This window comes from Harpia harpyja, chromosome 1, assembly GCF_026419915.1.
Source record: "Harpia harpyja isolate bHarHar1 chromosome 1, bHarHar1 primary haplotype, whole genome shotgun sequence".
Taxonomy (NCBI): Eukaryota; Metazoa; Chordata; class Aves; order Accipitriformes; family Accipitridae; genus Harpia; species Harpia harpyja.
Genome location: NC_068940.1, coordinates 102,450,103 through 102,738,460, shown reverse-complemented (window position 1 = coordinate 102,738,460; position 288,358 = coordinate 102,450,103). Strand labels below are relative to the sequence as shown.

General features: G+C 44.1%; 3 protein-coding genes and 1 long non-coding RNA gene across 12 annotated transcripts in view; 2 read left to right on the top strand and 2 right to left on the bottom strand.

Annotated features, from left to right (window-relative positions):
* Positions 1 to 44,927, top strand: part of SCN5A (sodium voltage-gated channel alpha subunit 5) — a 219,248-nt gene extending 174,321 nt beyond the window's left edge. For 3 of the 4 annotated variants that reach the window (XM_052807527.1, XM_052807518.1, XM_052807509.1), the window contains 9 exons: positions 1,974 to 2,128; positions 5,990 to 6,163; positions 21,349 to 21,471; positions 27,862 to 28,143; positions 34,826 to 34,879; positions 36,831 to 36,972; positions 37,688 to 37,788; positions 38,278 to 38,548; positions 40,166 to 44,927. In XM_052807527.1, coding sequence (XP_052663487.1) covers positions 1,974 to 2,128; positions 5,990 to 6,163; positions 21,349 to 21,471; positions 27,862 to 28,143; positions 34,826 to 34,879; positions 36,831 to 36,972; positions 37,688 to 37,788; positions 38,278 to 38,548; positions 40,166 to 41,400 — 2,537 coding nt within the window. In that variant the 3' untranslated portion in view covers positions 41,401 to 44,927. Of the gene's footprint in view, positions 1 to 1,973; positions 2,129 to 5,989; positions 6,164 to 21,348; positions 21,472 to 27,861; positions 28,144 to 34,825; positions 34,880 to 36,830; positions 36,973 to 37,683; positions 37,789 to 38,277; positions 38,549 to 40,165 lie in introns of all 4 variants that reach the window. The other variant, XM_052807502.1, reaches the window with a different exon arrangement.
* Positions 44,928 to 130,857: 85,930 nt separating this feature from the next.
* On the bottom strand, positions 130,858 to 161,276 carry EXOG (exo/endonuclease G). 4 transcript variants are annotated; one of them, XR_008238204.1, is made up of 11 exons: positions 161,109 to 161,276; positions 159,640 to 159,789; positions 155,996 to 156,135; positions 154,148 to 154,224; positions 150,994 to 151,108; positions 137,789 to 137,941; positions 136,747 to 136,805; positions 135,681 to 135,818; positions 134,817 to 135,572; positions 131,329 to 134,341; positions 130,858 to 130,976 (listed from the first exon to the last, which is right to left on the bottom strand). XR_008238204.1 is itself a non-coding variant. In XM_052807476.1 (6 exons), the coding sequence occupies exons 1-6, from the start codon at positions 161,254 to 161,256 to the stop codon at positions 137,483 to 137,485; spliced, it is 1,089 nt and encodes a 362-aa protein (XP_052663436.1). In that variant the 5' UTR covers positions 161,257 to 161,276; the 3' UTR covers positions 137,353 to 137,482. The 4 variants fall into 4 exon arrangements, 2 of the variants coding, with proteins under 2 accessions (XP_052663436.1, XP_052663441.1); XR_008238206.1 differs by lacking the exons at positions 130,858 to 130,976; positions 131,329 to 134,341 and having other exon boundaries at positions 134,703 to 135,606; XM_052807476.1 differs by lacking the exons at positions 130,858 to 130,976; positions 131,329 to 134,341; positions 134,817 to 135,572; positions 135,681 to 135,818; positions 136,747 to 136,805 and having other exon boundaries at positions 137,353 to 137,941.
* A 1,556-nt stretch (positions 161,277 to 162,832) lies between these two features.
* Positions 162,833 to 269,488, bottom strand: ACVR2B (activin A receptor type 2B). Its single transcript, XM_052807462.1, has 11 exons — positions 269,269 to 269,488; positions 190,323 to 190,530; positions 186,491 to 186,600; positions 184,973 to 185,124; positions 183,703 to 183,846; positions 182,463 to 182,606; positions 181,418 to 181,566; positions 177,618 to 177,732; positions 175,905 to 176,043; positions 173,160 to 173,290; positions 162,833 to 171,990 (listed from the first exon to the last, which is right to left on the bottom strand). Exons 1-11 carry the CDS (start codon positions 269,318 to 269,320, stop codon positions 171,796 to 171,798), a joined length of 1,539 nt encoding a protein of 512 aa, XP_052663422.1. The 5' UTR covers positions 269,321 to 269,488; the 3' UTR covers positions 162,833 to 171,795.
* Positions 269,489 to 270,737: 1,249 nt separating this feature from the next.
* LOC128150809 (uncharacterized) lies at positions 270,738 to 281,203 on the top strand. Of its 3 annotated transcripts, XR_008238189.1 has the most exons (5): positions 270,741 to 271,091; positions 273,256 to 273,499; positions 274,547 to 274,812; positions 279,235 to 280,527; positions 280,616 to 281,203. It is a non-coding gene; the product is annotated as an uncharacterized LOC128150809 (long non-coding RNA). The 3 variants fall into 3 exon arrangements; XR_008238191.1 differs by having other exon boundaries at positions 280,385 to 281,203; XR_008238193.1 differs by lacking the exon at positions 274,547 to 274,812 and having other exon boundaries at positions 270,738 to 271,091; positions 279,235 to 281,203.
* The last annotated feature ends 7,155 nt before the right edge of the window (positions 281,204 to 288,358 follow it).

The window sequence follows — 288,358 nt, the reverse complement described above, 5'->3', positions numbered from 1 at the left end:
CTTGACATGATTCTTTGGTATTTAGGATTGAAGTGCTTAGAAGGATAAAACTTGCCTTTGCTGGACTGGTACCTGACCTACAAAGATGCAGAGAGCTGGTTCTTACATTTCTATCTTCTCCTAACATTATGTCCTTCTCAAATAGGTTGATTAATTTAGTGTATTTCAACTGAGCCCGTAATTTCTCTGAATTCCAGAATACAGTGGTAGACTGGGAACTGGTGTGGTTCTGTGTGATGCAGGCATTTAGAGGACAGGCAGTTACTTGCATCGCTGCGACATTACCTTTGCATAAATGGTTTACTGTACTGTTAGTCCCATACCAAAATCTCATACACCCAAGAGCCTACACCTAACTAAAATCTCAGAAATGTGAGGGAAAGGGGAGCTCTGGGAGTGGTTCATGTATGAAACATCCTACAGTTCTGCTGCTCCATAGCAGCAATCTGGGATAATAAAAACTTACAGAAAATGCCAGGAGGACCACAACAGACTTAGCACTACTCTTCTTCCTGGCAGAGCCTGCTGCCAGCACAGCCCAACTTCCAGCTGCTTGGGAATCCTGGCATCCCAGGAGTTGCACTTGATCTCCTTGCATATCACATGCAGCTCAAGCACCTCAGTTATGCCACCTTGAATTAGCAGTATCTGCTGTCTGCGTAACCTTGGCACTCACCCTCTTTCCTTCCTGAGCTTCCTTGCCTAAATATTATTTCTACTTGCAATAACATTTCATTACATCACTATAGTGAGATGTCCTCCCTTGTCACTTCTGAGCAGTTGTTGTATGCTTCAGGACATGCTAGTGACCTTGGCCGCCTTTCAGCTACAGAAGCAGTTGGCCTGTGTTTTTTTTGCTCATGATGGGACTGATAAAGCTCCATAGTTCAGTCTCTTTCTATACAACACATAGATTAAATGTAGGGTAAAAAGCTTGCTTTTTGAAAATGAAGTTGTTTCTGAAGGTCATTCTCATCAGCAAATGTTGTGAAATTTGAGTCAAATTATCTCACATAAAGCTGAATGGCCAGCCTGGAAGAGGACAAGTCCCAGATACCAGGGTGTCCTCTCACACAATTTTAAGTTTTTACTCAGCACAAGGCAACGCACATGGTGTTTTTTAAAATGGGAGAGATGGATATGTCCATTACCAATGACAATATTTTTTTGTTATAACAAATGAATGTTGCTAAGGAAACTAAAAATGGCTATGGTTTTGCCTATCAGAAATCCTTGTGTGGTCCCCATTACGACCACAGCATTTGACTATCACACAGTATTTATCACCAAGGTCAAAAAGTGATGCTATGAAGCATCAGTGGGGAACCTGCTGTGGACTGGATATCTAAATTTCTTCTGACATCAAATGGGATTTAACCACCTAAATATATTTCCAAAGTTGTTCTAACGCCTTGTTTAAGCTCGTGAGAGTCCAAGAGATCAAAATCTGTTCCTGCTTTTGCTGTCTGAGTCTCTTCAGCACATTGGTCCAATCTGCACTGTAGCACCTCCTCTCCTCGTCTCCCTTTCATCAGATTGCCACTTTTAATCAGTAATTCTAGCGGTATCGTAGTAGCGAGAAAATATCTTTACTCCATTCAAAAGGATGTGGAAACTATTGGTAATACTCTGCTAGAGTCATTAGTCCTGATCAGGGGTGCTGCCTGAGCTCAGCTAATACAATGTGATCAACCTAGGGCACTGGCGACTCATGGCCAATATATTCCGTATCATAAAAGTCATTGGGAGAAATCACTGCGGCACGTTTTAAGTGATTTTGAATGGTTTTTAATAGATGAGTGATAGGGGGAAGTGGAAGGCAGAACAGAAGAGGTTGGTGAGAAAAACAAGGGAGGAAAGACTCCATGCAGCAGCTTATTGCTAGAAGAAATCTTGTTTAGCAGCTCCTTATTGCAGCTTTAAGAATTAAATGGGCTTTTTTGACAATTTGTTTTTGTTTTGCTCCTTTTCAGTTTGTGTGCGATTCTTCCCATGCTGTTCAGTGGACATCACGAAATTTCCAGGCAAAATCTGGTGGAGGCTGCGGAAAACCTGCTACAGAATCGTTGAACACAACTGGTTTGAAACTTTCATCATATTCATGATCCTGCTGAGCAGTGGAGCCCTGGTAAATGTAACAGGATTTCCTAGCTGGTCAAAAGTGGACGTGGTTCTCAGAGAAGGTGTTCTACAGTTAGCTGTCCCTAAGATCTTATGAGCCCTTACTGATCATTTCTCACAGCAAAGCGTGTCTGGGGCTAAAACAGGTCTTCAGCTTTTCTGATTTCACCTGCCTGTACCATATGGTGGGGAACTTCCTTCTGTTATAACATAAAATTATGACCTGCACACATTTTGAAAAGCAAATCCTTAAGGAAGTCTGTGTGAGGAAGTATCCCAGAGTTACTTCAGCATCCCATAGCTGCTCCATGGTAGTTCCCATCTGGAGGCTTGTATTTTGCTCCAGGGATGGCTTTTTGTTCTTTTCTTTTTTTTAGCACATTTTGTAACCAGCAAAGCAAAATCATAAAAGGCGCAGGGGGCACAGAATCAGTGCTATCCATGGAGCTAGTGGGTGCCTGTCATGTTCTGAATACATGTTAGCTTAAACCGCTGTACCTTCCCTGCACAGGTAGCTCCTGTTTGCATCCAAATGAATGTGCATGTGTGGAGGCTGGTTGGTCATTGCCCAGGACTCTGATAAGGGATCCTCTCTTCCTGAGATCCCACTGCGTACTGGGATTATCCTCTCCGTATTATCAGCCCTGGGCTCTTCGTAGCAATGGCAGCATATATTTATGTTGCTAATTTACATGTCAAGAATGTCACTGAAGTTGGTGGGATTTCTCCCAGGTTTTTATCTAGGTGTAGAGCAAAGGGGTATATCAGGAGTTCTCTGGGCTTTGGTCTGGTGGTCACTGATCTTCTCCTGCGTGACAGAGTAAGAAATACACCTACTAAATTTGCAGGCAGTGCCGTGTTTGGACAGGTTACCCGTGTATTTCTGGATGTCAGGATTAACTTCAGCCAAATGGATGAATCTGCCTTAAATAGTAAGAGGAACAACATCATCTTAGAAAGGTGCCTGCTTCACCTCATCAGGAATACTCACGGGCAGAAAGGCATGATGCAGGATGACTGGTAAGGTAGCAGATTTACTAAAAAGAGCTGGAGAGAGAACAGGCAACAAACAGGATAGAGTAAACTACATCACAGCACCACACAAAAGCCGAACACCCCACTGGGCTGTATAAATAAGCATGTTTTTCCACTCCAGTTGGCATCAAGGAGGCCTCAGCTGGAGCACTGGCTTCAGCTCTGGGCATTGCACTTTAGGAAAGACATGGGCTAATTGAAGAAACTCCAGAGGAGAGCAACACAAATTATCAGTGGCCTAAAAAAAAGAGGAAAATACAGAAGTATTGGGTTTATGTAGTTTAAAGAAAGTCTCTGCAGGGAGACAAGAAGGTGGAAATACATAAATGTTGATGCAAAAAGGAAATGAATGGACTGTTCTCCAGGTCCACCAGGGATGGGCTGAAATTTCACCCAGGGGATTTTATTTTATTACGAAAAGTAAGAGGCTGAAAAACTTGGGTAAATAGTAGGCTGCTGAAAATTGTCATAGCTTTGCTGAAATCAATGGATTCTGACAGTTTTTGCACCAGTTTGAGAATCAGCATGTTAATTTTTTAACACATTTTAAAGGGGGCATGTTGCTTGCTATAATAGATGAATACACTTCCTTACATATGTAATTAAAAGTGCCTTAGATACTGAACACTGCAATATAAATCTCATTTAATTTTCATTGCATGCATTCATTTACTTTTTGCGATTTTCAATTTAGCCAGTGCAATGCTGTATAAGGGCAAATTATGCTGCATTTTCTCACATATCAGCACTGCACTTCAGTATTTGGACTGGAGATGTTGGAGGCAGCACACAACTTTTTTCTTCTGTTATTCTGGGGTGAGCCCTTCCAAAAACTGAGCTCATCTGGCTACATCCCTGGGACGTGCTAAGTTCTTAAGGGAGTTTAAAAGCCAGTATATATTTGTGTGTGGTAGTTAAACCATCAGAATACATCTATAGCTTAATGCAAAAGATACAAACCCCTGCTTATGCATTTCAGCCATAAGCACCTGAACTGGGAGCCTGTGTTTTAATAGTAATTGTGGATAGGACTGCAGGTAACCCGTTTAACGCTTTTTTAACACACAAAGCAAAGCAGAAGTGACCCTTATGATGTTTTACATTGTAAAGATTTCACCAGTTGTCACCATGAAAAAATGCAAAGCACCAGAGTTTTGTCATTTGGGTAATATCGATAGCTCGTGCAGAAGTACCGTGCACCTGAGGCATTCAGGTAGCATATTTTTCATCCCATATTAAGCTGCTTCCTGACTCACAGTGTGCTTTTAGTAGACAAAACACAATGTACTTTTTGACAAGTTAGTAGCAAATGGAGAGAGCAAAGGAGGGAGAGGAGGAAATCACTTTAAATAGTTTGTTGTTATTTTTGCAGTAATTGCAAAGTACAGCAAGTCATCTGACAAAGTGAGTGAGCCCCTACAAGAAGTGATAAACTCCAATCGCTCTGTGTATTGTTTTCTGTGGCTTTCTCCAACAGCTCTTTCACACCCTTGAAATATCATTTTTGAAGGCAAGATAGGAGACTGAGTTGCAGTGAAAATATCACCCCAAAGTGTGGGGACAAATGGACAAGCTTTGGCACAGGCTGCCAAAGCTTTCTTGTCAGTTTAATTACTGTTCCCTGGCAGGCAAAAGAGCAGTGTGACTGCTTGAGTGACAAGTAACACACTTCTTGTATCTCCAGGCACTGGGTGTTTGCTAACTTTTTGAAGTTCCTCAGAAAGTAGCTACAGATCTCAAAATATGTAAATGCAGATAATTAAGACGATTAGCACAGACGCTCTCAAATAATGTTGTTTCTTCCTGCCAAGTGATCTGGGTCACACGATGGGATGAGAGTAATATATCAAAGCTTGGGTTATCCAGGTTACAGGGACACGGGAGCAGCTTGTGTAATGACGGTCACTAGAGAAGCTGGGGAAGCAGCCCATAACCACTGCTCGACTTAGAAGCCCCCCAAACGGGCCATATATATGCAGCCCTGACACTAGGATCCTACATTTTATTTGACCTACATTATAAAGTGAAAACTAAATTATGAGACAACTTTATTTGTTTTATTTTAGTAGGCATATTGTTTTATATCTTAAATATTTTAAAGGGGTTGTTAAGTTGCTTGTATTTGATACAGATGCTGAAAGTCCTTTGATGATGCCCTGCAAAGATTAGTCAGAGAGACAGATGAGATGTGTAGCTAGATACCTTGACCTTTAAAACATAATTGTTCTGTTAAGTGAATAATAATGAGCATTTCTTGAGGCAGATAGCTGTAGCTACCTGAAATGTGATGGCTGAACAGAAGCCAGGGAACTCCAGTACTCTATAACACAAGCAAGTTAATAACTCAGTTTGTCTTCATTAGCAATAAGACACATTTGACTAAATGTACGGGTCAGATTCTGCCTCCTCAAGACCGGTGTCCTATGCCCTAGGACACCTGATGTGCCCCGATAGCAGTGGCACAGCCAACGGGAGCTGAGGCAGGATGCCATCGGGCAGCTTGGGTATGGCACCCTGCTCACAGATTCACTTTCCCAAATTTAGGGTGCTTAAGCTCTTCTTACACTCAAAGGATGTCCGGTCAGTACAGGCAGTAGAGGCTGGAGAGAGATAGATAAACATGTGTCCATTATAAGGGAAAGCTGATCAGGTCTCAGTTAAGGTCAGTCCTATTTGTGCCTGTGCACATTTTCTGATGGTAACATTAAAATATATCAGGAATCACAGACAGTACATGGTATCCCATCAAATAATACTACAGACTTGCAGCGCAGCACCGATGCTTTCCAAAACAGCTTAGGAGACGTTTTTAATCAATCTTTTGTACTTCCAGGCTTTTGAAGATATTTACCTTGAAGATCGAAAAAACATAAAAACCATGCTGGAATATGCTGACAAAATATTCACTTACATCTTCGTCTTGGAAATGCTCCTGAAATGGGTGGCTTATGGCTTCAAGAAGTATTTCACCAATGCCTGGTGCTGGCTTGACTTCCTTATTGTAGATGTAAGTATCGTTTTGGAACTACGACGCTTCTTGTGTTGGATTTTATAATGCATAATAATGGGCTGTTAAGTCTGGCCATTTTGTGTTTGCTAAATGGCAGCTGTCACTCTGATTCTGAGTAACAACCCTAGGCAAAGCTCGAAGGCAGTCTCGATATGTAACCATGCATCCCCAGGAATCAGCGTGCCAGAGCGGAGAAGACTTCTTTGTGTCGTTATGTAGAGGTGTCACCCTGCTAATTTGAGTCACATTCCCTTCTCGTCCCTAGGAACTCGCTCTTTCTTTTAGCATTTAACATCTCGTCCCACACTCCCGGCTAGCACAAGGTCCGGTTACCTCTAACTGCTCCGCACATGACCTCGACACACAAGTCTTTCAGCAGATTAGAGAAGCTGTCCTTGGCGTAGTTTCCCAGTGAGGCTGCCAGCGGTGTGTAACAGTATGTTCAGTACCGTCTCCCAAGTATTTACCAGCGAAGGAGTCCAGAAGAAGGTGTGAATAGTCCTCTTGTCAAAGTTATTTTACTATTACAAAACCTTACAAAATACTCCAAATCCTTGAAATATCGCAATGCTTCGTTCTCCTATGAGAACAATCCTTAAAAGCGAGTAATAGTTGAACAAAAGGGAGCTCATGCCCCAGGAGCGTTGCTAGAACCAGGCACGTCCCCTCTGAAGTTTCACGTTGCCTGGATGTGGGATCTGCCAAATTCAGGAAAAGCCAGCAACACCGCATCCTCCAGATGAGGTTTAAAATTTCATCACAGAGTATCAACAAGGAGGCAATTACCTCCCTGAGACCATTTCTTATTAGCTTGAGGTATTAACGTGGAAAGCTGGCAGAGCTCTGCCATGACTGTGTAACTTATTAAACTTTTGATAAATTATTTTTCCCCGTTTTACATCTGAACCTTGACTCAGGGGAGAACTGCACTTTCTTTGGCCCCAGTCCAGGAAAGCACTTCAATGGGACAATTTACTTGTTTGAAGTTATGGACGTGTCTAAGTGCACTGCTGGATCAGAGCCTTTGGAAGCTTCTCCAGAGCTTTAATAAATTGATTTATGAAAAGGAAGTTCTTTACATAAATTGTAGGTCATAAATTCCTCTTTGCATACATGCTTGGAAACCTCTTAAAGGGAAGGCACTCATTTTTCACAGATTAGCTTCAATGGAAGAGGAAAGCCTGGTTTAATTATCTAACCACAAAACTGGAAACCACCAGTTCCTAAGTTAGAGCCCAACCCTGAAAACTGTGCTTACTGTAGTTTCAGTCGAGTGACATAGCTTTTCTTTCCTGGTTTCTCCATCTGTAAAATGGGACTAATAGGACTCACCTGAAGTATTATATGGGCTTCCAGGAATTTGTTATTGGAGTTGTTGTTTTAATGAGCTTCTGAAGACTAGAAGGGCTGGATGAGAACTGAATATTGTCACAACTCTAAGTAGGGGTCTTCCTGACGGCAGCAACAGTTTGCAGGATGAATTCACCGAAACAGTTTGGAGCTCTGCTGCATCATTAACAGTTTGAAATGAGTTCCACACTTGTTAGAAATACATTATAGCATGACATCTATTTAGTACCAAAGAGAGTGAAACAAAAACTAAGCTAAATTCTGTCCTCTGTGAGAAACCCCCCCTTGGAACAGGAGCTACACAGGAATGCAAAGTCAGTATGTAACCCCCAAATTTAGCTACATATTTGCTTTTTAATGGTGGGGATTGTGAGTATAATGACAGATTATAGAGGCAGCCACAGGTGGGCTGGGGAAAGGGGCTTCACCTCCCCTGCCCCGCATCTGGAGCACATATGGCATAAAACAGTGTTATGGGAGAAAGGCGACCACGGTTCCCTGGGACTCCCCTTATCCCCAGAAAATCCACCCCAGAGCCTTCTTACTGACCCAGAGTTTTTTAGTTTCTTAACCCACATTTAAATGTTGTTTTTGCAGGCTCCTGATCTAACCAAAAAGTTGCTCCACTCTTGAGTTTAGTTATTGATTGACTCTAGGAAATCGTTTGCCTTTTGGCTTTCTGAATGAATAAAGCTTTTCCCCATGCCCCATTCTTTTCTTCAAAGTCATTTCCCAATGTGGATTATGAGAACCTGGTACTATATTTTTAGCGGGTTTAACAGATGCTCTTCTCCTACCCTATTGCTCGCACACCCTGCCACTCTGAATTGGCAGAGTAACATGCTATCATTTTTCCAGCACACTTTTTACTTCAATTTACATTTTCTTTTTGGTCCTTTGAGAACCAAATCACTGCAACTGAGCTGCAGAAGGGAGTGAATGGGCGAATTAGCTGCTCTAAAAGAAGCAGATGAACCACTTGTCTGATTTTCTCAAATTTATTTGTTTAAAATTATTCACTTAAAAATTCCTGATCTGCAAATTATTCATTAGCAGTTTGGTATCGGTATTCAAAATCCAAGCTGTGATGGTTGATTTTTCATTGGACATGTGAAACCATCTATCATCTGTGTTTTCTCATTGTACAAATGCAACTCAGAATCCTTTTTCTGTTGTGAATAATTCATAAAACCAGCTCAAAATTTGCAAGTATTCACTATTTCTAAATGGGAAGTGAACCCAGAGGGTGTATAAGCATTCTGCTGCTGAATTTTTTTTTTTTTTTTTTTTTACTTACCCTGCCTTGTGAAAAACCTTTGACACTGATTTGGGCCAGTGGAACAGCAAAGGCTCCATCTGACAATTGTGGATTACTAAAGAAAATTCTGTCTTGCAAAGCCTGAACATCAAAACACACAGTAATCCACAAACTGAGAGCTATTTTTTCTGGATGTAGAATCCCTAAAGGATGATCTCTGATAAAGGGCTTCTGCATCTCAAAGAAGTGTGCTAGTGTAGCAAACCCATAGGAGAGTGCTTTTAAATACATTGCAATACAATAAAGTCCTATCAACAACATTGCAACAGATTTCTTTGGGAGGAAGGGAGAAAGGAGTAATCAAACCACAAAATACAGGCTCATTTCAACTTAGGGCACCTGGGAAAGATGCCTTAAATGTCTGCTGAAATTTGGATATACTGAACAAACGGCATTAATGTACATTTATACATGTTACCTCCCTGCAAATAACAAGCATATTGCTAAAAGTAACCCCCTTCTATGCTACAAATACAGACTCTCTGTGTTCATGAACTGGAGTGGTGGGCGCTCAGTCCACACCTCTTTTTAAATGAGGGAAAAGCAGAGACCGTAGTATATCTGAAGTATGGACATCTGAAATCAGTACGGATATCTGAAGTATCACCATCAGGAATGGTGTTTATGCACAATCCTCTTTGCTAGGAAGCACAGGCAAATATTTTCACAAGGAATAGATATTTTCCAAGCATTCATGCAATCAAAACCTCTTTGTGCAAAGCAGATTAAACAAGGAGTCGGAACTTGGCCAGAGATGGAGATGCATGGCATTCAAAACAAATGTTTATGAAAACTGCTCTCAACCAGGCATGTCCTGCGACAGGCAGAGACAGTTGGGGTTTAAAACAGGGGGCAGATAAACTCCACCGGTTGTGCATGCTGGTGTCATGTTTGATGTTGCTTTCAATTGTTTCCTCTGACCTATAAATATTATCTTGAGCTTATCTAGTCTGAGCTTCAGCCAATTAATTCTGAGCTATGTCCCAGTCTCTGCTGACAGCAGGTGGATTATTCCATTGCAGTGGTCAGTTCAGGAAAAGCATCAGTCTGGAGCTTAGCATCATTCAAAGACTGGAGGTGTTGCAGTCAACAGCTTCTTTGCTTGCTGATCATGCATTGAAGGCAGAGGGAAGAGACCAGTACTCTACGGAAGCTGTCATGAGAAAGCTCTTGGGAAACGGATGTAAAGTCCCTAAATCATTAGTAAGAATGCTCAGGAAAAAAGTCACAGCCAAGTTCCATTGCCTGTAGCATACACAGGAAAATCCTCTTAAACGGGCCCTAATGTCATCTCTCTACAAAAGTCCGTTATCACAAATCCATCATCTCCAGTGCAGCTTTTGGGTTCAATTTAATTGACCAAAAGTTAGTCCCAATCCAGGCTTAAAAAAGCCCCTGATTGTCATTTACTGATTTCGGAGATGAGTGTTGATGAGGGTTTCTCCACCGATTCTTTCTAAGATTATCCCATCTTTCAAGATTTGATACTTGGGAAAGATATTTTCTTAAGCAATTGCTTTTTTAGAGATGCTGGCAGCCTCCTTCCCCTTCAGCCATCTCCAGCAATGTGTCCTAACACTATGTCCTACAGCGAGGAGGGGAAGATCATCTTTAGTTCTCAATTTTTGCTCTGATGCCCCACCAGTTTCTCTCCAGCTGAGTCACCACAGAGAAAGATTGCTCCTTCCGTCCCTTTTCCCCAAGAGCCCGCTCTGCTGCTGTGGAGGTAGGGGCTCACAACAGCTTTAAGCAGTATATCTGTCTGCAAAATAGTTCAAGCAAGGCTCAGCAATGGATTTGGAGGCCAGACATCTCAAATGAGTTATTCAACAAGTCCACTAGGCAGGCTTTTGTAGATGCTTTTACGGAAGGAAAATACTATGTACGTTTCCCCATCGCCATACCCTTTGTGAATGTTTATAACACAACATGTTTCTGCTGTTTGCCTGGAGCTGCTGAGTTTGTACCTAGAGATCTGTATTCCCCATTGAGCAGCTTTCCAAATTTCCTGTTTGCTGCCAAATTTCCTGTCTGCTTGTTTGAGAGCTGCTCATGGAAGTTCAGTCATTAAATGCACCATCATTTTCACTGAATGCTTAAAAAAATACAGATATTATGTTTTCCAAGAGATTTTCCTGGAAAGCACTTGCTCTAAGATTTCTCCTTTGGATACTTCACTGCCAGATGAGTTAAGAAGCAGATAGTAATCTTTGAATTTGAGATGAACAATATAAAACAGTCTTTCTATCCCTAGTTAAAAATTGAATTGGGTTAAATTATGCCCTTGTGTTGGATTGCCTTTAAGTGACAATTAAAAACTTGCTGTGTGAAGTAAATATTGATGGCTTATGATTACTTTAATTGTTTTTTCCATCTGTATTCCTTGTTGATTAGCAAGGTGATTTCTGTTTGCTTTACCAGTAATTACACAATCTGCTGTAATGAGTTGTTCCCAAACAGCATTGAAATCCCATTTGTATTCTTGGGAAATTATCCTAAAAGCATGCGAATTTCATCTAGTTTCTGTTCAGAAAAGCACACAGGAACAGAATGACAAAAATACAGCCGAGGCAAAGTAAAAATAATGTAGCTTGTCACTTGGAGAAGCATCTTAAGAGTGAACTTCTTAGTGCTCTCTGCGAGTTATCAAAAATCCACGGGTTTCAACACGGTACTATTACTTCAGAATTCTTTTTTGACTAGTTTTCTTCCAGTTCCTCAAAGCAAATGCTCATGTGGGATTTTTGAAGATGTCTCAGTGCACATTCTTCTGGGCCTCTGCTGATGGCATAAACCTCCCAGATAACTAATAGGAAAGAGAATCCCTCTCCAGAAGCCAGGGAGCTTGGTTTTGAAGAGAAAAAAAAAGAAGAAAAAAAAATGCTGGTTTACTACATATTGGCTAATTCAGGATAAGTGAAAAAAAAAATTCCACATGAAGATGAGATAAGTGGTTTTAATATGTGTTAGCAGGTCAGCCGATGCTGTAAATCTCCCTGCTGCCTCCCCACATTTTATCTCAACATAACACATGCAAAAACATCCAAATGTCTTGTCTTATCTTGGTTTGCACCTCATGTTGGTTACTACATAGATGCTAAAAGGAGAGCAACCAGGCTTTGCCAAGAGGAAGCACAAGCTTGGTTTCAGACAAGGCACAGCAGGACAAAGAATGCTGCAGCTGGAGGAAAAGGGACAGTAAACGGAGGTGAGGAGAAAAGTCCAGCAGTAAGCGTAGCTCACTGCCTGCCTACACCTTGTGAAATGGTTGCAATATGAAGAATTACTGCAATTACTGAAGAATTTCAATTACTGAGGGAGAATTTCAACTTTTGAAAGTGGTGTAAAAAACTCGTTCGAACTCAGATTCTGCTGAACTGAGTTTACCAACCATGTTTATTTTTTGAAGTTATTTAAAGATGGAGCACATTTCAATGTCCTTTTTTAGAAGAATATGCTTAAAAAGAAAATAATGAATAAAACCCTGGAGCTCTTGCATGCAGCTTGCTTGGCCCTTTCCATTACTGTGAGTGTAGCAGCCAAATTCCTTATACAGTGATGTTCTCCCTTGCACGGAGGATCAGAGCTGGGAGGGACATGTAAACTGTATTTAATACTCCAGACAGAGTCCCACACGTTCTGCAGGGACAGGGAGGATTGTCCTACCGTTCCTCTCCCTGATGACCAGCAACTTTGCAACCTCAACTGTTGCAGACTGAAAAATATCTTCCCACCAAGCCTGTGGCTCCGTCCAGGATGGCCAGGCACAGCTCAAGAGACTGGTGCCAGGAGGAGGGGAAGGAAGAAGTGAAGGGAGAGAAGCAGCCTGCAGAGGGGTCAGGGATTCTTTATTGCGGGGGGGAGAGATCAAAGGAATTGGGTTGAAACTTGAAAGCTGGGCCCCAGTGGTGTAGAGACTTTGTGCTGGCCTCCTACCCTGGTATGACTGGCTTTGGGGTGCTTTGTGCTAAGGCAAATGAAGATGAGGATTCCTACTTGTAGTATGTACTCCTACTTGTACCGTTGTCCTTTCTGGCAGAAATTGGGGATCCTCTAATTCTGACTCTCTCTCCATCCTAGCATATTCAATACAATATCAAGATCAATCAGGTTCAAGAATCCAACTAAGCAGAGATGATTTTCAAGCTAAGACTGTCATATTTCCCACATCAACTTGGTATTTTTCATATTGATTTGGAATATCTGATTAAATAAGTGCTTCAGGGAATCAAGCAAATCCAGAACAGCACCTTGTGGAAACAGCCCAAACGGATTTTTCTCTCTTTTTTTTTTTTATCATGTCATATGTAAGTAGGGTTGATCCTAATCCTGCCCAGAAATAAGCATGCCTTCAGCTCAGCACCTCAACTCCCACCGGCTGGGATGGAAATGCAGCAGAGCTAAGGGGCCTGAACCCCCAGGAAAATGTTCTCTCAGTAATCACTATGCGAACCTCTGGCATTATAAGGCTATCTTCAAATAATAAATAATAATCAAGCATATTCCCGTCTACTCCTGACAACAGCATTCAGCATCAGGAAGGTACCCTGGGATGAATCGTGCAGTGTTTTTGGAGATCTTTGTAACGGGAGAGTATCTTTCCTCTTCAGCTGCCCTAAATCAAGGCTGTCTCCACATGGCATCTGGACGAGAAGCAGAATGTAGTTGATGATGAAGAAATTCTTTTGCTCAAAATCCCAGTAGAAATACGAGACTTTTCAAGGCAGACGCACCTGCACAGCCACCACTGCTGCAACAAGGAGAAAGACTTTGGGTCTTGGCCAAGGTTTGGCTGATCAAGAAGTGTCATGTGGTCCCCAAAAGTCACAGCGATCCCTCTGCCATCCCTACCCAGTGCTGATAAACAGGACCCAGAGGTCTGGCAAAGGTGTCTGTTTGCAGTGAAAAGGTGAATTGAGACAAGCTGAAAATCCATTTGGAAAGGGTGGGGTGGGAAAACTGCAAATCAATAAGTCAGTTTGCGATCTCGCTGGATGTAAACTCGCAGCAGCAGGTCGTTCGACTCGCCCTCAGAAATTTGCTGAGGTTTAATTCTTGATTCGCAGCCATCTGCCTTGGGAATTGACTGGAGTTGTTAGAAAAGCCTGAGCAGGTGTAAAGGAGGTGACAGATTAAGAGAACAGCGAGACGTAAAGAGGTTCTTCTGGAAACTGCCAGGAAGCAATTAGGATGGAGGAATGATTTATTTAAAAGCATTTAAGCCAACAGGAGTGACACATGCTGTTTGGAACAAGGCTGCCCTCTGAAAAGGAAATATTGCCTCAAAAAGCATGGACATGAGGACCAGGAAACAAGCTGAGAAGATGGAATATTAATAGAGTTTCACAGACTTAGTCTGAGTAGTAGATGGGGAAACAAAAAATAAGAAAAGAAGAGGAAGTGTCCCAGAGAAAAAAAAACATGAGTGGGTGATGTAAAAGCCTTTTTTAACTTGAGTTATAAGAAGCAGCATTGGGCTTTCCAGGAGATAATTTTTGTTTATAATTAATCTAGGTGCCCGTGTAGCCCGTCACATTATGATACACGAGAGGACTCCACAAGCAGTAATGAACTCGGCTGCTGGTGAGGGAAGCTGTTCATTAACTTGTTTACAGATGCGCTTTCATCTCCATGCCATGGACTAACTCCAGAGCAGCCCTAAGGAGTTCGTAGTCTTTACCTGAATGTGAGGGTTGTGATTCAAAGGAACAGGTAGCAGAGGTGGGAATTTGGTTTAGGTCACCTTAGTCTCTCTCTAATATCCTAATTTGAAGACTTTCCTTTAACTTTATGCCCTTCATTCATAACATGCAGTTTCTGGATTGGCAGGTGCAATCATACAGTTAGGCATCCATATGGCAGAAAATGCAATGTCAGAATGAAAGGGTAACAAGATATTTAAAAAAAAAAAGGCAATAATAAATGTCTGCTCAGAAATGGTAGATGATAAAGGGAATACCAACCTCATCACAAGCCCTTTTCTCCCGAAAGTATTTCAGAGTGGCAACAAGAAGTTCCATGTATTTCAATTTATTTGCAAATTCCCCTTTCCCTGTAGTTTTTCCAGTTTGCATTTGGGGTACAGACCTAATTTTGTTCCTTTTCAAATCAAGGGGAGCAACTTGGGACCACAGGCCTGGCTCTTTAAATATACTGGGCTGCCGCTCGGGCTGTGAAGATTTCTTTGGGTAATCCTATCCTTGGCAGCAATGGACAGGAGAAACCAGACTGCATTGAAAAGAGGCACCCAAAGTAATCCAAGCTCTCTTTCTTCTACTTTTTTTTTTAAAAAAAGCACAATTAGGGAAGGAGAGACAGGTGTTCCTGGGGCACACAAAAAGCTATTTGAAAGCACTGAGGGCCTGCATTAGCTGAAACTGCTTATTTAAATAAGTGGCCAGAGCTTTCAACTCAGCTGCTGTGTTCCCTTTCGAATGTCCTTTTTTTTCCCTGCTCCCTCCCCTGTAATTTGAACAAGCAGGTTAATTTGATAAAATCCCTCTCTGCATAAAACATATGCTGTTGCCCAAACCGGGAAGGAGGTCTCCTCTTCTCCCTGAGACAGCAGCTTGCAGGGTATCGCTCACAGCTGTGTGCTGCAGCAGGCAGACATTTAGTAGAGGTTCTCGTTGTTCTCCTGGGTTTTAGGATTTATATGACTAGCCAAGGAGGATTTTTACTGTTGCTCAGGCAGAACTCCTTGTTCCCTGGGCTCTGCTATTAATTCATCTCAGTGGTGATCTGGGGTTAATTCAAAAATGCCGTCTATGCCGAATAGCATCTGCCTTTGAATGGTGCTGCTCAGATCTGCTTCCAGCTCAGTCTAGCAGATGCTCGCTGGTTATCTGAAATTATGTGCTTTTAGGCTGGTGGGAAGGAACGCAAAAAAGAGAGGAGCGGCCCCTATTCCAGCTCAAACTCACCTCCTCGCTGTAGGAAACTCTGTCAGCCTCAGGTGAAACACTGCTCCCAAAGTCTGCGCCCTTTGGATTACTGCCACCAGCATAATTTCATGGCTAGGGAGACTGTGCATGCTACTGATATGCTATTAAAATGTATGCATATAAGAAGGAACCCCACTACTGTTACAAATGCAATAGCTCCTTGGGAAAAAGAGTCCGATCTTTTGATTAAAGACCGTTTCCCCTGTGTGTGCTGAAAGGAAGCCGCATTATTGCACTTCCTACTTTATAATTGTTTTTCTGCAGCCTTAAAATTCTCTTCTGACAACTTTACTGGGCTTTACATTGGTTTACAACACTGATTTTTTAAGTCATTGTCAGATAATGAAGACATATATACCTATTGTATAACTTTATCTCTGTGTGTTCATCATGAACAATTTTAATAGTCCAAAAATGCTGCGTATCTGTTAACTGATGAATTACGGTAGGCACCAATGTGAGCACACTGGGAACCTAACACTACACAGGTGCCACCTGCGTACAAATACATGAGCTGTATTTCCCATCTCAAGAACGACAATATTCCACTAAAGCAGTAAAACAAAAAGTGGCAGTTACTGAAAAACATCCCGATTCCTGGACAAGACATTTTTTTGGTCAAATATAATCTAGTAGTGGATTGTCAAAATAATTAAGAAATTGAGACATTACTCTCATTAGAACATATTAGCAATAACTTTGAACAGTTATCGGTGAGGCTAGCCTCTCTTCAGAGAACATTGCCTCTGTTCTAGCAGTCAAAATTCATTGATTCTTCTTGATTTTGCCCTGGAAACACGTATGAATGTCATACAGTGGGGCACTCTAGACCTGTGCTGCTAATGCCGCTAAGCCACATAGATAACAGGAGGCTGGCTTTCAAAACACCAGCCACAGGCCCGGTAATCCCCATGGCTGGTATTTCTAGTGTTCAATGCAGCTACAAGATTTAAAATCTCACATTTTTACCTTGAGCATAACACTGAAAATGGCAAAAATGAAAGCTGTGGCGTTCATTTATCTCTCCCTTTACCCAGCTGCAGGAAGCTGGCATACAAACCATTGTAAAATCTATATAGATAAACTTGCATATAGAAATATGTAGCAATATAGAAATATGTAGCAATATAGAAATACAGAAATACAGGTCTATAGGCATATAGATATAATATATTTACAGATATAGTATATTTATAGACACATAGATAAAACTATGTCTGGGCAAAGAAAGTAAGGAACGGGGCAAAAAACTTCCCTACATGCCAGGAGCAGAGAGAGCTCAACACCCTCTGTCTGTCTACAATGGCAAGAAGAAGCCAAGGTGTGTAGGTAACATCAACATGGCTTTGCCTGGAGCCTGAGCTGGGAAACTCTGCTATTCAGCTGGGCAGTAAATGCTGTCTTTCAGGGTTTCCACTCTTTTGGATTGGAATAAATTTTGGGAAGTTACTGACAGCGCTGAGGCTGGACTTTTGTTGGGCTGTGCTGAGACAACCTGAAGAAAGCAAAAGGGAAGAGCTGCCATGTGATTGAAATCCTAGCCCGTGTGATTGGTGAGGCTTTTGCCGTTAATGTCTGTGGAGACAGGATTGCATACACTGATTTATGAGGACCACTCCCCACCTTAGGGACTCTCGTTGCTGGCCAGGTTGTACACTGGGGTTCACGCTAGATAGACAATTCCAGTGACAACATTGTCCTGGGAACTTCAGAGGCACCAAATGAAAAGCAAGCCAAGGGGATAAGGAACAGTCTAGAGCTAACGTGGAGGATATTATTACTTGATTAAGTTAAGGGTCAGGAAAGTTTAGATGGAAAGCTGTGAAAGCTTCTTAGTAAGATCTAGCAGGTTCTGGAAAGACCCTCAAGGGAAATGCTAGAAGTAGAGCATCTGCAAATGAGAACAATAATAAGGCTTCTTGGGCCAGAAGAAGTGCACAGGAGGATGAGAGACTCCGTAGCTTGCCTGTTAGCACACATGCCATGTGAAAGGTGAAGGTGAGGTGAAAGCTCAAGCCCAACAGCAAGTTGTGCATTTTATGGGAAATGGTTCCAGGCAATAGTGACTCCTTAGGATTCACCTGCTCTCCACGATGTTACAGTGCTGCCCGGTCTTCAGAGTTTGGGTTTGGGTTTTTTTCTAAAAAACCTATAAAACTATTTGCAAACAGATACTGAAAGGATCAGAAATGTGTACCATATTGTGAGTCTGGAGGTTACATTGACCCTGGAGGTGCTTCCTGGGTGCCGGCACGTTTCTGATACTGAGCAGCGCACAAAGCAGAATCTTACAGCAGCTGTGGGCTGCACAGCCTTGTAACAGGAAAAAAAAGGTAATAGAAACAGCTGACTTCACCTTTTGCTGTGATTATGTGGGGCAGTCAGCACCAATTTTGAACACTGCTTGATTTTTTTCCTAAAAATAGCCTTCCGGGTCACTTTTAATCAAGTCCAAATGGCCAAGTCTCTGTGTTAGTAATTCTCCTATAAATGAAATTTGACGGGGATACCTTCAAAACCAACATCCAAGCATTTAAACAAGTTGTCTCAAACTCAGTTCTGACTCCAGGCCTTGTAAATCATTGCCAAATATCACACAGCTTCACGGCCTAATCCTCTGAAGAGATATCTAATGCTGTGTAAATCTGTGTCAGGAGGACAACAGCACCTGTGATGTGTTTCAGGGTGACATTTACGGGACTCCAAAGAAAATGGTAACCCTCTCAGATCCGTAGTCTGGTCTTGCAGGATTTGAACAGAATGTCTTCTGCCTCGAGAGAAAGGGGAGTTATAAGACATAAATCCAGGATGAGTGAGGAAGCATGCAGATGCACAAGGCAGTGTGAAGACCTTGAGAAGATCTGACTTTCAGTCACTGTGGGTGAAGCTAGCAAAGAAGGGTGTTGGGTGCTCTCTGACTAATTTTCTTTTAAATGTCTACATTCATTTTACAAATGAATGAACTTCCCTTGGTATGTGAGTGTGTGGATCTTGGTTTCTATCACTGAGCATGCTATCATTGAGCTGTTTTTCTTATACATCCAGCCTTTCTGGATAGGAAGCTCCAAGGCTTTATGGGGTTAAGACCGTTTTTGGCACTGAACTTTCCACCAAAGACAGAAATACGTGCCACAGTGTTACTCCTATCATGATATCTCAATAATGCCAGTTATATTAGTTTTAAGATGACTTATTTGAATGGCTTTAGTATATAAGTGTGCTGTGCATTTGCTTACTGCTATTAGACAAATCCTTCAGCCCTTTCTCATTATTTAGGCAACATTAAGTCAATGAGGAGAGTGACTGAAAGGAGAAGGCTTTGGACTGTATGTTAATGCAACTTCAGGGTACAGGATGTAATCAAGGCTGGTAAGAAATAGGGAAGACAGAAAATGGGTGCTGCCTCAGTTTGGAAGCACTGGTGAGTTTAAGATGTTTTTTAAGACAAACCCAGATTTCGACCTTTAACTGTGAGCATTGACTGAGGAGGATTTAGGTGAAAGAAGCAAGTCAAACCTATAGCATTGCTTACTGTGAAATAACTTCTTAGGAATGCTCATGTCGTGGGTTCAGATCTGCTTTCTTAGAGATGGAAGCAAAGGCTTCACTGGTGATTTTCACCTCCCCCATGTCTAAGGGGCCTAAGACATCAGACCTTGAATCCAGTCTGCCTGTCTACTGTGATGGTTTTATAGCACACTCACCACTAAAATGCAGAAGTGTTTATTAGGACCTTCCTTCCGCGTCAACCGCGGGGTCTGTACACAAGAAGTGAGTTCGTGTCACACCTTGTTAAAGAGTGACATGTTAAAGCGTGACAGTCAGCCTCTGTGCCACTTACTTAGTAGTCTGCAGAGGTGGGCTGCCTTCTCCCAGCAGATACCAGCCCACTGCATCCAGCCCAACCTTGGTGTCTCTGAGACCTCCTGCCCTTAGGTTTGCTGTCACCCACATGCCACAATAAAGCCATCAATAGGTAAATAATTTAACAAATTGAACAAGTTTTACAAAGATGCTTAGCTGTGCAGACAGTGCTTGTACATAAATGAATGCATATTCAGGAGAAAGGTTGCTCCGCAGAGGACACTAGCTTGCGACTTAGGGGACCAGGCTCGTCTTATCCTGCTTTATCACAAACCTCATGGGTGACGCTGGGCTGGTCAGCCAGCAGTGGGGTTCAGAGGAAAATATCATCCCATCCTAAAATGAAAAGGAAGGGTTCCCACCAGAGCTGTCTGTCTTCATGGGGGAGACTAAAGTTTCCTTTTACTTTAAGCACCTATTTTTTATATAGTGTAGAAGAATCCCTGGTTTTAAACTTAGCTGCTATCTTTAAAATGGCAATAAAGCACACTCCTTCCAGATAAGCATTCAACACTCACATTGGTGAGTGTGAGATAATCCGATACTACGGTAACTGGGGCTGTGAAAACAGCTAAAGTAAGATGGGAGTAAGGGAACCGTGATGAACAATATACATAGGTCTCGCTCTTCTAAGAAAATAATAGTTTGTAATATGTAGCAGTTAATTTTGCTTCTTTTTTTAACACATGCAAATTGACATGATACCTGTGGTGTTGGAGAGCTGTTTGTTTCTCCCTGCTCGGTAAGAATTCAGGCTGCGAACACTGATTTGAGCACGTAAAACCCAATTGCTCCGTGTGTTTTTTAATCTGACCCATAATCTCCACTGCCATTCAGTTCATCCAGACTCCAGTCCTGTGCCTGATAGCATCTGCATTTCTGACCAACTGGGCACTGCAAAAGGTCTGAGAACATGAAGAGCATTGGAACCCCTCCATGCTGTCTCCAGATTCGGAAATAGATAATTTATTTCAAAGAAATAGTCTTTGAGAAGTATGAACCTCAACGTTGAGCACCTGTCAAGTTTCCTTCTCCTTTAGAGGCTGTGCAGAAACCAGAAAAAGTGAAAAAGTGCAGAATCAAGGTGTCATGCACATCATTCTTTGAGAGTCTATGGTATAAAGTCATGTCTATCAGCAATCTAGAAGACTTGTTTCTAATCAGTAAGTTTAAGATTAGTAATTGAATGGTAATGCTAAAATCTTTTATCTCTGCTAGAAATGGTTAGATCTTACAGGTGCTTTCATCCAGAAAGCCCTAAATTATAACACTTACGTGACTCATATTTTCAATAGTGGAAGATACACACACTTTGGGGAGTGTACAGGAAACCTACAGCACAGGCATCACAGAGCAGTGGTTTTGCAATAGTGATCTCCTTTCTCATCCACTTTGTGCAAGGTGACATTAAGAGGATTTCTGTGTGCTTAGTTAAAAGAAAACCAACAGCTTTCAAAGTCTGTATTTCTATAAATTTTGCATTAAAGTGAAAACAAAAGTTTTGTGAGTTGGTAAGAGTTCTGTATATGTGTAGATATAAAAATATCCTTTTTTCTGTGTAGGTTTAATTTAATGTCTTCCATGTAAGATTTTTTTTCCACTGTTCCACTAACCAGCTGTTTCTTTTCAGGAAGGAAAGTCAGAAGAGAAGGAAAATGGCAGGAGTGTACTAACGGATTGGATTTTTGCTTTGTGTCTCCATTCAGGTCTCTTTAATAAGCCTCATCGCCAATACACTTGGATACTCTGAAATGGGTCCCATTAAATCCCTCAGGACCCTCCGAGCTCTGCGACCTTTAAGAGCGTTGTCACGATTTGAAGGGATGAGGGTAAGAGTATATAAAGCATCAATCAAAGCTGAACTATGTGACATCAAGCATGTAACAGGAAACTGTTGCATGTGGTTTTGGCTTCATTTTGTCTGCAGAAGGAAATGGATGATAATGCTGTATCAAAATCAGAAATCACTCCTTTGTCTTGATTGCAATTGTATCATTATAGCTTTATCCTCTGGTGGATTTAATGATAAACTAATCCTGCTGCCTAACTTGTCATATTGCACTTTAAAACCCAGCTTTTTGGCCAAGGAAGCATCTGGCTAACAATTACCTCTCAATTATAAGGCGTATCAGGGGAATAACCAAGCTACAAGTTTGCTCCCTGCTTTTGACATGTATTAAAATGAGACTGACTGGGAAAGTTCTTAAGGACTTTTTCACTAATAATTAAAGCAAAAATTAGAAATGCTAAACATAGGGAAAGCAAATGGATGAATATATAAAATCTTTCCTTTGAACAGATTGCAGTTTTAATGTGGAATGTCAGGATTAACATTAAAACCATGTAGCTTGTGTTTGTTGCTCCATCTTGTGCATTGACCTCTTTCCTTTCTGCATTCCTTTGCCAGCATGGCTATATCCACACAGCATACCTGTTTATTAGTTAAGCCTACCTGCTACACTAATCAATTATTCTCTAGATAAGCACTTCATTTAACTCCTTACACCATGCATGACTTGCAGATGATGACAACTGTGTTCTGTATGAGGGGAGGGTACAGCTAATCTTGCAGATTGTACAGCAAGATAAAGCAAATCTGTGACAAAATTATACGTAAAACAACCTACACTGTCTGACAATCCCAAATCTCTCTACTAGGCCAACGAAAATGCTACAGCTTTCATACTGAGGTATATTCAGGGTAAAGCTTTCCTCTAGACAAAATTTTGGTCTGAATCATCAGTGACTAAAATGTGTAGTTCATGCACTGAGCTCCAAGCAATTAACTGTTCTTATTGCAATACCCTTGCAGTAAGACAGACTGAAGGCTAGAGAGCCTAACGACCAAGATAACCCAGGAAATACGGTGACAGAGCAATTTTTGAAAACCCTGTACCAATGCTTTGCCTATTCTGTGGAAGACCAGAATTGGGGATCTATGGCTTTATCCCACAGTCCTTGTGATTATCTAAATGACATTATTTTTGTGGGTGAAGATCAGACAAATCTAGTTGCAGACCACTCTCCTTTGTGTTAGTACTAAGACAAAAAGATTCAAAAGGCTCTATTCATCTCGGCACCCAAACCTGAATTGTTTTGTTCACCACACTCTTTTCAGCAAACACAGGCAATATTTTACAGGTTATTCACAAAATAAAACAAAAGCAAGCTGCAGATACTCAGCTGGCACAAAGTGATGTTGCACTACCAACATTAATTAAAGCTCTCGACTCCTATGTCATCTGATGACCTCACCCCAAGTCTTTATTAAACATTCGCAAATTGAGCAAAAGTTGGTATCAGCAAAAGCTGCACTAGTTTAACTACCAGAGTGATTTGTGAACGGACTCTCCCAAATCAATTTAAATCTGGCTTATGAAGGCTTAGCTTCTACTGGTGGATTTGCAAGTTCAAGCAAAACCCCTTTAACATATTCTAAGCTGACATAAGAATGTTCACTCATGACTTTGCATCAGTTTAACTAAATTGGATTCAAACCTGAAAAGCAGTGGGAAGGCTAGCCCAAAGCATCAGAGAAGTGAGACTGAAATAGGAAAGAAAGAATGTGAAAAAGTTTGCATCTCTATCTGAGAATAGCAAGAGGTTGGCTTGGTAGAGATCTTACGTGGCATAGACACATGCATCAGCCCTGCACGTTTGCTTCCTAACATGCTCATACTTGTAGGCTCCCCTGGTCCCTGACCCAACATCCCTTTTCTTCTCTGTACCATTGCTGCAGCCGAAATATGTTCAGTCATTCTGAGCTATTGGAGGTAGTGAATTAGCTTGTAAACTATGATAAAGTGTAATTGAGAATACGTGCTATTGGAAAATCAAATCATTTTATTTTTAGTTTGTCTAACCACACTTAACACGACTAGGGACAGTTAGACCTTTCATTATTAGGAGTTCATATGCTCCAAAATGCACAGGAAAATTGCCAGCGCAGTGATGGATTAAATAATGATAATGTTGAGAAGCAAACACTGACAGTAAGACAATAATAATAGTTTGCTCTATTATAATGTCTTTTTCTTGAATAACTGAAAGATCTCTGCATGGCTAGAACAGGAGCAAGAAAGTTGTCATTTATACTGCAGTAAGAGACTTATTTCATTGACGCTGTACCTAAATTTTGGAAACAATTGGTCCTGAGGCAAAGGCACAGAGTAAGACTCTTATGGCCAAGAGGACCTGTTTCCATCAAACTTCAGCCCTTTCCCTGTCTTCAAACAGGCTGGGACCTGAGTTTGACACAAGTCCCAGCAGCTCCCATGAGAGGTCTGCAAAATAAGGCTGAACTGTTGCCATCTTGCCCCTCTGTCCCCAGAAAAGATCCCAGTAAGACCAGTATCCCACCTGACAGTTACTGTAGATCCTGGGGTTTTCCATACACATGCCACCACCCTGCCTCACCCACTGCTTTCCAGGCAGTATTAGGGCCCAGCGTAAATTAACTTAAGTCTGCCTGTCCTGAATCATGAAGTCTCCCATGTCTCCTCATTTGTTGTCCATCAGGGAGTTGTTTCAGAGGTGCCACTTCCCTGCAAGTTTCTTCCCAGCAAGGGAGGTTATTGCAGTATTTTAAAAGGATGAGTGGGATGATGATAGACCATTTAATGTGAAAATGATACTAGGCAAAGTCATGGTGAGGCTGCTACAAGATACATGCAGGAAAGAAATAGCATAATTAATGCTAGTTAGCATGATTTCATGGGAATAGTTCTTGTAAATCCGATATGGTCCTTTGATTTGATTACAAATTATGCTGATGACGGTAACTGTGCTGATATAATATCCTTAGATTTCAGAGAGGAATCTGATACCACGGGACATTGTGATGAAAACACAGGCTTTGTACCAAGCCAAGTAAACATATTTTAAATTAATTTTAAATGGCTGATGGATCTCAAAAAATAATTGTAAACAGTGATGACACTGTAAATTTGGTGATGAGTGTCTCAGGGTGAGGGATCCTTCAGAATGAGAACTGTCCTTAATCTGGACTTTAACAGCATCTGGAAGAAAATATAAAATCTTTGCTGACAACACACAAAGTGAGCGGAGTAGTAAGTGATATTACGGATAAGGGAATTATACTGACTGATCTGGATCACCGTGAAGAACAGATCAATTGTACAACATGCATTTTAATAAAACCACGTATGTTGTACACCTCGGGAGGAGGAAAGTAGGTCACCCCGGGGGACGTTTCTTGGAAAACAGCAGCTGAGAAGGACTTAGGGATTGGGATGACTGTTCAACAGGACACAAGCTTTTGGGCAGGTCCAATAAATGAGGTGACTATTACAATCCCTCAATATGTAGGGAAATAACCCAGCAAGCAGAGGGAGAGGGCAGTACTTCAGTACTGGAATTCCACCAAACTGCTGCAAATGGGGTGGTAAAAATGGGAAAGTCTCTGCAGGGAGCTATGAGCATGATTAGAAAACTGAAGGAACCATGACAGTTAGAAAGAAGCTCTGTTTTTTAAATTTTTTAATTAGCCAAAGCAACATTCACTGGTAACTCACATGCAGTGAAGATGGGAATAATAGGAGAAGATATCTAACAGCAGATGACTAGTGCCTCAAGTTTGACAAATTCAACCTAAAAATACAGCACCTGTTTCTAACAGTGAGGGCAAAGGACACCAGGAATAGATTATCTAATAATAAAATTTTTGTCCATTATTTGACATCATGACACTGTAAATTAGATGTCTTTGCAAAAGCTGTGCCCAGTCTTGGCTAGGAGTTATAACCTGGGGCTGAAATTACTGTGGGAAGTCTGGTGGGCTCTGTTGTAGCAAAGGGAGGATTTAACACATTATGCAAGTCTATCTCCAGATTTAAAATCTGAATCAGCTTCGGCTGAGGAGGTGGCCCACGAGATCAGGAGAGCTGGGGGCCAGGCACAGACTATAGATTTGCACCGCTGTGGATTAGGGCAGAGGGTGGCTCAGTTTCTAGGCTACCCCTAACAAAAAGTCACCTGGAAGGTGGTTTCAGCTATAAAGGTATTGATGGAAACCGAGAGGCGTGAAACCTTTTCTTATACATGGCTATGTATGTTGTTATTCCTAGATGCAGCAGAAATTCAACCCTTTCCATGGCAAGGTTTGCAGCTGAACTTTTAACATGAATTTATGATAATAACTTGCCTTTATGTATCCAGGTCTTTAAGTCTTCTCACTTGCGTCAGTGCAAATCAGGAGTGCTTCCAGCAGACCAAATGCCATCATGCTGGTGTAAGAGCAGAAGCAGTGAGAGAAGAATAAATCCCCCTGTTAATAATTCATTTGGAGAGGAGTTACAGGATTTGCTTCAGCTTCATGTCGTGTTTTGTTATCTACAAGTCATCGAACATAATTCAGAAGAAAGAAAAAAGCAGGATACAGGCATGGCCATCACTTGCACTGCTGAAACCCACTGGATGTCTCTGTCCTGTCACAGGGCTTGCGGGCAGGAGCTGGGTTCAGCACTGTATGTAACATAGGTGCAGTGGCTTTTTGCTAGCAGGGATTAAAATTGAACAAAAATGTTGTCCCGCATAGCAGCAAATGACAGCTACTTCGACAAGGGCCAGGGCTATATCCAAATAAGCCCTTGATTTGGAAATTATTTGGCATTTTGGTTAACATAGTAAACTTGGTCTTAAAACAACGAAGTTAGAAATTGGTTAACATCCAAAACTGAAAGATAAAATCAGCAAAAAAAAAAAAAAAGCAATTGAAAAGTCATCAGGAATGGGCCTATACAGAAAAAAAAATTTAAAATGGTCAAGCAGCTTTTCCTGTGTGAAAATTAGCTTCATTCATAAATGCACAAAATACAAATCTGAGTTTTGAAAGATCTACATAATTTTGTATTGTATATTGTAGATGAAGCTGCTGCTATACATGCATGAAACCCATTTTACTCTTCCGGGTATTTTTCTTCCTCAGCAATGCAAAAATGATGGGGAAACAACCATTACATTATTAGCTTGCCAGAAAATTGGACACTAATACAAGAGAAAAAGAGATCTGACATTTTCCATAATCAGATTCACAATAGAATAAAATTTAATTTTTATGGATCAATATCACCTTGTCTCAGTTTCAGAAATGAAGAGCTTAGTGTCTGCCTACCAGATTTTAATCACCAAAGCATGATAGAGATGGAGGCAAATTCATGTAGTGGGGCTGGTGTCTGCTGCAATGCTGTCAGGCAGCTTTGCCTGGACCATGTAACGGCAGCATCTCCAAAAGCTGTGAATATGGAGAAACCTTTTTGACATAGGAAGGAGAAAACTACATTTTGCGATAGTGTTCTTCCCTCAGAAAATATGTTTAGTATAATGTTTGGCATGCATAAACATCTTAATGCTCAAAACAGTAAATGATGTGTGTCTTGCCTGGTTGGTGTACTGGTATTATAATGCTGCATTCAAACCTGGCAGCTGTAGAGGGTCTGTGGATCGTCTGACCCTTATTTCTTTTGTATGGCTTCAGAATGGTGTCCATTGCCAGTGCCATCATTCCCACACCTTAAAAGCTCCTTTTGCTTTTCATTTTTATGATTTTACACAGGGGTTTACAGCCCTGCCTGGGTTGGTGTGTAGGAACTTTACAGCATGTCACAGGAAAAAATAATGCATTTTTTGTTAAATTAGAATGGTTTCACTGTTTTAATCATGCATACTGATCAGACAGGGGAAGCTGGCTTCGTACAGTATGTCTCAATCAGTTATTATTTAAATAAGCAAAATTTATCACAGCTAGAGTTCACATCCCAAGGACTATGGAGGCCTGAGTTCAGGAAAAAGATTTCAGAAATCTTTTTTTGTCTCTTTTGAGACACTGTGATGTACCCCAGCTGTTTCCAATTAATCGTATGATTATGAGAGATAGTTTGACTGAAGTGTATTAATCCAGTAGGATCTGAGAGGTCAAGATGACTTCACAGATTGCTCCTGAATTAAAAGATTCCTCTTGAAAAAACATCACCCCATGCGTGGGATGCCAACAGATTAACTTTTCAGTTACAAAAGGAAAAAAATAATCATGCGTGAAGCCTTTAATGGTGGTCTGGCTTCTTAGGTAGTGTTAGTAGTTATCCACCTGTCACCATGTGAGGGTTAAGCCTAGTTAATCAAGAGTGCACAACAGCTTGTTAGTTAAGTGTCTATATAAGTGCTGACATTAATTCTGTTTTTCCTCTCCTGTTTCCCCCAAGGTGGTGGTCAATGCCCTCGTGGGAGCCATCCCTTCCATCATGAACGTTCTGCTCGTCTGCCTCATCTTCTGGCTTATCTTTAGCATCATGGGAGTGAACCTGTTTGCTGGGAAGTTTGGGAAGTGCATTAATAAGACAGAAGGAGATATGCCTTTAGACTCTAAAATTATTAACAACATGAGTGACTGTATACTCTATAATGTGTCAGGCACGTTTTACTGGACAAAAGTTAAAGTTAACTTCGATAATGTTGGTGCTGGGTACCTGGCTCTGCTACAAGTGGTAAGTGTGACCACCAGAAACTAATGGGAAAATGGTGCTTGTTCCCATTGAAATCATCAGCTTAAAGACTCAAGTTAACCTCTATGCTTTTCTGGGATTTTCAGCCTTACCCATCAGGGGAATGCCTTTCGTCAAGTGTAAATGAGTCATATTTGGCTTATTAATTTGGCTTAGACATATTTATGGCAGCTTCTGGTTTTAATCTGAATTTCTGCTGCATCACTAATATAGTCCCCTGGGAGGTGATTGGACTCTTGAGGTGAATTAAAGACCACTTTGTCAATATTGTAATCCAGAGCAAAGTTCAGTTCCAGAAACAAAAAGTCATGGTCCAGGAAGGCTTGTTCATGCAGACAGAGTGCACTGGCCTTCCTGAACAGCCTGGGACTTCACTATACCCTGCTGGGAAAAAAATGAAGTTGCAGTGCCTTCAGTTACTCAGCTGAAGTTATTGCATAAAGCTGTAGTCACAGAGGAATCTCAATTTACAGTCCTCTGCTCACCTTCCATGGAGACGTTCAAGAAGGACACTGGTGCCTCTCATTCTGGTTCCTCACCTCAATTCCACCTGCTAAACATAATGAGTCAGATTGAACCTAACTATGAAACATGGTGGTGATCAGATTGCTGTAATGCCATACAGCCTGGTCTCTCTGGAAGGGTGGCGAGAGCATATCAGAGAAGAGACTTGAGGTTCAAAGGTGATGGCAATACTTGATCTATAAAGACAGAAGTAAGCCACTTTTACAATGTTTTTCGGCAGCAAATGTAAAACATGGATAAACAGGTTGTATGCGCTGAGATTTACTGTGTTGTGACACAGCACAACCTAATGGATAGAGCCACAGGAGACTCCGTCTTCTTGTCCAGGCTCTGCTGCTGGACTGCTGAGTGATTTTAGACTAATTGCTTTGTGTTTCAATTCCATGGGGCCCGCATGTAAAATAGTGGTAATGATACTTATTTCCATTGTTCCTAATTTGCTCTGAAGCCTAGTGATGACAAGGGCTGGATACGCACTAGGAGTGTTTGTTGTGTTGCATTTTATGTACGCAGAGTTAAACAAGTCCCTTGCTACATCCTTGGACTTTCTTGAAGTGCCTGTGATGGCATTCCTTGCTTCTGGGATAAAGACTTGCATTCTTGGAGCTTAATTCAGTGGTCACATATAGACATCCACCCTTCGCAATGAGTAGAGTACTGCCCTGGGCCCCCACCTGCTCTTCCAAGCAGGCATGTGCCACCCACACGTCCCCATCAGATCTGCCAGACCTTCTCCTTCCCATGATGCAAGTTTGCTTTCTCCCAGATCTTTTTTTCTCTGTCACAGATACATGAAATAGCTCCATGAGGTAGGTTTTCTTTCTTGTAGAAATGCTTATCCTTCTGTACTCTGTTCTTGGTACACATACACTTTAGTTTGTGATCTTCTGACCACTGTCCATCGAGTCTTTGCTTTCATACCCTCTGGAAAGCAGAAAGGTTAGAATGGCCACAACTACTTCTGGTTCTTTCCATGACATAAAGCTGAACTTGCTGAGAGCAAGAGCTTTTATCTTTTGCATGTAATTATGATATTCAGCTCACCCATGCAGGGTAGATTAATTCACTTTGAACGTCTTTAATTAGATTTTCCGTTCTATATAGCGCTTTCTTTGTCTTTTATTTAAACATCCAATCTAGCTGAGCAAATATTTCCAGTTTTAAAATATTGTGCCTTACCTGAAGCTTTTTATCTTCTCCATGACTGCATAAAAGATGCTTAGTTTGTTTGGTGAAAAAATGCCATCAGAGTAGTAGTTATTCCTTCACCATTTCTTCTATAAGACTCAAAGTTCACCTTTCTGAAAATCTGAAACTTTTCATAAGCTGGCATTGCCTAAGGAGTATCCTGAAGCAGTCTATTCTACTATTCTGCAGTATCAGTTCCTGGGCACTTGCCACTGGTGATACTGGTTGCGTTCAGCAGGTGGGACTGCCTTCTGTTAGGAACAGTGATGGCAGAAGAAACATAACTGGTCATAAGGTGGATCTTGGCACATGTATGAAGGGATGATTTAGTACTGCTGTTTTCCAGCTGAAAATGGACTTAATGACCCTGCAGGTTTCTTTCAGACCTATGATCCTGTATTGGATAGCAAAGAAGTAGGTTTTCCAGTTGCAGAAGTACAAAAGAGGTGCAGTAAATGTAGAGTCTGTGCAGGCTGGACAAACTGGTTAGGGCAGGAAATGAGGGAGCCCTAAAACCTTGCTCAGCTTCTATGGCAGGTGCTGGCTCCTTCTTCCAGGAGGAAGGGCAGGAGCCACATGCCATTAGGGGATTGATTTTAACTTTCATCCTGCACCTGGAGCTCTTACGTCTGCTGCTAGCGACAGTCTTAGGCAATAAAGTGTGAAGATGACAGCCACAGAGAAGGGACCCAAACATCTGGATCTCCTTTGCCAGACTCCAGCTGAGGAGTGTTGGTTACAGGTGCTCCTTGCCAAATATCCTCCGTATGGGGTCGCATTTCATGAGCAAACTACCGTAGGAATTGCAGGGGATCAGTTAACAGTCAGCTTTCCTAAAGAGACAGACACATCCAGGCATCTTTGCACACACTGAGACAGTGCGTAGCAATGATGAAATAAGCGTTTTGGTTACAATCCTCCAGGATCCAAAATATGAGCTTTTAAGTGGGACTTGTCTTTTGACTGTTGATATTTTCAGCTGCTGCAACACACTCTTTAAGTGACTCTAAAGTTACCATTGGATGCCTGAATGTGTCTGAAAATTCAAATGGAAATATGTAAAACAAATCTGTCAGTCTAACGTTCTGTCTTCACTTCTACAGCATCCTTGAAAGAAATGAGAAGTTGCTACTATGGAAACCTTAAGGCTTACTACTATCCAGAGGCAAACTTTCTGACAATGTAGTTGAGAACTGCGTGAAACTTTCCCCAAATATCCTTTCCTATTTTCCTACCTTGTTTAGGATCCATCCTGTTGTTCTGAAGATGCTACTTTGAATTAATGAGTCTGAGAAAACGTTCATGTGAAGTGGACAGTCAAGTTCCAAGCTTCTCCAGCTAACAAACAGGCTGTCTCAAAACAGATTACTAAAATAGGAGGTAGTCTCTGCTCACTCCACAAGCAAGAGAAATGCCTCATTCACAGGGAGGAAAAGACCTTCATTATCGCGACTTTTTAATTTGCAAGAAGGATGTTTCACTCTTCTGGGGATTTAACACCCTTAACACCCTAATCTATTAGGAAAAAATTATTGCTACAACCCAGTGCTTCAGTAATGCTTTTCCTATATTCCCAGAATTGCTTTGCAGATTGTAGCACCTATGTTCTATAAATCTGTATTTGAGCTAAACAAAGAAATATCTTAAATTTCCAGTAGGAGTTTTGCATTTCCCTTGCAGAATCCTTCCTTTCACGTTATGATCACCACAGATTTTTTTTGCAACGTATCTTGAAGTTTCAGCAACCTATTGAAGAACACCAAGAAAACAAGTGCTCTTTCATGCAGCATCTGGCTTGCTTGGAAAAGTTCTCCTTAGACAGGAAAAGACTTACATCTAATATGTCCTACAACTCTTTGTCACTCTGGGACTCCAGATAAGGAATGGGAAGATAACAGAAGCACTCCTAGACCAGTACAGCAATCAGGAGCTGTAGAGTTAAATCAACCCCTCATGCCAGGTTCGAAGTCATGACTGAGCTCGTAAATCAGCTACAAAATGGTCATGAGACAGCGGCGTGTGTCTAAAGTTACTGAGTTACATGATCTCTAGGCCTTCTGTAAACTGTAATACTGGATTTTACTTTCACGGTGGATGCAAAATCTGCAAAAAATCCATGCTTCTGAACAAACCATAAATTGGTGCGCCAGGGTAGATTTCTCCGTATGCCCAAAGATCAGGAGTAAGCAGTATTTCCATGAGGAATTCCTGGTGGAAATTCAAGGAGAGCAGAGGCAGTGCCCTTGGAGCCCGCATAGCCCACCACAGTGCAAACCTCTGGAATGCTCTGGTGGGTCCAGTGCTTGGGGGTGTCCTTGCCAGCAAATCTTCTTAATGCAAAATAAACATAGAACAAATGTTTGGTATAAAATTGCTATTATGATGAAGCTGAACAAACTGACAAATTCAACAGAAAAGCCAGCAGATAGTGAGTTATCCTAGCCAACTTAAATATATGTAGTTTGGCCGTACTGTTGGTGGCTGTGGTTTAGCTTTCAGAAGTTTCTCTTGCCAATAGTAAAGCTTAAAGAAGCATTTCAGAAATGCGAAGACCAGTATTTCTGCTGTCAGAAGCAGACATTTTTATTGCACTATTGCAGTCCTTTTCTAGACACACACACCCCTTGCAGATTTAATGCCTTGTTTTATTTTAAGGCACCATTTGGTTATACAATAAATGGTTTGAGGGCAGCTAGTGCCATCCCACCTATCCTCCTCCCCACTAATTTACTGCATTGCAACTCTAACCACCAGGCAAATAACAAAATGTAATCCCATCCCAAGATGAGTTTATCGGTAGATAATCTCATCACATGACAGTTTCAGTAGAAAATGGTGTTTCTCTGGATAGCTTCCAGGCAGGATAATATCACAAACACTCCCATGAAGATATTGTCACTTCCTTATCCAGAGTGTAAGTGGTTACTAATTCCAGATAAATAATTTCTTTCCCCAGTGTTATATTTCTTCCATTCTCGGTATCTTTTACCCTCTGCAGATGAAGTGTCTAGGGAAGCTTCCCAGAAGCCTTATGGATTTTTAATTCTCTTACTTCTGGACAACTGGGAAAAACAGAAAATCACAGTACTTCATTCTCTTAATATTTATTTTTGTCAGATCACTTCATCGTCTGTTATCACTATAAACCACTGCGCCTTGCAGTAGAGTCTCTCGTGTCTGTGGTACACATCGAGGGGTAAAATAGCTACTCAAGAGAAAAGATTTCCTCCCAAGTGGGAGAAAAGTACAGGCTAAGATCATATCATTTTGTGCCACAGGGAAAGGATTTCTTGTTTCATCCTGTCCACCCTTCTTGAACGGCACTTTGAGCTGGAAGCTGCAAGCAACTGTAATGACACTAGAAAATCTTTCATCAGATTAGAAAGAGAAGAGCAAAAAAGGAAAATATTAGAACAGTTAAGGAGGATCAGCATGACAGGTTCAAATAATTATTTGTTTCAATAAAACTGCTGATTATTCCTGTAAACACTTTACATCCAAAGTGTTTTTTAACACAGTACCATGGAATAGATTTTCCAAAGGGTTCTGATTTGGGGGATTTAATCTCTTTCAACCAATAGATAAAAATGAATGTAACCTTTCAAACATTATTTTATATATACTTTCATGAGAAATATGGTTGACCTCTTGTACAACATTTTCCTTTGGCTCAGCAGCCTTCAGAGGGAAATGGGAAGGCAGTGTAACCTCCAGGATTTAATTTAATAATAGAGAGTGTATAATGGAGCATTTCTAAAACCGCTGGATCTACCTAGCTCAACACAAATGCCTGGGTTTCTCCTGGGAACCACTGGCCAAGTTCCTGTTAGCGTTATCTGGAATTGTGTGCCTACACACCAGGAGAAAATTCAACCTAAGTGTCAGTAGGATGCAAAAAAATATTGGGCATGGATCTTTCATGCATGCTAGTATAAATCTGTTTAAATAAATAAATCTAAAAATGCCTCATTACCTGCTCACACTGATTTTAAATCCAGTGAAAGTCTAAACAGGTCAGAAGTCAAATGAGAAACAATCCCGGAGAACTAAAAAAAGTCAATGTGGCTTAGGCCAGAGTCAGACCTAATGCCAGGCATGTTTGGCATCAGGCTGTGTCTAATTAAGAGGTATATATTGAGAGCAAAGAGTCATGTTTTTGCTACAGAATGGTAAAAATCACTTCTACATGTTTCTCCTAGGAGAGTTGTGACTGCCCTTTCTCCATTGCAGGTTCCAGAAAGAGGCACTGACTTCTGTGGAATCCCTCCTTGTTTAAACAATTAAGAAAAAAAAAAAGTAAAATCTTTTAAAAATTAAAAAAAAAAAAATCTGAACAGTAAAGCAGATTGAATTTCCAGGGCCAGGCTCACAGCAGGTGTCGATTGCCTTTGCGCCTTTCAAGTCAGCTGTGATTTATGTGACTCCCTGGGCTTTAACACTGCCTTGATTTACCCTGTTTTAAAAAAGGGCAGAATCCAAGCTTCAGTGGGATCCTACAACGTAGTCACTGCCCATCAGTCTGAACAAGCAATATGGATGGGATCCAGCTCACCTGGTCCGAGACTTGTGCAGGACAGCACTCTGAGTTGTCCTGTGTAGCCATATCTCTTCATTACTTGAAATTCTTAAGGTCAAAGCTTCCAAAGATTTAATTGCCATGTTTTCTCTCCTTTTTAAAATCTTTTTTAAAAACCTCTGTTTTATCACTGAAAGTGCAGAAAATCAGAAAACGTGAATGAGAGAATCCAGGAGAAAACCATTCTGTAATGATTTTAAATATCTAAATGAACATGAATTCATAGATACATATTGCTTTAAAAGAGAGGCAATTCATTAACTGTGAAAAACACGTTCAACATTGCATTTTTGAAAACTCATCACGGAGATTATATCATTTCAAGATATACTTATTTAATATGCTTAATTATATATTTTGGGGGTTTTTTTTCAGGCCACATTTAAAGGTTGGATGGATATTATGTATGCAGCAGTGGATTCACGAGAGGTAGGTCACTACAAGGAAATGAATCACTTCCTTTTCCATTGACTTTTGCAGCATGCGTGATGTTTAACAACAAAAAAAATACACAGAGGTTGCCAGTCCTTGTCTTACCCTGGTTGAGACAGTTGCAGACCTTCATTTTTTGCAGCTGCTACTGAAGCATCACGATCCTGAGATTAAAACAAATGTAGCCCTCAGTTCCACATGACTGATTTATCTATTGGTATTGCAAAACTCCCAGCACAGAGAGGCACCTCCAGGGTGAGACTGAGTCTACCGAAACCCTAAATTGTCCTCTCTGTTTCTTCCACTCTCCCTGTTGACTCCCGTGTTTTCCAAGGCTCTAACTTCTGTTAACAGAACCTCTCCAAAAGCACTGGGATAAATTACATTCCCCTGTAACCGACATACTCAACCCTCCCTGTATCTTCACCTTGATCAAGTTTCTCTGCAACCAGCAGCTCCATCCAAGAAGGGCTGGGAGGTCTCCTGCCAGGGAAAGAGGCTGGTGTGAGCTTCCAGCTCTGGCTTGAGATGTGCTGGAGCTCTGAGTGCTGGGGACTGCCCAGTTCTTACCTGCATCCTGTTCAGCTTTCAGGTTTCCTAAAAAGAAAAAAAAAAAAAAAAGGCATTTCCCTTGCTACATCACATGTGGTTTGTTTATTTTTTATGGAAGGACCTGTTGTCTCCTTTCCCTCTTTTAATAATATTAAAGAAACAAGATTACACTTACTGTTAATTTTTGAGGTAGTTATCTGGTACTGGGAATTTGACAGGCTGAATTGAGTAAAAGGGAGTCGAGCCCTAAATGGAGGAATAAGTGGTGGAAAAGCCTCATGGCATCATAGAGGCAGAGTATTACCTTTGCATAACATAGCTCATGATGTTGATTTATTCTTGTACTACATGTACACGTGTGTGTATCCTCCCTTCTGCTGAATGAAACACATGTGAGAAAATACGGCATTTAGGGAAATGCAAGCTTCTGGCTTCTTGATTAGATACCTGGAGCTGATGGGGCAAACCTGAGCATTTTTGCCAAATGTAGTACACGTGATTTGAGGCTATCAGACTGCGTTGCTCAGTTCTTCAGCAAGAGAACTTATTCATTTTCACCCCTCATAAATGAAAAATTGTACTTCTAAATACAGTGTTCTTCAGTAGCATTTAATTATACTTTTGCTTTTTATAAGTAACATTAGTTCATATAAGATTGGGGATAATCAGAAAATTGATTCTTTTCCCCTTCTGGGTTCAGACTGAGAACATTTTATAGGATTTATTCTGAAGTTGCGCTTTCTGGAGCAGTGTGATCACTATGGCAGTGTTATGAAATGTAGCTGAAATGACCGTGGCATTGCAGATGCCAGTAGAATAATAGAATCATTTAGGTTGGAAAAGACTTTAAGATCATCGAGCCCAACCATAAACATAACACTGCCAAGTCCACCACAAAACCACGTCCCTATGCACCACATCTACAGGTCTTTTAAATACCTTCAGGAATGGCAACTCAACCACTTCCCTGGGCAGCCTTTTCCAATGCTTGACAACCCTTTCAGTGAGGAAATTTTTCCTAATATCCAAACTAAACCTTCCCTGGTGCAAGATTGTCTGATCATGATCAAGCAAACACTTTCTAGACACAGTCCTTATTATTCTCTGAACTGCTATCCTTCCCCCTAAATCTTCATTAATTTAAATTTGCTTGTTTGACCATTTTTTAATATTTTAAAAATATTATTATTAATTCTCATACTAGAACAATTACACATAATAAGATAGTAAACTTCAAACAGAGACCGAGGAGCGCTGACTCTGCTAGTGGGAGTTACACTGTTTTTCCTGTTTCATAATCTCTACTGCCAATGGACAGTTTTCTTTTTAACTGCATTAATATTTTGATATGTGCAGAAATGGTGTCATTTTCACATTTTCCCTTTTCCCTTTGCAGTGTGAGGAGCAGCCTGAATGGGAATGTAATTTGTACATGTACCTGTACTTTGTGATTTTCATCATCTTCGGGTCTTTCTTCACATTGAACCTCTTCATTGGTGTCATCATTGACAATTTTAACCAACAAAAGAAAAAGATAAGTACTGCATATGCTACACATCACCTTGTGATTGCTGCAGAGACCAGGGCAAGGGATAGATTTAAAAGCAGTGCTTTTGCCACATTAGCCTCGAGATTAGCATTGACAGAACAGCCGCAGAAACCACTTTTACAAAAGCACCGCTGTAGCAGCCCCTAATGTCCCCATAGGATGAGCATCCTGAAAATACAGGCTGGGGGATTATATTCCCCACAGGAAGCAGTGAAGCAGCTCCATGCGGACGGGATCCCTGGCACAAACTCTGCCACAGGGGCACAGACCACCCTGGTGTCCCCCGTGCACAAACAGTGCAACCTGTTCTCCTCAACCCATCGCCTCCTTGCCCCAAGGTCCAGCCAGGGTCAGGGAGGAGCAGCATGGCCTGAGAGCTGTGTTTCTCACTGCTTTGTAGGGTCTAAACAAAGGGCTGAGGTTTTTATATTTTCTCCTCTCGCCCTGGACCTACCTCGAGTGCAGACAGAATCGAAGTCTTGCTCCTCCTTGGTTGCCCACACTGCTCTGTCGCTTGCCCTTTGCCTCCATGCGATAAGCAGCTCCTTGCACTGCATCTCATCAAGCCCTTCTTAGGTATTTTGATGAAAGCTACATGAAAAGGGAAATAAAATAGAAGAAGATGCAGACCTGAACTGGTTTTTTTCATCAAAAGTAATTTTTTTTCATCAAAAGTAATAGCTTTGTTCTCACCCTATACTTAGGTGGCCAGGACATCTTTATGACAGAAGAACAGAAAAAGTATTATAATGCAATGAAAAAACTAGGATCTAAGAAACCTCAAAAGCCAATCCCAAGGCCACTGGTAAGGATGGCATAATTCGGTTGAACTTTGTGTAATAGCTGAACATTTAATAAAATAAATGCAATTCAACTTCCCGGTGTAGGAAGGCTGATCACTCCCAGATGAAAGTCACTTAGTATTTACATGTTTTGATTTTGGACAATATTTGCAAGTCCAGTGACCTGTGGTACAAAATTCCCACTGTTCTGCAATATTGACTAAAAGTCCAATTTACATATGCATTTACATAAGCCAGTGGCCACATGCCTGTATTGAATGAAGTCATGGCCCCAGTCCAGGGTCTTTTTTCAGTAGTTTCAAGAAGCATTAGGAGTAAATGGGTTTGAAAACTATCATACAACCATTTGTCATCATCTTTAAGTTCATGAAGTTCCAGTCAGAAACAGTATATTGTCTATTTTCCTCTACTTTCTGATCAATCAGGAGACAATGATGTCATCATTTTGGCATGGTTCAAATTTCCTAACTAAATCTTCTCCTTTCCTCCAGAACAAATACCAAGGTTTTATTTTCGATGTCGTCTCAAAACAAGCCTTTGATGTCTCTATCATGATTCTCATCTGCCTTAACATGGTTACCATGATGGTGGAAACGGATGACCAAAGTCAAGAAAAAGTGAACATCCTCCATAAAATCAACATGCTTTTTGTTGCCATCTTCACTGGGGAGTGCATTATCAAAATGCTGGCTTTGCGACACTACTACTTCACCAATGGCTGGAACATATTTGACTTTGTCGTCGTGATTCTGTCTATCGTAGGTAGGTGAACCTGGATTTTCACCCAAACTCCAAAGTTAAAAAGGCAGACATGAAATTAATGAGACAAAGTTAAAGGCTTTGTGCAATAATATACACTTTCAACTCAGAGAATTGGATCCTAAGCATATTTTTTTAATATGTAATGATAATATAACATAATACTACCAAACAATAACTTGTGTGATCAGCATAATTATGTAGTTTATCATACCACAGTATTGGTTTTAATATACGCTTAACAGTTCGTGGTGATAAAACATGGTCCAGAACTGGCACTATACACTTTACCCTGGTTCTGTGTAACAGCCAAGACAGAGAAGTAAAAAAGTCACATGAAAAGGGCACATGTGAATTGCTATTGCTTTACTATTTCCTTTTTATTACAACAGTATGAAATAGTCCTTCAGGGCAGGTTTGGGCAGGTGCAGTGAGTCTGGCTGTTCTCAGCCCTGTTGTCACTAGAGCTCCACACCCTCATATCCCTCCACACCTTCATGATCAACTGATCCAGTGAGCAGAAGGAACTCAGAAATTCAGCTCTTCCAAAAAAAATTTCCATTTTGAAGGAGGGAATAGGTGAATGAAAAAGTGTCATGTTATGAAAACAGAGCCATCTTCTCATTCACTGATGCTCCTGTTGCTCTAAACTCTCTCTGGTGGACTGGGTAACCTGCAAGATCCCAGTGCAGGAGATCTCTGGTGCCCAGAGAGCAGCCGGTGTTTTGGGGGCCTTGGACCACCTGTGTTTCACAGATTTGGGTCACTCAGGGAACATCACTACCATGCAGCTGTCATCAGAGCCTTGATGCTGGATGCTCTGGGTATGCCCATAGCAGCCAGTTAACCACAGCAGTCACGTTGGTCATAGTGCTGCCCCGTGATCAACCAGGTCATTCCAGTGTCGGAAGACTCGGGCCATGCCAGTGAACCCTCTCCCAGGCTGGGCTGGGAGACACGAGCTCAGCACAGCTCAGTGCAGCCAGGGACTGTTGGCATCAGACAATCTGGACCAAGCTGCTGTGTTTCTGCAGGAAAAGTTTAGCCAGAGGGATACAAGCGCATTTCCTTACTAGTACAATCTTAGCCCTTAGTTCCTTCCCAGCCCATCAGGGAAACTGGAAAAATTAATAAGCAAACAAGCAACCAAGTTGATTTCCAGTAGAAACCTGCACTGTTCTGGTGGCGGCTCAGCAAACAGGCCCAGCACACCAGCATTTCAGTCAGCTGACTCGTTAACAGTTTACAGACAAAAATATTGTTGTATCAGAAATTCTGACCAGCTTCACTCAGGATAAATTTCTCAGGTGGGTCGTGGCCCAAAGCTGCAGATATCTGTGTCCTATCTGAGTTGATCCTGGTTTCTCATTCCCAATAGACAAGCTTTCCCTTAATAAAACTGCCGCTACCATTGACACCTTTGCTCATAGTCTCAACAAAGTTTGAATGTTTTAAATGGGCATGAAAACATTAAAGACAATGCCATTCCCTTTACTGTGGATCTTCCAATCTGAGGAACTTTTCATTGATTTTGTCCATAATCCTGATTGATTGCTTTAAAGGGAAGCCTGGGATTATTTCCCATGTACTAACTCGCTGTTTGTCTCTTTCCTTTTCCAGGCACCGTACTTTCTGACATCATACAGAAATATTTCTTCTCTCCCACACTCTTCAGAGTCATTCGCTTGGCTCGGATTGGCCGGATCCTAAGACTCATCCGGGGAGCCAAAGGAATTCGAACTCTCCTGTTTGCCTTAATGATGTCTCTACCTGCTCTATTCAACATTGGCCTCTTGCTTTTTCTGGTCATGTTCATTTATGCCATTTTTGGCATGGCTAACTTTGCCTATGTTAAGAAGGAGCATGGGATTGATGACATGTTCAACTTCCAGACCTTTGCTAACAGCATGCTCTGTCTTTTCCAAATCACAACGTCAGCTGGCTGGGATGGTCTTCTCAACCCTATTTTAAACACTGGACCACCGTATTGCGACCCAAACCTTCCGAATGCAAATGGTTCAAAGGGAGACTGCGGAAGCCCTGCTGTAGGGATTTTATTCTTTGTTACTTATATCATTATATCATTTCTCATTGTTGTAAACATGTATATAGCCATTATTTTAGAGAACTTCAGTGTAGCCACTGAGGAAAGTACAGAGCCTCTAAGCGAGGATGATTTTGATATGTTCTATGAAATCTGGGAGAAGTTTGACCCTGAAGCCACTCAGTTTATTGAGTATTCTGCACTTTCAGACTTTGCAGACGCGCTGTCAGAACCTTTGCGCATAGCGAAACCAAACAAAATCAAACTCATAGCAATGGACTTGCCCATGGTCAGTGGAGATAGGATCCATTGCTTGGATATTTTGTTTGCTTTTACAAAAAGGGTGCTAGGAGAATCCGGAGAGATGGATGCCCTTAAAATACAGATGGAAGAAAAGTTCATGGCAGCAAATCCATCCAAAATCTCTTACGAACCAATTACAACCACTCTCAGACGGAAACAAGAAGAGGTCTCCGCCATCGTCATCCAGCGGGCCTACAGGAGACATTTGTTTCGGCGCTCCATGAAGCAAGCATCTTACCTGTACCGGCACAGAACTTTTGACGGCAGCATCCTCGAGGATGATGCACCCGAGAAGGAGGGTCTTATTGCGTTCATGATGAACGAAAACTACGGCAGGCCAATAGACAAATCAGAAACTCTGTCCTCCACATCTTTCCCTCCATCCTACGACAGCGTCACCAGAGGTACGAGTGATAATCTCCAGCTGAAGATGACGGACTCGAGCAAAAGCGATGAGGCTATAGATTGTCTTCTCTCACCAGACAAGGATAAAGAATCAATTGTTTAAATGTTTGTTTAGAATGCTTTAAAATATTGTTTACAGAATGTAATGCTGTAACTACACAAGGATTGAAGCAGCCTTCTTATTAAAAATTAGTTGCAAAAGAAACAATGGAGTTTTTACCCTTAACTACAGGAGTCTAATAAGACATATAACCTTTGACCCTGCTCTTTTTGACTTGGCTCAATATTTATATTTATATATGCACAGGAAGAATCTTCGCAGGGTCATAGCTGTTATATCAATGGTGTGAATAAGAATATGCTAGACTGTAAAACAGTAAACACAGTGTATATCTATCCACAGATAAAGCCTGGCTGTATACATTCATTTAAGGTCTTACTCATATTAGTGTGTTTACTTATGGCGATGTATGACCTTGCATTCTAAAAAGAAAAAAAAAATATCACAGCTGCTGTAGCAAAATGTAACACTTACTGTATATGTTGTGAATGGTCTTTCATAAATTTATTATATTTGATATTTTTTTACTTAAAAAAAAAAAAATGTCTCTTTTTCCATGGAGATTAATGATCCTTACACTCTTCATGATGAACTCTGAGTCAAGGTAATAGGAACTTGTGGAAACCCCATCGTTTGAAGAGGAAAGTTGTTGCAAAGTAAACTACCAAATTAGCAACATTTTAACTGTTTATATATGCTAAGCCCTCCCTCTTGGGACTTGCAACTGCTCATCAGCAGAAATACAAAAAAACAGAGAAGGAAATGATGTCAAAATAATGAGAGAAATGGCTTGTTCTATCCTTCAGGAAACTAGACAGTAATGGATTCTGTTTGTAAAACTGTTAATAAAAGCACTAATTTTTTAGTATGTTTCAAGAATCTGCTTTGAATACCGCAAACTCGCCATAGAAGTAGTGCATCACATTTGTGTGTAGTGCTCCAAAGCACCATCTATGCTGGCAAAGTTTCTGTTAAGGTAGTGGGATAGGTTACGTTTTCCCCAGGAACACTGAGCTAAGCAGCCTTATTGGAAACTCTGTGCATCAACATTACTCCAAAACCACTACTACTACTATGAATAAAAACAATGCCAATTGGACCGTGCAGAACGGCTGCGGCAGTGTGTTCAGGAAGGTGGGAGGGGAATTGCCTCTGGATCTGTATGTAAATTTTGAGATTTTGAATCCTTTCTACTCAGTGTCCATCTTTCATTTTCTCAGATGGTACAGTTAGATTACTGGGGAAGGACAAGAAATACTGGAACCCATAAAAAGAATCTACTAGAAAATAGATATAGCCTCATTCCTGTAGGCAAAGTAATAGTTGCAGTTGATGTGTCCATCAGCTTCAGGCCAAAGAAATGACAATGGGGTGAAAGGTGGATGTGTGGCTGTAGAAAAGTATTAGAGGTTTTACGTGCTAACATAGATTATTATTTATTATTAAACTTTCAGCCTCGATAGAATGTGAGAAAGTATTTATGGAATATAGAGACAAGTCCATCATTCAAACAAGTTCTTTCTTTTTCACCTTCAGACTGATTGTACTTGGGTTTGGTTGGATTTCATGGAAAATCTTGAGATTTCTGTAACGAGCCATTGCACTTTAAGGAAGAGTAATTGTGCTTTTCACCTTGGAGAAGCAAAGATACCAAGAATGTATTTAAGGTGTATTGTCATTGACATTTAGTTACGTCCCAGGTTGTAAAGGAGTCAAAATCCACATGGGGTTGGCAACAAGAATTAAAGCAACATGTTACAGTCAAGTTTATCTACGGCCATTGTTATCTGTCCTCTAAACAAGTCAGAATATGTAAAGACAACATGTCAAAAGGATGACAATGTATCTGTGTAAATAATATATATTCTCTCCATTCATTGAGAGGTGTCTCAGGCATTCACTTGAGAGTGGTCTATCGGTTAATTCAGAGGATTTGCCATCAGGATTCCTGGGGTCTATTCCTGATTCTTACTACATGATTTTTAGGCAAATAATTTAACCTATCTGTGCCTCAGTTTACCCATCTGTAAAATGGGGATAATAATACTTACCTACCTCACAGGGGTGTTGTAAGACTTTCTGGTTGCAAAGTGCTATAAGGGAATGAAACGTACTATATAAGTATTATTATAATCATGCTCTCTTGCCCTTTTAACCACATGTCTATGGTGTATAACATAGGGCTGTTCCTCTGGGCATTTTGTTGCCTTTAAATCTTGTATGTAATTAGATTCTAACCTAAGGGAACTACTCTTCGTTCCTTAAAGTGAATACACTCTTTATTCTTTCCTCCCTCCCCACTCCTAACCCCCCGCCCCCTCCCAAAAAAACAAAATTGCTCAAGGCTTCTCAAATTAGGGAAACTTTATACAGATTCCCTGTGTATTTATGCTGTAATGTTATTCTAACTGTACATATCACCCAGAAAGAGTATGCGATTTTTATATTTATATGCATATATATATACACACACATACGTATATCTATACATATATATGTATCTTGTGAGTTTATAGAGTGGCTGACACTCAGAGGACACGACTTACTGATTAAAATGTTTTCTTCTCAATGGGATTTATTGATCATTAGCAACGAGCTGCTGCCTATAATGAAATCGTTTAATTAGAAAATAGTACATTCATTACTTGCTGAACAAGCATTTATTGGCTGACAACTGGTAAAATTATTTTCCTTTCAAAGCTTTAGAATAAAAAAGAGGGGAAAAATACTAAGAAAAAAGGAGCATTTCTTACATGATTTTTTCACGTACAATGTAAACTGTTGAAAACCCAAGGAAAAAACCAGTCTGTACTCAGCAGTGCGGTGTTGGTCACGCTGTTTCAAAAATATTTTAATTATTTGCAACTTGTATTAGAAAATATTCAACTGATATTATTATTAAGAATCAGGCCCAGTAATGAACAGGATGTAATGGGACTATTAGCTGGTCACTGATTATATTAGAGAAGAGCTCTTCCTCTGGTCATTTCACCCTTGTGTTGAATATTTTATTGTCATTGCTGTGAGACCCTACAGTACTGATGCAATTACAAATGGTTCTGTCTTCTACCCAAAACCTGTAAAAAAAACATAATGCAAAAAAATCTGAAAGAGGGTCTTAACTATAGATGTTTACAGTGCAACTTTCGAAAACTGAATTGTAAATTACTTTCAAAACCTTTGTAACTGGAAGGTTGGTTTTCTATTGTTTTGTGGCACATTTCTTTAGAGCTGAAGAGGGAATGGTATCTTTGTACGGTATGCAGAACACCCCTCAAAAACTTCAAATAACCTCACTTGCAGATCTTTATTAATGGAGATGCCAATCCGAATCTAACAATGATACAACCTCCCGGTGCAGTGATTTAGCTAAAGACACTAACTCAATAGTTGGCCCACACTGTCTATAAGCATGGTGAGTGCTACCATTTTTTCTGTTGATTTGTTCAATAAAGGCTACCACATGAATCACTCAAGCTATGAAAAGAGCAAGGAAAATATCAGCCAATATCATAGGACATATTAAGCTGTTTGTACCTGGAAAAAATCAAGTTTATTATGTTTCTTTATTAAATAAATAAGGATAACAAATATTTCCTGTGCCTTTTTTTTTTTTTTTTGTTATTTTATCAAAATTTATGTTATTATTTCTCTGACTCTTTTTCAGCACATTTGTTTGGGAAATGCATGGTGACTTTTGTTAGAAGGCTTGTCGATGAAAACCCCTCCAGTTCATCTTGCATTGTAAGGCTAACTACAGGTCATTAAAGGCTTGAGCCAAAGCTTGTGGAAATCAATAGAGAATTTCTGGGTACTTCAGACCCAAAAGCTTCTCTTCAAAGAGAGTAATTTATAGGATGAGCCCAGCATTGATATTTTGCCCCATCCTGCCCAGTTGAATTAGCTAGAGGAGGAAGGGGTTTACTGGAAACATGGGATCCCACCTGGAGATTAAAAAAAAATATATATAAATAAGATTTTCTTAATGCTAATATGGATGTCTTTCCAGTTTAATTATACTGATTTGCATTTTGGTTATTATTATGTTAGTTATATGTAAAAATTTGTACTAAACAAAGAGTGACATCCTTCCCAATGCATGCATGCCTTAATCCTGGAAGGAGCTTCAGAAGGGACACAGATGTCCCTTGGTTGTTATCAGCATTGATTGAATCAGCCTTATATTCGCCCAGGCTAGCACCAATTTGGTTACCCTGTTTCAGTGCTCTAATTTCTATTTAAACACGGCAGGTTCCTAATCATATTAAAACAAAACAAAATTGAGGTGGCTTAAACGGCAATGAAAAAGTCCACTCAGTCCTTTGAATTAGTTTAATAAAATCACTTTATAATCATGTTTTACATTAACCTGGGGCAGTCTAACTTGTGGAAAAGACTTTTCTTAAAATAAACTTTTGCTAAAATGTGTCATATAATAATATGACTTCTGAGTAATTGTGTATATAGAACAAGTCTGTCTGAAAAATTTTCAGCAAGATATTTTTGGTTGGAAGGAACAGTTTGCTGAAATGAGAACACTCTGTGGAGACATGTCAGGTTAGTTAAGGAAATTCCTGGTTAGAATTTGTGGTCAAAATTCCCATGGGAAGGAAATTGAGGGTCATAATCCCTACTATGAAAATTTCCATGCCTGGATTTTTACCAGAACCACCTAACTCCTATACATGTGTTCCCATCACTGCTTTGGGTTACAGGACTCTCTTTATTTTCATGCAGATCTTGGGGGAGTTTCTAAAGGCTTTCAGATTTTCCATTTTTCAGGATGAAATTTTTAAAAAAATTTGCCAAAGGGATTTCTTGTTTTCCAACCCTAGCAAGGAATGTGGAGGACTGGCTCCTCAGTAAATGCAAATTTTTATAGGGTTTGGTTTTTTTTAAATCAGTCAAATTACGTTGATTTTACAAAGCTGCAGATCTATTAAATCAAGCCTGTGTGAATCTGTGAGATCGGAGTCAGGGCCTGCAATCTCCAGATGCACCCTGAGATTTTTTAGTGGTTTCAGTTCCTTCTTACTTTTGATGTGGATTGTCTTACTATATACCAAGATCATTTTGGAAACAAGTCTGCGTTAACAGCAGCACAGGCAAACTTAGGCAGTTTTCTTAGAAAAAGCCACACATCAGCAGCTTGCTTTAGATTTAAAGAGAATTTTTATAGTCATCAAGAGTTGCTGTAGGAAGAGATGAAATAAAAAATAAATGCTTTGCAGCGTGAAGCCTCCACTGGGCTCTAGTATTAAAGGACGCCCATGTAGGATGACAGTAAGTGTCGTGTTTCTGACAACAGCACTGCATTTTTCTGCTCTGTGCCGGGGTGCTGAGACAAGAGCAGAACTGGATTTAAAACAAGAGGAAAGAGACGGGAGCACAGCACAAAAAAAGAATACCAAACGCCTGCGAAACGGCTGCTTCTTCATGTCAATTCTCCCAGCGAGCTGTGAAAGACTGGCCGTGCCGGGTGAAGAACAAACATGGAAATCCTTCTGAGTGTTTACATATTACAAAGAAATAGCAGCCGTGTCAAAGGGAAAGCATGTGAAAGCAAATAGTCTAAGGGGAATAGCTATTGGCAGCGAGCGAAAAAATGCTTCGGAGTCAAACGTCACCGATAACCCCACGAGGGCTGGAGGTGTTGGGCCGCAGTGTGGGCATGGGTTTGTCAGCACCTCCGCCTGAGCTATTTTAGCCAGCTGACAAACAGGACTCTGAGCAGCTCCTGGCCGGCGTGCTTTTGCCGCAGCAAAGTTTCTGAGACCGCTGCTGCAGTTGTTGTCCCTGGGGCCTCATTGGTTTACGTTGGGTAGTGAGTCCTGGCCAGGCCAGGGCATCAGGGGGGTCTTTTTTCCCCTAGAAAAGAACTGTATTGAATACTGCACAGTCCCACAAACCACCATCCAGTGCTCAAATATCACCAGAGGGACTTAAAAACTGAGATTTTATTTCAAAATTAATGTCTCGGGGTGTGTGTGTAGTATTATTACTATTACTATTACTATTACTATTATTATTATTATTATTTTCTTTTTAATTCCCCAAAACTTCAAGGGTACATCCCGGTGATATTTTCAAGCTTTTTGATTTTCTAACAACTACGTTAGGAAAAAAACTGGGGCTTTAAGAGAAAAAGACCAAAAACTGAGACAGTTAGGATAACACCATGCAAAGTGGTCCTAAAAGGAGTTAAAATGTGGTTCTTTGCTGAAAGGTAACTTGAACTATGTACCTGTACTTTAAAACATCTGTGTTTTCTGTGAAATCCGTTACTCTAAAGCCAAAGGGAATTTAGCAATTGCCCTTAGGGGAGCCAGGTTTCCAACCCTTTTTTTCATATAGACTGTCCCAGTGGCTCACATTTGTCTTAACTTTTAATCTTCCCAAGCCTGCAGACCAAGCACAAATAAAATAATTTTCATTTTTTAGCTCAAGCACAAGCTGTGCAGGTGAATTTCTACAGAGGATACAAACCTGGAGTCATGGGACCCCATGCAACATAGGACAATTCAGCCCTTGGTGACACCTTGGAGTGTAAAGGAATTTTTGGCTTTTTTGAGGACCAGCTAAGTCCTACTAGGAGGAGACCAGGAGCATGGTTTGTCTCGGTGATGTCTGAGTAGGAGAAAAGCTCACTGCATCATGCAGGGCTGGCTTTTTAGCAAATATTTGTGCAACTGCAGCCCAGGCACGAGGAAAAGTTGACCATAAGCCCAAAGCTGTCTCCTTTATACAGGCCCTTTTCTAGACAAAACCACATGGAGATCTGTTGACATCCTTTCTTTGCAGGATCTGCAGACCGGCGTAACTGCAGGTGCTTCTCTGAATCTGCCTCCAGCGGACATGGAAATGCTGCAGGCTGAGCTAAAAAGCTTCAGGTTAGGCAAAGCTTGCATTCACGCTTGGGGCTCAAGAGCAGGTACTTTTCCAAGAAGCCCTACACCGTCCGACACATCCCCATGTCTGCTCTGCACCTTTGTCTCATGGAGGATGCTCTCCATCCTGCAGCTGTTTCCCAGTTTGCACCTGAGTGGGACAAGGTCTGCGGGGAGGGATAAATCCCTAGCGCACCTCTTGGGTTGCTTTCCTTCACAGACTGGCGCGAAGAGCTGCATTTTCTCACAGCAGAGCATGGCAATGCTTGGAAGGCACACCTACTATTTCTGAAAGGTGTTTTGTTGATCTTGAAGGAATTCAATATTCTTTTTTTTACTGAGTTGAAGACTGCAGACCACAACTTGCAGTCACAGCCATGTTAAACCTTAAAAAGGAGTGGACATCACTTCCACCTGTGATTGCCTTACCCCAGAGGTCAAGCAAAGCAGAGAAAGAGCTAGGCAGCTTTAAACAAGCTCCTTTCTCCTATTATGGGAGTAGGGACTGAAAGGGTACTCTGGGGCTTAGCTGCATTTGTTGTGGGGTCTGGAGCTGGTGTGAGGTTTCCTGGAAAGACTTTGGGGGAAGCAGAAGAGGAGAAGGTCCTCCTGAGCCTGTGACAAAGTGAGGGGCTGAGGTTTGAAGGTGGGTTGCTCTGGATGTTGCAGGAGGAGGTTCGTAGCTGTGACAAGTGCTTTAGCAGCTCTGTGCTGAGGTGCTGCAGATGTGCAGGGTCTTCTCTAAAGCCTGTGGTTGATATGAAGATAGCTGTTTCCCTTGCGTGGTAGGAGAAGGGAGCCCCTTACCCAGACGGGGAAGATTGATGGTGGTATCAGCCCTCAAAGGAGGCAGGTGCCTCTGAGGATCTGTCTGGCTGTCCGTGGAGACAAGCTACGAGCTCACAGGGTCCATGTGCATCTGCCTGTGTCTCTCCCCCTGGCCTGTTTCAGTCTGGTTTGATGGAGGGGTGGGAGTCTCAAAAATAATTTAATTCCTACAAGTTTTGTGAAAATAAGCAGCTGGGGAGATGTCCACTGTGAGGCTTCAGCAAGCAGGAAAGGTTGTAAAAAGAGCTCAGGTCTTAAGAAAAGACAAAACATTTTCATAGAGATGACAGATCTTGTAAATGCCTCAGTTTGTAAGGGGAACAATTCATTTGCACTTGCTTTACCACCAGGGACCACCAATTCCATGGCATGAAACACAGGAAATCAGATGTTGTTAGTTCTGGTGCCTTGAGATTTGTTTGGATTGCCTTCACTGTCAAATGGGAAGATGCTTGAGACAGAAGTTGTTGTACTTTTTGTTTTCTGTGAGGATCTGGGACGATGGCTATGCACTTTAGAAGTAAGATCAGCCCTGTACCTCTCTCCCTAGGCGCACTTCTCTGAAGTGTTTCTCATCAAAAGTTTGAGGAGTTGAGAAATGGGGAGAAGCAAGGTGAGGGGTAAGAGTATACAAGTACCTCGATTTGCTTTGGTACGAGCAGTTATTGAATAGTGTGGTAGGTGGGTGAGGGGGTAAACTCAGTGGTGATGACATCGGCATAAATTGCTTGCAATAGGCAACGCTCATCTCAGTAGCATCAGCAGTGATGCAGACTTGTAAGCAGCTCAGGGTTGCATGCAGTGCCGCGACGGAAGCCTCTGTGTGTGTGCAGCACGGATAACTGCTTATCTGCATGGCCGGTGCTCCAGTGTTCATTTATCCCCATAGAAATATTGCAGAGTTCAGCTGGGCAGGCTCTCCAGCCTCAGGGTTTCCCTGCACAAAAGGCTGCCCTGACTTTCCTCTCCAGGCAGCAGGGAGGTGCAGAGGGCAGCAATCTGGATGTGCTCCTGCATGTGGGGCCCCAACGGTTGGATTCACCTCCCAGAAAATGTATCACAAAGCACCGTGATACAGTAAGTCAAAAGAGAAGATGCGGTGGGCTAGAAAATACATCCACTGGAGATAAGATCCACTTTCATTACTTTGTTTTTAAAACTCAGGGCTGTGTTGGGGGTCTTGGATTCAAGTCCTTTTTCTCCTCATTGTCAGACGAAAGCCCCTCTGAAACCCTGTAATATTCAACCCCAGTGCTGCTACTCCTGTTAGCAGTTATAAGCCAAGCTGTTTCTCTCCCTTCCGTAGAACAGGGCACACTGCACAGCTGGATGTTGGTATAGGATAAGAAAGAAAAAAACGCAGTTGAAATTCCCTGTTTTAATACCTAAGTTTGTCGCCATTCAAGCCATGGTGAAATTTCTTTTGCCAGGAGTGTGTGCCTGGCAAAAAAGCAGCTCCTTGCAATAGTATTTGCAATAGAGCTGGGCTAAATGAGTGATCCCACTTTATCCACTGAGAAGACAAGAGAGGCCAGCAGAAAAACCACCTAACTTCTCACAGGTGGAGGCTTGCTAAGCTCCAGGGAGGTCTTCCTCATTGTACTTCAAACTTTTAGTGGTTAACCAGAAAGGGAAATACCCAACTGGGTGAAGTCAGATTTCTGATCCTATTCTGAGCCTGATGTTGGGCTGCCATAGCGCAGTCAAAGATAAGTTGTCCCCGGTGAAAACAGGAGTGCATGGTGCAAGGGGAAGCTGGTCGTGTCCACAGGTCAGGTGTGACCACCAAGGATAAAGCCCCAGTTTGTCACCCCGCTGTTGACCCGTGCTCTTGCACCATGAGAAGGTCTTGTACTTCACGTATGGTATGTGTACTCTGGGAACCATAATCCACAAAGGCTGCAGAGGCTTATTTTTGGGTAGGGTCTCAAGGAATTAACAGCTTTGGGGGCCAGAGCGTGAGCCTGCTACCCGGCAGCTACGATCTTCTCGCACCTCAGCCTCCCTGGGAAGAGTGGGAAGATCAGCCTGAAGATTAGTCAGCCTTCACATTCTTGGAGTGTTTGGCATAGAAACACTCCTGGACACTGACAGGGGGAAGGTGAAGAGCTACCCAGGCTCCTGAAGGTGGTAAACGTGGCCCCTGTCCAAATCTAACAGGGGTAGTAGGGCTGTTGCTTTATAAGGTTGTAGGTGACAAGGGGAGTGGGGGGTGACTTGCTGGCTTACACCTCTCAAGTCAGTTCAGTGTCGCAGTGTGTATCGGGAGGGGTGGACAAAGCACACCCCTTCATACTCGAAGTGAGCCATCCTCCTTAGTTACCTCTGAAAGGAATTTAGTTCACATGCTCAGAACTGGTGTGGAGGATTTTTGGTAAAACCATATTATCACCTCCATGAAGGCAACCAGAGCGTGCCTTCCTTAGAGATCTGTCCTGGAGCAAACGCCAAATAAAGTTAAAGGGAGCTACCCAGAGTAAAGAATGAGATAAAACATGATCCTGTAGGAATCTTTTTATCTGATGATATTTGCAATTAGCAATCTGAGCTTTTGTAATCCTCTCCATTCTTGGTGTAGGTAGTTGATGGTTGCAAGTATCACGGTTCTGGTCTCAGAGCTGTGTCCAAATCCCTGAAGCCTGAAGCTTAAGGTCGTTACCCAGCTCTAATTTGAGAGCTTTGACTCTCACACCAGCTGACTATGTGGATTAAATGCATGTAAATACCTTCATAGCGACTGGCAAAACATGCTCGTGATGCCGTCCTAAATTGGGATGCTCTCTCTCCAGGGGTGTCATTTTGATGTTATCACCTACTCAGCAAATAAATCCCTTTATTGAAGGAGGGAGACCTGATGCTCTCCAGTGAGGTCCAGAAACAGCTTCTTTACCCTCTAAGTCTGCTTTCTACTCTGCTTTGCCATCACTAAAGCTGGTTTTCTAAACACTGCGATGCAAAGATGCTGTTATTAATGCTTTGATGTAATCTCTATTTCAGCTCAGCTTGCTATGAGTCACTCTGATGTTTGCACCTTGGTGCTCTGTCTTATTGGTCTATGAAAGAGTCAGGATGAGAGTTTCCATTCCAAACACTCATCTCCCTCCCAAGCTAATGGGGTCACACAGGTCTGCCTGAAAGACGCAGATTTTCTTAAGGGCGTCATGTCACTGACAAAAGCTATGAGAAGGTGGTCCCTTCAATATGAATTAAGAGTTCCTTGGCTTGCAGCACTTGCTATACATCTGAGCACAAGGGAATTCCTCACATCCAGCCACGAGACACACTTCATTCCCCCAGCCCTCCAAAATGGTTGAGATACCCTACACTGGTTCCAAGCACTAGTTTTCTGCTGATTTCCCTGTTTGTAAGGATATACATTAACTTCTGACTATTGATTTTTTTTTTTTTTATTTACTTTGGCTGTAGGATTTAGGTGAGCACAATGAAAACATGCTCTCTGTTAACCTCAGACATAAGTAGTTTTGGAGCAGTGAGCCAGGCAGGGCTCTTTACCTGCATGGACCACATCTTGGGCTGCGTTTCTGACTCATACAGGTTACACCCACACTGGTAACCAAAATGAGTCACAGGTTGTTCTTCTTGCCCAGAGGCTAAATAGGATGGCAGGACTAAACCCTGGTCTCCCTGAGCAGGGTCTCATCTTCCAACCTGCTTAGCTCTAGCAGTCCTCAGCCAGTCTAAGCCCTGAAAAACATGTTTGGGAGATGCACGTTGACCTAGAGCAGAACAGTCCCAGGGATCATTCACTGATCACATCTCAGGGTTTGCTGCTAGACCAGTCTCCACCAAAGCTTCAGGACTTTCCAAGAGGGGAAACAGCTGCTGGGAAAAGAAATGTAGGTAGAACAGGCAGCTGATGATGGGAGACAATCAATGAGAAATGGGAAGGGGTGTGAGGGAACAGGGGGATTAAATATGAGTGACATGGGATAACCTGGGGACACCACCAAGCTGCTACCACTACCAGAAAGCACACAGGGAGCAAGTGGTGCAGTGCTCAGAGCAATTTTGTAGTCCAGATGATAGTGTGCCAGCACTGAGGTCTGTGTCTGGCCATGTCTCATTTAGTGGTACAGGAATAATCACTTTGACAAAAGGCTCATGCACCTTGGAAGCAACCCGGGAAGTTCCCTAGATAGGCTGCTTCTCCATCTGTTCAGTCCCGACAAGAAACCTGGCTGATTTGTCAAGTTACCAAAAAGTGTGGTATATTCTGGTTTGAGAGTTCTCCTTGGTAGGCTCCTAGAAGTTAAGGACTTTGGGGAATATTTGTCTAACAATTTTTTTTTTCACCACAAGTCTAACCAATCTCATTATATTGTAAAAAGTAAAACCAGAAAAGCAAAGCTCTGCATGCATGCGTATGTATACATGGAAATACACAGCTGCAGGAGGAATTTCTGAGAGTGATTTACCTGGAGAGGACTCCACATGTCCATCCTGGGCTGCTGAGGATGTTTGTCTGAGCCAAAACATACTCTTCATTTTTAGAGGATGGAGAAGGCAGGCTATTTTATACTTTAAAAACGAGTGCGACACTAATGAAGCCAAAACCACAAAAGGGCTCAATTACACTTGCATTACAAAGTGACCACAAAATCTAATATTGGTGGAGTTCAAATGCCTGCTGTCTTACAAGAAGATGACCACAAGGAATGCAAAGCACGATCTGGTTACTGCTGTCGCCACTCCTGGGGAGAAAACCTGCTGGGCTAGAAACCTGCCCCAAGCAGCTGGTGACCCAAGATGTGAGTGCAGTTCGCTGTTATTGTTGCTTCCTGCTTGCTAAATCTCTTTCCTTTTTGTTTATAGGGGATCACGGAGGGAGGCAGGAGGCTCCTTGTGCTAGGGACAACTCATCTCGCTAGTGACAGCAACATCATCACAGGACCCAAGGCCAGAGTGAGATAAATGCATCTGACTCAGCAGTAAATCAGCTTTCCTCCTCTCCCCACGTGCAGCTTGACTACTGCTGATCCATAAAGGATGCTCTGGGCATCTCTCGTAACAGCAGCTGTCCCTCTGTTCAGAGCAAAGAGGCATCTAAGAAATCTTGGTATGTCTCCTGCCACACTCAGCAGGAAAACTCAAACAGCACTGCAGGCTAAAAGTGATCTTGCAGCAGGGCCAAAAGGTTCAAGACCCAGTCGTCCTTGTCATAGCACATTAAAAATGGGTAATCATTCAGCTGTGCACAAGCAACGGCTTTTGTGTAGAGCAAATGTAATCTTCTGCCACAAATCAGCATGAGAAGCAGTGGGCAAGCTCCAGGAGTTAGCTTTCTGCTGACGCTTGGAGTCTCCATAAAGATTGCATGCTCAGCAAGACCCAGGTCTCCGAGAGGGGGAAGTAAGTAAAGGATTCCCCTTTTCTTTGCAAGATTCTTTCCAAAGAGCACTGACAACTGATGTCCTCTAGCCACGGGGCAGATGCAGGCTGTCCTGCGTTGCTCATGGCTAGTGTTTGAGGCTCGGCAGGCCACGGGATGCTTCACGGGAGGCCACGTGGCAGTCCAGGGGTACCAGCCATGCTGATGTGCTCTCCAGAAACACCATAGCTCCTCTTCCCTTTCCCTCCTTCAGCTTCTCAGCATGGAGGTCTGCAGCCCCTCGCTGGTTAATAATGATTTTCTGCCAGGACCTCCCCTAACTTTCAGTGAGAGAAGTGCAGCTAGCAGATGTTTTTCTTTCAGTTGTTGAAGAAAGTCTCCAATTCAAATCTTTTGGTCAATTTTATATTAAACATTTTGCCTGAACCAAAACTACATGTATATTTATTAAGGGCAGCTTTGGATGAAGACATCATATCGAAATATCAAGCTCAGATATTTGGACTCCGCAGTTTTCTCTCTGAATACGCTGTTTCTTTATCCGCCTTTCATTTCATTAAGATTCAGGCTAAAAGAATTTCAAGCCTTGGTCAAGCTTGGGCATCCAGCTCATGTCAGATGTCCCTGGCGCTACTGTCCGTGCTACAGGCCAAAGAATTTAATTCCTCTCTAGTAGCACTCCAGCCTGATGCTATACCATGTCCTGGAGGTGAAAGTCTCCATTGCCCACTGGGGTTTTTGTAGTGCCTGTGAGCATCCCCACGTTGTTAATGCAGCAGCGAGCTGTGAGCTGCTGCAGCATAGCACTGTGCAGACTTGGTTGCAGAGACAGGTGAGCTGCCCCAGCTCTGCCCAGGTGCAGCGTGTTCCTCTGCAAATGCATTGCTGTACTCCGCTTCTCAAGCCCAGCCCTGGCCGTGAATAAAGACAGCCTTTGTCCTAAGTGGCTGATGCTGTAAAGAACCAAGATAATCTAATATCTCTTCAAATGACTGTAGATATTCTTTAAATGCTATTAACAATTGAACTATGTTCAACTTCATGCAAATTTGAATAAGGGGGTTAAGAAGTATCCTGCTTGAAGCCACAACTGAAAGACGTTACCTGAAGCCTGCTTGATCTACTGTAACATTTTTTGGCCCCTCTGTTATGTTTGCTTTCCCCAGAACAGCCTAAGAAAATGACCACAATCCTAGAGGATTTTGGTGGTAGTGGTCACGTTAATAATCTCTTCCATAGCCTTATTCCAGCGACAGAGTGAAATATTGCCTATCTGGATATTACTGGGTCTGTGGGACTGTCAGAGCCTGTGCAGTCATGATAACTTATAATCCCATCTCTTGTTGCTTTCCAAAGGAAGCACAGGAGCTGGGGTGCAGACCTGTGGCATGGGCTTCCCAGTGCCAGCATTGCTATGCACACATGGCACCATGGAGCTGCCACTCTTCTGCTACAGTTAGGTTCATGAAAGGATCGCTGCTCTTCCTCCTGTGGTCCAATGCTTCTAATATTTTTGCGTAAGTAACTGACAGAACCGTTTGTAGTGGGATTCAGCTGACAGCACTGCACTTAAACAGCAAATACGTGATCATTTGTTCTTGCACTCCCTATGAACAAATAAACCCAATAAGACCATCCAGCTCCACGCTTGCACCTCTCACTTTAAGAGCGTAAACCCTTAAGTACAGTTTGCCCACGTGTTTCTGGTGGGTTAGAAAATATTTACATTGCGACAGCCATTGCTGAAATGTGGTCACTTCTGGGAAGGGAAGCAGCTGCTGTTTACTGAGGGAAGGGAGGCTTTGTGGTTTGGACAGTGGCTGGAGCCCAAGATTTTATTCTGGTAACACCACTTCTGGGAGCTGCAGCATCATGTAGACATGCCTTTGCAAGATGGGCGTTACATAGCTCAGGTGCTGGTGGCAATGTAACCACAGACATGAGCACAGACCCCTCTATGAACTGATTCATCCCTGCCTTGGGTAAGGTATGCAGCCCATTCTGACCTCTGTGTTGTTTTAACTAGATTGCTACAAGCCAGCAGGCTTAAAACGAGCTCAGGTACCACTGGTACCTAGCCCTAGAAGATCCTGAAGTGCAACCAAAGGGTTACATTGCAGATTAATCCCTTGAGGAATCTGTCTGCTTTCCCTGCCCTTTGTGAAATGGGTGGATGGAGTGCGTGCGGTGGAAAGGCAATAAAAAAGAATAACTAAAGTGTTAATTAGAAGTTAATACACGTGTCTGCAGTCCAGCAAGGTCCAATCCTCCCTTGGTTGATGCTCCAACACATCTGACCTGTCACTGTTGAGGACCGTAAATGGAGAGGTGGCTACTCACCTGAGACTGGAAGGTAGGAAGAATCTCCTTGGCAGACCTTCCCAAGGGACATTATTAGGCAAATTTAAGGCACTTGCATACCTTTCAGATCCCCTTTTGCTTTTCTTCTCGGAAATACTCCTTCTCTGTGGGGATTTAGGAAATGGCTGAGATGAGTTGGGAGTTCTCCCACAGCTCCATATGGACAGTTGGGATGTCCCATGGCGTTAGCCATGGGAATGTGCCACCCCCACTCATTTCCCTGCTGGACTCAGATGCAGGTGGTGATAGCAAAAGGCCTGTTTTGCCAGATATCAGAAAACAACAGCAGAAGCGAAGCTGAAAATGGCCAAATAAGTCTAAGCAGGAGGTGGCTTGTTGATTATTTCATTTCGTGGGGAAAAGGATCCAGTTGGATCCTGTCCCTAGTATGGCTGTAAAGGTAGCATAAGGGCATCTGTGGTGGCACATATCTCAAACCAGACAATACCGGTCTTACGAGAAATGCTTGCTCATTTAGTCTTATGCCTGGATGAGTTTTATTTGGTAACCAAACTGGATAGGTTTTTTTTAATGGGATCCAGATGTGAAGCAACCTTTAAGCACTAACAAGGAGTGGTTTGAATCCTCTGGGTACAGCTCTTCCTCGTCCATCACTTTAACGTGATGTAGCAGCCCAGGGTTTTGGAGGGATGTGCTGGGAGTCAGCAGACTGCAACGGCTATGTCTGTCAAACTGCAGGACGCTCGGGAAGCTGCGTTTGCAGCCCCTCGGGGACAGCAGGGATTGGCATTGATCAGTCAGACATAGAAAGTCTCTCAAGGGTGGGGACAGGAGCAGCGCTGCTGTGAACAGCAGCTGGAGACTTTGCTTCTGCTTCCCTCCTGTCTCCTACCTGCCTGGAAGAAGCCCGTGCCACCAAAAGATGACGCGTGAGATTTTTCTGAAGCAGAGTCAGAGCAGATTTAGGATTGTTAAGATAGCCTTTCGATACCTAAGTGTTAAAGCCTATCTTGGAGCTGTACCCAGCACGCTGCGATAAGGGCCTGTTCCATTTTCGTGGTGGCATTATGCTGCACATGCCACAACGCCAAGTCACGGCACTCAAAAAGGTAATGAGACACTCGATACACCAAACATGTGGCGAATCACAAAGGAACATGAAGAAATATTCAATCAGATACTTAACCACAGGAACACACTAACCATCGTGGATGCGGTATATCATCTTCCTCCAAACGAGACACCCATGCCTGACAACTGTTACAGTCCATCAGTTACAGCCCGTAGTACACCTCCAGCCGTACACGGGTCGAGCAGGAGACTATTTGCTGAGTTTATTGGGGGTTTTTTGTTGTTGTTGCTTTGGAAGGCTGCCTGCTCCCAGCGGAGCGCCGGGTCCCATCGCAACCTCCGCTCCAGCCCCCGTCTCCATCCCAGCCGCACGGGATCGTGGGGAAGAGCCGCCGAGCGAAGGCTGGGAAGCGGCTGCCTCGCTGCTATCCCCTGCCTGACAGGGATGGCTGCATTTGTCAGAAAGCTTCCATTAGTCGTGCATGCCAGCTATAATCTCCCAGCCCGAACACGGCAGCATCTGCTCCGGAGCCAGTATTATATAACCACAATTGGCCTGCGCAGGGCGCGTTAAAACCATGGGCAGGAGAGAGCCATCGACTCCGCCGCAGAGCTTGTCTTTAGGAAGAGCTTTTCTGTCACTCTACAAACCTATGTTGGTTTTTTCCCCTGGTGCAGTTTGGGGGGCTGTGTCTCTTGCAAGCATTATAAATGCACAGGTATCCATAGGCACCGGCTGCTCGAACTACTGATCTTAAATTCCCCATCCTGGACTACATGAAGTTAAGAAGAGTTTTTAAAAAAATACTTAGAAATGGTGACAGTGGGATTACACGCAAGGGGAAACTCCAGAGTGTCAGATTTGTTGAGAGGCTAAAAATATGTGCCTTTTTTAGAGAGAGGGGGAAGTGACTGGCAAATAGTTTTAATCTGAGACAGCCTGAAGCAGATAGAAGGATTATAAAGCAGCTCATTTAGGACTGCAGAATTCATTTTCAGGCACTCCTTTGCAAAACGCTCGGTGACTCCTGCGCGCCCGACAGAAGCTCTCCGAAAGCAGCGTGAAGAACGCAGGGAGGGACTTTAGCCTCATTATGCACAATTGCAAATCTCTGGGTAGAACATCATTAACTTTATTCAAGTGACAGCCAGGATTAACTTGGCTGAAACCAAACAGTATAGAAACATGTAAGACTAAATTCAAGGATGCCTCAGAAACTGCGAGGATAATCTGTCACAACAGCAGCTTTAGGCACGAGAAGCCAAAAAGTCCAGACGGACTTCCCTGCCTCTCCATGAAACTAATGCGTTGGCTTTTACTGGTTTTAAGTGATTCTGTGCGTGCTTGTGCACAGCACACATGCACAGATACACACACATCCTCTCCTTTCCTCTTTGGGGTGGTGGAAACACCCTCTTAATGTGTGACCGTGGTCAACCACTCAGCCTTACAGACCCTCCTGCTCCTCCTGCACCGAGGGGCTGCCAGATGACTTTTTGAACGAGCATGAGCAAAATCTCAGGAGAACACACACCATCTCTCTCCAGGATGCTCCAACCCTGAGATTGCAAAGAAAGGCGGTTTTACACAGCCTACCTTCACAGGAATGGGCAGTGCACAGGAGAAAAGGCCAACCTGCCTGAAAATAGACGGGTCACCGCACAGAAAAAAAGGAGCGGGGGCAGAAGAGCACCTTTATTTTGCTTTCCATCTGCCAGGCTGGCTCTTGGAGGGCCCCAGCAGCACCCTCTGGTGACCTGAGCTGTCCCAAACAGCCAGCAGTTACTGAGAAGAAGGGGTTGGGCTCTGCAGGGCTTTTGCCATTACTGGAATAAATCATTCAAAACTCTGACAGTCCCCAGGGGGAGTTTGAGGTCATGGAAAAGTGATGGGGGAGGAGAAGAAAGAAATGCATTGTGAGGCTCCTAGGAGATGGGTGAAGGTTACCTTCTTTGCGCAGTCATCCTGTACCAGGGCTGGCTCTAAATGCAGAGGCAGTTGCTTGAGCAGGTTACGGTGATGTGGGCAGGAGAGACATTAGTAGGTGCTGCCTGCCCCAATTTCTGCCTGCAAGGAGGTGGTAAGGGGTTATCGATGCTACAGCCTCTCACAGGGGCAGTTCAGTTGCTGCCTTAAAGGTTCTTCAGGCATGAGGCACAGTGTCCTCCTGCCACGAGCAACGCCTGCTAAATGCACAAAAAGCATCACCCAAAAATTTCATCTTTCTGTTGTCTCCTGCCCACATATCCTTTTCTACTGACCAGTGATACAGCTTGTCTGCTAACGCCTCTCGTTACCTCTCAGCTATCACGGTGTAATATGCATGGCACACGGGCTTCAGCGCCTGGGAAATCCCAGACCGCAGTGTGCTGCGTGTCTCCCTGGTGATACCGGCTCCTGCACACACATTAAGTCTCCTCTGCTTCCCGTGCTGCCCAGGGAATATCAGATCAGATTCACAGTCTCTAGTGCCTACCTTGCAAGCATTTAAAAGCATGAACTGAAGGTATCTGAAAGATTGCCTGGAGCTCTTAGAATAAAATCCATGGTTTATAACTTTGATTTCTGTAGTGGAAGTCAGTAATGTGCCATAAAATCACAGGATAATTTAGGCTGGAGAGGACCTCTAGAGGTCCACTGCCCTGCTCAAAGCAGGGCTTGCTTCAAGCGTTTGATGTTAAATCAGGTTGTTCAGAGCCCTATCTACTCAGGTTCCCTGTTCCAGGCTGCATCGCTCTTTGGGGGATTTTTTTGCCCTTATACCTAATTGAAATTTCCTTTGCCACAAATTGTGCCATTGCCTCTTCCTGTTTTGCTGTGATCCTTGGGAAAAAATACGGTTCTATTTTCTCATTGATCCCACATCAGGTAGGAGAAAACAGCAGTGTGGTCCCCTCTTAGTCTTTTCTTCCCTCCAGGCTGAGGAAGATATTCTTTCTGACCTTCTTCTCACACACTGTGCCCGCCAGCACCTTAACCACCAAGCTGGCCCTCCGCTGGACAAGCTCCAGTTTGTCATATCTCCCTTGAATTGGGAAGCCTGAAACTGGACACAGTAATCCAGATATGACCGTATGAGGCTCAAGAGAAGGAAAAAATTACATCCCTGGGCATGCTGGCTGCACTTGTGCTGCTATAGCCCAATATGTGATAGACCTTCACTGTTGTCAAGGACCCTTGTAGACTCCTGTTCAACTCCTTACCCACCAGCACACTTTCTGCAAAGCCCCCCCTGGCTGGTCAGCCCCCAGCAGGTCCAATTGTGTGGGGTTATTCTACCCCAGGTGTAGGACTGGAGCACGTGCTCTTGCTGAGCAAATTGCAAGAACATTTGCTCGTGCTGCAACCTGTGAGGTTCCCATCTGCCCATTTCTCTGGCTGAATGGCAGCCTTGACCTCCAGCATGTTGTCTGCTCCCCTCGGGTTCCAGGGAAAGTAATAGCTGGCACATGAGCAGGCTTTTAAATGGCACTTGATGCCTGGTATGTATGGCTTCTGAGATCGGAAAGCAGGAAATTCAAAAAGGTCATTGATTGACTGGTAGGATTGTGCCACTTCTTTTTGAGGTGACAACACCAGGCTCCCAGTAAGCACATTATCTGAAGGATGAGGACAAAATATGTCTTAAGGCACTGTTAAGGAAAATACTCTGCTACACGTTGTCTGGTAAAGTAAAACTCAGTCCCAGTCTCCCATGTCTCAGGGTAGGTCCAACCAACATTTTAAGGAGCACTTCAGCTTCTCCTTGCTATGTGTGGTCTGGGAGGTGAAGAAGGGCTGCACTGGTGGTCCAAGTGATTTTAATCTCCCCTAAAGGAGCAGGGCACTTATTCTTAGGTGCAGGAGCTGATCTGGGACTAAAGCTTCAACATGCTGCCTCCCTCTGGTCAACCCAGGAGGTCATTAGGCAAGCGGTTATCAGATGTTAAGTAAGGGCAGTTACATCTGACTGACAGATCTGAGAGTGGGTTTAAGTTTCACCATGGGGAATGGCACAATGCAGTAGTCTGAAGAGATCTTGAGCAAGATTATTTCCCTTGAGCAGGTGGTCATGTTGGTTCTGCACTCTTCTGATCCCCACTCCTTAGTCTTGCTCCACTTGTTTACTTTGGGAAAAGGACAAGAATAGGAGTCGATTTTACGCTTTCTTCCCTGCATTCAAAGTAGCATCTCTAGCCTTCAATTTTTTATGTCACTGGCTCTTACATATTTTTAATGTAATGACTCTTATGCAGAAAAGCATGTTCAGTTATCTTCCCTAACCAATTCATTTTATTGTGCCTCATTGTTTTACTTAGTCTCTTCTTAAAAAGACAACCAAACTCCCTTTGTTTTCCATCATCATGTGGGCTTGAGATAAACAAAGTATTGAAAATACCTGAGCTGCTTTGTCCAGAAGGAGCTGGGATACGACATGGCCCAACAAGTCCTCCTAGGTCTGGAGTGACTTCTGCAGACCCCCTTGAGTCTGCATCCCATGTCACATGCTCTGCAGCACCAGGCCCAGGGGAGAACAGTACTTTGGGTACACAGAAACACGTGTAGCTTTGCATCTGAGTGCTGCACCTGATCAAAGCTCTGGAAATAGCTAAAGGACATGGTGGAGGGACATGCTGATCATGCACAGGCATGTATGGACCCACCCTTTCTCATGACACTTATGCACTTGCATAGACTTATGCATATAGACTTGTACATATGTGTCTGCCTACACATGTAGACAGAAGTGCTCTCCCTCGTGCTCATCTCCAAACGCGGACCAGTCCACGCACCAGTAGTATGGTGCAGAGAGGCTGGAATGGCTCTGCTGGACTTGGTCAACACTTGGTGGAGCTCATTCATTTCTTGACATCCCTTAGAAGGCATCCTATGGGAGCCCTGTACCCGACGTACAAAGTCAGTCTGAGGATCAGGCCACTTTAGAAAATGCACTAGCTCTTCTCTGTAACTGAGATGAGACAAGTAACTTCAGAGTTCAAATAATAGTCCACCCATTTTTATGTCATCATTACCTAATGTCATCAGTAGTTCTTGAAACGCTCATGAGCTAGGCTGATCAGCTCTGACTACACTCTTCCTAGCGAAGCTGTGCAGAGGGGATCGTTCAGGGTTTATGGCCAGGGTGGTTATAATATCAGGGTGCCCAGAGAGTGGGACTGAAACAATGTGGGTGCTTTGCTCTCTGAGTTTGGCTGTCTGTGGAGGAGAGGCTTTCACTGAGCTGAAGAAATGTCTTTTGTTCCAATTAATATAGAGTTGACTACTCTGTGAGGAACTCAAATCATCCTTTCAGGTATGAATTACCTTCCATCTGCAGAGGGATGTAATCTGCCACCATGCCTCCAGGTCACCTACCTCCAGTAGATTAGCTGTGGGGGAGGTTTGTGTGTGAGTCAATGCTGGATCGGCATCACAGTGATTGGAGCACTTCAGCAGAAATGCTTCCTAGAAAAATGTAGTCTCATTGGATGGGTATCCTCCTTTCTTGTGATGGGGAATCTTAAAAAAAATAATAATTTTGAAAGGGGACTCTTTTTTTAGAGGCAGGAGGAACTTTTTAAAATAAAATAGGAAAATTTCCCAACACTAGATAAATTAGAAGACAAAGACCGTAATGTGGACATTACTGTCCTCATCCACAAAGGGTAAAGTTAAAACTTGCTTCTAAGTTCTAGCATTGGAAACATGACTCATTGGAAATGAGAATTTTATTCAGAGGCTGAAAATTCCCATTGAAACTCCCTGTTTTTTAAAGTAATATTTCTCCTGAAATAGCAAATCTTTTCTTCCAAATTCTCCATTTGGCGTTTCTTGGGAGTTAACAAGACTTTTGTTTTCATGCAGGTGGAATAATCCAATGAGGGTCACACAACTACACTATTTCTGCTCCAGAATAAATGCAGAAACCTGAACTCACAGTGCTTAGGTCAGCAGCCTACTTCTGCAGCTGGGGATGGAGAATATTATTATTTTGAGTATGCCATTATTATTTTTAGTTCAGACTGCCCTACCACCTTCCTCACCTGGTTAACCTAATTTCCAACTGCTTGTATAGATGGGGTGATATCTACAGTCCCAGAACTAAACCAAGAGCAAGCTTTACACCATTTTATTTACAAGTCCTTTCTGACTGTTGAGCTGACTATTTGGCCGTCTGCTTTGCTTGACCTACAGATCTACCAGCATCGCTGTTGGTACAAACATGGTCTTTCCATCCATGGAGCGTTTCAGTGCTGACCTGACCCGCCTGGGAGGTGAGTTGCCCAGTTCCCAGCACAAGGCTTTCAGAGGATGGCAGACCTCCTGGCCAGATGTATCAGGATGCTACAGAGGCTGGCAGATGTTCTCTGCGGGTAGTGCTAGGTAACTTGCAAAGGTAGGGTGATCTTAACACTTGGGACCTACAGCCTGTCTGGAAAGGAAAATATTTCCCATTGGGTTTTGGGAAAGAGGACAAAATAAAGCCCTGCTAGAGGCAAAGTGCAGGGCCTGAGGCTGGCTTCCTGTCCAGAGACGAGTGATTTCCTACTTAAAAGCTGATTAATCCAAATGCTTTTCAATTTAGAAGGCAGAGATCAATCAATAATTATCCCATTTAATCCCAACATAAATCCTTTAATTTTTTTTTAATTAAAAGCAGCCAAGCACCACCGGCTGGGATACACCAAATTGCATTAAACCCTAGAGTCCCAGGGGAGAGGCACAGGCAGCAAATTGTGCATGTGATTTTCTTCTTTCACTGCTGGGTTTAATGGCTGTTCTCTCTGCCTCCTGGTAGAAAATGATGAGCTTGGGATGTGTCTGGCAACGAGCAGGCAAATTAGACATTTCTTCCAAGCATGCAATGACTCACAAATCAGACAAGTGTCCCCTTTGTGGAAGGAAAACCAGGAAGGGGGAACTTCACCAACTCCTTTTCTGCAACAGGGCCCTCCAACAGAGATAATGGACCTTGGTCATGGTAGGATCCATGAGGTTCAAACTTCCAAGCTCCATTTGAGCAAGATTTGGGTAACTCCTTGTCGTGGTTTAACCCCAGCCAGCAACTAAGCACCACACAGCCACTCACTCACTCCCCCCACCCACCCAGTGGGATGGGGGAGAAAATCGGGAAAAGAAGTAAAACTCGTGGATTGAGATAAGAACGGTTTAATAGAACAGAAAAGAAGAAACTAATAATGATAATGATAACACTAATAAAATAACAACAGTAATAATAAAAGGATTGGAATGTACAGATGATGCGCAGTGCAATTGCTCACCACCCACCAATTGACACCCAGCTAGTCCCCAAGCGGTGAACCCCCACCCCCACTCCCCCCAGTTTATACACTAGATGGGACCTCACATGGTATGGAATACCCCATTGGCCAGTTTGGGTCAGCTGCCCTGGCTGTGTCCCCTCCCAACTTCTTGTGCCCCTCCAGCCTTCTCGCTGGCTGGGCATAAGAAGCTGAAAAATCCTTGACTTTAGACTAAACACTACTTAGCAACAGCTGAAAACATCAGTGTTATCAACATTCTTCGCATACTGAACTCAAAACATAGCACTGTACCAGCTACTAGGAAGACAGTTAACTCTATCCCAGCTGAAACCAGGACACTCCTAAATCTGGCTCTTGGTATGACAATTTCAAGGGAACCTATTACGGTACATCCTATTACCTGCCTGCTTAGAGCAGAAGTCTCTGTTCCTGGCTAACAATTAGCACAGTGTAATTGTAGGTCTAATCAATTGTTTAATGTAAACAGTAAAAATGTCCCAAGAGCTATATCTCAGCTGTCATCAAATTTTACAGCCACCATGCCAGTAAACACTGCAGGAAAGCCACAGGGTGTACAGCAAATGCCTTTATTTGCAGCCTTAATTTGGTGGTTGAATTATGAACACTGCTTGCAACCAATTCTCAGATACATCCATGTTCTACCTCTGTTGGTCTAAGTGATTAAGCTGAAGTCACACCTTTCTTCTTTGATGCCAAGGAAATCTTTATTAAATGTTTTTTATATAAGCATGCTCCTGCTACAACTTTAATGGTGAAGTTTAATTAAAAGTGCCACTAATTAAATAAAGCTGGGCTGTGTGACTGAACATCTATTCCATGCTCCTTACCCGTGGTAATAAGTCAGTTGTGGGACACAACTATGGAAAGGGTCAGAGGCCCATGAGGTTGGAGGATCCTTTCTACAAACAAAAGCCTGTGTCTAATCCACCTCCTTTTCTTCCAGCTCGATGTGAAAACCATCAGAGTTTAAAAAATGCAGGAATTGGCTGAAAATGGTGAAGTTGCCTTTTACATAGCAAGATGGCGAGGTATCCTTAAGGCACTGTGCTGGAAGGGAAACCCTTTCCATTTGTTTCTTCTCAGCAGATGTATCTGGTAGGAACAGCATCCCAGCATGACTAACTGTGAGCCAGAAATGAAGAGTAAGGATCATATAAGCAAATACAGCCAAAAACATGAGACATTCCCCTTGGCTTGTAGAGCAACTTTCAATATAATATAGCTACAATTTTTCTCTTACTCTAATCTGATGGCCTTTTAAAGACATCTTTGGGTTTTAAAAGGCTGTTTTTATTGAGCTAAAAAAGGCCTTTGTAGCACTGTCGAGTAACAGTAATGTCTTTGTTGGCAACCACAGAACAAGGGACCCTTATTTAAATGCCTCCTTTTTTGCTGGTTCTAGTGCTCTGTTTTTGAAGCGTGTGCAATTTAGATGTCTCTGTAAAAGCAACCCTTCCTTCATTTCTTGGAGTTTGAGGGTTTATTTTCTGCCAGCTGTTCTTTGAAAGGTTTTGAATAAAACAAAGTTTAATTACCCATAGAAAAGAAAAAAAAAAAACACCTAGTTATTTTCTGCAGCACCCTAGGATTTGAGGTGATTGAGGTTTTTCAGAAAATAAATTTTCAAATAGTTGTCACACCTGGTGAAAGTGAAAGCTGTGTTAGAGCCACACCATGCAGGCATCCCCTAAAGTGTTAAGCTTTACCTAAGAAGTACCCTGGGAATATTTTGGATTACAGCACAGGCCACAGCATCTTTGAAGCATGTGTCACAAACCATTGCTCCATGGGCTATTTAGGTGTGTCCTGAAGACCAGCTGAAGAGCTAATCCATTAACTTTTATGTTATGTGCTGGCCTGGCCCTCATCTGTCTCTGCTGAGGAACATGATACTACTTAACATGGCAAGTCACCTGCTGGGGTGGCTCAGGGATGAGGATGTTTCAGTGATGCTCATTAGCGTGACCTGTGGGAAATGACTGCCTGTTCTGACATTTCATGTGTATAAGCTCCCTGAAGGGAAAATGTGTTTGAGAAGAATTCAAGACTGCTAAGGCAGTGATTGACACGCAGAAACAGAGCCCTGGATGTTAGAGGAGAGGTTGGGAATTGCAATGTTGGTATTTTAGTTGCTTTTGAAACTGCAGACGATGTCTGGGAACAGCAGAAGTTATCACAAGACCTGTGGCCAAGATCCCAACCATGATCAACATCCACATCCACCTTCCCTAGACTTTGGGTCTGGTCATGTCTGGGCACTCCCTGGACAACCCACCTCCCTGGATCAGTCCTTTGCCTCACAAAACCCTCTCTTAAATCTGCCAGAAGCTTGAGAAAACAAGACAAAGCAACAAGTGTAGTGTTTGCAGTCACTCCTCCCAAGCTTGCCACATGCAGAGCCTCTACTGCTCCTGTATTTGAGTTTTATGTAGAGGGTGGGAATGGGAGACACCCTCCATAATTCTGGCCAAGCAGCAGCCTGTGTCTCTTCCATCGTTTCCTCCTCAGATATCTAATGCCCCAGGATTAACAATTCTGCCGACTCACTGAGTGGCTGGGGAATGTCCCTGGGATCAGCTGCAGCTGCTGCTATCATGCTGGAGATACTCTGTAAACTCATTAGCCCTTATCAGCACAGCAGCTCTCATCCACACAGAGCCGCCCCGACAACACTGGCATCAGATTTTCTCAAGTGTGTTTTAAGGACACCAAATGTGGGGTTTGGCTACCTGCTGCTATGGAAAAGGCAAGGTGAAGGGTGCATGCCTCGCTCTGAGCAGAAGGCATTGAGGTTTGAGGTGGCCATCAGCTCCTGGATTATACTCTTGCTGAACTTGGGCTTGGCCTCCACTGCTGCTCTTCTTCATGCACATGTGAACTTTATCCTTATCACAGACAGCTCTGCAATACCTCGAGAGCACAGCTGTCAACGTCCAACCCTTGGACTTCTGAGAGGAGGAGGGACCTGCTGGCACCTTGGACACAAGGTCTGAGAGCTTGGTGTGATTTGGTGCTCCCTGGGGATCCTCTGGAAGAGGGATTTTTCCCTGCGTGAGAGCAATCCTTGCAAAGAAGATGTACTACAACCTACTATCAGCTGAAGTTTCCTCTTGAAATTCACCAAAGAGTGAGCAAGGCCAAATTTTAGTCCTTTTATATCAAAGCCTGTTAACTGCAGCAGGAATAGGGTTTGACATGCAACCAGTTCAAGCAATAAATCCGCAATGCTAGGGAAATTCATCCATGCTCTGGCTAGAGTCCACATCTTCAAGGAAGGATCACTGGAGTAGATGCAAGAAGGACAGCCCTCACCAAGAGACCTGGAGGTCTGTCCTCCAAAGTGAGGGTGTTGCAAGAGGGAGTTAGCAATACCTATATACAGTGGAGGTGGTACAAACTGCTGCTCCAGTGCCACAAATGCTCTGGGAAGTTTCTCTGGGGTCTGTCAGAGGAACACGTACTGAATAAATGTCTATTATCCATGCTGGCTGGCAGCCAGGGAGCTGGGTTATGCTGCTGCACACCACCGCTGACAGCTTCTCCCTACTCCTCCAGCCCAGCAGATTAGGAATGACTGGGAAGAGCTACTGCACAACACATGCCATAATTACAATATCAGCCCTGTCAGAGAACCCATTTAACAGGCTATGCCCAAACACAATTTAAGAAAAGTCTGCAATATGTGTTTTTCCTATTTGGAAAAAAAAAAACAACCTAGCAATATTGGGAAAGCTTTTTCAGGGAAAATGCTCTGTGATGCTGATTTACACCCTTGCACGGACATAAATCATAGTTCAGGCAACTCAAAATGCATCTTTTTGACTTACCCCCTAACAGGAAGCCCATACTTATGGGTTCCAAGTGAGTCCCTTCTCCATGTATGCTACCCATAAATGCTTTTTCTTGACATTTATCTGGTAAGACATACACACATTCTTATGAGGATAGAAAGCAACCTGCTTGTTTCACAAACACGAATATCACTAGGTTGTATCACAACGTGAGCAGCCTTGAGTTACCTTTGTCCTGGCACTTCCAGCATATTTTCATTTTTTAGTATCTGTCCCATTAATTAAAGAAATCTCTTCTACTCTGTATGTGACCTGCTCTGCAAGGACATCAGTGGGATACACTGTTGGTGAATAATGATGTTAATGAGTTACAGTTTCACTGCTTCTGGCTTTGTACCCCTTTATTGCATCTCCTTGACATTTGACTTGCGTTGAGCTGAATGAACGCCCCCGGTATCTGAATAGTAAATTCACATTTTAATTTTGTCTCTTGCCCCAGCTTGGATTGTAAACTTCAGAAATGGACTTTAAAAGAAAAACATAATTTTTCTTGCTGTTACGATCACACCTGCCTTCAGATGATGCTCAGTGACTGACACCATGACTGCATAGGAAATGAGGACAGGAGCTGACGTATTCCAGGAAACTGCCTTATTCCTTTGTAAACCTCATATTTTTCTATTATTTGGGGAAAATGTGAGGAAGTGGAGTTCAGGGCAAAACAGTACTTCCAAATCTGTGTTGAAGTATGGGGATTATGTTCTTCTGGCATATACTTGGTACCTAGCTAGTGAAATCCCTTTCCTTTCTCCTCCCTCAATAAAATTTGACAAAGTTCTTCAACTTGCTGCTCCCAAGGCTCTGCCAGTTTTTTATGTAAAGGGCTCAGATTCATGGGTAGAAACTCAGGGAAATGTCCTGCATTTGGATTTCTACACATGCAACTGAGGGCAGAGCTTATTCTGCCTCTGATTCCAGGGGTCAACTCCATTCCAGTCAAAAGTCAACTGCAGCAAGAGTGCTTCAGGACACAGACTTGACCCCACATGCTCCGCTAGACTTGTTAAAGCAAATGTCTTCTGCGAGATGTGGATGCGGAGCTGGTCCTTGATGTGATCTGTTGCCAGGCCTCCCAAGTATGGACTCAGTCCGGAGACGACTTTTGAATGCTAATGCTGCGTGTACCTATCTCAAGAGCTGTTAGCAATAGGGTTGTGGAAAGGTTTTGACAGTCATATATTGCTCAGCTGACAGGACAAGCGGCTTCCAGACAGGGTCTCAGCTCTCCTAACCCTTCATACTCAGTGCAGGATTTGCCTTCTGTAGCAGATTTGGTGGGGGGAACAGACTTTCCTCTTTCTTCCCAGTCTTTTCCCTAGGACAGACTTGACAAGAGAGGGTTGGAGCTCTCAGTCTCTCCATGGAAGACTCAGCCTTGATATTGTGCTTCAGGCTGACCCAAATACAAGCAAATAAGGCAAATGTCTGTCCATGAAAAAGCTGTTGATCAATGACCTTCCTTCTGCAATCAAAGATGTAGACCACTGCAAGCAGGCTTGAAGCAGGCTCATGGAGGCATTGCCTGGCAAGGACTGGCGGTGGGTCCTGGTGGACATCCTACAGCACAAGACCCCTAAAAACTCTGACAGCCTAAAGCACGGGGATTAATTTTACCATACGTACTTTCACTGGACTGAAATCAGCTTGCTCCCGAGGCTAGAGCATCCACTCCAAGGGTGGTTCGCCTTAGGATGCAGCTCACATGGCTGACATGTTTCTGACCATGTAGCCCGAGTGCCAATGCCCCTGTCTGAAAAAGGGAGATTGGGGGAAAGGAGAGATGAGCACTGTTTGTCTGTCAAAATCCCTTTTCACCAAGAAATTGACTCTGCGGTGAAGCCATCTGTTGTGAGAAGTGTTTGCTTGTGATTAACAAATCTCAACCTTGTAAGGAAACCAAATCTTTTTATTTAAAAAAAAAAAAAAACAAACAAAAACAAACCCCCAAAACCCCAAACAAAACAAACTTTTTAAAGGGAAAAAAAGCAGTAAATATCTTCTGGAAAATAAAAATATTCTTAACCTCTGTGTAATACATACATGCAGGAATACCCTTCTGCCCAGCAGTGACTGACTCCAGTCTGAGGGAGCATCCATCTCCAGGGGAGCGCAATCCCCTTGGCTGCTGAGATCACTAACATAAATGCTCCCAAATCATGACTGGCTACCCCTTTTTTCTCCCTTCCTGCACCCAACAGCAGGGTGGGAGAAGGAAACAGTATTTAAAAAAAGCAAGAAAAGGTTCAGCCTCCTCTTTTGTTCTTTTTGCTTCTGACTTTTCAGCATCTGCAGGTCATATTTTCAGGCTGCAACGTGGTGGGCATTTTCTCCACTGTAAGACAAAAAACTTGCATTTTAAAAATCCTTCCTAAAAAAATGTTTAAAACACCTAATCACTAGAGTCCCAAAGCCAGGGCTTTAAGGAAAACACAGACTACTGCAAAATAGGTATTTTGAAGAGCAAGCACTAACACAGACCTAAAGGCTTCTATTACTTCTCCCCAGATTAAGAGAGACTCCATTTTGCCCACTGAAATAGTTTTATCCCTTTATTTGGCGGCTGAAATGATTACTTTGTTTAGTAAGCAGTGCCCATACTGAATTACCACACCCGCGGGCACTCTCTGCCCTTGGGCTGCCAGCATTTTCACAGGATGCAGAGGGAATTTTTCCCATTTTATCACTTGATACCCTGCTCCTGGTTTTACAAACATGTCAGATACCGGTGCCAATGCAAATATGATTTGCATTTGGTAACCTTTGTGCCTGTGGCTCCTGAGAATACATTTTCCGACTTTGTATCACCTTGTAAAATACTTAGAGTGAATGGGCAATAATACACAGATATTACTCCATGGAGCAACCATTCGATATGTAAAGTCAGGAGTTCAAAGAGGATTAAGGATCACTGGCAATGAGCAAGTGGCATTGCTTGTGGATGTGGAAGCAGCCACAGCTGCTCTCACTTTTCATGCACTGGAATTATTTCAGCGTCAGTACAGGAGTGCTCTGGTGTTTTACCTCTCCAAAAGCCACTGACCCATATTTGTTGTATTTAGCAGAATCAAAGGTCGCAGGGTTAGGAAAGGTGTCCTGCTTAGCAGACGTGAAGTAGTTGTTAGCCACTCAGTGTGAGAAAATTCACTGTATGCATGCAAGATGGAACTCAGGCTCTCTTTGTCTAGAAACGTACCATCTATCTATATAAAAAAAGATGAACGACTTCCCATCTCATTCATGTCATTCCTCTTAGGGCCAGTGGCTGCTTATTCTAGCATTTGGACTATCACTTCAGAGACAGTGTTCTGGCTGGCTCATTTCAACTGTATGACTATTTTCCAGCTAAAAATAAAACAATTGTTAAGAGAACAGAGGTGACAGCAGAGGAAAGGGGTACTGTAGAATAATATTACTTGGACAGTAATGTGTACTCGAAGGAGCTGCTGTTTGGGAACATTATAACAACCTTTTTCATGTTGGTAATAGAAAAGTGGATACAGGCAGTAATCTCTTGGATCCCTCTCTCCATATCTTGTCTCCAGAGCACCATTTAAATGCTTGTGTATAAGATAGGGTGTCCAGAATTTGGACAACCTCACAAGAGATGAGAATTGCCTCTTGCAGAATCCATAATTATTGGAGCAGTGATTTAGATCCTAACTAGCGTGAGCAAGCATTACGAGCTCCCGCTGGCTATCGAGACGATGGGGGCATGGTACCTCTCGGTGCCATTTTGTCCGACGGAGCCTCGCTAGCTGACAGCTGCCAAGGGAGGGTTCTTTCCTAGCAGCTCTTCCCATCCTCCCCACTCCAGCCTTGGCCATGTGCCCCTCGGCTCCCAGCTGCACCGCACTGTCCACCCGTGAGTGAGGGAGAATGAGCCCTTCTGACCCCCAAAATGCTCTCGGTGCCTGGACGATCTGCTCCCTGCAGGGTGTGGATGCTGTAGACTGACCTGGCAGCTCATCTTCAGTTGCCCCTGTGACATCTGGCTTGAAGAGGCAGACAGCCAAGAGCTGGTGCTCCTTGCAGCAGCTGCACACAGCTGTCTACCCAAGACATATCGCTGGGTGTTATTCATTGAGGGAAGGGTCAATTATGCAAGTAAAGCCATGCTGAGTTAGGCCATATCTCGCTTTGACTGTGTTTGAGATATACAGGACTACTAAACAGAGAGGGGCGTGAAATAAGTTCTGCAAATGCAGCATCTAATGCTCGTTCTTGGATGCAGAACAGGGAGTTGAACTGCACTGATGATGTCTGGGACATTTTTTTTATTTAATCCTACAATAAAAGTTTGCGCCAGTGTTTGTAAGCTGGAAGTTTTTGCTTTCTCGTCACAACTCCTGCTGGAAAGCACTTAACTGTTTGAATGAAATTAAATTATGGAGAATCTAAACTTTAAGGGAATTAGAAAATTCAGACATGGATTGTGTTTCTCGTTACTGCTGGTTTTAAGGCTGAACAGCTGAGTGCTCGCCTTTAGGGATGCTCACTGTTATTCTGCCCGTGGATTATGTCACTGCAATGTAGTCTCTTCTCCTATGGTTTATTCATGACTGAGATTCTTGTAAATGTAAACCCAGAATATTTTATATGGGGCAGTTTTCCCTCTAACTCTGCCAGCTTGCTTGGCAACAAGGTCTAGTGGTTGGAGCAAACCCTCTGGAAGGCAGGTAAACCCTTTGCGGACCTGCTTGGTGTCTCTTCTGTGGAGTATAATTTGGCTTAGCCATAGAGGTGGGTTTTAGAGCACCCAAAGTTTACCAGCTGCTTTGAGATATTGCAGCAATGTGCCCTGGATAATGCAAAGCTATAGGAAAGGTTGCTCCAGGGGTTAGGTGGCACTGGGTAGAATCCAGTTCAATTCCTTGCTCTGAGTTTCTCACCCAAAACTGATGTCTCAGTCTGAGATAGAAACCCTCGGCTCCAGTGGGAATCAATAGAAACAGGCAATTTCAGAGAGCAATTCCCTATAGACAGCCATATTAGGAGAAGATGAATCACTCTGTAGAGGCACCTATTTCTCTCCATTAACTTAAGGACAGCCTGGAGCAATAGTTCAGCTGAGGTCCCTTGGCTAAAGAGTCTCATCCTGGCTCTGTCTATCCCATGGTGCTCTTAGAGCAGCCACAGATACAGTCACAGACTCAACATCTCTACTGTGTCCTTGATGTGATAATTCACCATGGCCACCCTATGGACAGCTTGTCCATATATTCATGTCCAAAGACATGAGGGTCTACACCTGTGTACTCCATGCCTGGATACATGCCCGCAGTTTGTTACCTGCCCAGTTAAACTGCTCCATAGAGGCTTCAAAATTCAAGATTTACTCTTCTAGGCCTTGGTTCCCAACAGGTAAAATAGGAATGATTGCATCTCTGCTCCCCGCAGGGTTTTTGTAAGGATAAGTACAGTCAGGCCTTGAGAAAACCAGCTCCTATAGGAACTGTGGAGAGATGGCATAAAAACACCTAACTGCCATTTTTGAGAGTGCCTCTGACAGAAGCCACTGGCATTTTGTTATTTGGGAAAAGGTCGGCTCATACCCCAGGAAGAAATTTTTTAAACAACTTCATTGAATGTTGAATTAAGTTTGTCATTCTGCTTTTTCAGATTATGTAAAGTTTAAACTAATTTTTAACAGAAGGAAAAGTTTAAATCCCTGTATTCTTCACTTGCTCTCTGTGAACATAATCTGACCCCAGATAAGCCTCAGACAGATGTTTGTCTTAAGTGCGTTCTCATGCCAGATAATACAGGAAACTTGGGATCAAGATGTCAAGTGACCTTATAAAAAAGCCTCAGTGTGGGTGCTCAGCTAGCTCTCTGTTCCTGCTGCAAGATCCTTGGTGTGATAAAGATCAAAAATAAGTGATAGAAAATGCTGTGAAGAGCCCACTGCAAGAGCATACCCATCTCTCTGATGATGAAAGAATCTGGGAACCCTTGAGCCATCCGAGGTCTGACGGCAACATCCCATAGCCCTTCCACCACCAGGCAGAGGAGGCGGCAGATCGTGAGACCCCCAGAGGTGGCCTTGGCCATAGCAAGAGCGAGTCCTTGGGACTTTGGAAACTTCTGGCATGTATTGATTTCTGCAAAGAGTTAATATGAAGGGAAGGAGAGGGGGTAGATGATGGAGAGAGAAGTATGAAAAAGAAGGAGACAGAAGGGTTAAAAATAAATCAGGATTAGACTGATTTACGTAAGATGACAATACAGGCTTATGGGCTAGGCTTATATAGGTATGCTGTGAAGAGAACAGGCAAGTGCAGGAAAAAGTGAGTTAGGTCCTTTTCTACTCATATCTGTCCTTAGGTACTGAGGAGCAGGTTTTGGCAGAACTTGATTCTTAGCTTGTAAAGGCTGGTAGGGAAGGGGATTGCTTTGGTTAGAATAAAAGGACCTGGAAATTTTGGAATGCCTTAATATAAGTAATAAAGGAAAAAATAATAAAATCATGGCTAAATCAGGAGCTGCTAATAGTCAGTGGCGTTTTATGCTCGGTTTCCTGGTTACAAAGATACATCCCCAGCAGCACCTTTAATACCCAGAAACAGCACAGCACTACTGGAGGGACTGTGCTGTCATGCCTACATCCAATTCAGAATAACACAAACATCACCTTAAAATGCAATGTTTTAGCTCTGATGACTCTTTATTTGACTTTCAGCTTTCATTTAGCATCTGGCCCATTCCCACATCACACAGATGCCCCAAGAAGAGCTTGGCAAACACTGATCACCCATAGCAGTGAAGCAGGATCAGGGAAAGTGTTTGCAGCACCAAAGTTACAAACATGAACCAAAAATTATATTTGCTTTTAGGGGGAACGATGCAGGAAAGAAGGTGTGAGGAGCAATGGGAAGATGCAGCCTTTACCCTTGTGTTCTTGTCCCTTCTGCTTGCAAAACAAGTGGGCTTTGACTGTATTTTTGCCCCTTTGAATGTCTAAGGCCGGTTGCTGGCAATCTGTCTAAAGCCCATCATGTTCCTTGCTCAACTTGATCTTGGCCACAACTCCATCCCAAAGCAGTAGAGAATAGTTAAACAGACGCGGCTGTGACAGCACCGTGTCCAAACCACAGAATAGGGTGTAGAAAAGAGGAGTCTGGAATCAGGCATCATCTCTCTCACCGCATGTGGGAGTTCACCTGAAGTTCACATCTGACTTCAACGTGAAGTTGGAGCTGATGTGTGGGCTCATATCCATCACGTCCTTTGGCTGTAATGAATTTAGCGGGGGAGCTTGTTTTGATGGAGGAAGATCACAGAGCTCCTCTAGCAGGAACTGAGCAGCAGGGAAGTCTCCAGGCAGAGACGGGAAGGAGGAGGAGGTGTTTTAGGTAACAACATACACGTAGGTGTGAAACACATTGATTTTTCCAACCCCAAATTATAATGCACATATTTCAGTTATAACTCCGTGACCTCACTCAAACAAAAGCCATGAAAAGAGACTTGTTCTTGTTGAAATATTTTTTTTTAAATAAGAGCTTATTTCTGTTTCTTGTGGTTTTGAGCTCTCAGAGCCACAGCAGTGGGATGAGTTTTTACAAAATACACAAATAACCGCTTGTGAATGCAAAGCGAGGACTAAGGCTAAGTTTATAATATACAGTGCAGGCAGATTTGAGCTTGCTTTGACAAAGCTGAGCCAAACAATAACAGAAGCCCCATGGCCACACTCACACTGCCAGCCTAGCTTAGCCTCGCCTGTGCAACGCAGGATGAACGGGGGCTGCACACCAGCAATGCAGCAAGCTTCTTCCCCAAACGTTGCGCAGTGCTCCCTTTAAGCTGTGTGCGGGGAACACGGGACTCAAAACTGTCTCACATTCCTTCCTCACATCTGAATGGATGACCTGGGTTGCTTTTCTCTACCACCAACCCCATGAGACAACACGGTGAGCCTCTTAGCTGTAAAGGCACTCAGGGCTATTAGGTTTTGCATCAATCTCTGCAAAGCTGGCTTTAATTAGCACTCTCCTGCCAGCCATGCAGAGCATTCTCTGTTATATCAGGCTGGCAAAAAAAAGAAAGAAAGAAGGCAGCAAAACCTGCAGCCATCAACATGGTCTTCATAGCTGTTTGTGCGCTCTGGCTGTCTGGCCTGAAACATGTATACAGACTGCGTCCTAAGTGCCCTGATAAGATTGGGGCTCCAGAATGTGTCGTCCTGAGAATGCTTGCTGCTGTTTATCTGTGAGCTGAAAAACTTTCCAAAGTTTCCCGGCCACCAACCCCGACACTCTGATTCAGACCAGATGACAGGCAGATGCGATACTGAACAGCTTTCGTGCCTCGGGGTGATACCGAAGTGGCTGAGAACCCAAAAGCTTTGAGCGTGCTGTTGAGTCGGGTCTGCTGACACGGTGGTGGCTGTTGATACCCGCCACCGCTGCTCTTGTGGCATCCTGTGAAAAGCGTGGGATTTGTCCCCTCCCGAGACCCAGGGCGCTCCTCGTCCTCCTGCAGCTGGTGGTCGGGAGGTGACAACCCCATCCTCCCTTCTCCTCTCTTCCAGGCTGACGGATGCAACTTATGCATGACTATATGCAGCATCAGCTTATGAGCATATATATTGCTCCAGCACAGATGCGTTTAATGTGATGGATGTGCAAAAGATGCCAGAGGCCTTCATTGTGGGCATCTGTGTTCTTCAAAGCGTAGGCACTTTGAAGTGCCAGTGGGTAGGGGCTATTTTAAAGCTGAGGGGATTGACATCAAGCTGTGCCTACTTTCCATCAATGTACAGGATGGGGAAAATGCCGAGCAACCTCCCGGCATGGTGCTCGCTTCTGTGGTCCCAAGACCACCCACCCACAGCCTGCCTGTCTCTAATTTGCTGACATTATCCTGATTTATTAGATGTTTAAGAAGTCATTTATATAGGAAAATAATTTCTGGATTTATTTTTCCATTTTTCAGCCAAAAAAAAAAAAATCTACTAGGAGTAAAACTTAATCTTCTTACTGTATACATCCCTATAAATTCTTACATACTCAGTGGGGTGTTGTGTGGTTTAATGGCTTAATTCGTTAATGTTTAGAAAGCACTTCTGATATCCTTGTGTGAAAGATGCTGTAGAAGCACAAACTTACAATATTTTCACCACCCACTTAAGATCAAGCAACCTATAGGAAAGAGATTTATTTACGTAACTTAAACATTTTATAACCCTTCCAGAGCTTGCAAAAACTCAGGGAAGAAATCAGACTGGCTGCTGCTCCAGATACCAACTGCTGACAGTCTTGGAGGTTTCTGGTAACCTGTGTCCTATGGGAAGGGAAAGTATTTTCTACAAGAAGCGGGTGTTTTTCAATCCTGCGCAGTGTGCAGTGTGGTGAAACGTGCTTGGCACCAAGGCTGCCCGCAGAGCTCCGCAGTTTGAATTCCAGACACTAGTAGCACTAGAGAAACGGCATGGAGACTCTGGAGTTAGGCACTATTTCTGGAAGTCCTCCTCATCAAACAAGCTAAAAATAGCAATAAATGCCCCAGGTCCTTTGCTAGAGGGGTAGCAACCAGGGCCCATCAGCTCTAGTTCCCACCTACGCAGATCCAACTCTGGCATAAAGGTCCACATGGAATTATTTGCTTTCTTTTCATTCATGCCTCTGATGTCCATTAGTAGCAGCAGTTTTAATCAGTGATTTACGTGCTTTTTAGATCCAGAGCAAACACAGAGACATCGATTTCCCCCCATGCGTGTGCCTTTGTTCATGTGTTTTGCAGTTTTGAAGTCTCTAATCCTCTTCCCAGCTGAGCTGGGAACCTGGCTTGTGCCACCACCACACAGCCAATTGCAGACAGAGGTGGGCAAAAAGCCGCTATTTCGGAGAAATAGCTGCCACTCAGGAAAGAAATCCTGGAGCTGAAACGGGTTTTCTAAGAAAATGTCAGCTTGAAGGGTGGTCGCGGGCAGAAAAACAAACTCTTAGGCATTACTGGGAGAGATATCAATGTGCTGCTCCGTAAATATGGGGTAAGTCTCCATTGTGCCCGGTTCCCATCTCCCCCTTGCCCAAAAGATGCTGCTGAGTTGGTGCAGAAAAGGGTGACAGGCAGGATCAAAGGTACGAAACAGCTCCCATGTGGGGAAGGATTTAATAGACTGGGACTCTTCTGCCTGCAGGGCAGATAAACTGAAGGAGGATGTGATAGAGGGGTATAAAATCATGACTGGCCTGGAAAAAATGAATAGGGAAGGAGACACTGAATCCTCTGATCCAAGGACTAGGGAGGTGTCAAATAAACCAGTAAGTGGCAGGTGGGAAAGCAATAAAATGAGCTATTCTGCGCCCTCTGTGCACTACAGCTTTGGAGCTTGGACCATGGGATGCTGTAGTCATTACATTTTTTTACGTGGGTTCAAAATGCGACAGTGCAAACTGATGGATGAAAAGTCCTGCAGGGATTGCTGAGCACAGAGAGTTTCCTTGGGTGCCACAGGGCACTGCTGCTGTCTGCTCACCCTGCTCTTGCTCACGGGTGACGGTGGGACTCTGGGCAAGACAGATCTCCGGTTTGGCACAGTACAGGTATTTTTATGTTTCTGTTGTGCAACATTTATTTGCCAAAAAAGAGCAGTTTCCTGTTAGTATCTCAAGTCGGTAGCTGTGGTTTTACACATCAGGAGTGAGCCCAAGACACAACATTGGGAGTGATCTCTGCCTGCTTGAGGCAAACCTCCTCTGTGATGGTGCTCACCCAGCCACGTAATGAGCCTCCTTCACACGGGCAAGCAGCCTAACTCCAGCTACTCTTTTAGTGCTTCTTCCATATTTTCTCTGTAAGGCTTTCTGCGAAGGGGTTTAGCCACAAAATTTTATTTAAGCATTTTTCAGACAGCATTGCTTTAACTCTGCATCCCTCAGAGATGTTGTTCCTTCCATGTTATGGGCATGGGTGCAGAAACAAGACCTCTTCCAGTTGCAAGGAGAACCCCAAATTCAGAGCCATGTTAAGGTTTCTCCCATTCAAACTCTGTAGATGACTAGACAATTTAACCACAAGGACAGTCTTAAAATACATTTGCAATACAAAACCTCAAGAGCACCCACTGAGGCCTGGCCAAAGGCAGGAGCTGAACACTGATTTTCTGCATTCTATTTCCTTACCTAAACACAAGACCATCTTCCTGCTTTTGATTTTATGATTAAATCAAGGCTCATCCTTCATCCTTGATATGAGGATATTAAAAAATCCTTCCTGACCTACTGCCTGACTCTATGCCTTCTAAAATCGCTTCCAAAACTACTTGGGGTCACAATTCTCCTTCATGGTGACCAGCTACTATTTCCTTTTCTCTTCCTTCAGCTACAGTTCCGTGTTGCTGGACTTCTAAAATGTAGTCACAAGATGACTCTGATCTTTCTCTCAGCTAAGTCTATAAATTTGAAACATCACCTCTGCCTTTGATGCAGGTTGCCAGCGTGAAGAATCTGGCTTTGAAGCATGGACAGAGGATATAGCCAAAAAAATGAAAAGCTGAGACAGTTCTAAATCCAAAGTTATCCACAAGACTGTCTTAGTCTTTTGGCTCACTAGAGACTTGATCATGTGCAGGTCCACACGTATCTTCAGTGTTAATGAAATTTGGAGCAATATAATGCTCTGCTTTTAGTGTAGGCAAAATGCAACAACAAAACAAATTCATTCAATCTCACATAAACAAATAAAATTATTATTACTATTATTATATATATTCTGTCCTCTCTCCTTCACTGGCTGTATTTTCACATTTTCATAGCATAGGGCTTTCAAATATTACAGTGCCAGCATTGCTTCTAATCTGGTATTGTTTCAGGCCTATATATCCCCGTATACACTGGGATAGCACAGGGCTTGGATAACAAAATAAATCCTTAAGTCTTGAAGCTACTTTTTAGTTAATAATTGTATTTGAGATGGTTTAGGGCTCCCCCTCAGCTTTGAAATTACAGCTTATATATTTGAAACTATTTTGTCCCTCAAAACACCTTGTCACTGAATTATTCCATGCAGGAACTTTCTTATAACTTATCTCCTCCTCTGACTTGTTCACACTTAAAGGTCACAGTCCTCTGCCTCCGATATCACCAGTTCTCACTGCGGAAAGGGTCGGAGTCCCAAACCGCAGCAGGAATTTGAGGAGGAGGAGACAAAGGACTGCAGGACAAAAGCATCTTTTTTTTTTTTCAGATAATTTATGGGCTGTTGGAGAGCACAGAAAAGGGGGTAGGATGTAGGGGACGAGAGCGCCGGGTTGCAGCATCAAGCGGGCAGCCGGGCAGCATGGATATTGCGAACGAGAGCTCAGGACTGTGCGCAGGTGGGTATCCCACATCTCGCTTGCACCCTACATGGTCTTTGCTGCCCATGCCCCTCTTTCTGAGCAGTGTGTTATTCAGAAAAACTCATCACCTGGGTGGCAGCACCTATCTTGCCTACCAGATAGCAGGATGCACTGTAATAGGCCTTTTAAATGCAGCCTGCAAAATGTTCGACTGAGTATCTGACTTGTGTCGGGACCCCGAGACAGGGGTGAAGTCAAAACACCTGCATCTTGTCATTAAACTGAATACACCCCAAAAAAACCTAGAAGAGTTTCAAATGTCTGAGCTGGATACAAACTAGAACAGGAAGATCTCTTAGGCAAAAGAAACAGGGACATGCTGGGAGAGATAAAGGGAAGTAAAAGAGGTTGGGAGTGGACTTGGTTAACACTTTTGTTCCTGAATATCTTTCAGCGGCTCAGATCCTACAGCCAGGTGTGCTCAGCTACACCCACATGGCCTATTTCAAGGTCAAAATCAATGAGAAAATCTCCCAGTGTCCAGATTTAGACTGGAATCCAAAACACATGAGGGACAAGTTAATTTTGCCTCCGATAAAAGGGGAGGTCTGGCCAGCAGATTTTGCTGTTGTTTCAGTAGCAAGTGGAAAGGCAAGGCAAGGACTATTCTCAGAGGAGACCTATACAGGTTACACAGTCCATGTTTCCATTTGGTTGGAAATATGTTAAAGCTAATTGAATTTCCTTTGGAAAAACAGAAGCTTAAGTGAGACGATGCACTGTTTTACCATGCTTTTAAAGTAATAAAAACTGTTGTAGAGGCTCTGCAAAAAGCCAAAGCAGCAGGTTCTCCCAAACCAAATCGTATTCCACCACAACATATGCAGGGAGCAGACAGGCAGGTGATGATTGATAGAGTGATGGAGAAAGAAATGGGACGACATTTATAGACAAATAGGCATTTGTAAATACTAAATGTGAGTCTTAATGGACTTGTATTCTCTGCCAACACATTTACAAGGGAAGAGGATTAGCAAGCAGTTTGGCACAAAGACCTCCATCTACAGAGTAGATATTCTGCAATTAGGAGGACCTGTTCTTTGAGAAAAACATTTATGTGGGTCATCTAAAAACTGTTGTTGAAAATCTACCTTCCACACACACACACTGACTTGCAAAATATTTGCTTTTTTGCTTTCCATGATGAGCAGAGACTGAGATCTGCCCCACTGCTCTGAAGTAGATTCTGCCTCTGTAAGGACTGTTTAAGTGCTGTTATTGTGAAATGATATGGATGTGCTAGGCCTTACTGTTGATTTCCAACAGATCTATGTGAAGAACTGATTTTGTTCCGTTATTGCCAAAGGAGAAAACTTAGAGGGGGAAGCAGAATATTAAATAAAAATTAATTTTCAGGTTTTTTCTAACTCAAAGCTGTCCGGTGCTTTTGTTTTGTTTTTCCCATCAGTGTAAGTTCATTGCAAATCCACTGGGAAAGTGAACATCTATGTTAATAATTGTGCATTGCTTTTGGACAAGTCACTTTGATACACTATATCCAGTTCGCACCCAGACATTGTCACCAGTGCCTGGATGTAGGTTTTGGCTGGGATAGAGTTAATTTTCTTAATAGTAGCTCGTATGGTACCGTGCTGTGGATTTGTGACCAAAACAGTGTTGATAACACAGGGATGTTTTAATTCTTGCTGAGCAGTGCTTACACAGAGTCAAGGCCTTTTCTACTCCTCCCACTGCCCCGCTAGCAAGTAGGCTGAGGGTGCATGAGAAGTTGGGAGGGGACACAGCCGGGACAGCTGACCCAAACTGACCAGAGGGATATTCCAGATCATATGATTTCATGTTCAGCAATAAAAGCTGGGGAAGAAGGAGGAAGGGGTGGATGTTCAGGGTTATGGCGTTTGTCTTCCCACGTCACCATTACATGTGATGGAGCCCTGCTGTCCTGGAGACGGCTGAACACCTGCCTGCCCATGGGAAGCAGTGAATGAATTCCTTATTTTGCTTTTGCTTTACCTATTAAACTGTCTTTATTTCAACCCACAGGTTTTCTCACTTTTACCTGTCTGAGTCTCTCCCCCATCCCACGGCAGGGAGTGAGTGAGCGGCTGCGTGGGGCTGAGCTGCTCACTGGGGTTAAACCACGAATACACTGGGAAATGGCATTTCCCCAGCAGCTCCCCTGGTTCTCCACATCTCTAAAACAACTTGGTCATTACAGGACCACACAGTAACCATCTCAGGTTGCTGTACCAACTTTATTAAGTTCAAGCTGAACTGAGCTGATTATGTCCCAGGATAGCAGCCACCTAAGTTTGCATTTCCCACTGCCTGGCACAACTGTGACGTCCAAGCAAATTATTGCTCTTCTCAGTGGGAGCAGAAGCAACCACCCACGAGCCTCACAAGCTGTGATTTTGCTATCTTCATCGTATATATATTATAGGAAAGCTCAGTCTTGACTCCTTCCTTGCACCGTCTGAACCATCATTTTAATCAGCATTACTAAACTATGTAGGAGCATGAAATGCTCATGGACCACAGTGGGTTTAGTTTTTCTATACCATTTTCATACATTCCTGTCACTCATCTTTACCTGGCAGATTCTGTCCATCCCAGGTAGGACTCTGCAACACAAATACCTCCTGTGTGGAAACAATGTTGGGTTTTTTACCTTTTCTTTCCCCAAAGTAAATTTTTATTCTGCTTACAAGGTAAAATTAACAATCTGAAATCAACTGTTTAATGAGTTGAAGACAAATATTTTGAAGTAAGAATTGCTTTTTTGGTAAGCAGCAACTTCAGGTCTGCCGAACTTCAAAATTTGCAGATATTTAGGTAGATCATGAAGCCCTAGATGAGCATACCTGGAGTGTGTGCAGAGATCTGATCACTACTTTATCCATCCATCTTTACCAAGGCAATTCACTCATTTTAGTAGATATGTGCTTTTAAGAAACCTATCAGACTGCAGTTTGAAAAATACCAAATATCAATTGTTCCGTTATATTAGGACATCATCACCATTACGCCAATGCTGTGTTTTGCTGCTGCCGTTATGAAGCCCTCCGATGTTTGTGTAAGATAAATTCACTGCACTTCAGATTATTTAACACCTAAATGAAATTGAGTTTGTTCATCCCACTGAGTTGCTAGGCAGCCATTACAGAGCACCATGCATTTCTGATGTGTCTGTTAACAGGTGAAATTATTGAAGAAAGTGGAAATAAAAAGAACAAAACTGAGTAGATGATACATTTTTAAGTCAGGCACCTGCTTAGCACACATGCTTTTGTACCTGTGTAAATAGGCAACTACATGTACTTCAAACATGTGATTTTTCACACGGGGTGCCTAAGCATCCATTGCACGGACAAGCGAGTGTTGTCTGTGTCTGTGATTTCCATGCATGTTTATTCAGCTGCAAGCACATATAAACCTTTAGCTTTTAAAAATTAATGCCGAGCAGTGCTTGGAGGAATGCAGTATGTTGTGGCACAGTGGGTCTCCCACCTTGGCATGCAGGGCACCTCCTGGGACGTTACTTAGGACCAGCCCCAATAAAGGATTAAACATCTAAATGTGATTTAGGAAGGTTTAGGCACTGAAACTGCTAGAAGGGAGAAGGCTGGAGAACCATCCACCCCTTCTTTGCAAAATGGGCCACTGTGCTCCTCAGATTAATCCAGGTTCAGTCTACTAGCTGCTTAACGCTATAACAAACAAACAGCTCAAGGAACAGGAGGTGCAGCAGAGTAGACCCTACTCCTACAAGAATGTGCAAACCACACAGTTTCTGAGCAGTAAATTATGCAATTAGCAAGCTATAAGATACACCAGTTACAATGGTGTTCTGAAATTTTTCAGCATATTTTCCCTTTCGGAAATCTCAGATGGAGACAAGTTGCAATCCAGTTCCCTCCCACTCTCCCCTACGGAGCAGAGCCGCAAGAGATCAGCTCCTTTTGTATTACATGACACTCTCCAGAAGAAAAATTTCAATCTGGGAATTTTAGAAGCTTCAGAACAGCTCAGGTTTTTCATCTTACAAAGTGCACGATACTGGTAATTTTCAATTAAATGGAAAAAAATGTAAAATACTTAGTACTGGCTTAAGTTTTGCCAAGGTTCAAGAGGACAGTCTCCACTGTCAGAGGACACTTGGGTTTAGCAACATGCCAGGCTGATATTATTTCTGATACCTTTTTTGTAAAACATATGGCTGACCATACAAGTAATGATCCTACCCCAAAATTACCAGTTGCTAAGATATCCCTCCACAGCATACTCCGACATACTTTATGTTGATGCATGAGAAACAAGGTAGAGGTTATATTGATGAAGGAATGGGGATCGTGGAGAAAGGTGCATTGCTCTCCTGGGAAGAGGAGAATTTCCCTGCTGGGAGATGACTTGGCACTGGGCCCTCTGGGTCTGGCTCGTGAACAGCATCCTTTGCTGGAGCACCATGGGCTTTATGAAGTCGAAGATATTCAGAGTTGTTCTTCAGCTGCACGGTGATTATAATAAAGTTCAAAAAGAGATGTATGTCAGAAAATGTAGCAACCAGTCACTTCATAATTTTTTGTTTTGAAATGTAAAATAGCTGTGTTGAGCTGAGTCTGACAGGACTGGAATTTTGTCATAAATTTACAAGTTCTGGACTTGGAAGGAATACTTCATATTTATTCCAAAAAAAATTAAAAGAAATCTTTCAAGAAACAGAGTTTTGTAGATATAAACAACATTCTGGAAATGCCTTAACAACATGTCATTTTGTTCTGGTAGTACCTACATTAAGTGCTTTTTGTCAAATTAAAGATGAAAGAACACGCTTTAAAAAAAAAAGTTAAGTAATTGTTTTGGAAGTGGGGGTGAGAAAAAAGTATCTAAAGATGAGCCAGGTTTCACATGCAAACGATGGGTTTGTTTGACTAAGTGAAAATGCCTGTGTCTGGTTGGGGAACCGACCAGCACAGCCAGCAAGGAGCAAAGGACTTTACGATGTCGATGGCCTGGCTCCGTCCCAATGCCTGAACCGGGGCAGAAAAATGGTGCTAGAAGTGCCTGTCTCTCTCCAGTGACTTCAACAGGAGTTTAGGGTGAGTAGCTCTTCTGCAGATGCCTGCACGGTAGACACCTGAAGTGAAACGAGATGAAACCTCTCCAAAATCACACCTGTAGCAAACGTATGCGATGCATTTACCACTCTGCAGCACCGCAGTGGTCGTCCAACCACCCGTGTGGGGTGCAGGGGCAGCTGCCTTCGGTGCACGGGGAACCGGCGGGTCAGAGATTCTGCACTGCTCTGGGATCCGGCTTTAAAGAGAGTGGTTGGAAGATGCACTCTGTCACTGCACCGTGGCTTTCTGTCTGCTGTATGATGACCTCATGCAGAGTTGTTTTATGCATCAGATATTTGGGAGATCTGAGTCTCTTCAGCTATGCCATATAAGGGGATTTCAGCAGAGCATGCCTCCATCATGCCTGTTGGGTATTATCTGTATAACCCCTTCGGGCTGGATTATCTCCTTTACTGAAATCGGTTCCATATAAGGGGCTGGGAAAGGGCTGTGCTTCTCAATCTGCTCGTGCCTTGGAGTGGCGAAAGGACCGTGTGCCTGTGAGGAGTTGGCTCCAGCCCCAAAACATCCCCATGCTGAGGTGGCTGGAGCAGTTGGCATGGAAGTTCATTGTCTCTGTGATTTGCCATCCTCCAGTCCTTCCCCATGAAAGTTCTTCAGAAAATAGGTAGTTTGGTCAGATAATGGTCTTTAGTGCCAGGTAGGTGATGCTACAAGGCTGCACGCAGGATATGAAATCAGCTCTGGAGTATGTAATAACTGGGAGAAGTCAACACTCAAACTTCATATCAGCATCCAGGAAAGGGTATGGTCAGTTTTGTTGTCATGGAGATGCTACAATTAAATTTTACATAAGTCAAATGCACTGTCTAATCTCCTTTATACACACTACAATTGAGTAGCTATGGGAAAGGTTGCTGTACCACAGCGAAGGAGAGACTTTGTGAAGCAAATATTTTTCCATTCATTTCTGGGATGCATAATAATAAGTTAATGGCATGGTCAAAGCAACTTTCCCAGCCTCCCCATTAGTATGTGGTCTGTTTTGTATATAAGTGATTCATCATAGAATTTTACTCCCATAAAAGCTCTTCTATCCTCTTATTGTACATATGCCAAATGGCGAGGAAAGCCAGCGGCAATTAAAACAAATATGGCTTGAATTACAGGCCTGTTCCCACAAGACCATGTGATAAGAAAATGGGTTAAGATGTGCAATAAGGCAAAGTAGATGCTGTAGAGGGGCCACCTTCTCAAAATTGGCATTGCTCCTGGCTTCCTTGTGCTCACCCCCTTCCCTGTAAGCCAGGGTCTTTCCAGCCTTGCTGCATCCTTCCATGCAAAGTGAGTACAAAGGACTGCACCTACATTCAGCTCCTGGTCCCCATCACCCTGCAGTGTGGAGCCATGTCTGCTCAAAGGCCAGGTTTTACCTCCCCAGCCCAAATTCCAGCACCTAATTCCAAAGTGGTTTTTTGTGCGGGTGCTGGTGGGAGAAAGCAAGTAAAAAGCTTCATGCTTGCAAAGCAGAGAAGAGAGTAAGAACATCAAAATAGCAAAGGATGAGGGAAAATGAAAAAGGTTTTCTGTCTTAGATCTCTGCTGTCACATCAGATCAGGGAAGGCAGAAAAGGTCAGCATATTTATTATTTCAATAGTGCATTTCCTCTGGTGAACTTTTGGTAGTGTCACCTTCTTCACTGTGATTAGATAAACAGATCAGGATTTGGGGAAATGCTGCGTCCTACACTAGCACTGAGAAAGGAATGGTCCAAAAGCAAGTTCACTCCTGTTCAAAGCTTCAGGATGTACCAAATCCTTCCATTCTTTTTGGCACAGAATTGAGAAGGAAATTTAAGAAATGCTGTATGCAGAATGACCCCAATACAAGTGTTGATCAAAAAAGAATTAACGTATGCGGTCTGGTCTCTACAGTAGGGCATGAGGCTCCCTCAGAAGGTCAAGGAGAAAGAAATCATCTGGACATCACTGTTGTGCTTCTTTATCTTATGATAAATATCTGTTCCACACAATCTCAGTTCTTTACACCGTAGTGTATAATACATTAAACCTTGTACTCAGCCCTTTCCCATGAAATCCTGGGCTAAACTCTGCACTTGTATTACATTTCTGATAACTGGGTTGCATATGAGCAGAGCTTGACATCACCGTGGGTCTGAGTCACCAGGAACCCACTAATCACCAGTGGAACTGATGCCACGGCAGCCTGCTTTAAATGAGGTCACACATCTATATCTTCAGGGCTGTTTAATGTCCTCAAAAGCCAGGGCTTGGTCCACATCCCCTATGCTGGTTCCTCTGGCATACAACCATTTGACGAACTGGTAATTCCCCTCTGGCTTTTGGCCAAAACTCTCCATAGGAAATTTTCATTTAGCTGACATTTATTTTTTACAAAATGCTGGAAACACGGGTTTTGAAAACAGGAAAAAATGGTGCCTTTGGAATAGTGTCTGTGCTTCCCTGGGCTGGGGAGAAGGAGAAACCTACTTTTTAGTTCAGCTGCCAATGAAAGTTAACCAGGCAGTTTAATTTGCAAATTCCATCTAAAGCAATGATATTTTAACATCTTTTGTCATTTTTCCTTAAAAAATGCTTACCAGAATTTTTCCTTCACTGTCCTCTTGTTTACAGGCCTGCACTCCGTAGAGGCATAAGTCTCTGGGCAGGACGTGTTGAGAAACCTGTTGCAAGTGGAAGGGAGAGGCAGCAGGAGGAACAAGCTTTCTTTTTTTGCTCTATATTTTACACTGCAGCAAAGAACATCCAAGACTTTGATCACTACCTCCACATTGGGTCAAAGTAAAAAAGTGACCTTCGAAACAGTGCACCTTGAGGTTGCAAAGCTTTGGTTCAGCGATTTTTACCTCTCATGTTTCCCTTGCACTCCCGTTTAACACTCTTCCTTCTGCAGGTGAACTCTTCATGCATGTTTTCAAACCAATATTTCCTGGTGTGAAATACTTACAAAGAAAGAACTGCCGATGCTGCTCTTCATGACACATTGCAAGGATCCAGGAGAAGGAAGGAGTGAGCATATGAGTATCTGAGTTAGAGCTGTCTCATGTCTCACCACAGGCCATAAGTTCGGACAGCTGGGAAGGGGTGAGTGGGGCCAAAAAAACAGTGAGAGTTATAGCTTAAATAGACAAATAAATAAAACAACATTGCTGACCTGTTTTCCCTTGCCAGATCTCATTGCTCATTGAAAAGAGTCAGTAATGTTAAGTGCTTACTACATGTACGTCAATTTATGAGCCTACATCCACCCAGGCCGCTGTGCCAGAGATGTTTTTAAAACTTTTGCTTACAGGGGAAATTTGTCCTGCAAGGTAATTTGTGAGCTGGTCAACAGATGCTCTAGGTCTGACTTCCCATAACTTGGTTGCAGTATTATTGCAGGGCTATACTGCAATAATGCAACTCCTCTTCTCCCAGTGCAAAAAATAGTGCAATATTGTGCTGGCACAAGAGGAGGTCAGTCTGTCTTTGTCTGGCCTTTCTTTGGCAAAAAAGTCTGGCTCAGCCCTGTACCAAGCATGGGTGATGGCTCACGTTATTCCAGTCTGTTCTTTAGGGACCAGACACATCTTGACACTCTCTCTCCCCACTCTTCTAATTCAGCAAGAGGAAAGAAATAATCCCCAGGAGCAAAGGTTTGTCTAGGGCACAAACGGTGTGATCTTGTTGTCACCACAGCCCTGTATAATCTGGGGCAAAAAAAATTCTTGCACCTGGCAAGCCAAGGGATGTACACTAGCCCTGTTCCTGCGATTAGTACTCTTATTTTACCATATTTGCCCTTTTCAATGATTATGTTATGCTGAGCCCCACAATGCTGCTTTCATCAGCCTCTAGTTCTCTTGCGGGTCATGTGTGGGTCAACACAGATTGCCCCAAGCCTCAGCCATGCATCCTCCATCAGAGGTAAAATTGGGGGGGGAGATGGGGACCAACTGGAATTGTCATTATTGTAACTGAATGAGCAGGCACAGCCCTCTGCAGAGCTTGGAAAGAATTGATTTTTACCTGATTTATTGTTATTTACGCCCATGCTTAGCCTGTCTCCCAGAAATGGATGCACAGGCTTCAGCTGATCTACTCATGTGAGTAAAGTTAAGTACTTCAGAGCTTGCAGGCTTTGGGCCTAAACTCATAAGAGCAAAGCATCTTGCCGCATGCCCTGAATTTATCTAGGCCAGAAACCGTCATTTCAGCTTGAAGTTTCCCAGACCCTCTGCCTGTGCTTTCATAAGAGGATGACCTTAAGCCCTCGACATATTCTGTTGAAATGTGATTTAAAGTTCTGGCAGAAAGGCAAAACTATTTTTTTTTTTTTCAAAGAAAAACACAATAAACAAGCATAAGCTGCTGCCTTTCTCTGGCTCTTCACTTCTTCTAGTAGATGGTTTCCTCGGGCAGACAGGTAAGACACAATTGAATTTGTGAGCCTAATGCATATCAGTTCATGCACCCTAGACTAGCTCCCAAAACTGCACATCGTACCATCTGTCGTGCATAGGTGGAGGGTAAACGGTAAAAAAAAAATCTGCCTTGGTACACAGAAGAAAATCATTAGCACGGGAAAGGGTGCCGTTACCTGAGAAAAGGCAACATGTGCCTCAGGGAACGAAAGCTCATTAGTGTGCTAGTCTCTGTTTCCTTTATTGTTAACCATCCTGGGTAAACATAAGCCAAAATGTCTAAAGGGTTGTGATGCTCAGTCACACATAATTTTCAAGCACTTTCTAGATGTCTGTTCTTGCCAAGAGCTGTTCTTTCTTTCCTTCCCAGCATTTGGGCTTTCCCTCCGTATTTCTCCACATCTTAGCCTGTGGAACTCTGTAACAACGCCTTTATCTTTCAAACTTCAGTTTCTCAGTCCGCCTCTTCAGAAACCATCATCAAAAGCCATCAGCTTCCTCCCAGAGCCAGTCTTCACTGTGGTGCAGCCGGAGCCTGTCCTGCCGATGTGGTGCAAGGAACAGCCCAGGCTTTACCGAGCAGGTTTTGGGGCAGTCAATATTACTGAAGGTCCAAATTATGTCAGTCGTGCATTTGTTAGAGATCACCATATTCCACAACATTTCCACTAATTCCAGGTTGACTCAGACGGTTGTGTGATGGGTTGTGCATCCAGATATTCAGTGAGGTTTGGACTACGCTCCTTCCATACAGGAGACGGGTGCTGCCGTACCAAAATCTCCAGCTACCTTCCAAATGAGACATCTCCAACGGGGATTATGTGTTTTGCATCTTGTTTTCACTCATCACACTAGAGGATGACAGCATCCCCTTTTCATTTGAATGATTTATTTACAAATTTCCCCAGCACTCACTCCATAATGAATGCACTGATCAGAAATACTTGAGACGCTGCTAGTGCTAGATATAATTGAATCTTTGCTCTATAACTTGAAACTGCTATCAATACTTATTGAAGCACAGAACATACACTTGTCCAGTGAGTGCTTAAAAGTGACTTAGGTTATTATGTTGTGGTTGATTTACAACAAAACCATCTGAATTATGAACTGCGTGAAGAAGAGGTAATTAAATTTGAGACGTTAAGGCTGATGGTGCTTCAGATTGTGATAAATGCAAAGTCAAAAGTCTTCCCCAGGGACACTAGCATCAAGAGGTGATCAACTGCTCCATAGGCATATGCTTTATAGTGGGACAAGTCTTTTATTGGCAAAATGGGATTTATCTTTTTAGGGATGGTTATTCCACAAGTTAAACCAGTATGAGCTGCTAGATGTTACAATGGGAAGGTTGCTAAATAGTGAGAGAATTAAAAAACCAATCAAATCTTGCATCAGATTGATTTTCTTTCCTTACATTTTAGCTCTCAGATCTATGGAGGCAGTTTTAACAAAGTGCCTACAAGCAACTTAACTCAAAGCTTTAGATGCCAAGTGCTCTTTCATAGCAAGTTTGCTGCCATTGTTACTACTCAGCAAAAGCTAAATTTTCAAACTACATTATTAATTGAACCTAATAAATAGTCGGTGGAAAGGGATAAATTCCTCTAGAGTCTGATTCACCCCACTTATCTGAGATATCTAATTTAAGAGGGGATGAATTGCCCTTTGTGAGCCACCTGTCTCACCACAGACTGCACGTGGACCTTTTAGCACCTAACTTCACGAGAAATAATATTAAAGGAAATCCCACCTGGAAAGACTAACTGAGACAAAAGACAGCTTCTTGTTCAGTTTGTGTGACTGGTCATTGCTCCTACCTTCCATGCTGCACACATATATCCTTCTGCCAGTGATAAGACCGGGTTGTATATTGCCTGGTCTGTCAATACAGGTAGTAGAAAAAATAGAGGCACACGATGTGCAAGATTAATGTCCTTCCAACTTCAGACATCTGCCATGCAGGCTCCTGCATCTCAGCTGGTATAGCTCTCATTATAGTCCGTGCAGAGAAATAGCCACTTGCAGGGCGTGATTCATCTGACCTGCTTTAGAGGACAAGGTGAATTGTGCCACCAATACCATGGATTCTTCCAACTCTCAAACACCATGGTCTATTAAAAAAGCAGGTGAATAGTTCAGAAATTAATGTTTTCAGTGGTGTAAGATGTTTAATCAGGTGTAACCCACATTTATAGTCATTGCAGCTGGTGACTAGGGTAGATCCAAATCACAGACCAGAGCAGGAAAGCTTTGGGCTGCTGTTCCTTAAGCAAGAGAGCTATTGAAATATCCAGAATGAGGAAGCATAACTGTTTACATTAGATTAATGCACTTGATGTCACATATTTATTTTAAAGGTCCATATTACAGTACATACCTTCTGAAAACTTCCTCATGAGGTTGCTTCAGAGTCAGTACACTTTAGTCCCTTCTCGAACAGGTGATGGATGAGGTACTTTCTTTCACTCATTTATTATGTGTCTCTTACTCTAAAAACAAAACAGCTTTTAGGGGAAGGAAGGCTTTTTCTCTGATTCTCCTACGCTTGGGAAAGATGAATTTTCAAGGTTTCTTTCAACTCCATTTTTTTATGAATAGCTGATTTCTAATTTCTATGAAAAGGCACATTTGTCATAGACTTATCACGCACAGTTGTCAAGATTACAAGATCTGTTCCTACTGCTTTTGGTGTTAGCAAAAATAATTCGTAACTCCAGAAGACTCATTGTTATTTGTGGACAGCTTTAAAGGATGCTTTTGTATTTCTTCCTGAATTAAAAGCTGCAGACATGGAAGCACAGCAAAATTTGAGTCCTTGAAAAAACTTGCTTCTGCAAATACATAAACCAGATGTTCTTGTGATTTCTAAGCTGACATATATTCACTTCAGCGGAGTTAAAGGGATTTCCTGGATGGATAAGGATTTAAGCCATTAACCCTGGTCATTCCCTCCTCCCAGCTTCCCAAAGTATCAGTTGTCCTCAGTGCCTGTCCCCTCGAACCCCTCTGTGTTGCACCCTCTTCACCTCTGATGTGGTGATCAGCTTTTCCAGCTAGATATTTTGATGACTCTTACTGTAATACTTGTGCAGACAACCAAATATATCATAAATAATTTATTCTCCAAGAACCCCATCATAAGAGTATTATCGTGTGCTTGGGGATGGGTTTGCCATGCAGTGTTTCTGCATTGCCTGGCAATAAAAAAAAACTGCTGAGCTTGCTGCACATGGGATGACAGATGCTTTTTTCTTTTGAAACACCAATACTACACTTCTGACTCACGGTCCCCTTCAACTGTGAACCAAGGCAGGGGCATGTGCCCACATCTGCAGCCTGCACCAGCATCAAAAGTGGGATTTCCCTCACTCTTATTAATTAGACTGGGATACGGGCATTAAAATCTGGTGATGGGACAACGTTAAGCATTTCATGCGTGATCCCACCGGTGAATAGAAAAAGGTTCAGACTGAGAAAGAAGTCCAGGACATCATAGGAATTTGGGGTCCACTGCAGGAAAGCAAATATAGACAAAAGAGTGGGATCAGATGTGGGAAAAAAGTGAGAAGAGAGAGAAGGGAGAATAAAAAAGTGAAGAAATTGCAGTATCCTAAAATGAAGCAGCATTAAAGCATTGAACACATATCTCATCACACAAATTCTGCTGAAGGAAATATTGTCCCACTGCTATGAATAACCTACTGGTACGGGTGATCGTTCTCTCTGCACTGTGGGGCGAAGAGACTTGCCTTTGTACTTGGCCTACAGACCATTAAATATAAAATCTGATCTTCCTCCACAGGCGAATGTGATGCTCCTTGACCAGAAAATGTTAGAAATAGTTTACCTTAATTTTCTGTCCTAAAATGCATCTATACTCGTTGGATATTCCTGCAAATTCAGCCTCCTCCCATCCTTCCCCCCAAGGTTCTAATTCCTGTCTAAATCAACTACACAAATGGAGGGTTCTCTCTACTGTGTGCCCATGTGCAGCTTGGAGCCAAGCTTTGCAATAAGGCTGACAGGAGAGTAGACCTCTATTAAGAGAGGTGGCAGCAAAGAACAACACAGTGATTAAATGCAAAATTGAAATCATAATGAAAATTGGGGCACTGAAAAGAAATTTTAATTAAGTAAGCAACTGCAAATCAAACAAATGTATTCATTATTTAATCAACTAGTGAGTGCAAAAATCTCAACTAATCAGGAAAGTCTCAGGGAGCAGATAAAGAAACAAATCAAGGAACCAATTTGAAAGCCATAAGAAAATAGCACACATCCACACTATAAAAGAGCATTTGTCTGAGAAACAGAAGGTGAGCTGCTTTTTTTCCCACAAACATCTTTCTTATCTTTGTAAGGCTGGATGGTGTTTTGTAAAAAAAACAAAAGAAAATCTTATGCTGGGATTTGGGAAGCTGTGTCTTCTTGCACATCTGCTTTTAATCTGTTCAGTCATAGAAAGAGTGACTGCAAAGTGATGTTTTTCTTTGCCTACTTCCACCCATTTTTTGCCTGCTGCACAGACCCCCTCGAGGTATCACAATAACCAATTTGTTTTAGAAGGAGATAAAACTTTGGGTGCCCCCAGCTACTGCTCAGCGACACAGCACAGCGGCAGCGCAGACCATTTGGGAGAGGTGGCTGAATCCAGCTGGGCTGTTTCACACACATGAGTAGGGCCAGCAGAGCAGTATGATTTATTATTAACTAGAGTTTTGCCACAAAACTGGCGACTTGCTCCTGCCTAAGGGAATGAAAGGATGGAGATCTGTATGATGGAGATCTGCATAAGACTGTGCTGTTTGGGCATGTTTTCACCCCAATTTTTTTCTGTCCGACACGTGTGAGTACGGGAGTGGGTATGCACCGTTCACTTCAATGAACTCCTTGCAAAGTCAGCAAACAGCTCAGCGTGAACACAGAGAGCCCTTTCAAGCCTCGGAGCTACTTCAGGGTAACCAAATGAGTCACAAGCGGCCAAGTAATTACTTTTCCAGGCTTCCTTACTTATGAATTTGGATCTGTGTACAAAAGCATGAATCCTGAGAGAATTGGCCGTCATACCTTGCAAGCATAGTTGTTTGCACTCAAAGCAGTTGGATAGGGGCAGGACATAAGTTAAAGAATAGTACAAACAAGTCATTTACTGCACAGTCTTGTAAGTATAGCCTGTCTAGAGCCTAATAAAAATCACATATTTAATTAGTGGCTCCGTTCAGCATTGTGTGAACAGTGATTCACTATGCCAGGCAAGAGGAGATGGGTAGCAAATAGACCTTGCACAAGGTATGTGAGAAAAAAAAAGATATTTTATGCAAAGAGTAAAGATCAGCTGCATAACAAAGACCTGTGAGAAAACACGGTGGTGCTTTTAAAACACAAGTGTAGCAAATTCTTCTGTAGAATAAGTGGAAATTGAGTACATCTTTGCACCAAAAGGAAAGTAGTCTGATTTTATATCTAGAGTAGGGAACTGGGAGACCAGATACCTGGTTTCTTATTCTTTCTCTGTCACTGGAACACAGTGCAAACACTTTTCCTTTGCTATTTCTGCTTGTCTACGTTACTTGGTTGCTCCTACCGGCACAACGGCCAAGCACTTCGTGCTCGTAGCATTTTTCACCTCATCACACCTATTTTGCAGATGGAAGTACACAGCCCTACCTCCACACAGGGGTCGCGATTGCCTAAACACTGCTTGGGGCTCCACGATGAAAAACTCTTGTTCTGCAGAGCAGGGCTCAGGAGGCCCTCGAAGTTCAGAGCTGCTAATGTCTTTTTACATTAACGTTTCCAGGTAGTTAAAGGTCTGCCGAAAGCACTCCCCAACATGTCCCAGTCTTCGGAGGACCAAGTATCCCAGCACCTACCTCATTCCTCAGGCTTATCATACTGCACAGTTAGAAGCTACCTGGTGGAGTTTGGGCTGCAGACATGCTCTGAGCACGCTTGCAAGACCAGGCTTTGCCCCCTCCAGAACTAAATGGTTCCCTGCTCTTCTCCTGTAGATCCACCACTGAGGAAGCTGGTTCATTTGTGGAAGACCAAAATATGGTTCTGTCTCCACCCATGGGGAGCTGAACCCATTTTCTGGGCACTGTGGCCACAAAAGCGCAGGGGATGCTGGAGCAGCGATATGTGCTTCATTCCCTGATATAGATGTTATTTTGGTCTCTTGAAATAACTAAATGGCAATTGGGCTGGGCTGGAAAGAAGGGAGAAGTGTGACTGATTTTCATGAGTTGGGTGCTCCCCTAGGAGGGGGTAGCTGGCTTCCAGTCCACTTAATATTTTACTGCTGAATATTAAAGAAGAGGTTTTGCTCTGTGCTATTCCCTGAGTGCCTCCAGACATACATAGATCTTCCACCTCAACCCTTTTGTCCAGTGAAGAGCAGAAGCATTGCAAGCCCAGCTGGGTGCTGACTTGCACAGTGCCAGCTGCTCTTGTCTCTGAGGGGTGCCTGGAAGCATCTGCCTATCGCGAGCCCATGGGCAGCCCCAGGGAAGCCCAGTTCAAGCTTCGCATGTATTTTTCTGAATCAGGGTTGACTCGTCTTAAACTGCAGAAACTGCAACACAAAGGTAAGTTTAGATGGGTGTCCTGCTGCTGACTACTGCTGCTCGAAGCAGTCTCAACTTGGGACATTTTATGCTTCTGCGATCCAATTCAAACATGATTCTAATTTTATGATCAGGATATAGCATCCCTCTCCTGTGCAAGTAGCAATTGCCCCGAAAGCCCATGGCTCGCACACGTGCTCTGGTGCTGGCTTCACTACTACCAGCCAACATCCCAGAGCATCTCCTTCTCCCTCCTAACCACATTAGCGGGAGGTAATGACGTTGTTCAGATCAAAAAGAAACAGTAAATTCGATTGTGACTTACTAGCAGGATTGGTGTGCTGTCAGCAAGCATATGCACACGTATACATGCACATGCCCACAGAGTGACCTATCCTTACATACACACCAGGGTTTGTCTCTGGAAACACACTTTCAATTAATTAGCAGAGATCAGAAACAAGCCTCTTAGTCTACTATGGGAGATAATGTCATTCTGGGATAAGAATAAATCTATCAGCTGGAAACTGGGTGAATGAGACTGATTTTAAGGAGGATGAGGTCATTTTTAGATTACATCATACAGCCATGTTGCATCCCAATTTATATACTATGAGAGCATGTAACAATTTCAGCTTTGCTACAGGAGCATATTTGAGTAAGCAGTCTCAGGAAAGAGGCTAGAAATCTTTCTATGCACAGAAAGCTGCTTTATGAACTTCTCCATTCTATAGCAAAGGAAGCATTATTATCTCCAGAAAATCCATCTCCTCCAAACCCCTGGTTATATCTGGAGCTGGAGGTCAGAACTGTGCTTGCTAAAGGGAAATCCCACTCAGCACACATCTAATTATGTTTCTATCTTCCAGATCCCACATAGCAGTCCCTGATAAAAGAATAGACAGGAAAGAGGAATCAGTTGCAGTCTGCTTTATGATTTTACATTATTAAGCCATTGGGGACTGCCAGACAATCTGAGAGCTTAGTGAACTGAACTCTTTAAGACCTGTTAAGTACTCAGGAGGTACTATGCAAACCCACAAAATACGAGCATTAATCATCAGGCAGACTTGTCAGGATACTCAATACATGAGTGACAGATGAGAACAGAGTGGAAAAGAGAATAGGGAAGGGCAGAAAATAAGAATTAGGAGGTTTCCACAAACCTCTCTTCCAAGTCTTACAATCATTCTTCAAAATTTTTTTTTTTTTTGCGTGAGACTTTGTTTTTCATTTCATAGGGGCAAATCCATGCTTTAGCACTGATTTCACTGGAATTACTCCAGGTTTACTGCAGTGTAGCTGTACAGCATTGGCTCTTTATAATAATATGCCTCATTAGTAGCTACTTACAGTGTAACTGAATTATAGGACGTCTAGTTCTGGGCAGTTACTGCAAAATGGAGCACTGACATGACACCTAATAAAGTACTTGTAAATGCCTTCTGGGAGCTATAATGCTATATTATTTATGAAGTGCCATTGTGTTTTAAAGACAGAAGACCAGATGTTAAAATCTGTTTTATTTACACAGTGTCACCAAGGATTAAATCTATTGTCTTTACTGAGCATATCCCAATATATACAATGCACATGTTGGCATGGAGCATCCCTGGAGGCACAGAGGCCAGACACACCAGGGCACACCAACACCATCTATGGAGACAAAATAGTTCAAAGTGGATGTGTCCTGGTTTGAGCACCAAGCCAGATGTTAAAAACTTGTGCAAAAATAAGTAGGGAAGGATATTCTTCCCAGATCTGACTTCCCACGAAGCTAGACATGGTAGGCTTTTTTGTGATAACTTATACGGCACTTCTGCTAGGTGAAGAGTGCTCAGGGCAGAGTGGGACACCTCCTAAACAAAGAACAGTCCCCCATCATGATTTTTGGGAACAAGTGGATTCCTACCAGGAGTTTTTTCCTAAGAAGCAAATCTTCTTTGTATACAAGCTCTGAATGTGTATTAAAGAGAATTCTGATGTGAGAAAAGAAATGCAGTGTAAACGTGAACCCCTACAGCAGTAACATGCCATAACCCCACTTGCTGCATTTGCTGTTCAGTGCCTGAGGGCAGCACGTTGCCCGAGTCCTGGAGCACGTAGGCAGAGGTGTCTCCTGCCACATAGGAAGTTTAGTCTGGTCCTACCCTGAGGCGCTGCCACCAGGCAACTGCAGCTCCAAACCAGCTGTCACATCAGCAGCGTTCACCAGGGGCTGTGTGCTGCTTTGCAGTGCTCCAAAGACCTCTCTCTGTCCAGTGTCCCATGAAGGAGAGCTGTGCGGAACTTACATCAGAGCCCTGACAGTGGAGCAGAAGTCTCTCTTGGGGCAAAAAAAATAAAAAATTTTTTAAAAGTTGGTTTTGGAGCTTTGAGGACATTATTCTCCTTGAACCAAAGGGGAACCAGCTCTTTTCTGCAACCCACACGTTGCCTAACCATATCTCTTGCCAGGCTGATGCCCAAAGTGTTGCTGAGCCATTGCAGGGCAGGCAGCTCTTGCAAGCTCCCATGCACTCAGCAGCAAAGGGGCCCATTACTCCCTTGGGCTTCTCTCCAGCTCTGAATATCAGATAGGGTGAAGTCATTCTAGTGAAGATCTTTTCCCTTTTTTTTTTCACCAACACATAGTAGCAAGAAACATCTTACCCCCTAAAATGATGCGTTTCTCAAAGTACTTAACCTTAGATGATTTAAGCATCCATGGTGCTCTCCCAACAGGTGTATCCAGTTGTTGCAAACATGATGAGCTGCTATAAGCAACCATGGCCGTCCCAGCACCACCAACACTACGCAAGGACGTTGTGTTACGAATCCTAGGGCTTTAGTCACCTGGAATTACCCTGTCTGAAGCTTTGCTGAAGTTTTGAAGAACACCTAAAATGGAAAGCATGACTGACCACAAATGTTGACCTACTTTAAGTAAGCATTTCCCTAGGAAGGCAAATTGCTTGTTTTGGGCATGTCAGAGGAGTCTGGGATAAGTGGTCTTGTTCTTTGCTTGCCTCCTGCCTGGACAGTCCTCTACTGGCATCCAGGGAAAGGAAAGGGGTGTAAGGCAGTATGGGCAGCCCTGTTCACCACCATCAGCTTCTGTCCTTTTCTCTCCTGTTTCTCTTCAGGGGGACCTATAATACCAGTGGAGAGGGACCAATCAGTCCCTTGTCTGCTCTCAAGTCCCCCAAAGCCTCCAAAATCTCTAATCTCCATTCCCACCTCCCTTCTTCCCATGCCAATCTCAAGCCTCCCACTGGTGTGGTGCTCTCCCAAATGCTGCTTTTGACCAATGAAAGTACCACTGATCCCTTCACCACCCTGCAGCAAAGCCCCCCAAGGCTTTCCCAGCCATCACCGCTTTCTGAATTCCCGCTAAGGTCTCCAGGGTTTTTAAAAGTTAGAAGTTTTGTTAAAATAATTTTATAGATAGATTTTAGTTCATTTTCTAAAGGGAGCTGTTTAAATTGTGAAATGTTTAAAATCCAAAATTGCTTTTGCTTCCACAACCCTGGAAGAAGGGAAACTAGAAATCCTAAGATAGAGAAACTGTGGGGGAGACACTGTCCAGTGCTGCCTGAAAAAGTGAATTTCTGTACAGGAGGTTGCTGGGCTCAGGTCTGCCTTCCAAGTTATCCTTATGTATCACCCAAAGAGGTGTGAAGGGCACAGGGTTTTGGACAGGATTTCACAGTGGAAACCTCCAAAACTGAGAATACAATTAGGATAGCAAAGCCTGGGGCAGGTGTGAGGGCAATGAGGTTCCTCTCGAACAAAAAGGCTGGAGCTCTGGGCAGCCATCACCCTGCAGAAGGGCAGCAGTGGGCTTGCGCAGAGAGGTGTCCTGGCCAGCTGGGATGGACATGGAGTGGCACAGGAGCTCTGAGGAGCTTTGGATAGGACTAAAATCAGCCTCCATTGTCAAAATGTCCCAACAGAAACACACTATAAAAATAATTGCTTTTCTATAGTTTTTTTAAATCTTTAACAAAACAAATCCTATTTGGAGTGAACCTAAGAGTGCATCGCCATCCCATCGGGGGGACCCCCGGGGGTTTAGTAGGTTTGGGACCTGGTCTCAACTGTGTGCCATGTAGGTGGGAATGTCATTCTTTATTCAGGATAGATGGATGTGGTAAATAAGCTTTTTGCAATGCATATAGCTGAAGTTGCAAGACTGACCAGAAGAACATGTGAGGCTGATCAGAATTAAACTGTGTAAGAAAGGCCTGGCCTTGGGACTGGATGCCAGAGTATTAACCTGTGCACTGGTGCTGGCAGAGGAGTCCTCTGTGTGCGTGTTTGGCTAGATGTGGCTGGCACAAAAGGAGCAAACAGGTTTGCTAAGCAGAGAGAGAAGGCATTTACAGGATGTCCATTAGAAAAAATAATAGAGAAAGGTTGAGGTGCTGACAGGATGACAGAGCCTGGAAGAGGAGATGTGCTCTCGTTTGGTTCCTAAAGCAGTGAGGGACCAAACATGTGCATCAGAGACTGCATCAAAGAAATATCTTATTATAGCCAGTTCCCATCCCTACTGGAAACAGCCTGGGGATCCCTCAGCATTCAATAGCTGCTTGGCTCAAAGTGGGGAACAGTAATTCCCACACTTCAGTGAGAGCAGTGCCATGTCTCTGATGGCTATGAAATGTTATCTTAGAGCTAACTTTGTATTTCTCAGGCATACGGTTTAACAACTAGTTAGACATGGCTGTGTTTTACATCTCTTTAAATACCACCTGCTGCAGCAGTCTCCTAGAGCCTGCTCAGCTCAGAGCCGGGACTTTCGAATAGCTGTTTGGGTGTACTGCTGGCATGTAGTATATTTCTCTTCTGCCATAAACTCATGAGGACCTCGTAAATTATGTGGGATAAATTAATCCTTGACTCAGCTCCATTGGCACAATGAAGCTAAAGTAAGGATGAATTTAATCACAGGACGGTTAGTATCGAGTGGCAGAAGAATCTCCCTTTGCCATCTTTACCGTGATGTGAGATGCAGCTGCTGCTGGAGAGGGGAAGCTGCCTCTTGCAACGCAGGTTGCAGGTGACATCAAAGAGATGCTAAGGAAAATTTTATGTACTCCCTGTTCAAATGAATACAAACTATGATGGTCTCTATAGGCACACACCAACTGTTTCTGTAGGAACAGGGCTTCAGAGCTGCAGTATTTTTCCCATGAGGGTACCAGCACGGAAGTGTGAAATTTATTAATTTTCCAAAGCAGCCCCGTTTGTAAATGCAAACTGAGTTTAGCTTGGAAAAAGTTTTCATTCCATTTTTCCACATGTTTACCTTTAGAGACCGTTTTGCCATGGTGGGGAATCTGGATGAGGCAGATCTTTTCCGAGCTGGGCTGTGACCCTGGGAAAGCTCATCCCTGGAGGGAACGAGCAGGAGCAGGGGGGCACGGGAAGCAGAGGGGGTATTGATTTCAGACCTACAGACTCCTGCCAAAGGATCGGCTCCAAGGCTGCAAACGCCCTGTGTCGTGCTATTAGCCGGTGTCATTTCCCAGAAGCGAGACTCTCCCATAGTCTCCCCTTGCTAATCCGCGAGGCACATTGCCACGCTGTAGGTTTGTTTTGAGGTGGCACGGGGGGAGGCAGGGAGGAGATCAAATTAGCCTCCTAGGCATGTACACAGGGAAAAGGTGCACACAGGCACATTGCCCCTCTCCTGCTTATCATGGAGGGGTGTAAAACCAGCTGCCCCCATACAGCTAATATTAAGAGACCCATACTAAGTGCAACAAGCAGAATAGTGTAGTGGGCACTTTTCCCCTCTCTCCAGACCCATGAGTGCTCAAGGGGCAGGACCAAAGAACCAAACCTGTGAGCAGCTGCCTCCTGCGGAACCTGTAACATTTGTGACTCAGTTTCTGACCTTGCTGGGTGCAGCACAATTCCCCCAGCTGGGGGAAAAAAAAAACCATCAGGGCTCCCTGATGCAGTGCTCCCCCCAGGCAATGCTCCCCACTGTCTCAAGGGGCTCACATGGGGACCAGTGGCAGTTTTTCAGAAGAGGTGGGCACTACAACCACCCCCATGAGGTTCTCCAAATGCATCCAAGCTGGACATAAATCCGTCTCATCTCACCGAAACCCAGTGGGGCACCACCGTCACCCCAAAGAGGACAGCAGAGAGCATCAGGAACAAACTTGACCCACTTGCGCTTCTAATTACTATGTGTGTGCTAACACTGCCCTCTGCCTCCTGCAGAAAGGCTTTGTTGGGTTGGGGATCTGTTGGGTTTTTTCTTTTCCTCTCCTATGAAGCAGGATGATAAAATAGCATTCTCCAGCCTGGCCGCATGCAGGCACACAAGGTGCTGAGAATGAAACGCTGGCACGCCTGGCTCGGCACTGGTAGTGCCAGCCCAAATATTCAGTGCCATGGGGTGGGGAGGCTGTAAAAGTCTTCAGCCCTACAATAAGTAAAACTTGAGAATTTTCTTATATGTCTTATGAAAGGGAGGAGTTTTCAGGCTCACATTTTCAAGCATTTTTGTCCCAGGGTAAAGGCTAGGAACATTTTTGTTGTTTTTAACCCTGTTTAATCTCTCAAGGGAAGGGGAAGAAAAAATGGCATCAGACTTTATACCCAACCTGAGACACCTGGCCGGGCTTCATCAGCAGGGCTGATTCCCAGTGCATCCCCAGAGGACTGGCAGTGCAGATAAGCGGAGCAAAGCCACACGTGAGCGAGGAGACGTAGGAGCACAGTAATAAAATGACATTTCCCAAAGTGACAGCCGGCCTGGGGCATGGCCAGAAGTAAAATCTGTACCTCTGCCTGGCCAGGACAGCAGGATGAAGTCCCAAACCCTGCTTGCCTTGCAAGTGGAGTGTCCCCAGCCCAGGGGAGGGTACACCTGAGCTGTGCCCAATTGCCGATGCCCCTGACAACTCTCTTGCGGAGTGTCCATCACCCAAACACCAGTGCTCCCCTTTGCCCCCGTGACTCCCGAAGGGCAGCACGGATGCCAGCTCGCAGGGACTTTCAACAAGAGAGAGGCGCCTAGCTCCTGTTCACACCTTGGAAAATCCCCTTGGCTTTTTATCTGCATCGGGCTATATATGGTCCCTGAAGGCTGCAGTGTCAGGCTCGAAGAGGCACGGAGGGCAGGGAGGCAGTGAGCCAAATCGTGGGAAGAGAAGAAAAGGTGTGAAGGTTGCACACAAGCTGCAAATGAGCCCGTAGGAGAGAGGTGGGTCTCCCAAGCATGGTCTGCCCTTCTCCAGACTTTGGTTTCCCCATTGAGATGGCAGCTCTGCTCCTGTTTCATGTTGTTTTGGCACGGAGGATATCATGGGGAACACTATTCTAAAGAAATGCATCCTTTTTTTTTGCTTTATGGTCAATAATGCTGCAGTTTGACTTTAGGGTGAAGATTTGGATCAATTCTCATTTTCTACAAAATGATTCTCTCTTATACACCAAGGAATAGAATTGAAAATGTAATCTGTCTTGTTGAGAGGTAGAGTTAGGGTCATGAAAATTAACCCCCAAGTGCCATTTTGTGTGCCTTTTCACATGCCAGCAAATAGCAGGGAACATCTTTGGATTTCCAAACAATAATTTAGAAAAAAAAAAATCAGTTTTGTCCAGGCATCTGAAGGGATCCTGCTACCAAGCCACTTTTTCTCCACAATGTAAAATAACTGAGAACAACCATTTTCAGCAATGATTCACTAGCAAATACTATTGCCAGATGAAAACTGGGATCTGGGCGACTTTGTCTCACAGTATTACATTTTAATATTTGGCTATATAAATTGAAGCAGAATGGAGCTCCTTTATATTAAACAATTTCACTTCTGAATCCACAGGATAAAAAGAAAAAATAAAGAATAAAATGTAATGAGCGTTCTCATGTAAGGTCAGGAAAATGTGACACACTGAAATGACCTGATGAAGAGACCAATCAAGTGTAGCTGGCCCCACACAGAAAGCTTCGTGGAGGTACTACCCAGATATTGCCTTTATATTTACACTTTAGACTTTATACTGCAAGCAGGGGTACTGGAGTCAGACCTTTAATCCAGCATGCCACTTGTACAGTTGTTACTGGTGATCACCAGAGATGATGCTTGTAAAGGAGATCCAGGATGGATAAACGTGCATGGTGATCCACCAAGGTGCGCGAGAACTGCTGTGGTTTGTGGGTCTTTCTTCTAAAACTCAGGGGAGCCAAAGGAGTTGCTGGGAGGAGAGCTCAGTGGGTGACATGGAAGGAGAACCAAAAAACCCAGTGTGAGGGAGGAGGATGTTAAAATAGGTCAGACAGCTGGGAAGAGCTCCTCCTGGTGCAAAGGGTTTGTGTCAGTACCAGGACTCACCGTCAGATCAGTTCTGCAAAGAGCAGCTTGACTATTGCCTGTGAGCCAGGCTGATCAGGTACCTTCCGTGAAACCCATTCAGCAGCTGAGTGTTGGGGTTTTGACCAAACACTTCTGGTTTTTTAAACCAAAGAGTGTCTGCTTTCCATTGCTATGTCCTTTCCTTTTGGACTGATTACTTAAAGCAAGGAAAAAAATGTCATTCAGAAGGTTTCTGGTGGCAGATGGCAGGAGTTATCCTGTGAATCGGGCTTGGTCACATCTCAACATACTGGTTCCAGGATCTGCTTTTATTCTGCATGATAACACAGGGAGAGGGAAAACTGTGATGCACCACAGAGCTGTTTTGGGGTGTGGGCAGGGAATTGTTTTCAGTTAAAAACTCAAGTCTTCAACTCTTTGCCAAAAGAAAACAAACAACAAAAAAAGAAATACTTCATTAATGGAAGGAAATTTTGCAGTGGCACTGCAAACAAACTAGCCAAGCTGGATTTTATTCAGCTGATGTATAAATGAGAAAATTTTGAAAGCAACTCAGCTGGATTTCATCCTCAGTGTTGAACTAGATAGAAGTGGTCAGCTCTAAATTACTATTCTTTTATTCATCACCTGAGTTCCTATAGCATTCGAGAGAGTCCAGGATATCTTTGTTCTGGGGACTCTAAAAATGCCAAATAAAAAGCCCTCTTAAGAGTTTCCAGACTAAAGAAAAGACAACATTTAATAACAGGTGCAATAGATTGCTGGGAAATGATGAAGTGGTATCTGTCAGCATGATGGCCGTGATACTCCTCCATCAGTGACTTAATGACTACCGAGGGCTCTCTTGCAGCAAAGGCAAGTTCGAAGGAGGGCAATGAGGGCACTCTGCAGATATAGTTTCTAAGTGTCCACAGGAAAACAGAAAGGTGCTTGTTCGAAAATCATACAAGTGAGAAGCAGAGGCTGGTGTGGGGCAAGTTAGAGCTGGGAATTAGAGGCAGCAAGAAACAGGCAACAGAGGTCTTGAAAAATACAATCAGACTGCTGTTCCTGATGCAAAAAGGAAGGCAAACCAGTGGCAAGATAAAAGCAGAGAGGTGTGCCAGCCATAGTAAAGGGATGGGGAAATGCTGTGAACAGGTATGTGCCCAGTAGGGCTGTGCTTGTCAAGTCTAGGGAAAAGGTTGCTCCAAATTTCGGTAATGTAAACTTGGAACAAACTTTTGGCTTTTAGTTCTGTGGTATCTTCTGGATGGTAGGAAGAACCAATCAGAAAGAACAAGAAATAACCTGTGTGGGTAGAGGTTGGAGGGGTAGAAGATGACTCTCATTAACGGTGTTGATAGGAACCCAGTTCATGTTGTCCACAGAGACTTGCCAGGGACAGAGTCAGCAGCTCAGCTTGGATACCCAAAATGCCAGCAAGATATCTAAGCCCCAAGAAACAGAGGAACATGTTTGAACACCTCCCTGCCTTTTTCTGCCATCTTCACACCCAGTAAGTGCATCTCTACTAGAGCAAAAGCTGTCAGAGCCAGAAACATGCCCAGGGCAGAGGCGCACATGGATGGGAGATGTATGCACAAAGCCAGCCACCGACAGTCACGGCCGTGACACCCATGGGTGACAAGGAAAGATGCCATTCAGCATAAACACGTCATCTTCCCCACGTCCCTGGTGGCCATTTCCCAAAGCAGACTTGGTGTCAGCTTTTCTGCTCTCACAACAGCCGCTAAAGTGCTGCTCTAGTACTTCAAAAGGGTCTGTTAAAGTAGCACTACAGCAGTCACCAAACAAGCCACTGCTATCTATCTTCAGGGATAAGATAAGACATCAAAGTGATTGATTCCCAGCTCTCCACGTCAGAGCCGAACGTGGGGGCCGGTGGCAGCCCACGCATCCCCCCATCCCGCAGGAGTGTGGTTGCATGTGGGAAGGACTGTCAGATTCCCAGTGGCTTTTTTTTTCCTTCAGTCATCTTTATCTCCTTCCTGTTGGCAACCAAGCTTAATTTGTGCTTTTGAAATTATTTCCTTACCTTTAAATAACAATAAGAAACACCCACGGAAAAATGTCTTGGTGCCCTGACAAGCAGATTTACAACGGGAATTGGTGACCACCCAGCAGCAAAAAATGATAATTATAGGCACATAATCCATTCTATCAGTCCACCAATAACCACAGTATGAAATGACCCCGCTAACACCCCCAAGGCCTAATCATTCCTCTTCCTCCAATGCCCTGTCAAATAAACAGCTCATGGAAATGCTTGTTATTTTGTTGGATGCAAAAGTCTGCCTGCTAGCCAGTGGAAAAATGAGGGAAAGTTGTAAATGAGAACTCTTTCCTGATTTATTTTAAATTTACCAGCAGATAGTCATCGATGGTCTACTTGAGAAGCAGCTGCCAAGCTGTTTTGCTCTCCCTCTCCACATTCCTTGTTGCCTAATACACGCAATATCATCCCTCCTCAGCAGTACTGGGATGTCACACCAGGAACATGAAGAAAATAAGAACATCTCTTATCTGAGCTGAGCTACCCTGAGAAGGTGCTGGCTGATTGGGAGATAGGAACAGGCTAGCTTGAGGGACCTCTGAAAGCTGCTTATGGCCTGTTGTGAAGTATCCAGATATGGGCTGCAACAGGATGATCCAAGGGCTAGCTTAATATGTGACTTTCAGAGTTTTTAACAGCAGAAAGAAAGGAAAATGCATTGTCCCTGCCTCCCCCCAGAGTGTGTCCTGGGCTGCCACAAGGGCCCAGGTTGATGGTTCTCCTGGCTGATGGTTATTCTCACCAGAAAGGACCCGACTTTCTGTGTTGATATGGCATTTTGAGGGACTCATGTGGTTTGTGCTGCTTGAGTGAAGTTCCCCGGCTAACATTTCTTTCACACCCTTTCATCCTGAAGCCCCTGTTTCTGGGGCCCACCCATAGACACGTAGGAAACCACACAATTGGGAAACAACTTTGGAAAATGCAAGTCTTTGTGCAAAGCAGAGGATACAGGTGAATGGAGTTGGCCTGGAAAGCCAGAGCTGCATAAAACCCACTTGTTTTTCATTGAAGAAAGACATTGTGCTGGGACAATATAAAACTCCCTAATGCATGATCTGGAAGAACAAGTGTGTGCTGCCTGCCATCCTAAAATCAGCTCCTGCTGCACAACAGCGAACAAATAAAAGTGAGAAATAAAGTCCCGAGGCTGATGGACTGGCAGAGGAAAAAAAAAAAAAGAAAGAAATGTTACAATCAATTAAGTAACAGAATTATTTTCCAAGGAGGCAGTCAATAAGACAGAAACACTGGTGATACAAATAGCCTGGAGGAACACGCTGGCGGCTTTAGTGCAGCCGGCTCTTTTCCATTAGCGGCGAGGGATTGCTTAGCTGGACACGCGGGGTCACTTTCCGCTTCGGTTCCTCCCAATCAACAGCTAAACTAACAGGTGCAACCTGGTGTTTAAATTTGAATATGGATAATGGAGAGCTGCCAGAACAGCGACGAGAAAAACTGCGCATCGGATGGCTATTGAGATGAAAGTGGGGATACCGGCACATGGGCTCCGGGGCTGAGCGGCGAGGAGGAGACGTTCAGCCCGTCCCCAGCGCCACGGCTGCTGGATATCCTGTGTAACATGAGTGGGGAATCCGAACACAATTACAAGAGGTCAAGTGTCCGCATCAGAAAGCTATGAAAATCACGGGAAGTGATTATTAATAGCCATAGCAGAGAGGCTGAGGACTTAGCAGGTGGTCCTTTCATAAGCGGGACGTACCTGTTTTGTAGGGGAAGGCAAGCTCTCACCCCTTGGTGCTGTCAATCAGACCCTTTCTCTCTGATACCAAAAGTCTCAGTCGCAGAAAAAATACAACGGGAGTGGATAAGAGTGGTAAGTTGGACGAGTTTCCTGCTCTGCCCCAGTATTTCTATGTAATCGTGGGCAAAGTCACCCTACCCCATCCCATTTCCCATCCCCGATAAGCAAATAATAATTGTCTTTCCTTCTCTGGTGGCCAAGCGTTGGACTGAGGAGGCACATGGAAATCCTGAGCTGAGATGGTTATCGGGGACCTCAGGAGCATTGGGTCATGCTTCTCAGGTGTGTGGGCAAAATCCAATTTTCTTACGCCCAGAAATGCAGGGATGGGACCGGCTATGGGGTAGAGTTGGTCCACCCTGAAGAATTGGATTTCCACTGTCCCCAGTAGGCATGAGATCCAGAAACCCCTACTTTGGGTTGGGTGTCCCATATCACAGGAGCTACCACGCCATAAGCCAGCATTTCGGTCACTGGTATCAGCAGGTTTCAGAGCTTTTACCCAGACAAAGCAGGCAGGAGCATGGTGATTTTTCTCTCTCCTGGTAGGTGGCTGCCCTGTGCAACAGCATTGTTTCTGCAAACCCTGTCCTTGGTTTGCTTCTCTAACTTGGGCTTCCATATTTAACCTGGAATCCAGACACCTAAAATACCCAATTTTACATTAGCTAACTCTCCTAGAAGCCACCAGAATGTAATAGAGATTCGTGCAGAGTCCTTCTCAGTAAAACACAACTAATTTTCAAAATGGTTTAGCTTTTGGGGGAAAGAGGACATGGGGCCAGACTCCATCCAGGAGCAACCCTGAGGATGATGCCAGATTTGGGGCAAGCTGGTTCTCTGGTTAGAAAAATTCTCTCTCTTTGGGTGGAAGGGTGAGAAGATGTAGTATGTGCTTTTTTTTAAGGGGTTTGGATGGCAGATGCAATCCCTGATGCTTTGTTTGAAATAACTTTTACTCCTTTGTGGGAGAAGAGCTCACCATACTTGTATTTCCAGTGCACCTTATTTCTCTTGTAGTCTGCAGCCCATATCTATTATCTTGATGCACAATAAAATATGTAGATATAATATGGTCAGAAAATTCCACATTTGCTAAGCAACAAATATGATCAGTGCTTCTTCGTTCACCCTGAGAGTCTGTAAAAAAAGGCCTAAAAATTTGAAACCTTAAAGGTCATCTTGACACATAAGGCATTTAATGAATTCCTGAATTGATCTTTGTCTTAGTTCTTCTGGAATTGAATTATAATGATCGTATTTGCACAGTCTCATTTTTTTGGAAATAAAGTGTTTGGTTTCATTAAATAAACTAGGGACTTTGCTTCAGAAAGAGTGACTTTCTTTGTGCAACTAGCTTAACTGCAACTAAAATATGGGCATATGTGCTGCAATAATCATCCAGCTCCATTATTGTTTCAGTAATTCAAATAGTCTGACATACAAGAAAGGAAAGTAAATTTAGCTTCAAATTGAAGGCTACGTATGGTTGGCATATTTGACTTCAGGGGATATTTATAAGCAGATTATTCTTGGGGAACTTCAGGAGGCATGACTAGAACTGCATTTTTTAAAGAGACTCTGTACAAGCACCAAAATAAATGGTCAGTGATTATGATAGTCCAGCCCGGAGATCCTCTGATAACATAGGTCCAAACACTTGAAAAAAGTCTCATCCAGGGCTTCCTTACGCAGAGGCCATGATGCTTTTATAAATGGTTAAATCTACACAAGAATTACTGCTAATTCCAACTTCAGAGAGCTACATTGAAAATGTGGTTATTTAAAATTCCTATTCAGAAGTTCCCTAATTATAGTTTACAAAGCCTGAGTGCGTGGGAACACCCGCTGGAAGACCTGTAATTCTTGGCAAAGGGCAGAATTGAAGACATGGAGCTTTTTTCCCCGCTCCCGCCGAGCCAGCCTAGGGAGCTTTCTGCCCATCAGCTTTCTTGGTGCCACACTAAGGCACCAAACCTCTCCAGTTTCTTCATGCAGCTCCCTAGTGCCCAGCTCAAGGCTGCAGGATCCATGAGATGTCAGGGAAATGAAGAGTCAGGCTGAATATTGTAGCATTTAATCCAAGTAAACCAGATTTCCAGGAGGATTTATGTCCTAGTGCAAACTTCAGCAGTCAGTCCCATAATGTGTGAAGCTTCTGAAGCTTTATCTTCTCTTTATCAGTTGAATAATACAGGCTCCTGCTTAGCCAGACTAAATGGGATTTTAATTGAATGTTTCCTTTAAAAAATCAATGGCAGGAAAATGACAGGGTCAATATTGCAGGAGCATGTGCTTAAACCCCCCAAATGATCACACACGCACATCCCAAACACATCTGTGTAGGCAATACACCTCTAGTGTGATTATGATTATTATAGTATTCTTCTGAAATCTGCATTCGGCTCTTGTTTCCTTGGGCTATGGGTAGGCACACACTTGGAGAGGGGGCATATAATTGTAAGTGTTGCAGCTGGTGCCCATCATCTCACCCAAAAAGCCTGGGATGGCTGCAGGAATCGCTGGGCACATTCTCACGACCTTCCTTCACCGCGCAGAGAGGCGAATCAGATGATCGCCGTGGTCTCTTCTTGTTCCCATCCTTGCTAAAATAAAAGTCACCCTGTTCCTCACCCTGCGATTGGTTCCCGAAGGCAAATGCCTGCTCTCACATGGCATCTTAAAAAGCCCATGCATCGCAGTTTGGATGCAGGCTTTTGCCTGTCCTGATCTGATTGCAGAAGACAGCCGTCTGTGGAGCTGCATGGGATAGTGTTGTTTTTAAGGGCTGGCCTGGTCTTTGGTCTAAACAGAGAAAAAACATCCCTCAAAATGAGTCTGAAGGGACAGGACTCAATGTGAGCCCTTGGCTGATTCGGTGCCAGCTTCACCCATGCACATACACAACTGTGCCTCAGTCTTAGCTTCAGGCACCCTTTGTCTCCCAGTGACAGCCCTCCCCTAAGAGGAGAGCATTAGTTATGGTGACCTGAACAGTAGTTTCATGACGGTGTGCTCCCAGGGAAACTCAGATGACCCACCAGAATTACTTCTGCTCCATCTTATCTCCACGGATGGGGCACGTACTTCCAGTTCAGCTTCTGCAGGTGCTTCACAGCAGGCATCTGTAGCCGTGGGTCTCTGTTGCTGCATCTTTCTGCCCCTTCTCATGCCCACAACCCGTGTCCCTCCACCTGTCCCTCCTCAGTAATTCCCTTTGCGCTCCCTCAGGCCACGGGGCTGATTCTGAGCCCATTGATGCTCGCCAAAAGTTGAGCTCAGAAAAACACAGTGGGTGTTGTAATTCCTGCTGGTTTTCCTTCCTGTGCCCCAAAAGGCGTACATCGTGCGTTGTTCACCCAGCCAGCACTGAATTTGCTCTGCCATGCATGCTCTTAGCCCTTCACTGGGTTTCCTTGCCCTCCCAATGCATAGACATCTCTGCAAATTTGTCCCCCCTCTGCATTTCCCACACGTCACTGGGTCCAGTTTTACCAGATTTTGAAGCTCTGGCTCAAACAGGGACATTTTTTAGCTGTATGATCCCTCGAGAGTTAAAGCCCTCTGCGGACTTTTCTTTCCTTTTTTTTAACCCAAAATAAGGATGCCTTTTTCTGGTTTAGCTTATACTGCTTGCAGCCTGCTTTGCTCCCAGCTACATCTGAGCCACTTCTCAGTAGTAACAGAGAAAGAAGTATGCTGAATGGTGTGAGCAGAAGAGGCAAAGGCTGCTGTGCAGCAGCATCTGCTTCTGGGACCGCTCCATGTCTCTCTTGCCCCTTCTCACCTGAGCGGAGCTGTGCATGGATGACTGAGAGCTAAAAAAGATGTGAGCCCAGTACAGTCTGCAGAGCAGGAATCTAACCCTGTGCTTGTGGAGCTGGAAATCTAAAGAATTTGTACTAAAATCAAGATGCAGATATCCCTTTCAGATTTACTGCCAATTCAGTGAGGATAAAAATCGGTCATCTTCCAGGTCATTAGCAGCCTTCTCCAAGCATTGCTTTCCAAGCCTGAGGCCCCAGGTATTTTCAAAATATTGCAGCAAGGCAGATGCAACTTCTGGGACACAGATCCCAGTTTTAACCTACATAAAGAAGACAACCTTTAAAAAGTCAGTGTTTTGGTTGAAAACTCTGCTTTCCCCTTTAAAAGAGCAGTAACTATTAAGCTCAGATATTCTGTAGCCCTCATCACTCTAGGATGGGCTATTATTGCCCTATCTATGTTACAACACATCGATGCCAGCAGCAGCAAGGCACATTCTCTCCCTTTCGCCCCAGGCTTCTTTTACTCATGAGCTGATGGAAGGAAACGCTAAAGCTGGTGTTTGACTTCGGGGTGAGCTTTTGGGGGGACCATGTGCTATCTGTTTTGCCACTGAGCAAGGCAAAGCTGCTACTCTGTGTCCCCGCTGGTGTATTTGGCTGACTCGGTACCCGCAATAACCTCGCCAGCTGCCCAGGCTTCTTCAAATGGTGCCTTGGCTGCAGCATCCATCCCCTCGGCTCTCCAGGGGAAAGGGCTATTAGAGAGAACACAATTCCCTTCAACTTCACCCGGCTTGCTCAGGCTTGGAAAGCCTCTATTCACAGCTGGTTGTAGCAAAGGTTGGGGTTTTCTGTTGAGCTTTTTTCTTCCCTCTCTCTGGCCTGGAAGAAAGCAACAGAACCACAGGTGATGCAATTCGATTAGAAGCCCCCAAGGCTTAAATTAAACAGAATTATTTATCAAATCTCTGGGCCATTAGCCCCGTCTCTAACAACAGCCATGCCATAACCTCCCCCTCACTCCTCCCACATACATTTCCCTTCTCTTACAAAGGCTCAGCGAGATCCAATAAAATAAAATAAATACCCCCCCCCTTCAGTTATAAAGAAGAAAGTGGCAACAACAATAACAAACAAACAAGTGACCGCAGTGCTGGATGCCGGATGCTTTGCGTGTTGCTCCGTGACTTAGGCTGTGCTGTGTCCCTGGGGGGATAGTGGTGGGGCCCCCCACTCGTGGGCCACGTGGGTGTTGCGAGGATGGCGGTGCTGCCCGCTGCCGTTGACCTTTCCTTTATCCTCATCTTCAGCCTGCACAAGCCAGCTAAGCCTTCATCTGTGGAAATAAATCGGAATCCCAGGGGGGAGATGAACCCCCTGCCAGATAAATTGGGGATGATGCATACTACACCTAGAACTTGTGCATTCCTCTGATGCTCTTCCCAGGGCTGATGCCCCCAACCCCACCGCCAACACCAGCCTCCCCATCCCACCCCTCCAAACCTCACCGAGGAGGACCCTGAAGAACCAAGATCTCATTGCTGAGATGGTGTGCATTTCATTTTTTACTTTTCTAATTCATTTTTAGTTCTTTGTTCCCTAGTTGATGAGAATTTAGGCTTCAGGAGAACTAGACATTCTCATACTTTCACCTCAGCCTCAGCAGCTGGGCTTTATCTGGGGTGAGACCTTGTAATGAAAGCCAAACTCTGCTCTGTCTTGTCACTGGTCCTAGGAGCACCAAGCCAAACATCAAGTTATTTTGCAATGTACACTAAATCCGTAGTAGATGGCAACATGGCAAATGAGCTACATGTTGCTGAAAGGAAATCAATAGACTGGTTGAGCCTGGAAGATTTTTCTTCTCTGGTTTTGATATTTTATCCCATAGGTTCTGTTTGTCTGATTGTTCTTTTTCTCTGGGACAAAACCAGCCTGACAGATATGAAATCTGTTTACGCTGAGAAATTTTGTTCCTTTCCTGGTTAAGCAAATTAAACATTTTAAATTTTAGTCATCTCCAGCATGCCTGCCCTGCAGGAATGTTACTGGTGCTATTTGCAGAGAGATGATGCTGAATAAAAGAGCAGAACTCGTCCCTCGGTATTTTACACTTCCCCTACCCTTGGCTGATTATCAAAGATTTCAGTTCTATCTTAGTACTTCCTTCCAGCTTTGTCCAAATTATTTGTCTTGAACACTTCTTGGCTTGAAAGTATGTCGAGTTCAGTCTCCCCCCCTGGGAATTCCAGGACTTCTACTTCAGTCAGAAAATACTGCGAGCGCAGCCTGCTCCAGAGCAAATAAATCAGCTTGCAGAAGGAAAACAGGCAGGAGAGACTCCAGAAATATTGTTCACCTCCTGGGCTAAAGTTTAGAACTACTTGTGTTTGACCTGCACCAGTTTATCAGTTCCCGAATGAAATAATAACACAGTTAGATATAGTCCAGATCAGTCAGAAAAGGTAGAAAATAAGGAGGTAAGAAATCTATAGAGCTTTGGTGAAGCCCCCTATTGTTACATGTTTAACTTTGCATATATAAAGAAGATAGGTTTTATCATCTTTAAGGAAGCTGGGGTTGTGTTTCATTTAATATTTAATTATAAATGTTACCTATTAAAGTTCTTCTAAACTCTTGTTTACTAATTGGAGGTCTATCACGATGCCCAGAAATGGTATTCAAAGTGAATCAGTGTTGAAATAAATAAAGTAATTTACATGATTAAGAAAAGTATAGCAATTGCCTAATTAGGTATACAAGTAATATAATAAATCTTATTTGAAAGCCTTTCCTGACTGCTTTCTGAGCTGAGACAGTTAAAAAGATAAAAAAGAATGAAAAATCCACCCAAAATGTAGCAGGCCAGAACTTTCCTTTTGACAAAGGGCAAACAAAGTTGCCAAGGTTTAGCAGTCACTTCTAAAGATAGAAAGAATTCAAGCTTTCTGAGTGGACTCTACTTTTGACAAAGCAAGTCATCCTATTTCTGCATTAAATCATAATCTGAAAATAAAGGGCATTTCAAATGTCACTTGATGTAGCGCACTGACATGACTATATTTTGATAAGAAACCCATCTTTAGCTAGATTTCTCTTAAAAGTTTGTACAGGACTCAGCATCCATTTGATGTTCTGCTGCAAGCACCATAGAGACAACCTTAATTCTGGCATTTCCACACTTGTGTGTGCTTGGCTGTGTAACCTTAAGACCTTTGTCTGTATGTGGCAAATACAGATCCTATTTCTCCTTTTCCTTACATTTGCTCTAGTCATTCACATCCATGCAAAGCAGGTGCAAAACGTCATGACTGTGCTCACGCAAACGATGCGAAGGTCGGTCGATGCCAGTAATGTTGCCTCAATGTTAATTACCCCCTACTTTGAGGGGGGGAGGGTAAAATTATGAATATAATCCCAAATTTAACAAACATAAAAGAGCATTTAATTATTCTAGTTATATTGTTATCCCCAGACACTTTCTTGTTTTCGACTGGATCTGCTCCTCTAGGGCAGGAGGTAATTGCTTATTTCCTTGCACACTTCAGTGATCGTTCTGGAGTAGCTAATGATTTATTAGGAGAGCTGGAAGTGTTCAGCCGCTCTGCAAGTCAGCCAGCAGCGCTGTGTCCAGCACTTTTGATGCTGATTACAAAAAATTCAACAGCCCAGAATCAGAGCCACTAATCAGGAGTGTTGCCAGACGGTGACACGGTGATGATACCGGCTCTTTGCAGAGATTCCCCTCCTGCGAGATACCTGTGATGAGTCAGACTCTGGGAAGAAAAGATAATTCTGGCGTAGGGACATCTCTCCCACTCCATGTTTACCTGCTGCAAAACCTCCTCCAGGCCAGCGGAAGCACAGCTGCATTAGCACAAAGCCTGTGGTCCAGCTGGAACTCTCTCCACACTTTCAGGTTGTCAAATTAACATTTGCATCAATTTAATTTTCACATGACTCATCATTAAGTGATTCAGTCTCTCTCTGAACAGCCTTCAAATAGAACTGACCTTTCTTTCAAAGCTTGACCTCAGGTGGGGATTTAGAGGAGGAACAGGAGAGTGATTCAAATGCAGATGCCAGGGTCAGGCAGCTTCAGTTTTTCGGGGTGTAGCTCACAAAGGAAGAGAGCTGTGACTACACAGGAGACACTCATGAAACATGTTTTCTTGCCACCTTGTATCCGTTTGCAAAAAGGACAGCATGCATAGAGATAGGGCAGGAAAGCAATTGCGAGACAGCAAAAACTGTGTACATGGGATCCTAATGCTGAGATTGAAATGTTTCTTTGAAGTAAGACCGATGAGTTGGATGAGACTCACCCAAGTCCTGTACAGTCTTTGCGCTGGGGTGTCTTTTTTTTGCCTGGAGCGAGTTGGGACCCACTAGTGTTAAATATCAGTAGATGAGACCTCAGAGAATTATTTGTGGGGGCCACACTTACTTTTCTGAAAGCATAAAGGCCCAGCCATTTTCAGCCTGTCTGTTAGCTTCTGCAGCTACATGTTTTGCCTCCAGACACCTCTCTAGTGCACATAAATGGTGATTAAGCAATCACCCTAGCAGTCAGGCAGGTGAGTTTGAAGACCAGTCCCTCTTCAGGTTGCTTGTAAAAGCACCGTGCGCCCGCCATTCCTAGGGAAGCACGAGGGGCTGCAGTGCATGGTTTGATGAGGAATGCAGAAGCCAAACGTGGTGCTAATACTTGTGCATCAGCAAATGGGCTACCAAACAGCAGCTTCTTAAGGATCACCTGGCAAAAGACCTGTGCACAGGTCTACATTCAAAGGTGGCCCACAGCGATCATTCTCCCCATCTCCCTTCCTTCTCCTTGTCATATATTCTATACCTACAAAGGTGCAGTATTAATAGTTGCTCCTAAGCACCTACTTCTTTATACCATTCCTATAGGTTCAGAGGAAAACTCAGGTGGGAAGGGACCTCAGGAGGTCATCTGTTCTAGTCCTCCTGTGCTCTCCCTCTCTGCTTCTTGGAGGGGATGGAAAGGCTTGCAAGGAGTAAGGAGGACCTGCTGGTTTTAGGAAGCTCTCAGGAAAAATTACTACCTTGGGCTCACCTCAGCAAGCAAAGTGAGGTCTCCTTTGCACCAAAGGTGGGGTGTCAGTCCCCATTCTCAACACAGCATCTTCCTCCCCTTCTTTTTGTGTACCTGCACTCTTCAGCATCTCCCTCCACCAAGAAATCCTGCTTGCCCGTCTCTTGTACCACCCAAAACACTTGTTCATCTCAGGTCTTTGGCTTATGCCGGTTTTGGGAGCCACCAGCAGCTGCCCAAGCTCCCTGCCCTGCTACAGTCAAGAGGGGCACAAGCCTGATGTGGAACATCCTGGCTTCTCCTGAAGGCTTGGTTTTTCAGTAACTCTCCATTTTCAGAGGTTATTGGCTTGCTTTTATCATGAAAGCTGCCCCTGGCAATATTTGTCCTTCCTTTGTAAGAAAAACATCCCAGGCCTGAAGTTATATAAGTGTCACATGGGTTTAAGGCATTTTTTCCCCACTCACTCATAAGTGTCAGTTAGAGTTTCTTATCCACAGGCTGGGAGTCCAGGAGCAGTCTGTGTGTCTTTGGCTCCAGTATCTCATCACAGGGCACTTTTCACTTCAGAAATCTCTCTTCCCTTCTCAGGCTACTCCTCAAGTCAGGAGAAAGACTGTCAACTGATGTCTGAAGGGGGGTCAGCCCAGCAAGTAGCTTGTTTTGTCTCTCTCCACAAAGCTGGAAGTTGGCAGGGGCAGGTATTTATAAGACAGAAAGACACAGGGCGCTGACCCTTTCATCTCACATTTCACTGTGAGGGATTTGAACCGTTAATTTTCCAGTGCACCATCAAGAGGGCTGCCAAGAAAAGTCCCAATTGCTAAAAACCTCATAGCAAGCCGCAAGAATCCCCTTGCTTGTGAAATGACAGAACTGTATTCAAAAGCATATAGATAAGCATGAAAAATGTTGGGAAACAGATAGGGAAAGCAGGAGAAAGAAAAAGAGTACCAGGCTGTCTCCACGCTAGAGCATTGAGCCAGCCATCATCAACACATGCAGACCCAAGCTGCAAAAGCCCAGTGAGTTTTTGTCCTTCTTTCTCTTGTGGGCACGTTGCTCCAAACACATTGCCAGAATTTCCAGGAGGCCATGGCCAAAGCCACAGGTAACAGCAGAGAAAGATGTTCCTTTTCTCCTCCAGACATGTCCTCTGCACCAAAATCAAGGATATCTGCTTTGGTTTGGACCGGAGCCATGTGAGACTCTCACAGAGCTGGAGGAAACCTCTCCATCCCAGCTGCTTTCCCTGGACAGCTTTGTGGGAAGAGACCACAGTGAAGTGTTCATGGCTGGAGCCCTGACTATTTCAAGCTTTGTGAATCTCTGCTAATGTATTAGTTTCCTCCATTAGCGGCTCTTGATTTATAACATGAATGTTGAAACTACTCTGCTTCACTGTTTGCCTGAACACATCAGATCCTGAAACTTTAAGATCTCTTAAGGACACACCATATGAGGGACTTCATCATTTAGCTTGCTGCTAAGATCTCTTTTTTAATACTCCATCAATGTTAAAAGTCCTTAAATTGGTCATAAACGAAACTTAGGCCTAGAAACAAGAAAGGGGGTGTAAAGTTGTGTTTGTCCACGACAACCACAGGACAACTACAAGCAAGAGTTAGGCTCAAATTTCTCACAAATTGTACAAAATTAATAAGATGGGAAGATGTCGTCCCATTTTTTCCTGATCAGGAAGAATTCAATTTATAATGGTTGCAAGCAAGACACTTTTAGAGGGAAGTACAGTATTTGGATGAATGTCTCTCGTACCTCTGAAATTTGTCTTGCTGATCTATAAACTGTTCCCATGACTCAGCCACAAATTCCAGCTATGGTTTAATGTAGTTCTCTTTTTCCTCAAGTTACATGTCCTAGACGACTGGAGGCTTGCCAATGTGATGCCCATTTACAAGAAGGGTTAGAGGGAGGGTCCGGGGAACTACAGGCCTGTCAGCCTGACCTCGGTACCGGGGAAGATTATGGAGCGGTTCATCTTGAGTGTGCTCACACGACATGTGCAGGACAACCAGGGGACCAGGCCCAGCCAGTGCTGGTTCATGAAAGGCAGGTCCTGCTTGACCAACCTGATCTCCTTCTATGACCAGGTGACCCGCCTAGTGGATGAGGGAAAGGCTGTGGATGTTATTTTCCTTGACTTCAGCAAGGCCTTTGACACTGTCTCTCATGGCATACTCCTTGAGAAGCTGGCGTCTCATGACTTAGACAAGTGCACTCTTCGCTGGGTGAAAAACTGGCTGGATGGCCGAGCCCAGAGGGTTGTGGTGAATGGGGTGAAATCCAGTTGGCAGCAGGTCACAAGTGGTGTTCCCCAGGGCTCGGTGTTGGGCCCTGTTCTGTTTAATATCTTTACCGATGATTTGGATGAGGGGATTGAGTGCACCCTCAGCAAGTTTGCAGACAACACCAAGTTGGGAGGCAGGGTCGATCTGCTTGAGGGTAGGGAGGCTCTACAGAGGGATCTGGACAGGCTGGATCGATGGGCTGAGGCCAATCGTATGAAGTTCAACAAGGCCAAGTGCCAGGTCCTGCACTTGGGTCACAACAACCCCGTGCAACGCTACAGTCCTGGGGAAAGAGTGGCTGGAAAGCTGCCTGGCAGAGAAAGACCTGGGCGTGCTGGTTGACAGCCGGCTGGATATGAGCCAGCAGTGTGCCCAGGTGGCCAAGAAGGCCAACGGCATCCTGGCCTCTATCAGGAACAGTGTGGCCAGCAGGAGCAGGGAGGTGGTTGTCCCCCTGTACTCAGCACTGGTGAGGCCGCACCTCGAGTGCTGTGTTCAGTTTTGGGCCCCTCACTACAGGAAAGACGTTGAGTTGCTGGAGCGTGTCCAGAGAAGGGCAACCAAGTTGGGGAGGGGTCTGGAGCACAAGTCTTATGAGGAGCGGCTGAGGGAGCTGGGGTTGTTCAGTCTAGAGAAGAGGAGGCTGAGGGGAGACCTTATCGCTCTCTACAACTACCTGAAAGGGGGTTGTAGTGAGGTGGGGGTTGGTCTCTTCTATCAAGTAACTAGTGATAGGATGAGAGGAAATGGCCTCAAGTTGCAGCAGGGGAGGTTTAGATTGGATATTAGGAAAAATTTTTTTACTGAGAGGGTTGTCAGGCATTGGAACAGGCTGCCCAGGGAAGTGGTGTCACCATCCCTGGAGGTATTCAAAAAGCACACAGACAAGGCACTTCAGGACATGGTTTAGTGGGCATGGTGGTGGTGGGTTGACTGTTGGACTCGATGATCTTAAAGGTCTTTTCCAACCTAAATGATTCTATGACTCTATGATTCATCTCTTTTCCACCCATAAATTTCAGCTAAATACATGCAATATCACAGAAACACAGTTGCCGCCATACAAGAAAATACTTTCCAGAGCTGAGGTTTGTGCTCTTGTTCTCCTTTTCTCTGACATACTTATGGTGTATGGTTGGCAGAAAAGTTTAATATCTAAAATAAGAGTCCCACTGTGGACACTGTGATGTTAATGATTCAGCCAATGCACTTAATACTTACAGCAGGGTGTAATGCATTACCTGGCTTTAGTCGAAAGAAATTTGGGGTTTTTTTCTGATTCTTGGACCTTTTACAAAAGCTTTACAGCCCACCACCAGGCTCTTTTGGTGTGAACTGTCACTGATCAGCACTGATAATACAGCAAAAGAGGGACTTGATGGGCTTCTTCACATCTCAGTCATCCATATGCTGATGAGGACAGTTCCAGATCAATTGTGTTGCTGTGCATGAAACCATCTAAAATAATACAATATTTTGCTACATAGATATTTTTTGATAGGCTAGAACGATATATCTTGTTCAATATAAACTCAAAAAGAGGGGATAAATGTAGACCAAAAGAAACTGAGACCCTTGGGGCACCTACAGATGAGACAGCAGCTGAGTTATGGTTTTGAGAACTTTGGTTATGTTGAAATTTTTGTCTTTAAGGTTTTGCTTTTAGGTTTTTGGTTAAAGTTTCAAGAGATTGAAATTCCCAATTCATTTTATTTCTCTAGAAGATGTTCATAGATCATTAATATGTGCAGTTTATTAAGCAGGCAATAATAGCATTGCAACAGGAAAAGAAGGAAAAAAATCAGTGCAGTAATTTCATCAAGTGGCTAAGCCTGCCTAATGGGTCCAGGACTTCTGGGTTTCATTGACTCCATGTTTGACCTTGAGACAGTTGTGTCTATCTGTTCATTTGTCTTCAAAATTATAACCTGCATCACAGGTGTACTGCACACTTGCAGTCCTGCCTAGGAAGTCCACAAAGAGTGATAAGCAGTACCTCCCTGCACATCACAAACAGAGTTTGTAGCATTGCTTACAGGGAAATCCTGTCACCAGAGACAGCGGAGCATAAAATGCTAGTCATCCCCCCCTAAAATGGGTGCATAAAAGATTAGACGGACACACATCTCTCCATTGATTATAAATTGGGTGTAGTGTGGCTCACTCAACAGAGGTCAGGGTTTCTTCCCTCCCTGGAGGAGCTTGCAGAGGATCCAGGCTAGACAGTCCACCAGGACAATCTTAAGCTGTGTTATGCACAACCACCCCGCTCTCTCCCAGATGGTCCATGCACCAAGCGGGTTTGGGTGAGGCAGGTCTGCGGCAGAGGTGGGGTAAGCAGGTAACCGGAGCACTAAGCTCAAGCTTTGATTTTCTCTCTCTCAGGGCTTCATTAGCACACAGCAATGCCTGTTAAACCCAGTGAGTACCGGCTTTCAGAGCCCGCTGTTCCTTCATTTCCATTTCTTTTAGTAAACTTGTATCATCACCATTGATCATTCTATTAATATTGGGCAGTAGCTGACCAGCACTTGATCAATTACCTGCCCAGACATCATGCTCCATCACCTACCTAATTGCATCCCTGAAAGAAATGGTACTCAGCCATGTAATGCTCTATTTAAAAGCAATACAGTTGTTCTGGAAAGCTGTTAATGGTGCTGTGCCACATTTTGAAATGATACAGCTGTTAAAAACTCATTCGGGAGGAAGATACTGATGTTAGGTATTGAAAGGAGAAGTGATGTAAATCCTCTGTGTTTGCTATTCTAATTGTTTAATGCACAAAAACTGGTGAACACTTGTCGGTTATGTCTTTGTTTTAAAGACAGAGCCAGTAATGCGAGGGAAGACAGGGCTGACTACCGCTGGCATGGGCTGGCACGGGCCTGATGGGGTCACCACAGTTTGCGCAGTTTTTACATCAGCAGCAAATCTGACCCTACAATTATACCTCTTCCAAGGAGATAATTGCATGTTTCATAGCAGGCCTTGACTCTCCAGAGCCGTCTTTGGTGCTGATTTCTAAATAAAAGTGCATCTCGGAAGAGTTTGACTCAGGAGGCTGCAAGCACAATTCGGATGACCTGCTTAGGTGTTAACATGTGCGCAGTGAGAGCAAAAATACTACGTGTCTTGTTCTGGGGAGGCGGCAGGAGTCCTGAGCTGGTAGGAGGCACCAGGCAGAGATGTGTACCTGAATTCCTGCCTCTCCTGGTGCTTGGATCTCCCATCAGACATCTTCAGCCACTTTGCACTCTCTTGTGTCATCAAAGTAGAACTCCTGCTCTCCAAAACACCACCGGCGAGTGAGCCGCCACCCAGCCTGTGCAGGATGGGTATATTTTGGCACTGGGTACCCTGGGGGGGTTGACAGATGGGAGACTGAGTTTCTAAGCAGCAAGAACACACTCCAGCCTACAGCTCCTCTATTCCAGCCCTCCCACAGGCTGTGGGTATGCCAAGAGTCAGACTTCCTATGTGTCCAGCTCTGGAGTTGGAGCTGGGATGCTCAAGATGCACCAAACCTAGGCCAGAGAGATGGAAAATTAGACCTTCACCCTGTAGTGCTGGCCCCACACAGGAGGACAGACCTGCGCTCTGTTCTTTCCTCTCAGGACCATTCCCGAGTTTTGCAGTCAACAACTGTCTCCTGTAAAGGGAATAAGCCATGCCTGAAGCAGGGATCAGCACCCAGGAAGGCCATGAGAGAAGACTCAGCAGCACCCTAGGGTCACTTGGGCCAGAGGATCACCCACCATTTCATAGTTAGGATGGCTTTCCCTGAAGCCTAACTTTGATTTTCTTTGATGGCAAAATACGACAATTTCTTCCTGCTCTTCCCCCACAGACATTCCCCACCATCCCAGATTAGAAATTCATAGTGCACACAATAGGATCATGATTGCTATTTTCCACATTCTGCTCATCATTTTCTTTAGTCACACCTCTGTGATGTTTAATAAGTCCTTATTGAATTTGACAGCAGTCGTATGCCAGGAGCACAGACATAGCATTAGTCATATTTCCTCTACTCTGGAGTAATGCAATAATGGCTAGGTAATTAAAGCCTGCCCCTTATTAACATGTTGGGCTTCATGTTTTTTCTTTTCTATATTCAAAATCTAGTAATTTTTCCCTGCAGATCAGCCCTGTCTGAAGTGGACAAAACCTTGTGAACTGCACGGTGAAGGCAGTGCCAGAACACCAAGGAACAAAGGAAGAAGTGAAATGAGAGCAAAAGAGGAAAAAGTACGTGAGAAACAGTAAGCTAGAGGGAAAAGTGGGAGGGGGACTAGCTGCAAGCCACAAGCATCCCAGGCCATTGCCTGGTGCTTTGTTTGAGACCTGTGCAAAATCACCCCAAAAGTGAAATGGCAACACACATGCCCATGGTGCAAGGAAACATGAAGTAGGACACACAGAACACATGTAGTAGGACACACAGACATGTCAGGTAATGTGGAGTAGCAGTGCTTTAGAAAAGATGCTAATCTGCACACAGAAGTCTTTTCTTTCAAGTTTTGAGCTTTCATCCTGTGCTCTGAAGTGAATTGGCTATAAGGCAAGAGAGTTACACTTGCTGGTAGAGCCATGATACCTGCACCCTTTGTCCTAAGTCCTCCTCACGAATTTCCTTTCTCATTGTGTTCTTCTTCATCCTCTTTTTCTTTGACTTTCTTCTGAAAACCAAGGGCAGCATTTTCATACGTCAATGCTTCAAGTTAGGTCGTAAGCACATTTTAAAATAAATATCATGTCAATAGCAGAACCACTTCAGTCTCCATTATCACCAAGACTGATGACAAACTAATGCAGTCTATGTAAGCTGGCTTCTAATTATTTTCTGTCTGAGGTAGGAGAGTGAGGACCTGATCTCCCAGAGTGCTTCCTGAAGGTCAGATTGGGATATTTAACTTGGTGTACCAGGTGGGTTTTAAGACTCCTCTTGGGAGACTTTAAATTTTGGGGTGAGCTGGGGATCACCAAGAGAAGGATGCAGCACCGTCCTCCGGCCACGCGCAACAGCAGCACGGACACTCCTACAGCAAGTGCACCTCTTCCCTGCTAGCCCAACAGCATCTAACCCAAAGACAAAGTGGGTTTTCTCTGTACAAGGTTTCTGACCTTCATGATGCAGCTGATGCTATGGAAAGGCTACAGCTGAGCAGGAGTAATTGCCAAATTATTCACAAAAACCAGGCTGTTTAGGCAACCTTGAGACATATGACACAACAGAAGAGGACGACATCGTTTTATCAGCAAGACATCATTTTGACATTACATGTTTGATGATGAGAACTCTGGGGGACTCAAACATCAAGACAACATCCTGACCTGGGGCTCCATGTGTTGATCCTGCTCTGTTCCTACATTCCTGTTTTGTAGTGCCTGCTAAAGCCAGCACTAACAGGGGCCAAACCCAGGATGGTGCCAGCAGCTGAAAACCAGCTTGGGAGACATGTAGGACCATTGGCCAGGGATGGAGACAAAAACCGTGAAGAACGTAAGGTGGGCCAAGGAGCCACCACAATTGGCCATGAGTGCAGATCTACTTTACCCTGTAAAAAGTGCACTTTCTCAGATCTCCCTTTCACAGAATACTGACCTTTCACCCCAAATAATGTCCTGAAGGTCAACAACCCCCTTCACATACCTAAAGTTAGGTATCTCCTTCTGTATCCTGATGCCTCAGGGTTTTTTGCATCTCAAATATATCTGAAGAGATCTAATATTAGGGCTCTAATTTTGAAAGTCTTGGCTGCCAAACCCATTATATTAGTGCTTATATTGTTAAATGCATACCCTAAATTATATAGGTGGTGCACTGTGACTGACTCAATGTTTCCATTTTCCACCTTCTCAACTCTAAAGAGGCAAATTTCCTTCTTATGAAAAGGCTCCTTTGAAGTAACTGAGACTACTTGTGTGAATAAGGGTTTGTAGGATCATGCCTGGAAACTCTTAAGTCATTTGGGTAGGAACCTCATCTTCTCCTGTGTACACAAGATGCGGGAAGCAACACATAATCCTATTAAATTATACATCATAGTCAAGACCTCTGTTCTGCTGTGGTGGCTCATTTGGAGCTATACTCTGCTCCATTAAAAAGAGTGGTCTACTCGATAGCTGATAGAACTGAAGATTTCATCCTATGTTTGCAGATACATTGTCAAATCAGAATCAGAGGGACTTCAAATTTAGGATGAAATCCTCGAGCAGGACTGTTCTTTCATGACCTTCAAGGCATGTTCAGATATGTCTATACTAGTAAATTAAATAGTGTGAGGCCTGGTTATTACAAATAATACAGAGTGCACCTATGCCCAGGTGTCTTACAGAAGAGTGCTAGATGGCATGGGCCAAGTCTGTGATAGAAACTGTGCCAACCGTTGCACAGCCTGGATGCTGCCAGCCCCATACCCAAGCCCTATCCTTGGACCGTGCATTTTCCTAGCATGCTTTCTGCTGCCTTGGAGTCCCCAGAAGCAGGTTCTCCAGCCCCCTGCCCAGCTCAGGCAGCCCCACTGCCGGGGCTCAACCCCCTCCAGCAAAGGGATGCTGAGCAGCCTCAGAGCAGGGCACAGAGCTGGCGTATTACCACGGAGTACTTCACCTGCAGCATTTGCCCTTTGGCATCTTTTGCTCTACCTATCTCCACCAAAATGTGGTGGACCTTTGCTGCCAGCTGCCTGGAGGTGGTCTCAGGAGGGGCTGAGTTACCGCTGTTGTCGGGTCCCAGCAGGCTGGCGTTGGCAAGCCCCGCAAGGGTGAGAGCGGCTCCCTTTGGGAACTGAGCACGCTGAAACCACCTCTCTACTGTGCCCCAGCTTCAAAACAAGATCACGCTTCCTTTTATAAGCCCACTCCTTTCAAGTTCCCAGGGATCTCTGAAAGGTCGTGAAAGCTGCAATAACAGTCTTTAGTAATAGTAAAATGTTTCTTTTCAAGTATTTGTGTTATGTGTTGGACGTTGCTTACTAAAACATTCACCTGGAGGGAATGAAAACACCCCCTCAGACACACACACATACATCCTGCGGATAAAAGCTCCTAATTGCAGCAGGAAATGTGACATTTCAAACTGGATGGACGAAAGCACTAATCATTGCCGGTGAGGAACAATCCTGCGGGGACCAGGAGAGGGAGTGGGCAACCGAGCTGCTCCTTTCCAGCTCAGTGCCAATATGCTGTGAAATATATTTTCTTAATTTAATAAACAGCCCTTCTCTCCCCCACACTACCCACTTCTCATGGAGCAAATACGAAGTGGAGAGAGCCCATGTTGCAGCAAAGGTGGGAGTCGGGATCGGCTGTGACAAAGATTCTCCACTATTTTGTACCACGTGCAAATTTTCTTCTCCTTCCAGTGTTGTTAAAGAGTCAGGTGGTTCATTGCCATTGATAGACTACTAGTTAGCTTTTAATTTTTTTTTTGTCTAAAGGGAGGAAATCAGATTTACATTTATTTGGATGCAAACATACATCTTAAATATAGCATACATAAAGCTGGTTTACTGCCTGTTGTTGTCCACTCCCAGGCAGTCATAGTCCCTCCAGGAAAAGAAAAAAACAAAAGGATGATAAATTAGACCTTCAGCTCAGTGTATGACCACCTATAAGCAATGCCATACCACTTGTTGAAAGACACTTCAAATGACACATTAACACGTGAGCCCACAGTCAATAAATTATCCAGTTCTAATTAAAAAACATTCCATCTCCCTTTTCCACCCCGCCAACCACGCCTTCTGAGGCACGCATTTGCTGCAGCATTTACACAGAATTTATTTTTTTGTTTGTAATTCCTTATCCTACCTCCTTACACAGACACAGCCCCCTGCCATGTGGTGGGAGCTGCTTGGAGCGAGGCTTAGTCCAGATGTGCCCACCACTGGGTGCCCAATGCCTGGAGACCCAGCCCAGCACCCAGTGCACCGGGTGGGCACCGATTAGATGGGCACAAGGTCCATGAAAGGCCATCAGGAAGGGCTGATCGCTGCGTGCTTAAATCACACTCCTCCTCAAGGCTTCAACATGCTGAAATCGGGACAGTATTGCCATCACTGGAGTCACAACCAAAGACACCTTCCTGCAGGAAGATGCTGAAGATGTTGTTTTACTGGCAGGGTGGTGCACCTCCTTACCCTCCTTTGGGCAACCCAAGAAACTGGAGATTCATCTTGGAAGACGCATCCTTCCTGCCAAGCCCTTACCACAGGATGGAAGGGAGCAGGCAGCTCTCCCCTTGCAGAAGAGCATCAGCAGTGTTTTGGATGAGCAACCTACTGCAGGATCAGGCATTAGGGACAGATGGGTCTCCAGGTGTCATTGGGATGCTCACGTGGAAAACAGGAGACCCCATTCCATGGATTGAGGAAAAATCGTGCACTTCCTTCAGTGACCGCGCAGTGTGAAGTGGGTGGTTTTAACACCCGGGACTGGAAAACGCTGCATGGCTGGCACTGGCAGGCACATAGCTCTGGGGCTTTCCTCGCCCCAGAGGCAGCAGTGGCCATCGGGGCGGAGGGGAGGGTGGCAGGAGGGACACACGCTCTGCTCCTCCCATCTACCTCCCTAAGCGGTTTGGTGACAGGCACAGACAAGGCACGTCGGGAAGGGGACACCCCATGCAGGGGTACAGCGGTGGGTACCGGGATATTTGCCCACAGAAGATGCTCCCCGCCTACCCATGGCACCGGCAAACCTTGCCAGGGGCCTGACTCGGTGGGAAAAGGGATCTGGGTGTTAAGTGAGGGCCAGGCTTTGGGTTCGTGGGAGATGCACGTCTGCGCACCGGGGATGGCCCGTGGTGGGTGTCACCGCTGCCGGCTGCTCCCCTGGCCCCCCTCTGTCTTCACCTCGCTGGCATCTTGCTTTTCTTGAGCTTGTTTCAGTGTCCAGCTGTACTTGCTGTCTTGGGGGGAAGAAAAAAAAAAAGTAATTTACTGCGAAGCACTGGCTGAAAATCATTTTCTGAACCACTGCACAATTTTAATCAGACGACCATACTGTATCCAATCAAGGGAGGATTTGCAAGGGGGGTAGGGGGGCATTTCGCTGTGGCCTTCCCCAGAGGACAGTAAATCCAAGCTCTGCTCAGGAAGACGAGATGTCTTGGGCTTCACAGCCTGCCCAAACCTAATTTGCACTAGAATTACATGGCCATTACTAATGTATACAGTGACTCAAATTGATTGCTTTGCTATTAGTAAGAACAACACGCTCGCTTTGGTGATGGCAGCTTCCAACAGAGGAGTACAAAGGGGCAAGAACAAAGCAAAGTTGTGGGGATGAGGAGGGCCGCGGGGGTGAGAAGGACCATTGGGGTGAGGAAGGTCATGCTCAGGAGAGAGTTTGGCATGCAAAAGAGCGCAGGAATGGCTGGACTCAATATTTTATGTGCTTAGCACATCTTGCATTAAAAAATATCACCTGGCTTAATCTTCAAGTCCCTGGAGTCTTATCACACATAACGGGAGTGTCTCCGGTTTTAATTCAGGACTCCTAAGGCCATGGGAAATCCCAGACCTCCCTGGGGCCCCTGTTCATGCTTGCAGTCCTGGGAGTGCTGCTCTGTGGGAGCCCCCAAACACACTCCTGCACAGGCTCACCCACTTCTTCACAGCACCTATAGCCTCCACAGGGCAGAGACCCGCACCTTGCAGCACTGGTAAGTTCTGCAGTGAGGACTGCATCCTCCCTCGTTGGCTCAGAAGCCAAAGCTTCTGAGCAATTTAGGGACAGTAGAAACACTTTAGCAGAAGAGTTCACATCCCTCTACTTCCTACACCCCCATGGCAAATGTGTGCCCCCTGGGAGTGGGAACCTGGAGTTCAAATCCCCGGTGCAAACCGGGTGCAGGGGTGTCAGAATATTGGCTTCCAGCATCTCCAATACGTGTCTCTGCTTCTCATATACATGGCTTTGGCAAGAAGGACATGGCTTGCCTTGGCACCTAATTCCTTCCTGGCAAGGGCTCAGGACAGGCAAGCCCAGAGATGGCGAGGGTGCTGCTCTGCTACTGATGGGACTTATCCTGATGGCAGGAACATCAATTTCTTTCCTGAAATCTCCTACTCGCTACAGCACAAATCTCATGTAATGAAAACATAACCCTGGAGCCAAAACTCTCCCACACAGCCACAGACCGATCCTAACTCCACGTGAACATATATTTTGCATTCCCACCCACAGGAATCTCCCCACACGTTAAAACACCTGAAGACTGGAGCTGGGACAAGGGAGGATGAGGAAATTCTGCTGCAACCTTTCACTGCTCCTGCACAGCTTCTCCCTGCGCAGCTTTTCCCTGTTACACGTTTGACATTACAGGATGCCTGTGACAAAGATAAAAAGGAAAGGTTAAGATGTTGTCACCCAGGCTAAGACACACTAAGCAATCATTCTATTTGTTCTTTAACCCTGGCAGGTACCTGCAGGGCTCCAAAGTCCCCCCAGGCAGGGGGTGGCCCTGGGGAAAGGCAGTCCCGTCACCAGCACATCTCTTGCTGTGAGGTCCTGAGCTCTAAGTCAGCGCTACTAGATCCTCTGATTAGATTTCACTTGACTGAAAAGGACAGTCAGTCTGATATACTAATAATATAACAATACAGTTAGCAATAGTGTAGCAATAGGAATAGCAATACATCTTCAAGACACAGTTAAATCAAGTTAGGTGAACCCCAGCACCTTTTTCTGGAGCTCCAGCTGCTGCACATCACAGCTTGAGGTGACCTCAGTTAGGTGTAAAACTATGTCCCAGATAAATAAGCAGGATAGTGGTTATATTGTCTCCCCTTCCCTCCTTCACAGGAATGGGAAAGGAGTGGTGTCTCCTTGCAGATGATGAAATTCAGCCTATGGAGGTGCAGATAAGATAAAGACAGGTAAAGGCTGAAGGCTCAGTACCCAGAGCTGGAAGAGACTGAAAAATGAAGTCACATGTGATGAAAGGAAACAGACTGCGTGTATCACAGCTGCAGTGCTTGCAGCAAGCCTTCTTCCATCTCTTGCCCATCTCCTTTTGGGACCAGCATATGTATCTGCATGCGCAGGCATAGGGTGATAAGCCTACCTGTCCACCTCGCAGAGCGGTATCACAGGGCTGATGTTCTGCAGAAGGTCCTTCAGCTGCTGCTGAAGCAGCTCAGGTTCAACCCAAGGGACCTGCTGATGGCTGAGGGACACGATTCGGCATCCTCCCCTCTAGCGCTGCCATCAGTTAGGTCAGCTTTCTCGCCGTGCTTTCATCCCTTCTGTTTTAGCTTACCTTGCATATTATGACACTCCGGTAATCAAATCCAAGCTCAAGCCCACTTGTACAGCCAGGCTGTCTAATCCAGCTATGGTTTCATTTCACCACGCTTTGTGTCCCACTGTGGCTCCCCAGGTGCTCGGCCACGGCCACCCCGCTTTTGGAGGCACTGCAAACCAAAGAGCATTGGCTGGGTCGCAAACCAGCCATGGGGTGAGGAACACATATTTTTCTTAATGCATGGGAGTAAAAGGAGGCTGGCAGGGAGACGGGCTGGTCTTCCTCCAGATGGATGGATCCATGCAAAGATGGGACAGGACTTACAGCTGTTGGGCACCAGCAGCTTGGCGGGTGCTCCCATTCCCTCCCCAGCTCCAGCCTGCTCGATGCCGAGCCCTGCCTCATCGGCTGCTGAGAGCTGCTAGGGAAAACTTGCACAGGACTTTATTTGCTGTCTTGTGAAATATTTATTCTTGACACAAACCAAATTTACCTCTGTGATCTGCTAAATACCTCCACACTGTTTCTTAAGCAGAGCTGGAAGCAGTTCATTCCAGACCTGTTTTCCACATCTCTCCCCACCCGCTGAACGCACCAGCGGGGAAGCTGGGATGCCAGCCATCGTACCTCTCAAACCAACGTGAAAAGGCTCGCGTTCAGCTCCTGGAAGCGAGCATTTTGGGAATATTATGTTGCCACAGCTGTTAATTTTTCACACGGCAGGTGGGAAATGTGCTCTGTTTGAAAGGCAGGGTGGAAAAGGCCAGTTGCTCTAATATTTTACAATACGGGAAAGTGGGGGTTGTTCGTAGCCTGCGCTGAGCATCCATCCTGGAGCATCCACACAGACACTGCAGATATTTTAAGCAAATACTCAAAGCTCTTGTTCAGTCGTTTCCTCCAAGCTATGGTAAAAGCAGACAAGCCATTAATTGCACAGGCAGATGGCTATTAGGAAGCATGTGAGAACTGGCTATACCACCACTGTGTAGGTGGAGCTGATTAGATGGACCTGAATCAAAAAAAAAAAAAAAGGAACATTTCCTACATTTCCTTTGCTGCATGGTGAGAAAAGCTTTTCCTGTGTGACTGCAGGAGAAGACAATTCAAAAATAACAGCAAAATTGCTCCTCACTTCCCCACTGAGCCAGGTTACTAGCAAGAGCACTTTGGGGTTTATATATAATGCCTCCATAGCTTCACTGCTGGCCAACAAACACACAGGACCAGGATGGGCACAGGAGGGTTTGGGGTTTTCTTCACACAGGCTGGCACGGGTTAAACACATAAAGAGATCCAGGCATTACAGTACCAGAGGTCCCCACCTCTCTGCAAGCTGCCACCAAACAAATCTCTCCCTGTTCCTCTGCCGTCCCATCTTCAAGCAGCTCTGGTTTACCCACCTGACTGGCCCTACCTGGGACGCGTCTTTGGAGCTCCTTCACCATGGAGACTTCCCACCAAACGCAGCCAAAGCAAGGCTGCCCTATTTCAGCAACCCATTCCACCCACCAGCACAGATGACAAGGGTGCCTGGCAGGCAGGAGACCTTCTTCAAATCCTCTGGGGCTGACGTGGCTGCTCCTCTGGTGAGCAGCCTGGGGACAGCACAGCCCTAGCTGGCCAGTTTGGTAGGGTTTGTACAAACTGGAAGTTTCCACTAGAAAGATCAGTGGTTTCAAGTCCGTGAACTGAATCAGAGCAGGCTGTGAAAAGTGTGTCTGCTTGGACATCTCGCTCAAACAGGTGGTGTACTGGCAGAAGTACCTCTATTTAATGGTTTTCCATGACAGAGGCCCAGCTTGTCTAGCCAATTCCAAAAAAAGGCTCAGGACTGAAAACCCTCAGAGAAACCCAGTGCCCATCTCCAGCAATCACTACTGGCCAGACAAGCAGCTTTTGCAAATCCTGGGTTTTCTTACCTACTTGCCTCCATTTATTTTACAGGACACTTGAGTGTCTCCCTCAGGGAGATGATTCCAGTGGCGGAAAGGACACTCAAAGGTGGGTGTTGCAGCACTTCTGAAGCCCTTTGATGAAAGAAATCCTCAGATTTCTGGGTGTGTAGCTTCTCCCCTTCCAGTTGTTGCCTGCAGTTATCTAATATGTGTTACTTTTTCAGGACAGGGGCTGTTTCTCCACAGGTTAGTGCAGCACATAGCACAAGTAGCTAATGAGATCCATCTTTACTATTACAAGACAAACTGAAAATTGCAAAACGGTGCTCCAAAGTGAACCAACCACACAAAAATAAAAAGCAGAACTTTAAATTCCACCTCTCAGCCCCCAAACTATGTTTACAGATGCAAAACAATAGCATTGGAAGACATCAGTGCAGGGCTAAATCCTCACCTAGAATGAGATTCATGAAGCTGGAGTCAAAATTGTCTTCGGAGCAGATACTTGGGTGGTCAATCTAAAGGCACTTTCAAACATTATTGTCAAAACCTTTATCCAGGAAAAATCATTAGCTTCACACCGCACTGCTGTCAATGTAACGCTCAAAACAATTCATTTTAAATGGGTATCTTAGTATCACGAGCAGAAAGACAGTTATCACGGGCCAGAGACACTCGATGCGTATCCCCCATCATTTCTGGCCACTGAGGCTGACACTGCGGAAACAGTCTGCCCTCAAAAGGCCAAATACCAAAAGCACACCAAGCCGAGCCGGTGGGCTGCAGCCCAGAGCCCTTGAGCACAGCGGCAGCTCTCCCCTCCATTCCCTTCCCGTCTGCCTCCTATTTACCATCCCTTCCACCCTGATTCAAGACTAGCAGGAACAATCAAGAGTAGACAGTCAAGGGAATAGCAGAAAATCATTGTATTAGGCTGTGGGCAGCCTAGTCGTCAACTTCCCTCGCTATTCGGTTATTTAGCTTTAAAAACAAACATCATAAAAGTGGAGGAGCGAAGGACAGACCTGTCCATTTCCAGGACTCCTGCTGCTTAGCTGCATCACAGAGGTTTGTATTGTCACTACAGATGCACGCAGGGAAGTGATTAAGTGTGCAACAGGAATGACAGATGGACACGGACACGAGCACAGTTCTCATGAAGGATCTTGAAGCAACTACTTACATAGGCGGCTCAAACAAGTGTGTAAAGCCTCACCCCCTTGCTGTTCCTTGTCTTATATTTCCTATTGTAAAGAAGGCACATTTTTTTGCTATATGCCAGACTCCACAGTTATTTCAGATGAGGAAACCAGCAGAAGACGAGCAGGTCAACGTACTCTTCGGCACAGACCAGTGCTGGAAGTGGTTTCACCGTTCACCACCTGCTGCCACCCTCCAACGGGAGCTGAGGAACACCAACCATGCTCAAACAGAGCTGAAAATTATGTAGGGAGTCTAGTCTATGCAGTAAGCCGTGAGGCATGAAAATTATGGTAATTGGGGATTGCAGGAATTCAAGGGGGCACGTAAGCCCGAGGAGGTACTGAGTTAGGGAGCAGCTGGTCTCCATAGCAGGCCTCCGCCGGAAAGTCACAGTCGGCACTTCTGCTGTTGTAATGGCAAGCTGTCAGCAGAAAGGGAAGACACCTGGAGTTCCTCGCATACAACTGGTGCTGTCTCAACACAGGATTTTTGCTAGACAGGTACGTGTCTGTAGCACCGAGATCTGTTTCGGCTGTCCGTAGGTGTGTGAGCACTGCACGAGATCTGTAACCTCTCAGCTGAAAGGATCAAGTGGAAAAGGAAGGTGGAAGGCTAAATTAAAAAACATAAATAATTCAAATAATGGGGAAAAGAGAAAGACAATGCAAAGAGCAATGACCAGGTACCTTTTCCAAAGGATGACACCATCGCAGTGCCAAAATGTTGCTTGGACTCCAGTGAAGCACACACAAGACCATTAAGAGGCACATGAAGTATCTGGCACTTCGTTACTCTAGGCAACACACACCGACATCTCCCATGTTCTGCAAAGGGAGAGGTGGCTTGTTGTTTTGCGATTTACTGGTTTTGTTACATTTGGTAGGATTAACAACCAAAATTCTGGGCTAAAATTGAAATGAGCAAACGTCAGGATTTCACCCAATTTCTAATTTCTGTGGGCAGTAAGCTTTTATGATGTACTTAGCTAGTCACGTTTCTCTGGTTTTAAATGTCTGGATTTTGTAAATATGTTCTTGGCAAACACAAAAGTGTCATGGGAACCATAACTGCTTTATAAAGTGATCTACTTTTGGATACTGCAACTGAACTGAGATGAAGGAAACTACACAGTCTTTAGAACATCCAGCCGATGATTCACAACACCCAAATAATGCTCCTGATTCATCCTTTACGAAAACAGCCCAATTCAGCCTGGCACTACATGACCCTTCTCAGAAACTATTAACTCTCACATTAAAACTACTGCAGGTGTTTTTAAGGAACAACTCCAAATTTATATAGATTCTTACCATTAAAAAAAACCAACCCCTAAGTATTTCCAGTTTTTACTCCTTCTTTCCTGATAAAAAACCTTAGAGGATAAAAGTAACACTAATTTATGCCTGAAATTCAAAATTTATACACAAATATGTCTGAAATTCAAGATGTATACACAAATAAAGTACCAAACTAATGAAAAAAAAAAAATTCATTACATCTCCCAAGCAGATGCAAATCTGAGCAACTTCGGTTGCTGCTGAAACAGAACTGGAAAAGAATTTTTAATCAATCTTCTGCCTTCATGTAGCAGTTTTGTTGCAAGGTTTATAGACCAAAGACTGATGCTGGGAAAAAAGCCAGTGAGTGACTACCACAAACACAAAGAAAGCAGTGCTCACCTCTCAAATCAAACAATAGGCAAGAAAACACATTTATCCAAACTTAGTGGTGAAAGTGAAATATTAAGCTTACATCAATTTATGAAGACTCAGTCTGCACTGGTAGTAACTTGTATAAACTCTGCTTCTACTCTTTTTAAAAAAAAAAATGCAGAATTATACATGAATGGAAGAAGCCCACTGCAAATGACAACAGCTGACAGCTACTGACATGCTAAAGTATCCAAAGCACACGAGGACAGGAGAGGTAAGAGACAATCTGGTTTGGTTAACACAACTAAGTAAAGACTGTAAGGGATTCAGATTATGTCCTACAGGTCTCTAGTAAAAGAGTGTTAAATGAAATATTTCTAAATTAATTTAATTTTAAAAAATCCCAGAAAGTACCATTGCTTCTACAGCATCATATTGAAAGACATTTGCAGGCGGAATCACATTTAAACATATTCCAGTTACACTCCCAAGGTGTCTACTGTCTATTTTTATAATATTCCTAGAAGGGATTCCATACAAACCCCAAGTCTGACGTCTCGCTTGGAAAATAGCACAAAGCCTTTTCTGGAGGTCCAGTAATCCATTCATGCCAGAAAGGGGTCATTTTCATTTCCCACATTTAAGTACTGCAGCAAACCATGTGTGTGCATCATGTTACGTGAGAATGAACGTTATTCCAAACCCATCAGCTTCCAAATGTTTCTTTATTGTTTTTGTAATTCAAAAAAGGATAATTCATACAGCCCCTGCCTTTGTGTTTGCCTTTAGCTCCCCTTTCAAAGTACAAAACCCCAAACATCTCCCTGAACAAGGACTCAGCCAGCTTTCCCCTCTCTAGCTGCTGTTTCTTTTTCCTGCAGTTCTTCTTCCTTCTTCTTGTGAAGCTTTAGAAGATACTCATCAGGCTCAATTCCTGCCTCCCTTAACTCTGACATGGCTTTCTCCAACCGATGCAATGTACGGGCACTCTGCACTTTTCGAGCAGTGATGTACAATGTAAATTCCTTGAAGCCCATCAGTTTACAGGTATCCACCTCACAGATATTTTTAACATCTGTGGTTTTGTCCACCTGGGGGAAGAAAACTAAACCTGACATTTTTTCCAGATCTTCAATATTTACTTGGAAGTCAGTCAGCTGGTGACTGAAGCCTATGGGATCGTTTGGCACCACAAAAGCCCCCAGTACCAAGGGTTCTGTAGACTTTCTGCTCCGTCTGGCAAGGATCACCTTGTAGAGGTGGGATGGCACAGCTACATCATCCTTTCCAATTACCTGTCAAAAGGAAAGTTATGTTACAGATACAGATCTTACCAGTTGAGAGGGAAAAAAAAAGTGAAACTAAACCTACTGCCTCTGAAAAGGAGCCACAGCACGTAACTACACATCAAAATCATGTGCAATGTTATCAGACTAGAAGCTGAGGTGGAAAGCTCCTGTATTGGGTCTGGCTGAGATAGAGTTAATTTTACCCATAGCAGCCCTCATAGTGCTGTGCTTTGTATTGGTAGCTAGAAAGGTGCTGATAACACACCAGTATTTTGGCTAATGCTCGCACAGCATCAAGGCTGTCTCTCCAACAGTCCCCCGTCACCAGTAGGCTGGGGGTGGGCAAGATCTTGGGAGGGGACATAGCCAGGACAGCTGACCCAAATTGACCAAAGGGATATTCCACACCATGACATCTGCTCAGCAATAAAAGCTAAGAGAAAGGAGGAGGAGGGGGGCCATTCGTTATTATGACGTTTGTCTTCCAGAGCAACCGCTATGTGTACTGAAGCCCTACTTCCCAGGAAGTGGCTGGACATCACCTGCTGATGGGAAGTAGAGAATAAATCTTTTGCTTTCCTTTGCTTCTGTGTGCAGCCTTCGCTTTATTAAACTGCCTTTATCTTGATCCATGAGTTTTTTCCATCTTATTTTCTCCAGTCCTGTCCTGCTGAGAATGACAGAGCAGCTTGGTGGGCACCTGGCATCCAGCCAAGGTGAACCCACCACAGCACCATTTCACCGCAGCTCCTTATATAGCTGGTCAGGAATGAGCTAGTTATTTGATGACAATCTCTCTCAAACAGGAAAAGCAGGGCAAAAACGACTTCACTGCAAGGTTATTTGGCCACTGTTGGTAGAAGACTTTCCCAGAAGGTTCTCTGCCTTTCTCCTATAACACCACTGACTTTCTATTACACTGTTAAGAACAATGATGCAGACAAAAGGTCAAAAGAGTAGTCAGTAATTGCCTAAATATTTGTAAAGATCTGCGACAAGGAGCTCTGGCAGAAGAATGAACTCAAATCTCCCAAGCAGATGCAACTTCAGTTACAGCTGAACCTGAACTGGAACCAAATCTGAAAAACACATTTGGAAACAGGGAGTCAGCCAAGACCCCAGTTCCCTAATCCTGGTGCACATCTGTAAGTGTAGCTGACTTGAAGGGATCGTTGAGCTCCTTTCTCATCCTGCATCACATTGTTAATACTTGGAAAGCTGTTTTCAGTAACAGTGGCTCTACACTAAGTTCCTGACCTGACAGTTCCAAATCATGTGGTTTTTAATATGCACTTCAAATAAACTCTAACTCACCTTCTGTCAGTTATTTTTTGTATCTCTATTAACCATAACACAGGCTGTATTTAAAAGCTACATTACCTAAGTAAGCATTTTTTTGAGGGGACCTGCATATAAAGAAGTACATTCAGTGACTCAGTATCTTGGAAGAGAAGTCTACGCAAAGAAAATGCACCTATTTCTTCCATAAATTCACTATGGTTCAACTTAAGAGCTTGCACATGTTGGGTTTCCTGCTGTGTCACTCAGACCAGGATCCAGGAATTTAACTGAAGCACCAGGAGGGGAGGATCAGGACTCTGAATTCACTGAAACCTGTTAAAAGCTGACACACATATGTATACAGTAGACACCCCACCCTGTGTGAGGAGTAGGTCCAAGGGAATATACCTATTGATGATAAATGTAATCTCTCCAGTATTCAAAAAGTAATGCTCATGCGTGCACCGTATTAGGCTTTTTTTTTCTTCAATATTGCTGAACTGAATCTGCCATGCTAACAAAGTGTAACAAGCTCACACATGGAAAATACGAGTTTTGCATAACTCTTCTGTAAAACTACTCTTCTAAAATATGTACTTTTATTCTAATGACAACAGAATAAAAAGTTGCAGATGCCCTACAAAAACTACAAAGGCATCTTGTTTTATACATAAAATCTAGTAATTCAGTACTATTTCCAGTATTTGCAATACCTGCAAAAGCAAAGACTGGTTGTTTTGCTTTTGTGACAGCTTTTGTTAGATACAGTTAAAGTACAATTTCAAAGAAAGCAGGTATTTCACTGCCACAACCGATCACATTAATTGAAAGTATTTTACAAACTAATCCAGTATATCAGTTCACACATGCTTCGTCCAATCATATATTCGGTATAACTTAATCACAAAAGAAACACTTCCCATGTATGCTTTATTCTGAGAGTATTCAGCACTTCTGAAAAGAAAATACATTTTTAAAATTAAACTTTGCCTGTGGCTACTGAGCCAAGGTTCACATCAGCCTATTGCAATACTTAACTCATTTCAGTTATGAATTCTTTCAGTGCTTGAAGTGTGTCTTCTACTTCTGTTGCCAGTTTTTTAAGTGACTGGTCTTTTAAGTCTTACTGGTTAGACCAAAATCAGAGAAAGTACCTTTAGGAAAATGGGAAACCTCTGATAAAGGAAGTTTTTTAATGTTTTGTACAATAATGTAGTAGTAACGTTACTACTGACTCTGGCAAACATGTGCTCTTAGATTTCTTTACTCTGTTACAGAATATTTTCCTTCCCTTCCCTAAATTAGGTTATTTAACAGCTTTGCTGTAGCTTAAACTTTATTTGCTGTGTTGGTTTTTTTTTACAAAAATTATCTTGTTTATGCCACCAACCTTCTCCTAAATAAAGCTCTGCCTAGACATCTAACAGTCATTGAAACTAGTAAGCAATAAATGCCTTATGCCAAATCTACTTCCCCTTTCAACGACGACAGATGTCTTGATAGGGAAATTAGAGCTCCTGAGTGTCAAAGCACTTTGCATTTAGTATTCATTGTGGGTGAAACCAGAGTTACAGCCCCTCAGGATCAACTGCATAAATAAAACTGACTAATGCACAGGTAATTTTAAAATATACTAAAAACTACACATCAACGCACTGTTTTATCTGGTGGGTTAAAACTGAATTACAAAATGAATGGTGTTGGGAGTTTAACCTATTTGAGATGGATGGCACTCAAACTGGGGAGTACCTGCAACGTATTGGTGGTGAGAGGCAGGAAGCCAAGAAGCATGAAAAGCTCTGAGGGGAGAGGAGGGGGTTCACATTTCCGTATTCACCCAAGTGCAGGCAGTGACTGACACTGTTGAGGGCAGAAGGCTGGAGCTCCTTTTCTCCTGTGAAGCAGGGGGCTTGCAGAGCCTGCACTGCAGCCCACCTCCTGCACACTCCTAGGGCATGGTGGAAGAGAAGGCAGAGGCTGTACACAGCTGCACTGCACCCTGGAGCTGCCATAGCCTCCTGAGAGAAAGCAGTAGTGAGACTAAACCCTGTTCCCCAGATTGTCACCGGCCCAACAATCTCCTCACCTGCAGCATTCCTGTGCAGTATGGCCTGCACAGCCTTTTCCAGGCCTCTTCACATATTTTTTTTCCACATGTATATGTACTAGGTCCTCCTCAGCTTGGCTACCTCCCCTTCCCAACACCTCCCACACACATACACATGCCAGCATCCTCTGTTGTATAAAAGACTAGAAGAAGGGTGAACACGCAGATGGAGCTGCTACAAGTATCTCCAGTTAGGGGGTATATGGCATATGTAAAATGAACAGGTGAATGCATGTTGAGTGAGCTAGCAGAGGGAACAGGGGATTGAGTCTGAGGACTGAGTGAGTGGATAGAAAGGCTGGGGAATGAATAGAGCTGCACATAGAACAGTTAGGTATGAAATGGAAATGCTGAATGCTGGAAGTGGGTGTTAAGGGAAAAGAGACCCTGTGCTTATGTGATATTATGCAAATATATATATTCTATGCAAAAATAATGAACATTTATGCACAGTATATGAACCTATGAAGGAGGGAAGGAAAGAGAGGACTAGTTCAAAATGGAGGAAGAGTTGGCCTTTTGAGAAATGTAGCTCTAAATACAACTCAACTCTACACAGGCAATGGCCATACATGTAATTTATGTAGCACTTCAGTTCCACATAAGCTCTCTTTTGAGGATTTAAATAAAATCTAAGTAGTGCACAGGCTTTATACTAGCCCTCTGAATAGCAGTGAACTACTTCTGTAATTACTTCACTGAGTTCTAATACTGTTAAAGTGATTAAAACAAACTCCAGGATGCCAAATGGCCAGAGTCCACAAGTGTCCTTTCCTTACTCAAAACAGGGCATAAAAGTTCTATCCCCAGCTCATTCTGCTAGAGGAGAATACAATCAAAGGAGGGTGCCTGATTTCTCTGACAGAGTAAATATGCATGACAAAGAATACATATGGGTTTTTCTGCAGTTTAACACTTATGTGAACCATGCAGAGGATGCATCACCAGCAATTTATGCAGCCAGTGTGACCCAATGATTTCTGTTAAAAAAGGAAATGCGGTTCTACAGCACGCCATAATACTTCCATCATTATGCTCTGTAATATACCACGATTTCCTTTTTTATGGGAGTAGATACAGAAGCTGCAGATGAATGTTTCCATAGAGTCGTCCCCCACACACAGCTCAACAGCCAGGGAAAGAAGCATGATTCTGTAGAAGTGAAGTCTGCAGCAGAAGCAATAGGTAGGAAAAACAAACTCAACAATTCATTTCCTATTGCCACCTAGAGGATTTTCCTACCTAACTACAGCAGTCTGAATCACTATTCTGATCTGCACCATCCCATTTATCTCAATGCATGCCTAACAGAGGCAGATAGCATATGCTCCTATTGTAACAGAATAGAAAATAGGTTAAGATTATCCATGCACAGATGTTGACTTTGATTTGTGCTAGTCTATCCACAGGCAGCAGATGATCTTTCAGCAATCAATGCCTGAAACAGCTATCTGTCCCAGCTGGAGAAGAGCAGCAGTTTTTAATAGTATCTGTGATTCAAAAAAAATCCCATGCACTAATACAAGCAAGAAAGTACAGCAACGGCGTGTTGAAAATCACTGCTGTCCCACATGCTTTCACACCATGTTGGTAACAGGCCACAATGTAAATTTTTGTGTAATCCTTTGAAAATTTCCATTTTGCTATTCCTATAAAATTTTGCTTAATCTTTCAAATTTTCAACAGCCTCATAACAGGAAAAAAAAAAGCACTCAAGTTAAAAGCTTTCTTTTTATAGCATTAAATATATTCCTTTCCCATCATCATTTGGGAAACCAATGTGAAATTTCACATACTATTTCTCTTTGCTGTCTGAATCAGTTCAACATAAAAATGTTCATTGCCCTAACTTTTTGCAGCTGCTTATTCCTTTCACTTCTGCTTTGCTCTTGTTTTCTTTGGTGATCTGGTGCTGGCTGAAGGCCTACAACTGAACTGGTGTCATCTAATAATACAACATTATGATAATGTCATTTTCAGCATAGTGTTTATTGTTTTTTATTATTATTGACATTGTTATTGACATTCCACAGGTGTGTATAAATTTGTTATACTCCTCAATGCCCAATTAAATGTGGACAGCTGTCACGAGGACGGGCCATTAAAACGTGTGCAATTCCTGACATTTAGAGATGTTTACATATTGCCAAAACAACAAATGTGTTGGTAAGCAGTTATACAAACTTAGAGAGCTCACAGGGACAGATAAAGATAAGGGCAGAAGTAACATGATTTCTTAAAACAGAGAGAACTCAGTGAACTTTGATAAACTTGGTCTCATAGCTAAGTTACTGGATGGTGATTTGTCTTAAGCTTGGCTTTCCACACGATTTGGCCAAATCATTAAACTGTTCTTGCTCGTGGATTTTAAAATTGAAGGACAAATTTGATAATATCTGTGGACTGCTTAAGTATCACAATAAATAATGAAGACATTTGCTAATGGCATCTAGGGTAAGTTTAAGTGTATGGCATTAACTAATGTCACCTTCATGGTGGTAATCAGACAAATACGGGGCAAAGCAGTCCCTAAAAATGACAGTTTGGAGTTTATAAGAAAGAAAATTCCATTCTTACATAAACAGGAGAAAAGGAATATATATGGTGTAATGGCAGAACACTTGAGATTATATTAGAAGAAAACAGAGTGTTACTCTTACTAGAAATTTTAAAACATACACAAATGTTATCATATTTTCATTTTAATACGGGACTTGTTACAGCTTCCCAGAGTGGCAAGAAAATTATCTTCTTCTGAAAGGGTAGGAATAATTTTTAAAAGAAAGGACTCATGAATCTAAAAGTAGTATTTTGCCACCTAGTGACTAGAAAATGAAAATCAACCGTGAAGAGAATTAGCAGAAGGGACTAGCCTTTCGTCAGGGAGAGACAGCTCTGGATTGGCAATTATCTGAGATTCTCTTAGAACCCGATAAACAGAAATCACGTTCAATCATGCCTTAACTGCCAGCACACACTGAAGAGACCTTGCATCAGAAGGTACCATCATCAAATATGTTAAAATGATAGCTCCAGAAATTCCCTCTACACTCCAGTAACCGTTTCTTCACTCTCTATATAACAACCAGAGTTTAGAACTAAGCCATACTGCAAACCAGAACTGAAAACAAGCATACACACAATTCTCTATGTAACAGTACTTCCATCTATAACTGGCAGTAACAAAATTAAGACTTCTGTCATATTTCTTGATGGATGGAGTTCAAGGACATCATTCCTGTCACCCAAAATAAGACTGTAGCTTTCTCTGAATAGGCATTTGTTTTGTTTTAGCTGTAACTGGAGGCATGATACTGACCAGGCCCATCAGAATGTTTTATTGTAGATAATACCATTCCTGCTGATATGATCCCAGGTTTGACAATCCAGAGCTTTATTATAATTTGATACCAAATTCTGTATAGAAACAGAGTTTCTGGCAGTATAAAAAATTCCCTTTGCTATCAGTATAATTTTATTTACTTGATCATTGTGACAGCATTAACTGCCTTCACTCCAGTTCTTTTCGGATTTGTGTTAGGCAGCACTGATTCTGTTGACAGTGTTTTTTTTCCCCAATATTTGAGAGAACTCTGTCAGATGGCATTGAGAAAAACAGAGGGGTGTGAAGGCAGACCTAGCAATACTGAAAATACTACAAATACAAATCATAGTAACAATCTGCAACAACACTGCAGAGCCAAGAACTCCAAAATGCAAATGTATGTACTTCAGGAAAATTTAATTTGTTATGGCTGGTCTGATTGCTATTGCCAAATCATTTGGCAATCCTAAAAAAGAAAGGAAGAATAAAAAAAAAAAAAAAAAGGAAGAGATGGCAAAAAAGGAAGAGATGGCAAAAAAAAAAAAAAGCTGTGCCTAAATACATAGTTATGGCACTAAAAGACAGACACCCCAATCTTCTTTTTTAATAAAGAGGGTGTGTATATGCATTATGATACTGCATTTACATGATGACAGACTACTACTTCCACAGAATCCATTTAGGTTACTTAACACTGAATCCACTACAGTCCCTATCACCACTCTTCCTATAATAAAAGAACCTTCGAGATGGGTACAGTGCTAAATAAAAGCAATCCCATAAATCTATCCTGTACCTTTGGTGTCTCTTCTCCTCCAATCTTAACCCAGTGTCTATTATTTTCATTTGTACATCATGTCTAAATTTAGGGCTGACAGAGCTCTAGTCGTTTACACCAGCTGATCTAAGATCCAGCCCTTTGCATATAAGTTTTATGGGACATGTATAATGGACCTAGATCCGTTAGTTGCCTGTGCAGCCTTGAGCCCATTTGGAGCAGCCAACAAATAGTAACAGTCCCCAGGTTTACTTCCTCCTTTAACACGGATTCCTTCCCCCATAGTATCTTGGCTAGGAGAAAACCTCTACTACTTCTGAAAGTTGACTGGGGAAAACCATGAAGTACCATCTTATATTTGAGAGGTGCAATTTCTTTCCCAGGGACTTACTTGCCACAGAACTAGATGACACATAAATATATCTTCTGGTACAGTTACTGTGCATCTCTGGCCCAGCCTAGTCATTCCATTTTGAAAATTAAACAGCAGACATGATTCCAGTATGAACATAGTATGTCACTAAAAAGCACATAAAAATGTCGTCTTCGAACAACAAACAAAAGGTTATCTAAACTGTACTTTCATTCACCACCCACAGTCAATTCTTCTTAAATTAGTATTTACTACAATGGCATTGGGAACAAGAAGGGTGGAGCATTGAGCATGACGCAGTAGAATTATTGCAAAACTCATATTTCAAACTCCAAATCCGCTGACAGAGGAAAATCACTAAAGTGACAGTCACTGGAGAACAGTAATATATAAAACAAGACAACGTCATTTTGATTTGATCTGGACAAAGATGAAAAACCTGCATCTGCCTCTCCAATGACACAGAACAGATTTTTCCTGTTGGCATTCTATTTTACATATATTCTCAAAATATGTTTTTCAGACACCAAGCACAGTCATCAATCTACTCTTTGCAATAAAAGCCTCCACTGGAGACAGATGAAATGACAGAACACATCTGAGGATACAGCAAGTTCAGCCAATAGATAGAACAACACTGGCATCTAAGGAGTTCAAGGTTAAGTCCCTTTCTGGAATTAAACAGCAAATGGTACCAGAGTCCAAGCAGGAACTGGGAACAATGCCATGACCGATGCTCTGTTTTTCCTCTATAGTGATCTAAAAATAACCTTTTTGGATGTCTGATGAGAAAAACACCAGCCTGTAAAGCCATGGATACATATTTCACCACTCCTTTAGCCAAAACCAAGGAAACTAAGATTGAAGAGAGGATCCGAAACAAATCAATGCAGACATATTCACTGTAGTACTTCTGTGTTTTCTTTTTTCCACAGTTCTAGTCTCAGAGAAGAAAAACATTAGAAAGGAGCTTAGCCTTAAGTCACATTGCCAGGTTATAGGTTGTGAGTTTCAGCACTATTGTGTATACTACAGCACTTCTCCTTAAACAGCATATAAAGAAAAAGGACACCTTCTCACATCAGCCTCATAAGCCCAAACAATGAGGACTAAAAGCCTTTCATTTCTAAGTCACTTGTTTGAACCTAGCGGAGTTCACTCTGAAAGACACACAAGAGGTACCTTCCCTTCTCGTTCAGCTTCCAACTCTTAGTGTTCTTGGTTTTGAGGCAGAATCACAGACTACCAAAATCAGCGGCAATGACCGCAATTATATCCAAGGTATCTGTCTGAAAAGAACTTCTCTCCAGTGCTTTGACAGGTTGTGTTTCCTCTTCTAAGTGTATGGGTTGATGTAAGAAGAAACAAAACACAAAAAAACAACACACCACTACTCCACTCTGAAGTCTCTCCCCAAAGGACAATTTCAATGGCAAGCACAAGAACTTATGCCACGAAGAGATTTCAAAATAACAAAACAATTCTCAGGCTGTATTTATTTACACTTAGGAGTGTAGCCAAAGAGGACCAAATCAAATAACCTAATATTTAAAACAAAAAAAACCAAAACAAAATCAACATTTTACTTTTCCCACCTGTAGACAGCATTATCTGTACTTAAATACAGCTTAAATACAAATCAATTTACATAATGACTCTCACCATAGGAAGCTGACTAAAGGATTTATGAATGTGGCCAAATTGTGAAATGAAAACATGAAAAACATATTTCCACTATTTTCAATCTCACACTGAACTTCACTTCATAGTTTATATTAAGACCAAAACTGATAAAACATTCATAAAAGACCAGAGTTGTCATCAAACCCAAAGATGATGAAGACATCTTGGCAACAGACAAGAACAGAACGATATGGTATCAAAGCAGCGTGGACATTTTGTGCCACTATTATTCCATCACCATATCCTGGTATCAAGTTATTTTGAAAAAAGGCAGTAAGATGCAGTGCCTGCTCTTATTTTTACCTGTGGAATACTAAAATTTACATTTCAAAACCAAAATGGAGAGCCACAATCATTTTTCAGAAAAGGTAATCTTTCTCTTCTAAGTAAACACTTTCTCTAAAGAAAAACTAGAAGATGATGACCAAGATTAAAGTGAAGCAGTTGATAGATGCAGTTGATAGATGATTCAGCTGCTTCCCGGAAAATAATTTCCAGTTATAACATGTTCAAGTCAGCTCAGGATTTTTAATTCTTTGTTCTGTAAGATGAATATATAATTTTGGTGATAAAAAATAAATGCAATATCCTGACAGCTACAAGGAGGTAAATTCCAGCAAGCTGTGTGCAAGTCTGGCCACTCTTACAGTACCACTCTGCATGACAGTAAGCCAAATGCTCAGCTCAAGACTATTGAAAGGGAACATCTCCCTCCTGCTCCCAGCTATGTGCTTTTGGACATATCCCATGCTGTTACCAGTAAGTGCTGGACCCCTCTGTGTGCTGCTCTATCTTTCTACGGCAGTAGAAAACAAGCCCAGTAAGCAAATAAGTATGGATGGTTTTCTATTGCATTGGGTAATTAAGCATCTTGTGGAAGGATCTGACAGTCATCAGCACTGGCAGATGAGGGAAAGGACTGGAAAGAATAACGGGCAATAGCAAAGTCAGAACTCTCCCTTTGGGTGGCAAGGAACCATTGCCAGCCTAAAGCTGGCTTTGCCACTAACTTGTCACGTGGCATTGGTCATATGCCTTTAACCACGGCTTATTTATCCACTTGAAAATGAGCACATTGGTCACCTTCCTCACAAAAATGTGGTGAGAGCTGAAGTTTGGAACTGCCACTGAACATGAAAAAGACAAATTATTATTACTGCATTTTCATATGCGTAACTGTTTTGGGTTTGTGTGGTGGGGTTTTGGTAGTGGGGGAGGGGGCTGCAGGGGTGGCTCCTGTGAGAAGCTGCTAGACGCTCCCCCGGCTCCAAGTCAGACCCACCTCTGGCCAAGGCTGACCCCACCAGAGACAGTGGTAGCGCCTCTGGGATAATATATTTAAGAAGGGGAACCTGCAGTGTGGAAGGAGACTGGAATGTGAGTAAAACCCCTGTGCAGATACCGAGGTCAGTGAAGGATGGGGAGGAGGTGCACCGGAGGAGGGGATGCCCAGGCAGTCCGTGGGGAGATGGCAGGCTGTCCCCCCGCAGACCATGGAGAGGAGTGGGGGAGCAGATGCCCACCTGCAGCCCGTAGAGGACCCCACGCCAGAGCAGGGGATGCCCCTGAAGATGGCCGTGGCTCCATGGGAAAGCCTGCGCTGGAGCAGGTCTGTGCCTGAAGATCGGCCCGCAGAAAGGACCCATGCCAGGGAAGTTCATGAAGGACTGCAGCCCGCGGGAAGGATCCATGCCAGAGAAGTTTGTGAAAAACTGCAGCCCACCGAAAGGACTCACGTTGGAGAAGTTCATGGAGGACTGTTTCCCATGGAGGACCCCACACTGGAGCAGGGGAAGAGTGAAGAGTCCTCCCTCTGAGGAGGAAGAGGTGGCAGAGACAATGTGTGATGAACTGACCGTAACCCCCATTCCCCGTCCCCCTGCACCGCTGGAGGGGGTAGGTAGAGAATTCGGGAGTGAAGCTGTGCCCGGGAAGAAGGGAGGGGTGGGGGGAAGGTGTTTTAAGATTTGAATTTACTTCTCATTATCCTTCTTTTGATTTGATTTGGAGTAAATTAAATTGATTTTGCTTCTTCCCCAAGTTGAGTCTGTTTTTTGCCCATGACCGTAAGTGGTGAGTGATCCCTCCCTGTCCTTGTGCCGACCCAGGAGCTTTTCTTTATATTTTCTCCTCATCCTACTGGGGCCGGGGGAGAGGAGTGAGTGAGCGGCTTCGTGGTGCTTTGTTAGCGGCTGGGCTTAAACCACGACAGTAACACATGACTGACTGGAAAAAAAATAACAACAAACCCCAAACTAAAGCTGTGATTTCATCATGGTCGAGGTTATAGACATGTGCAGGTGGGGACATAAGGGACAGTTTTTAAAGAAGTAAAACGCTAAAAGCAAACAGGAAAAATGACATTCTATCATGACTGAGTTCCAAGTTCAATCAAATGGAAATCAGCTGTGTATTTATAATGAAGAAGTTGTGCCTAAATCTTAGCGCTAAACAAGCCAGTGTTGAAAGCTGAACATCTCTCTTTTGTGTCTCTCATATGCCTCTGAAACAGGGGCTTGTTATAGCAAGCTCATTCATTGCTCCTCAGAGAACTAGCTGGACAGCCGAATCACTCATGAGCTGAAGGTGCAGTTGATCTGAGTACTTATTTTCAAGGAAAAGTGTTTTTTCAAGAGGCGCAAAATACAGCATTTATTATTTGCATTATGCTAGCTTTCATCTAGCAACTGAAAAAAGCAATAATATCTCATTACAGAAGGGGCAATACTCCCTCCCTCGAATAACTTACTATGCTTAGATCCTACAGATGTCTAAACACATGCTTACAAAGAGTAAGTCAGGATAAGCAATAATAAATTCACCTCTCAACTTCACAGCCTTTCCTATCTGTCTATCAGTGACAGTTTCTAGAGACTTTGCATGATCAATCCTAAATCTTCAGAGTATTTTAAGCAGGTAATGAAAATGGGGGACCAAAAGAAGAAGGGGGGCTATCAGTACCATGGACCAGTGATTACACTGCATTCACCTAAAACCTACTGAACTTGAATGAAGTCTTTCAGTTGTGTTGCAAGGCCTCATCTAAGTAACATATATGGGATATCAGCAAACAACTGCTTTTGAAATTAATGGAGTACAGGCATTCCAATACCCTATATAGTTTTGAGAAACCCACATTATCTTTGTATTGCACTATTTCTAAAATACATCAGTAAATGACTGAATAAATGCCTACACATCAGCAAAACCCACTAACTCTCTGCTTAGATACTGTCCTGTGTTATAGAAGTCAGAAAATAGTTTTACTGCAGACTGTGAACAGCCATTTAGTAGATCTTTCTAAATAGAACAAATTATTTTAAAATTATACTTTTCACGTGCAGGCAAGATATAACATCTCTACTGAACTTGTCCCAACTAGTATTGGACATTTTGGACATTTTGCAGGTACTAGGATGTTGAACTTTATCAGGCTACAATATCAATTTTAAATAAACAAATAAATAAATAATTACCACTGCACTGTTAACACAGCAACAAATATACATACCTGGTAAGTAACACTCTTCTTTCCATCATCATTTGTTTGAGGCAAGGTCAGAGGTCCAGAAACTACCCAAACATCCTCAAATCTCTCAGTCAATTCCCGACAATACATTTCCATTCTGGAACATATTTGTCAGATAGGGTAAAGTCAGCTGGGAAAACTTAACATAATAATCTTTGAAACATACTATGAAGGGCAAGATGAACTACTGACAGTTTGGGAGCATTTCTCCAAACTCATGTGACTGACTCGCAAACCAAAGAAGGTTAAACACAGGCCCAAGTCATACTTCCCACTTGTCCCAGGTTCACTTATTTACAGATAGGCATGTGTTTGAAAACAGTATCTGTAGCCTTACCACCTGTCCTGAAAATCTGAGTTCTTTACTTAGTCCCACACTTGGGACTAGAAAGCTACTGTTGATGGTCACTCCGGATTAGTAAAATACTTGTTTTAAACAGCAGGTTGTGGTGTTCTTTCTTTGAAAGGTTTTACCACATTCCTGGATTTGTATGTTCCTCCCCAAGGAATCAATGTCCTGCAACAGACAGCTCTTTCCGTAGCTCAAAGGACTTAGAAAAGTTTCTATGTGCCATTCCCACTAAGTCTACCTTTTTTTTTCTTTAATATAAAACTGTTTAAAAATAAAGTGGTAACTGCAGAAATACCAACATTATTTTTGCTTTCTAAACTAATTGATTCAGTTTACAGCATAAAGTATTTCTGAAAATAAGAAGGTTTCTGGATCATGCCTATTTTACATAAAACAAAAGAATATAGCCCATTTTCGATCTAATCCCCCAAGTGCTGTAGAAATCACATACAGCGAGCACCTGTTGGTCCTTTACTACAGATAGAGTTGCCCTTCACTCAAATGGACAAACAGACCAGAACATGAGACAGACGAGCCCAGCTAACCTGGCTGCCTCTGAAAAGGGGAGGTTTCATGCCCTTCTCTCTCTCACTCCTGTTCCTCATACCTCTCCCTTGGGCCACTTTTAGCACTCTTCATCTGTCAACAACCCTGAACAAAATCAGTCTTTTTTTTTGTGCTGGGTTAGTGAGTTAAATCAGCTCACACAAATCAGAATTAGCAGGAGTGAGCCCCACGAATCAGAATTAGCAGGAATGAGCCCTTTCTTCTTTGGTAATAGTGAGCTGCCATGTGATACACAAAAGCATTGACCACAAGCTAATTTTTTCCCTGCTGTCGTCAGCTTTGCTTCCAAGCAGCTCAGCTCCTCAGGCTGTCTCACGGCATGGCAATACAAACACCACCTGGCACAAGGAAAGAATGGGAATAAATGCAGCTAGGGAGCAAACTGCTTTTGGTGGCAGCAGGGACAGAGATCAGATTACAGCGACCATGAAATTGCACTCAAAATAAGACAGAAAACAACAGTTAAATGTCAGGAAAGAAAGAAGCATGCATGTTGGTGGGAAGAGAATGAGGAATAAATACTAAGGTGCAGTTAGACCACACCACTGAACTATTCTAATAGCTTACTATCAAATAGCTTGCTGAAAGATGCAGTCCTGCTCTCCCCTTTCCTACTGCTCCCCTTGTCTGCCCCAGCTGAACAGTCCTACTCCATCTTCTGTGTTGGCTCTGGCACTCATCTCACCAGTTGATCCAATTTTCAAATCTGGCAGAAACGTAACCAAGCAAAATAAAATGCGAATCAGTTTAACTGTGTTAGCAAATGGAATTGACTCGCCCTAGTCAGGCTAGTACCAGAGCTGGAACTGGGAAAGCAAAAACACATGGCTGGAGGGCGAACACCACTTTAAAAAACAACACATTGTTAAACTGACTAAGCTGTATTGTCTACCTGCACCTCAGAAAACAATTCAAGAAGCAAGCAATTTAAAAAAAAACGAGAAAGGAAGAGAGTACTGAAGTCAGGAAGGGATACAATACATGTGAAACACAGTATCCTTAAAACTATTTATCATTAAACAAGTGACTGACAAAACAAGTGGCACAAATACCTTGTTCATGTATTTAAACTGTGGGGATAGGGTGCTGGGGTTGGGAGAAAGTGGTAACAGCTGCTTAAATTGAGGGGCTGACAGTGCTAGGGGAAATTTTCAAACACTCCCCATGATTTCCTGATTAGGCAGAGATCCCGCTCAAGGGAAATAAAAAGGGTTTCCAACCTTGAATTGGTACAAATGCCTAGCTTTGGTATACGGAAATTTTATGCTCAAATACTGGAGGTATTAAAACAATACCAAAAATATCTCTTAAAATGTTACAGCATTTTATTTGTCTATAAAACAGTATAACCTTACTGAATGCCTCATATGATTTTATATGCATTCTTGTAAAACTGGAAAGTAGCGCGTAGTTGAATGATGATGCATTTTTGATAGACTTTTAGTACAATACCGTACATAAATTTGCTAACCTTCCCTTGAGCGATCCTTGTGAAATTCATCATTTTCCCCTCCTGTTTCTGAGTCGTAACATCCTGTTAAGTCCTATGCAAGAAGCACTGGATGAATGCTACTTTTATTAATGTTTTTCTCTGCTCAAAGGAAGGAAAGAATAAAAATCCTATGTGAATAAAGTTTAAATTTATCAACCACTCACTTCACCTCAAAGGCGATCTAGCCGGCGCTCACAAGGGACAGAGAACCTGCCTGACTGCTACTTGGAAGCCAGCACTCGAAGAAACACCTAAGACCTGAAGTAGTCACAACACAGTGGGGAGCACTCAGTTCTCCAATTCAAAGTGAACTAATGTCCACATACAGAGATGTGAATACTCTCATACTGGAAGCGCTTTTTTGAGGAAAAGATGTTAAAGCAAGATCTAAACCCGTTCCTTGCTTCTACTGAATTTTCCTTAAGGACAGAGATGTTAAGCCTGGTACCTTTACCCACATCAGCCAGAAGAAGTAATTTGATCTATTCTAAATAAATGTCCTCTACAGTTTGATTGAATAAAGAACAAAAGTAGTCATTTTACTGTTTTTGCACTGTAAGGACTGAGCTGCCTTTCATTTCAGAGAAAGTTCCTATGATCTCTACAGATGGCCTATAAAGTGCTCTAGAATACTTGGATGTGAAGAAGCTTTATAAATACAGCATTTTTGATTTATGCCACTGCCTGGTATTTTTCCCTTAGTTTACTTACAAGTAATTTCTCACCTGTTCCAAAATCCAGCATTATTTTCATAATTCTGAGGCACGATGTTAGACAGGTAAAATGTTTCAGCCATAGCTCTCTGCATAGAGAAAGATAATATAATTTCATTCAAACATTTAAGAGCTGAAAACACATTTTAAAAGTTTCTTGATCAGAATCCATTTCTAGTTTAGTCTTAACATTATCAACATAAAAGGTCAGAAAAAACCTAAGTCAGAACATCTACAAAATTATTTTGGATCAAGATGTGCATAACTGAGGTGCAAACCTTGCAAAATTTATCTACTTTTTTTTTTTTTTTGACAGAAACATAGCACAAGAATGTCTTGTTCTAGAGGCACAGGAATTACTATGTCACCCAGTGTCAGTTTTGTAATGTCTTTGGAAGTAACTAGCTACTCTTCTTTTTGAATGGAAAGATGCTTTCACCCATGCTTTTCATTTATATGACTGCCTAACGGCTAGCTTTTTCTTTCCCTTACAAGAAAAGGTTTATTGAAAATATTCATAAATATTTTACAAATACATAACATGCAGGCAATGAAATGATTTATGAGACCATAATGGTCAAATATCTACACATCTGCTTTATTTCATCTTTGAAAAGTGTCATAAACCTCTCTGAACTGAAGCCCACATATCTCCAGATGTGAACGACCTGGTGCTAAAAAACTACGCATATGCAGGGAAATATAGGAGAAAAAATTTCCAAGATCTTAACCCAGAATCTTCATAGGTCCTGTACTTGTCAGTATTTTTCACATAGTACTTCTTCAAAGTGAAGGGGCTGACAGAAGTCCTTAGGATAATGAGCAAACACTACCTGCACTAATTAAACTGTGAAATTAAATTTTTTATAATCCTGTATTTGAATGATTGTATCATCTCACTGCATTTCAAGCCAGGTCCAGGATCTCTCTGCACAGGTAGCTCACCAGCAAAAACTCCCCAGATATCATAAATAAATAACCACAAAGACATTTCGAGTAGAAATAAAACAACTGGTTCTTTCATCCACCACATGCCACTGAGCTGTCACTCTGCCCCACTGCATACTATTCTGCCTGGCAGAAATACAAATTCAAACTACTTCTTAATTGACAAATGGCTGCATTAGGCACATTTCACTAGAGGATCCAATAAATCCAAGGCTGCTTTGTTAGTCAGCCAAGGCATTAGGGCATGCTTTTCTTACAGCTCAAATAAATGGCAGGTGAAGACATTTTATAGACTGAAAGAACTATGGCAAAAGAAGGTTCTAATTTACCTCATGCACATTGCCAGAAAGGAAAAAGCCTTTTAAATCATCCAGGCAATCCCCTTGCCAATACAGAACAGTACTTAACAGCATCTTTGCTTTGCCCAATCCAGCCTTAAACATCTCAGCACCTGTTGGCCAGAATGAAGTCATCATTCCCTGACTCCCTTTCACTGAGCTTCAGAAGACACTTTCGAGGTTTGTTTGGTGAAGGTTATAATCTTCATTTTACAAGTACACAATGTGACATAAAAAAGGCTGAGATGACTTGCTTACCACTATACTGTACAAGATATACTCACATCATCTCTGCCCAACAAGCTGATCTACGTGTGATTTAATGAAGAGAGAGGTATGTCACCAGAGGATGCACCCGATTTATATGCCTGAAGCAGACTGTGAGAGCATACTACAGTGCTCAGTCAGGAATAGACCTTGTAACTCCAAGTCCAAGTCTGTGCATCAATAATGAGATCATGTTCCATCTCAAAACAAACTGCAAAAGGAACACTACACATTACTTTTAAGGGTCTTTTGACCCTTTCCGACTGATAAACACAAATTAAAAAGGAAGAAAAAAAAAAAATCCTACTGTTGAAAATTTGTTATCTCCTGCTGGTGCCATGTGTCCTCGTGACCATCCACTCCCAAGGTAGTCTTCATTGACAGCACTAAACATTAGAGGGATGTTAGGATCTGGTCTGAATTTACAGTGCCTTCGGTCTGCATTGCCTGAGGAATAACACGCTAAATTATTAGGTTACCATTAAACCATCATAACAACCAGACAAAAAGAACTGGTTCTGTCACGTCTTGCCAAATGACCCACGCTTAAGGATTCAACACATTAAACTCAATTGAGTATTTTTTTCCTCAACCATACAAGAGAATTCAACTTAAATATGTGTGCTCCAGTCCTAAATTCTTTCCCACTACATATTAGAAATTCTAACATGCTTACCGTTTTATAGAGAAAAAACCAAAAGCAAAATACATTAATCTTATCAGAAATACAGATAAATATTAAAGGCAAGATTGCTAAAGATATAAACCAGTACAGAATCACTTTTTAGGACAATGAAGATATACAGATCTTCACCAGCTGCAGTTCCATTTTTATGTTTGATCTACTACAAGTAATTCTTCTTTTTCCAAGTCTAGCCTGGAAGTAGAATGAGTGTATCTTGATAAAATTACACTTGGTAAAAGAATAAACCCATTTAAGAGAAAGTCTTAAGTGTTCTGTTCTTCACAGGCAAGGAAATAAGTGCAGAGCTTTCCTGTTCCTTTCCAAGATTCCCCTTCTGTCTTTCCAGATATTTGGGAATTATGCACAAAAATGACTAAGCCTAAGTTTTCTGGAAGACAAAAACTTTTGGGGGGAAGGGTTGTGGGGGGAGCTAACGTAACTGTTGCAGAGATGGCAGCCCATTCTAAGCTGCTGTCTTTGCTGGGGAGACTGTGACTTCTTCCCAGATTTACTGGCCATATACCTGCATTTGTGTCCTTGCACTGTGTAGAGTCCCAGTCAACTCCTTGGAAAAGATGTTACTCTGAGTGGGCTGCAACTTTGAGACCACTTCAACCCAAACACAGACCACTTCCCTGGAAAAGTGATGGCCAGGAGGTACTTGCATGAATTATCCTGGCACTGACAGCCTCCAATAAGACACCATCTTAGGGAATGGCCTGGGACCCAAGAACATCCATAGTTAAGGAAGGTGCTCCAGAAAAGCAGCAGAGGCACGTGCAAGGGCTGACTCAGCTGTCCATGTGCAGTGGGTCAACAGAGCTGGAAAATAACTGGCTTAGAGCACCATCACTGTTGTCCACAATTTTTTTTCCCAAATGACAATATAATTCGAAGTATCTACAGCATACTGAATTTTCTTTATAAAATTCAGGCTGTCATCTTAGGCATAATATCACAGATGCAATATATAGGACCATTATATAGTCTCTTTTCATTTAAGCATGAATCAGGGCCTGTACACACCAGAGAGAATTTTCTCAAACTTGGCACTTCATAAAGCACTTCCTGTTGCAATACAACGTGAGGGGCAATTTTCAGTAGTGATCACTGCTAGTTGTTAAAATTATTCTTTCTTCTATAGCTGACTGTGCATATCCACACAAACTGCATGCACTCTGGTTTTTTTGTCATGTCAATATTATCACTGAGCGCATATGCGCTCTATGCTTCCTTGTGCTGTGTACTGAGAACAAAGTGTGGTACACGCTCTCCACTTGGCAGCTCCCCGAAGAACCCACGAATATGCAAGGACCACAAGGAAGAAGGGAAGGGGTGGAAAATGAGCATGCATGTGGATAATACATCTCTTGGAAACCAGTGCCTGTAAGCAATTTCCTCTTTGCAGACCATCTGTTCATATGCCCATGGAGATGATGTCAAGACAGAGAGGTGGTCAGAGCATCTTTATGCAGCGCAGGTAGAAGGAAGGAGCTTCACTTCTCTTTTCTTTTTTTAGTAAAGCATGTGACGTGATACTTCAACACAGGATTGATGCTTAGGAAGCAACACTGACAAGTTTATCAGTATGCAAAACAACAGAATTCTTATTTTTAAAAAATCATATTTAATCCCACTTTTAAGACAAAGTGTAATTTATCAATTAAATTTGAAAAATGGAAAAATATATCCTCATTTAGTCTCTGTTAACTGCTTTGATAAAAACGGCTAATTTCTTCTGTAGCCAGTTTTGTATCTCTCATTTATACATAAAGCTAATTTCTTTCCACCATGTTTTTTAAACTTTTAAGTTCTTACTTATCAATAAAATAATTTTTTTTACATCACATCCTTTCAAAACTCCAGGACATGGAAGGTTTTTCTGACCTACCCCGAACAACACAGTTCTGCCTCAGATCTGAATTAGAGTAGCTATCAGAAGTAACTCAGAGCTGAATGCCTCAAGATGCTTAATTTCAACTTGCAGGTTAGTTGTATCTGATCATTTCGAAATCATTTTAACAATTTGGCTGTTAAGGCCCACTTGAAAGTAAGCCTGGAATTACTGCTTTCTTCTCAGAAAGAAGTGGAACCAATGATGCTACTTAGGGGTTGGTTATAAATATTTTCAGGATCACGCTTTTAATTTTGAAAGGTAATTTGAAGACAGTGATTAAGATATATTTAGAGGGCTACTGCGTTCATAAAACATTTTACAGTTATACAGTTACCTCCATTACTAATAATTTGCCTTATAAAAACTGAACTAATGCTATAAACTTAATTTATAATGACTGTATACCACTCATATTTCATTCACCACTGACAGTAAAAAATCACTGAGCCTCTGTCTTGCATAAAGAAGAGGGGAGAGAGTATTAGATAATGCACATCAGAAAATACAACAGAACTGCATCAAAGTAAATAATGGCTGCAGTGAGTAGGTAATGCCCTATCTAGCTTTGAACAATTACAACCGTTGATGCCCTTTGCTCCATTTTTATCTCACAAATGGACATACATCTTTTCTTCCCATTCTGAGCAAATCTCTTTAAGACCTGTAGATGAAACAGTCTGGCCACTAAAGGCATTGACTCCACAAGCATTCACACATATGGGGCAGTACCTAAACTGACATAAGTTGGACCACAGAACTAACTACACTAGCTAAGGAAGCAAGAGCAATTTTTATGCACTTGAGCAATAACACTTAACTTTGCAAGTCTGAGTCGGGTAAGGAAACTTTAATTTTCAGCGCTTCATCTTCTCTCCATTCATGTTTAAAAGAGGTAAGTTAAGCTTCCCTCCTGCAACATTACTTAGAGTGTTTACACAGCTATATTGTCTGGTGCTTACCGACTGTTTCATAAATTTGTAACAGAAACTTCTCCCAGAAGGTAGCTCTAGTTCTTCTTCATTCCTCCCTTTCATACTCAGCCCTTGGGCCAAGTATATGTTGCAGGCTTCAGGATGTTGTACGTTCAATACCAGACTAGTCCCACCAAGAGAAAGAATACTGAAGAGGCCTGCCAACCTGCAGTGACAGATCTCTTTTAAACCACTGGCAACATCAGCCTTAATACTGTCACGAAGCTGACATCCACCCAGAGGCCTGCTGCCTACAGCGGGATTGTGAATGTGTGGAAAAATCCATACCTAGAGATCAGTGTAGGATTTTTCTCCCTGCCTGCTCCTGGGTCCACCTTCTGTGAACAGCAAAGCCCATTTTGGGCGTCATAAATGTAAGCAAATAAATACCTACATACCCAGTGTCTTCTGTTTTGAAATATGTTCAATCACCCATCTAGGCACCCGTTTTGCCTGGTCATAAGACAGTGCATGATTTGTGTAACATCTGGTCTCTGTTCCAGCTTCAGGGAATCCATATTTTTCCAGCAGAGACTCTTCTACTGGTTCTAAGGATAACAATAAACAGAAAGCCACCCAAAGATGAAATGTGATCAGAAGCAAGACAGTAAGAAAAGCATCTCGGTGGATGTAAACATACCATATAGGGAACTACCTGAGGTTACTACCACAATTAAGACCTAAAAAAATATTGAGAGCGCTATCCAGTGAAACTCCGTTCTACCAAAAAAGTGCATTTCACCGTGTCCTCACATGAGGAACTCAGCTCTAGGACTAACTCATCCACTCTAATGCCTACACGCATCCACCTAGCAATCACTCTGGGCTGGCCTTCAGAAGAAAAGGTATCAGATATTTAGGGACAAATCAGGCAACAAGGAGTTAGGGACACAGGAGATCAACACACACATTTCACCCTTCAGAGCTGGAAATCACACTCCTCCTCATAAACTGAGATGTACGAGTTAAGCACAAGTGTGAGTCCTGCCCTCACTGTGAATGCTTACACTCTGCTGAATGAATGAAAGCTTCGCTTTGCGATTTTTTTTTTTTTTGCAAACATTTTTCCCTCATGGAGGAATATTTACATCTGTCTTACTGACTTCCTTGTGCTCCAGCCATCTGTTCGACAGCAACTCGCCTTTTTAGAGCCCCTCTTCCCCTGCTTTCCAACACTCCAGTACTTTTAAAGCCTTCGGGCTGCAGAGAAAAACCATTCATTCCCACCAGGCCCTGGTGCTCCCCAAGAGCCCCCTCCCCATGCCTCGCACCCCCACCAGCCCCCATGGCACGTGGGCCAGGGTCTTCCCAAGTGAACAGCCACTACCCGTGCTGGCCTTGTCTCCCCAGGGCAGCGCTCGGGAAGCAATACCTGAAATTTAGTTACTGCCTGACCTGAACTGTGTGTTTAAAAGTAAACATATATTATTACGGGGACGTTACCAGAACACACCGGACAGCTGTTCTCCGCTCCCCACTGCAACACGGGACGTTTGCAGCCATCGTGGCAGCCGCACGAAACCACTTACCTCGCATGTCACCAACGTTTTGGCGTGAGCAGGTGCAGCAAGGGGAAGCTGTGTTTTTAATGCAAGTTACAGCCCAGCATCCCCAAATAACCTCCTTACCCCCCCCCCCCCCCCGCCCGGCGCAGGTACTCGGGGAACTCCCCGCCCTCCCGACCCACTTTGGGCACCCCAGGACGGAGGCAGCGGGGAGAAGGCTGCTCCGAGGGGATGGAGCGGGTTTAGCGGCTGGGGGGGAACGGTCTGTGGGGATCGTGGCCGTGCTGAGGCGCCGCCGCTCCCACCCCGCGGAGCCACGGGGCCGCCGCGCCCCAGCCTCCCACTCTGCCCGCGGCTCTTACCCTCTGGCAAGGCTCGCCCGGGGACCGGCTCCGGCTGGCTTTGGCTGCGGAGGAGCCGCCACGCAGCCCAGCACGACACGGCGGTGCCCGCCGCGGCCCCGCAGACGAAGCCGCCCAGAAAGCGGCGGTGGCGGGGGAAGGCCGCCATGGCGGCGGGCGGAGGCGGGAACGGCGGCGGCAGCGCCGCGCTGTCCGCAGCGCCCCCTGCCGGCCCGCCCGCGGCGGTGCAGGCGCCTGGCAGCCATGGCGGCATCGCCTCAGCGCGGCGGCGACGACAGGCGAGGAAGGAGCGAAGCGGGATTTGCCCGAAAGCTGTGGAAAAGGGAGAACGAAGGTGCGGGGCTCGCCCTCTCGGGGACTACAGGGACCGCCCGGAGAGGGGTGGCTAAACTAGTCCCCAGCCAGCAAGGCCAGGGGCAACGGCCCAGGGCTCCAGCCCCGAAGGATGGTGCGGGGTTGGGTTTAGTCACCTCTTGGTGATTTGACCTCAGGCTTTCTATCAGGAAAAACACACCAGCTGGATTATTACTATTTTTCCCCCACAGGTGCCTGTTAATGTTCATAGTGGCCTGATGTGGGTCCACTGTAAGCATTTCCAGCCCAGCACCAAGCGAGAGGCGTTTTTCCTGAAAAAAAGGACCAGTTTAGCAAAGGAAAATGCCAAAACATGAAGGCTGTGTCGCCACGCCATCACTTTACTGTGGGCAGCTTGCCCAGAGGGAGGTCTGGCCACGCTTCAGTGTGTGGCTGGGGGCATCTTCTTGCCTCACGTTGTGGGGATTACAGAGCTCATTGTGTTGTTATGAGTACAGTGAGCTCAGGCTTTTTTGATTTTTTTTTTAGTATTTTTGCAGGTCCAGTCCCCCTTGCCTCACTGAATCTTGTTTGGTGCTCAGCTGAAACTGGGAAAAAAAAAAAACCAAACAAACCCACGGTGTATGGAAGCTGCATCTCAGCCCCAGGTCCAACGCTCGCCCTGACGGCAGGTACCTCACAGCCACTTCCCCGACCGGGAACCCCACAGCACTTGTGCACGCTGTGTGTTTGCTAACGGCCTCCCTCGACCGAGGAAATATCCAGCCGTCCTTGTCAAGGACCTGGCTGTGCAGTTGCCGTGGGCACATCATGAACAGGGGCATGCTTGTTCATACTGTTCATGGCTCTTACAGCAGCTGTACATACAGCGTAACTTTCACTTCCAGCAACCGTTAAGGTAGTTGCAGGCAAGTTTTTGTAAATCAGGTTGGAACCATTTAGGTGATCACTGTCCCTTGCTCTCTTCTCTGCTCCTCTGCTAGAGCTGGTGGAAAGGAAGGGCAGACACTTCACTGCACGGTCCTGGGATTTAATTCAAACCCCCAGTCGCTGGCAGTTGCAGCTAGTGGCTGGACTTTATTGATACAGCTTAACATGTACGTAATGCTCTATGTGAACAGTTCTTCGCTGGGAATGATAAGCAGCGCTACCACAGTGCTGCAAGAGGCAACACACTTAAAAGTACGCAGCAATTCGAGCTAATTCCCTCTTCCCTTTGGAGGAGTTAGCAAATGATGGGTAGCAGAGGCCTCAGCTATGCCTCTGCAGGGATTTTGTTAGGGATTCTGGATAGCAGAGATGCCATGAAAACACCAAACATTCTCCTATAAAAAAAGAAAGACTCCAGCTAGATGCCAAAGACAATAAAATAACAGTGATTTTTAACGTCGCACCAACAAGAGAAGCAATTATTTGTAATTTACTGTTTATTTTCATATACAAAAAGATAAACTTGAAATAGTTCTTTCTAGTTTTTTTCCTCCTATCTGTTGGGGTGTAGCTGCTTCACACAGGGCAAATACTACATTCATACTGGTTTATTCAGACACCCAGTGCAAAGCTGAAGCAGCAAAACTCCAACTTGGCAGATCTAATTTCAAACTTGAGACTCATTTCTAAAATACCACAGTAAAAAGGAACAAAGATCCACTGCAAATTCATGAACTATGATACAATGTTCTTTCCAAAATGTCTTCATAACTGCAATACAATGGATGTCTGCATTAGGCCATTTTATGTATACATTTTATATATATATACTTTTGCAGAATATATATATATAAAATATATATATATAAAAAATCAGCACACTTCAATCCAAAAGGGGTTACAGCAACGAGCTTAACTCTCTGAATACTTTTTTCTTTAACAGGATACTTTAGTATAACTTTTGTTAACTCAGTAGTACAAGCTATCTCTGTTCTACATTTTTATAGCTACAAGAGTGAAATATAACCTACAACATTTACATTTCACATATCTTGGTATACAAACAGTACTTATTGAATTTGAGCCAAGGACCAAAAGACTCTTTAAAAATTATTTCACCATCTGATAGAGCTTCCTGTAATTTACACTCAGTTTATTCTGCAATCTTCTAAATCATTTACGTAATTTCATAGTTTGAGTTTAAGTCCATTCAAACTGGAAATCCTGGAGAAACAGGTTACTGCAAACTCTTATGTATACTCTATATATACAAGTTAAGTAACACAGCGTAATAAGACTTAGCTATTTATCCTAAAACTGATATACACATATTTCACTACGCTAGACAAGTCTTAGGATTTTTATTTTATTTCTTTAAATAAAGCACAAATTTAGAAGTAGCTGGTAAAACTTACAATAAGATGGTTTAAAATGACAAATGGTTAGGGTGAGATTTCTTTCTGCTGGTGCCAAAACATTTTCTTGTGAGTTTTGTACTATGCTGTGTTGTTTAACTGTATGTGTCTAATGTTACATGCAGAAAGCTCTTTCCACAAGAATTGACATCAAACTGTACTTAAGTCAACTTTACAGTATAAAATTTGTCAAACTTAAGGACAAATGTGAAAATATTAACAGGTGAAAGATCAGGCTTTCAACTCTATCATGAGGATCATGCAGAATTCATAAGCAGATAGTTTGAGCAGATTGACAATGGCATTGTGCGGACTTATGGCATAGAATTGAGGTCAAGAATGTTACTTAGTTTGCAGTAACCACCTCCTTCAATTCTCATCCACCAACAGATTGACTTTTGCATCACGGTTACTCCATTGGAAGGCCAGCAGCATTGCAAAATGCCTCCTTCTGGGAGATTTTAGTACTTTTGTAAATGATTTACCAAAGATAATCATAAACCATCAATAGCCATAGAAACATTTGAGAGTCAAGGAAAAAACGGGGGAAGAGAAACATCTCCTTTTCTTCCTTTAGTAATAGTAAATTAATTACTAACAATTACTTACTAGTAATTAATTAATTGAGTTACTAGTAATAGTAAATTCATTACTATTGGGATGGAAGGCTACTATTTTGTCCAAGTAAAATACAGACCGTAATGTTACGTCAGCTACATGGATACATTTTTTAAAAACAGACATTTGGGAGGGGAATGTGTACAGTAAAATGTTAATGAAAAGAATGGTCTAACTTTTTGTTTTTCCCCAGAAAATATATCTGGAACAGAATTCTCTTCAGGAAAGTACCATTAAGGAGAAGTCGCTGTGGTTGAAGGTCTGCTTTTATGAGAAGGTTCTTGCAAGAAGGTAGTTGGAAAAAGGAAAGGGCCAGACAGGTTCTAGGTCTTGCCAACAAGTTTTTTGCTATCCACAAAGTTGCTGTGGTGCTAAGTTCACCTTCAGGAGCTATGAAATGCTCCAACCTCCTCCTCCTACTCCTCTGTCATGGTTGGATTTTTGGTTTGGGCTGGTTTGGGGTTTTTTTGGGGGGGGTGTTTTAACAGGGATGGCAATGCAGAGATGCCAGTGACTACTGAATTAGTATTTTAATTGACTAGGATGGGTACTGGTTAAACTCCAGTTCCTCAAAACAGTGGAAAAGTTGAATAAAGTATGGCCAATGCCTTCCTTTTCACAAAAACAGAAGCTATGAAGTCTTCCCAGAACATGCTTTAGTTTTGCAATACTAAACCTTACTGGAATGTTGTACACTGAGGGTTTTTTTGTTGTTGTTTTTTAACAACTGGAAAGATTAAGAGGCCTCTCCTTCAAAATGGGCCAAAAAATGCAGAAATAGTGTTTTAATCACATCATCTGCCCCATTAAAATACTGAAATAAAAGGTTAACAAAGGAAGCACTTTTCAGAAAACACTTTCTTGATATGTATCCAGCACAATGCCATTATAGAGCTTCAGAGAAGCCCTTTTGGTTTCAATTGGAAAACAAAAAAGTTTTGCTTTTTTCCTTCAGTCCTTGGGGATCACTTTCCATTTACATATATATATCATATATATACGTGTATATATGTATATGATACATATATATAAACACCCATATATAGCAAGGTTCCTGTTTGTGTATGTTACAATATTGTAGTATCAAGGAGAATCCAGATAGCAACACTGTTTAACATGAGGTTTGAGGTAATTGGTTCTTGAAATACCTGGATCACAGACTGCATCCAGAAATAACAGCTGGGCAATGAAAAGTGTTTTTTCAGACAGAAAAAACTAGTAAAAGAAAAAAAAAAAGCTTACAGCAGTTGCTTTTACATGGAAAAATAAAGGCACAACAGAACAGCATTACATTTCAGAACAGCTGGATGGACATAACACAAGTATGATCTCTTTCTGTGGAAGCGTCCTGACAAAAAGGATTACTGCTTACTTGATAGGTTAGTACTTCAGTCAGGGAACCGAGCGTCACCCTAAAACTAGAGTTTTAAAAAAGAAGTCCCATGTAAGTAAGGGACCAGGTATGTTTAGAAAGTGCTCCAGGAACACACACACACTCGTGGTCCCACAGAATTCGATGGCAAGTCTCCCCCTGGCTTCCACAGGGCCAGGACTTCACCAAGAACACAGATGTAGGACTCGGCAATTACAGAAGCCTGCTCGAAGTCCTTTAAGCGCTAATTTCAAAAGGCACACTGTCAAACCAGCTTCAAGGTAGCACAATGTATTGTTTGGTTTAAAGCTTTTTTCAGTAATTCTTACCCCGCTGACACCATGCTGTTGAAGTTAAGGGAACCAAAAAGACCAGAGTGCATTTTAGGTCCAATGGGAAAAGTTAGCTTAAGTGAAAAGAATACATTTTAAGTCATTTATCTTTAATACTTTTAGAATACCTTGGATTGGTTATGCAAATTTGGAATGCTCTTTTTCTAAGTGGGACTTTGGACATGACAGTGCTCCTTTTCTTTAGTGCCTCTGACCCAGACCATAAAATCTGACGTTGGGAACACAGAGCACATATCTGCGTGTTCTGGTGAAGCCTGATTAGTTGTGTCACTTGAGAGGGAAGGAACTTCTAGGAATTGGTTTTATCAGGACTCTACTGGCAACAGCTCCTTACAGATCATATTGTCAATGCAGCAGACACAGCTGCTATAAACAGATACGTCGGCGAGCGAGATCAGCCTGGCTATTTGGTCTCGGTAAATTCTTAACACCCTGACTTCACAACTCACTGCAGTATCACGGCATATGCCAAAAGACACACGGCTCACACATGGATACTCGCATGAATACATGAAAAAACTCTTCCTGTTTAAACTGAAGATGGTCACAGAAAAGCAGTAAGCATCTTTAGCAGAAGGGATGCGACATGCAAGATAACCTAAACATATACTCGGTGCCATCCTCAAAGCATGTCCAAGTACATCCAAACTTGCTCCTCAAACTGGTTTCAGGCTAAACTTGTTCTATCCTCTAGACTTTGATGTAGTGCACGCTTAATTTAAACATTATATATATATATTTATTTATTTATTTGCTGTGCGTACACAGACCTTTCTCCCTTTTCCCTGAAGAAACATATTAGACATTACAAAAATAATTTGTGGTATAAAAGAATTCTCACACAATGTAGAATTTTTGTTTGTATATGTAACTAAAATATATATATATATATTTTTCCAAAAGTAAAAAAGTCAAAATGTCCTTATTCTCCTCTATTATATAGTCTATTTTATTTACAATGTTACCAAACAATATTCTGTATGTAAAAGTGATAATAGTTTGCGGGACACTTCCTGCTTAGCAACTTCTCAAGCGGAGTGTGGCTTGAAGAGGACTGCAACAACAGCACTGTCACAACATTATCAACCAGCACCTTCCTCTGCAATAAGAGTTTCTCCCATACTGAGCGAAACCAGATCATTCCCCTGCAGAACAGGGCAAGTTCTGACAGTCTGCCTAGAAAGTAGCACACGAGGAATAAAACGTGTGTTCCCCAGTTTCTGTGCTGTGATATTAAGGGGGATCAGGATTCCTAGTGGCAAGGCCTGACCCAGCCAACCTGGAAATACCCACCAGCAACGTTGCACTGAGTGGACCCACGGCTTCTGCTGCTTCTACCGAAACCAATAACAAGTGGGAACAGCAGTGAGTCAGAAGACCCAAGAAAAATGCAGTGGAGTTACTGGGGGGCACTCATGGACCTTCTCTTCGAAACAAACATACACAAAGATCTCAGCATTTCCATAGGTGTAACCTTATCTAGCATAGTATGTTCTGTAAGAGAATTTCAGCTGAAGAACGAGGCAGAATAAAAAGTGGTTTTCTTTTGTCTTCAATAGAGAAAACTTTATGATCAGGACTAGCTAAAATCCTTGATCATAATCTATAAGCCTGCTGCTATTTAACTGATGGTTAGACTGGTTTATAGCCATCTCTTATAACATGCACCTGTATGTCAACATGAGCCACATACAATTTCCAGCCTTGCTGTACTAATGCAATTTCATTAGCAAGTCACAGTGCTCTCATCTCAAAAAAAGCAATTTTAGTTTCTCTGGCATTTCCAGTTTCAAAATGTGAACTCAAACTTCCTCTACCTAGGAAACCAGCCCAGCCTGTGCAATAAATTCATAAAGGGAGTTACACCAGAGAGAGGGGAATCCTGGCTCCTGAAGTCAAGGAGAATTTTTACCCAGGACATTCAAGGTTAATATTCACCTAAGAACTGCCATGCAAGAGAGGAAGGTCAACAACAAAATTCTGCAGCAAAGTATTTGAAGAGCTACTTCTTCTAAGTCTGAATGGCAAGTGAAATGTAGTGCTTGGGAAGTAACGCAAGAGCTGTTGTACCCATCATATTCAAGGGAGTGTTAAGAGGAAAAGAGCCCCAAATGTTTATTACAGCTACACCTATGGACGTGCCCAATTGCTGACTTAGAAAAAGCCTCTGCAGTACTGAACAGAACCAAAATCATGTTGTCAATGAGAGTTCAAATGCTAGATTAGCGTTGAGGAAACTACGTGCTTGACAGCTCAAGTGCTGAAAGACCAGTAAGTTCATCAGAGCTTGTCTTCATTAATAAAATAAATAAATACCAGTTTAAAAGAACAGCTTTAGCTAAACTGGTACAAATTTGTAAATAAACAAAAGTTCAGGATTTCCTTCTCTGCTGCGATAGCAAGACACACATACCTACATACATTTAAATTTGTAACTGAGTACACAGGCAATTTGGAAACTCTTTTTAAAATCAGTTTCTGAATCCTGTTGACAAGATGATCTATAAGGAACCATTACACCAGGGAAGATGTAGTACTTTACAATCAACATTTGGTCAAAGTTTGTACGGTCGTGCAGTTCCCCGCAGTAAGATAAGCTACACGTGAGAATTTTTGTTTATGCTTTCTCAAAAGAGAAGATTTCAGAGACTGTCTAATAGGCTATTAAAATCATATGGCACTTTCAATAAATACTTTAAAGCTTCTTAAAGAAATCAGGATAAAAAAGCAACTGCTGTAATAAGCCTGTTTTAGCCATAATACATAATGCTGAAGGAAAAAATCCAGAACAGCAAACAGATATTAACAGTTAAAAGACAGTACAGCTTTTTTCTTTCTGCAGCAATATGAACTGGCTCCCATTCCCAGGGAAATGGGAGCAAGCCCACCTCGAAACAAGTATTCACTCAATCTTAACTGCTCTACGCTCCACCCCAACCCCTACATCACTTCACTTCTAAAACATAGTCACATTTTAATATAAATCTCAGTGCAGAAATGTATTAAACATGAAAAATACTGATCCTGCAAACCTTTATGACCATGCTTAACATTAAGTGAGTGCCTAATGTCATGACACCAGAAGAGCTACATACACGCTTAATGCTAAGCATAGGTATGTTGCAGCATCGGGCCCAAAGATGCCAACCACCACCAGGGACATCGGCTGGGTCAAAATGGTATCGTTCTGTCTGGTTTTGCCAAGGTGTTCTCAACAGAAGCACATCAAGAAACAGAAACTTCCAAACCTACACACGGAAATACAGTTACATGTGTGTACATACTAATATGCAATATACATTCAGTAACTTGAAAGAATAGGTTAAGACTTTATTCAGATAGACAAATTAAGGCAATTATCTTAATGTCTCTTCAAGATAAAGGACCGTGTCCTCATTTGTGACCTCTAGGTTTTAAAGCTATATTTTTCAAGAAATATATTTCAATTTTCTTTATATTTTCTCCAATTAGTGATTTTGTTTGCTTAATAAATTATATCTGTGCAAGGGTGCACGCTGATAATTTGGCAGTGGCAAGAAGTCCAATTCGTTTATATAATACAGACTTTTTACATTTTCATTACAGGGTGATTAGTTTAGGACTGCATTTTGGCTTAACACAAAGAAAAATTTAGAAGTTCTGGCCATCCAATGGACATAACTTTGTCAGTCTAGCAAGACACAGAATTCATGTTATAGTCAAAGTAAAAAAAATAAAAATAATAATAAAAAAAAAAAAGAAAAAAAAAGATGTACTGTCCTTTCACTAAAACAGACCAAAAAAATAACACAGAATGGAAACAGCCTTCACAAATAAGAGTGAATAATGCCCAGGTACCTTATATAGGCAGTTATTCTACAACTGTATACAGTTATTTACAATGGTGCTTTATAAAACAAAAAAAAAAATGGTAGCACTTCCTAAAAGATTTTGGAACTTTTTTTCTTTTTTTTCTTTTTTTAAAACTCCCTTGTCATAAAAGCCAACTTACATTAAAATATACTTACTACAAGACAACACAACTAACAAAATATATAATAAAACTCATACAAGTAGAAAATTCTGAGGTATTTCTGGTTTGAGGTGGTCTGTGGTCATGAAGTTTTTAATTTTTTTCAGTTTAAACCTCGGAAGCCACGTAACGTGTGTGTGTGTGTGTTTTGTGGTTTTTTTTTTTTTAGTTTTTTTTTTAAACATTGCATGTTTTGCAAATTAAAAAAATATTTCAATGTTGAATCAGCAGCATTAGGAACATTCACTGACTAGAGCGAGTTTATGGCATAATAAGAGTAACGGTATTTTAGAATATGCACCACTTTAAGACAAAAGAGTTTCGTCACAGAGTAAGGAGAAAGCAGCGTCAAAGAAACCAGTTGGAGAGATGCTGCGATAATCACTGCTGCTGCTCAGCTGCCTCTGCAACCTGCAACTGGGCAGTTCATAGGCTTCTCGGATGCTACAGGAGCCATCTACCACCGGTTCAGGTATTTCCGCCCCCCCCAGCCCCAAATTAATAAGGAAAAAATAATAAATTATAGAGCCAGTTTTCACACTTCTTCTCTTTTCACCATCTGCACCAGTAGCTTGGGCTGACAGATAATCAACCCCAAGGCCGAATTTCCTGAACTGACTTGCACTTACAGCGAGATGCAAAAATTTTCCCATCTACCAATATTTTACCAAAGTGCTTCTGAGAACACACTTTCCCACCTCTTCCAATTACACTGCTTAAAAGCGTCCTTCCCATTACTATCTGGAGTCGAAAAATAAAAAGGTAATTATAGTTCTGCTTTGTTCTTTTACCACCCAAGCCCAAGACAGTGGAGGAAGAAAGAACTAGTGCCTTGCTTACAACTATTGGCTCTTTAACTCGGCTTTCTCCGTACACTGCAGCTGTTAATACTCTGCCCAGAAATGTCCTTCCCCTCCTCTAATGGTTACCTGAGAAGTAGCTCCATAGCAAATGATGTTTCCCCAAATGCTGCCAAGTCCAACGTCACTCTCCCCACCCCTATTCTACGCTCCCCCCTTCAATTCTACCATCAAGAATTAACATTCTCCGCCCAGTTACTTTTTTTTCCATGTTACAATGACACCCGTTAGATCCGTAAAAGACACATCTGCTGTTTTTTTTTGAAGCTCACTTCCAAAAAAAAAAAAAAAAAAAAAGGAACTGAACCCAAAACCAAAACAAAATGGGGAAAAAAAATCCTTTTGAGGAAGGTGTATTCTTTATATAACAGTCTTAAGTTTCCTCCACAGTTTGCAGCATTGCGTTTTCTAAGATGGTAGGTGGTTTTCCTTTACGTCACAGATGCTCCGCTCAGAAGACAGACCGATAAAGAGAAACCCAGAAAACTGAATAAAACAAAAACAACTGAAGTGAGTTTGTTGAGGTTCTGAGGTACCTGCACCTTTTCTGCATTCATTAGTCGGCACCTGAATGCTTGCTGAAATGTCCATTTTTTTAATACAGTAGAGCAATGTGCTGGTAAAATTGATCCAATCCAAAAAAATAATAATAATAATAATAACAATAATAATAAAAAGTCAAGATAAAATAGCAGCTGCATTCATGTGTTTGTTGGATTTTTGTGTTTTTGTTTTTTTTTGTGTGGGTTTTTTTTTAAACTTTTTTTTTTTTTAAATCCACTGAGTCTGGAAAGACAAAAGTGAACCAGGACTTAGATACTAGACTCTTTGGGCGGCAAGTCCACGTTGGTGACGGACGTCACGATGGAGACGAGGCAGTCCGAGGTAGTGCCGTTTACGGATTTGCGGATCTGCGCAATGCGCTCCTCGACACAGCCCGCCGAGAGCCGAGCCTCCGCATCGTGGTCCCAGCACTCTTCGATGGTCACACAGAGCTGCGCCAAGCCCTGCGGACAACAAGGGGGAGAAAGCACCTTCAGCAACAACGTCTGCTCCGGGTACCGTCTTTGCAGTGGACGAGGAGGTCCACTTAACACAGCTTAATGCTGTCAAGAAAAACTAAGAAAATTTTCTCCACGGTATGCAAATTATTATGAGATTAGATTTTAAAAATACTTTAAATATGTGTTTTGGGTTTTTTTTAAGCTTTTGGTTTCTAAAGATGTAGGGCTTGGTCACATCCAGCTTTTTTTTTCATAGCCCCAGAAGTACTTTTTTTAATATCAAAATACATCCTGAGATTCAGCAGTTGAAGCTTGAAAAGACAAGACATCAAGTATTACAATTCCCATGATAAAACCCTGAGAGCTGGCAGCACCCTATCAGTTACTACGAAACCCTTGCTTTGTTTGCAATCACTTCTGTAGATATCCCCAAAATAACTAAATTCAACACTGCTGGAAGACCGCAACTCTTATTTGAACGTTCTTTTGAACTGGAACACTCCTCTTTATCTACAACCCGCAGCTCTCCTTGACTTCTAGACAATGAGTCAGTACATCTGAGTTCAGCCAAAACCGTGGCAGTTTGGTCAGAATAGAGGCATTTAGTTTCTTACTGAAGCCCTGTGAGATTTCATCATCTGCTCAGTTTCCCAGTCTGAAAAAAATCACCTCTTTCATTAAAAACACAAGCCTGAAATGATCTACCTCTGGGAAACCCATGCTGCATTTTCCTTTATTGTCTGCTTGCCTTCACGTCTAATTAATTTTTCCTCAAAAAATTGTTCAAGTCTTGCATGCTATCTAGCTTGTGAGGAACGCGTCTCCAATGGTATGGATCGTTTTCTTTTTCTTAACGAAAGGGACTTTATTTTCCATTCTCTCACTATATTAAGGAGTCCTACTAAACCACCACACGCTCCATGTTCAGCACTAGCTGACTTTAATCAGCTGGTTTACTCTCTAAATACGAGGGACAAATGGAAAGCGGAGCATGAAGGCGTTGAGCAATCCCTCATTCCCCAGCACTGACTGTCTCTAGTACTAGGGAGCAGATCCGTGCACCGGGGTGGACTGGTCAGCTTCCCTCTGAAGCTAACGAGCGATGCACAACCACATCCCTCATTCCCATCACACAGGAAAACATTTTCCACCATTAACCAGGAGGGACGTACGGGGTGTTTCAGCCAGTGATCCTTGAACACAGGGCGCATCTTCTTGTGAACCACCACTTCTTGCAGGTCCTCAAGGGATGGGTGCTGACCTATTTCTTCTTCGAAAGGCAGCATGTATTCATCCACTGGACCTAAGGTGCACATGGAGAACCATGTTAGTACAGAAATCTCCTCTGCAGAGAGGAGAAACCTCCGCATCCTCCCCATGCATGAGTGAGCTGCGGCTCCAAAGCAACCTCAACCCACTGCAGCAAACCCTGAAGTTCACATGTCACTGCAGACAAATGTGATTTACATTCCTCCTGCACAATGGACTCTGCTGTCCCCGCTGCTTGTCTGGCCATGCATTTTCCACCTCGTCGAGTTACGAATCCGTACCCTCAGCCGGGCCTCCCGATCCCACCGCTCTCCTTGAGGAGGCTTGCCGAGTAGTCCATGATTTATTTTAACAGAAAGAGCAAATCAGCCCATCCTCCTCACATTTTAACATAGCAATTCAACACACAATAACCTAGACAAAGGTTTCGGCATAAGCATAATTTCATTTTAGGCACTGACTAGCAAGGTCAAGCATACAACACTTGTAATTTCTTGCTTTGTGATCTGGCTTGTTCATAGGTTTGAGTCAGCCCTGACATGCTGGAGCCAGATGCACTTCTCCCAAGTACCAGCTCCTAAGTGCAAAATGATTTCTGAATGCTTTAGTTATACCAGTTATGGCTGCGAACTGCCCTGGGCCATGGGAATGAGACAACTGTTAAGAATCAGTGCAGACGCTGGACGTAGCAATAACTTTTGCTTATTGAAACATCATTTGGCCTTTGGCAACGCGTAGACACTCTCACAAATGGCAGCCCGGCTTAACTGATGGGCTTTCCCAGGGTGCTCCGCAGCATCACTTAAGGTTTCTCAGTAGCAAAGAGTGATCTCTTTCAAGAATGGAGATATTTCAAGAGGGCCTTTCCAGACTAAAATAAAAGAGCTGACCACTTTAGCTGGTCATGAACTGTGATACCAAGAACATGATGTTTAGATACTCTAAAAAAAAAAAAAAAAAAAAAAAAGAAAAAAAATCACTGAAAGAGCTTATCATTATTCTTGTTGACACAATGTCAGTCACTAAACCAAACTGAAACACTCGCTAGAACGGATGGCAAAATAACGCTCATGACCTTCCCTTCCTCTTCCTCCAAGAGGAATCAAGGCTATGAAGAGCTGCACTGGTGGTCTCCAAGCCAAATCATGCTCACCAGCTATCCCACAACTGGAATTGAGTCAAAGCTCTGTTTCTGAAGTTACATTCACTGCCTTTCAGCTCCACACATCAGGACTAGGGTCACTGGTCACTGAAGCCAGCAGATATGATTCTGACCACAGAGATGGAGCAGATCTGTTAAATAAGGTGATGCAATTTAGACAACATCACTTCTTAGCTAAAAGTGCAGATGAGGTTCAGCATTAACACCCCTCATCCCAAAGGAAGCCTTTCCACCAATTTAATGGTGCTGTGTACGACACCTGGAGTATCTTGGCCAGCTGCTGCCTGAGAAGAGTTGGAAGGAGTTCACAAACATGACAGGCAAAAATCCAAGTGGTATCTGGGGGGGCCTCAACAGAGAAAGGTTATTCCTACATCTAACAAAGACCTGCAGAGTGATCTGGGTACCACTGTTTCACCCCACTGTGCTCCCACCTCCTTGCTCCTCCAGCATTTTATCTGGTTAGCTAGGAACTTTTTGAAGGAAACAGCTTCTCTTACCACATACTTATGCAGACATCCTAATTATAATCAAGCTCCTTGGTGCTACTGCAATACTAACAAAAATGTTTGAAGTCCAGGTGAGGCACTATTAATTTATTAACTTGATAGTCAGTCCAGAGCACCCATATCTACACAAGAGGAAAGTAGTTGGAGCAAACAGCCCTGGAGCTACTAGAATGAAATGATTGCTTCCCTGACCAGGGGCAAGATCCTGCAAATGGCGAGGGGTGTCACCAAAGGGCAGATGTGCTATTTGGACAGAAAAAATGCCCCGCATTGCAGCATCATTTTAGGATTAAAAAAACTGAGAAAGGAGATACCATGAAAGTTCACTCTTTTGGATCATTCAGGAGAAAGTGAGATCCTCCAAAGCTGTAGATGGAACAACAAACTCAGCCCACTGCTGAGAGAGAGCTTGATCAGCAAAACTCTAAATTTATGATAGCAGGGAAATGGGCTTGCTGACCCAAGAAGATCCTTTCAGCCCTGTGTTCCTGCTATTTCACCAAGGTGCTTCACTTTGGGCTTTCCATTGAGGCTCCCACGCTGCCCTGCAGAAGTGAGGTGTGACAGCCAAGCCGGAGCTGAGCACAGCTCTTCTCTGGAGCTCAAAGCCTGCCCTGGTCACCCGTAGGAATGCAGAGTGCCACGGACAGCAGCACAGAGCAGGCTCAGGACTAAAGGACATCCACCACCGACGGAGGAATCACCTACTCCTTCTCCCTCTGAGTTCTCAGCCCATTTGCAGTGCAACCAGCGTAGTTAGAAGCACTTTGAGATTTGAACACTACAAAGGTTATTATCTACAGAGAACGACAGCTTATGTTAAAAAACAAGCAAGTGAAAAACAGGTTAGCTGCTTAATAAAAATACACCATTGGTTTGTTTTTTTTTTTTCTGAAACAAAGCCAGGCCCATTCTCTGGACACTAAACCACGCTGAAACAGAGCCCTCCCCAGGGACGAGACAATCTTTATTCTTACCATCAACTGCTCTACATCTGGAGACTAGCTCCCACAACACCAGTCCCATTGCATACATGTCTATTCTCAGGAAGGCGTCTCGCTGGAAGTTGATTGCTCCCTCTAACACTTCGGGAGCCATATACCTCCTTGTTCCCACCTACAGGGAAAAAACACAACTCAAGTTACATTCCAGTTGGGCCCATCAGCCTCCACTGGTTGGAGATGAGTGACAGCTGGTTTCATTAGCCTTAAGGCTACTTCTGCTAAAGTTGCACCTCACTTGAAAAACAAGCAAAAGGGAGCTGTTTTTTCTGACACCGATTCTCATTAAGATCACTTGAGTCTAGATAAGCTACTTGAAGGAAAAAGCCAAAGTGCATAGCTACGTGTGTGATATTCATTCAGTGTACGCTACAGGTCTAATTTAAATGCAGCGCGGCACGGTGAATACGGATGAAATCCTGCCTTCCCTGCGTCCCACCACATCTTGCTCCAGCAGCACACACTGCATGAGAAAATGCTGTCTTTGGAGACACACAGAACACCCTGAGGTCAAGTCAGACTTGCTTATCATAGTCATTGAAAGTTCAATCCCCTTTCACTAAAAAAAAAAAAATAAAATAAAATATATATTAAAAAAAAAGAGTAAAATTGATATATCCTGAAAGGTAGGAAATGGTGTTGGTTTGACAGCCTTGGATTAAAAAAATGTCTCCTGCATCCACAGGAGTAGGAAAGCATGAACCCTGCAAAGTCTACCCTGCCCTGGCTTGCTGTGATCTGTTCGGAAGAGATCCCCTCTTGCTTTGAGGGGATTCAGTCCTCATTATAGTGCCAATCTTCTTGTGTTTAGTCCAGACAGAGCCACACCGAGTTCCTCATGTGGTTGTGGTTATATACATGGCAGAATTATAGCCCATAATATAGAAGAGTGGAGAGCAGAGCAAGGAAAAAACCCCACCTTTTTAACATGGGAATTGAAATGCCTTTAATATTTTCCTTTAGGAAATTCTCATCTGTTCTTGCTGTTACCTGAGGCAGTGGGGACAGGGGGAAGCCAGCATGTGAAAAAGCATGCAAAATACTGGAAAAGCCCCAAAAAAGAGGGCAAAAGTGAGGAAAGCTGCCAGGGGCTAACCCACAAAAGCGTTCACTCCTTCTGAGATAAAGGTAAAAAGGGAGCCTGCATTAGAGATGGGCATTCAAAAAAACCCCAGAGGCACAAGGAGGGGATGCTGGCCTTGCTGTGCCCTGGGCACGAGAGCAGAACAAGGGGCCGCTTGCCACAACGCAAAGGCAGAAAATTAAGAACCCATAAAAACACAGCAAATTGTTTACGCAGCGCAGAGCCACCTCACAAGATCTGCCATTGCTAAAGGTCACCCAAGCAGCCAGCCTGGCTGAATTCTTAAAAATAAATGAATAATTTTAGGAGTATTAATATTTAATACCAAGACAATAAAGAGTCAGCAAGTTGTGTGTTTGAAGGAAGAAGCCACATGCCCCTGGAGCCGCGGGGACTCCACCTGCACAGCGGTCGGGAGGGTCTGAGCACTCTCCCCGCTCACCCAGATCAAAGCAGCTCCTGGAATTTATGCCTGAGCACAAGCTTTTATGGAAAAATACGTATCTCGAAGAGAATTAAATGCGTCTATACAAAATACTCCCCACTCCTGAGGAACTATGGCAAGCTCAACTTTTAAAAATATTATTGCTAAAGATAATGATTACCTGTCCATGAGTGTCCCCTGGAGGTTTCCCAGGTTCAAACCGTACAGCTAGTCCAAAATCGGCTAGCACTGCCGTCAAGTCGTTCTTCAGCAAGACATTTTTACTCTTGAAGTCCCTATGGACAAGCCAAGAAGCAAGTTTGGGAAGGGTTTATTACGGCACGTGTCTAAATCACATTGCAACGCTCCACATTGTAAGTCTATAGGCTTAGCAGCCTCTAGTAAATCAGCTCCTTCCTTCCTTCCCCGGCTGCCCGGCACGGCCAGCACTGGCAAATTCGGCTGCTCCTCGCTGCCCGTGTCCCTAAACCACAATCAAGCAGCCCTGTGCTGCCCAGCACAGAGTCAGCCAAACTCTGTGGTGAATTAACCTCAAAATAAAAGCAAGTAGTGATATGAAGGGGGTGTTTTAATTAGAGCAGGCAGTGTAAGGCATCATTTCTTGCTCTGAGCACCAGCTGCGGACCCCCACCTCTGGGCATTTCTCACATTTCTCGCTCCCAACAACAAAAGCAAGACAGTTAAGGGGATGCATTTACTCCTTATCCTAGTAAGGATGTTTGCTCCTATCTACAAAATTAGATGTTCCTGGAAATTAGCACATGCTCGTGGGACTCTCTTCACCCTGACTACACGCTTCAACAGACTTTTGCCATAGTCATCTATTGCACTTATGTTTTAATTGCCGGATCGATCTTCCCCAGAGAATTCAGAGGGTTGGAAAGCAAGCAGGGAAGGGGGTCAGCCCTCACTCAGACAAGCTGTCAGGATCGGACCGGGCAGCTGACAGGCAGGTGTAAGCATTTGCAGTAGAGATGGTGGGTCTGTGCTTGAAGGTGGCTTTAAGGGGACGTTTGTGTCAGTCCTGTGCTGCAGCGGGATCATTTCAGGGCAGCTCAGGTAAATCTGCAGGGGCTGGAAGGCGGGGGGGTAGGGGAGGTGGAGGAGGGTCACACCAAGATGCCTAGCCAGTCAAGCCCTGTTCCCTGGGCTTCCCGCATTTTCATCTGAAAAGGAATGTTTGGCAATCTAATTAAATTACAGACCTTAGACAGCAGATGGCAATTGTCCGGTATGCTCAGCATTATAATTTCCCTATCATCAATTCACTCGGTGACCCTGCTGATTGCAGGACATTGTAGGCCTGCACAAAATAATTAATGAGGGCAGATACAATTGTTCCGCACTAGAGAGACCTGTCAAAATTCTTTGGAAAGAGAGAAACTGCTGGACCATAGAGAAAGGCTGCTTGCTGCGGCCTCGGATGCCAGAGCACCAGCTCAAAGCACCGCAAGCAAAAACCATCCTGTAGCACCAGCCCCTGATTCTGAGCTTAAAAAATCAGAAGAAAGGATTTTTCCTTTCTGAGCTAAACACAGCATGACGGGCATTTCTGGCTCGAGTATTAAGATGGGGAGAGTGGGTATGAAGTTGGAGAGCATCGTACAGCCAGGGAACCCCAGCAGAAACCAGCCTCCATCACCTCCTCAAGGGGACACATGGGGTTTCTAGGGACACAGTACAGTTTTGCAGAGCCTGCAAAACATTTGTACCCCTCCGTTACAGAGAAAAACACCATTTACCTAATACCTATCATCTTAGAGACTGACTGCTTCCGTGCTATAGCAGTTTCCCCACAGGCTTAGAAAACAGCCATCACCTAATGACATAGATAAACTCCTTTGCTCGGTCAGCATTAGGGGATTATGCCTTCCGGGATGGCACAGATTGTGCACGAGATTTTTGCAAAACGGTGGCTCAATAAGGACCACACAGAAATTATTAGACAGTCTGCCTGAATGATACGTTTCCAAAGTGAAGCAAGATGTAAACTAGTATTATTTTATAGGCATTTGCCGCTGCTGTTCACCCACAGCGCCCTTTGGGCATGCAACAGTTAACTACTACGTCTTGATACGTGATGCAGGGATTTCCCTTTGCGCTTCCTTTTTTTCCCCTATTTCCACACATTTCCCCAATTTTCCATGCTATCCTTCCTTTCACAAACCAACTTGAACTGGCAAGTGTAAGCTGAAATGCAAACATATGCAGGACAGGGAAAAAGACCTGATCCAAGCCATGCCAAGTAGAATTCCCACTAACACCGTATGCATTAGACCATCCTAAAATGGTCACCAATAAAAGAAAGCGTCCTGAAAAGAAAAAAATATCTTTTTCCATGTAATGCTTCAAACTAGAGAATAAGAAAGCGAGCAGACTATGAACAACGGGTGCATTAACTCGATTCAGACACCAGAGATTTTATTTTCAGCTTCCACGTGGGGGCACTTTCGCACCAACAAGCAATCCCATAACCTTAATCCTCCTTGTATTGCCCGGGGCCAGTAAGGAGTTAGCTGAACCCCTGCCCAGCAATGACTCGGGGAGTCCCACCTGGGAACCCCAGCATCTTCGCATGCATTGTGAGAAGCCATTAAAAAAATACCATCTCCCTCCCCACTCCTCGATTTAAAATGTATTTGGTGTTTTCTTTTAAAACAAAAATAAAAGGAAAGGGGTAATCCAAGGGAAATCCCCTGTGTCCTGAAATCCGTCTTCTGTAGGTATGTGCTAAGTTCACACAAATGGTGCATTCTCCATCTTTTATCATTTGCTAAATGGATGGGGACACTAATGAGCACGATCTGTTGCTTTAAAGCCTTTCTAGAGCCTTTCTCTGTTCCCCACCCTCAGGAATTTTCATGTATAAACCACTGCCTTTATTCCACAGGGACAAATGTCAGGGACACAGGGGTCAGCTCCAGGAACAGCACAAAGGCAGCTGCAGGCTCTTTCAACAGCCCCCAGCTCTCAGAAACCTTCAGGTTCGGGGAGGGCGGTTGTTTTGGGGCAGGGACACCCTTGCAAAACCAGGGATTATCTCGCCATACATGAAGACGGCCCCGCTAGATCGGGTACAAATTGCTGCAGCTGGACGTGGGGTTTAAGTCCCTTCTAGATGAAATGCAGTGGGTGGCGGGGGAGTATGGCCACGGATTACGGCGTGTAGCCCGCGTAAATCCCTTCTGGAAAACTCCCCCCTCCTGCCGTGCCACTAGCAAACCAACCGGTAGAGATGCTTTAGTCCAGGGCAAGCAACGTGGGACTTCGGAGAAGGGCTAAAACAAGTACGGTTTCACCCACTGCTTTCTGGGTTCCCGCTGTCCCCACGGCACTGCCACGCAGGTGGGTGGAAGCGTGTGCCAAGAGGTCTCAGAGGCACCGTGGTGCCTGCTCTGGTGTCTCTCATAAGCACCCTGGCACATCTTGGGCACTATAAAACTACAGTGAAAAATATATAGCAGCCATTTTCTGCATTTCTACAGTTTCTCCATTTCTTACCTAATGATCAAAAGCTCTGTGGGAAGACACACAGTGGAGTTATCAGTCTGAAACACTTAGGGAAAAACAGAGTCCAAATCTTGGTACGGCCATAGAAATACAGGATTATAATGTGCTTTATCAAGCACAGTCCTTTAAAAGAGCGGTTCTGCAGCAACCAGATTTCCCTTTCCACTACATGTCAAGAGAAGAGTTGTTGGAAGAGTGAAGCACCTACACTTCAGACATTTGCCATAAAGCACTACCAATCATACTGACTGTTTCACAGACAAGATGCTTACTTGCCCTTAACCATTTCATCTGTGGTTGAAAAACAATCTTGTCTTAGCATAGGGTTTGTTGGGTTAAAAGGCATTTACTTCCTAAAAGCACAATCTCCTCCATTCAACAGCATCATTTCAAAGAGGTTGCAAACATTTGAACACAGCACTTGGATGGCGTCAACGAAAGAGGCCGTACCTGTGTGCTATAGCAGGTTTGTGTCCTTCACCTTTGCACCAAGGGACATCTTCATGAAGGTAGGACAAGCCACGGGCCATTGTTTCTGCAACATGGCAGAGCTCATTCCAGCTGATAATATTGCCCTTCAGGTAATCCGTCAGAGAGCCCTGTGAAACAAGACATCATATGTTCTTAATCGCAGACCCTGCTACATGACAGTTATGCCAACTCATCAGTTTAGAAAATGGTTTTAATGAGTGCTTGAGAAATCTGAACCTTGATTTAACAGGGGGGAAGTAATCACTAGCGACAGTAAAAAAGAAGAAGAAATAAAAAACAGAAGCGTTCATGAGACCTCAGCCCTTGACAGCACAGAAAGTATCTGGATGTCCAAAAAGAGTCCACTAATCTGCCAGGGAATGGGAGGGAGGTAAGGAAGGCACAAACTCATCTCAAAACAGAGCAATTCATCCAACCTCAGAAAGGGGAAAGCCTTCCATGCAAGAAGATGATGCATTGTATCAGCTGGTTGTGGCAATGATTGACTCAGTAGACCTTGGATTAAACAGAGGGATAACGCTGCTGGCTCAACCCCGGATTTGTGCGTGTTTGTTTTATTTTAAGTGTTAGTCATGTTTGCTAACTAAAGCAATCCATGAAACGGGAGATATGCTCCAAGCTTCAAAAGCAAACATGGAGCCCATCTGCAAGGGGCGAGTTGGGACGGCAACGGTCTGCGACACGCGGCTCCCACATGTTCATCTACGCACATTAAGATACGGTGACCACCACGGACGTGAGCTGTAGCCTTTTGTGCCTCTCTCTCTCCTCAAGTCCCACCTTTATTAATCTTATGTTTGTGTAGGAAAGCCTTGAAAGCTAAAGGAAGAGTCTTCGAAGGAGGGGAGCAGGAACACTTCTCCACTACCGAGCCATGGCTCACCAGGGACAAACTGGCTAGATTACAGGGGAGCTTCTGGGAGAATATCAGACACCAAATCCTGCTGCTTCACAACCAGCTGCCTCTGTGCCTTCCCAAAATGTACATGCAATGATACGTTACCTTGTCGTGGAAAGCTGTGATCAGCCAGAGCTCTGTCTCTAGGTTTGTCCCTCTTTTCTCTGCTGCGATAAATTGCAAAAGGTTTTCATGCTTCATGCCAGGAGTATTGAAAATCTCCCTCTCACTCTGCCAAGACTGCTTATCCTAAAGCAGGGAGAAATGCACCATCAAAGATCACGCTTCCCTTTAAAGCAAACAGCTCTTTCGGCTCAGTCAGAGCTGCTCAAGGTCCTCTTAATATCATCCTCCAGCGTTCGGATGTGATGTATCCCTTCAAAATGAGGCTGTTTTCCTAAAGGGTAGATACTGGAGAAAGACTGGAAGTTGCTGTTCTTAGTCTCCCTTCTCCAAAATTATCCTCAGCTATTCCTAAAGCACATGTGGGGGTAGTGGGGAGGAATCCAAACTCAACCTCACTGAGAAATAAGATTTGTCGAGATTTCCTAAGGTTGCTTGCAAGAATAAAGCCTGTGCATACAGCACCCAGATCTGCATTGTAGCTGTAATTGTTATGATTACAAAATCTAATCTAGGCTCTATTGAATATTTACTAGTAGGTCACAGCTGGCTTGGACAGAAGATGTGCAAATCTCCTTTAGCAATGCTATGACAACAAATACAGGGCAAAAAATTAACGAAGAAGGAGACAGCGGAGGAACACGAAGATGCTTCAGTCCTTCTTCTTTCATTTGACTTTTGATTGCTTTACTCTTTCCATCTGCAACTCCTAGAGAGTCAAGTCAGGAGTGTTCAAAGGTTTCCTAGAGCAGAAGACGTGAGCTGACAGAAATGCTGCAGTGCAATTAGCTTTCACAGCGCTGGGGCTGTGCCTTTGTAAGCTGTAAACTGTTTGCTAGGTTCGGGTCCGGATTTACAATCTACCCAGGCAGGACACACAAAGCCGGGGCTTTGATCCTTTGTGTGCACTTTGGGCATCGCAGCTGCACACTGCCTTGCTGGACTTTAACAACACGGACATCTACAGCAAAGTTAAAATACCCTGTAGATCTCAAAATGTGCTTGTTATTGCCCTTCTTGCAACAACTACTACTACAGGAAGCATTTGGTAATGAGATAACATAGAGAAAAGCGTAGGAAGGTCCTTGAACTTTTTCCCCCAGCAGAAGAGTCCAAAAGCATCTTTGTTATGGTCTTAAAAGCACCTCCATCGGCACTTAGAGCATCTCAGCCCCGGTGAGGAAGCCCAGTGAGTGAGAACCTACTGCAATTCCCTTCTCACCTGAATAGGGAAGATTTTCACTGCTACGTAGTCATTCATCAGCTGAGCCTTCCACACACAGCCAAAGCGTCCCCTCGCCTTGATCTCCAAGAGCTGCAGAGGCTTTAGGCCAACCAGGGGAGAAGGGGGTGGTGGGCCGGGGTCCTGCATGAGAGAAAAACATTGTCACCAGCTGAAGCTGGACTGTAAAACAAAGGGAGGGGAAAAATGGAGAGATTGCATATGGGGAAAGCGGCGTAAAGAAGTGACATCTTATTTAATACAAATTATTTAGATGTACCGTTTGCAGCACGAGCAACCCCAAATTCCCTATATTGCTTTGTAGGGTATTTGTAGAGAACATATATAACAATCTACACCTCCAAGGGTCACTTTGTGTGTCAAACTACTGCCTGCCATCCTCTGGCAAAGCCTGAATTCTCCTATGTTTTCAAAGCAAGAGCTATTTTGGGCTGTAAAACATCGATGACCTCAAGGCTACCTCCTGCCAAAAGTAGGAACTTTTTGATCTTTGTGACCCAACAGCCAGCTACACCTAAAACCTCCCACCGCTTTGCACTTCATTAGGTGTGTTTCACATAACCCTAGCAATGGGCAATAAACAGGTCTGTCAGCATCATAAAGATCGTATCTGTTTAAACTCTGCATTTGTCCAGGAGAACAACACAACCCTGCAGGACGTGTGGGGCTGGAGCTCTGTGCTGCTTTCAGATGGGAAATGTTCACAGTATGGGCTGTAGTGGGCAGAGGAGGGAGGGAGAGGTAGCTGCTCGCTCTTCAGAAGGAACCAGAAGGCGCAGGGCACAGCAGAGCCAGCAAGGACCAGTTCCTGATGGCTTTGGGCCATGAGGATGACCTCCTGCATGCATTCTCTAATGGCTCATAAAAACTGAGCTTCAACAGGGAAAGCATCTCCCCTCGCCCCATAAAGCAGGTAGGAACTTTATCATCTCTCTGATCTCTTCTCCACTGCAGTTGGCTGAAATCAGGCAATGGGTTTGAGAGTTTGGAGGGAAGGGTAGCCACCAAGCAGGGCTGTGTAACTCCATCCCTTAGGTATCTTGGACACGGCGATAACCCCGTCTAAACGCATCAGCCTCACAGGGGCTGCAAACACCACCACAGAGGCCAACTGTACCACCAACTTCAAAAAGACAGAGAAGAGAAGTTAGGCCACCCAAAAAGAGTGAAGCAAAAGTGGATGTGAATATATACCGAGCAGCCTCCGTGCCTCTTGTAAGGTCCAAATAAAGGGGAGCGACTCCCTCACCTCATTAATGTCGACATGCCCATAGGGAGGCTTGCGGTGACGGTACATCCAGAAGGCCAAGAGAATGGCCATGGAGAGGACAGCGATGGGGAGCAGCGAGTACACCAGGATGTTGAGCAGGGAGGGCGTTGGCGGCGGCGGCTCATATATGACTGTGAGAAAACAGCAGGGTAAACGAGGGAAACGACCCTTCAGGCATGCAACAGCACTGTCAGCTACACGTCCAGATGCAACCAAACCCCATCCTTCCTTCTACTCCAAAGTTGACAATGCTTAGTGGCATGTCCCATCCCATCCAACAGTATTCACAAGGCTCTGCGGTCTACTTTTTTCCATATGGCTATTAGTAATGGAGTTACAATGGTCCAAACCACACTTTGCAAGCCGAGCCTTCATCTGACCTTTATTTAAGATGGGTATTTCTTGCTGGGATACGTAAAAGCAGAAAATTTCCTCCTCTTAACCCTTCCGAATGTATTAAGCGAGCACGAAATCCCTCACAGCGTTGCTTTGCCTTTTACAGTGATTGACAAGATGTCAAGTTTTTAGTAAAATGCTGCCGGAGCCACAATTAAATGCACTATTCCCACAGTAGTTCTTGTTCCAAATTACATCAGTGCAGTTGAGACACAAACAATGGGAATACTAAATGGAGCCATGTTGCTATGTTGGAGGCAGGGAAGGAAAAAATAGCAAGACTTGCCAAATTAAACAAAAAACTGTGAGAGAAAGAATATTTTCTACTAGGTTGCTACGGGTACATTAACAACAGGAGATAATAAAACCCATGTAAACAATTAAAAACCTAACAGGAAAGCCCAGGAAAATCTGATAATGGTCTACTGGAACATCTCAGTAAATGTAGGTAGTTGATAGCAAAAGAAATCCTCCTAAGGAAAAGATCCATCTGCTTTAATAATTTTTATTGAATGCTACTTTAGCAAGCATACAGCTACAAGAATCATCATTTTTCTATTAGCCTCTGAAGAAGAACCTGCTATTACTTTTCTTCCTTGACGTATATCCACAAACTCTGAAAGCTGACACACACACCCATTCCCTTTCAATTCCCAGACCAACAATATAGCAATCAAATGCAAAAATCCCAGATGCTCATGGTATTTGGAGACCTGTAACCTATGAAAATTAATGAAGGAGGCGTCAAATACCTTTTCAGAGTTTGAGTTTTGATCCATGCTGTATAAATCACTTTGCCCTCTTCCCCTTGTGCTGCATTTTGGTTTGTAATATCCCACTGTGAACATCCACCATAAAGAAAACCTAATCCTTACTGATGGTATCCGAGGTGTTGATGCAACACACTTTACCCACAGAGTGAAACAACCTTAAAAAACTATTCTTAAAGAACCGTAGCAGAAGGATTTCTGGACTTTGTAACCAAAATGGTACTTCATATCCTGTCGGATGCATTTTTTGCTCAACATCCAACAACTCAAAGTCATCACCAACTGGGCCTAGAGGAAGAGACCCCAACTCCCCATCCACCTAGTCACTCACCTTCTGGGCCAGTGACTTCAGGCAAATGGGTAAATTTCTCATTGCAATAGTTGCCCTCGCAGCAGCAGAAAAACACTTGAGGGTTTTCTTCTGTGGCTACGCACTCCTGCCTGCGTCAGGGAGGGACAGACATGGCGAGGAAGGGAAGAGAAAAAAACAAAGTCAGCCAATTCCTGCCTCTTGTCTTTGGGAGCAAACCTGTCCCAAATTGCCTTCTCCACGCGCCTTCTCCTGCTGCTGTGCTGTACAGATCGGCAGTCTCCACTTACAGAAAACAACTTGGCACTCAAATACCCCAGTGGATAGCAAAGACCCTTGAAAAGACCGTAAAGGAAACAAATGCTTCCATATGTACTGAAGGCATTAGATGGCGAGTAATAAATAACAGCCGCTGCCGCTAACTGAATGAGAAGCAGAAAAACAATGGAGAGATGCCTCATTCCCAAGAACAATGTCTTTCCCACAGCCCGTATGTATGCTGTTGGGGCAGAGGAGTATTTGATCATGCAATTAAGGATTGTGCCATAAAGCACATATGATGAGGGCTGAGCTAAGACTGCTCTCAAAGCCTTGAGCATCACTAACTATGCACTAGAAGGGCACCAGACACCAGCAGCAACAGTCCTGCTGCAGGCAGGAGGGAGGCTGCAAGTTTTGGTTTTGTTTTTTTTTAATAAGGTTTAATTTCCAAATGCCATTTCTCTCTCCTTTAAAAAACTTATTCCTGCACAAAAGCCTTTAAGAAAATCAGGTTGCAGCTCTCGTTTTTTGTATTTGCCTGTTATCCAGGTAGCGCTACAGCCTTCTCAGCACTGAGGTTTCCTTCCACACTGTGCAAGGCGTTAGGGGACTTTCACAGATCAGACCAACTCCACTTCCACACATCCTCCCTCTCCCACAGATCAATGCCAAAAGAGACATGCAGTGATTTTCGCAGTGCTCTAGGAGTCATTTCCTTCTCTTTCTTAAATGCCTGCTTCCCTTCCCTGCCACCTTTTGCTACGTTACCCTCTGCTTTTGGTTATTAGGGTTGCAGAGCTGCTCTCCACAGAGAACTGTACCAAACTATTTCCTGAAGCCCAGCTAAATTATATGCATAACTTCCTTCCTTCGACCACTCGGAGGAAGTAGCAAAACAATCATATGTGTTTGACATTATTACTCATTTATGAACCCATGCCAAGCCTCCCTTTCTGTGGTATCACTGACATACTGCCACAAGAAGAATGGAAAGGGCTCTCTTCAATCATAACGCCGGGTAGTTTTCAGTGCTTTATTCCTTTTGGGGGAAAAAAGTGGCTATAGCCAAAATGTCTCCTGCAATGTCTCAGCTGGGAAGCACTTGGTTTGTTTTTCAGGCTTTTACTTTTTTTAAACTTCAAAGAAAAAAAGCAGCTATTTGACTTATTCAAATGAACAAAGATGTTTCAACAAGTTAAGCAATGTTTCCAGATGCTTTTTCGTAAAATCAGATAACAAGCCCTTTGGATTTAACAGCATCAGTATTGGAGTCTTCAAGAGAAAACACATCCTTTGCTAAATCTGTTGGTTAAGAAATCAAGCTAATGAGTGAAAACAGCCTGCTCCACATCTGCAATTCATTATCCCTGTCTTTGAGTTGGTGTGCGCTCAGGGCAGCCATCCAGGTACATATGACATGTTATACTTAGCAAATATTACAAATGAGACAGTGGAAGAGAACGACACATTTTTCTATGGCAGCGAGGGCATGTTTCGTAGCGGTTCACGTGCTCTTCAAGGGAATGTGAACACGACCTCTCCGGTGGGGCTGTGTAAATAAATGAAGAGCACACAAGTCGATTTTTCAACACTACCTTTTTCCTATAACCTTAAACATACATGTGCCACGTTCTTGTTTCCTTAAGATAAAAAACAGAGTAAGGAGCCATCACCCTCAGTGTCCTAACCCCTGCATTCCTGAATTTTTCACCTTCCAGCGACAAGGAGGCAGCGCTTGGCACGTACCAGCACGTGCTGCCTCTGCTCCGAGAGGAGCTGCAGCCCGGCAGAATAGGACCGTGTCCTGCATCCAGGGGACACTTTTGCAGATAGAGGTACAGGTGCATCTCCTGAGGCTGCACCCAGGAGCTTGGCATCCAAAGGTAATGAAGACAGACAAAAAGGGTGTCAGCACAGCACCGTAGATCAAAAAATCACCTTTTTAGCCATTTTTGCCACCTTGGGATGCAACACTACCTGCATGAAAGACAGCTGAGGGCATTCAAGGGAAGGAAAGAAAAAAAAAAAGACTGCATTTAAACAGCCTTTATTTAATTAAAGCTAACCTTTATTTCAAATGTTGCTTTCAACACTTGTACTGTTTGTTAATTCTCAGAAGATCTTTTAGCTTTGCCCTGGAACTGCGGCTTTGAAGAATCAGGCTGCAGGATAATGGATGCTCAACCCCGGGGCTGCAAAAAGGCTTGTGAGGAGCCCTGGAAACTTTTTATCACTGTAACAGAGCAACATATTATGACAAAGTTTAAGAACCACTACATCCCTGCATAGAGACACTCAGTGACAATACAAGTGTCACTGTATACGAGAGCAGGCACTGAAAGGAGAAATCTGTTTACAGTAAACACTTCTGCTTGGAAGTAGGAAACTAGAGCGACCTTCTATTCTCAGAAGGATCGGCATTAAGATGACTAATGGGCCAAGGAGGATTGATTTATCAGGAAAGAATAAAAATTTAACTATATATAGAGCTTGACTGCGCAACTGGCAAGGGAATAGGTGTGGTGGGAAAGTAACCCCAGCGCTAATAATAGAAGGAAGATGAGGAACAACTCACAGTCAGGACAAGATAACGGGCACAAAAGCAGGGATAGTGTACAGCACCGAAGGGAGAAAACTCTCCAGCCATGGGACAAATCCAGTCCCAGCTTAAGCCCCACAGCTTAGGACCTGATATCCTAAAAAACTTTTGGAATGAGAAGCTACAAAGATGCGCAGCTGAGAATTGCGCAAAGGTGAGATCAACCTACATTGGTGTTATATAAAGGCAAATCCTTGAATTTTATGTTCTGTTAATCCTTCTTGAAAAAGGTTGGGTTTGGGTTGGTTGGTTGGTCATTGGGATTTTTTTAACAGAAACATTGAGTCTAGAGCTACAGAACATTGTCCTTTTAAACTGTGAAAAGTTCAGAGGGCTATTTTCTTAAGCTGTAGTTCTTTCCCCTCTGTAGAATTGCATCAAGGGAAATGAGAAAAGACTAGTTTATTTTCCCAGCTATTTAATGAGGCTGGAGCCTTCGTACTACAAAACCTCGCTCCTTTTCAGCTCGCTGCAGGCAGTGACACACAAACACGCGTATTGCTTTTGCTCCCCCACTCTTTCTCCTGGCCTCTCAACTCAGCCGAAGAACAGTGAAACTTTTTGCAACATCACAAATGCCAGAATATCTCTACCTCTAACCATCCCCAGACACCTGTGCTTTTCTACAGAGCTCCAAATGATTCCAAGTTTTCCTTTGTATCGCCAAATGCTCTTGGAAAAACATATTGCTCGTTATTTGATGGTACAGGACACGTTTTTCAATGCATGCCAAAATTATCAAAGCTTTGCTAAGGAAAAAAAAACCAAACCCACAACAAAAAACCCTAAAAGTGCCTTTTGCAGCTTCTATTTAGAAAGTCAAGGCAGATAAGTGACAATTCGAAGCGCTGCACTAGCAACCGAAGTAATTACAGGGGATGAATGGGCCAATTGACTTGGACTTACTTTCTTTTCCTCGATGCAAAAATCGTGAGCCTTTGCACTTAGAGAAGCAATTAAACCTACATTCAGAAAAACCAGTTAGGCTATTACCTGTCATAACAGTTGAAGTCGTCTAACCAGCAGCCTTTCTTCACCAGCTCGATGGAGCCTGAGTTGTTTCTCCAGGAGGCGTAGCAGTGGAGCCGCTTGTCCTTCTCTCCCTCGCAGCGCTCCACGCCGCTCTGGTTGGTCTTCTCCAACTCCCAGTTGGCGTTGTAGTAAATGCATTCCCTTGTCTCAGCCTCCCCATGGCCCGGTCCTGAAGCAAAATTCAAACCCCAAGTACGTTCAAGCAAAATCAGGAACAGATCCCGGGAGACATATCTCCACGTGGCTATGCTTTAGGTGATGCATACGTTTGCCTCCCCGGGAGCTAAACAGCTCATCGATGTGAGCTTCAGCATGGTGCGGAGGGTTATTCTCCCTTGCTGGTGTGAGGTGGGGAACGGAGAGGTCAGGTTTGTCTAGGTTCACAACAGGAGTTCATAGTGAAGTCAAGAGCCCAGCTGAGACCCCCCTCAGGTTTCGTCTGGCCAGTGCTTCACCCACAGGACCCTAACAGAGGGATGTACAAGGCAACCTATACACAGTATTTTCTAACCACAGAAACCCTGGTTAGGAAACACAGCCTTCCAGGGTGCTACCTGCCGCTTGCTGGGATGTCACACACTGGATTTACTCTCCCTCTCCACTGCTATTTTGGGAAACACAACCTAAAAATAAATGGTTTCTTATGCGGGTAGGATGTAACTGAGACTAGATAATATTCATCCTGCAGAGAAGGGCCAGACCAGTGCCTATTCCTCACTTAGAACCCAGTTCAGGCTTATTTGGATAAGTCTCTATATGATACAGTGCCATGTTTTTAGCTGCAGTTGACACAGCTCATGCTGCCTCTCCACGCAAGACCTTCAGCAAAAAGCAACTCTGTTCCCAAACAACTCTGGCCACCCAAATGGACATTTGGCCACCACAAACAAAGGAGTCTCTGTAGTCTGTGGGTCTTTCCCCTCTTAGAGCCTTGTACCAAAGGACCGAGGAGTTCCTACTGCCCCAAGTAAAACGATTCCCCCATAGCCACCATGGCATAGAACTGAAACTTGATTATCGACACGTCTATTAAAAATGGAGTCAAGTAAGGGAACACTGGTATCTGCAGGTGACCTGTTTTGTCCTAAGCCTCATAAATCCTCTTCATTTAGAACTATTCTGCTTTGTGGCATTTTGAGGATTAGTTTAAAATGAGAAGAATGAAACAAACATGACATGTAAGCAGACAACTAGAAAAGGCACCATGAAGCTCGTGATTTAGTAAATCCTGAGACGCCGTGCAGCCATCTCTCTTTGGGATTACCCAACCTAAGGCAAGGTCAGACCTGGCCATTATTTTGATGGATTGCAATCATGGAAAACATAGGTATCCCAATAAAATGTGTTGACAACTGGGTAGAAAACACAAATGGGTCCCGCAGGATGGTGAAATGAAAGTGCTGCACTCCCAGAATAGCCAGACCTTTACAAAGTGCAGAACTAAGTTTCTGGCTGGAAAATTTTGCAGTGCTTTCATGACTCTATCTTCTCCAAAGACCATGCAACCTTTAACGTCGAGATTAAGGCAGTCAAGGCCATGTCTGGACAATCTAAATGCAACCCAACCTGTGATTCCCACTCAACACGGCAAACCAGCCAGTTCTAAAAAGTGTCTACAAGGTGATGCAATTCAGTCCTCATAAGACACCAAGCAGCGAGTGGCTTACAGCCAGCAGAGAAAACACCCAGCCTGGGCACAGGCACCGGCTCCAGGTCTCGGATACCTTCTGTAGGTTCATCATTTCCATACCTGAACACCCATCCACTACTGATGTAAGTACCCTCACAACACCCAGCCAGAGAAGGGAGTGTTACTTCCAGCTGAAGATTCAACACACCAAGTTTAAACGATTTGTCCTACGTGATGCCAGGGGGAGCCTGACCTGCCTTTCCACAGCCTGCAACTCCTCAAGTTGCCAAGTCTCCAAGCTGCTACCTGGTGGCAGGCTTCACCTCCAATTTTGCAGTGCATGGAGAGCCCTTTAGAGATGGCACTTGAGCTAGAGATTGCATTCAAGCTATTCAATGTAGCCTCATCTGCTGCAAGGAATCAACCTTCTGCTGCCAACAGGTGTCAAGCAAGGAGTGCAGATGACCTTGCACAGAGCAGAACTGCAAGAAGGTTGCAGGAGAAACCATGGTTTCTGCACAAGCTAGGGGTGATGTGTCCAACCTGCTCCTGATACTGACACCTGGACTCAGTGGTGGGTAATTTTCATGGTACGGAGCAAACTCATCAGCCTAGGAAGATGTCTTTGCAAGCTGAAGAGGTGTTCAATCCTTCAGTAACTTTTTGGGGGGAAGAATGTTTAATCTGCATCGTGGGAGAGACTGCAAGGGAGGAGGGGTATGAGAAAGTCATAAAGCTGACTTCTGAAACTGGAAATTATATTCAAAGCACACACGAACAAGAGCTCAATTTCAATAGCACCTGCAGGTTTTATCGGCACTTGCAAAGCTCCATCTGAGTTTTCCTCTGACAAGTTGCTTACTATAATAAAAACAACCTACCAATATCCCTCAACACAGAATACTGTCAATATTGACACTCCTTGTTAAAGCCTTGATATTTGTTCTCTTGATACTTACACCACGCTTTGTTAGGGCAGATTAAGCATCTTTTTTTTTTTGCTAAATACTGCTTAAATCAGCAGGAAAGCAAAGGAGCATTGTCTTGTGTGCAGGAAGGGTGATATCTTTTTATTTATAAAAGAATAAGTAAATATCTGAGCTTCATTATAATATTACACACGGCTTCCAGCTGATACCTAATACTCACTATCACCTTCTGGTCCAGTCCTTGAAATACATTTTGTAATATCATTTCCATCATCCCAAACAAAATCCCCAGATGGAAATTTCCTCCCCCTCCCCAACTCCATCTCCCAGAAAGCAGGAAGGTTTAATGAACCATTTGCCTGGGAAACAGCCCCAAAATCTAATCCTGGCTCAGCCACCTCCGTCTGTAACCTCGAGCAATATTGTGTAGCCTCTGTTTTCTCCACCTGCAACAAGGGCCAATGCAATGCACAAAGCTGCAGTGAGATTTGATGCTTCCACTGTGCTTTGAAAAGGGAATGTTAAAAAGATGTGAAGCAGGAGCTGTATCGGCTCTGGGACCAGCAAACCGAATCTGCTAAATCCTGTGCTGAGCGCAGGCTCCCTTCCCCCAAGACAGTCGTCTTTTCTGGAACAAGTTTCAGCTGAAGACTAAGATCTGCTTGCAAACACACAAACCCAACTCGGCAAACAGCAACCGCGCCAGGAGAAAGGCCTTTCTCAGTTTTTCCCCTGCTGTCAAAGTTTAGATGAATTGAATAAAAGCATGTATAAAGTTTTGGATGACTAAATACGTGCATGTTTTCCTTAAAACAGCTCCAAAGGATGCTTGCATTAAGGAGACACTTTAAAACCCTGTGTGTTTGCTACTTGCTTTCAGATCTTTTTAAAAAGCTGTTTGGTAAGGATCCTCATCCCACTGGGCACTCAGGACTGCAAGAAACCCTCCTGTTTGTGCCCAAGATGGTCTCAGCAGGAAGGGGCACAGCTCCAGGACTGGGTGTTAATCTACCTGCTGCTTTAGCTCATCAAGAAACACTCGCTCCTTGCTCTGTAATGGATCACACAGAGACCAAAGTTTGTAGCTAACTGCCTTCTCTGCGCTCACTGCATTAAAACCCTCAACTGAATGGAGGAAGGGGGAACTGAAACAGGGTTTTGTCTCTCTGAGGGAGAACGGTGGGGTGGTGGTGACTAAGAGGAGGAAATCTGAGCTCCTGCATCTCCAGGAAGCCATGTAGTTCTTCCTGCCTCTTCTTTCCCCCTTGGGCAATGGGTACGGAAGTGCCCATTCCCCCAAGGCCACCGGAGTTCTGTAAGAAACATCGAGCTGGACACTTCTGCAGAGCAACGCAGGTGGAAGAGGCACAGATCGACCACGTCCTGCTTCTCATTTCAAGTTGCAAGAAAAATTGGAGGGTATTGCCCCAAAATGGGTGCAGGAAGCACTTGTCTCCTTCCACCGGACACAGCTGATGCATTAGCGCAACGAGGGTTGGGTTGGACTTGAGTGGGCTTCCCTCAACACCCAGCAGCACAACCTGGCTCAAGGGAGGTGCTGAACCAAACCTCAGCAGCTGAGGGAAGGGACAAGATTAATTTTGGCAACAAAAAGCTTTCCCTGAAACAGAAGCCTTTGGGTGCAGTCACAAACCACAGCTTGAGATGGACTAATGGGGCTGCGTCCCCCCAGTCCTGCCCTTCCATCACCACGATGCTCTTGCTGTCTCCCTCATGCCAGCATTGGCACATGGCAGGAAAGCTCCTGACCTCCTTCATTTGGTGGCACTGCCTGGTAAGGACATACATGCTTAGCTTTTGGCAGAAAGTCAACAGGACTTGGGCGTAACAAGATATAAAATATTTGTTAAGCAAGTGTTGGAAGGCTGCTGTCGGAACTTGGTTTAATTCATTGGGCCCCCGTTCCCCTCCCACCTAAGCCAACTCCACCAGCCACAAAACAAAAGTTGGAAAAAAAAAAAAAAAAAGCTACTTCCCACCCAGCGGGGACTCCCATCAGGTACATGCAAGAGGTACAAACACAGGTGGAATCTGCTGGCCCCTGCCACTCGTATGCATTTTGTAGAGATGTTTCAACCATGTCTGCAGAAACTACCGCAGGCAGAACCGCCTCGCTGCATAGGCAGCGCTTTGCAGAAAATGCTGAGCAAGCAAACCAGGAGCATGCACATCAGGCAGGAGTGTGGCATCTCCAGCAGCGCAGCCTGCTATCAGCCCCAGTTCCCTCCATGGAAAAGAGCCTCGTGTCAGCAGCTGGGTGAAAATAATAAACATTTCAATACCACAATCCACAAATAGTCATTTAAGGAATAAATTCTGAAGTCCTGCTTGAAATTGAAGTCTAAGTAAGAATTAGGCTTTGCAGGAGCAGATGGGTTTCTGGCATCCCACTGCATCCACCCAGCACTTCAGGGATGACGCAGCGTGGCTTCTCCCAACACCTTCCTCGAACCGAAGCTGCACACAAATACCTTTACACAAAACACCACCAAGCCCAAATAACTCCCAACACATCATGAAGGCAGAGGGAGGCTACCCACCACCCCCTGTTTTTGGGGTGGAAGTCAACTTTTTTACTCCAGTCCTGAAAAACTATCATTACACCGATTCCCTTGGGTCAATTTTCTGCTCCAGGTGACTGAAGCATCACCAGGACTTTGCTGAGCAAGACCCACAGCACCTACCAAGGCATGTAATGATGGCAAGAGCAGTTGAAACACCGTGCAACATGGGAAGACCTCTCTCCTCTACTTAGGAGTCGCAAGGCACAGAGGGAGCTCATTAAAAAGGGTCCTCTTGAACTGAAGGACTTCAGCCTGCTGAGGCATGGGACCTTGTTGCTGATCTGAGACTAAACTCTGCTCTCCTAATTTGGAGCTGCTGACAGATCACCGAGGCTGTGTCATTATCCAACAGCTGCTAAATTATAGCCAAGATCCAGTGTAGCAACTCTGGGCCTAGGTGTTAGCAGTTGCTGGGCTCCTAACTCATAATTAGATACATGGGGAATATCTTCCCCAAGGCTGAAGGCTGCTATAAATCTCAGCTCTTTATCTCTGCCTGTCCCCTTTTTAAAACCTAAAATGAAAGTATATACGAAAAGATGGGATGTGTCAAAATAGTCTGCATAAACACTGAGTGATTTACCAGACAGTCTGTTTGCCTAACTGTCAAAACCACCGGGCTTTATATATGAAACTGTGTATGGAACTGAAGTTATTTGCAAACACTTAGTTATGTCCCTATATAGCTATTTGTACATGTAATTTTATAATATAAAATGACAGAGATTGTACACTGAATTGGGGTAATTGCCCTCTAATTTGGAGGGTAATTGCATGTAGCAATTAAGCAACTGCGGATGCATTCTTGCATGTGTGATTATGAAAGTCGGGCCCTTTGTTTGAGGTTTGGGTTTGTTTTCAAGAGCTATCCCTCAAACCGCAGCATAGTTGAGCAGAGCTGGGAAATAAGAGGCTGTTGGGCGCTTACCTTGCAGCCCAGCATCTGCTGGGATGAGCCACTTCAGTGCCAGCTCAGCCCGCTCCTTCCCATTGCTCAGCGCCTGCCGGGATGCTAAACCGGCCACCTCTGAACCCGGGACTGAATTTTGGCACAACCTTCAGTGGGGGAACCACGATCTACGCACGCGTAGAGCACGCTGGGAGGCACTGGTGGGGAGGGAAAGGCAGGGAAAGAGGGCTGCTGCCCCGCAGCTCTTCCTCTCCCAGATACCTGCCCAGGAGTTATGCGCAGGGCTGCAAATTAAAGAAATTCAAATAGTTGATGCTAGCACTTCAGATCCCAACATCAAGCCGGAGGAGGGCTTGTAAGGGAGAAAGTTTGGAAAATGTTGCTCTGGAGAGACCACCCAGTTGCATCTCTACAGAGCCGATAATGAATCTGCAATTAGGAAGTGTTGCTCCAGCACTTATTCCCCAAGCGGGGTGATTTCATTCCTGCTGTACTTAAATAATAGCGTCTAAATACGTTTTTAGGCAAAGCATCAAACTAGCGATGACATCTGTGGTTAAGTACATAACTGTACACAAGGATTTAAAGACTCCCCTGTTCTTTCACACAAGCCTTGAAACGGCAGAGCCCCATGGAACAGAAACAAGCCCTTAACTCTGCAGAGCCCCTTTTTCAAGCCAAACCTTCAAGACCCGCTCTGGAGACCTCCATGGCCAGCACGTGCCCAGGCACAGAGCGATCAAACACTCGAGGCTTGCCCCTTCCAGATGGCTGGATGCAGGGATGGGCACTGCCCTGGCCAATTGAAAAAAACCTGGTAAAGCATTGACTATTGCAAAATATTTTGATTCTTAAGCCAGATCAGGTAAAACTGGGCCCGTGCAACACCGAGAACAGCAAGAGTGTACCGCCAAGGGAAGATATTACTTTGAATTTTGTTTTCTGTCAATACATTTGGCATATCCCACGATAAAAGAGCTCTAAGTTTTCTAGTCAATCAATGGCTGTTAATCTATTATCTCAGCATATATTGCCATGGTAACCTGCAATGATGCCATTGACAACCAGTCTCAAAAGGACAGGAGGCTTTAAGTCATTTTCTTTTAAAATTAAAAAAGGAACTTTAATATTAAGAAATACATCCTCCCTGCTCACCAGGGATGACAACTCAGGGCTTCTATATTCACACCATGACTCACGCTTCACAGCTTCCACGGACATCTGTGTAGCAATCCCCCCCCCCCATATATCTCTTTTTTAACTTGGGCTTAAGTCAGTAAAAGATAACAAGGATATTATTCAAAAGAATTAGATCTTTATTAGAATTTTCCCCCAAACTGCTAGTAAAACCTGTTTTGTAAAATATAGGGAGCATGTTTTAAGAGTCATTACTACCAGCTCGGGGCAAGGATGCAATAAAGGTTTAATTCTTCTGAATAATTTCCCTGGTATTTTAAGTGGAACAGGGTGGATAGAAGAAGGATCTGGAGAAGGACATGCAGCAACCCAGCTCCTTACAAATCCATAAAACCAGGCAAATTCCTGTTTAGGGAAGACAGAGCAGAGTGAGATGACAATGTTATTCGATTTAGTGAAATCCTGAGTGTGCACACACACACGCACGCATGCACAGAGCTGATGAGATTAATCTCTTGGCCCAAAGGGGAGGATCATTCAGGAAAAGGTTTAGTAAATCATTCCTCTGGCCAGGCAGAGCGATCCAAGGAGGTTTGGCCAGGTCACCGGCTGGACTGGCGTGCGGCAGGACAGAAACCTTGCCAGCAGTTAATCAATTTTTGGAAGCAGTGCATTTTTTACTCAAACTCAGCCGGTCATTTCTATATTTTATTTAAAGAAGAGATCATTTTAGTTATCCATTAGAAAAATCCTATTTTGTAGCATTTCAGTTAAGGACAAAGCCAAAATGTAATTAGATTTCTCCCTTCGCATCACTAACTGTATCTGTGTCCCCAAAAAAAGGTTTTAGTTCTTTAATAAAACCATCAGGGAGATCAATCAAAAGCATTTAATGCCGTGGTGCTTCTGCAGTTCATGTTTAAATGCACTTTGGGTCACAAATGAGGCAATTTGGACAGCAGAGCTCAAACCGGATTAGTAATAATGCACAAAAAAAGGCCTAATTTCTTCTTCTTTTTTTTTTTAATACAGATACACACTCCTCCGCTACACCCAAGAGGATAAAAACAAAATCAAGTCAGCCTTGATGAACAGAAAGTTATGCATCCAAAAAGGGCCCCACGACCGACTGCCTGCCTGCATGCGGCGCGGGGTGGAGGAGAACACGTGAAGCTGCAGATCGCCCATCCAAACTGCCCGAGATGCTGAGCTGCTGTCTCTATCCCTGTGTGACTGTCCCCAAGGATGCCACCTCGCGCAGGACCTCTGCCACAAGCATGGCAGGTGAATGCCAGCCGCTCTCCTCCATCCACCCTGATCTTTAGGAGACACCTCCTGCCTTCCTTTGCACCCCTACACCAAGAAAACGCCTTGCTCCGTATAGGATTTCCGTAGAGAAGAGGTGTTTTCCCCCCAGACCACGAGTTTTCAAACAAGCATATAGTTATTGAGATTATTTTTTTTCTTAAATTTGAGGTGTGCATTTATAAAAGCATTAAGCAGACCGTTTATTTGGCTTGTAACAGCAATGACTACTCTCTGGCATGAAAAATGGACCCTTGTGGGCTAAGCACGGTGCAAATAAGCTACTAAGAAGGTTTTCTTAGCTCCCAAACTTTGCAGCCTCAGTGACAGAAAATATTAGAGTTTAATTACAAGATTAAGATATTTCCAACTGTACTCCTAAAAATCAAACAGAGGGCAGATTTTGACCAGATGCCACAAATTACTAAGTAAAATATGCAGCAAATTCTGAAATGACATTTAAAACATAATCATTTGTTCTCTCTCATTCTCCTCGGGAGCCAGCATGAGGTCTCCAAAGAGCATGGGAGGAGGAAGTGAAATCACGTATGTTCGTAAATATTTTCCCCCCACACAGCGAAGTTCTGAAAAGCTTTCAAAGCAAGCCTGCAAAAGAAATTTCCTTCCAGGCAAAGGGATGAGGATACGGGAGCATCTCCTTGTGGAGCGCAGAGATTTAAGGAACAGCAATAACCATGTGGCAATACCTTTCTCAGCTCTTTCATGTGTGCCTGCTCCATCCCACCGTCCTCATCCTGCCGTGCCGCTGCCACCAGCAGAAATGCCTTTCAGAGCTCCTGATTTCTAAGCTCTTCTCCAGGGAGAGACTGATGTGTGTCTAACACACCACAGCACACCTGGCAAGCCACAGAGAGCTTCGGTACCCAAAAAGCAGCACCTCAATTCATAATCTACATGTGGTCCTCTGAGATTTATCAGCAGGGACATTTCAAACATGCTTTAAAATGTGCTGAGTCTACTAAGATTGGGCCCCAAGTGCTTTTCTATTGATTCTGCTTGACATTTCCAAATACCACAATTCCAAATTTAATTCACTGGTAATTGGAAAAACTGTAATGCATGTAAATGGACAAGAAGATGTTGGAAGTCCAAAAGGTCAAGCATCAGGAAAGCGTGCCCCCAAGAACTAAATGATATTTGTTTGTCTTCTTGCCACCCTCTTCCACTTGAATAATTAAAGCTCAAAGTTGGGCAGTTTTCTCAGCAGGGTGGAAGAAGAAAGGAAACAAAAAAAGCACAATCACTCTGAACTGTGGGACAGGGTTCAAAATCACTGTTTTAAACTCCATCATTGACCAAAATTCAAATACACCACAGAGATGACTCACTCAATCAGCAGATTACATGAGCAAGTGGGAACTCAGGGAAGAATTAATTTGATAACTCTGTCAGTAGAAGAAGATTCTCTCTATCTAGGAATCAGCTTTCTAAGATTACTTTTCTGCTACTCCATGGCTTGACAGGCATTAAGCTTCTCCTCGCCAGCCAGCTGAAGGGGAGGCAGTGGCAGAGGGAAAATCTTACTAGATGTGTAAGTTCAAACCTCAGTTCCAGTGTGATGATGGACATTTGTTGGCTGATCCCAATTGGGGTCTCTACTTTATTCACCTGAGAAAACCAAACTTTTGCTTCAGAGGAACCAAGGGCTTCAGCAAGAAGAAATGCTGTGGGACCGCGTGGGGGATGCTTGCCCAGCTCTTTCCGTAGAGCCCTGCGTCGCAGCAAAGCCCACAGCTGCCTACAGCGCGCTTCAGAGTTCGATGTACTGATGGGTAATTAAGCCCTTTTGGGCAAAGACCATTCACTTATTATACAAAATACAGTATGACAAAATTCACGTATTTCTCCATGTTCTAGAGAATAAAACATGCAAATTTTAGCTGTCAGTCCGACCTGCGTTCCCCAGCACGTAAGCAATCACTGATGCTCTGACACCCTGGTGCATTTTAGCTCAAAGGGTAAGAATATGATCGAAGTACAGTGCACAAACAAGCACTAGCACAATCTACAGCCAGTGTTACACTGATGAAAGACAAGCATGCGTTACCACATCCCAATCAGTTTCCTCAGTTCAGCCCACAGCAGTATGTATGAAAATACTTGATAACTCCTTAACCAAGCAACATCTTTTACATTACATCTTAGATCTCCAGATCATTCAAGTTTTGCAAATGAAGAAACTACTGACTTTTAAAAGCTTCTTTCCCAGGGTACAGCGGTATTTCAAGAGTTAACAAGCTTCAGTCAAAGCATGCAAAGGCAGCTGAACCTAGCCTGAAAGAGAAGGGAGGCAGGAAGAAAAGCAACATTCTAGCCCTTGCAATCACACACTAGCCTTAAGCCCTCCAAAAGGAAGTAAAGACATTCCTAAAATTCTTCAGAGGATGAGAAGCAAGTTGTCAGCTGAATCAGAAGTCCATTTCTCCCGTCTTTACGCTTTTAATGGCAAATCCCACATGAGCAATTTTAAAAGCCTCTCTTACAATGGAGTTTTCTCCCAAGCGGCTACAGCACATCTAGGACTTGTCTCATGTTTACAGAAATGTACCTTTCTCCTTTGGGTCTATTGAAAAAAGCTCCTGTCAAATGACCTGAGGAAGGAATGTAGCACAATCCAATACCATCATGCAATTTCCAGTGATTGTTTCTGTTACAATAATGAAAGGCACGGAAGAAACGGCTGGATAACTGCAGTGATTCTCTAAAGACAAGTTATAAAAGAGATGCTGAAGAGATATTATGTAAAGGGGGGGGGGGGGGGGGGATAAAGTCACCTATCAGCTTTCATCTTGATTACATGCGCTCACTGGCATCCGGATTCCACTTTGAAATAAAAATGTTTCTAAGCAGATTGTCCCAGAAAGTTGAAACTCTGCCTGTTTCACAAGTGGAAAGCAATAAAATAATTGGATCTTGGACAGATCTTCTCCTTCCCGGTGTTTTATAGTTTTCTCAAGCCATAAGGAAGACTAAAACACTTTGGACCACAGTGCGCACATGGCATGGAAGCAGAAGCACTTACCCTCCATCCGTGTCCAAGCTTTCTGGATGACACGAGCTCAACAGCTCCACCCCAGAAACTGGGTACATTCCCTTCCAGTTCAACTTTCTATTTAGACGCCCGTTCCCATGGTGACCAGGCTCCAATATTACGCAAAACAACATAAAGTAATATTCTAAGATTCAGTACTGTACTCCTAGACAATTTCCTAACCTCAGATAGGTGGGAATCTCCACAAGCCCCATCTCTGATACTGCTCCCACGTATTCAGATGCTGATGTATGAGAATAAGGAGATGGAGGTGCCCTTGCCTGGGCATTTTCTGGGACACCACAAGTATTTAGATGGATTTATCACTGGAAATGCAACAAGAACCCAGGAGAAGAGAAGGCTCCGGGGAGACCTTATCGCAGCCTTTCAATGTATAAAGGAGGCTTACAAGAAAGACGGAGAGAGGCTTTTACCAAGGCTTGTAGTGACGGGTCAAGGAGCAATGGTTTTAAACTGAAAGGGGGTAGGTTTAGATTGGACATAAGGAAGAAATTTTTTTATGATGAGGGTGATGAGACACTGGAACAGGTTGCCCAGAGAAGTTGCGGATGCCTCATCACTGCAAGTATTCAAGGCCAGGTTGGATGGGGGTCTGAGCAACCTGGTCTCGTGAAAGATGTCCCTGCCCATGGCAGGTGGGGGTTGGAACTAGATGACCTTTAAAGGTCCCTTCCAACCCAAATCATTCTATGATTCTATAATGGAGACAGTTGGGTCTCTGAAAGAAAAACAACAGTATATGGTTGTCAGCCTCGATTACACTACTGTTGTGGTGACAAGAGGACGCTTGATCCCTGGTGATTCTCATCATGTTGAGTGTTACCAGCTGTGACCCAGAGCACCCTGCACCACTCTGCTGCCAAAGCCACCATCCTGATTCCACCACAAGGCCACTAACTGCCCCAAGTCACCCCTGACTTGTCACGCCTTGGTTTCCCTGTAGTTAAAAAGGACTATCAACAGGCATTGATGTCCGAAGCACTACATAAGATCTAGCTGAATTTCTAAGCAATCATTTTATATAAATCCTCCCTCTACTAACCTGACCTCTCAGTGCAGAGACCTTTCCTGATACCAGAGAGTAGCTCAGACCTTGACCTTGACAGAGCAAAACATTCCAAAAATTTGAAGATACTTTACATTTCTTTCTCTTCCTTCTCCTCCAGATTTCACTAAGAGGGTAACCAAGGATCAATTCATTCTTGTGTAAACCACCTTGCAAAAAATCTTTCAAATACTCCCTCCATAACCTGCAACATGATCATTTTAGGCTGCAGTCAAACCCCTTCCTTTCTCCTCCAGAGCTTCATCAACAAGATGCAATAAGGACTTGTTCACCTCTGTGCGCATCACTGATAAGATGAGAGAGGTGCCTGCAGGAACATACACACAGAGGTCTGGCAGCTACACAGAGATGAGCAAACTGCAACCCTGAACACATCTTCTCACTGCCTCCCCCTGTTCAGATATACCTGGGGACACAGGCATGCAAAATACTCCCACCTCTCTAATAAAAAGGGACTGTACGAGGCATTACTGTAGACACCTGTTAATCAGCAGGAACAGAAATGGAAGACATACCACCAAGAAATTCCATTTTTTGCTAAATAAAATAATAAAAAATTCCAAGGCAATGTGAAAAGCTTCACTATGACAGCAGCTGGTTGAGCAATAAAACCACTACACTACCCACTAGGTTTGAACACACAGGTCTCAGTGCTCTTCAGCCAATTTTCCTGAACTTTGGTAAGGCGTTGCAGCCATCAGAGAAGAGCAAACAAAGCTTTCAATAACTTTTTGGAGAGCACAGGACCGTCCGTCTGCTTCCACACCAACAAGCAGGTGAACACACCTGCCCCAGGCAAGGCAGCAACAAGGACGGGAAACTCTCCACCTTTCATATCTTTCTTTTTGAGGTCAGAGCAAAGATAAAGACTATAGGAGAGTTTCAGCCCACCGCTACATGTACACATTTCCTGCGAGTATCACGTCAGAGTTCAAGCTTTTCAATATAAATACTCTAGTACAGGATTCACTTTCTTTAATATAATAATGCCAGGAAAACATAACCTATTATTCTAGCTATCCCGGGACCTCTGGTGAGCACTAAGAGATGAACTCTTCTTCGTGTTGAATTAAAACTGGAGAACAACATTGCTGACCAATCTCCTCCATCTCTAAGATGGCCCCTACTTTGCAAGGGTGAGACAACTGATGAGAGTGAAACAAGTGATGAAGGGTGAAACAATCACAGATGGTGCGGTTCAGGTTCAAAACAAACCTGGAGAAGGCCGTTCCTCACGCAAAGGGCAGGCGATGCGGGGAACCCCTTCCCAGAAGATGCCCCATAATGTTTTAAGAAGAACCATGCGCGCCTACTTGTTCTGCCGTTCCTCCCCAGGCACCTTTTGGCAATAGATAGGGTCAGGCCACTGGATGGGCTTCTGTTCTGGCCCAGTCTGCCCATTGTCCAGTTCCTATACTAAATATCTTCAAACTATAAAACAACATTTAAAAATACTTCAAATGTTGCAAGACCCAAGCACCTACCGGTAAACCAAACACAGTACGTTATTGACTGTGGCTTTGCTCTTGATTTCCATTTGACCTATCCAGACAGCCTGCATTTCTTTTCATGTTGGGATTCGAGGAACCCAATCCCTTTGAACAACTGCCCCGAGCCCAGAAGTGCCATTTGGAGCCAACAGCTGCTGGGAGAAGGACACAACGTCTCCACAAGCTCCTCCCTGCCAGAGCCTATCCCCACTCCCCTGTGGAGCAACGCTTGAAACCATCTCCCAATGGACAGAAATTTTGCGCAGGGTTTTCATCTGTTCATTGGTATTTTCCATCTTAACAAGTTTTTAATGTTTTATGTAGCAAGGATGCCCCTGCCATTTAAAGAGGGAAGCATGCAGTAGTAATTATTCATTAACAACACATCATAAGTGACCTTTACACTGAAGCAGAAGCAGCCGCCGTGCCTGCCCGGCTGTATTCTGGAAGAAGATGTGGGCCAAGAGTTTCAAAGGGAGTAAAGATTCTCATGCAGGGCAGCCAGCCTAAGCTATCTTGAAAAGGTGCCTGATCCTTGAGGGGACAAAAAAGTGTTTAAAATGTCTCAAATTAAGTATCTACAAGCCACTACACTGTTTTGAAAAATCTAAGCAGAGCGGAAAAGTCACCGTAGTGCTCAGTCCAAGCTGGTGTCTCACAACCACCTTTGATCTCAGCATAGCGAGGAATTAACATATTGTCTTCCTTGCCATAGAAGGTATATTTCTAGCATGGGATAACTAATGGGCATTAGCTATCTCGCTGCGAAATCTGAACGATACCAGCATTTCTACTGAAAAGCAGTTCTACAGATTGAATCAAAAGCAAGGGCAGACCTACAAGCCTTGCAGCAAGAGCTGGAGTCCCTTGTTTACAGCAGGCTTTTCTAGTGGGATAGGGACTACAGGCTAGTTATGCTGATACAAGCCACACGTCCCTAGAGTAGCAAAAAATGTAACTCCTATCCCTGTGCCACGGGTTTTTCAGAAGGAGATAATTAAGCTCTTTTATTCTTGGAAGAGGTCTACTCCCATCTTTAGGTTGCCATCTCAGGCATACATGGATGCGTGCAGGAAGCAAAGCACCATATACACAAGTGAGAAGCAGAGCCAAGACACACACACACACACACACAGAGTCCAGGCACCAGAATCATTTACGAAGCAAAAATAATGTGCATCACTTTATGCACGATTACATTTTCAAAAGCAAAAAGTGTTAGGAAATTTTTTTAGAAGACAGCCAGTAACATTTTGCAAGGATCGCTGACTCAAGCCCTCGATCCGGCTGTTTAGCTGATGACTGGAAAACAGCCCTGGCTATGTTTATTCTTTAGACAAAGTCCAGCTAAAAATGCATCAAGGCTTAAATAATCTGTGTAACAATGACCTCAAAACCCCAAATACAACATTGCATTGCATGCAGGTTTCCCAGCAGGACAAAGCATTGTCAGCAGGGCTGATACCCAGCTATCCCCTTTTGATGTTGATGATCTACCAACATGGCATTTTCATCTTTATATACCACCATTACTGCTCTTGGAAGTAATACACTATTTCATTTCCATTTGCATTTCAATATGGCCCCAAGGGCTTAACACACATCTGGTCCTCACTGCGCTAGTCTCCTCCCAAAGACGATATTGCCTAAAGAAGGAGAGACAAAGGATGCACTCCATCTTGAGCAACCTCATGCATCGGCTCTCAGCCGAAACCGCGAGCGGAGCCTCCCGCATCCTAGCCCAGAGAAGCATCCCGGTTTACTTTACCCTCCATGCCTGCATAGCTTTACAAACACCAGCAAATGTCATTATCCCAGTTATCGCAGGTGGGGAGAGCCGGAGGAGGAGGCACAGCTCCAAGCCCAAGGTTATATATACACATCGGGTCAGGAACGAGCCACTAGAATATTTGACTCATCAATGTCAGAAGATCCCAAACTTTCTGTGTTACCTAAACAACAAAAGCTTAACGTAAGACACCGTAACGGGTCTGCAGAGCACACCTTGGCAACTGCAGACCTCGCACGCAGGCTTGTGGTTTTATATCTGTCACCTCGCTGTAAGTGCCCCTCTCTTCTCCCCCTGCACAGCCCAACCCAGCAGTGGTTTTGCTCCCATCACAAACGTTACGTTCAGTGGGAAAGAAGGACTTCATGTATTTTTAAGACATTCATATATTTATACAGTATTATTATTTAGGATTTGTGAGCTAATCCAAGTAGCGAAATACTGTTTTTTCCAGATTAAGAAGTATTTTTACTGAAGCGATCAGTGTCTCCTGCCCCGATGCTGGCCCTGTATCCCCCCTTCAAACCCACCACCCTGGGGCTGGGCACAGGCAGAGATGATAAATGAGAGACCAAGTGCCCCAGACCAGCCACGCAGCTGATTAACCCTCTCTCCTCCTCGAAGAGCGCAGGTTGGCCACGCCAATTTTGCCCACGCCGTCTGAGGGATTGGCAGTGGTCATGTTGGACACGGGGAGATGGTCCCTCCTGCCCAGCGCGGGGTCAGCCGCCGGCTGCTGGTAAGCACAGAACTGCAGACAGGAGGATCCTCAAACCCATTTTAAAATCATCTTAAAATAGGGTGATGCCTCTCAACTGAGCAGGCAGCACAAGCCTTGCCAAGACGCTTAAGCTTTCAGCCACTCGCTTTTCCCATCGGCCATGTGTGGGTTTATTCCTACCCCAACCACCTGCACATCCCAGCCCATCCCCAGCCTCCACCAGAGCTGCTGCGCATTTTTTTTACCATAGGTATCTTTAGCAAGGGCTCAGTGACATGGAGTATAACGCACTTATCTCTCCATCTATAAAATAAATATATAATTTTTTTTTAAGCAAGGACACATATCAAAGAGCACAGGATGCAGTGCAGTGACTCATGCAACTGGCAAAGTATAAAATTGGCTGCATGCATGCCCGCATAGGGCATTCTGCAGCTCTTCCTATAATTAGTCCTTCAAACGCTGGAGGGGCAAGTAACAAATTCAAAGGAGGTTCCACTTCCCAATTATTCACATATTTCCAAATCAAATGGTTGGCTGTCAGAGAGCAACATGCCATTGCCCTAGGATATCAAAATGCAAACTGAAGTGTCTCTCCAGGAACAGGATTTGCTTTCATTACATTTATATCACCTAATTCATTTTAAGATTATATATAATTAGTCTCTCCCTCCATCCCCACCCCCCCCCAGTTCAATATTCTCTCCCAAGCAAATTCAGAACATACCACATGTGCCAGTGGCACTTCTTCTAAGGCAGCAGCCTCTTGCCTTTCAAACAATATAAGGAATTTTAATTTCTTTTTTTACCATTTTCTTTCTTTGAATTGCCAAATCTTTCGGGTGTGCATTAGCACCAAGCTGCTTCCACGAGATTTTTTTTTGTTTTAATTTTATTTTTCTAAGCAAACACCTCTGAGGAACTTTTTATCTTTACTTTTCATTTGCCTTCTGACTGCCTGAGATTTCAGCCTACCATCCCTAATGTTTTACAACCGTTTCCCATTACCGTCAGGCTCAGCGCGCTATCTTCATTTGAACGTCTCCGCTTTCATTTTAAATCCTCTCGACTCCAGCAGGTAAACCTGCTGTAAGGTTTAATATGAGACAGAACCAAAGTGCCTGCATCGCTTTCCCATCAACATCTTATTACAGCATTGCTCCCAGCGAGGATGCAATTTTCTTGAACCAGAAAAAAGTGAGCCCTACATCCTGAAGATGATTTTCAGCAAACACATAAGGAGACTCCTGAGATGGGCAAGTTATTTCTGACCAGCTATGAGTATAAAGGAATTATTTCGTTATTGTTAATTTTTTAATAGGGAAGGAGGAGGGTCTTTCCCCATGAGGGAGAGATGGTGTTTGCTGCTGCCTCCTACTCTGCTCCAACCTTCTGCTGAAATTCCCTGAATTTAGGGGGGAAAAAAAAAAATCACATTAATCATCAACCATTTTAGCACAGATGATGTTGGGGCTAGATGAAAAGCATCTGATTTCTACCGGAGGTGAAACAGCACAGTACCAAATACAAGGAACGTACCTGATGTGCCATCCCAGCACAAACCACCTGTAGGGTTTTGCTAAGATGAAATCAAATTTTTCTCTATGACAAGAAGATGCCACAGGGGTGTGATGACTCTCAACAGTCCAGGATCCCACAGCACTTCACTGCTTTCCTACCACCACGCGCAATCTCAAGCTGCAGCCCTCTGCATCCTTTCGAAGCAATGGGTTTGTGGGTTTTTAAGCAACAGAAGAGGGATGTAAGTTTTTAGAGCTTCTTCCAATTTGCAAAAACAATTTATACAAAAGCCCCAAGAGCAGAGATGTTTCACCCAATTCCCACAGGTGCCCACCACCCCAGGCAGCTGGTCCTTGGATCGATGCTTTTTAGCACCAGGGCTTTGAGCATCTCTATACAACTAAGAGGAAAATACCATAGCTCTTAACTCTGATAACTAATAGCCCTGCAGGTGAAGCCAGGGCGAAGCTGGGCTCATTTTATCACAAAATAAACCAGGTGAGGGCAACCACAAAGGAAGGAGCCGGGCCGTGCTAAAATAGGGACCGGCACTAGCGGGCAGGGTTGTCTAGATGTATAAATAGCTGAAGCAGAAAAGCATCAAAATCCCCCGTGAAAAGAGAAATAAAGAAAATAAAAGGAAAAAAAGAAGAAAAAAAGCATTATTTAACTCTATCAAGGAAAATGTGGCATCCTGCACTGCTTCCAACCAGCAGACCTGGGGGGACTGCGGTGGCCAGAGGAGTCTCGTGGCTGCCCACCTGCACACCCCGGGTGCCACCAGTGCCCGTCATCCCTCCGCCCTGCCCAGCAACAACCGCACTGGGTGCAAGGACATCGGCACTGGGGCCAACCAACCCACCTGGGACCACCTGCACAATGCCAGCGGCGCAGGCAGAGGGAAGACGAGGAGGCAGCCCAGCGTGGAAACCTCTGCCGGAGCGAAGGCATCCCGAATGCATCTCAACCCCTGCGATCTGGGAACTTCTCTCCTTAGCCCAAAATCTAGCCGAAGGGGTCAGGGAGGAGCGTTTCTGGTTTGGCATGACCAGAGCCGCGCACGCAGGCGAGCACCGAGAGAGGAGGGGATGATGGAGGGGTGGGAGAGCCCAGCTCAGGCATGTTAAAAGGGGAAAATACAGCAATCACTTATACCCACCATAGATTTACTATTTTTTTTTAGCCTAATGAGTTCCCAGAACCACCTTGAAAATTTCATCATCCCCTCGCATGACCCTTGGTGCGAACAGCCACCGCAGAGATGCCTCCCGCAGAGCCGGCTAACTTAGAGCAAGCCTCATGAGAACGCCCCCGAAAATGGTGGTTTGCAAGAAATTTTGATCAATCTTACTGCTTTTAAGGCACTGATCAAGATCAGGAGCAGCAGCTCCTTTTTTTTTTTTCTTCCAAGTGTTCTTACTTATTCTCCGACATTATACCTGCTTGTACGCTGCACTGCAATTCCCCATTAAGTCCCAGCAGCTTATTTCCAGCTTTACTCCCGACTTTTTTGCAAGCTGCTCGCCCTCAACTGGGAAGCAAACATGCTGTTATCCCTCCCTCCTGGCTGATCCTCAGGTATGACTGACATATCAGCTGCAAAGGATTTTCCACATCATGGGTTCCCTCTTAAAATCGCAGCAGACGATTGCTGCCTGCAATCAGTTTGCGGCTTGTGCACACACGGAGCTGTTCCAGCAGAGCTGTTCAGGCTCCCGTTCCTCCTGAATACCCACAGGCGAGCATGTTTATCCTGGAATAATATTGTTTTGTTTCAATTTAGCCTCGTGGATATATTGCAATGAAATATAACAGATTAAACATTAATCTCCACTCCAGATTACGAATATCTACATACATGCAGCCATTTAGGAGGAGCTATTTCACGTTAAATTCATATTTTGTTTTAATTTCAATAGCAAATCTGACCACATCTTCAGCAGTCACTTCTTAAAGGCTGTAGTGCTCAAAAGCAGGGAAGCTAATGAGCTCCTGCAAATAGTTTCTGTATTCAGGAACTAGTAACACTTTAAACCAGGTAGGCAAACAAGGGGTATGTTGAGCGAGAGCATTACAACAGCAGTCCAAAGAGCTCTTCCCAATGCAGCATCCAAGGAGCTGTTGGCAGCAGTGCGAGGCAGGTTTGTGCCACTGGAGAAAAGCCTCACGTGGATGCACTTTCACTGGTGAAGGACAGAGCAACCCACCTTCCCCACAGACTCAGTCACTCGAGGACTCGAAGAGCACAGCACTTCAGACGAGGACATCTTCCCCACCGCACCCAGCGTTTTGGTGCCAAAACTTGCTGGCTCCATCCAGCTTCCCCCAAATTCCTGTCTCATCCCCTCCTGCTGGGTGTCCTCTTACTCATCAAGTAGGAGAGTCTGCAAACCAGAAAGCCACTGCCCTGAGTTTGTCCGTACCAAAAACCCCACTCACAGTTCCAGGGATGCCCTCCTTGTCTTCCCGGCATACACCGAAGAGAGTGCCAAAGTTGCACTGGATGGGGGATCATCGCCGTAAAGGCAAGACGTACCGAGAGCTGCTGCACAACAGAAGTTAAAAGTCTTCAGGAATCCCGACTATCTGCTTTCCACAAAATCTGTGTTTCAATGAGCAGCAGCCAGCAAGATCAAAGCACATGTGGAAGTCCCTACAGACCTGAGCAACTCCGGGAGGGCCTTCCAAGTGCCTCAGCAGATATTTCCCTTGGCTTCTGGAAGTAGGGCTGAGTCAATACCAAGTGCTTTTGGGAAATCCCATCTTGCAAACCATCCGCCTAAGGGCTGGCAAGAACAGAGCATGCCACAGCAGTACTAGAAAGCAAGCGACTCTTTCTAATGCATTTCAATGCACAGGGAAGCCCGACGAATCCGCAAGATGTTTTCTGGGGCACAACAAGAATCCCAGACTCAGGGCATCCTCACTAGGAGATTAAGGATTGACAAGTTGGTTTTTTTTTTCCAGAGGAGTTGTCTGCATCAGCCAGGTGTGCCTTCCAGGTGTTTTCTCCTGATGCTATATTCTCTCATCTCATTATCCTGGGATGGAAGATTTCTCTCTCTCGATTCTTATTTCCATCTTCCACTTACAGATGAAGGGGACAACTTCTCCACAGTTGTTCTTGGAAGCACACAAACTTCTCATGCTGGACTAGCAGGAGAGCTCAAGCAGATGGGTTTCAACTCAAACACCAGTGTGAAGATTAGGTTTCATTACAGTCAGATTTCTTGGTCCCATTCCTTCAGCAGAGCTTTCCGTCGGTAGCAACAGCCTCTGCCACATCATGGGTATCCCCGCAGGATTTGGAACCAATATACCTAGTATCATTTTGCTCCTCAGCCAACCGTGCTGTTTCCAGCTCTGCTGACTGCTAAGCAATCTTAGAGGCTTAAGTAGACTCTTATCTTGGAACGGATTTTAAGCCTGAAGAGTACCCAGTAGAAAAAAGACAGGCTGCGGGTATCAGAAAATAAAGTTCCTCTGTCCGTGCTATGTAGAAGGTTAAATTAGTGCCTCACAGTCCTCTTCAACAACCTTAATGTCTACAAAATCTCAAGCCCATCACACTAAGCTTCTGCTGGGCGACTCCTTTTGTCATCCGACCGCTTCCCTGAATGGTCAATCTATGGCTGGGTATCACATAGCACCTTCCAAGCACACAAATGCATCATAAATCCTGCTGAAGATAGCATCTCTCCAGCTCTGTTTGACCAGGGGATGGAGTAAGTTTGAGTGGTTGCAGCTTAGCCCTGTTTTTAAAATGTACTTGTCAGAAAGAAAGTGAGAAATACGCATCCTGCCCTCCAAAAATGAGACATTTTGGAGAGTAAAGCACATGGCTTGGGTAGAAACTGGCTTCACTTAATCACGATGCATTTCTCCCAGCTGGCCTTGTAAAATGCCACAGTTAATCCAGCCTCATTGCAAGTGGATATTTTTTGATAATGAATCAGGTGCAAACCAGTAATTTCCTCCAAACAAGGCTGAATTAGGAGGGGCTGCGGCAAAGGCAACTCCAGCGGACCAGACCGGGTTTTCTTCCCAGTATATACCCCTCTGGGGAAGAGGGACACATGTCACGGATTTTCCACATGGGCATTTCATGGGGTAAAGATCGTTCCTTGCCCGCTACAAGGGCACAAGCGGACCACGACCTGCTTCTTTGGAGCCATCGCTCACACGAGCGGGATTTCCCACAGCTGCCTCGTGTTGCACAGACCTGAGCCCAGCTCTGCCCTCTCCCCCGGGTAAACCGCATCCCACACACGTGCATGAACAAGGTAAGAGAATGGGACAGAAAGGCAGATGAACAGATGTGTAATTATATGTATTTTATATTTTTTTTTTCCCCAACCAAAACAAACCGCCTCCATCATTAGTGGCGGGTAGGGATGAGGATGTACTTTACATTCTCCACTCAACAATTGCTCTGTTTCAAGAGGATGAGAGATTCAGAAGGTGAAAGAGATATGGTCCTCATGAAAGAGATACTGTCCTTGAAGCAGTGGTTGCAATGATGTGTGCCACGAGACAAAACCTACTTTAAAAGATACCGTAACAGCGGGAACCCAGCTAGTAACAAGCAGTGACATAACAGTATTTCCATGATGGGACAGAGGCCAGCTGAGGATGCCACATCTGTAACTAACACAAGGCAGAGATTTTCATCTCAATTTGAATAGTCAGAAGCAAGCCCCTGTTTGCAGGATTTCCTCCCAAAAGCAAAAAATCTGCCAGGTTTCTGGCTGCCTTTAATTAATGCAGCATCTCTGCTCCAAAGCCAGACTGCTTAACCTCTATCCTAATAAAAACCATACTTTTTTTTTTGTTAACATTAAAACATTCGTGACCACGAGCGCCCATTCTCCATTTCATTTATAGCATAGTTAAATTGAGAGTCACTGGCCAAACAAAAGCCATTAGTAGTCTAGTGCTCAAAGCATGGTTAATCTTTCTGTATATTACAAAATACAGATAAATCGTTCACATACACTTATTTTAAATGCAATCTCCCTCACCTTCCACTTTTTTTTTTTTTTGCTGGAATTAAATCCCAGCAGCAGTTACTATTACAAACAACATTTCATATTCAGCAATCAATGCCTGGGTGCTGCATCAGTTCACCCTCCATCACTAACACAGCTGGCTAAGTTTGCTGATCCCAGCTGCGGCAGGACTGTATGGCAGGTACACCTCTACAAGGGGTCACAAGTGCAGGGTATACATCCCGCAACATAAATCACAGAACCAAAAGATTTCTGCTGATTTTTCCTTCTACTGATATTTTTCATCTTTTTGTTGTTGTTTTTAAATGGGATGGTGTCAATGTACAGCACCAACCCTTTACCAGAAAAGCTTTGTCCTACGCTTACGAGCAGCCTCGATACATTAGGTAACGTAGACTGAACTGCAGTAACCATCGGAGGAATTAATGCAAAGGCAGCTCATAACCGTAACAGGGGCAGAATAAGTCCGGATAGAAGCAACACATCTGCTCCTACCATCCTCAGTGTATTCTTCAAACAATGGGAAGAAAAGCCTGGAGAAGCACTGACCCTCGCTTCATTCAAAGAGTGCCCCTGCTCAATTCATGAAAGTTTGCCTTTCCTTTTCAAGTGAAAAGGCCAGAAGAATACTTGGGAAACCAAAAGATCGCTTAAAAAAAAAAAAAATCATTTTAACTGCAGGAGCCTTCAAACCATCAAACCCCATAAACTTTGTCTAAAAGATTTACAGCAAACTAGTGTGCTGGGGATTTAATTTTTTCTTTTAGGTTTTTAGGGGGAAAGTAAATATAGTTTTTTAATCAATCCTTCCACAAAGAGATTTACAACGCTAATGTGCTGAAGCATAAACTGATACAGTGACAAACCCCCTTTCTCCTTCAATGTGCTAATAAGGTTGATCCTTTCTCCAAAGCTTTGTTCTTGGGAGGTTTCTGCAATGAGTTCATGTTTTTCACCAGCACAGAGCCCTGCTCATGTGGAAATCATTGGGCTGAATACATTTGCTGCCTCATCTGCCCCTCAGCATCAGGTCTCAATTGGGATTTGGGGTGGCGGGCGAATGACTGGCCAGCAATGCAAAAAAAAGAAAGAAAAAAAAAAAAGAAGAAGAAAAAAAAAGAGGGGAGGGTTACTTTTACAATGCAAAGTGAAGCACCATTTAGAATGATCTGTCTGGGAGTGGGAGCAGCTAGCACAGGGCATGCCAGCCCTTGAGTGCAGTTTCCCCACACCTTCATGATGATGAGCAGCAGCATCCACCTGCGGTGTTAATACAGCCAGCAAGGAAGCCCCGTCCCACACCGCGAATCTATCGAGGCAGCAATAACCCCACACTATGGGTTTAAGAATGGAAACACTAAGCTGAAATTACCTGCAGGGGTAAAAGGCCCTAAAGTAGAAGGTTAAGCCAAACGTAAGAAATCCCACCCCACTGAGACACACACGGGAGCAGTTTGACTTTTCAAAAGCAGTGAACTGATCAAAGGCACGCACGGTTAGAGGAAGACAGTCGATTTACGGGGTCAATATCCATTTTACCCGTTAACACAGAGAACCAGGTGCCTTGCTTGATGAGGAAGGTTCAGTGTCATGGATTGATTCCTGCAAAAAGTTAGGCTGAGACACCTCTTCTCACTCTCCACCTCTGTGCAGCAGTAGCTCGTCATGCTGACAAGCAACCTCAAAGATGCTCCATCTTGCAGCCACTGAAGTTCAACTCATCCCAGTAACTTCCAGGTTTTCTGCTTTTGCAGGTAACTGCAAACAAAACCAATGGCCTCCTCCAACCCATGTTGCAAATAGCTGCCGAGAAGTCCTAGTCCACATCCATCCTCGGATGCAAAAGAAGGTCAACGGGGACTTTGGCTCTTCTAACGCCCCACAACCACCACAGCATCACTTTGAAGACAGATAAAGTTTAAAAACAAACAAAATCCCCATGACTCACAGCTGCTCTCCCGTATCGGGGCTGTGGCCAAGGAAGGATTCCTCCTGCAGTATTTTTAGCTGAACACGTGCTACGTTTATTTCTTGAAGAACAGAAACCTCCTCGAGTCTGTGGCAATGAACACATGTGAGAAGACATTTAACTCTTTCCCACTAAAGAGTCCATGACACAAATGTGAGGCTAAATGTCTCTGCAGACATTTTATGGGAAGACAAGGATTTTCTTTAATACCCCACGGGTTTCAGCTCCTGCCAAAACCTTTTCCTCCACCCCTGAACCAAGAGGCACCTCCAAACCCCTTTTACTAGTCTGAGTGCTCAATGGCCAGTTTATACCTATGTCCAGAGAAGGAAAATGTATATTAAACAGTATTTTCCAGGGACTTCACAAGTGGCATCATTGCCATAGCGTAGCAGGGCTCATACAAACACACCGATCCCTGCTAAAAAAATATCATATGCATGAACCTGTGATTGCTCCCAACCCAAGGAGCCTGAAAATCTTTCCAGTGTTTAAAATTAAGCTGCCCAGGGATGGAGGAGGGAGGCTCCACACCACCCAGCCTGCTGCTCCCTCTTAGTTGCCGTCCGGTGCAGGATACGGTCCTTGGGAAGGGTTTGTATCCCATTTAAACCCCCCTCCCCAGCCAGACTCCTCCATCCAAACTGGACACTGTGCCCTACAGCCACCCTGTGCTTGCTGCTGACTGATGGTTAGAGGAGTATTTATGACAGAGGTCTTTCTCCATAAAATAAACATAAACAACTTAGCAGCACAAACACAGGCTGGACACACAAGGCAGAGTATAAATAACCTGCTTACCCTTAAAACCTTTTTCCAACTCACCTACGCCAAGTGTTTCTGCAGAATCCCCGTCTTAATTTAGAAACCAAATGTATTTTGACCAGGAGCTGGCACTGAGCATCCCCCGCCTCCGGGCGAGCAAAAGGGCCACACCGGCACCGCTGACAAGCAAGAAGCCGGTTCCTTCCAGCTCATGGCTTCACCTTCCCAGTGGGAAGATACTGCAGGGGAACAGTAAGGAATAAAATCAGAGACAAAAGCAGAGTCTGCTATTCAGACGTGCCTTCTCCTTCCTTTTAAACAGGACCTGAAAGGAGCCTGGAAAGGCAAAGCCCAGCCTGAGGCGCTGGGATCTGCAGAAGTGGCAATGCTGACCCCTTGGCAGCGCTCGGGCGAGCTGGCCAAAAGGGATTTGAGGCTTTGCCCCAAAGCCGGCAGTGTGCGTGCCAACCGCCTCTCAAGTGCGTTGCGAGTTCAGATGTAACCAAGGCTCTTAAGGACAGGAGTTCAGCTAATCTGAGCTCATCTCACCCAGCCACCCTACTGAACTCGAGACGCTGACTCCGTGGCACCGCAGCGCAAGCCCCGCGTTCACCCCTTAGTAGGTGCCTTTCATTTTTTAATTGGTCCCTTTCTTCTGTTTGAAGCTCAAAGCGGCAGCCTCTGGCCAGAAATGCTTTGTTACAGAAAAATCAGTTACTGGAGCGCAGCGGGAAGCCCACAGCACCCGCGTCCATCTTCTCCTCGCGCAGCTGTTTGGCTGCGAAATGCGGTCCCCTCCTCGACCGAGCCGGGGATGGCTCACCCGTGAGCTGGCACCGGGCTCCATCACTGCTCTTGGCACAACCAGCCCAGGTCATCCCCTTCTTGCACCGTGCCGGGGTGATGGGGACGACGAGCCGGGCAGTGCTGATGGAGGGGCAGCTCATCTCGGCACGCCTGAATTTTCACCTCTGGTAGCAAAAGGTGGAAGGCCAAATTCGATTTATACAAGCTGAAATTCTGTTTACTTATGCAATAGGAGATGAAGGGGGCAAGATTATCACAAGATAATTGCTCCCTTGATTAATTATAAAGCAAAGCCAGCTGCTTCCAATTCCTGCACGGTACAGGCTGCTTCCCAAGGAACCAGCCAGCACAGGAAAGTTTCAATTGCTTTCCTCCTCAACTGTTTAATTCTAAACGTAAGAAAATAATCACACTACAAACAGTCCCGCATCCACCCCCCAAAAGTGCTCACTGCTTAAACTGAATGGATCGCTGCTTAAACATGAAAAAAAAAAACCCCAGTCATACAAAACCCATTCATTCAAGATTCATCTGCACTCAATTAAAGCATACAGGAGCAGCTGATGAAAGCATTTACAAGATATTATTAAATCTTACAAGGTGGGAAAGCCAAGAGGAATCCAGATATTCAAATTTTTATTCCACATGCACCAAAAAAAAAAAAAAAAAAAAGCAGTTGTAAAACGTTGTTTTGCCTCAACAGAATTGGTAAGTGCAGCTATCAATAACCATTGCAATAAATAAAACATTTGCAGGAAAAAAAATACCTGCATAATCATAAATTCGATGAAAGTCATCTTTCCTGGTACGGGGTGTGCTAAGCACTAGGTACATGGCCTGGCACAAATTATTCATACAGCAAAGTACTCTGGGACTCGTAGTCCAGAGGGACAAATGGGAATGACAATTTTAAGAGCAATGAAAATGGAGACAACCCAGATGGGTCCAGCATCATTCCCATGTCCCGCAATACGGGCACGAGTGGCGAAACCACCAAACCTGCTGCATTTCTTCCTAGCGAGGGAGAGTTGGCAATTCCCCAAAAGTGACCCCAGAAGGAGAAAATCCCCATTTGCCTCATTCCCCAGTACAACCCTCAGGGACCGGCCACGATGCCGATGGGCGCCGTGTCTCCGGAGCCACCCAGGGGCTGACTGCGTGTCCCCCCATTTCCTTGGGTCCTGCTGGGCACCACTGCTGCCCCTCGAGCCTTGGGGGAGAAATACTCCTGGAGGGGACAATTTAGGCAGATTTTTGTGACCGTGAATTCACCCAGGAGGCTACATGACACTTGTATGAAAGGGAACCTGCGCCACAGAGCTGCTGCAGCAAGGATCAGGTGAGAGCCATGCAAGCATGCCCGCTCGTGTTTCCCTAGCAACTCCAGCTCCTGCTTCCCCTTACACATTCCCTTCCTCTGACTTCAAAGTAGGCCAAGACACTCTCCATCGCTCAGCCACGCAAACCAGAGATTAGGGGAGTTCAGTGAACCCTACTTCCATCTAATACAGATTTTGACAGAGGATGCATTCGCATTAAATCCTGTCTCTGCACGTGCACTCAAGCTCCCCTGCAAATAGAGGGGAGACCAATTTGGAGAAAGGGTGTCTCTGCATCCCACCCAAAGCCTCTTAGCACTCGGTAAAAAAACAAGGACGAAGTCAGAGGACCAAACTCCAGCACATGCTTGCAAACTTGCAGGTGCCTGGGCAGATATCGCCTAAACCCAACAATCACGCAATAGGTCTGACATCCTTTGGAAAACCAGCTCTAAGGCTCAGACCTGCCAAGATATTTATTGAGGGGCTTAAGTATTACTTTTTTATGGCTGAGGTCTACAACACCTTTCCCATCCTGGAGAACAAAGCGCAGCCAAGGCGGGCACCCCAGACTCCTACCCCTTACTCCCAAAGCAACACCAACACTTCACCAGTTAAACCAGCTCCTGCCACTGCTTTTTTGCCTCCCCCTATCATAAAAATGACACTTGGGAGTTCAGGCATGAATGCCTAAATTCAATGGCAGGCATTAATGAGCCTCCATCCACTCAAAGCTATCCCACGACAGAGGAATTACCTCAAAAAGCAGCTATTTAATCATCCGACACGACGCTTCCCCCAGCATCATGGCCATCCCATCCCTGGCTGATGTAGCTACAGCAATGAAAGCTCCAATTTAGGCACAGTGATATCAGTGAAAAAAATACCAGCTGGGTGGAAGGTCTCATCCAAAATACCTCTGTCTGCACAAGAAGGGTTATTTGGTATAGTTATAGAATGTATTTGGTCCTTCAGAAAAACACTGAGCTGTTTATTTACTCATGTCACAGGCGTAGCTGAAAAAAGCTGGAGGTTTGTGTTAAGTTTTTAGACAGATTCTCAAGGAAAGTGGCAGTTCAGGACTTAAATCCTCCCCTATCCAAGGCAGCACATAAGCATGTGCTTAAACCGAGACTAAAAGATGCTCGAGCTGCTGGGCTTTGTGGAAGGCGCACACTTAAACAAAACATTTAAAAAAAGACAAGAAACAGAGCAAGAAATGCTACAGAGGAGAGGAGGCAGACAGCTTTCTCATTAGGAGAAGACATACCAGATTGCAGCTAAATCTAAATCCACACCACAGGAACACATCTTCATCCCCACTGAAGCCAAGACCAATTTTTGGTTCCACAGATTAAAAGAAAAAAAACTCCCCCCAAAAGCCCATCTCCCAAACAAATTAATTGATCTCCGGTTATTTCTTCTCCTTTTGCACCAATGTAGAAAGAAGGGATCTAGCTAAATTGTTTGGATGTAGCTGGCATTAAAAGAAAACCCATTGTAACACTGGGCAATTCGGTGCTGCGTGCACATGCGCTTTGCCGACCGAAAAGCCTTGCGACATGCTTGACAATACACACTCAAAACTCCGCCACTACAGCTAAAAACCACACACGGCCAGAAAAAGAAAGCACTCCTGCAGTGGAGGAGAGGCTGTCAACGAGGTACCTTCGAGTGGAGCTTCTCAGTTTATCTCCTCAACTGCATAAAATCCATTACAGCCAGAGATGCAGTCAAAACAGTATTAAAAAAAAAAAACCAAACCACAGAAAAAGGCAGCAACTGTAAAAGTATGCAGTATTGCACCAGTGCTGGCACGCCCCAGAGGTTTGCCGAACGGGTCGATGGAGGACTGACTCATGGGGCAATCCCTTCTGCAGCTCCATCTGGCAGCTGGGGTTTGCACCCCAAAACCAGTCCAGATGGGAGAAAACACCTGGCCAAGAAGATGGCAGAAACATAACTCTTTCAACTCGGCAGCCTTTTCTCAGGATAGCTGTAGAAACACACGTCACCTTTGAAAACTTCATCCTTTGGAGATGGCACCAACGTCAAAAGGCTGAGTGGGAGCAGAGCGGGCAGCCACATAATGCTATCGCCTAACATCTCCTTTAGGAAACACTTGGGATAAGAAGAGTTCACAGAATGAAAGGCAAGCTTTGAGAAAGGACTTAAACAATTTTGTTGAAAAAACAGTTAAAACCAAGAACATTTATTTTCATCTGCATCTGGATATAGAAATGTGGATGATGAACAACGGTGTCCTTAAGTGTTAGAAAAGCAGAGCGTGATAGAGCTGCCACTTCTACCCCCCATCTACATACGTCCCCACAAAAACAGGCTGCCTAACATCTGGTTAATAGCATTAAAAACTCCGATTCAGAAAGCATTCAGACAACCTGCTAATCCATATCTTTCATCAACAGCCTTAACCATGACATTAAGACAATATATATAAATACACGATGGGTCTAAACTAGAATTGCAAGATGTGCTCCACTGAACAGGGGCCAACACTGGGACACAGGAAGACATCAATCAAAATTTCATGTTCTCTGAGTGAATTGATCAGCTTCAACAGTGGAAAAAAAATGAAAAGAGAGAGAAGTTTTCCTTTGGAAACATCAACACACTTGGCTCTACCCTGCAGAGCCCCCACCCAGCTGCCCTACGGTGAGAGACTCCGCTGAGGACACTGCAACCTTGGAGACTGCAACTCCAGCTACAACAGGATGGCAGGCAAAATGTATTTAAATCAAATTAAAACACTAATGCACAACCAGTAGCACTGGCAGTGAATATATGTTTATTTTATATTCACATATTGTATTTATGCGTGCATGTGTATATACGTGATATTTTAAAAATTCAACAGTAAACCTTTCACTGGCCACAAATCTCTTTTCTTCTTCCACAAAAATGAAGTATAGCCTGGGTTAACTGGCCACAAATCTCTGCAAACTTTTTTATTTTAATTCCCCAAGAATGAAGTGTGGCGCAGGTTCGGAGATGAGGGCCATGGATCCAGCCCGGCTCCATCACACGTGAATCTTCCTCACGCTAGGAAACACTTTGCATCAGCCCCATAAGGTTACATAGGAATATAATTAATAAGGTGACATATCTCACATAAATAACTTAAAAGAAGCCTGCCGCTTGAAGAAGAGATGGTAGCCAAAAGGTATCCTAATTCACTTTAATAACGGATTGGAGAGAAAATACAAATGCCCGGATGAAGCATCCATCTTTGCATTGTCAAATATCCTCGGCTAAGAGGAATCTGTGCATCTGCCTGGAATTTTTTTTTCCCCCCCTTTCTTCTCCCTCAGCCCTTTTTAGGGTTGAAGGGTGGCTTTTGGGGTGCATTACAGTTTCAAGCTAGCGTGAAAATGAGTGAAGGCAGAACTTCTGGACAAGATGGGCTTTCTATTATCAGACGTCCTGCAATGAGTTTTAGGTATTGCTCACCCTTGTCCACCAAGGGTGTCTCTGAACCACAGCCAAATCCGGGTGAGATGGCAACTGCCAGCCAGTCAAAGGAAAAGGGTTTATAAGGAATTTCCAGGAGCTGCAGATCAGCTATTGAAAGGCAGAATAATCTATAAATCACTCCTTCAAATAAATGGATTTGCTACTGAGCACAGCAATCTGACAGTCCAGGTATACAAATACAACTCCCCCTCAGAAAGAATCTTCATCCTTTAAATATTCCCAGTAGTGCACGTTAAACAATTCTGAAGTCATTTAGCTTATACTAGAGCTGACATTAAGGGCATCCTCAGGGGCATCCTCCTCCCTCTCTCTAGAGCCCCTCTCCTTCTCCATCTGTGCTACAAGCGCGGAGCTTCTCCACGTGTCCTTCCTTTCTCCCTGCAACCTTCTGCCTTGGAGCTGCCACCATGAAGCCACTGAAGCTACCAACCACCCTAGGTCACCCCGACACCCGGGTCTTTGCACCCCTCTCCTGCCCTCGTGATAATGCCAACTTTTTGCTGTTACTTTGCAACGCTCCTGCACCCAGCGTTGGTGGAGAGGGCAAGGAGAAACCACTGCGAGGTCCACCAGAACATCGCTCCTACCGCCCCGTATGAAAGGGCACGGAGCATTTCAGGCATATTAAATCTGCAGCTATTACATGCAACAGCTCGACATTATTTGCTATTTTATAACAACGGAGCATGGGATGCTCTGGCATCGCTCCCACTCTTTGAGCGTAACTAACCTCCAAGACTGCTCAGACTGTCAGGAGGCTGATTACATGAAATAAAACACTGCATTTGACTATTAATTAATATTGACTTCACTGCTTGACCCCCGAACATGTAGAAATTTATAGGATCGCTCTCCAGGTTTATTAGGGCACTATTAATAATCTGAGGAGTATTTGGAGTCAGTCACCTTAAGGAACTAAAAAGAGCTCTTTGGTATGATGCATAGACATCATCTCAGGCTACTTTTGGCTTGGAAAAGCATTTGGCTAATTTTCAATTTGTCAAGTGAGTCCCTGACAAGTTGGTAACGTATAACAGAGCAGATCTTCGGGACTCTCCAGCAAGCTTTTTCTCAGCCACGGCTGGCCACAACAGCATGGCACAAGGATATTACAAGAAGCAAGATAATAACCAGATGGAGCAGAGCAATCATCTAGGCTATTTTGGTAGACCCACTGCAGATGAACATGATACAAAAGCCAATTAACTCCGATATATCTGACATGTAAAATAGTTGCAAGTTGAAATTCTTTTTTTTTCCTTCTACATTTTCCCCCAAATACTGGGACTTCTTAATATATAATAATCTGAATTTTTTCAGCAAACACAGAATTAGCCTTTTCAAAAAAATTTCAAAGGAAGCATTCAAATATGAAACATGTTAAGTCCATAAAAGAAGTGGAAAAAATTAACTACTTTTGTTAAAAACTTGGGTTTCCTAAAAAGGAAAGAAAAAAAATCAAACCCACAAACCAAAACCACCCCCACCCCCCGCTATTTTCAAGCTTTTACTTGAAAACTAGAAAGCATCTTAGTTTCTTAAATGTATCACATATTAAATTGTTAAGGACTATGTTTTTGCGTAGTTTATTCAGTGACAGGGAGGAGACTTATGAAAAAGTCTCCAGAAATCTTGCTTCTAAGCCATAAAAGTTCTTTACGAAACCCAACAGGCTTTTTAGAAAGGCCAAATCTGTGAATATCAATCTCTAAACATTACAAAGGGTAAATTTAGTAAGCGTGCCTTCCTCAAAAGAAATAATAAGTAGAGTATGCGCTGAGAGAACTAACAGCCTCTAGCATTTTATCTTCTCAATCTATTTGTGACTTACGGATGCTTAAAAGCAGTGGTCCGAGGTCTGGGAGCTCAGTGCCTGAGATGTTAAAAGCACTTTAAATCCTTTAGGCTGCTTTGAAAAATCTCCGCGTCTTTGCCACGTGCGGATATTTTGCACTGCAGAGCCAGGAATCAATGCAAGCATTTAAACTTCCTTTTGTCAGGAATGACTTAAACCGGGAGAGCACAGAGGCTCGTAAACAAAACTGCTGACACCTCCTGCGTTACTGAAAGCGAACCATGATGCAGCATTAATTGAACGAGCACCTTCAATCTGTCAAGTCAAACAACACTCACAGGAGCTGTTCCTGGCAGAGCTCGGGTTGATGCTGCAGCCGTCAGGGCCGTACCATTAAATCGGGAGTTTTTCGTGATACCTGAACAACCGTGACTGCGCTCGGGTCATCCTGGAAAGATGAAAGGACCAGCACAGCTGCTGAGACCATCTTCACAGAGCCTGGGCTTGATTATCAGTAACTATGTGGCTCCTGAGAGTCTCACTCCACTTGAAGATTTCTTGCAGACTGGCTGATTGTAACCTCACTAGCAGATTGCCATCTCCACTGAGCCTGCACTGCTCCTCCAGCCCAAGAAAATAGGTTCTCTCCCCCTCACACTGCTCCTCCAGCCCAAGAAAATGGATGTTCTCCTCCTCCATATCCCCCCGCACGCACTTGTGTTATTTCCACCATGGAAAGTATCGGTTGCAACGGGACAGCTTTGTTTTCTCGCCAGGCACAGAAAGGATCAGGTACTCAACAGCTCATCCCAACGCAAAACCCAAACCATTTCCTTCTAGCACTGCAAAGTCACCGCAGCCAAGGTACTCGGTTTTGCATAGTTTGCTGAGATGACACCAAATAGCTACAGCAGAAAGGAGCTTTAAAAAAATAAAAAACCTAGCATCATCAGGAGGAACATAACAACTGGTGAAGGTCTGGGCCACCGCATAAGCACCATTGCTCCTGCAGAACTCCTGCCCTCTCCAGACCAGTAGACTTCACTTGTGCGAATGAATGATGCAGGGTCAAAGAAACAAGCAAAAACAAAATCTAGTTTAAATGGCTCAACTGCTTAAAATCATTTTTACCATGAGCAACCAATCCTTCCAGTTCCCTCCATGTTAAAACAAAAGAGAGAAGTAGGAAAGAGTAAGAAGGTGCTTGAGTTTTAACCTCCTGCTCTGACTCCCTTTACCGTCTCTGCTCAGAGGAGACCTGCATTACTCTTCCTTTTAAGTGAAGGGTTAGGGAATGACATCTCCTTCAGTGGAGAAAACAGAAAAACAGCACAAAATTAAAAACTAGCTAACTTAGGACCAAGTTTACAATTAGCAGGGCTCCAAACTGCTAGAAAGAGGGGGTCAGAAGAAAGGTGAGACCCAGCACGAAAAATACATTCCCAAGGATCTCCTCTGATGGGGAAAAGCAGAAACCAGTGGAGTCTGACCCTATGCCCATTTGATACAGCTAAAGCAACCACTGAACGGTCAATTGTCATCGACTCCTTGCTAATAAAAAGAGCGTTTTTACCTTTCCTTTTAACCATACTCCATCTCCTCCACTTTAGGCCACGGTATTTTGCAACAGGAACTTCTGCTTGGCACTAGAATTAATTCTCCCTACTGACTCATTTTTGGTAAAAACCTGTTAGTATGAACACTTGAATTTGACAGACATTCGCATTATTCACTCTTGCAACTCAAGGTACAAGACCCCTCTCAACTCTCTCTTGGAGTAAAATTACTGTTTTTTTCTTAATTACACCATTGGTTAATGCAACCTCTGACAGAGGAAAGGCTGAACATTTAATTTGGCAAGGTTTAGTGCCAATCTGCATTAGGCCGCAGTGATTTAACCTCTATCTCCATGGCAGTGTGCCTACATCATTCTCCTAATAGCATGCATCCCTGCCCTACATATTTCATTGGGATCCCTACGGCAGCTCTGCCGGAGTGCCCTGGATCAGCAGTTCTCAGCACAGTCATTAGGGACACTGTGCAACCCCATCACAGGGACATGTATTCTTTCCAACCACCAGTACACTATTCTGGATGTCAAAACCAAAGCTTTCATTAATTAGAAGGCTAATTACACTGCTAATTACACTGTACACTCAAATACGCTACTTATATGTCTCAAAAACACAACTCCGTACAATCTCATACTCCGAAGTTTCAAATAGAGAAAGCATCTAGTAATGCTTGCAACCCACTCCCTCCAGTGACTGCAGGCATCCAGATCGCTTATGGTGTTTTGCTCCTGAAATAACCCTGCAAAACCCTCTCCATAATTTCAATGCACGTATGTATAAGTAAACATAAGTAAATGCAAGCAGCACATAACAGGAGCAATAAAGAAGAGATTTGCTGGTCGGGGATGATGCACCCTGATCTTCTCACTGAACACACTTGTCATGACCTTGTGGTCCTTCGACCCAACCCAAACTGATGCAACCTTTTCACCTAAGAAAATGAGTCCCTTATACGCAATGTGGGTTTATCACAGCAATTTCTTGTACACACAACCAGGAGACAATTTCAGCATGCATATGCTGGGTGCGTACATAACCTCCACTTAAAAGTTTGAGTACCCTGCAAACACCAGTACATTATTTTCAGCCTCCTAGTGCAGGTGGAAAGTGTTTTCTGTGCTTACAGTCTAGGGGCTGGGACACTGAAAGGCAAAGTGACTTACCAAGGACCACAGGGGACAGCCTGCGAGACAGCAGGGGATCAACCCGGGATTTCTGACGTGCCCAGATCTCCGATCACTGCTTCACCCTTCCTCTCATCAATGGGACAAAGCAAAAGTGGCCCTGAAGTATGGCTATAAAACCAATATGGCTATAGAGTTTTTTAAGGGGAACAAGCTTATCTTCTCATCCCCCTTTTTTTCTGACTTAGCAGAGGAGTTAAAGCATGAAGTCTTGTATGTTTTGCCTGTAGTTCAAACCAGCAGTGTGGTTTCAGTTGGTCTCTTGCCATGGATGCATGACCTTCTTGGCTGCACTGGGAGATGTGAATCCCTTCTGGAGCAGTGAAACTTGGGTATGTGGCATCACTGCAAGCAGAAGGTCTTCTGGCTCCCTTCAGCTAACTATGAGCATTAGGTGCTTAGAGTACAAAAAACTGTATCATGCCAGGAGATGTTTTAATTAGAAAACACACTTAATCCAGTTTCAAAAAAAAAAAAAAAATCAGCGTAAAATGTAGAGGTATTGTACCATAATTAGCCAAAGCAGATTTTAGCCTCAGAGCTAACAGTAACTTCCTAATAGCCTTTACGCTGTCCACGAACTGTGCAGCCTAGAAGCGCACCGAAGTCCACACGGGAAGCGAAATACCACCAATGGCCCCCAAAGTGGTTTTGGTTTTTTTTTTCTCACGTGGCACCTTCCACTATTAACGTGCCCTTATCCGCTATCTCTCATTTACTGGAGGACACTTCCCTACCAACGAGCTACACTACCACGTACAAGCAAAGGCCACTAAGGAGAGGGAGTTCACAGGGATGGGGTAGCAGCGCTCCAAGTGCTTTGCTTGGCTCAGTCTCCTTAAAGCTGGACGATTTCACTCCTCCAGTAGTTGTGACTAAGAAGGCTATTTGCCAAAAAAAACACAAACAGCATTTTATCGCAGAGATAACAGCGTTTCCCTGGATAGTAAGTTCCTGCTGTCAGAAAAGGCTCCCCCAGTGACCTCCCGATGCGGCTCAGCATCGTGGCGATGCCGGGGAGCGGCTGGTGGGGCGGCCGGTCCCTTCAAACCCCAGCTCAAGTCTTTACAGACCTTCACGCAAGGAGAGGGGAGGAAAGGGACTGAACCACAAGTTGGTGATAATTATCTGTTTCAAATAACCCAAATGACAACCTCAAAGGAAAAAAAAAAAGAAACTTTCAACATTTTAAATGAATTCTGTCAAACCAGAGCTGCCCACTGTGGGGCCGTAGTCTCTGATCCAGCCCCAGCACTTGGCAAAGCTCACTTTGCCGGATGGCAGACCACAGATTTATATATATTTTAGCAAACCTTCTAGGAGAATCAGCCAAGAGCGGGTTTCTTAAAATCACAGCACAACAGGAAGGAATATCACCAGAGACGTGACTAACCTGGCAGCACGGGACACCATACACCCACGGCAGCAATTACGGCGGGGTCCGGCCGCCACGGGCTCGCTGCTCCCGGCTGCGCTGGCAGGGCACGGTGCCGGCAGCACCCAAGCCATTTCTCCTCTAGTATTGCCTGTGCAGACACCACAGCCAGGAGCCCCTTCCCCGGCTGGGCAAGGGCTGGGTTTGAGGAATCGCTCACTCCTTAGTGCCAGAAGAGAGAGACGTCAGCCCCGTGTCTCCTTCCAGGGCTTCAAGCCACCTTGTTTTCTTGGCATTGCAAGTAATCGGGGACAGACACATGGCTGGGCAGTCACCGGCTACCAAACCCCCATCCTAAATTTGCGTTTGCTTGAGTAACTGGAACAGCACCACTAGAAACCTCCCACCTCCATGCACAGTGCAAGCACCAGGGAGAAAGCACAGCTCAGGAGAAGACTTCAAACGCGGCATTGAAGATGGTGCTCCCATGTCCGCTTCTTTCTAGACTTCCCAAACTATCGTTTGCAACCTCCCTGCTCGGCCTGGTGTTTGATCTCTGACCTGGGTTAGCAAAGACCACGGTGCAGAACAAATTGTCTACTTCAGAAAAGGGAAAAAGCCAGCCCTCCGTGTCTCGGTTTCCCCCAGGAGCGATCCTGCTGCCTCAAAGAGGACGGTGCCCCACCAGGACTTGGGGGTCGCAACCTTCGCTGGGGTTTAAGGAAGGGCTCTGCCGACCTTCATCGCTCAAATTCCCCTAATGGCATTTCCAGCCTGTGTCCCTCGCCCTGTCCCGCTCCCTCCAGAGGGTCCCTATCTGATCCAGCCACCTGAAGAATTTAAGGGGGGAAAAAAGCCCCCCTCGGTCTCTCGAGCAACCCTTCATTTTGCAGCATCTTACATTTCATCATGGGAGTTCAAAGCAGCCACAGTATCACAACGGCGCAAAAGAAACTTCAGATTTCGGGTTCTCCTGCATGAGCTCTCCGTTTCCTGCTCCAAAAGCAGAAATTACAAAATCCCAAGCTAAAATATCAGCAATTCAAGTGAGGTAGATTTTTTTTCGGTCCTTTTACTCTAGCTACATAAATCAGATAGTGAAAAATAAGACCGTGACACAAAAGACCAATCATAAAAATAGCCCAATTAATTTTCCTCTAAACAGTTCAAATAAATAGAGTGCCGTTTCTGCATTTTGAGACTACTCAATTACAGAAGGGAAAAAAAACATTATCCAGCAATATAATGCAGCTATAGCATTTGAATAGCTATGAAACCAAAAAGAGGGAGATTGATTTATTTGTTAAATTAATGCTGCATTATCTGTATTGCAGGATGATCACCACAATTAGCAGGAAGCTTCAAAAAAAGGGAAAGTCCCCAAAACATTTTAGAGAGCAAAGCCCACAGTATATGGCTTTTCTGAAGCAGACTGTGCAGGATCTGAGGTTATTCTGGGCAGCGATGGTTACAGTAACTGCTAACTCATAGCACAACATAGCATAGGCAACCATAAACATTTGAATATATTGTTCTGCCATATAAGCAATCATTAACTCATTACCATCGCTATTACAAACTAATGCTGCCTTCATCAGCATATCAGCTGATCCCTAATGTCCTGCTTACTTTTTTATAGTGCTAATTCATCAGTTTCAAAGTTTTAAGAAATCCTACCTGGTTAAGTAAATCATTAATGGTACTTTTTAAAGAATATATTTTTTTAGCATATATGTTACTCCTTGAGTTTGCAAATGAATTATAATAGGGAGAGGGAAGAGTGAATAAATTCCCTAAATATTTCTACTTCTCGCCCCTGTTTTTAGTATCTCATAACTCACTGAATACTCAAGTTTCAGACTAAAATTTAGCAAATTCAGTCTATACTCAAAAAGGAAATTAGGTGGGTTTTTTTATTGTTTTTCTTTTTAAAACTGAAAGCCAAAGACAGCAAACTCTCCCCTCATCCTCCTTCCTTCCCACAAACCTGGCAGGGTCTCCAGGCTGACCTGCAGCTCTTCCTAGAAATCCTTTCAGTAGAACTGAAATAACTGGACTGAGAAAAGTCAGGTTTCCCCCAGTCCAATTCAGGCTTTACTGAAAAAGTGTCTCTAAGCATTCTGATAAAAACTCATTTAATTCAACAGTAACAATGCCATTTAATCTGTGCTTCTACATATAGCACTTAGAGGCACTTTCTATTTTCTTCTTTTATATATATATAGATAAAAGACTTATTAAACAAAGTCCTTGATTAAAATTAGGTTATCTATGCACTGAGAGGAAAAAATGTATTTATCAAGGGTTGATTTTCAGTGTTTCCTTCTGGTCTATCTACACAGCCCCAACTGCACCGGGGTCCACTGAGTGCTAGAGTAATGCAAGAAATCATCACTATCCCCTGGGAAAGAAAACCCTGGGTGCAAGGAAGCACATTTGCGGTTATGGGTGACCTTTGGGGTGCCCAACCGGCGGCTCAGCCCCACATATGATGGGGGTGAAGGAAACGATGCATGATGGTCCCATCCCTCCCACTGCAGAGGGACCATTCCCGCTTCCTGAGCCCGAAAGTCCAAAACCCATCAGGATAACCAGCTCGTGGGAAGCTCTGGAGATGGGACACCTGTAAACACGTGCAACACCCCAGTTCGAACACGATGGCGCATCTCCAGACCAGAAAAAAGGGAGAAGAAACTTGACCGATGTTAAACACAGCAGCAGCAGCGGCAAAATCATAACCAAAACCTACCTGAGTCCCAACCCGGCACCACCTCGCCAGGGATCCTCCAGAGCATCCTCACCATTACGTCCTTCCCAAGGCTCGCTCATTAACACCTCGAGGGATCAAACCTCAGTAAGAAACCACTCACAGCCCACAGCATCCCCGCCGGCAGCACCGCCCTGCCCACAGGCAGCCATTCATAAAATAAAATCCCAACAAAAGACACACACACAGACATCCACACACACCTCTAACCGGAGAAAGACCATCTTACTCACTGCTCTCTCCTTCCCACGCTACCTCAAAACACTCATCTGCTGAAGCAATGCGCTGCTTGGCCGGCAGCCAGCTGGAAGCCAAAAGGGGCTTTTCCTTTCCTGCCGCTCAACCTCATTCAGGCACTTCTTGCTTGTACACAACGCTATTTATAGCTGCTGGCGAGCAACCAGGCGCAACCCAACCGCAGAGCCCCAGCGGTTCAAAAAAAAAAAAAAAACCACCAAAAAAAAAAACCCCAACCCAAAATATTAACAACAACAAAATAAACTCAAGTGCAATCGGTTTGTTGTTCTGCTCCCGCAGACCCCGTCGCGTGCAAACATGATGGCAAGGGAGAGAAGCACGGATGGGCTGTTCTGAGTTAAAAATAACCCAGCCAAAAAAGCCACCGCAGGGAAGCGTGACCTTTACTACTACTACAGGAAGAAAGCACTCTGCACCCTGCGTCTGCCTGGGTAGGTAGGGCTGCTTTGTAAGGCAGAGCTCAAAATAAAAGTGGTGGGGGGGAAAGGGAGATGGAGGGAAAAAAAATATGCACCAAGAAAAATCTTTTGATACCGCAAAAAAAAAAAAAAAAAAAAAAAGCTTTTTTCAGGAATGGTCCATTTTTCCCACCGTCAAAAAGCAAAATTCTTGTTCCTTTGGAAACCTCTTCCCCGGGAATGACCCCGAAATATGGTTTGGGGCGGGGCAGGGGGAGAGAGGAAGAAGCAGCTTAGTTTCTTGTGGATTATTATTATTAGGAAGGAAAAGATAGCAGAGAGGATGCAGTTTCACTCATAGGCAGAGCTGGCCCCCAGGAGAAGCTGCAGCCGGGGGGTCATCTTCCCACACCACCCCACAAGAGCCAGGTGCTAGCAGTGATACCACGAGAAAACCCACCCCTCAATCCTCCCGGTTTACACCCATTTTCCTCCCAAATCACATTTAATCCCAATGGAAAGACACTGCTGCCTGCAACAGAGACTTCAGCTGCCGCTCACACACACCCAAACCATCCTTTGACCTAATTTGACCGCTCAGCACTGAACTGTCCCCAAATCCATGACCAGAGGAGAGTTTCAGGGCCGCCGCTTTGCCCTCCCCCAGCAAAGTGACCGGAGCTGAGATTTTCACTGAAAACAATGTTTTGTGGTCCGTCCTTCCCTGCTGTGACCTCCCTGGGGTCAGCACATGCATCCTATAGAGGACACTCAGAATTTCTTAGATTTTGGGGAGTAGTGGCGTGAACTGGCAACGACGTGTCTTGAGCAAGTGTGCACATATCGGTGCAATAAAACACTTGTCATAAATTGGACAGTTAAAAAGAAAAAATGCAACACACCTCGATGAGGGTGTAAAATTGGGGAGCGACCCCGCGGGTCAGCAAACATCAGTGACCTTGAACTCATTCTCTTCTCTCCCTCCTCCATTTTTTTTTCCCCCTAAATGAAAGCACTTTGATTTTGCTGAGACAGGTGTTTCAGATACAGATTGAAAACTAATTAAATCATATCTGCAGCATGAAAACTAATTAATCCTTTATTCCCTATTATAATAGATAATTACAATGCATGATAGGAAACGACTTGTCAGGTTTTCTGTTTAAAATGCTTTCACTCTATGGAAAATAAAATGGGGGAAATGGTTTGTCCTGGTTTCAGCTGGGATAGAGTTAACTGTCTTCCTAGTAGCTGGTACAGTGCTATGTTTTGAGTTCAGAGCGAAGAATGTTGATAACACTGATGTTTTCAGTTGTTGCTCAGTAGTGTTTAGACTAATGTCAAGGATTTTTCAGCTTCTCATGCCCAGCCAGTGAGAAAGCTGGAGGGGCACAAGAAGTTGGCACAGGACACAGCCAGGGCACCTGACCCAAACTGGCCAACGGTGTATTCCATACCATGTGACGTCCCATCCAGTACAGAAACGGGGAAGTGGGGGGCAGGGATTCGCCGCTCGGGGGACTGGCTGGGTGTCGGTCGGCGGGTGGTGAGCAATTGCACTGCGTATCATTTGTACATTCCAATCCTTTCATTATTGCTGTTGTCATTTTATTAGTGTTATCATTATCATTATTAGTTTCTTCTTTTCTGTTCTATTAAACCGTTCTTATCTCAACCCACGGGTTTTGCTTCTTCTCCCGATTTTCTCCCCCATCCCACTGGGTGGGGGGGAGTGAGTGAGCGGCTGCGTGGTGTTTAGTTGCTGGCTGGGGTTAAACCACGACATGGTTACAGGGCCTTCCCATCCTGCTGCGGCCCACCAATTGAGGCTGCCAAGAAGGTTTTATTTTTTTAGATGTAGCACAAACAAAAACTACAGTTACTGAAAATAGCTTTGAGAATGAAAGACAAGAATAGGTCAGATTTCTCAGGTCATTTTTGTTCATTTGAGCGTATAGTCAAGGGCTACTGCTAGAGTCCAGCCCCCATGCAAACAAAGGGACAAATAAAACCTTTGTAATTAAAATAACAAGAAAGGCAGGACTCAATATGCGAGATGGGCAACAGAGCTGTTCCTCCCTTCCTCCTCTGACACCTTTTCCCGTGCCAGGATCACAGGAAGGCAATAGCCCAGCGCTGCCAGGAAGGTCAGCAAACATCCACAATCACCCATCAGCAAAGGCACCCCAGAACCCACCTTCCCTCCCCCAAATTTCTCTTAAATGCTCCGGCATCTTTACTCCCACTGCAAGATAAATAGTGTGGTCATGCTGAAAGTTTCCGTAACTCCTTTGCAACAAAATAAAGCTTCCAGTCTTGCTCTGCCTTAAAAAGAGTTGAACGGGTCCCAGTCTACAAATTGAGGCACTACCATAATTCAAGGGATTAGGAGTTTTAAGGTATCGATGCAGACTCTTAAGCATCCCAGGACTACTTGTGAAGGGTCTAGGAAAGCAGCAAATAAAAGCAACTCTATTGCCAGTATTATTAAAAGGTGCCCCCCAAGATCTGTAAATCTTTAGTAAAAATGTGGAAGGGTCCACAAAGGCACATAGGATGAAACCCACCAGGTACCAAAAAATAAAGTCGTGCCAAAAGCCAAATAAAATGAAATGACTTGATCTGCACTCAACAGAAAGTAGCCTACAAAAGAAACACCCTGGATGACCATTCTCCCAAAAAACCCAAAACTAATCCCAGCCTTTTTGTCTTCACTTTCGCCTTCTCATCCACCTGCTTGCTATTCTGCAAACTTCACGACGTTGAGGCAGCTCCATGCTGTCATGCCCTCCCGTTTTGGGGAAGCCAGAAAAAAAGATAAGGGCAAGTGACCCTGCTCATTGCTTCTTTTATTCTACACCTTTAGTATGGGGGTTATTTTCACTTAGAATCAGATTTTTCTTTAGTACCCAAAGGTGAGAAGCACCTTTCAAAACCACCCAGGTCTCCGCTGGGTCCACACTGGGTCCCCCTCCAAACTGCCTCCACCCCCTCAAATCCCCCAGAGCTGCACTGAAAAATGACTGCTGCCACATAAAATTATCTAAAGTACAGTCAAGGTTGTTTTCCTTCCAAGGAAACTCGTTGCCATTCAGGAAAATCTCCAGAACCGTGTGTAGCTGGCAGCAGGGAGAAGGACGACACAAGCAATTAGCGCCATGGACAAAGATCTTCAGCACGTTCTGGTGCCAAACATGCTTATCGTATAGTCCTTTAGCAAGATATCCTTGGGAGCAATAGCCCAGAGATTGATTGAGGCCCTGTATACCATATTAATGAGGTTAATTATAAACCGTGTTACCAGCAGGGGGGACTAAAGGGTGCGAAAATAAGTCAAAAGGGCCAGCTCCCCTCTTCTCTGCCCAGGCAAGGTATCATCCAGCCTGGTTTTTCCTCTTTCCCCATGGGGATAAGCAAAGGTCCCACATGCAACAGCAGTTTTAGACAACACCTCGTCCCAGCAGAAAGCATCCCCCACCGCCAACGCGTCCAAACCAACTCCTCCATCTCCTCCCTCCCTCCTAAAGTAGCATTCACCCTGTGAGCCATAGCTTTTCAACCCAAAAACGTCAATACATCACCCAATTTCACAACCGATGGTCTGTCGCCAACAGGATGAATATGTAAAGAGATTTGGGGAGGGGGAAGCGGAAAAAAAAAAAGAGGGGAAATGGGTTTTAAATCAACACAATTAATTGCTGCGGTATTTGTTCATATATTAGATTAGTAGACTCGAAGGCAATTAAGCATCTTTGACACAAGGATGCCCCGCAGGAAAGCTTAGCCTGTTCCTCCTGCCACTTAAGAGCTTGGGATGGAAGGGAGGGAGGAAATTCCACTATTTTGGATTATTTTGTGATAAAAGAAGAAGATATTTCCAAAGTTTGCACAACAGGTTAAAATATTAATTTGGAACTAATCCTTTGCATTTATTACTTTCCTTCAGAAAAAACAAATTTTAAGTAATGAAACTAACATTGTGTATGAATGAAGAATATTAGAGGGAAATTAAGCCCTCTGCCTTATTTTGCCTATACTGATTTATTTTCTGATTTTCACCCCAAGCCAAACTGATACTCTTCTAATAATATTTAAAGAAACCTCTAATGGGAAGACGTGTTTCTTCAAGCATTAAATCATCTAAGGATACTTAAACTGACCTTTTTTATATACTAGAGCCTATCAAAAAAAATCTCATCCCTTCACTTACTACCGAGTTCGTTTTCATTGCTATTGTCAGCATCTCATGGACTTTTCCACCTATGCAACAAATACACCCTCCAAAGCCACTGAAGCATAGCTTTGGGTATGGATTCAAAATACAGCTGAGGTTATCTCCTAGTTTTGATCACTCAAGCACAGCCCTCCCTCCGCTTCAGTATTACTTAATCTCCACCACAATCCTAAACCTGTTTTTCACCCAAACACTCATTTCCTACTCTTTCAGTAATTAAGGTTGCAATGGAACAGCCTGGCAGCACTTAATGCTGTTTTTATTAATGCTGTAATGACTCGAGTTACAAGATATTGAACCATTTTCATGTTTTTGCAAATGAGGCTAAGGGTTCCCCCCGCTGCTGCGGGGTTTCTGGTTCTCCACATTAGTATTCAATGTGTCTTTTAGATTCCAGTGCAACACAGGCATTTCTAAGGAATGCATGGCCCAAAAGGCTTTCCAATTGAACTATATAGTCTGCGCACAGAGAAAGAATTTTTCAGAACTAATTATATTATAGCCTTGATTTTTTGGTGTCCGATCTGTCCAACCTTAAAAGGTCCCAATTTTCTAAAGAGCACCAGCTCTTTATCCACTGAATATAAACCCCTTTAAAAAGATACCTCTACTTCTAAGCCTCTGAAGGCACCGACAATATTTGCAAAACACTGGCCCAACATCTTGCTGTTATACCGAGACATGCTCAGTGGCATCTCTTTTGGTCAGTAGTAGCAATATTTTCTTTAAGGAAACTTTGAAGTGGTTTCAGGCAAGTTACAAGACATATTAAAAATGACACACCATCTGTTTCTCAATGTGATGTTTTGCATTGTGTAACTAAACCAATTTAAGAACTGAAGTCTATTTGACATCTAATTAGTCTGTTTGGTAGCCTGATCACTTGTAGATGTTTTGGAGGGGAAGATGCACTCTAACAATCTTGATCTTTTTTTAAAAAGAAAACAATTAAAAATAATTAGTCACAGAACTGTTTTTCCTTCCTAAATATCTTCTTTTACCCCATTTAGGAATCAAGGCATATGTTTCTCCTATGCTACCCTCTATTTCTGGTAGAATGCAAATCTAGCCATCCTTTTTTGAGTACCACAATCACAGAGCTCTACCAGAGCCCTGGAAAAGGGAGAGCAACATTCCCTGGGTTGCAGAATCAAAGGCTCCACCATCAGTGCCCAACATCACACGGCGATTTGCCAGGTCATTCGTTTGCTTGCTTAAGTTAACAGTATTTCTCAGGAAATGCGTGGTCACCTCAAGAGTGATTTATCCTGGCAGGGTAGCACTAGGCTATAAATGTGGTAGGCGCAATCCAAACAGAAACAAAACAACTCATACCAGAGCATTTAAAATTCAAAGTCTAGACTCCAGCTTGCATACTGCTCTGGCTTCCTCACACGCTACACCAGCGCGAAGAGGAAGACCGCAGATAGCTAGCAACATGCCACATCTTGAAATATCGAAGCAGGTCAAACTCAAAATCAGAAGTACCTGCTGGCATCTGCTCACCATGCATGAGGATGTTCAGATTCACGTATCCATTGGGAACGCACAGCAAGAAATAGTTAACGAGCATCTTTAATAGGGACAGCCTGGATGGTAGTCCCATCAAGGAGAAACGACTATTTCTTATGCATGAGCGGATGATGGAGAAGGAAGCGCACACAACATCTCCACAAGCATTTCAAACACGTCTTGTAGAAATCAAAGAAGACAGTTTCCAGCGCTGCAGACTCACTGCACGCACCCACACACCAAATGCAGACACACGCCAGAAGACCAGAGAGAAAATCTGATTCCAGCATCAGCCATGAACAGCAGCGCACAGAAGCACAACGCATTGCTCCGTGCACCATTCCCCCAGGAAAAAAAAAAAACAGGAGGGGGGAAAAAAATCAAGTGGTTTTAACTCGTGGCATTTATGTCAGATACATTTGCACCCTGATGGATCAGTTGGGGAAGTTAATGACAAGGTCCAGAGCCTTTCCCAGGAGCAGCCACCTCCAGAAACGCTGGGAGCTCCCATCCCACCTCTATTTGGAGACAACCCCATCTCCAGCAGTCTCTGCCCACAACCCACACCTGCTGCAAGCCTAGACCTACAAGGTTTGGAGCTATTTTGGACAGGGAGGGAAGATAAATGAGTGAGAACCACAATTAGGCAAGGGTAATGGAGGGAGGGTCAGATCGGGTCACTCCCAGAGGATGTTGCTCCTGGAACCACAGGAGTTACAGTTTGCAACCTTTATCAGCTCCTGCAACAAAATAGGAGGACTCTTCTGGCCAGTCTTGTTTTCCGAGTTTTATTTTCTATTGTTCTGTACTAAGCAACTGTCAGCCCTTATCAGCACCGCCAGGTCGCCCTTGTTTTCCTGTTACCTTCCCTTGTGTCACGCTGGTTTTTCAGCCTTGACTGGACAGGCATTTTGGAAGGCGTGATGAGTTTGATAGCCTGATCTAATTACCACCTTCCCAAAACAAGTCAAAAAGAAAAAGAAAAAAAGACCATTTCAGTTAGTTAAACATGCTGCTGCCCAAGAAAAGAGCTGGAAGGAGACGGGGGGGAATTTGCTAACTTTCACTCGGCGGCGGAGCAGAGCTGCTTTCAATATGCCATATTGACTTACCGCTGCTGGAGGCACAATAAAGGCAGGCCTTGGAGTCAATGCGGGCTCCTGCGGCTCTGTGTAAACTCCGCTTAAAATGTATTTCAAGGAACTTGATCTATTGACATGGCAACTGTGAAAACTTGAGTCCATTTGAAATTTAAATAGCATTTCCACCCCTCTCTAAATGCCAGCCGCGGGGTGGGCCCCACGGCCGTTGTGTGGAAAATGCTTTCACTGGAAGACATCTCCCCCAACAGAATGCCTCCAGACACAACTGCTCTCCTCAAAAGCAGCCAGCACAACTGATTGGGACCCCTTTTTGATGCAAATTCATATTATTCTGTTGGGGAACAGCAGGTGTTCAGCCATGCTTTCCTTTAGAAAAATTAGGACCTTGCTTTCTCCTCCTCCTTCTTGCACTTGGCTCCCAGTTAGCTTCAACCGCTCTCACCCTCGGCGCACACTTGGGTGCCTCCTGGGCTGTGAAGTACAAATCAGCGCCATTCAGGAACGGGACAGTGCGCGCTACCAATCCGTAAATATGACTTTTATTACACACGACAAAAGCTACATGGCAAATGCCCACCGCAGAGCGCCCTGAGTCTTCCCAGCATGGTGAGCACAAGTCCTCTTTCCCACTGCATGGCCGTTGAGACCCAGCATGGCACAACTTGAGGTTAAAGTACAGGAGAAGCATTTCACAACCAGTTTCAGTTGACTTACAAGAGCTAGACTACCAGGAGCCTTACCAGCAACCGTGCCACGTAAGTAATTTACTCCAACTTTGGGAAGGGGCCAGAAGAAAATAAAATGGGTCGTTGTTGATTATCTCAACATTACTGTGGTCTATATAAAGACATGCGAAAGCTGCCCGCCCACGCAGGGAGCACAAGCTAGCCCCAGGAAGGTGCTGTTGTTGGGGAATTATGCACGTCACTCAATGAAAAGGTCTATATTAAAGTAGTATTGAAAGGTATGAAACAGGACCAAGCTCTCAGTGTGGTAGGAGCCATCCAAGCACATAAGGAAAGGTTCCTGCCCTTCCTCCCTCTCTGTGCTGCCACTCCATCATTTGCAATTTAATGCGAGAAGAAACAATGGAAAGGGAGAGCAACAGAGATAAGAACAGAAATTCACAACAAGACACACAGATAATGTGATTTTACACAGGCACCATCTAAAATTCATGGGGTTTGGAAAGTTAAAACCCTCAGCCTCCTATGGAACTGTATCTCCAGGATTCCCTGAACTATCTATCTGAGCAAATCAAAAGGGCCTTTCTCCTAGCATGTGTGAATACCAACTCTCTGTAGGATCTCTGGAGTCTTAAAGAACAATTTGGAAGAAAAAGCAGCATCTTCATGGACCCATTTAAGGAGCACATGAAAGAGCAGCCGAGGACGCCCGCCCGCAGGATTGCCACACAAACGGATGATTAAGGTTGTCATCGTCCGAGTGACACAGCAAAGCACCACGTCACCTAAGCGACCAGAGAGGGAGCTGTTAAGAATCTTTAAAGATGCAGAAAGGAGCTTAAAAAAGATTGTGTGATACTGGGCATGGAGGAAACTTTGAAAGGGGGAAGGAAAGGCTGGGGGATGTTCATAGAGGTGACGCAGTGGGAATGACTGGAGGGTTGGTAGCTGGAGAGGAGAGGCCAAAGGAGCAAATGCCAGGAGAGACATGAAAGAGTATATAGCATTTGCCCATCACTGCAACTTACTTTAAAAACTAAAAATTAAAAAAAAAAAACAAACACCAACAAAAAGGATGGAAATCTATGTCTGACATGTCTTCTGCTCAAGCCTCAGCTCAAACCTGCTATCTGCAGTTGAACAGTAAGTTACATAACCGACATTTCACCTGACCACATTTAAAATACTGTCACTTCAGTGCTCTTCAATAATGAAAAGGGAGGGGGGGTGAGCAATAAACCAAAGTCATTTTATTTCAGCTCTTCAAAGTCAAAACAAAAATCATGAAACTTGTGGGAATATTAGTCCAATTTAAGCCCTAAATTCCTAATTTGAGACACGTTTATTTAAGCATAATGTAAGACAGACATCTAGAGTTATAAAATCACAAGACACTTCCAGCAAATTTGCCCATTTTTATTGCCAATAATGATCACTGTCTCTATTATGGGCTCCAGTTTGGACTCTATTATGCTAGACTCTTTATAAAATACAATCCGTACCATTAAAAGTCTACCTGGCTGGCTTACAGCAGTTGGATGATACAAAGAAGAATAGATAATAAAGAACTGAAAGAAGGTTTGAAAGTCTTCTCCTTATTTTCTTTTAAATAAAATTTTAATCAAACAGACCATTACTCAGTGGTTATAGCTGCAATGCTTTTTTAATATATATTATTTTTCTAATTTTTATATATATATATATACACACACATATATATGTAAGATAGAGATGAAATTTTTCCCCTCATTTCCAAAACCTCAGACAGCTCCTCTTTGGAGCAGCTTGGTGTAGATACACAACCAGAGCCCAGAGAAGCAGTCCCAGCAGTTTAGCAGAGATGAAGCACAGAGACTGAGGAATTCATCCGCCGAGAGCTTCTCACAGCACTAACACTAAAGTGACAATCAAACGTTCAGTGCTGAAAGCTGAGATATTTTTTTCCTTTCTTCTCAACCATACAGTCATAAAGCAAAAGCAGGCATATGCTGATTCAAACCAACCAGTTTTAAACAATATCAAACTTTTAGCTCTTACTTTCCACCAAGCTTCCACAGCTCCACTTGAAACTATATAGTCTTACTGCAGCAAGAGAAGACCCATCTCTGTAATGGCACAGCACTTCTCAAGTGAGGAAAAAAGGCAGAAAACTAAGTAAAAAAATTTTTGAGGACATACAAAGGGTTGTGCTGCTAATACTCTTCAAAATGAATGGATATACAGCATTTCCAGTAACACCCTGGTCTGCCAGGAGGATGGCTTCTCCTGTGCCCAGCACGCGCGGAAAGGATGCGGGAAGAAACTCAGATTGTCAGAGAGAAACCTGGGATATAAATGCAATATTGAAAGTAGAGGTTTTACACTAAATCCTTTAACAAATTAAAACTCTGAAAGACGCACTGAATCAAAGTCAATGTCAAAGCGCAATGCTTGACATTTGTTTTCCAAAAATTAGTTATTGGCAGCATCTAAAATGCACTGTCACACCAGAATTACAGCCATATAATTCACTTTTTAGCTGCTCAGAAACGGGTATAACAAAAATGTATTGGCCAGTCACACCACGGTTCGTACTAACAATGTTCCTGACATCTGATGTTGCTTCATTCTGCCTTTGGCAGAAGTTTGATGTTTCATTCTTGAAGTTGTATAATAGATACTTTTGATCTGTGATTGAATGGAAGATTATAATCAACCTTGGGACATTCACTCACTCATGGAATAAAGCCACCCAGTCCACTATAAATATTTATAATTTTTTCACATTTGTTAGTATAATTAAAGGGAGTGAAATTCAATGCAACAGTTGGGGGAAGGAGGGAAGTAAAACCTGTTATTTACAGTGTCCTTTAAAATTAAATGTATAGACATTAATTGCTTATTATACACACTGTTATTCAACCAGCAACACACAGAAAACTGAGCCAAAGAGAAAAGCCTGCTGCTTATAAACACCCTGCAATAATTTGTCCCAACCAGTCATTCAGACAAGAAAAGGCACAGGGCATCTTGTTCGCTTCATTTGCGCCAGCAGCGAATATAAGATGCTACCGCAGCAGCACAGTATCATTTTACACACCGCAGCACCCGCGTGAATGACTGTGCAGTGTCAGATGCTACCAGCCCAATTTAGGAGTATTTTATACCGCTACATCCCAGGCAAGATAAATACAATCGGCCCCGTTATCTCTATATATAAACCACCTACGAGGACCTGGCAGAAATGCAAGGGCATAGAGTGGTTAGGAAAATGCTGTTCCAGCTCCATCCTTGCTGCTGCTCTTCTTGGAGAAAAAAAAAAAAAAAATCCAGCACCTGGGTACTTAATTTGTGAAGGCAAACAACCACCTCACCACAAGCTGAGAAACTCAAAGTTTACACTGCAGTTCCCAAGGAGGAGCTCCCATTTTCAAAAGGGTCAAATATTTTGGTTTAGAGGTTTTTTAAGCTTGTCTTCAGTGAGAAGAAGGGGGATTTTATTCTGGTTCCTTCGCCTATTCATTCTTTCTTTAATAATACATGCTTCTGTTAAAAAGGGCAGCACGCTATTTTTAGACTATCCCATAACATATAAGAAAGCACCAGCTAGTTTTTACTGCAAAGGTTTGGGACTCTGGAAAAATGGGGCACAGGTAGGAGTTGGTTCCAGGTTGCAGGGAAGGATTTGAAGGCTAGGTGAGAAAGCACCGAAAACATGCCCGGCTTTCTTTGACCCTTCTCAAACCTGAAATGTGCCGACAGAAAAGTAGGGAGAGAAAGAAAGAAAACAAAACCACTGAAGTGCTATTGCTTGGAAACCACTTTAATGAAAGCCACTGCAGAGTATGACAAGATACCTAACCTACGGTGACAGGGAAAACAGGCAAATCAAATCCACACAGCCACTTTTACGTGCCCTCTGCTACAAAAATAGCTGGATAATAACCATTTTGCAGCTGAAGACGTTTGCAGGATCCAACACCTCTCTGAATCTAAAGACTGCTGCTGTACATGGAGGAAACCCTTCTGGAAGCATCAGCTTTGAGGCAGGAAGATCCTTCTTTACTGCTGCTGTAAATGACAAAGAGCTTATTGGAATTAAGGGATGTCTCAGTCCCCTCTCAATAAAATACTAGTTCTTCTTATTTGCTTTGTTACAAATAGGCTTAGATTTCTTTTTTCCCCCTCTCTTCAACACGGGAGCATGATGCAGAGGTCTGTTTCTAAAGGATGCAGCCTCTGCACTCATTTTTAGGAGACCGGTGGGGAGGAGTCCCACCTCGCTCCCCAGCCTCCATCAGTTCAGCACCCTGGGAAGAAGGAGAAGACCACAGTGTGTCTCATTTCCCTCAAATTTAATTCCTCTGAGGGGAAAAAAAAAAAAAAAAAAAAAAAAAAAAAGAGTTTCCCCTTTTGGCACTGAAACTGAACTCCTGTCCCAGGATTTGATAAGCAATGCTGAGTTAGGCTGATAAAGCCCCGACTCCAGCCGCAAACGCAGAGCAGTCAGACACCAGGCTCTACAACAGGATCACATCCAAAACAATACACGTGGACAAGGTCAGTGCTCCAACCTTTACTCATTAAACCTTGCCTAGAGCCCAGCACAGTTTGCTTGCTGGATATAACGGCATCCCCCAAAAATGTGTCAGTGATACACAAGCTTTAAAGCAGATCTCTGAACCCAAAAAATAAATGCCAAGTCAGATGCAGCTACATATGCCAAGGGACTTTTTGCTCAAATAAACCCAAATGCATTTTAAACCTGCTCTGTTGGCTGCGTCTATCCAGCACTTCAGAACTTCTCACTGCCTACCTGGATTTATTCTTGTACCATTACAGGGAACATCACTTGTTTCTTCCACACAAGAACAGTGAGAAGCTGAAAAGGATGATATCATCTTTAGAAAGCCCAATGACAAATGGTTAAACCAAAAAAAAAAACCCACAACCACCAACCCAAGCCTAAAACTAGAACAACTGCTCTCTAGCCCAATATTTAAAAAAAAAACCCTGCTGTGCAGGGTGCCCAGGTCACACAGCCAAGCTGCCTTGAGATTTATATCCCAATCCCACCTTTTATTCTTTTCAGGCCATACATTATTTTTTAAAGAAATCCGAGTTCAACGGGCCCACGCTTTATAAAGCACGAGGAGAAGATTATCGTGCTCTTCTTCCAGCAAAACCATAAAGTGACCCAGCCAGGTACTAACACTTTGGACCAGCACAGCCCTATGACTGAGCATCACGCCCTGTTTGCTGGAGCATTTGCAGGTACCACTGCAGTGCAGTGGCTCTTCCAAAAGACTACACACGCATATGCTGAACTTCCCAGTTCAGAAAAGCACACTGTTCACTTTTTTTTGGCAAGACCCAGTATGTGTCCCCTGCTGCGGTCAGCCCAAACTGGGAGTCCAGCTAACCACCCTCATCCTGACCCCACCAAATGCATCCACGAGCGTGACGGTCAGGGACAAGGACTGAGCTCCCTAAATTTTTCTGTATCCTCAGATCCCTCCCTCCAACGCCAGCTGTTACAGCATGGGGACGGGAATAGCCCCCCATTAATCACTCCTTATTTCAGAGACAACACATTTGTCTGTCATAAGAAGCTATTCTGTGACCAAGAAGACACCATCATGACAACCTCCACCAGCTAAAGAGCGGGAAGAGCTCTGCCCTCTCCCCCTTCCCCCGGAGCAGCGAGATTTCAGTACCTTATATCCTCTTAAGAGCCACCACTGCTCCTCACCCCCCAGGAGATTTAGAGAGCCTCAGCAGGAATACGCACAAAATCCTCATCAGCTGATCAAAAGCTTTGCTTACTACCACCCTTTATGTAACCAGCTAGCAGCATCCTAATTATCCAGCTAAATGTAATGAATTCAATTTGCCTTGACTTCACGCACTTTCACTACCACGCTAGATATAAATTAAGGCACAGGGCAACTCACCCCATAGCACTGCAGTAAAACTAGAGAGTTTGGGCATGTGGAAACGCTGGGTGAAACCATCCGCCAAGTCTACAATGGAAACATGAACCTAGATCAGGACCAGCAAAAACTCAGTATACCCAGAGGAAAGCCCCATTTACTGCTCTGGGTGGGGTTTTTCAGTGTTTTTTGCTCAGCCAGAGATGGAGAAGCAACAGAACAGCTGCAGCAGAGGAGTAGATGGATACTTTTTTTTTCTTGGTCCAGTTCCCTATCACACTGTAAGTAATCTCTGCTCTCATCATCAAGAATGCTTGCAATGACTGAAGAATACAACCCAAATTTTCTTTGTTGGGTCCCTCTACCCTGATTTGGGTTAACATCTGTCTTAAGCTTTCATTTCCTAGCCTGGGTTTTCAGCTTTGAGTTTGGGTTTTTTTTTTTTAATTGAACCTCACTGTACTCCATATAAGCCTTGCACGTAACGAAGTAAACAGCACCACAATGCATTCCTCAACACTAGCCGAACCACTAAATAGCTGCCTGGAGTTTGAGGCTGAAGCAGCTGGGTGTTGGATTACAAACGCAAAACAAATGCCAAGGCATGGCTGTAATACGTGCAATACATTGATGACCTACTGCGCTTAAATAACTCCTCGGAAAGCAGATCGGCCATTCAAAATGGTTTTTTACACCTAAGAGAGAAGAGAAAGTAATTTGTGCTGATAATGCAAAAAATTCAAGGCAAAATTTTTGCACGTATAAAAATTACACTGGCAAGAGAGAGAAGGGGAAAAATTCAGCCTTGCGGGGTCGGCACGCTGGGAGGGACAGCATTTCACGCTTCTGAAACACTTCCAAAGCGCGATATCCCTCCCCACCAACGCCAGGAGCAAGACTCTTGCTCAACACAGTCAGGGAGAGGATTTCCGAGGCCAATCGTGGCAATTTGAGCCCCCTCAGATCCTCCTTTTTCCTGCCTAGAGTAGAGCAGTGCTTTTCAAAGCACGTGGAGCCTGCAACGAAAAGTCCCAGCCAAATAGCGCACATAGCATTTTAAAGCAGCGTATCAGCATACCGCAATCTCAAGTACCCCTAGTAAAGCTATCCATGGAGTTCACCGAGTACTTTTGGGTTTCAGACGAGGTATGCAGGGTCTCTGACCCCATGCACAGCAGAATGAAATGGGTGTTTTCATTGAAGCTACAACTCAAGTTAAGATAAAGCAGCTAAAGAGTAAAATTCCCCCCAAAGTTGTATTTTTACCAGAAGGTAACAATTGCGTGATAGTTATACCACTCTAAAATCGTCACAAAGGCAAAGCGGGGAAGTATCTCACCCACAGTTAAGCGAGGTCCTGGGAGGTCACCTACTTGTGTCTCACCTCCAGTAAAATTTACAGCAGAGGAGGGAGGATGCGGTAGCTTATCTCACTGCTACAACACGCTTACTCAGCCACCGAGCCGCAGCTCCTCACTGCCTTGTCTTCCCCAAAATCTGAGTGTGGCCTAATTTAAAGCTGTTGTTTAAAGCCGTGTGTTGTTGGACCACAAGCAACGTTTAAAAACCTTAGTTTGGTGCTGCAAAGTTAGCTGCAGGAGTTTGCACCATACAGCTGCGACTCTGCGACAAGAAACAAATTGCCAACGCTCGCAAGTATCATGTTTTTGCTAAAAATGCATCAAAATGGAAGCAAGGCTTTGGCCAAGGCAGACTGCAAGGAACTGGAGGGAGCAGTTCCTCCTGTAGCACTTCCAAGGTTTTCTGTAGAAAGAGTGACAGAGGGGCTAGCATCCACCTCCTCTTTTGTTTTCAAATGCTATGTTCAGTACAGAGCAGGAACATCTCAATCTGCAAAGACTAATTCTAGTTGTTCTAAGGGACTCAGAACTCCTTTAGTATCTCAGCAGCAGATGGGATGTAACCAGCAGCATCTGACCAGTTCTGTCAAGCTCTTGGTCAACTGGTTGGAAAAAGTTGCAGGCTTGTGAATACAACCCCTTAAAGTGTTTAGGGTTTTTTCCTTTGGGAGGTTGGAGAAAAGGTCCCTTTTACATCCAAATATCCCTGACAGCAAGGCATTAAAGCTAGATTCATTCAGAAAATGATGGTAGCTTACTGTAGCCAGCGGAGGCAAGGCTCTGTCTGGACTTTGCTGCTCCCGCACAGGCAGGACAGAGTAGCTGGCTCTGGCTGACCTGGCCAGATATGGGACAGTGGACAACAAGCAAGTGCAGCAAGAAAACAAGAACAAAATTCCTATCTATGCATGCCTGATTGAAAACCTGATGGATTAAGAAGTGACCCAAACTGGAAAGGGAAAGCATTTAAGAAGGGAGTCAAAAAGGACACATGCTGTACAAGCAATAAGAGTAGCATCAGGCTGAAGAATTTGGTGCTCTGCATTTTGCTTGATGATAATATTCCTCCCCATGAAAAAGGGGAGAAGATGCTAGGAGAATTTTTGACTGCATCCAGAAGAAAAATAACTCAAATGCCACTGGGGCTGCTCTGTGCTCGGTCCCATCCAGCCTGCTACGCCTGCCCTAGCTGCTTGGGCAGGGAAGGAGGCTCGCAAGGCTTTGTGCACAACCATAGCCCTAAATGAAAGAGTTAGGATATACTCTTGGGACGGCTGAAAATTTCTGAGACACTGGATTGGGCCCAAGAGCATTAGACTGAGGCAGACATGGAGAGACCACTAGAGGAAACGGAGATGTTCACAAGTGCCAGCCTGGACTAAGATCAGCGCGGGTCTACCTGTCCCCGATGGACCCCTCCTGCTCCCCACGGGATGCTCTGCTGAGTTACCTCAATTATTGTAAATTCTTCCCTTACTCCCTCTGCCACTGGGCCACCCGTTGGGTGCAGCAGAGGAAGAGTCAGCTCACGAAGGGGGTTAGAAAGGCAAGGAAAACTCTGCTATCAGAGAAAAAAAAAACCCTCCCTCCACTCTGTCCCCTCACACATGCTGTTGTCTCAGGTCACCAACCACCCGATGGAGGCAGAGAAACCAGCTACCATGAAGGAAACGACTGCCCTTTCACATCACAGACAGCCCACTCCCACTGCTGAGACAGCTCAAATTTTAATTAAAAAAAGTGCAGGATTGTGCTTGTAGCAGAATAAAGAGGGGAAAAAAAAAATCACTACGGTAAAATACCATTTCTTTTTTGGGGCCCAGTGTGTATGAAACCCTGGCTAGTTTTGCCAACAGCTGGTCCACAACCTGCACAGTATTTCCAGAAGTGTTTCCAGTCCAATCTACTCAATTTAGCTAAAATAACTCGCTCATTTTGTAACAGCAGCTGGAGAGGTTTGCAGCACTGCTGCTTTTAAAGAGGAGAAAAAGTCTGGATGATTTTTAGGAATGCAAACTGTCGTGGTTTAACCCCAGGCAGCAACTAAGCACCACACAGCCGCTCACTCACTCCCCCCCACCCAGTGGGATGGGGGAGAGAATCGGGAAAGAAAAGTAAAACTCGTGGGTTGAGGTAAAAACAGTTTAATAGGACAGAAAGGAAGAAAATAATAATAATGATAATGATGATGATTATGATAATAGTAATAATGACAATAATACAAGACTTGGAATATACCAAACCAGTGATGCACAATGCAGTTGCTCACCACTCGCCAACCAACGCCCAGTTAGTTCCCAAGCACTGATCCCCCCCCAGGCCAGCTCCCCCCAGTTTATATACTAGGCATGATGTCACATGGTCTGGAATACCCCTCTGGCCAGTTTGGGTCAGCTGCCCTGGCTGTGTCCCCTCCCAACTTCTTGTGCCCCTCCAGCCTTCTTGCTGGCTGGGCATGAGAAGCTGAAAAATCCTTGACTTAGTATAAACACTACTTAGCAACAACTGAAAACATCAGTGTGTTATCAACCTTATTCTCATACTAAATGCAAAACATAACACTATACCAGCTACTCGAAAGAAAATTAACTCTATCCAAGCTGAAACCAGGACACAAACAAAACAAAAAACCCAAAATAGATGCAAGTCTTGGTTCAGCTGTGATTTCGAATTAGAGGGCACTCTCAAAACATGATCCTACCAGGACAACAGCAGCTTTTCCGTGTGGGGATTTTCACCCAATGCAATTCCTTCTAAGAAGGAAAATCCTGAATAGCACTCTGAAATACACGCTACTGCTTGGAAACAAGGGGTATGGGAGAGCCACCACATGCATCCTCCAAGCGTCTGGAAGCTAGCGACACTTGCTCTCCTGGGATGGCTCTGCTGAGGGTCCCCAGATGTCGTTCACCTTCCTGCTGCACCCCACATCCCACCAACCGCACGTCCTCATCACCCCTTGGCCCATCCCGACACCGCTCCGGGGCAGGATGGCTGTGCGGATGTCCCCAAGGCCATGGCAGTGGTCCACCTGCTCCCGCAGCAGCCGGGCTGGACCTCGCCTCGGAGAGCGGCTCCCATCCCACAGCCCAGCCGGTGGCCCGTAGACCCCATGGAGCCAATGTCCGGACTACAGTACGTTTTAAAGAGCACCCAGCAGGGTATCTCAGAGACGAGTGCTGGGCCAAGGAAAATCAGGAATGTTGGACGAGATGCAACTGTAGAAGGGGACATGGGCAGAAAGTGTAACGGCAGAGCATCTGGCTTGCTCGCGGCCGCAGAGTTCCCCTCCCTACATCCTCGTGGGACAGGGACCGTCAGACCTTTCTTCTGGCTCTTCCCACTCTTTGCTTGCACCCAACGGAGAGCACGATGAGAAATGCAACCCCGGCGCAGAATGCTGGTCCACCAAGTGGGATGTGGATGGGACAGAGGAGTAGCCACCTCACCAGCCGGCTGCTGGATGTTGGGAGGGAGAGGACGAACAGAAAAGATGCTGCCTTTGCTCCTGGAGATATCACATGTGCCAACCAAAAGTGAGAAAAACACAAACTTTCAGTAACTTCTGTTCCGAAGGACAGGCATTTCATGGCCTTAAACTTCTCCACAGTGGCTGCACCTGTTCTGCCAGTCCAAATACCAGTAGCTGGAGTAAGGGCAGGGCACGTAAGGGCTCCCGTGCCAAGACGGGGCCACTCGTATCTGCTGTGTGCTGATGGCACACGCCAAACTATACGGTCATGGAAAGCTGGATGGCAGGCTCGAGAAACCCTCACCCTGGCACAAAGTCAAGAGAAAGTATCAAGACGCCTTAAAGCTAAGGCCGTTTCACAAAGACCAAAAAAGCAAGCAGAGCAGCAATCTAAACTTCCTACCCATGCTCATAAATTCTAGACCCCCTTTAAAAACAAAATACTACACTATGGAGAGGTGCTTTATTTTCTGTAACCTGTAGCTGAATGCTTCCTAACGGAGGGGATTGCATCTGCCAGAGAGCAGGCAGGCTGCAGTGGTAACTCCTTCATCTTTGAAGCACGCTGCAAACTTCCAGCTTCTCCAAGAAGGAGGCTAAAGAGAGAGCAAGAATATATTGGCCCCGCTTACAAGTAGGGAACGTGCATCCATAAAACCTAAGTGGAGGGATAATTAAGGAGGCTTTAATTTTACAGAATTAATAATGCACATGTTTAACTAGGTATACAATGGTTTCTCAACATGCTTCAAGTGAGGCACACAAACACATCAAGGATCCAAGCAGACTTAAGTGGCCCACGGAAGAAAAAGTCTTTACCACAGAGTAAAAAAACCCTTTGTTTTATAAGGCTGTAATTCGCCCTGAAGATGAATATGTCGTAAGGGGCCGCAGCAACTCCAAACTAGCCCTGCCATTTCCATACCAAACCTCCTCTTTTCAAATAAGCAAAATGTCAGATGGCATCAGGTCAGCCTCAAATGGGATTTCTCTTTTCCTGCTTTGACTGCTAGCCACTTACCCAGCTTACCTTGAAGGACATGTGGTACAGATCAACTGAGGTGAAGCCCGAAAGGACAGAGGTTACATTATTCCCTTCACAGAGCGAAGGTCTGCACATACACATGGCGACCTTTGTGTTTTGCAGAAAAGATGATTTCTTACTTGAAAAATACAGTTTGTGTCAGCCACCACGACTGCTCGAGAAGGAGAGGCTGCAGTGTGCTTTGGCAAGCAAGAAACAAGAAACTGCTGCTGGGTTTTGGAGCGATATCCCTGTTACAGAAACTCTCCCTGACTGGTTTTTGTCTTTTCTTGGCCAGCACGGGGGCAGGATTTCCAGTTTGTACTTTCACTGACAAATGCAGGGAATTAGTTTGTCAATCACTTCCAGAAAGTCCATCTCTTGCACCAAAATCTGATCTTCATTACCGTCAGCCCCAGCTTCCAGCCCTGGCTAAATGCCACCGCAGCTCACAACAGGGGTAAGCCCCATGTCTTTACAGACATGGAAACAGTAAGAAAAATTTAGATAGCTACATCTCATAAAAAGATACCAGCCTGAGACTCTTAAATACGTTCCAAGCCACTTTTCCCCCCCTGTATTTTCCTGGCACCAGGGATTTCCAAGTGGTGCTGCGGGACCCACAAGTGCCCCACTGCCGGTTTGCATTTTCAACCACGTGTCTGACAACAAACATGAATGTCTCCATGAGAAATTCAAAGGGGGCATCAGTACTGAGAAAGCTCAGGAACATCTCCCCGTTACTTTATAATCACTAATTCACATCCCAGGGAACCTCAGGCAACCACTGTGCAAGCGAGCCCCCAGGTGTACCCGCACCCCCACGCGTGCCACCACCTTCCCACACCACCATATGCCCAAGTGCCACTTGTCCAGCCCCAACGGACAAAAGCCAGCACGCTTTCGACAGAAAGGGTTTAGCAGAGGGACAAACAGATGCGTAGGAGATGCCAATATCAAAAGCATCAAGTCGCGTGATACCAAGATCCGGAGGCAGGAGAGGTGAAGAAACAAAAAAGTAAGGGAAGTGGTGAAAGGAAGCACCGACAGGCCGCCTTGTCTGCCTTCCTGCAAATCTTCCCATTACCCCACTCCTTCCTCTCCAAATCGTGTTAATAGTTGATGTTCCCCTTCCTCCTCATCCCTGGGAACTGGGCCCTCCACAGCTCCAAAAACAGGATAATTAAAAGGGAAGAAAAAAAAAAACAAAACAAAACTCTCCCCCCTCAAAAAAACCCAAACCAAGCCACAAAAAAAAGTACACCTTTTATACCTTATCTTTTTTTAAAGAACCTTTATATACTACTAAATTGTAGCATTATTTTAAACATTCATTTTCTGCTGCTAGCTCAGCTTTGACAACAGAAAGGAACTGCTCCTTTTCCTTTTCAGGTTCCTATCTGGTAAAGAAATACCAAAAAGCCAGGGAAACAAGTATTTCCAGGCTGTGAGGGTTTTCTTAGGGGGTTGGTTTCTTTTTTTTTTTTTTTTTTTTTTGAAGTACCACTAAAAAAAAATAAACAAAGAAAAACATTATTTTCATGATGCTGACCACAATAGTTTAAGCCAGTGAGGCCTCAATAAATATTTTTACGATGAAGCCTGCAAGAAAAGATAATACTTAAGACATTTATAGGACTTTTGTTCCTTTGTAAATGTATCATGAAAGTTGAAAAGACAGAATGATCACTTCTATTCTAACTTTGGAAAAATTAGGGAAGAGAGGAAAAAAAGATGCCTTAACTTTTTACTAAGAGGAGTCTTTCTTGGGAGACTTCTCTCAGGAGCTCCCATTAACTCATTCTTGCAGCTTCTTTGAAGCAACATCAACAACAATAATTTAATTTACTGTCCAGATAAAAGGCATTTCCAAAGATGTGAGGGGAGGGAGAAGGGGTTTAGTAGAGCATTACCAGTCTAATTCAGTCCAGTTACCTGCTGCCCGTTAGCGATTTAACTCCTGACAGCTCATCCTCCACCAAAGGACAGAATTGCTGTAGATAAGGGCATCCCAGATACCAGAGGGGAGGAGGGGGAGGGATGAGTGCCAATGCCCTTACACACAAGAGAACCCTGTAACATCCTCAGATTGCAGCCAAAATGGATCAGATCACAGCGGGCGCTGCCCACACCTTGCAAAAAAAACCTGACAAGCGTGGTCATGCTGGGAACGGGAGCTCACCCCGGGGCGGGAGATGCTCCAGCCCAGAGGGTTTGATTCCGCTCCTCTCCAGGCCCCTTTGAACATAAGGAGCAGGAGAAGAAATATGCATAAAGAATTACAAGCATCCACCCCCAAACAGCTACTTGGGAGAAAGATAAATAAAAAGCCTTTATCAGGCAGGGTTTTAAGGACTCCTGACTAATGGCAAATCATTTGTCACTAGGACTCGACAGACCTAGTCGGAGAGTACCGTCCCCTCAATGGGGAAAGGGCAGGGACAGGTTTCTCCATTTCCAGTTAGGCCCCTCCAGCTGTGAGGAGCAACAAGCACATGGGGAGGGGAAGGGAGCAGAGTTCATTGCAAATACAGAAGGATCAATACGACCATCACCACAGGACGACCTCTCCAGTGACGGAGATGCTACGAGAGGGTCCCTGTCCACAGTCAGCTGGCAAAGGCACTGCATGAGTGGTGGTTACAGCCTACTCCTCAACTGAACTGTCAAGACTGACTTCAGGCTACCCTTCCCTGCAAACTGGAGATAAAAATCTGTAAAGATATGTGATCTATAAAGGAGCCTGGCTTTCCTGGCCCAGCCGCTGCTGACAAGCTCGGCAGCAGTGCCCATAAAAACACCCTGACACGTTCCCTGCGCGCGCGCGCACACACACACGAAAAAAAAACCCACCGGGCTCAGCTGCTTTTGTTCTGACAAGTGAGAAAACATTTACTGAAGTCAGAGCAGATAATTTCTCCTAAAGAGAGAGAAACATTGAGAGAGCACAACCAAAAAAAAAAAAAAAAAAGGGCAAGAAGAGAAGTAGGCAAGTTGCATGAGAAGTGATAAAAGAAAAAGGTTAATAAAAAACCACAGACCAAGCCCATATCTATCACTTGCTACTGGCCATGTTTCCCATTAGGGGAAACCTCCTGTAAACGCCACATCTGAGCAGTGTGCAAACCAGGATGGATGCAAGGACGAAGAGGAGGTGACCAACGCGAGGTACGGACAAGTCCTACGTCTTGTAGGAGGTGCCTGATCCTGCAGCCTCCTGGATCTGGAGGGCGATGAACCCACCAGGCTACTGGAGAGAATAAAGCTGCCCTAATCGCTGGTGTTCTTCTAGCACAGAGTAGGGACGACATTTTAGAGCTGCCATAAGAATGGTTTACCTTTCTGGGGAAAATTTCACCAACTACAAAAAGCTCAGAGACAGCAATCATATTCTGCTCTTCATGGAAAGCCCCCAAAGGACCAAAGCTGCTCCCATAACCCATCCTTCAAGCAGTACCTTAACCTGCAGCACTAAGAGAGCTGCTAGCAACCAGGTAGCACCACAAAAAGGCAAAAAAAAAAGCAAGCCTTTGTTTGAAGAAGATGTGCAATGACAAACTTCACACACCGTCACGTCCAGCTGGCAAGAGCCAACCTGTCCCTGCAGATTTGGTGGCATCAGTTCCTGCCCTGTTCTTCTTTCCCAGGATTTCTCGCTACCCAGCAAAGAGCTGGATTTTTGTCTGCTACAAACTCATCCCTCAGAAACATTTAGAAGATGTAAAATATCACCTTCCATTTAAAGAAAAATATTTTCCAGCCCTCAAGGAACAGGAAAAGAAATATAAAAAGCACAAAAATGCAACCAAAGTGCGTTCTCACACCTGAAACCCCAGAAAGCAAATAAAACCAACCTAGCTATATTTGGTGTTGTTCGCTTTCAATTCCGAGTATTTAAAGTCAAGTTTGCAGGTTTTACTGGGAGGGAAGGAGCGGGGAGGGAGAGAACAGGACAATGAACTCATCACTTCTAACATACTGAAAATAATCTGCTCCTCAGACCTGTCCGTCCAACATGGTGATGGAAGGGAAGGAGCAGTAGTATTTCACACTCGCAGGTCCATGGTCTACATCCATAATCAGCTCTCCAGTACCGCCACACGCTTCAGGAGAAGATCCAAGCAGATTTATGGGAGGCTGATTCTGGATTACAAGTCCCCGAGGAAATTTTCCTCCCAACACCCACAAGTCAGAGGTTGATTTATACCCAACATATAATAGACTATATTCCTCAGAGACAACTCCTTGTCTTCAACCCCATTGCCACTGCTGCAACCGGAGGCTTGGTTTGTTTTAACAGTTGTAGAGTTTATAAATACTGAAAGCAGCACTCAATTTAGGCTGGAGACAGTTAAACTAGCTTAGACCAACAGGACACCAAGCGGTAAGGAACAGTAATGAGACGATGACACATTCATAACCTAAAGCTTTCATTAAAAACTTACAGCCCAAGAAAGCTCACCCCTTCAGAGCAGAAACATTCAGTTCTCATAATTGCTCAAAGAGCAAATTTTTGCATGAACCAGCAAAACCTGGGGAGATCTCCTGAAGAGCACGTGTATCTGTTAGGCAGAAACTGGGGAAGTACCAACCAGGGGGTTGTAAATGAGGTGGTGCACAACCCATTTCAATTGCCATTGAGCACTTCGGCATGCATCCATGCAGCAAGCAGCTGCTAACGGTGGTACCGGCATGAGGTTGGGAGCCCTCGGTAAGCGGATTCAAGGAAAAGCAGGACTCCTGAAAAGAAGTTGCTGGATGCCAAAAGTCCCTGGACAGAGCCTTCTTCATCCACAAGCCCAACACAGGCTCTTGTCCAGTTTTTCATTATTTTTAAAGGCATAACACATTACTCTCAGCAGAGCCACAGCACTTACAGCAACCGACTGCAAAACTAGGCATTTGTCACAGCATCTGTGCTTGAGGTAAAGCCATCTATATGGTACATTATCAAAACAATAACAACCGCAGGTATCTACCTCCCAGCATGGGAACTTTAGAGGTCCACATACAAACACATGCCTGTCTTTGGGGATCAGGGACCACAGACTTTAACTTGCCCAAACACCACCAAGGGTCCGAGCATCACTCCCATAGAGCTTGCCTCTCTGCTCCGCTCCTCATCTGTCCGTGCAAGTAACAGCACTTCCACGTCCCACTGGGGTAGTACTCTCAGATTATCATCTTCAAGATGTATGAAAGCGAAGTGGGCAAGGATACTGCAGAAGACAATCCTTTGCAGAGATGATCCGATACTGCTGTTCCTGCCTCTGCAAGCGTTTCCAATGTCAGCGTGTCTCAAGGACACAGGCACTTCCAGCACATCATCCACCCAAATAAATATAGGTGATAGAAAGCACCAAAATTTAGAGTCTCCAAAACCTTGTGAATGAAGCTCTGCCAAAGCATGGGTCTAACTTTTACAGCTGTGCAAAATCAGATCTAGCTGTCCAGTAAGTGGGAAAGAGCCATTTGTCTATCCAACTAGAAAAATATCTGCTGGTTAAAGAAACAGCAATCAAACAAAGAGATGGTAAGTGCCAGCAATGTTTTACGATGCAGAAGTCAGAGCCACAAAAATACATCCCTGGGAGTGCTAACACCCTAATGAAAACAAGACCCAGAACACAAAAAAGGGGCAAAAGCACAAAACCCCCTTACCTTCCCCCACAATTCTGCCTCATGAGCAGTACCAGAGAAAGAGTTCTGTTTTGGGTTGGGGCTTCTTCCCCCCAACCCCCCAAAAAATTAAACCCTTTTGTTTGGATTTAAAGAAAGAGAAAAGTAATGCCAACCACTTTTTAAATTAAATTTCGGTTTCATGAAGTTTTGTGGGGCTTGGTTGTTTGTTTTAAGTTTAACATCACAAACCAAAACGAGTGGCTGCTCTTTCCAGAACGGTCTCCTCCTGGTTCTTCTCAACACAAAAAGATGAGAAGAGGAGGTTGAACATCCCAGCTCTCAAAACCACTGTCACATATAGGAACCTTCTGGGCAAAGAACACCCTGAGAAGGTGAAACCAGCAACTTTTCATCCCACCTCATATTCAGACCCTTCCCTTTCGTGGGGTCTGTGGAGGAGGAAAAGAAAGGGAAGCCATAACACAAATTCGCATACAGAAATACGTTTAAGAAAGCAAAGCACCGAGATTGATTAGAGTGTTCCGCTGCTTTAATAAAGAGCCTAATGATGTCCAAATTACAGCAAAGCTCAATTGTGTAACCAAGGAGCCAAGATTTCATCCTTGATAAGGACATGGATTTCTGTCTCGCAGGAGAAGCCTGCAGTTCACTAACAAAGATGACCTTTTATATTATACTCTTCAAGGCCACAATTAGCTGGAGAAATACTGTACTAACTTGGCAACATGAGTTTTTGTACACTGTGCTAATTTTTAGCAGAATCTTGCCAAGACCATTACCATCTTCTAACAAGACAAAAAAAAAAAAAAAAAATACAAAACCCACTGCTCTCCAGACCCAAATTACTTTCCACAATGCAATGCAGTTTTAATTAAGATGATTAAATTACAGCAAAAATGATTAAGATGATATCCCACAGCAAACCACTAAAGGTATAACACCTTAATCCAGAAGAAGCTGGCAAACACATATCCATGATAAAGTATTCATGAAAAGCTAGAATTTTACACATGAACCAATTTTACATCACTCAAACAATACCTTGGGAGATATTTGTCACAAGTAAAAAAACAGTGACATCCATCAACAGAGCACAGTTTTTCTGAGACTACACAGAAAGAAATCTACACAGAAAAAATTGAAAAGGCTACAATTACTTTGACAATGTTTCTACAGCTCAAAGGAATTTGGGGGTTGAAATAAATGGTTTCCTTCTCCTTCCCAGGGCTCCCAAAATCAATTTTATATATATATCATTCTTTTTTTTTTTCTTTAAACAGACGTTAGATCAGAAATGCATGTGAAATCAGGTCACTGCAATAATCATGTACGTGGTACATTTCCACTATTGCCTATTAACTATGAGGTTTAAATGAATGAGGAAAGTCTCAGATCCATATTTCACCAGTGGAAATTATTAATATAAACATAGCACAGCTCAGGTTTTAACCTTACCATCCAACTGGGCCTATTCTCCTTCGGAGAAGGGTAAATGGTATTAAATTAACAGACAGGGTTCAAAAGGCAGCTACACGGAGGCATGTATCCCATTAAGACCTGGGAAAGGATCCTGCCATGGGAGCCCTGGGCTTCAGGTAGCTTCTCGTGGTGCTTCAGCACTGGATAAATTCAAGCCTGTGATCTTCAAGAAATGGTAGCTTCAGCGTATTTAAACAAAAAAAAAAAAAAGCCGTGCCATTGCGATGAAAAAGAGTTACAAACCAGCTATTTCTAGGTGCAATCTTCTGGAAACCCTCTGCAGGGACAGAGGCAAATGACAGAAAATGGTAGGAGAGATTTGCAAAGAAGAGGAACAAGCGACACAGCTCTGGCCGGTGCCTCTCCCAGCCCATGCCCCAGGGAAGGGACAGGACAGGGACAGGGCTCCAACGTGGCCATCCTGCTCAGGTGGGAGAAGAATTGAAGCACATGGCACCAGTCGTGCCATGCCACGCCACTTGGCCAGGGACTGTTTGATTCTGGAGTGCAGACGTAACCCCAAATCGTCTTAAAAGTTGTGGCTGAATACACAAGAAGGTACTAAGTAACTAAGCTTTTCCTTGCTACAGACCTCTGTGACTCCTCTAAGACTGACCCATACCAGGGGGTTTTGCAGAGTTAACTACATCGGAATGAAGTCCCACAATGTAGATCCATTCCCAAAATGCTGCTGTGCTTAGCATCTGGGACTCCTCTGGGGCTGTTTGCTTGTTCACACTAGCTGTTAGCTCTCAAAATGAGGGGTGGAGAGGGGCAGAATCCCTAAAAAATACCAGAAAAGAAGAAAAGATATCTGCATGTGGCATTACACGGCCATACTAGAGAGATACTAACAACCCTGCAGGGTCACCCAACCGCACAGGGATTCAGGATACAAAAACCCTGAAGAGCTCTTTAAGGGCAAGTGCATTAGTGAAACTTGGAAATTTTTTTTTTTTTTAAATGTAACTCTGAATGCCCAGTTAAGGGCTAGCTTCCTCCCAGTAGTAATTAGCTGGATCTGACAAGAGGCAAGGTCCAGGTGAGAGGTTAACTTTGTATTTTTCTTTAATAGACGAAGAAAAGCCTAAATGGAGCAAGATAAAATTCCAACATAAATCCTCCACCAAGACTGCTATGAAATAACTCTTTTGTTTAATTATTATGAGTTGGATCGGCAAACACTAGATCCCAATGGACAGAGAGCAGCTGTTACTATAACAGAAAGACATTCATCTTCCCTTCTTGGGACCCTGAAACTCTATCAACAATGCCTGTAAAACGACCCTCTGCTTCCCCCCGCTCCGAGTTTTCGCCTGGCTTTCATATTCAGACCTATTTTTAGCCGACTTTATCTTGCCATACCGCACTTCAAAGTTTTGTACGTTAGCTGCTTCGAAATAATTTCCGTGCACAAGAAGCGTCGGGGACATCAACGGGGCGATTCTCGAGTGCAGGCTGCAAGAACGGCGCGTCCCTTGCTCGGGGTTTCTTCTTTCATCAGCAATTCATTGAGAAGGAGCCTATAGACACAGTTACACAGCCAGATACGCTTGCATCTCACTTATCTGACAGGGTAGGAGCGATCTCATTTACCTTTGGGGCTTACAGTTACCCTGGAAGGACTTCTTTTAGCTGTTATTTACATAATAAATGGCCAATCTGTACAGGATTGCATGGGAAAGGAAATTCTATTACCAATAAAAAAAAAAAAAAGGTTTCTCATGTTTGCTTTTCACAGGACTAACTCCATCCCATTAGATGACAGCAGAAGCTATCTACGGAAAATTATCTATAGCCATAAAAATTATCTGTAAAAGACTTCCCCAGTTATCTCAGGTACAATATAAATGTTAAAATAACCCCCTAGGAACAGACGCATTGGGCCAAACTCCCTGCCGATGCAAACAGGCACAGTGCCAGGGCTTCAGCCAGGCGACAGCCGTGGGGACACGCGCTTGCAGGGACGGTATGTTCAGTGGGGGTTTTTTGGATTTTGTTTTGTTTTTGTTTTTTTTTTTTTTTTTGCATCCACCACCTTCAAAATTCAGGCTAAATGAGCTTTGTGCCACCAAGCTGCACCCACAAGGGGAACTGCCCAGCAACAGCAAGTATGCTCATCAGAAATGCTCCGTCAGACTTTGCTTTTCTTTATCACCTGTGTAAAGAAGCCTGGAAATCAAGAACAGAGGGCCACCGTGTTGCTTCAAAGTCTCTAAAAGGTGATTAAAATCTACACGGGAATTTCTTGCTATAACTAATCATGCCGAGCCTGCCCTTTCTACAGGCCCCTGCTTCTTGCTTTCACTTTAAGAAGATGCTCCAGGAGCCTGAGGAAGGGACTAAGGTCTGTTGGAACAGCGAGGCAGTTAAACAACAGTGATCAGATAAAAATGTCCACCTCCACGAGTTTTGGGTTGTTGGGGTTTTTGTGGGGTTTTTGTTTGGGTTTGTTTTGTTCTAAAAAAAAAAAAAAAAAAGAGCATTTGTCTTCGAAATATTTCAAAGGAAGCCAAGGAGCATGGATGAGGCGGCTCTGTGGCAGGTCACACCCCGTGAGAGCATCCCCACCCGAGGGTCCACACGCAGCATTTCAGCCGGAGATGCTACGGCTCCGGTATTAGCTCCGGTATTATCACCGGTCGGGCACTCACAACTCCACACCACGCCTGCCAGCAGCCAGAGCCGACATCCCAGTAAGGCAGCACCGAGCATCAAATGCACCATCCCTCTCTCCTTCTGGTTATGCCAAGCCTTATCTCATGTGCATCCCAGGCTCCTTGCGTAAACAGGAATTTCACAGCAGGGAACTGCTTCGGGTATGTCAGCAACAGTGCCCATGGCCACCACCCCAAACTCGCTTTTCAGGAGCCGAGCAGGTGAGTGTTATCCAACGCAACTGCACTAAGTATTTGGGAAAATGCCTTGCCCCAGGCATAAGAATGTGCTTTAGCAAAGACTTTCCTATAAAAATAAAAGTGCCTGATAAGTTGTGGGTGCCGAGAGCTACCCAATAGCCGCCAAGCTGTAACTGGATACTCCCACCATGAAAACACAAGGACAACTGAATTTCTCAGCCTGCACATATATAGGGGAATTAGCATTCTTAACCCATTAATTACTCTCAGGAACTAAAGTGGCAACACAAATCCTGCTGAGTTTCAGTTGTCATACTGGGGAAAGAAAAATAAAGACTTGGAGAAACAAGCGAGCTGCGCACCAATAGGTTGCATTGCCATGTCTCCGTTGTCCCAGGAGTGAACTTGCCAGGACAAAACTACCACCAAAATAACCACAAATCTGCACTTTGCTGAGCAGCCGCATCTCAAGTCAACTGTAGTTTCCCTCTGCTGAGTATGGGGACTTCTGCAAATCCGCACGGTAACGTACAGGTCTGAAGCAAAGCAAATGCGTACTCACACCTGAGCGCCTACAAAGCTCACAGGCTCTTCCAAGACCAGTACCATAGTCTCCCTACAACTCTAATACTGTAAAGCTCAGCTTGCTGCCTCAGAGAAAGGCCTGAACATCAACTGTGTCAAAGCCTAAATGCCCTCCTCTCCCAGAAAAAGAAAGTATCAATGGCAAATACAGCGACTGGAGAGGGGAGTTTGTGGACAGCTCAGCCAAACTGCAGCAACAACCACCAGTTCACAGAAGCAAGCCAGAGACTGCAACGCATGAAAACAGCACTAAAGGGGCTTAAAAAGCCTGAAATACCCTCATTTTATGAAATGCTTTTAAAAAGTCATGAAAAGGAGACAGGCCTCGATTGAACATTTCTTCACTTCAGACCCACGTTGCATTCCTCCCTCCCCAGGAATTCAAAACTGTCTGCAGAGGTAAATTATGTATAAGCAAAATATTCCTAAAAGCCAAATTTTAAAAGTTGCACACATTACACAAGGCATTTTAAATACATAATGTCAGAGGAAAGAAGGGTTAGCTGCCTAGACTCACCATTTGATAGATCAGGCACAAATGGAGCTAACTTTATCCCTCTCATCCACTCAAAGGCTTATAATCTCGCACCTTGGAGCAATAAATTAGGAAGAAGCATTACATTAGCACTACAGGCACCACATAGAAAATTTAAACTTCTGCTACCAGTTAGAAAACAAGTTCTATAATGGGAAAAGCTTTAAATAAAAAAAGGTAGACAGTCACAGCACCTAAGACACTACAGGGCAGTGTCAGCTACCACGGACTTTTTAAAATGACCACCTTTGCCGCTGTGGTTGGGGGCTCATTCAGCACAGGCCTGGGATTTTGGATTGGTCTGGGAAGTGCCAGAGACACACTCATCTCTCCCAGTTTGTGTTTATTTCTCTATAAAACTGACAGCAATACATTCCATTTCCAGCTTTACTGGAGGAGGATTAACGCACCCCCTCTGCTGCCATGAGCCCATTTTTCTTCTTCCGTCCTCACACAAGGGTACGTTAGACATGAAGAGTCAAGTTCAAAATCCATGTCTTAATTTGCACGAGTATCCACTTAGATGAAAGATAGTGTAGCTCAGACTGTAAAGTGCTGCATCTTTTTGTGAACGTGCTTTATTCTCTTTAAATAAAGAGGAGGAACTCATATATGGATCTATTAGTATCAGACTGAGACAGGAGAAAGAAAACAAAACGATACCTCTGGTTTCATAAAATTATCAGAACATGCCATTCGTCCCCGCAAATTTAATTCCAGGTGTACAAAAAAGCATAATATGGTGGTCAGAGCACCAGCCGTGGACCCAAGAGGATGGGGAGCAACACTCACGCCCTGCCACTGACCCCCAAGCTCTCGGAGAAGTCACTCCCGCCATAAAAGAGGTGGGAATACCTGGTAAACTTTTGTTACGTCCCATAAATTACGCACTATAGGAATAGGATGCAAACATCCACAGATACAAGTTTTACTTCTAACAGCTCCTCTGCAAACGTTTTAACAGGCTCATTTCAGCTCCTTAATACACCCCTGCTTCCCAAACCTATCAGTGAGCCAAAAAAATGGTGCTTCGGGTCCAGGCTGCCTCCTGCCCAGCATCTGCAAGGCAGCCCTGCCCGCACCCTCCTGCCCGCAGAGCTCCCCTAAGATCCGAAACCGAATCTGCGATGAAATGGCACACCAAGCTGGAAATTGCAGAATTATTAATGAGAAATGGGTAATTCGCATCTTCCTCCAGCCGAGCACAAACGGGCTCCCTCCTTGCGCTGTTTCTTTTATATTTAAATTTACAAACCTGTATGCATAAGCCGGTCCCTGCTTGCGGGCAACCCAATCTAAGAGGAAAGGATCTTCTGTAAGAGCAAAACCACCTCAACCACCTCCAACAAAGTCACCAAAAGAAAAGGAAAAAACCAAATCGTGTAAGGTGGCCAGAGCAGACTACTAGATTAAAGCCTGATTTTACCCGATACAGAAAATTTCCTCATGCAGCTTGTTTTTTTAGTATAGGTACAAAATATTTGGTGTGACCTTGGGTAAGCCACTTCACAATACAGCAGGGAACACTTGCAGACAGTAACATTTGTTCATGCTTGGCCCCTCTGCTCAGCATTTTTGGGGCAGGGACCTTCTCTCTACACAAACAGCACTTTGCAAAAGAGGAGCTGTTTTTTTCAAGGCACCTAGACATCAGTAACGTATTTTTTTCTTAAGTAGCATAATGGACCAATGCCACATGCAATAACATAATCAGAGCAACAAGACTCAAATACTGGCAAAAGAAGAGGCACTTGTGTGCTGGAGGGAAGCATATTATTATTTTACAGGGTACACTGACAATTGCTGCTCTTAACTTTTAGTTTGAATTGAAGCTATACCATAGCAGAGGAGGAAGATGACAGAAAGAAAAGAACATGAAATTGGTGAAAAAGACCAATGGTTATATTCAAATCTAAGCATAAAATGTGCTGGGTCTGCAGAATGCAGGCAGAGTGTTTCATCTTTAATTTACTTCTCTGCCCCTCTGACTTCAGTGGCTCCAAGAAAACTTACAAGGAAGATTTTTGGGCAGGGGAGGAAGGAAGTGATATACATTTTTTTAATATACCTTAAAGGTACAAATGACTAAAGAGATACAAAATTATTTCAGGCTGAAGTAATAATGAAGAGAAGAGATTAGACATTAGTTGATCCTCAGTGGTTAATGGAGGGGAAAGGCAGGGGAGAGGAGAGCTTATACTGGTGAATGCTGCAGCCACAAACACCTCTCTTGAACACATCCAATTTCACTGATGTGAAAATCTCCACATGAAGGAACAGACGAAAAAGAGCTTAAGTGGGAACAGGGTGCAGAATGCCAAGTGCTACACTGAATAATTCAGATCCAGGCAGCACTATTGGCCAGGCAAGAAAATCACACCCCCCTGCTAGTTTTAAAATCAAAGGCCAAGGAAGGATAAAAGAGAAAGACAACACCTCTTTAAAGCAGAGATTACGCTCCGTGGTTCCCATTTCCCAACTTCCCACAATGTTTTGTTACAGCGAGAGCGCCGGAGCCGGGGTACTGCGGTAGTGCCAAGGCATGGCACCACGTTGTCCGCATCGCTGCCCGCGGCTGACCAAGGGACCTGGAAAATGCTGCCGCCTTTCCGACACCCCTCCTTCAGTCCAACGGCAAGAAAAAGCCAACTCTGAAGCAGGTACCGACCAACCCCGACTTTGTAAGAGTTGCCTTCGCAAGATTTTTTCCAGCGCATAAGTAGTTCTTCGGTCGCCAAAGCTGAGGGCGAGACGCCATCAGGGCTTTCACTTGGGTCGTGATTATGACTGAACTCAACCAGGTTCTCTCCCCTGCCTCCACCCTTCCCAAATTATAGCAACGCTTCTCCAGCACCGGCTGACGGGGCTGGATACACAGATTTCCAGGTGAGGGACGGAAGGCACCACCATAAGGAGAGGCCCGGCGCCGGGTGCGGTACTCCCTGGAGAAGGGGCATCCAGCAAACTACTTTGCCTTGGCCACACACAGCCAGAAGCACAAGGGTTATCAAGTTGCTTCTGCAACTTTTAGACTACAGGTACTACGTTAAGCTTGGAATAACTGTCCTGGGTGTGTTTGGTAAAAAGGTGTTATATTTTACGGGGCTTGAAAGATGGAGTGCTACTAAAATCCCATTTAATTCTCACTATTCTAGTGCAGCTCCACATGGTCAACTACTATTAACATTAAATTTTAGAAGTGCTTCTAAAAGTAGGCCCTGAAATACGACAGCCGTAACACCTTCCACAACGAGGCCCAAAAGTAGAACAACTTTGACTTCTTTTTATTTTATAGCTGTCCCGGCTTTCTAGAAACAGGCACCATGTGGACAGAGCACACAAGCACACCTTTGCTGGGTGCCCAGCCTCAAACCATCTCTTCCATCCACCTCCTTCGCTCTTGATAAATTAAGTTAAACATCCCTTGGTTCCTTTTACACCTGCAACACTTCTTGCAGAGGAACCCACCCCGTGGACAGGCACAATGCAAATCACAGCAGTGGGATTCCTGGGCTGGTCTTATCATCCCATTACAAATGCTCCAAAAGCTGTTCCTCTTCCATCTGAACCTGTGTCCTGCTTCCCAGAACTGGTGAAGCCAGGAAACCCCTCCAGGCTGATCTGCAAAGCAAGGAGTGCGTGCGTGGTGGGGAAAGGGGGAAAATGGTGGGAGGGAGAGAAGAGAACAAAAACAACCAAAAAAAAAAAAAAAAGGAAGGAAAAAAGTGAGGCTGGCCTGTTTCTTTCTTCTCTACCATCTATTCAGTGGCAGCAGGGGAGGTCTACAACTGTTGCGTCACGTAAAGCACAAAAAAACCTGACAAGCGTGTTTTAGCTGATGGAGACCAGAGTGGACAGGAGGCTGGTGACAGCTCGAACGCGGGGAGTAAGAGACCTCCGCTTTAATTGGCTGTTTCTTACTATCTCACCAAGCGAGCAGGAGCGTTACAGCCTGGATGGGCTGCTCAAAGACACAAGAAATGGCAGAAATTTCAGCGTGGAAATACTTTAGCTAACTACCCAGGCTCAGGTTAGACTCTCACTCCGGTCCAGGGATACTGAATATTTAACCCTGCCTGATCCACAAAAACATACACCAAAGGGAGGATGCAGAAGATGCTTTGAAATGGGGGAGGGGGGGCGGGCAGGGGGAGTTAAACCACAGGCTGTGCAGGACCTGGAGAGGTGTTTATAAATAATGCCACTAAAAATAATACACTGCGCACTCACATCTCTAACATAGCATTTTCTTCTCCACAGAACTGTGACAATGGTTATCTCGGTGGGATAATTATCTAGATTTGATGACAGATTAAAAAAATATATATCCCAAACACCTGTTCAAGAGTTTTGTGTTTTTAAAGGCCATTGCCATTAACCTTGGGCCATGCACTTCATTGTGTTTAATTAGCAAGCTAATGAAGCCAGTTTTATTCCCTTTCTCAAGCACAAGAGGATAAATACAAGACAGTGAAAGAGGAGACCAGATCCATTTGCAGCACAGTTCATTGCTGCATGGCATTACTTAAACTTGCACCAAAATAAAAGTAATGTAATGGCTCGGGAAAACGTGTTAGCAATGCATTCTGCAAGACGAATCCTTTTACACCTTCTGTATTTTCTAAAGCTCATAGATTAAAACATGATTTCTGAACATTTGGGCTGCAGAAAATTTGCAAACAAAGGGCTAAAAATGAACATAATGTTTTCCTCAATGAATCCTCAGTATTCCAAAAATTAAGCATAACAGATTTCTTTTTTTTTTTTTTTTTTTTAAAGAATAGCAGCCCGTGCTTGCTTTGTTACAGCCAGCCAAGGTAGCGATGAGAAGCATCAACAATGGAGGTCAAGCGATTTTCGAAAAGCCCACCACTTTTGCACAGTCCTAACATGTACACACACAAAAGACATACTTCAAGCAAAGCCCAGTGCTATGAATCCCAGCAACACATTGCAACTTTGGGTATCTGAGGTTGTTTCATTTTTTTTGACTGAACAGCTTTAGGAAAAACTGGACAATGAAGATCACATTGATAAATACTCGTAAATATCACAAGAAAGGCAGAAAGGCTTTAAAAGAGAGGGAGGGATTTACAGAATTGCTAATGCACTGATTTAATGATTCAAAAGGACCTTTCCAAATAAACAGAATTATATTCATCTTCTGGGGTTTCTTTATTGTATTTTCAGGGGGGAGAAAAACTCAGCATAGGTATGCCCTATCATATTATCCTTTTCATAACATGATACATCTAAGGAGCTTTCAGGGTTAATATTTTAAAGCAATTGCTTTTTTCCTCCAACTTAGATTTCTGCCACTATACGCACAGAGCCATAGGATCAGGTTAAAAAACAAACCCAAACAAAAACCCAACCCCACACCCAAAACAAAAACAACAGCAACAAAAAAACCCAAACCCGGAAGCCATCTCTTTTATTGAATCACCCGAGATAAAAGGATTCCAAGATATATGGAAAGAAAATACATTGACCATAAATCTCCTTTATGCACATAATAGAATTTTCCAGCCAAGAGAGCTGTTGTGATGATAGCAACGCCGAGCACCACGAATACTGATGGCACACACACACACCCCCCGCCTGCTTCTTCCAAAATACCTGCTCTCCCTCAGCACTGCTATGTAAATACAAGCCCGCACAACCCCCTTTCCTAACACATGGAAACAAAGCTGCGTACAAGTGTCCCAGTGATCAGATAAAAAAAAAAAAAAAACAAGCTGGCTTTGCTTACCATCAAAATAATTTTTTTTTTTAATTTTTTTTTTGCCCGCTCCCTTTTTATTGCCCCCCTCCCAGCCTCACACTTTCGGTGTGACTTAAAGAAAAAAAAAAAAAAAAAAAGAAACAATTAAGCGATGGCACTGTTTATAATGCCAAAGGCAGGCGGTGGCAGTGCATATTTAATGGGCACTCGGAACAAAGGAAGCCCGGCTGCAGGAGCGCCCCGGGGCCGGCTCCGCCGCCCGTTCCCCCCCGCGCCCTGCCCCGTACCCCGGCCCCGCCGGCCAGCCCCTTCCCCGGAGCGTGGGGGGGGGACACACACACGCGGGGAACCCCCCCCACCACCGCCGCTTTGCAAATACAATGAAGCCGCGATGGCAAAACCGACGGGAACTCCCCGGCTGCCCATCGCGGAGCGGGGAACGGGCACGGTTACAGCATCGCTGCCTCCCACACCCTGCCCCCGGGAAGCCCTCGGCCACGAACAGACCCCCCCCACGACACCCCCACACACACACACACACCGCCCCCCGCCCCGGGCTGGGAAATGGAGGTAACGTAAGAAGTTACTGCCCAGCGCCGGGGCGGGGGGGGGGGGGGCGGCAGGCTCAGCCCCTGGGGGTGGGGGGCTCAGGGGGGGTCGTGGTGACCAGGCAAAGGGGGGGGGGGGGGCAAAACTGCTGCTTCGGTTTCTTCCTGGGGGATACGCAGCAATAATAAAAAAGAGTGGGGAAAAATAATAATAATTAAGAAAAAAAAAAACCAACCAAACCAAGGAGGGGAAGTGGGGATTTCAAGCGTGCCCGCGTTTTCAGTGCTGGAAGGGGGGCACAGGGGGTCTGAACCCTCTCGCCCCCCCCCAAGGGCTGCGGGAGGGGGCACCCCATAGAGAACATCTCCCCCCTCCGCCCCCCCGGAGCGCTGCCCGGGTGCCCCCTCCTGCTCCCCCGGCCGTGCCCGGGCTTTCGGCTAACTTCCACCCCGCGTCCCTCGGCAAAACGCGCACCCCGCAGCTTGGAGCTGAAGTTTGGGGGCCAGCCCAGTTCCATAAAATCAATGGGATGAAGAACATACGAAATAAACACACACACACACACCCCCGCCGCAAAAGCCTCCTCCCGGGGGATGCTCCCCCCCCCCCCCCCGCCCCGCACACCCCCTTTTTCCCAACTTTCTCCCAGCTCCCCGCAGCGCCAGCCAGCCCCAAACGGCTCGTTTCGTGCTAACAGGCAATCCCCGACGGGACCGCGGCGTCCCGGGGGGCTGAGGGGGAACCGGGGGGCTGAGGCGGGGGGTCCCCATTCCACACACACACAACCCCCCCGGCTTACACAACCGCAGCCCGGTAGGAGCGGGGCACACACATGGCCACTACCTGAGCGGCTCCGGAGTAACCCCCAGGTCTCCTGCCGCTGCTCCCAACTTCTCCACACCCCCCCACGCCACACACACCCCCCCACACACACCACCGGCTTCCCCCCCCCCTCCGCCCCCGCTCCACTCCGGCAGCACCCGCCTAGAAGTAAATGCCCATTTTTGTAAAGTTTCCTCGATATCGCGCCGTGTTTACATTGCCATTAATTCCCACAGGCTGCCTGAAGGGAACAAAAAGCAGCACGGGAAGGCTCGTCCTGCGAGCAGGGAGAAAACGGGGGGGAGTGTGTGTGTGGGGGGGGTGAGGGGGTGAAAAGAAAAAAAAAAAGGAAAAATCATAATTAAAAAAAAATTAAGCGGATCGCAGCGGTGGGGTCATTCCCCCAGTTTGCAGGCTCGCTGGTTGCTCTGCTCTGTTTTGGAGGGTGGCTGCAAATAATTGCACGGCCCATTCAATTCTGCATTTGGAGAGGCGACCGTAAGCCCGAGCGGGAGGTAAACACGCAGAAATGCACTTACCTGCACAGAAAGTTCCACAAAGCAAGGCGAAAGTCAGCCACGAAGCAATCATATTCCTTTACTTTTTTTTCCTCGCGTGCCCCTCTACCCCCAAGGGAAGCAAAAATAAAAAGAAAAAGATCGAGAGAGTGAAAGAAGGGGGGAGAAGCGAGGCTCTGCCCTCCCTCTCTCTCTTAAAAAGAAAAAAGAAGAAAAAAATCCTGGGAGGGGGAAAAAAAAAAAAAAAAGAAGAAAATAAATCGGATTTAATTCCTTCGCAGTTGCAAAATGTATCCAGTGGAGAGGAACAGCCCCGGACGGTTCGACCTGCTCCCGCCTGGCCCCGGCGTTTAGCTCCGAGCTTTCCAAGAGTTTCTTTCCCTGGGCTTTTGTGCTGGGAGCGCGGCGTGCACCACACACCGACTCCCCCTCCTCCTCCTCCTCCTCCTCCTCCTCCTCCCAACCCAGCCCCTCCGGCTCCCCCAGCAGCAGGGGCGAGCGCACACGCACACGCGTGCGCGCACCCTCCCCGCGCAAATGCACGCGCAGCCGTGTGCAAGGCGCGCAACACACGCACACGCACCCCCCACTCCCCCCTCCCCACGCCGCTTCCCCGTGCAACGCACACGCGCTCCCAGCACCGGCAGCGACGGCGGCGAAACTTTGCAAGGTTACCGACCCCCCATCCAGGGCGGCTGCTGCGCGGCAGGCAAGAGCCCGCGGAGGAGGCGCGGAGCGGGCGCGGAGAGGCGGAGCGGGGCTGGCGGCGGCGGCGGGCCGCGGCATCGCGGGCTGCGCGGGGCGCGGAGCGAGGGGGCGGCGGGAGCAGAGGCTGGGTCGGGAGTTGCCATGTATGGGGAGGGGGGGGGGGAGGTGGGGGAAAAAATAAAAAATAAAAAAAAGAAAAAGGCGAGGGGGAGGGGAAAGGGGAGGTTTGTTGTTTGTGTTGTTGGTTTGGGGTGGTTTTTTTTTAAGAATTAAAAAAAAAAAAAATCCTGAACCGAGTCCAAAATGGCTTCTAAAAAAAAAAAAAAAAAAAAGGGAGAAGCCAAAGCGGAGCCAGCGGGGGAAACCCGGATGTTTGATACAAAGAGGCTGGAGGGGGGCGGAGCGGCGCGGGGGCTCCGCGGCCGCTGAGTGGGGAGCGGCGCTGCCCGTCACGGCCGCGCCCCGCGGAGGGACGCGCACCGCCCGCCCCCCCGTGGGGAGGCCCGGGATGAGGCGGCGGGGGGGGGGGGGAGAGGAGGAGGATGGAGGGGCGCGGGGCCAAGGGGGTGGCCGCCGGGAAGCCCCCCACCCCCCGCGCCCGCCGTCTTCCCACGGGAGAGAGCAGCGCTGCCCCCCCACCCCCCACCCCCGGGGGTAGGAATAAACCGCGTCCTCAGAGGAAAAACAATCCTTCTCTTCCAGGCTGGTGAGAATGGGGTTTCCCCGCTCGTGTCCCGCCTGCCCCGGAGCCTCCCCCCCCCCCCCCCCGCACCCCCAAAAAAGTCCCTTGAGCCCAAGACCCTGCAGGAGCGATGGCTGGGGGACGGTGTCCTGGGGTGCCAGGGCTGAAGGGAACCTCAGCCGAACCCAGGTTGAGGGCGTTTCAGGGTTAACAAGGTTTTCTCTATTGCCAGGGTGACGGGAATTGAACTCTCTCCGCGATTTATTTTAATTAGAACTAAATAATACGGCATTAGGGAGCACCAAAGGAATCGTAAGGGGAAGGAGGAGGAAGGGGAGATGCTGAAGTTGGGTCATTCCCAAGGCTTCGGGTCTGCGAGGTCCACTGACTCACCGGGAGAAAGGGCTGCGGCACCGACGGACGCTGCGCGTCAGCACAGGGTGGTAGATCGCAGGTCAGCTCCCTCTTAATTTGTCCGACGGGGAGTAAGGCTGAAAATATTTCTAAAACCATTTGCTTTTTCCTCTGGAGGGAGATAAGAGTAAATATGAATCATTCTTTTAAAAGTTTGAGACGCGTTTTGTTCCAAGAAGAAATACGTATATTTTTTTACAGTAAGAAGTTCGCAGGAAACTTCAGGAAGCTTTTATTAAGGGCTTGTAACCTCTCTGAAGCTGGAGACTTTTTTTATATACGTACAGCACTTGCGTAACAAGGTCTTAACTGTGAATGGGATTCCTAGGTGCAGTTGCAATAAACTAATTAATAGTATCATTCATGGTGTCATACCTCATTTGTATGTTTACTATAAGTAAAGAGGAATTCATCGGCAGGAGGATAGTGGTTGCGACTTTAAACGCGATACTCTTGGGGGAAAGTTACAGCTAACGCGTGCACCGACAGGCAATGCAATTGGTAAGGCTACCAAAAGTGCTCAAGAAAATAAGTTTTGGAGCAAAAAGCAGCAAAACCAAGCCCATGAAGAGCTAGCGCTGGGCAGGTCAGTGGCACGGAAAAAGCAAGGTGGGTAATGTCACCCAGCTAGTCAAACAGCTAGGAAAACAAAAAGGAGACTTGTGTGTCAAAGGGATGGGTCAGGGATGATCCCTATTTATTCAGAAACAAGCGCTCACAGGTAGGGTTTGGGTGGTTTTTAATCTGGAGGCAGCGAGGACCCATGTTGTCACCGGATGCTTGGGGGACAAATCACTGAGAAGGCCACGCAGGGTGCAAAAGGGAATGCAAAACAGTGGTCAAAGGAGAAGTAAATGTCCTGGCCATGGGCTGCAGCAGCTCAGGATACATTTAGAGCCTCAAGAGAAGAGGCAAATAATGGGTCAATATTTCCTATACGGCTGCGTATTTCATTCAAAAGCAAATAACGGGTCAATATTTCTGCTTATTTCAGTCGAGGAGTAAGTTCTTAAACAGCTACCGAGTGGCTGAAGTAAGGAGAAACGTGTGGGGTGATAAAATACGACCCAGCGTTTCACCGTACCGGCATCCCCACGATTAGCTAAAATGAGACGTTTAGTTCGTACCAAGAAAATATTAACCCTCGGGAGCAGGCAGTGTGTCTAACGTAGCGATCGCTCGAGCTGCGTCCCTGCTCAGGCTGAAACGCTCCCTGGCCAATGCTGCTCCTATTTTTAATCACTGCGCTATGAAAAGCCCCGTTTCACAGTGCCTGAATTTGTGCTTTACAGGCAGAGACCTGGGAGCACGTTTATCACGCGGCTGTCATCGCTTTTGAGGAAACGGGCCCAGAGCGCTTTGGATGTTGTCCTAAAGCCACCCAATAAGGCGGGCGTAGCGTGGCCTTTTGCACTTGGACAGCGTGCTGCTGCAGGCGATGCTGCAAAGAGCAAACCGATAGAGAGCCGGACCCAGGGCGATTTTTGCCCCGGGATAAACGATACCCTGAATTTTCATTTATTAAATTGCAGTCTGTCTTGCTTACATTGTTTCACAGGGAGATGTTTACCCTCCTGAAAAGCTAAAATGTTTTCTCTACTTGCAACATAAAAGCCCAGGAGTGAGTATTGTCGCTGGAGATAATGTTACAGCCTTAGCAAGATGACACTTAAAAACTTCATCAGCCTCCAAGAATTCCGGAAATAGTGATGAAGAAAGGTAGCAAGTGTTAAGAGCAGGCAGCGCTTGCAAGAAGTGCCCTTACAAGCGGCGTTTTCAAGAGCTTTTTTCTGTTTCCAGTTATCATTAGAGCTGCACAGCTCAGACCGTTTTTAAATAATTATACTTAACAGTTAAAAAACCTTCCTGCGCTAAAATAAATTTTAACTAAGATGGTTTTATGCTTTGCAGCCTCATATGACACTCAATCTTTCTTGTGTGACTGTTGTAACAAGTCAAATTCATGTATTTTGATACCCCGCACGTGATAAAGATACTTGGATCACTTAAGCCTGTACAAAACTGCAGTGCTCGCATGTCATTTATCTTAAAATCCTATTGTAGCTCTCGTGAAATGTAATTTCTTCAGTGAATGGAAATTTATACTGACAGAGGTGTTATAAAACATGGAAAATACTGGGGGAAGGGGACCCAACGTTTCCTTTATCTCTTCAAGTATTCACTAACGGTGATTTATTTTTCAGCTCGGTGTTGGTTCGTTGCAGGTTACAGAGCCCTCGTGCAATTAAAGAGAGCCGTTTCCAGTCTTCTTAAGCAAAACTGGCATTACTTGCAACAGGTGAGAAATGCGTGCTGCAGACCCAAGACAGCAAACTGGTTCACAGGCTGCAGTTGCCATATCGGTTCCTAAAGCCGCTTGTAGGAAATCACTCAGCCTAAAGAAACTCCTGGGATCCCAGCCTCTACTTCCTCTTTCAAAATGCATGGGTAAGAAAAAACTATTTATATTCATAATCTTGAGTAAATAAATTGTCACTTTAACGACACATTTTGTTGTAATTAAGCACTTCCCGGTAATAACCAACCCACACTATGAAGCGGTTTCTTAATATAATGGTAAGCTAAGTTCTCGGTTGTGAGCAGAATTAGGAAGCTTTTAAAAGCACAGACCAATTAATACAGCAGGGCAATGCTGCACAGTTATCAACGTGTGGAAATAAGGGGGGTTTGCTAAAGAACTCTATCCTTATTTTCAAGAAACACTGTTGCTTTATGGTCAGTATCTCACCTGCAGAATTTCCCAGCAGGTTTTATACCCAGTAGTAGCCTGACTCTGCTCTCGATGGCTTTGCCTGACTCTAAAGGGAACAGACCTGAGGCAGACTTAAACCTTCCCCAGCTTTCTAAGGACTCACTGCTGTCACCTCTCCACAATGCAGCTACAATTAACTTTGCTAGAATTTCTATATTTGAAGCAGCTTTAAATTAGAGCCTGAACTTCCAGACTTGGATGCAGATGGTCTTTGCTACTGTCTGTACGAGCCCTTGGTTTTCACACTAAAAAAGCCCACCCACGTTGACAAATTTGCCCTTTGCGGTCTGGCTTCAGTGCAGCCAATAAAAATAGCGAGTGATACGGCAGACAGAATGGGCCCTAAACTATACGAAGGTATTTTTTGATAGCTTTTCTTAGCTCCAGACTAAAGAGCAAGGCATCAGATGTTGACAGATTAGAGGGGAATATACCAAGCCAAGGTGTCTGTTACCAAGATGCCCATAAACCAGCAGTTTTGCCATCCTCCAGAATTTGAACTTTTCCCTTGGTTTTCAGTTGTATTTTGATTAAAGCGTAAATAGCAGCAACCGGCATGTGTCAGCCGGTGTCAGAGCCGCACGCCAAAGCTTTGTTCAGGTTGGATCTTTAGCGTCGATTTACTCGTCCGTGGATTTTGTTAGGACTTCTGAGGCATAGCTGATTACTTTTACCACTGTAACCAGCAGAGTCATCGTATAATTATTTCCCTTTAAATCCAGGAGAACTTGTCTGGCCTATCGGGCGGGGAATTTAATTGCAAGAAGGCTCTGGAGGACGGATGGTTGGTGCTGGAAGGTAGCTGTACCGTTAGCATGTTACCCGCCCCCAAAAAGGAGCATCCAGGCTCTAATCCATACCCCCAAGTCATGCCAGCTAGCTGGGAACCAAAGCACGCCCACACTCGAGTTGGAGACTTCTGTGCTCAGACAAGGAGGATTACGGACATCATATGACTAATTCTGCAATGACGGTATATGCTTAATTGGTAATGGACTGCATTTTCTATCTTTTTTTAACCCAGGGCATAGCGCCAAATGTCTGCCTGATGTTTGAGGTTCCTTTCAGGTATTTTCTTCATTGAGACTCACTGTACTTAAGGTTACTGTGGCCGCTGGCTTTGTCTTACGCCCTTAAGTGCTGCTGTGCTTTTTGGTGATGAGAAACCAGCATTCAAATTGCCCTGAAACACCAGCCTGTGCTGCTCTTGCAGCTCGCGGAACAGCTTCCCTGAACCTCAGGTACAAAAGCTCCGGCTGTTGCAAAAGCCGGTGGCCCGGAGTCAGGAAAAGCACAGTATTGAAGTAAACAGACTACAGTACCGAACTTTAGACATTCATTTTAATGCCCTGCTTCCGAGCTCTCTGCCTCAGTTTCCCTGTAAAATACAAATACAGCATTGATGATGCTTAGCTCATAAAAAAAATAAATATCTCTCTTAACTTCCAAGAATGCATGCTGCAGTAAGTTGAAGTCAATGTAAATTCGGTGGAAGGAAGATGTTTTCTGTCAGTTGATGGTACTTAACCATCCAAACAGATTACCAAGTGCTATGGCAGCAAAATCCCTTCTGCTTGAAACATTTAAGACTGCCTGGATGCCACTCAGGAAAATGAGCTCCCAAATTGGTGGTAGCAACACCAGAATCGCTTCTTGATGGCAATCCTGGTGACTGTGACAGCCTCCAGTAATGGCAGTCTAGTAATCTCTTGCTCTGTGCCCATAAAGCACTCTGTCCTTCCATTAAAAGCTGAAGGTAAATAAATACAGGTCCCATCATCAGATCATTTTGCTTGCATAGACGTTACCTACAGAGCCTCTACGTGAGATGGACGAGCAGGAGGGCAAAAGAAAATCTTCCCATCCTCGGTGTAAGGTTAGCCAGGGTGCAACGCTGCAAGCTTGGATGCTGCCAAGTCGCCCTGGTCATTCTGGTTTGCTTTGCACAACAGCCAACGTTGCTGACACTGACTGGGGGTGGCAGGCGAAGGGCAAGGTGTTCAACCTCCTCTGTGCTTGGAGTGTGTCTGGACCAGGTTAGGGCAGCTTTAAGTGCTGCACTCTTTTGGGTGGCTGCCAGCAGATCCCACAGGGTTTTGCAACACCTAAAAAAGAGCCTGAGCCTGAGAATACAACAACCCTTGAATCTGCAGAGTGAGAACAGCATGTTCCGTCACTGCCCTTAGACTGTTCCCTAAGATTATCCATTTAAGTTGCCATCCTCTGTAAAAGGAGATAGTAGGTATTTGCCCACATTGTCTTCAGCTGTTGATGTTTTACCTGAAAATGCAATGCAGGTGTTTTAAAGTGCATCTGGTGGCTACAGCAGCCTGGAGCCAAGGCCTGTCATCTCTCCAGCTCCCTCGCCTTCCTCCCTCCCCAGGTGTTTGGTTGGCAGAAGAACATCTTTCAAATTCCAATATTTTGTTTAAAAAGCTAGACTCAGGGGTTTTTAAACTGGTTGCAATTAGGCTTTAACATCGGGAAAGTTCATACGGAGGTGCCATGTCTCTCTCTGAAATGGCTCTGCTTAAGAAAAGCATCTGTATCCCTCCTGCAGCCAGCTGGACTGCGCTGGAGGGTTTACTTTCACTGCTCTTACCTGTGGCCTTGTGCCTCCTGACACACTCGAGGTATGTATGGAAGGACCAATAAAATATGTCCTGGAGTGTTTGGTGTATTCTTAGAGTTTGTCCCAGATTATTGGCCTTTGTCCCAGATTTCAGTGGTTAGGGTATAAGAATGCCCGGTGGGGCCGAGTGCTTCCTGCATTGCTCTCAGGAAGGCTTTAATCAGGAAAAATACCCTCTCAGAGAAGGCAAATAATTAAGTTTTTGTGGCAAATACTGCCATTAGCAGGAGGTGATAAACGCTCAAGACCACAGTATAAATAGAGCAAGGCAGATGCACTAAGCTTTAGCGTGCAACATTATTGTGTTAGATGGTACTGAGTAATGAATTGGACATCACTACCAAGGTAGTTTTCCTTTTGTCTTTATTGGGACCAGAATTTGTTTTTACACCATAAAGTGTCTGTCTCTGCTGCTGCTCATCATGGGGAAATGCTGGTGTAAACCGCCTGGGGGAAACTCGTCCCACACGCTGGCAGCTGGCAATGTGCAAGCAGGGAGCTAATGTTGGAAGGGATCTTCAGGTGTCATCCAGTCCATCCTCCTCCCTTTCGCAGTGTTTATTCAACCTGTGTCATTCCTAGGAAATGCTCATCCAACCTCTTCCTGCAGTGCTGGGCGCTGCACAGCGCTCCAGGCTCCCAGGACATCGTGAGCTTCGCCTGCAGAACATTTTTCCCCCTGCGTAGCCTCAACCTTCTCTGCTGCAGTTTGGCCCTTACTGAGCACATGGGGGACGGATTGCTGCTTTCCTCTGCTCCAGCTTTTACCTGTTGGAAGATTGTCTCTCTTCAGCCTGCCAAAGCCAAAACAGGCCAATTCTTTTGTCCCTTCCTCGTATTTCTGGCCACGCAACACGACCCTTGCTCTATTCTTTGGGCTGCTTCGTTGTATTTCAAGGGCTAAATTCCCTTGCTGAAGTCCTGGACTCCCCTTGTCACCATCTGCAGCATGCGCTCCTCAGCTCTGGGGGACTTCTCTTGGTTCAGCCCTCCCAGTTACGCTGCAAGTCTTTGGGATGCTGAAGGACTCCCTGATGGACTCATCCAGGCAATATCTGGCTTTCATGGGCTTCCACCTTGGTCTTACCTCTTTACCCTCCCATCACCTGCTTCCCTAGTGCCCTTTCTCAGGCTATTTCCTTAGCTTCATAGCATAGGACATACCACATGTCATAAAAAGGACAAAGTATAAAAACTATTCTGTTAAGAATCCAACCACTGCTCCATCAATTTTGTAGAGAGACAGGAGTGACACGTTGCCAATACAGATGCAGGTAAAGTCCTGCTGTACTCGGTCATGCCTGTGAGAAGAACCTGCTTTCCTTCCCAGCACTCCCCGACATTCAACTCTTGGACATTTTGGCATATTATCAGTGATAAATGTATTCACAAGTGAGAGCAGCCAGCCCTACAGGCTGTGATGCCAGGGTATTGTGGGTTCCTGGCATGGGCAGTGCCTCTACGTGGATTTCGGAAGAGCAAGACAGAAATATTTTTTGTAGCCAGCCTCAAATTTTTATCTATTTGTAGGTGTCTTGATGTCCCCTAAATTGGGATTAGGTCCTTTGGCAGGAAGACTGCACTTCATGTCTTGACTTCCCTGGCCGCATATCCACCCAACCCTCTCTTGGCGAAAGGCCACTGATCTCGTCTTTTATTTTTGCCACCAAATGCCACTCACTTGTGTTGAGAAGGAGGAACTGGCAGCAAGGAAATTATCAATAATCCAGCAAGCTGCTAATCTGTTTCCCATTTTTTGTGGCCTATCCATGCTGTAGGATAGTGCACAGACCCTTAATTATTCATCTACAGTAGTTTAAATAGTTGCCAGTGGCTACTAACACCAGATCTGAAAAGAATTTAATAATGGAGGAGAAGAAAGATTTAAAAAAAAATAAGGATGGCATGGAATAAGGATGAGAAGGGTGAAGGACATATGGCAGAGGCACTGGTTGGGGGTATTCTGGTGGCTTGGGTTCCAGCTCAAGCTTCTGCAGGATCTCTGATAGGCTTTCTTTACTTATCTCTTAAGTCCTGATCAGAATGGGAACAACGGGCTTTATCCACAGAAGTAATTAAAATGTTGCACTCCCTGGCAGGGGAGTTAGTTAAAATCAATTTCTCAAATACACGATGAGGAGCAATTGGCCAGGCTGCTACCGTGCAGAAAAAGATCCGGGGCTGCAATGCTTGGGAGTACAGCAGAAATCCAGTGCTGCAAAAATCCAGCGGTCCTCCCGGGATGCCTATTCAGAGGGGCACACCGCAGAAGGCATGGGACAATCTTTCCATTCAACTTGGCAGTGGTGGGATGTTGGCTCAAGAACAATTTCCATACCTCGGGAAAGATACAGCTCAGCTGGGAAAAGCCCGAAGAGGTGCAAAAATAATGATTGGAGGTGTAGAAAACCTGCTTTTGAGGAAAGGCTGAGAGAGAGAGAAGTGTGTGGTCTGAAGAGGGGACCAAGTTGAGACAAAGCAACTTGCCAAATACGTGCAAGGCTGATGCAAAGAGGCACAATGTGTCCTTGTATCTTCTTCAAGTAGGGCGAGTGATAGGCTTCAGCTCCAGCAGGAAAGTCGTAGGTAAAAGATCAGGAAAAACTTCCCAGTGCTATGGATAGTTCAGCACAGGGATATATTCCCACAGGCTGTTGTGGAATTGTCACTGCAGGAAGGTGTTAGACAAAGATCTTGCAGGGATGGTTGAGGTATTGTTGATTGTACCTGGGGCCTCTTAGAATCCTTTATCCAACTTTCTTTTCCTGTTTCCTCCAGTTGCCACTGAAATCATTGGAATTCAGCACTTCAGCGTTTGGGAAGACCTGCCACAATAGCAATCCCCTGTTTGCAATCAAGGAGATTGCAAGAGCAATCACATGCATATTTAGCTGATGTGCAGCTCCTAGGATTGTAGGGGTACAGAAACAAGCTAAGAAATAAGTGTGCCATAACTGTGGAAGTTCATTATTCTAGAGCATTAAAAATCCAGCCTTTCTTTGACAAGGAAACGCTGCACATGAGTGGAGCTTTTCCACGTGAAATGTTGCAAAGGAATCTCGGTTATGTTTAGCGTTAGGGAGGCACAAAGGAAATCTCATTAGAACCCACTGACAATGATCTGTTATAAAGGGAACAGGAGCAATTCATGAGCTCGGGGAAAAATAAGAGCGCATCTCTGTTCTGCCCCTGTCCTCACTGTCTGCTGCTACTCTAGGACACAGATTTCTTGAGAGAAGGATCTGTGCCTTCTTGCTCATTTAGCTCTTATACATCATGTTTTATTTGCTAGGAGACTTGAACGATGAGCAGCAAGCACTCTTGTTCCTATTTTAAATGCATGGGAACTGCAGTACAGAGAAATAAAATGACTTGCGCAGGGTCACAGAGCAATTCTGTGGCAGGGCTAGGACCAGAACCCAGCTCCCTTGCTCCCAAACCTTCATCTCTTCATTGACCCTTAATTTTAATCACTTTCCAAGGAAGTCTGTTGGTGTCTTCCAGTTGACTTCCATGGGAGTAATGCCAGGTATCAAATGAAGTCACTGGGAATATCAATGCAAAAGAAGCCAATATTAGATGCAAAGAAAGAACTGATGGAAGGGGAAAAAATAGATCTTACAAAAAAAGGAGTAAGTTCTAGTGCCGCTTCCATAATATCATTCCCTCTTTAATTTGTGCCTGGTCAAAATTAAAAAAAAAATAGATTGCTAATATTAATAGATGAAATGAATCTTGAATTTTATAATAGTGGAGGAAATGAAAGGACCAAAGTAATATTGTGTTGTTAACTGAGATTTTAATAATGATTCTGTCCTCAGTTGGTGCATTTGTTCCACAGAAAGTAAATCATTAATGAAGAGGGGGGGAAAACAGTTTTATGGTGATGGATTTTTGAAAGAAAAGTTTAATTTTGCTTAACTTTTAGAAACTCAGAAATATGCCTGGAGCTCTAAAACTAAAAGACAAACGCCTCCAAACCAGTCCACAAGGATGGGATTTAGCCAAGTGGCTAACACTGCCTGGGGCAGGATGGAGTAATGTCCATTGCTCCTCTCCGAGAGAGCTGAGGTGAGTGGAAGAGGTAGGTTAGAGATGTTGGGTTTGATGGAGGAAGGAAGGTTTGAAGGTTTGCTCTTGGTTGGTTGCGTTCTCATAGCTATTTCTGAATGGCATCTGGAGAGCACTAAGGACATCATCCTCACCCTAAACCAAAGGAGATCTAACTGGGCTCATCCTATGGTTTCTGTGGACTTCTGCAAAATCTGCTTCCACCACGTCCTCTGCATGGGATGGGTGGACTCAAACCACTCTTGGTGCCATGAGAGTGTTTGACTTCCCAAGTGAAGAAAGAGCCTGCCAAGGCTAGCATGTCCAGCGGTGGCTCTTGACCTACCCACCGCTATCTTCAGCCGCCTCCAAGGAGTCCCAAAAAAATGGCTCCCTGGAGCAGCAATGCATTTCACACCAAGCCCCTGGTTTGATATGTCGAGCATAGAAAGGATCGCGGTCTCACAGTGGTGGAGAAGAAAAGCATCTCTGTAGCTGGGATTTGGTGCCTAAGAAAAAGCAAATATGGAACATACGTGCCTGCATGTGCATGAAGGAGATGGGGGGAAAACACAGAATTCCCCTGATTCCTTAATGAGCGCAGCACCCCAACAATGAATGTAGAAATTTGCAAATTAAATGACATTTTTGTATGTAAATTATCAAATCAATAAAGAGATGTAAACATTAAACAACATTATATGAGAGCCTGGAGTGTCACCACAAAAATTAAGACCATGTAATTAAAAGTACAATGCAATTTATTTTTATATCGTTCTTCATTCAAATCAACAAATCTTATTACTTACCCAAAAATGTAAAGCAGGCTGCAGTCTAATTCAAAAGATGAAGACAAAGTGGCTATTGAAAAACCTATGTTTCTTGGTCCCTTAGATCTGGCAGCAGTCATGATTTAACATTTTAACTACTGTAATAGGTTATAGTGCTGAAGAAAAGTGCATTAATTACTATGGGAAACCTAAAAAAAAAATCTAATTAAGAAGAATAAAATCATTCTTATTGACTGGGAAAAATAAAACTATGTAAAGGGAAATGAAGGGTGAAAAAACTGAAGACACACAAAATAAATGTGGTCTGTGCAGGGTAGAAAACACACTTCTGCAGTTGCTGGGGGGTGTGGATTTGAATCTGGCTGGAGATCACAGTTTGCTGTGGCTAAAGCTCTTCTCCAGTATCTCACCCACTGGAATTACCTTCTAATTAGCTGCAGCACAAGGAATTGAGTTTGCTCTGAATTCAGCTCAACATGTCTGTGCAGAACCGGCCCCACTGGCTGTGTTTGAAACAACAGGCCAAGAGCGTGAGATTGCACTGCGTCTCTGGATATAGTACGGGTAACTAAATAATTGTCTCGATAGTTGCCATCCTTCCTAAAAAGTCACAGAGGACACGTGTAAGAAAGCAGTCCTGTGTCCCAAACCGTGCAATACATCATGCCTGGGGACACCGTAGGGATGAGTCGCCATGGGCAGATGCGAATCTGCCTTTCAACTAGCCCCAGCCCTTTAAAGTCATTTAAAAGGAACCTTTCTGTGTGAAATACCCACCACCTTGTTTGCTCAGCCCCAGCTTTTGACTTTATCCCCGAGTGGCTGCCGTAAAGGAGCGCCCGCACCCCCATTGCGTGCCTTCATGGGATCCCCAGGGATGCAGGGCTGCGTTGGAAGCAGGTGCATCTTGTATCGGCCAGAAACGGCAGCCAAAAATGTTAGGACGTGTTTGACCATTTTTTCCAGATGTGAAACTAAGATGGGACCATGTTGGTTTTCTCATTGCCAGAACTGGGTTCTGGGGCTGTGATTTGGAGCTTTCATCCCGATTTGCAGTAAGGGTGTGTTCATGATCTTGAGCATTTTTGTGATGGGAAAACTGTTTTCTGCCCAGCTTTACTGCCCTCGTTCCTAAAGATCCTGCCGATGTCAAAATGTCTGTGGATGTTAAAAAGAAGGGAGAGGATGCCATACGGTCAACAGCTACACTAAGTGTTTAGACAAATACATGCAGTTTAATTACTTCAGCTGATACTAGTAGTATTAATGCTTTTTCAAGCCAGAAGTTATCCTTTGATCACTTATATTTACTTCACATGTAAAATAGACTACAGCAATTTGGCCACTTATCTTGTACTGAATCCAATAACTTGTACATCATTAATATCTCCAAATATGAAAAATTAGTAGTATAAATTTTGCACAGCCCTTCCAGGATTACAAATCTTCATCAAAGGCAAGAGGAATTGTCTGAGGAATAAGGACTTCAAGATTCTATGAGTGCATACTGTGCCAGAGAGGAAGAAACTAAGTGAAATATTTGCAACAAATGATGCTGTTATGGATATGTGCTTGCACAGAAAGCCAGCGAAAGGGCACTGCACCACATCAGGTATGTTTTAGTGGTGTTACTGACACCCAGAGTCGCACAGCTCTTTGCTCAAAGGTAAGCACATTCTCCTTTCCAGCCTTCACCGGCAGGAAACAAGGTTGCAAAGCAATAAGCACAGACAGGGACTGTTTGAAGGGGAGGTTGATTGACTGGGGGTTATTTTGCAGCACAGAAACATCTGAGCAGTAATGCCTTTTGATTAGCAAAGAATTTTTATGTTGAACCTTGCAAAACACATGAGGATTACTCATGAAGGGTATCACATAGACCATGTGTAAGATATCTACAGAAGGGTTGCAGAAGCAGCCTTTAGTTATAAAACATAGAAATAAGCAAAGATTAAATTCACCCTCTGAGGGAAAGATAGAAGGGGTTTTTATGTGGTAGCATTTGAAGGCTGTTGTATTGGGACCATGCCATACTGTGCGTGCTCTACTAATCCAGGATCCATAGACATAAGAACTTTGTATAGTCTAGCCTGAGCTCCTGCACAACCAGACACCCAGGGGTGATGCAATCCCAATGCACAGTTCATGTACTGCATTTTGAGTCATATGGCCGTGACTCAGGTGGGGTTGGGGTCTGGGGACACATGAGAGGGCCTGGGTCTGTGGGCTGTTAGTCAGAGGTGTATGTTTTAGCTACGTGAGCGTGGGACTGCCACTCTGCTCTGGCATCCCTCTGCCCAACTGTAACTCTCTTTGCACTACCGTATACAGAACGAGCTGCACCGGCAAATGCCTGAGATGCACAGAGCATCAGGGCAGGGGAAGGTTGTGAGGGCAGTGGTGGGATTAGACTCACCTCATTTCAGATATTTACAGAGTAGACTTCTAAATGTGAGCTGTCACACTGGGCTTTCCAGGCAGCAAGAAGAAATAAGTGTTTTTATTATGCAATTCATCTGCTCTGCTTTAACCATCTACTTTAGGAAGAGATGAATCACCATAGACTCTATCGACTGTATTGACTGGCTCTCCATTGACTAGCAAGGGAGCCACGGGTGACTAGCTCAAGTGCAGATTTCTGCTTTAGTCGGGTGAATCTACCGAGTGCTTCGTGCCCATAGTGTAAGACTTGGCTGCTCTGAGCAGCTCATACTGTGGCATTTCAGTCAATAACTTCTGCGGCAAGCACAGTATTTTTGGAAGAGCGACACCCATCAGGAGGAGTTTGCAATGCAAGTAGACAGAAGAAATAGCAGGTGGGCAACAGAGGTGTCCCGTGATTAGTAAGAAAAAAAGTCTGCGTCTCCTGCTCCTGCACCACGTCCCTCAAACCCTGCATCTCTCTTATAGCAGGTTTCCATGTCTTCACAGAGAGATTAGTTCAGGTACAAACTAATACTGGTGATTAGTTCATGATGATTGCTGTCATCTCCCTCCAAACTGAAGGGGTCCTCCTGAAGCCATATCTCATCCCCCCATGGTTGTTGCTGCACTTCATCCTCAGTGCATCAGCCACTTCTGAGAAAGTCTTGGGTCATCAGGAGAGAAACTGTCTGGGTCATCAAGAAAGCATACACTTGAAAGACAGAAAAAACCCACATCAGTCTGTAGGAGCGTATGCCATTAAAAGCAAAAACCAGCCTACACGTGTAAGAGCGGCAGCCTCTACAGTGTGGTGTACATCCACACACTTAGCCCGTTGTTTCAGAAACTCCGTCTCCCTTCGGCTGTGATCACTCTCGACTGTTTGCAGTCTGCGTGCGGTGACGTGCGTGGAATATTACTATGAAAATGTGCGTTCTTGTTAATAGGTATAGTTTAGGATGATTGTTAGCAGAGCATAAGGCCTTATTGATTGAAAGTGGCATATGGCAAGGATGTATAATGATTCACTTTGGCTGCTAGTTTGAAATCCTATTCACGGGCGAAAAAAACCCCTCTCCTTTGCAGTCAGGCTTCATTCTTTCTGCAGCGTGTTTTTCAAACCGGGCCATTTTACAAGTGATCCGTAGGAGAGATTTCCTGCTCTCCTGGGTGTGTGCTCAAAGCGCTTTTCAGTCCTGCAAGGGCAGGTCACAGGAACAAAAGCTGAAGTTACCATACGCCTCCCTTTGAGGGAAAGGTTGGTTGTCTTGCAGATCTCTCCTCTAAAACTCTTTTTCAGGGCATTTAGTGTTTATGAAAGGTGGCAGGCTTGAAAACCTGATGCACGGTAGATGCCAGGGAGAGGTCCAGCCCGAGCAATGCCCCTTTTCCAGCAGTGCCCCTTGGTGCCTGGTGGGAGAGTGCAGGAATCCCCACCTGCGGCAACAGCCTCATGGAAAGAGTTTTGACATTTTTACCAATCTCATTTTTGAAAGACAAAGCTGCCAGTGCTCCGGCAAGCTGCACTAAAGGTGAGTGCTTCTCTGGATCCAGCTTCTCTTCACCAGGGGGAAAAAATGCATGTTCCTACATGGCATTACCAAATACAGAGTAATTAACCTGAGGTAAAATGCCAGTGAAGGCAAAGCAGCTAAAGTATTAATACATGTGAACTGACAGATAAGCCCTGAGGACCTCATCCATCTTCTGTGTGAGTTAGCTGGTCCAAGTGAAGCTCAGGTTGTCTTACCTGGTTTGCCATGTGTAGACTGACAGGGTAAGCACAGACCTTGCGGCTGGGTAAAGATGGCACTTTGTGAGTCCTGAATGCCGCCCGCTGCCCCATCACTGGTGCTTCTGAGGGATGTGTTGAACCTCAGGAGAGATGTCCTGAAGGACGACAGCTCAGAGTGCCCCTGCCCCAGTGCTTGATAGCAAACATGGCTGCAATTGCTGCTAATTCTGACCCCAGCACCCGCTCCCCCACCACTGCCGGGAGGGCAGTGCGGGGAAGGGTTTTGCTAGGTTGGCTGAACAGTGGAGAAAAAGGTGATCCCAACAACCCCTCAGAGCTATCTTGCAACCTCCTCCATACAGGGAAAACCTGCAGGGACTGGTCCTAACCCACCAGGTGATCAACTTATCCGGGGAGCTAACTGACGGAGGGAAGGAGCATGATCTCTGCCTGTTCCTGTAGCCCTGCAAACCTCCCTGATCTTTATCTGGCTGATACAATAGCATGATGTTCGGTGATATGCGAACACTTTTCCTGGCAACAGCACCACAAACGATTCAAATGGCATTCCCCTCACTACTGGAGGTACAGCCCTTGTGTTTCCCCACCGGCAAATAAAAAGCGGAGCCTTCATATATGTCTCTTCTGGGAAGCGTTGCTTTCTAGGAATTGCTTACAAAGAATTAAGTAACCCATTTGATTGTCATCCAGAAGCCCTGGGCTTGCTACATGATCTTGCACGATTCTTTTTTCCAGGGAGATACATCTTCAAGACGGTCTCGAGGATTTGCCTGTGGTAGGCAAAACAGGGCTCCCTTGAATAAAATAACTCTGAACAAGCAAATAAACTGAATGCCTTTCATTATACCTGTCACCAGTTTATTTACTCCATGGCCTCTTTCTGCCATAAAAGTCTTGAGTGATTTCAGCATACTAAAACATCTGCACTCATTTTCAGAAAATAACAACTGCCAATGTATGAACTCACTATTTTCTCAGAACGCCTATTGTTCAGTGTCCGACCCTTATTGTTTCTCATCTCCTGTGAGTGGTTTACAATGAAATCCACTTTATTTACAGTGGAAAGCAAAATACGTTGGAGCAAGACAATCGACTATAAGCCTTCAGTCAATAACAGCTTATTTTTGTGCATGCTAAAATGTAGTCATTTCTTGTGTTCGTTGAAATCAGTGGCAAAATTCCCATTTGGAGGTGTCTGTCTGGTCCTGTGCCAGATCCTGGACTCCTGCTAAGCTTAAGCTGGTACACCTTACCATGCACCTTCTGAAACTGGATCCAGCATGCACAGACTATCTTTTCATGGGCTCCATAAGCCATCCTGCAGTAAGTGCTCACAATTTAAGACCTTGTATCAGGACAATACTTTAGCATCGCTCAACTGGTTTGCTGATTAGGAATCTTTGTAAGAGATTGAGCTGTTGACAGGTGAATCATCTGTGTCCCACAGTGTCTCACTCTTTACTTTTGGTTTGTGGCCAAGATCAACTCCCACTGAAGGCCTTTCTTATAGTTTTCCAGTGAATGCTTTACATGGGGTCATCACATCTCAGAGATAAACACTGAAAAGCTGAAGCATGCTATTAAGCTTCTTAAAACACTAGAAAGACAATCATTTTGGCAGAATAGATGTTAATCACACTTATATAAAAGCCTTTCATCTTCAAAGCATTTAACCAACATTAATTACATGTAATTGGCTTTTCCACGTACGTCATGCAAAACGCACCTTTCATGTCACTTGTCCCTGCTATCTTACCCAGGATGACTGAGAGAAAGCTGTGCCTCTCCAGTGCAGCATGGTTTCCTGAAGCCACCTGAGGCCTCATCTTGCAAATCACAAAGGGCAACATTTAAAACAGCAATTGCACTGAAAAAAATAACGCCATCCCACTTGGGTACCTGCAAAGTTGTGTCTCCATCTCCCTGGCAAAAGCTTCCGAGAAGACTCTTTGAAGCTTTGCTGTTCGCCATGCCTGGGGATGTCCTTGGCTTCACTAAGGCCATCCAGGTCCCACACCCACACTCTGGTGTCCGCAAGCACTGCTGCTTGCCCAAAATGCCCGGGATGCCCCAGCCAGAAGGCAAGGTGCTCTCTGGAGTCCAGCAGCACTGCATTTGAAAAGGTGCAGTGAAAAGAGAAGGGATCACATTTTCCATAGTAACCTCGTCTTCAAGCACTTACCCAAGGAGTTGAAAACTTGGGTCCATTCCCTTCCTCTGAAGAGGTCTGAAACCCTGATCTGCCACTACCCTGTCATGCTTTTCTTGCATGACCTTTTCATTGAAACAACTGCTACATTCAGCCACAAGCAACTTGAAAAAGTTAAGATTTTTATTCCAATTTACAGTGTGTATGAGACCAAAAAAAAAAGATTTCTTGCCCAGTGAACTGTCAGGATTCAGCCAGAAAATATGAGTTCCACGTGTCTTTAGAAGAGCTGGCTAGTATTCAGGTTCCCTAGTGCTCAGGGCTGAAAGGAAAGGATTTTGGAAGCATTAGTCACAAAAAAAAAATTCCACCAAAAAGGATAAATAAAGAAAATTTCCAAGAAAAGAAAAAAATATCATTGTCTACAGGGACTAGATCACGGGGAACGTTTCCTGGAGATGAGCACTGGATGGAGGATAAGGTTCACAACAGGTGAGAAACCAAACCGAAGCACTATCTGTAATCAACAGCACCAGCCAGGTGAGAACCATAGGACCTTTCCTATCAGAGATCGGTGATGGTCCTGATAGGTGTCTTCACTCTGGCTGTCTTTCAGAAGGCAATATTGAAGGTGGTATTGTGCTTGTTTTCACATTGAATGTAGCGCCATTTACAAGCTGATTTTCTCTATCTTTTTTCGTATACGTAGCTAATAGAGCTAAAAAATGTGCT

What these genes read in the sequence shown, in the direction of transcription:
- EXOG (XM_052807476.1), bottom strand. Translation starts at nt 161,256, where the DNA reads ATGGCGGCCTTCCCCCGCCACCGCCGCTTTCTGGGCGGCTTCGTCTGC. An exon ending in TTCAAAACAGAAGACACTGG is followed by an intron (nt 156,136 to 159,639) that starts GTATGTAGGTAT and finishes GTTATTCCTCAG; the next exon opens with GCAATGCAGACCGAAGGCAC. An exon ending in AATGCTGGATTTTGGAACAG is followed by an intron (nt 151,109 to 154,147) that starts GTGAGAAATTAC and finishes AATATGTTCCAG; the next exon opens with AATGGAAATGTATTGTCGGG.
- ACVR2B (XM_052807462.1), bottom strand. Translation starts at nt 269,320, where the DNA reads ATGATTGCTTCGTGGCTGACTTTCGCCTTGCTTTGTGGAACTTTCTGT. An exon ending in AAACCTGCTATAGCACACAG is followed by an intron (nt 177,733 to 181,417) that starts GTACGGCCTCTT and finishes GCTTGTCCATAG; the next exon opens with GGACTTCAAGAGTAAAAATG. An exon ending in CAGGGGACACTCATGGACAG is followed by an intron (nt 176,044 to 177,617) that starts GTAATCATTATC and finishes TTTTCCCTGTAG; the next exon opens with GTGGGAACAAGGAGGTATAT.